The sequence below is a fragment of the Ornithorhynchus anatinus genome, chromosome X5 (genome assembly GCF_004115215.2).
Source record: "Ornithorhynchus anatinus isolate Pmale09 chromosome X5, mOrnAna1.pri.v4, whole genome shotgun sequence".
Taxonomy (NCBI): domain Eukaryota; kingdom Metazoa; phylum Chordata; class Mammalia; order Monotremata; family Ornithorhynchidae; genus Ornithorhynchus; species Ornithorhynchus anatinus.
In genome coordinates, this window is record NC_041753.1 from 15,186,668 (window position 1) to 15,426,509 (window position 239,842).

At 44.4% G+C, this 239,842-nt stretch overlaps 6 protein-coding genes, 1 long non-coding RNA gene and 2 other non-coding genes across 24 annotated transcripts; 5 read left to right on the plus strand and 4 right to left on the minus strand.

Annotated features, from left to right (window-relative positions):
- Positions 1–16,370: 16,370 nt before the first annotated feature.
- On the plus strand, positions 16,371–47,525 carry TRIM14 (tripartite motif containing 14; the record flags this gene model as incomplete). Its single annotated transcript, XM_039910809.1, has 5 exons — positions 16,371–16,643; positions 23,820–23,915; positions 31,139–31,372; positions 39,149–39,311; positions 46,724–47,525. Coding segments are annotated over 5 exons (1,302 nt in total), but the record flags the coding sequence as incomplete, so codon positions are not given.
- A 3,708-nt stretch (positions 47,526–51,233) lies between these two features.
- On the minus strand, positions 51,234–62,062 carry NANS (N-acetylneuraminate synthase). Its single transcript, XM_001506715.6, has 6 exons — positions 61,888–62,062; positions 56,629–56,844; positions 55,717–55,816; positions 55,093–55,247; positions 53,285–53,551; positions 51,234–52,144 (listed from the first exon to the last, which is right to left on the minus strand). Exons 1-6 carry the CDS (start codon positions 62,017–62,019, stop codon positions 51,935–51,937), a joined length of 1,080 nt encoding a protein of 359 aa, XP_001506765.1. The 5' UTR covers positions 62,020–62,062; the 3' UTR covers positions 51,234–51,934.
- CCIN (calicin) lies at positions 55,791–83,357 on the plus strand. 6 transcript variants are annotated; one of them, XR_005659664.1, is made up of 5 exons: positions 62,261–62,541; positions 70,766–70,948; positions 73,940–75,778; positions 82,560–82,606; positions 83,230–83,357. XR_005659664.1 is itself a non-coding variant. In XM_039910808.1 (4 exons), the coding sequence occupies exons 1-3, from the start codon at positions 62,537–62,539 to the stop codon at positions 75,738–75,740; spliced, it is 1,989 nt and encodes a 662-aa protein (XP_039766742.1). In that variant the 5' UTR covers positions 62,261–62,536; the 3' UTR covers positions 75,741–75,778; positions 78,334–78,501. The 6 variants fall into 6 exon arrangements, 5 of the variants coding, with proteins under 5 accessions (XP_028911728.1, XP_007666438.1, XP_039766742.1 ...); XM_039910808.1 differs by lacking the exons at positions 82,560–82,606; positions 83,230–83,357 and adding an exon at positions 78,334–78,501; XM_029055895.2 differs by lacking the exons at positions 62,261–62,541; positions 82,560–82,606; positions 83,230–83,357 and adding an exon at positions 55,791–55,990 and having other exon boundaries at positions 73,940–75,873.
- Positions 78,384–200,868, minus strand: GNE (glucosamine (UDP-N-acetyl)-2-epimerase/N-acetylmannosamine kinase). Of its 5 annotated transcripts, none has more exons than XM_039910807.1 (15): positions 200,792–200,868; positions 194,559–194,691; positions 169,518–169,589; positions 160,400–160,588; positions 139,271–139,473; positions 133,253–133,704; positions 129,503–129,655; positions 128,956–129,168; positions 125,941–126,028; positions 124,187–124,397; positions 122,132–122,261; positions 119,388–119,609; positions 116,454–116,636; positions 113,368–113,484; positions 78,384–78,459 (listed from the first exon to the last, which is right to left on the minus strand). In XM_039910807.1, exons 4-15 carry the CDS (start codon positions 160,448–160,450, stop codon positions 78,443–78,445), a joined length of 2,040 nt encoding a protein of 679 aa, XP_039766741.1. In that variant the 5' UTR covers positions 160,451–160,588; positions 169,518–169,589; positions 194,559–194,691; positions 200,792–200,868; the 3' UTR covers positions 78,384–78,442. The 5 variants fall into 5 exon arrangements, with proteins under 5 accessions (XP_039766741.1, XP_039766740.1, XP_028911723.1 ...); XM_039910806.1 differs by lacking the exon at positions 78,384–78,459 and adding an exon at positions 107,141–108,180; XM_029055890.2 differs by lacking the exon at positions 78,384–78,459 and adding an exon at positions 108,208–112,804.
- CLTA (clathrin light chain A) lies at positions 83,657–107,111 on the plus strand. 4 transcript variants are annotated; one of them, XM_007668244.3, is made up of 7 exons: positions 83,657–84,071; positions 94,152–94,189; positions 95,636–95,741; positions 101,963–102,074; positions 104,871–104,924; positions 105,709–105,744; positions 106,677–107,111. In XM_007668244.3, exons 1-7 carry the CDS (start codon positions 83,882–83,884, stop codon positions 106,846–106,848), a joined length of 708 nt encoding a protein of 235 aa, XP_007666434.1. In that variant the 5' UTR covers positions 83,657–83,881; the 3' UTR covers positions 106,849–107,111. The 4 variants fall into 4 exon arrangements, with proteins under 4 accessions (XP_007666434.1, XP_028911731.1, XP_001506919.2 ...); XM_029055898.2 differs by lacking the exon at positions 105,709–105,744 and having other exon boundaries at positions 83,751–84,071; XM_001506869.5 differs by lacking the exons at positions 104,871–104,924; positions 105,709–105,744 and having other exon boundaries at positions 83,757–84,071.
- On the minus strand, positions 175,157–175,293 carry LOC114808411. The gene has a single exon (XR_003756259.1). It is a non-coding gene; the product is annotated as a small nucleolar RNA SNORA7 (small nucleolar RNA).
- Positions 200,869–221,886: 21,018 nt separating the features above from the next.
- On the minus strand, positions 221,887–227,527 carry LOC120638158. 2 transcript variants are annotated; one of them, XR_005659668.1, is made up of 3 exons: positions 227,448–227,527; positions 222,461–222,675; positions 221,887–221,924 (listed from the first exon to the last, which is right to left on the minus strand). It is a non-coding gene; the product is annotated as an uncharacterized LOC120638158 (long non-coding RNA). The 2 variants fall into 2 exon arrangements; XR_005659667.1 differs by having other exon boundaries at positions 227,397–227,527.
- A 135-nt stretch (positions 227,528–227,662) lies between these two features.
- SRP19 (signal recognition particle 19) lies at positions 227,663–238,633 on the plus strand. 3 transcript variants are annotated; one of them, XM_001506968.5, is made up of 5 exons: positions 227,663–227,872; positions 233,783–233,858; positions 236,079–236,150; positions 236,244–236,355; positions 238,014–238,633. In XM_001506968.5, exons 1-5 carry the CDS (start codon positions 227,742–227,744, stop codon positions 238,145–238,147), a joined length of 525 nt encoding a protein of 174 aa, XP_001507018.2. In that variant the 5' UTR covers positions 227,663–227,741; the 3' UTR covers positions 238,148–238,633. The 3 variants fall into 3 exon arrangements, with proteins under 3 accessions (XP_001507018.2, XP_028911734.1, XP_003430842.1); XM_029055901.2 differs by having other exon boundaries at positions 238,019–238,633; XM_003430794.4 differs by lacking the exon at positions 236,079–236,150.
- Positions 233,382–233,454, plus strand: TRNAV-AAC. Its single transcript has one exon. It is a non-coding gene; the product is annotated as a tRNA-Val (tRNA).
- Positions 238,634–239,842: the final 1,209 nt, after the last annotated feature.

The following is a 239,842-nucleotide window of genomic DNA, read 5'->3' on the forward strand; positions in this document are numbered from 1 at the left end:
TCATCACTTAGTTCTGCTAAGGGATTATAAGCATAGTAACGCTTAGTTCATTCAGACTACAATGGACTCATTCCTGTTAAAAATTCAGGGTCTTCATGACCCAAATTTGATAGTTTTAAGACAAGGTGTAAATATTGCTCTGCTTCTGAATATTGTTCCATGCTAAAAGAAAATTATTATTTGATAAAGAGCTCTGGTGGCTTGATTGGGTGTCGGAATACTAGCAGCTTTCCTCCCCTTTCCCTCTCCCAGTTCCCCCCACCCCCATTTTACTCGAATTAGTGTTAAGTGCTTACTCTGTGTAAAGCACTTTACTGTGTGCTGGGAGAAAATGCAAAGTTGGGAATTAATCACTGTCTCTGTCCCTAAGTGAGAGATGATTTGATCCCTTAATTACCAAATGCTGCTCACCAGGTGCTAAGCCACATAGGGTTTTTGGTTGGGGAAAAGGGGGTTTGTGGCCCAAGTGATCTCAAATGAGCTCATCCGGGCATCCTTTTATACCAGTTATAGCTTAAGCAGAGATGAAACCCTTCACCACCTGTGGAACTCGATTTCTGGTGCAGTCCCAACCAGAAGCATATCAGAAATAGCCAAGACGGGTGAAAAGCAATGCAGAAAAGTGAGAGTCTTTTAGAATTGTTTCTGAGGAAAATTGCACCTCAACTGGAAGAGTTTGGAGCTCTTCCACTATTGGCAGAGAGGCCCATCTCCCCAGAATTCCCCAACGGCCTTTGGGAGATGTAGCCAAGACGAGCCCTTTTGGAAACTGCTTCTCTCCCCCTGGCCACCCCGAGTGGTTCCCCCAGGCAGGCTGATCGGTGGGCAAATCTCCCTGTTAAGTGATCACCACGCCCCCTTCTTCTGATCAGTCTATCGTGCTCATAATGCCCCTCCTCCTGTGATCGGTTGCATCAGGCTGATCGGAAGGGTGGGCAGATCTGTCTGTTGCGTGCCAGCCAGATCTGCGTGGTCAGTGATGATGATGATGATTATGGTATTGTTAAGCGCTTACTATGTGCCAAGTCTGCAATCCCTTTATCAGCAAGGAGTGTTTGGGCAAGAGTGATGGGTGGGCTGATGTGAACAATCCCACAATACCTTCATCCTGGATGAATTTAAGAAAAAATGTGAAGTGTCCTTCTCTGGAGGTGGTGTCGGTGGCAGGAGCTGCACTCAGTGCCAAGTGGCATCAGCAGATGGGCAGTAGGGGCCTTAGATCGCTGCGAGGAAATACATGAGGGACAGACAGGGCACTGTCATCCAAGCCCAGATTGGCTCCAGGAGTCTGGAGCCACACTTGACGTATCCGGTGAAGGGAGAGGGGTTTCAGGAGGGAGATCTGGGGAAAAGCTTTGGGTCTGAAATGGGATGCTTTCTGGGAAGTGGATGGTAACCTGGAGCCCTGAGCATTTGCTCCGCTTTTCCCTTTCTTTCTCCTAAAGAACCAACTTGCTCTCTTTCCATCGCAACCTCCCCAACCCCACTTTATTTCCTAGGTGGATTTCTTTTTTCAATCCTGTAGCGGGGCCAAGGAGAGAGTCGAGAATATTCGACTGAGAGTGGGGGGGTCAGGACTCCTGAGTTCTGTTTGAGGCTTTGGATGATTTTCTGGGTGTCCTTGAGGAAAGTTAACAGTAGAGCTGGGATTAAAGCCCAGGTTTCCTGATTCCCAGTCCTTACACAATCCCCATTTTACTGATGAAGGAATTGAGCCACATGCAGAGCACTGGACTAAACACTTGGAAAAGTATAACAGAGTTGGTGGACACTACCCCTGCCCTCAAGGAGCTGGGAAGACAGACACTAAAATTATAGGTAATAACGATAATTGTGCTAATTGCTGAGCTCTCACTATGTGCCACGAACTGTACTAAGCCCTAGGGGTAGATAGAAGATAATCAGGTTGGACACAATCCCTGACTCACATGGGATTCTCAGTCTAAGTAGGAGGGAGAACAGGTATTTTGTCCCTCTTTTACAGATGAGGAAACTGAGGCCAGAGAAGTTAAGTAACTTACCCATGGTCACAGAGAAGGCAAGTGGTACTCTCCCAAGTGCTTAGTACAGTGTGCCATGCACAGTAAGCGCTCAATAAATACGACAGCGAATGAGTGAAAAGTGGTAGAGCCGGGATTAGAACCAAGGGCTCCTGAATCCTAGGCTTTTGTTCTTTCCACCAGGCCACACTGGGAAGCAACAGTGTAAATATCTGAACATAAGTGATCGGCCACCCCTGGAAGTCTCCAGCTAGGGCAGACCCCCGCAACTCCACTCCATAGCTCTGTGCCTCTGTTAAGGTAAGGAAGAAAACCCAGCAAGAGTAACATAAAGACAAAGGCAAAAATAAACACCATAGGAGTTATCAATCAGTGGGGTTTATTGAGTGCTTACTGTGCACTATGCGCTTGGGAGAGTACAATACAATAGAGTTTCATGCTCCTTGTCACCCAGTCAGGGCTGTTCAGAGTCCACAGTTCTGATAATTAAAATTGTAATTATGATATATAAGCACTTACTCTGTGTCGAGTGCTGTTCTAAATGCTGTGTCAGGTCAGAGCCAGTCCCTCTCCCACATGGTACCAGCACAACTGCAAACCCCAGAGTTCTGCAACTTTCAGTCGGTCTTGGGCTGCCGTTTCATCCTTGCCGTGCGCTATGGCGAGAGCAGAGGGGGAGGGGGTTCGCCCCTTGAGATTGGAGAGGGGAGCAGAGCATGGATGTCTTCCTTGTTGGGGGCAGAGCGGTCAGCGGAGAGCAGTCTGAGCTCAGGCTTTCAGCTCCAGGAAAATTGGGAAGCAGCATGGCCGAGTGGATGGAGCACGGGCCTGGGAGTCAGAAGGACCTGGATTGTGTGATCTCGGGCAAGCCACTTAATTTCTCTATGCCTCAGTTACCTCATCTGTAAAATGGGAATTAAGACTGTGAGCCCCATGTGGGACAACCTGATTACCTTGTATCTACCTCAGTGCTTAGAACAGTGCTTGGCACATAGTAAGCGCTTAATACCGTTATTATTATTACTATTATCAGGTCTGCATTTTGGTCTAAAACCACACTGTGACAGAGCATGGTGAAATAATTTTCACTGTCATCTTTTTTCTTCCTTGAAGAAAGGTAGACCTTAAAAGAATGTGAGCCAAGAATTGAATGCCGAATTGAATGAGGAAGGTTTAGCTGTTGATGTTAAACCTAAACTTTGTTTTTTGTTAGAAATTTTAAAATGTAAATTAGAAAGTACAAACTCATTTTATAAAAATGTTCCACAGATACCGTTCATAAAAAAGTCTTAACTGAAATCTTAAGAACCATTCCATGTATATAAATATGAATTGTTCCAAAGTCTTCTAACCTCAAGAAGATAAAAAAAAGCCAAAAAAAACCTCTCACATACCATCATTCCAATATACCTAAATAGCTTTATTTTTTTTTATTCCTCAGCTGCAAATTTTGAACTGGGGGTAATAAATGTCAATCTACCAAAACAGTATAAATAACCTAATAGCTATATGTTAAAAGTAATTACTTCAAAGCATGTTGTGTTTTTTTTAAAAAAAAATGAAACTTGAACATTGAAAATAAGCTCTTCCAACATTATGAGAACACTGGTTTTCTAATTCTTTGAAAATTAAATTACTTAAAATAGCATACCCACACTCAGATTCCCAACAGGTTAGCTTGACAGAAAAAAACTGCAAGCAATTAAAAATGATTCCTCAGAATAGCTAACCATGAAAAATAATTTAATTCATAATAAATTGAGAGTTGTTCTTGAGTAAGTTTGACAGAAATCATAGGGGACCTGAAGATGTAACTGTAATGATAAATATTATTTAAATGATTTGGGAGTGTGAACAAAACAGACTTGCTAACTTTTAAGGGGTGTGATACATTGTAAATGTTGCAGTTTGTGCTTCCTTGGTTTCAAGGAGCCTTTTTAAAATTTTATGAACATTGTGGGGCAACATGACCTTCCAGTTCCCATGGATTTGTTTACTTTGCTGACCTTTCTCTGGAGAGCAGGACACAAAGGGGGTTGGATTGAAAGCAGATAAAATAACTCCTTCACAGTTACATAGGGGAAGCAGCGTGGCTCAGTGGAAAGAGTCTGGGCTTTGGAATCCGGGGTCATGGGTTCAACTCCCAGCTCTGCCACTTGTCAGCTGTGTGACTGTGGGCAAGTCACTTAACTTCTCTGTGCCTCAGTTACCTCATCTGTCAAATGGAGATTAACTGTGAGCCTCACATGGGACAACCTGATGACCCTATATCTCCCCCAGCGCTTAGAACAGTGCTCTGCACATAGTAAGCGCTTAACAAATACCAACATTATTATAACAGTCCCTAAAAATAAGCGAAAATCTCAATACCATCCAAAACAGTGTGCTAGTCAATTTACAGATCACTCTCGTGATGTCAGACTCAACGTGTTGATGTCTTTTTCAGTTTTGTTGATCTAACTTGACCATTCTAACATGTTCTAGACTGTAGGCTCCTTGTAGGTAGGGAATATGTCTAGGAACTCTGTTGTACTCTCCCAAGTGCTTAGTACAGTGCTCAGCACACAGTAAGTGCTCAGTAAATACCATTTATTGACTACCCTTGTTGCTTTACCTGCTAATGTATCATAAATTCTCTAGACTGTAAGCTCCTCGCTCAATTGTAAACTCGTTATGGGCAGGGAATGTGTCTGCTAATTCTGTTGCATTGTACTCTCCCAAGTGCTTAGTACAGTGTTCTGCACATGGTAAGCGCTCAATCAATACCATTGATTGATAAATTTAAGTAAATGGACACCTGTGTTTTATAGGTCCAGTTCAAATGGCGACTGAATAGTGGAGAATACCAATCGCTGTCATGATTTACACCATCAGAGTGAGTATTAACTGGGTTGGAATGAGATTATCTTTAAGTAGCCATCAAAACTGGGGGAAACGAGACTGGTGACCTAGTGGAAAAAATGGGACTAGGAGTCAGGAGACCTAGGTTCTAGTTCAAGCTCTGCCACATGCTTGCTTGCTCATCCTCCACCTATGCATCCGACTCCATTTTTTTTTATGGTATTTCTTAAGCATTTACTATGTGCCAGGCACTGTTCTAAGCCCTGGGGTAGATACAAGGTAATCAGGTTGGACACAGTCTCTGTACCACAGAGGACTCATGGTCTTAATCCCCATTTTGCAGATGAGGTAACTGAGACCCAGCAGAGAAGTAGCGGAGCTGGAACTGGAACTCAGGGCCTTCTGGCTCCCAGGCTCGTGCTCTGTGCCCTACGCCATGCTCCATCCCTTTGCACCTTATCAAAGCACTTCCCATCTTCCCTCCCTCTCCACCATCTTCAACTCTTTACTCTCCAGTAACTTCATCCCCACTGCTTTCAAACATGCTCATGTCTCCCTGTCCTAAAAAAATCCCTCCCTTGACCCCCAGCTCCCTCCAGTTATCACCCCATCTCCCTCCTACCATTCCTCTCCAAATCCTTGAGTGAGTTGCCTACACCCGCTGTCTCAAGTTCTTCTCTAATTTCTCTCCTTGACCTCCTCCAATTTGGCTTCTGTCCCCTTCACTCCACAGAAACCACCTTGCTACTCTCCTGCTACAACCCAGCCTGCACACTTCACTCCTCTAATGCCATCCTACTCACTGTACCTCGATCTCGTCTATCTCAACGCCGACCCCTCGCCCAGTGCCTGCCTCTGGCCCTGAACACCCTCTTCATATTTGACAGACAATTGCTCTCCTCACCTTCAAATCCTTATTGAAGGCACATTTCCTCTAAGAGGCCTTCCCTTAAACCATTTCCTTTTCTCCCACTCCTTTCTGTGTTACCCTGATTTATTCCCTTTATTTATGCTCCACCCCCCACCCCTGCCCATTCAGCCCCATAACATTTATGTACATATCTGTAATTTGTTTATTTAGGTTAATGTTATCTCCCCCTTTAATAATGTTGGTATTTGTTAAGCGCTTACTATGTGCCGAGCACTGTTCTAAGCGCTGGGGTAGACATAGGGGAATCAGGTTGTCCCACATGGGGCTCACAGTCTTAATCCCCATTTTACAGATGAGGGAACTGAGGCCCAGAGAAGTTAAGTGACTTGCCCACAGTCACACAGCGTACAAGTGGCAGAGCTGGGATTCGAACTCATGAGCCCTGACTCCAAAGCCCGTGCTCTTTCCACTGCGCCATGCTGCTTCTCCTCCTTGTGGGCAGGGAATGTCTGTGATATTTTACTGTCCCAGTGGCTTAGCATAGTGCTTTGTGAATAGTAAGTGCTCAGTAAGTATGATGATTGTAGTGTGACCTTGGGCAAGTCACCTTGCTTCTCTGTGCCTCAGCCTCCTCTGCCAAATGGGGATAAAAGGCCTGTTCTCCCCCCGCTTAAGACTATGAGCCTTGTGTGGGACAAGGACTTTGATGTGATTTTCTTGTACCTACTCCATTGCTTAGCAATGACACAGAGTAACTGCTTAGTAAACCCCAACATTACTATTTCAACCAGTCATATACTGAGTGAATGACCAGTAGAGGAGAAAGGAAGAACCTTACCTAGTGGCCCAGTGGAAAGATCATGGATCTGGGAGTCAGAAGGACCTGGGTTCTAATCCTGGTTCTGCCACTTGTCTCCTGTGACTTTGGGCAAGTCACTTAACTTCTCTGTGCCCCATTTACCTCATCTGTAAAATGGGGATTAAGACTGAGCCTCATTTGGGACAAGGACTGTGTCCAACCTATCTTGTATCTACCATAGCACTTAATGTGTCTGGAACATAATAAGTGTTTAAATATCACAAAAAAGCAAGCAAGAAAAGAACCTGGGAACAACAAAGATTTGTGAATTTATAGTTGCCTCTCTCTCAGCTAATAGAAAGCTTGGATAAAGAGTGAGTGGGCCAGAGTTAAAGCGTTACATCTTTACCTCAGGCTGGACTTGCTCCCTTAATTCATCCCTGCTCCCAGACCCACGGCACTTAGGTATATATAACTTATTTATTTATGTATATTAATGTCTGTTTCCCCCTCTAGACTCTGTGCTCAATGATGGCAGGGAATGTGTCAATTGTATTGTGCTCTCCCAAGAGCTTAGTACGGTGCTCTGCACACAGTGCTCAATAAATACAACTGCCTGACTGAATTAATAATAATGTTGGTATTTAAGCACTTACTATGTGCAGAGCACTGTTCTAAGCGCTGGGGTAGACACAGGGGAATCAGGTTGTCCCACATGGGGCTCACAGTCTTAATCCCCATTTTACAGATGAGTTAACTGAGGCACAGAGAAGTTAAGTGACTTGCCCACAGTCACACAGCTGACAAGTGGCAGAGCTGGGATTCGAACCCATGACCTCTGACTCCAAAGCCCGTGCTCTTTCCACTGAGCCACGCTGCTTCAATGACAATTAATGAATGACATTCAATTAATGAATGACAGCACTGACTCTAGAGCAATCCCATGGAGGAGTCATTCAATCGTATTTGAGTACTTACTGTGTGCAGAGCACTGTACTAAGCGCTTGGAAAGTACAATTGGGCAGTAGAGACAGTTCCTACCCAACAACGGGCTCATAGTCGAGAAGTGGGGAGACAGACAACAAAACAAAACAAGTAGACAGGCATCAATAGAATCAAAATTAATAAATAAAATTATAGATATAAATAAAATTACAGATATAAGAATAGGGCATTATTTGCCTTCCTGCATTCACTGTCTGGTTAGACTACCCAGAGGACAACGAGGTATTTTAGGCCATTAGAGTGAGTATGAGACGTGGCCTTAGTACAGGCATCTCGAGGGATATCTGAGTAGTTCATCAATCAACCCCACCCCTGAGTAGAATAGGGATTTTTAGGGCTTTACGTAATTAAACCCAATACCTCGCCTCCCCTCAAAATCCCCTAAGTCTCCAGCACTTCATTAAAAAAAAAAATAGGCCTTTACTAGTATTTTCATTGCTAAAATGGACTTAAGTTGATATATGGATTCATCCTAATTCTCCCACATTCATTGTAAGATGATTTAGCACATTGTGTGATGAATAGCTAATATCTCTGCTGCCATCACCAGAATTAATGTATATTTTGGAATATGATCTCTGGAAAGTTTGGGTTTGTTTAAAATATATCATTTTCAAATTCCTTTCCCCCCACCCTATTCAGAGCAGCGTTTTCTAGGGTAAGCGGCAGCCGGAGTAGGTTTTTGTCTATCTCTTGTGGAAATGATATTCTCTAAACAGTCCTCTCAAAACCAAAAGTAGCATATTTTTTGAGTTTTGCATTAGTCCTGGATTTCGATACCCAAAGTGAAACAAGGACGTCTTAATTTCATGTATGTGAACACGTAACTCTGAGTGTCTGTTTACCCATTTATGTCTCGTGAAAACACCAGGAGCGATATTTTTGGAGAAACATTTGCCATGCAGATACTATTCACACAAACGTAAGTGAAAATGAAAAATTATGGAACTTAACTCCGTTTTTACCTGGGTACTAATTTGAGAGAATTTGGGCCATTTTGAAGGATGGGAAGGAGCCTGCCCCTCATCAACTGAGGCTCCTCTCTCCTTTGTCTGGCTAGTGGGGGCTGGCCAGGAGAATTTTATGGACTTTTTGGTGTCCAAGGGAAGACAGCAGCCACTATACAGCCATCCACCTGCAGTCTCATTCCAAGTTCTCTGCTCAAAATGCTCAAAATGAAAAGTAGGCCCATAGGGATTTTTACTCAAAATAATCTATTTCCCTTCCCTCTCTCCAATCACATAATTGTTAATGCTTCAAAATTTAGAGAACATCTTCTCTGGGCAGGGATTGTCTCTCTTTATTGCTGTATTGTACTTGCCCAAGCGCTCAGTACAGTGCTCTGCACACAGTAAGCACTCAATAAATACGATGGAATGAATGAATCAACTGACTTTGGAAAAGATTATGAGCTCGGGTTTTCCATTACTGGCAAGATCCTAGCCATAAGTCTTTTGGACCTACTTGGAATTGGAAGGTCTCTTTTGATCCTTTTCCCCAAGTGGAAAGAACCGGGGCCTGGGAGTCAGAGGACCCCTTCTGCACATCATCCCCCTGGCCTTGGAACCCCCTCCATTTTACGCCAGACCACCACTCTCTCCACCTTCAAAGCATTAAGGTCACGTCTCCTCCAAGAGGCCTTCCCCAATTAAGCCCTCTTGACCCCAACTTGCTCTCCCTACTACATCGTCTCTATGATTGGATTGGTGAATTTAGGGTATTTGATATTCACCCCACTCCCTACCCCACTGCACTTTTGTACATATCTTTAAATTATAGATAAATTATTCATTTATACTGATTTCTGTCTCCCCCTCTAGACCGTGGATTCACTGCGGGAAGGGAGCATGTCTGCTGATTCTGTTGAGTTGTGCTCTCCCAAGTGCATGGTGCCATTCTCTGCACATAGTAAAGACCCAGTAAATGCCACTGATTTGATTGACCTGGGTTATAATCCCAGCTCTGCCACTTGTCTGCTGTGTGACCATGGGCAAGTCACTTAGCGTCTCTGGGCCTCAGTTTCCTCAACTGTAAAATGAGGGTTAGATACCTGTCCCCCCTCCTACTTAGACTGTGAGCCCCGTGTGAGATAGGGACTATGTCCAACCTGATTAACTTGTATCTACCCCAGCACTTAGAACAGTGCTTGACACATAGTAAGCGCTTACCAAATACCAAAATAATAATTATAATAATAGTGATAATAGCTAGGTTGGAACCAGATTATCTTTAAGTGGCCATCAAAACTGGAAGAAAAGAGACAGGTGGCCTAATGGAAAGAATAGGATCAGGAGTCAGGGTCTGTAGATATTTATAAAATACCTGATCTGCAGGTATTTATAAAATATGGGCCTCCCCAGATTTTCACCTGTAAGTCACAATTTCAGTCTTGTTGATACCTACAATCATGGGTCTCTCTACAAAAAACGCTGCTGCTGAAGAAGAAAAGAAAGCCAACCAGAGCTGAATGATCTCCATTGTGTGGGGCTGATTTTACATTTGACTGCACCACACACTTCCCATCTGTTCAGTTGGATTTCATAGGAACTTGTTTTCACTCCAGCCTGTTGACTTGGCTCATGAAGGCAGGCAACCTCTTTAGCTTGTTGAGACTCTCCTGCATGCTGCCTGATTGGTTGGCTTCTGGCTAAGGGGTAGTATTCCAGGAACCAGAGACCAATCAGCATATTTAGCTCACTTGGGTGGGAGGTATGTGGAAGTCAATGCCAATGAGAGCAGTGTGGCCAAAAAAAAAACCAAAAATTCTCTGGGTGGGAGGTGCCAATGCCAGTCCTAGAGAACATGGGAAAAGAGGAAGCCAATTCCACTTTTGGAAGGGAATGGAGGGGTGTGAAACAGTTCCAACAGGCCCGGTGCATGCTGTCCAGGCACTCAAGAATACTGGACTCATTTGCTGACATTCCCTACACCAATCATTGGTATTTATTGAGCTCTTACTGTACGCAGAGCAGTGTGCTAAGTGCTTGGGAAAGTGCAACAGAGTTGGTGGACGTATTCCTTGCCCACCAGGTGCGTAGAGGAAGAGACAGAACGGTAAATTATGGATATGTTCATAAGTGGGACTGAGGGTGGGGTGATATCAAGTTATTAAAGGGTACAGGCCTAAGGTCATAGATGGTGCAGAAGGGAGAGGGAGTAGGGGAAATGAGGGCTTAGTCGGGGAAGGCCTCTTGGAGGAGATGGGATTTTAATAAGGCTTTGAAGGAGGGGAGAGTGATCATCTTTTGGATGTAGACGGGGAGGGAGTTCCAGGCCAAAGGCAAGATGTGGGCGAGATAGATGAGATGGAAGTACAGTGAGTAGGTTGGCATTACAGGAGTGAAGTGTGCAGGCTGGACTGTGGTAGGGAATCAGCAACGTAAGGTAAGAAGGGGAAAGTTGCTTGAGGGCTTATTATATAATTATTATAATAATAGTTATATTCAAGCGCTTACTATGTGCCAGGCACTGTACTAAGCTCTGGGGTGAATACAAGCAAATCGGGTTGGACCCAGTCCCTATCCCACGTGGGGCTCACAGTCTCAATCCCCATTTTACAGATGAGGTGACTGAGGCACAGAGAAGTGAAGTGACTTGCCCAAGGCCCCACAACAAAGTGGCGGAGCTGGGATTAGAACCAATTAAAGCCAATGGTAAGAGGTTTCTGTTTGATGCGGAGGTGGATGGACAGCCACTGGAGGTTCTTGGGGAGTGGGGAACCATGGACTGAACGATTTTTTAGAAAAATCTCGGCAGCAAAGAGGCTGATGCAATAGTCAAGGCGGGATAGGATAAGTGCTTGGATCTGCATAATAGAAGCTGAGATGGAGAGGAAAGGGCAGATTTCAGTGATGTTGTGAAGGTAGAACCGACAGAATTTGGTGACATCGAATAGGTGGGCTGAATGATAGAGATGAGTCGAGGCTAATGCCAACATTACAGCCTTGTGAGACAGGGAGGATGGTGGTAGTGTCTACAATAATGGGAACGTCAGGAGGAGGATAAGGTTTGGGTAGGCAGATGAAGAGTTCTGTTTTACTAAATGTTTGGTTTGAGGTGTTGGTGGGACATCCAAGTAGAGTTGTCCTGAAGGCAGGAGGAAATACGAGACAGCAGACAAGGAGAGAGGCCGGAGCTGGAGAGGTCAATTTGGGAATCATCCATGTAGAGATGGTAGTTGAAGCCATGGGAGTGAAAGAGTTTTCCAAGAGAGTGGGTGTAATGGAGAATAGAAGGGGCCCTAGAACTGAACCTTGAGGGACTCCTCATGGTTAGGGGGTGGGAGGCAGAGGAGGAGCCTGCCAAAAAGCCTGGGAATGAGTGGCCAGAGAGATAGGAGGAAAACCAGGAGAGGACAGTGTCAGTGAAGCCAAGGTTAGATAATGTTTCCAGAAGAAGGGGTGGTCCACTGTGTCCAGGGCAGCTTGGCGGTCGAGGAGGATTGGGATGGAGTAGAGGCCGTAAGATTTAGCAAGATCACTGGTGACATCGAGTAGTCGGTTTCCCTGGAGTGAAGTGGATAGAAATCAGATTGGAGGGGGTCAAGGAGAGAATTGGAGGAAAGGAAGTGGAGGCAGTGGGTGTAGGCAACTTGCTCAAGGAGTTTGAAGAGAAATGGTATGAGGGAGGCGGGGTGATAACTGGAGGGAGCCATAGGGTCAAGGGAAGTTTTTTTAGGATGGGGGAAAAATCAGCATGTCTGAACGCAGAGGGGAAAAAGCCACTGGAGAGTAAATAGTTGAAGATGGTAGTTGGGGGGGGGGGGGGGGTACCTAGTGTTTTGATGAGATGCGAACGGATGGGTTTGGTGGTGCAGGTGGAGAGGGTAGATTTTGAGAGGAGATGGGAGATCCCCTCTTGAGATACTGCTGGGAAAGATGGGAGAGTGGAAAGAGGCAGGAGGAGGGAGGGAGCATTTATTGAGTGTGTTGAGCACCTTACTAAGTGCTTGGGAGAGTGCAGTACGGTCAGTTGATGGGATGACATTCAGGAAGCAGGGGTGGCCACAGACCGTACTCAAGAAGAGAGGATGCCCTTTTGCTGACCAGACTCATTTAAATGGTTTTTCTCTATTCATAATCTCTATTACTTTAACTTACATATATGTCCACAACCAACAGCAATATAAAGTAACTATTAACAGATCCAGAATTAAAACTAGGGTGTATTGACCCTGTGGGAATGACTAATTGTACTTTCTGTCCAATCTTAGTAAACTCATCTGGCTGCCATTGATATCTTGGGGGGCAGAGGAAGGCCTGGGGTGCTAGCTCACTCCCCTCTGGAAGAGGAGGATCAGACATCAGGACCCTGGTCCCAGCAGGAGCTGGAACTCAGGTACTCCGAGGCCGAGTACCTCGGGGAATGACGGCTGAACTGATTTGGTTTGGGGTTTCTAGGGTACTGCCTGTCCCCCTCTCATGGCTGCCTCTGGTGGGAAAGTGAGGCTGGGGAAGAGAGCTCCTCCACCTCCAGCCTGGTGGTAACTGGGGAAGGGAGAAGGGGAGTCTAGGGAGCCTGTTCAATGGAGCACAAAGAGCTGGGTGGATCTCCCTGACCTCTCCACTGGATCTCCTCACAGGAGGTGAGGAGGAGGGTACCTAGGCCCCCATGGGCACAACCGCTGCCAGAGACATTCCCTGGTCTCAGGGCTGGGGAAACTCTCCTCGCTTCCCTTTCCAGCTCTTGACAGAGCAGTGGCAACCTGCCTCTTCCTCTCCTCACTAGAAATTGCCTTTGATGTTTCAGAGGAAGGGAGCAGTTCAGCCACACACACTGCTCCCCTGTGCCTCCCTCTAAGGCAGAGACGTAGGTATTAACTTCAATCTAATTTATTGAGCACTTACTATGTGCAGAGCCCTTTACTAAGCGTCTCCCAGGCTTACAATACAACAATAAACAGACATGTTCCCTGCCCACAATGACAATGCACCATGTTCAATAAGGTTTCCAAAACACGGTTTTGGCCCGTCTTCCCACTCCTAAGAAATCTCCAGTGGTGGTCCATCCCTCTCTACATCAAGCAGAAACTCCTCACCATCAGCTCTCTCCCCCCATTTATCTTTGCTCCTCTCACTACCCACCAGCTCACACGCTTTCCTTGTCTCAAGCCAACCTACTTACCGTACCTCTTTCTCATCTCACGTTGCTGCTAACCTCTTGCTCACATCCTCCCTCCTGCCAGGAACTCCCTTTCCCTTCAGTCAGTCAATCATATGCATTAGGCACTTACTGTGGGTAGAGCACTGTACTGAGCACTTGGGAGAGTACAATATAACAGACACATTCCCTGCCCACAACAATATCCTGCAGACCACGACTCTCCCCATCTTTGTAATCCTTCTAAAATCACATCTCCTCCAGGAAGCCTTCCTTGATTCATCTCTCAGATCCCCACCCGATTCCCCCCACTACTGTTACTTCAGCACTTCCCAGACACCTAAGCACTAGGGTATTCATCTCCCTTCCACCACCATCCAGATTACCCTTATGCACACATCATTTAACTCTGTTGCTTCCCCATACCTGTAATGTATTTTAGCGTCTATCTCCCCCACCAGATGATAAACTTTTTGAGGGAAGGATCGTGTCTATTAATTCTACCATGCTTTCCCAGTGATGAAGTGCTCAATAAGTACTATTGATTTATTGAATGCTTCGTAGGGGTTTTTAGAGGCTGTGCATTCAGAAACAAAAATACCAGACATAAAGGCATCCAGTGCCATATCTGTAGTGGGCCGGTGGAGGGGAAACAGCTAAAAACCAGATGACTCTTGGGGAAGGTACATTTTAAGAAGACTTTGAAGGTGAGTTGGAATGGGTTGGACAGATTTGAAGAAAGGAAGAGATTCCCAAGCAGGGGGAATGGCTTGAGCAGTGGGTCAAAGATGGGTGGATCATAAGTGGCGGAGAGTTAGAAGTCCCAACCCAGATCTAAAAGGTCTGGAGTCCATGGGAAAACAAACAGCCTGTTCAGTTCCCTGCACTCAGCTCCCGTTAAGGACAATGAGAAGGAACGTTTTTCTAAAAAAGTATTCTGAGCACATCTCCCCACGCCTCAGGTACCTCCAGTGGTTGCCCGTCCAACTGGGCATCAAGCAAAAACTCCTCACCATCAGATTCAAGGCACTCAGTCAGCTCTCTCCCCCTTATCCTCGCTCCTCTCCCGCTACAACCCAGCCCACGCACTTGGCTCCTCTAACACCAGCCTACTCACACTGCCTCTAGCTTTCGCCTCATCTGCCATTGACCTCTTTGCTAGCCCCCTCCCTCCTGCCTGGATCTCCCTCTACATATGACAGACCACTACACTCCCCATCTTCAAGGCCCTTCTCAAATTACATCTCCCTAGGAAGCCTTCCCTGACTAAGCTCTCACCCCCATCACCCTATTTTCCCTCCCGACAATCTCACCCATGCACTTAGTTCCACCTGGGGGTTCTAATCCTGGCTCCTTCACTTGTCTGCTGTGTGATCTTGGGCAAGTCACTTTACTTCTCTGTGCCTCGGTCATCTCATTTATAAAATGGGGATTGAGATTAGGAGCCCCACATGGGACAGGAACTGTGTCCAACGTGATTTGCTTGTATCCACCCCAGCGCTTAGTAGAGTGCCTGGCACAGAGTAAGCACTTAACTAATGCCATTATTATTATTAATAAGCAATTAGGCCCTCACCCCTTCCCCACAGCACTTACCTCCATATCTGTATGCTCGGTTGCTTCCCTTACCTGTAATGCATTTTACTGTTGGCCTCCCCAAGGTAGATTATAAACTCCTTGAGGACAGGGATCAATGTGTCCTAGCGGATAGGGCATGGGTCTGGGAGTGAGTCAGAAGGACCTGACATCTTAAACCCAGCTCCACCACTTAGCCGTGTGACCTTGGGTAAGTCACATAACTTCCCCGTGCCTCAGTTACCTCATCTGTAAACTGGAGATTAATCATCATTCAGTGGTGCTTATTGAGCGCTTAATATGTGCAGAGCACTATGCTAAGCGCTTGGGAGAGTACAACGGAGTTAGCAGACAGGTTCCCCGCCCCTAACGAGTTTACTGTCTAGAGGGAGAGGCAGACGTTAATGTGAATAAAAAGGCTGTGAGCCCCATGTGGAACTTGGACTGTATCCAACCCGATTAGCTGGGGTCTACCCCAGCGCTTAGTACAGTCCTGGCACATAGTAAGCGTTTAACAAATAGAAAAAAAGAACCAACTCCATCGTACTGCACTGAGTCCCAGTGTTCTCTGCCCAGAGGAAACTCCATAACTGCTATTGCTTGAGAGAGGGAAAGTGGGCTGAAATGAAAGCTGGTTGTGGGCAGGGAATGTGTTTATTGTTCTATTGTATTATTATAGTGGTATTCATTAAGCGCTTACTGTGTGCCAAGCACTCTTCTAAGCAACGTGGAGGGAGAGGGGGAAGATACATGGTAATCAAATTGTCCCACGTGGGCCTCACAGTCTTAATCCCCCTTTTACAGAGGAGGAAACTGAGGCACAGTGACTTGTCCAAAGTCACACAGCTGACAGGTGGCAAAACCGGGATTAGAACCCGCGAACTCTAGCTCCCAAGCCCGGTCTCTTTCCACTGAGCCACGCTGCTGCTTGTACTCCCCTAAGCGCTTAGTACAGTGCTCTGCGCACAGTAAGCGCTCAATACGTGCGGTCGAATGAAGGGAAATCGCTCCTGGCCTGCGATTAACCTGGATTTCTCCCCTCCCCGAGAGGGGTGGCTTTTTTTTTTTTTTTTTCTCTAACCACTGCGCTCGAGCACGTTGGTTTCGTTTCCGGCCTCGCGCCGCCCTCGCGCCGCCCCCCTGCCCCGTGTCCCCCACCCCCGTGCCGCCCCGAGCCTGAGGTACAGGGCCGAGCGGCCGGCCTCCATGGCTGAGACCGCGGCCCACGAGCGGGGCGGCGGCGGAGGAGGAGGCGTACAGACGAAGCCCCTGCGAGGAGGAGGAAGAGGAGGCGGCGGCGGCGGGGAAGTGGCGGTGCCCTGAGCATAGCAGCCGGGAGGCCGAGCTCTTCTGCGGGCACTGTCGACGCTGCGTGTGCGCCCTGTGCCCGGTGCTGGGCGCCCACCGCGGTCACCCGGTCCGCCTGATCCGGGAGGAGGCGGTGCTCAAGCAGGTCAGGTCGCGTCGGGACGGCGATGCCCCACTTAGCCTCTCCAGCTCGGTGTTTTCCTTCAGGGAGCAAGACTTCCCCGTCTCCCTCCTTCCCTTCTCTCCTCACCGCACTCCATCCTTGCCTTTTCTGCTTTGCCACCTCTCTCCCCACCCCAAAGCCCAGGAATCAGTTGCTCAGAAGCAGCGTGGCTAAAGAGCCCGGGCTGGGGAGTCAGAGGTCATGGATTCGAATCCCGACTCTGCCACTTGTCAGCTGTGTGACTGGGCAAGTCACTTCACTTCTCTGGGCCTCAGTCACCTCATTTGTAAAATGGGGATTAAAGACTGTGAGTCTCACGTGGGACAACCTGATTACCTTCTATCCACCCCAGCGCTTAGAACAGTGCTCTGCAGATAGTAAGCGCTTAACAAATACCAACATTTTTTTTCCTCGAGGCACCTGCATTCCTGTCAGTACAGGCCCCACGTCCCTCCCCCCTTTAAAAAAAAAATGGTATATGATAATGATAGTATTCATTAAGCGATCACTGTGGGCTAGGCACCCGTTCTAAGCACTTGGGATAGATACAGATCAATCACGTCAGGCACAGTCCCTGCACCACATGGGGCTCACGGTCTAAGTAGGAGGGCAATCAGAAATCGAATCCCCATTTTACAGAGGTTTTGGTGGTGTTCCCTACACTTCTCTCCTATCTGTGATGCTGCAAAGATGCATTCTGTTTCACTTTGGAGCACTTTGCTGATTATATCCCGCTCCCCCAAGCCTTGCCCGAAAGGATTCCGACAGGGATCGGACCAGCAATGAAGAACGGTGAGGTCCCTCGATCAATCAGCTCACTCACCTTTCCCCTTAAAGACAGTAATGATGACAACATCGGCATTTCACAGCCCCAGTGGGGGATGGTGTAAGAAGCAGAACCACTTCCTGCTATCTACCTTTCTAGTCCTTCCGCTGGAAACTTATTTTAATCTATTTATTGGGTGTATATTGTGTGCAAGAGCACAGTACTGAGCCCTTAGGCGAGTATGATATGGTGGAATTGGTGGACGTGATCCCTGCCCATGGTGGGGTTAAAGTCTAGAAAGGGAAACAGACGTTAAGGTAAGTTACAGCTACAGAAAGTGGCAGCCTATAGGGCTATGAACATAAGTGCTGTGGGGCTGGGGTGGGGTGAGTATCAGATTTTCCACCCTGCTTGAAAAATCAGAGTAGGTCTGAGTGCCTTGCTGTTTTTCAAGATGCTGACTTTTCTCAGAGTTGGAGCGAAGACCACAGTGTCATTTAATAGATTCTCAGCTTTTAGAGGGTCTTTGATGATGGGACCGTACCTAACATTTAGCATTCTTTCCCTGCCTGTAAATCGAATTTGGCCCACTTTGTGCACTGGTTCATAAACATTTTCAACCTGTGGCATCCTCATTTCACCGCCTCCCGCGCCCCCCAAACACACACCTGCTCCCTATGCTTCATATCATCCACCACCCCATCTAAAAGAGCACCCATATTTTATCTATCTCTTGACAGTGGAACATATTAGAAAGAAGGGAATGCAGGGTTCTCCTTACCCACCATTCCCCAGATCACTCAATCAGTCAGTGGTATTTGTTGTTTACTCTCTGCTGGCAGAGTTCAGTGTAACAGAGCTTGTAGACACGATACCCGCCCATAATGAGCTTACAGTCTACAGGGGGAGAAAGACATTAAAATAAGTTACAGAAAGGGGAAATAGTAAAGTATAAGACTATGTACGTAACTGGGGGTTAGTACCTGAGGGCTTGAAGGATACAGACTCAAGTACATATTCACCCAGAAGGTGAATAGGGTAAAGAAGTGAGGGGTTAGGGAAGGTCTGCCTGGAGTGGCCTGGAGTAAACAATAATTGTGGTATTTGTTAAGCGCTTACCATGTGCCAGGTACTGTACTAAGCACTAGGGTAAATAGAATATAATAGGTTGGACACAGTCCCTGCTCCACATAGGGCTCAGAGTCTTAATCCCCATTTTACAGATGAGAAAACTGAGGCACAGAGAAGTTATGGAAGCACCTCACCCAAAGTCACACGGCAGACAAGTGGAGGAGTCAGGATTAGAATCCTAGTTCTCCGTGCTCTTTCCACTAGGCTTTGCCGCATCTTACTAGGCCGTGTTCAGCTCTTAGCCAGGAAAGCTTAGTACTGGAGGCTTAGTACAGTGCACTGCACCTAGTAGGTACCAAATAAACACTATTACTGCTACCACCACCATACCTTGCTCTCATCTCCTCACCCGCCTCCATCCCCGCCCTCACACTGTTTTGCTGACCTGGAACTCTCTTCCTCCCTGCCTGATCCACGAGACTTCTGTCTCCCAACCTTCAAAGCCCTCCTAAAATTCCACCTCTTCCAACAAGCCTCCCCCAACACCTCGAGTCAAATCAACCCCACAGCTGCCTTTAGCACTAATGTATTTAGTACTGACGTATGCGCGTATGAGCATTTGCTTGAGCGTGGTTCCACCAATTCCACTGCTTCTAATATTTTTACGGCCATCTCCCCTCTTAGAGTAGAGGAGGTATACTCTGGAGGTATAAGCTCCTTGTGGGTAGGGGACCCTTCTGTTGTACCTCCAGAGTGCTCAGTAAGGTGTATCTTAGTAGGTGCTCGATCAATACCGTCCCTACTGCTAAAGAGAGAGGACCCAGGAGGTGAAGGAGGTCTGCTTTCTCTCTGTTCATCAACTGAGGATGCCTCTGTGAAACCGCTGATACTCTCAGCTGTCTTTCAGCCCTAAGGAAGAAACTCGAACCAGGACAGTGCAGCTATGACCCCATGTGGCTCTCTTCAGCTCACTTTTAAATCCTTGAACGCTCCCTTGCAAGCTCCCAAAGGCAGGCAATTAGTTTCAGAACTAAGGAGCCTGAACAGAAGTTGTATTTTCAGTCAACTGAGGCTCAGTCTAAGGCCCAAAGGGCAATCTGGACAATTGTGAACCTGATTAATTTTGAATTACTCCCGCTTTTATCAGTGGGAAAGGCCCTACCTGAATCAGGTTGGACCCAGTCCCTGTCCCACATAGAGCTCACAGCCTTTCTCCCCATTTTACAGATGAGGGAACTGAGGCACAATGAAGTTAAGTGAACTTTTGTGGGCTTGAGTTTCCTCATCCCTCCCCGTAGACTGGAATCCCCGTGTGGGACAGAGACCGAGTCCGATTCAATTATCTTGTATCTATCCCAGCCCTTAGTACAATCCTTGGGAGAGAGGAAGCACTTAATAAATACCACAGTTATCATTACTCTTAAGAATTTCATCATATGGAAGTGACCTGAAAATAGTCTTCGTTAAAGCTCAGAGATGTTGGCAGTAATGCAAAAGTTGGTTTCCTGTCTGCTGCAGGAGCAGCAAAAATTCCCTTCCCCTTTCCCTCCCCACCCATCACCATCATTTTCTTTCCTCTTGTCTCTTGCAGAATTGGTTGCGAGCCTCCAGCAGCCTCTTGGATTTTTTTTTTCCTGGGGAGAGCTAACTCTTAACCTTTCTACCTTCTCTTCTTTCCCTGTCTGGGCAATAGCTAGCTTCTGGCTAGCTCCCTGCAGTTCCCACAGCCACACTCCCAAGCCCCTGAAAACGTTTCTGCCCCTGTGTGCCATCTGCGTGCCCTTTTTCCTTTGGAGAGGGCCCATAGAGGACCAATGACCCACCCAGGCCACATCTGCCTGCACCTGCTGCTCCAAGAGGAAGCTTTGGAAATGTATTAATAGGTTTGATTCTTCTGCATCTAAGAAGTTGTTAGCAGCATGCCTTCCGGGCTTGAGAATACCATACAGAGAGCCACCTTCCACCTCCTTTCCAGATTCTCTAAGGCAGACTGGTTTTCACATCCACCCCAATGAATGCCCCAACCTCCACAAGCAGCCTAGGTCAGGACTGCATGGAGGCTAAAAAAAGTCCCTTTCAGTCTGCACAGGGATGGCAAGCAGAGACTTGCTCCACTCCCATATTTGCAGGATAGAGAAAAGAAGTGGAGGGAATAATGGTTCTCCTTGCTCTTCCCCAAAGGGAGTTACGCAAACCAGCTCCCCCAGGGAACAGATCAAGACCTATATTTCACTATAGCTCAAGTCTGTGCAGTGGGTGCATGATTTTATAAGGTCCCTTTTTTCCCCTTTGCTACAAAGTGTGTATTTCCCCTAAACTTCTCCCCTAGAACAGTATTGTTTCTGTCCTTTCATTAGATTGGCAGCCTAAAGGCACTGCCACTCAAAAAGGCTTTCAAGCTGCTTTCTGGCTGTTGTTCATGACTCCAGCCTTATAGGTTAGAGAATGATTTTGAATCCTGTCATCTGTTTTATAGGTAGTAACTGCAGATGTGTCAAAATTGAAGGTAGAGTTGAATTTTTTGTCATTATAGTTCAGCTTGGCTGAGAAGTTTTCCGTAAGAACTGTTAATCTGTTCAGTAAGATGGCAAGCAGAGAGTGTCAGCGGTCTAGTGAGAGGAGAATAACATCAAGAAAGCTCTTGTAATTTAACCAGAGAAATGCCTAGAGAAGGTGTTTCCAGTGAGAACTTCCCGAATTGACCTATCCAGACGGGATGGAGAAATCAGGCGATCTGTCAGTGCTATTTATTTTGCGCTTACTGTGTGCAGAGCACTGTGCTAAGCGCTGGGGTGGATACAAGCAAACCCTGTCCCATGTGGGGCTCCCACTCTCAATCCCTATTTTACAGATGAGGAAACCGAGGCATAGAGAAGTGAAGTGACCTGCCCAAGGTCACACAGCAGACAAGTGGGGGAGCCAGGATTAGAACCCATGACCTTTGACTCACAGGCCCCTTCTTTATCCACTAATACAACAGAGTTAGTAGAGATGTTCCCTACCCACAGTGAGCTTACATAGTCTAGCTGGGGAGACAGACATCATTATAAATACATAAACTGTGGCTATGTTCATAAATGCTGTACAGCTGAGGGTGAGGTGAATACCAAGTGCCCAAAGGATACAGATCCAACTACAGAGATGATCTAGAAGGGAGAGGGAGCCTGGGGAGAAGGGTCTCAATTGGGAAAAGCTCCTTGGAGGAGATGTGACCTTAGTAAGGTTTTGAAAGTGAGGAGAGTGGTAGTTCTGGTTTATATGGACGGGGAGGGAGTTGCAGGCCAAGGGGAGGACATGGGAAGGAGGTCAGTGGTGAGATAGATGAGAGTGGTGAGATAGATGAGATCGAGGGACAGTGAGCAAACTGGTGCTAGAGGAGCAAAGTGTGTGGGCTGGGCTGTAGTAGGAGATAAGTGAGGTGAGGTAGGAGGGAGCGAGCTGATTGAGGGCTTTAAAGCCAAGTGCTTTAAATCAAGTCAAATATTTCAGAAGATTGTTAGAGTTCATGGTGAGTGATTATAAAATGGTTGAGATTTTCAATTCAAACATTTACTTGTACTGTTTGGAGGTGTTGGCCATGTTTCAGTCCAGAGGAACAATAAGGACGAATTCAGTATTTTAGAAACTATGAAACTAATCTCATTAGGCACTTATGAGAAGGAGCGTGGCCTAGTGGAAAGAGAAGGGGCCTGGGAGTCAGAAGACCAGAGTTCTAATGCTGACTCTGCCACTTGCCTGCTGAGTGCCTTAGGGCAAGTCACTTGACTTTTCTGTACCTCAGTTTCTTAATCAGTAAAATGGGAGTTCAATACCTGTTCCCCCTCCTACTTAGATGGTGAGTCCCTTGTGGGACGGGGACTGTGCCCAACATGATTATCTTGTCTCTACCCCAGCAGTTAGTACAGTGCTTGGCACATAGTAAGTGCTTAACAAATACCATTATTATTAGTCTCTCAATCAATCACATTTATCAAGTGATTACTGCGTGCAGAGCACTGTACTAGTCCTTGGGAGAGTGCAGTATAACAGAGTTGATAGACATGTTCCCTGTCCACAAAGGTCTTACGGTCTAGAGGGGGAGACAGACATTAAAATAAATTGCAGATTTGTACATAAGTACTGTGGGGGTGAGGGTGGGTTAAACAAAGGGCACAAATCCAGGTGCAAGGACAGTGCAAGACAGGAAAGGAGTAGGGAAAAATAAGGGCTAAGTTGGGGAAGGCCTCTTGGAGGAGATATGATTTTAATAAGACTTTGAAGTGGGGAAAGTGATGGTCTGTTAGATATAAATGGGGAGAGCGTCCCAGGCCAGAGGCAGGATATGAGTTGAAGGGTCGGTAATGAGATAGATGAGATTGAGGTACAGTGAGTAGGTTGGCGTTAGAGGAGCGAAGTGAACATGCTGGGTTGTAGTAGGAAATCAGTGAGGTAAGATAGGAGAGGGCAAGGTGATTGAGTGCTTTAAAGCCAATGGAAGGAGTTTTTATGGAAGTGGATGGGCAACCATTGGAGGTTATTGAGTGGGGAAACGTGGACTGAACAGTTTTGTTAGAAAATAATAATGTTGGTATTTGTTAAGCGCTTACTATGTGCAGAGCACTGTTCTAAGCGCTGGGGTAAACACAGGGGAATCAGGTTGTCCCACGTGGGGCTCACAGTCTTAATCCCCATTTTACAGATGAGGGAACTGAGGCACAGAGAAGTTAAGTGACTTGCCCACAGTCACACAGCTGACAAGTGGCAGAGCTGGGATTTGAACTCATGAGCTCTGACTCCAAAGCCCGTGCTCTTTCCACTGCGCCACGCTGCTTCTCTGATCTGGGCAGCAGAGCGAAGTATGGACTGGAGTGGGGAGAGACATAGAAGTCAGCAAAGAGGCTGATAACAGTAGTCAAGGTGGGGTAGGATAAGTGCTTGATGCTATTGTACTCTCCCAAGCACTTAATACAGTGCTGTGTTAAGCACTTAAATGGATTTGCTTTTGGAAAGCATTCTGATTGTTTAATCTGGCTATTCACCTCTCACAAAGTTAATCTGGTCAGGCTATTCACCTCTCCTGCAACTCTGACACCACTTAATTGAGCCAAACCTCTGCAATCTCAATCAACCCCTAACAAAATTCATTCATTTTGGTATGGGTAATGGATAGGCAGGAGATGTTATATAGGGGGAAAATAGAAGGATTTGGTGGAGACCTAGATGTACGTATATATTTGGTGGTGGGCTTGGAAATTGAAGGTAACTCAGAGGTTTTTTGCTTGGTAGTGTGGGTGAAATGGAAGTTACAACTGTTGAATATGTATTTTTAATCTTACGTTTAGAAACTCACCAATGAATGCCTGAAGAAATTAGCATTTAAAAAGAAGCAAGAGGTTGACAACATAAAGCAGATCAGTAAAGCTGCTGATGACCTTAAGGTAAGGTGAACTTTGCTTATAATATGATAATAATTATGGTGGTATTTCAGTGCCTACTGTGTGTCCACGACTGCACTTACCACTGGGGTAAAGGTAAGATAATCAAGTCCCACATGGACTCGCAGTCTTACGTAGGAGGAAGAACAGGTATTGAATCCCTGTTTTGCAGATGAGAGAGCTGAGGCACAGGGAAGGGAAGTGACTTGCCCAAGGTCACACAGCAGACAAGTGGCAGAGGCGGAATTAAAACTCAGAGCACTTTGACTCCTCTTACCAGTGACCACGCTCCTTTTGCAGAGAGTTATTTCCGGGAGTTGACTCTCTCCCATTAGGCTATCTTTTTACAGTGGTGATTTATGCATAAATTAGTCCTACATTCAAGTGGCCATTACAGAATGAAGCCCTTGGTGGAGGCTACTGGAAAAGAAAAGTAAGGGGCTTCTAGACTGGGTTTCAGGGATCCAGTTTCCCAGAGCAGCTATCTGCTTCCAATAGCTTTAGCTGTTGCCCCACCTTAGCATTCACCAAAAAGGAGAAGGCTGTAGAGGAAGCTTCACTGTTCATACCTGGATTTGCATTGCATTCAATGCTCTTGTTTGTTGGGGCCCAGCTAACTTAAAGTCCAGTTGGGGCTCGGGAGCATAAGTTAATAATAGAAATGCATTTAATACAATAGTTTACCTGGTATAAGCGCTAAATCGAGAGACGCCACTAAAGGTCAGAATATAACCCAAAATGTTCTCATCGAATATATACAGCAGGCCTGAAAGCTCCTGGCTAACTTTGTACACATTAACATATTCATTCATTCATTGAATTCATTCATTCAGTAGTATTTATTGAGCACTTACTATGTGCAGAGCACTGTACTAAGCACTTGGAATGTACAAATCGGCAACAGATAGAGACAGTCCCTGCCCTTTGATGGGCTTACAATCTAATCGGGGGAGACAGGCAGACAAGAACAATGGCAATAAATAGAGTCAAGGGGAAGAACATCTCATAAAAACAATGGCAAATAAATAGAATCAGGGTGATGTACATCTCATTCAACAAAATAAATAGGGTGATGAAGAGATATACAGTTGAGTGGACGAGTACAGTGCTGAGGGGGTGGGACGGGAGAGGGGGAGGAGGAGAGGGAAAGGGAGGAGAAGAGGGTTTTGCTGCAGAGAGGTGAAGGGGGGGTAGAGGGAGCAGAGGGAAAAAGGGGGGAGCTCAGTCTGGGAAGGCCTCTTGGAGGAGGTGAGCTTTAAGTAGGGATTTGAAGAGGGGAAGAGAATTAGTTTGTCAGAGGTGAGGAGGGAGGGCGTTCCAGGACCGCGGGAGGACGTGGCCCAGGGGTCGACGGCGGGATAGGCGAGACCAAAGGACGGTGAGGAGGTGGGTGGCAGAGGAGCGGAGCGTGCAGGGTGGGCAGTAGAAAGAGAGAAGGGAGGAGAGGTAGGTAGGGGCAAGGTGATGGAGAGCCTTGAAGCCTAGAGTGAGGAGTTTTTGTTTGGAGCGGAGGTTGATAGGCAACCACTGGAGGTGTTTAAGAAGGGGAGTGACATGCCCAGAACGTTTCTGCAGGAAGATGAGCCGGGCAGCGGAGTGAAGAATAAACCGGAGCGGGGCGAGAGAGGAGGAAGGGAGATCAGAGAGAAGGCCGACACAGTAGTCTAGCCGGGATATAACGAGAGCCCGTAGCAGTAAGGTAGCCTTTTGGGTGGAGAGGAAAGGGCGAATCTTGGCGATATTGTAAAGGTGAGACCAGCAGGTCTTGGTAATGGATCGGATGTGTGGGTTGAACGAGAGAGACGAATCAAAGATGACACCGAGGTTGCGGGCCCGAGAGACAGGAAGGATGGTCGTACCGTCCACGGTTATAGGGAAGTCTGGGAGAGGACCGGGCTTGGGAGGGAAGATGAGGAGCTCAGTTTTGCTCATATTGAGTTTAGGCGGAGACCTCCTGGAGGCAGGAGGAGATGCGAGCCTGAAGGGAGGGGGAGAGGACCGGGGCAGAGATGTAGATCTGCGTGTCATCTGCCTAGAGATGGTAGTCGAAGCTGTGAGAGCGAATGAGTTCACCAAGGGAGTGAGTGTAAATGGAAAACAGAAGAGGGCCAAGAACTGACCCCTGAGGAACTCCAACAGTTAAAGGATGGGAGAGGGAGGAGGTGCCTGCGAAGGAGATCGAGAATGACCGGCCAGAGAGATAAGAAGAGAACCAGGAGAGGATGGAGTCCGTGAAGCCAAGGTGAGATAAGGTGTGGAGGAGGAGGGGATGGTCGACAGTGTCAAAGGCAGCTGAGAGGTCAAGGAGGATTAGAATGGAGTAGGAGCCATTGGATTTGGCAAGAAGTAGGTCGTGGGTGGCCTTAGAGAGAGCAGTCTTGGTAGAGTGGAGGGGACGGAAGCCAGATTGGAGGGGGTCCAGGAGAGAATGGGAGTTAAGGAATTCTAAGCAGCAAGTGTAGATGACTCGTTCTAGGATTTTGGAAAGGAAGGGTAGTAGGGAGATAGGGTGATAACTGGAAAGGGAAGTGGGATCGAGAGAGGGTTTTTTAGGATGGGGGAGACATGGGCATGCTTACACAAAGGTCAGTATTTATAGATCCTGCTTTATCGTGGAGACTGGTTTGCGGTCAAACTAAAGTCAATATTCTTCATGCACAGTCCAAAGTTTCCAATCCCAAATGGAATTAATGAGCACGGTGACCCTACGTTTAATCATCAAAAAACTAAACTATAAAAGAAAAATTGCCTTCAAAAAACCTTCAGTGGAACCTATTTGGTTTGGTTCTTTAGAATTTTCCTTTGTCGATATGAGAGTTTAGTTGTCATTATTAGCAAACCTACTTAAGCAGTGCAGATGAAACTAGATTCCATGAAGTAATTGTGGTATTCGTTAGTGCTTACTGTGTGCCAAGCACTTTACGAAGCACTAGGGTAGGTGCAAGTTCATCAGGTTGGTTGGTCCCCATCCCACATGGGACTCACGGTCTAAGCAGGAGGGGGAACAGGTATTGAATCCCCAGTTTACAGATGAGGAAACTGAGGCACAGAGAAGTGAAGTGATTTGCCCAAAGTCTACAGCAGGCAAGTGGCAGAGCCAGGATTAGAACTCGGGTCCTCTGATTCCCAGGTCCATGCTTTTGCTGCTAGGCCTCACTGCCTCCCCAAGGAAAGCTGTACCTGCTGCCTAGTTAAAGTACAGATGTTTCCCCTATAATGCGGGGTTAAGAACCTAATAAACCCTGTGTTAAGAGAAACTCGTGTTGGAGTACTCACCTGTGTCCGATGCCACACGTGTGTAAAACTGTTGCTTCCGACATCGCACTGCATGCTATTCAGATAGACATGGGTTGTCGGAAGAACATTCCATAATTTCCTAACAGCACTCTTAATGCATAATAAAACCATACATGAGGAGGGAACTCAACTCCCTTGCACCTCATCCCTCTGTCGATCTCACACCACCAACCCCAAGCCCCAGATGGCCTTGACACGGAGCGCTGTTAGTGGAAATCTAGGCACCAGGCCGACTTCATCTATCGGAAATATATCCTCGCCTGCTGTAACTCTGCTCAGAAACATTACTCCCCTCCCCTTATTGATTCCCATGCACGCTATTCCTGCAACAACTATTCCTCACTTTTAACTACCTCCTTCAATCCCTGGTGCTCCATCTTCTACCTCTCTCTCCCTGATGACCTTGCCAGCTACTTTATTGACAGAATCAAAACCATCAGGCAAGAATGCCCTCAAATCTCCCCTTTATCCCCCTGGCTCCCTCTTGTTCCAGTCCCATTCACTTTCTCATCCTTCCCAGCTGTCTTTGAACAGGAGATACCTTCCTGCTTTTGAAAGTTACCCCATCACCTGCACCTCTGACCCCATTCCTTCACATTATAAAAAAGCCCTTGCACCCATTCTCCCCTTCCTGAACAACATCTTCAACTGCTCACTCTCTGAGGATTCTTTTCTCACTGCTTTCAAACATGCCCAGGAGAATCCTATCCTAAAATAACCCAAAGCACCCTCCACCCATTGCCCCATCTCTCTCCTATCTGTCCTTTCCTTGAGCAGGTCGTTTACACCTGCTGCCTCCACTTCCTCCCCTAAGGTCACTCATGACCTCCTTCTTGCCAAATCGAGCTGACTCTTCTCCATCCTTATCCTCCTTGACTTCTTAGTAGCCTTCAACAGTATGGACCACTCCCTTTTCCTGGAAACACTAACAAACCTTGGTTTCTCTGGTATTGTCCTTTCCTGGTTCTACTCCTACCTGTCTGGCTACTACTCCTCAGTCTCTTTCACAGATTCTTCTTCTGCCAACCACCACCCCCAGCTCTGGGAGTCCCTCAAGTGGTTCATTCTGAGTTCCCTTCTATTCTCAGTCTATACTTACTCCCTTTGGGGACTCATCCTCTCGTACAGCTTCAACTACCACCTCTATGAAAGATGCCTTTCAAATCTACTTCACTGGCTCTGACCTCTCTCCTTCTTTGCAGTCTCACATCTCCTCTTGCCTCCAAGTCATCTCTTACACAGATGTCCCACCAACACTTCAATCTTCACCTGTCCAGAACTGAACTCATCATCCCTCCCAAATCCTTTCCTCCTCCTAACTTTCCCATCACTCTTGACACCACCACCACCCTCCCTCTCTCTCAAGCCCACAGCCTTGACATTATCCTCTACTCCTCTCTCTCTTTCAATTCCCTCATTCAATCAGTCACCAAATCCTGTTGTTCCCTCACAACATCGCCAGAATCTGCCCCTTCCTCCCTATCCCAACTGCCACCATGTTGGTCCAGGTACTTGTCATATCCTGACTCGACTACCCTATCAGCCTTCTCGTAGACCTCCCTGACACCAGACCACAGCTCTTTTCACCTCGAAAGACTGTCTGAAACCACATCGCCTCCAGAAGGACTTCCCCAATTCATTTCTTTCCAGGTTATAGCCCCCAACTGCCACTTTGGCACCAACTCTTCAACTGTAGGACTTCTGTACTTATTACGTCTACCTACTCTATAATATTGTACTCCCCCAAGTGCTTAGTACAGTGCTCTGCACACAGTAAGCGCTCAATAAATACCATTGATTGACTGATTGACTTATATACCCTATTGTATAAGCACTCACTCTTTCATATGCCCATTTCTCCTTCTTTCTCGTACTTGTACGTTATTTTTGCGTCTATCTCTTCTGCCAGAATGTAAGCGCCGGGAGTGCAGGGATTATGTTTAGTACCTCTCTTGTGCTCCCCCAAGCACTTAATACAGTGTTCCATTAGTGCTTTACACGGTGTTTTAAAAAGAACATGGAATTCCTTACCCTAGCAAATTGTGGGGGCAAAAAAAATGTTCATCGTTTCCAGAAGAGTTTAAATAAATGCATGGGTGCGTTATTAATCAATCAGTTGTATTTATGGAGCACTTACTCTGTGCGGAGCACTGTACTTAATGCTTGGGAGAGTACAATATGACTGAGTTGGGAGACACGTTCCCTGCCCACGAGTTTACAGTATAGAGATAGGAATGTGAAAGGGAAAAAAGTTAAGGATGTTAGGTCCAGGCTGAAGTTAGTGGGAGCGGAGATTTAGGACCGTTAGGTACATTCCTAATCATAAGGATGGATGACTAAGAAAACAACCATCATGCTTCCTCCAAGCAGCATGGAGAGGCAGCGTGGGCTAATGGGGAGACCACGGGCCTGGGAGTCAGAAGGACCTGGGATTCCATCCCAGCTCTGCCACTGCTTGCTTTGTGACCTTGGGCAAGTCACTTAACTTCTCTGGGCCTCAGTTTCCTCAGTCGCAAAATGGGGATACCTGATCTCCCTGCTACTTAGACTATGAGCCCCATGTAGGACAGGGTCTGTGTCCAACCTAATTAATTTGTACCTACTCCAGCGCTTTGACACACAGTAAGCACTTGACAAATACCATTAAAAAAAAAGCATTCTCTGATGCCACTCTTGGAGTTGAATGAACCATTGGTCTAACTCAGTGTGACATTTTTAGAGGGAGATAGCATGGTCTAGTGGATAGAGCACAGGTCTGGAAGTCAGAAGAACCTGGGTTCTAATCGCAGCTGTGCCACTTGCCTGCTGTGCGACCTTGGGCAAATCACTTAACTTCTTTGTGCCTCAGTCACCTCATCTGTAAAATGGGGATTAAGACTGTGAGCCCCATGTGGGACATGGCCTGTGTCCAAATTGATTAGTTTGTATCTATCCCAGCACTTAGAATAGTGCCTGGCACATAGTAAGCACTTAACAGATACCACAATTATTATTATTATTATTAAGCACTTACTATGTGTCAAACACTTACAAATACCATAAAAAATAGGCCACGTAGTCAGCTTGAAAAGATAGGTTTATATGCTACCCTGTAGATTAATTGTACATAACTCCTTCCCCTCCCCTCCCTCCAGACTGTAAGCCCGTTGTGGAAAGGACTTGTCTCTCTTTATTACTCTATTGTACTTTCCAAGTGCTTGGTACAGTGCTCTGCACACAGTAAGTGCTCAGTATACAATGGAATGAATGAACTCACAAATCCTTTCAGCGTCAAGAGGAAGAGAGTTGGGGGGAAGATTATTCCTTTAATACAGATTCAACCAAAGTGTTTTGAAACTGGGATGCCCGGGCATGGAGGGGCATGAGTTCAGGGTGTGGAGAGGGCAGAATTTCAGAAGACTAGGAAGGATTTACACTATATAATACCTGTAGTGCTTGGGTGTCATGCTGTAGTTGGTTCTGGAACAGATCCTAATTTATAACAGGTAAATCTACAGGAAAAGTTACCCCTCAGTACAACCGCATTTTTAAGGAACAAGTTGGAGTCATTCTTCCAGATTAAAAGACTTGACTGTCAGTCAAGTCAGTGTTCTAGGCACTCACAACGACTACATCCCCATTTAGAAACTTTATGGGCAGGGCTGAAAAATTAAGATGAAGAAGTGGGTAATCAGTTCTGTGTGGAATTACCTAACACCAGTGGGAAGCAGAGAAAGCAGAAAGAGACAGTGAGGTAAGACCTCAAGCCCAAATTAAACTACCTGGAAAGAGGGGCTGGTGGAGGTAGAGAGTATCTGAAGAGTTTTGATTTGATGGGTAAACTAAACTAAAATGTGTTGAGCCTTCTCTATGAAATATTACTCCTGGTAAGGAAATATTTGCTTATGTGTTTCTTTGCATTTTTTAAAGAATTTTATTTTTACCTTTAGAATCATGCCTTGGCTAGTAAAACATGGCTAACAGAAAAATTCACCCAACTCCGGTTACTACTTGATGAAGAGGAAGCGTTGGCAAAGAAATTCATTGACAAGAACACTGAGCATGCACTTAGAACTTATGATGAGCAAGTAGACTTGTGTCAAGACCAAATTAACGACATAAGCAGCTTCTCAGACCAAGTCAGAAGGATACAAAAGCAGCTTGACCCTGTTCAGTTATTGCAGGTAGGAGTGTTCGTGATTTTTGTGTTATCGTAATTGAGATGTGAAGTCAAAAAGTATTACAAGAACTTCACTAAGAGCTACATTTTGATTTACTTGTCCTTTTTTCTCTTGAATAAGTATGTTGGGCCTCAAATTTTAAGATTCTGTTCCACAATCAGAATATGTGAGTTTGGGAGAGAGCATAAGTTCTTGTTCAATATTGGTGACAGATTTTTTGCCAGGGTGTCTTTGGTTGATCCAAATCTGAGAGGCAGGCTGAATATCATCATCATTATTATTATCTTTCTACAGAAACGTTCAGGGCTTGTCATCCCCCTCCTCAAAAATCTCCAGTGGTTCCCTATCCACCTCCGTATCAAACAAAAACTCCTCACCATTGGCTTTCAAGCTCTCCATCACCTTGCCCCCTCCTACCTCACTTCCCTTCTCTCCTTCTACAACCCAGCCCGTACACTTGGCTCCTCTGGTGCTAGCCTTCTCACTGGGCCTCGATCTTGCCTGCCCCGCCATCGACCCCTAGTCCACATCCTATCTCTGGCCTGGAACACCCTCCCTCCTCAAATCTGCCAGACAATTACTCTCCCCGCCTTCAAAGCTTTACTGAAGGTATATCTCCTACAAGAGACCTTCCCAGACTAAGCCTCTCTTGTCCTCATCTTCCACTCTCACGTCACCCCGACTCGCTCCTCTCTTTGTTCTCCCCCCCCTCCTCCCCCCGCCCCTCGGCACTTATGTATATATCTGTAGTTTTATTTATTCATGTTTGGGTCTGCTTACTTGTACTGATGTCTGTCTCCCCTTCTGGACCGTGAGCTCATTGTGGGAAGGGATTGTCTCTTTATTGCTGTATTGTATTTTCCCCAGCACTTAGTACAGTGCTCTGCACACAGTAAGCACTCAATAAATACGATTGGGTGAATGAATGAATGATTATTATTAGTTATGCCTATTATTATTGTCATTATGCACTTATTAGGCTAAGCACTGGGATATATACAACATAATCAGGTCAGACGCAGTCCCTGTCCCATCTGGGGCTTATAGTCTGAGCGTGAGGGAGAACAGGTATTGAATCCCCATTTTTCAGATGAGGGAACCGAGTCTCTGAGAGTTAAGTGATTTGCCCAAGGTCACCCAGCAGGCCAGTAATGAAGCTGGGGTTAGAAGCCAGATGTCCTGACTCCATGTTCTTTCCACTAGGCCTTGTGGCTTCTCAACTATTGAGCATATTTAGAAAATGGGACAGGAAAGGTTTTGCAGGCAAGAAGTAGCAAGGACTACGTAAACCAACTGCACAGATTAGCATGAGCCTTGCGTCCCTGAAGCTTAAAAGCTACTAGCCATCATGCCAGAGAAACAGTGTGGCCTAGTGAGAAGCAGCATGACCCAGTGGAAAGAGCATGGGCGTCAGAGGACCTGGGTTCTAATCCTGGCTCAATAACTTCTGCGTGACTTTGGGTCAGTTATTTACTTTTCCATGCTTCAGTTTCCTCTTCGGAAAATGGGAATTTAATACTCATTCTCCCTCCTGCTTAGACTGGAAACCTCCTACTCCATTCTGATCCTCCTTGACCTCTCTGCTGCCTTTGACACCGTCGACCATCCCCTCCTCCTCCATACCTTATCTCACCTTGGCTTCACGGACTCTGTCCTCTCCTGGTTCTCCTCTTACCTCTCTGGCCGGTCATTCTCGGTCTCCTTCGCTGGAGCCTCCTCCCCCTCCCATCCTTTAACTGTTGGAGTTCCTCAAGGGTCAGTTCTTGGCCCTCTTCTGTTCTCCATTTACACTCACTCCCTCGGTGAACTCATCCGCTCTCACGGCTTTGACTACCATCTCTACGCAGATGACACGCAGATCTACATCTCCGCCCCTGTCCTCTCCCCCTCCCTTCAGGCTCGCATCTCCTCCTGCCTCCGGGACGTCTCCACCTGGATGTCGGCCCGCCACCTAAAACTCAACATGAGCAAGACTGAGCTCCTCATCTTCCCTCCCAAGCCCGGTCCGCTCCCAGACTTCTCCATCACCGTGGATGGCACGACCATCCTTCCCGTCCCGCAGGCCCGCAATCTCGGTGTCATCCTTGACTCGTCCCTCTCGTTCACCCCACACATCCTATCCGTTACCGAGACCTGCCGGTTTCACCTCTACGATATCGCCAAGATCCGCCCTTTCCTCTCCACCCAAACGGCTACCTTACTATTACGGGCTCTCGTTATATCCCGGCTAGACTACTGTGTCAGCCTTCTCTCTGACCTCCCTTCCTCCTCTCTCGCCCCGCTCCGGTCTATTCTTCACTCCGCTGCCCGGCTCATCTTCCTGCAGAAACGATCTGGGCATGTCACTCCCCTTCTTAAACAACTCCAGTGGTTGCCTATCGACCTCCGCTCCAAACAAAAACTCCTCACTCTAGGCTTCAAGGCTCTCCATCACCTTGCCCCTTCCTACCTCTCCTCCCTTCTCTCTTTCTACCGCCCACCCCGCACGCTCCGCTCCTCCGCCGCCCACCTCCTCGCCGTCCCCCGGTCTCGCCTATCCCGCCGTCGACCCCTGGGTCACGTCCTCCCGCGGTCCTGGAACGCCCTCCCTCCTCACCTCCGCCAAACTGATTCTCTTTCCCTCTTCAAAACCTTACTTAAAAATCACCTCCTCCAAGAGGCGTTCCCAGACTGAGCTCCTCTTCCCCCTCTACTCCCTCTGCCATCCCCCCTTTACCTCTCCGCAGCTAAAGCCTCATTTTCCCCTTTTCCCTCTGCTCCTCCACCTCTCCCTTCCCATCCCCACAGCACTGTACCCGTCCGCTCAACTGTATATATTTTCGTTACCCTATTTATTTTGTTAATGAATTGTACATCGCCTTGATTCTATTTAGTTGCCATTGTTTTTATGAGATGTTCTTCCCCTTGACGCTGTTTAGTGCCATTGTTCTTGTCCGTCCGTCTCCCCCGATTAGACTGTAAGCCCGTCAAACGGCAGGGACTGTCTCTATCTGTTGCCGACTTGTTCATCCCAAGCGCTTAGTACAGTGCTCTGCACATAGTAAGCGCTCAATAAATACTATTGAATGAATGAATGAATGAACATGTGGGACAGGGACTCCTCCCAACCTGATTAGTACAGTACTTGGCACCAAGAGAGTCCTTATCAAATATGCAAATCTACATCTCCAGCCCCAATCTCTCTCCCTTTCATTTATCATTTCATTCAGTTGTATTTATTGAGCACTTACTGTGTGCAGAGTACTGTACTGAGCGCTTGGGAGAGCACAGTATAACAGTTAACAGACGCATTCCCTGCCCACACAAGCTTATAGTCTCTGCATTCTCACATTTCCCCCTGCCTTCAAGGTATGTCCCTTGTCGGAGGGACTTGGATGTCCCTCCGACAGCTTCAAACTTAACATGTCCAAAACAGAACTACTTTTCTTCCCACTCAAACCCTGTCCTTCCCTGATCTTCCCATCACTGTAGACAGCACCACCATCCTTCCTGTCCCACAAGCCCATATCTTTGGCATTATCATTACCTCCATCTATCTCATTCAACCTGTCACCAAATCCCATCAGTTCTACTCTCACAACATTGTTAAAATCCATCCTTCCCTCTCCATCCAAACTGCTACCACATTAATCCAAACACTTATCCTATCCCGCCGGGCTGTGTCAGCCTCCTTGCTGCCTTCCCTGCCTCCTGTCTCTCCCCACTCCAGTCCATTCTTCGCTCTATTGCCCGGATCATTTTTCTCCAAAACCATTCAGTCCACATCTCCCCACTCCTCAAGAACCTCCAGTGGTTGCCCATCCATCTATGCACCAGACAGAAACTCCGTACCATCGGCTTTAAAGCACTTATCATCTTCCCTCTCCTACCTTACCTCACTGCTCTCCTGCTACAACCCAGCCTACACACTTTGCTCCTCTAATGCCAACCTACTCACACTGTACCTCCATCTCGTCTATCTTGCCGCCAACCTCTTGCCCACACCCAGCCTCTGTCATGGAACGCCCTCCCTCTTCATATCCTACAGGCAATTACTCTCCCCACCTTCAAAGCCTTATTGAAGGCACATCTCCAAGAAGCCTTCCCTAACTTAGTCCTCATTTCTTCTCCCATTCCCTTCTGCATCACCCTAGCACTCAGGTCTGCTCCCTTTATTCACCCCTCCCTCAACCCCATAGCACTTATGTGCACATCTGTAATTTATTTATATTAATGTCTGTCTTCCCCTCTAGACTGTAAGTTCTTGGGGCAGGGAACGTGGCAGCGTGGCGCAGTGGAACGAGCACGGGCTTTGGAGTCAGGGCTCATGAGTTCGAATCCCAGCTCTGCCACTTGTCAGCTGTGTGACTGTGGGCAAGTCACTTAACTTCTCTGTGCCTCAGTTCCCTCATCTGTAAAATGGGGATTAAGACTGTGAGCCCCATGTGGGACAACCTGATTCCCCTGTGTCTACCCCAGCGCTTAGAATAGTGCTCTGCACATAGTAAGCGCTTAACAAATGTCAACATTATTATTAACTCTGATATATTGTTATATTGTACTCTCCCAAGTGCTTAGTACAGTGCTCTGCACATAGTAAGCGCTCAATAAATATGACTGATTATCAAATGCCACAATTATTATTTAGAATAATAATAAAAAATCAGTTAGGAGACCAGGGAAAATGTTAATAGGTGAGATGTGAATCTTCTCTTTCTGCCCCATCTGTCTTTGTCAATGGCAGGGCCCGCCCAAGAGACAATTATTATTTAATCTTGCCCTCCATTTTCACTTTAACCAAAAGTGAAATTGCAAAATGGTGTGTTTTCATAATAATTCACTATTAGCGTATGATTGGGCTTGGTCCATTTGGTTTCCTCAATGCAGATGTAGGTTTCTGACCAAGTGATTGTGTTCTCCTGTGGGCATCCTGATTGGCCTGGGGGAGACAACTAGATTGAGGCTTCACATCTGTTTCTTCTAGTCCGGCCAGGAAAGGAAACGTAGTCTGGTCTGGAATATTATTTTTTTTTTTTTGGTTCGGAGCAGGTCCAAGCTACAGGCAACCAAGGGACTGCCCAAGGCACCATTTTCTTAGGATCGTATCGCTCATTGAGTACAACTGAGGATAAAATCAGAGTCGTGCTCGTATTGAAATTTAGAAAAGTAGCGTGGACAAGGGTCATGACTGCCTACTCTATTGTACTCCACCATGCGCTTAATACAGTGCTCTGCATACAATAAGTGCTCAATCAATGCCATTAATTGGGTGACTTGGTGGAAAGAATACAGAACTGGGAGTCAGGAGGCATGAACTCTTAATCTGGCTGTGCCACTTTCTATGTAACCTTGGGCAAATCCCTTTGACTACTCTGTGCCTTAGTTTCCTCATCTGTGAAATGAGGATTGAAATACCTGTTGTCTCTCCCCTTTAGACTGGTAGCCCCATGTAGAACAGGGATCGAGTCTGGTCTGATTGTATTGCATCTCTCCAAAGCACTTACCAAATATCACAATTATTACTATACTGTTATTGGAGGAGAACTTTACAAAATCATACAGAATATGTACTGTAAATCTAGGTGGAGTGTGTGCACACAACAAAGACAGATTTGTCATTTATTAGGAGTAATTTTAAATAATTTGCCTGGGATGCTAAAATACTTTGGGTCAGGCCTGTTTTTGTTCTTTATGTATTCAGGGTACAACTATTTTGCTGCACTCAGTATCTGTAGAACAGAGGGTCTCAAACTGGGATTTAGCACAGGAATACAGGTGTCTGAACTTTTCATCTCCCTCCTAATTGTCTGTTAACTTTAAATTTTGCTCATAGAACCGTTTAAGTTAGTGACAGTTTTGTGTGAGGGCCATATAACAAAGTGTTGGAAACCAAATGCTTCAAGATCTAAAACAGTCACCTGAAGTGCAGTCCCATTCTTCGAAAACAGCAATGCCTATTCCTAACCTTAAATTTTAGTCCTGATCCTAACCGAAGTCCTAATCTTTCCCCATCCCAGGTTTTAACCCTCAGCCTAGCTAGATCTAACACGCATCCTAAATTCTAACCTTGACCCTAATCCTAACTTAACCATAGATTTTTTCTTTTTTGATGATTAAGTAATCAGCCAGTTGATTTTTAACTTGTGGAGACCATTGAAGATTGGCTGATTGGAAATTGTCATTGAGTTTGGTTTCACAACCCATCCTGATCCCTCTGCCAACACCCCTTTCCCTCACTCAGGGCCCCAGTAATGAAAGAGGAAGAATGAAAAGAATCAAAAACAAAAAGCCCCAAACAAACCAGTAGCACTGGACACAAAGAAGAGATTCAGAGAATCTCTGGGTGGAAAAAGAAAAAAAAAAACAGATCTAAGTCTAATGCATGCAGTCTGTCAATCATGCAGGTGTGCTGACGTTATTAGGTGGGTTCAGGGCAGGGCTAGCAGTTTTTGGTTTTAGAAATGTGAACTGTGCTCCCTGCCTACGTAAGAGTTTCTGCATGAGTATGGATCGGTGCCAAGTGTGAGATTTCCTCTGTGCAGATACAGATCTTGGGGGAATTTTACCCTAGAAAAATTGCCTTTTTAAAGTACCTATCCCCATGCAGACATCGCCATTGCTTCTCAAACTGGAGAGTCGGGCCTCCTGGGGCCAATGGGAGAGGTGTTCAGAGGTGGAGGGTGTCACAGACAGTGAGGCCCAAACATCCATTTATTATTATCATCATCATCAATCAGTCATTTTTTGAGAGCTTATTCTGTGCAGAGCACTGTACTAAGCATTTGGGAGAATATAATCCAATAGAATTAGCAGACATGTTCCTTGCCCATAATGAGTTTACAATCTAGAGGGGGAGACAGACATTAATAGAAATAAATAATGTGTAATATATCATTTAAAGATACGTCCATAAGTGCGGTGGGGCTGGGGGTGGAGTGAATATCAAACGTCAAATTATAATTCTTACTAGTGGTAGTAAAAAGGAGAATTAACTGTGGTATTTAAGAGATAGCAGCACAGCTTTTCCTCACACACAGAACCACAACTGCCCCTCCTTCTTTTCCATCCTAATCATTAGCTTCTTCACCCATTCTCCTTCCTTAATATCTCTTTCCTTGCCCATTCTTCTCTCCCTGACCAAGGCAACTAAAGGATATTACTATTGCTCTCTCCTCCTCAAGAGCCTGGAGATTGTCAGCCATTTTGGGGCAGTGGTGGGAGCATGGGAGGATGCCCTAAGAGGGGAGCGTAGCATGAAAATGTTTGAAAATAACTGGTTTATCTCCTTCCTTTGGCAGTGAAGCATACATACCTCTTTGGGATAGATTTTTATATTTTTCTCTCTTCCTCTTCCCCCTTCCCCCTTTTCCTTCTTTCTGTTGGACTTCTTAGAGACATTTGTACACATGGAGTTCTCAGAGTATTTTGTTGGAGGCATCAGAGGTGTCAATTTTTCATTTTGAGTGTGGGGACCAGAAGGAAATGGGAATTTTTCTGGGTGGAGGCAAGCCACAGAGAGGACCGATAGGGCCGGAAGCCACATTTCGGGTGTTTTCAGTCCTGATTAGAAACTCAGGTCCTGGCAGACTGCCGGGATGAGCAAGGTCTCCATTGCCCTCATGGAGACGGCACATGAGGCAGGCAAGCAGGCAGGTCTGCTCTTGTATTCATTTAATTCTAACGCTATGATGTGAGGTGTGGTGAAGTAAGAGGGGCCTTGATAAATGCTACGCGGCTAGGGAAATATTTTACAGGCCCATAGATTGAACCCAATGTACGAGTCTACTTTTCTGCCATCAGGATTACACAGCAACAGAAAAGGAAATACAGCAGCAGATGATTCCTGCAGAGCAATGGCACCCAGTGCCTGTCACGTTTGAGCACGTCAAGAACTATTTTAAGTGCTTTGCTGGAGCTGTTCAGAACAATGTACAGACACCATTAGAAGTTCGCCTTAAAGAAGGTAAGTGTGCGTGTTTTGTTTTAAACAACACAGCTTTATTAGCCTTTCTTTTCTGATTATCACTTTGAGTGATGCTGGAAAAAGGAACACAGGCTTCCTGACTCCCAGCCTAGGGCTTTATCTGCTAGTTGAGGAGTCAACAACCTGCTTAGCTCCAAGGATATCAGTGACTGTACATCCTTCTAGAAGACCTATAGACTGGGGAGAAGAGAAAGGAAAAGGGGCAAAGGAGGAGGAGAGAGAAGCAAAGAAGAGGAGAAAAGAAAGGCAGAGGTCCGATGGATTGGTGCAGGTAGTAGAGAGCCACTAGAAATGGTTTTGGGTGCCATTGAGAGCTGCACCTCCCCTCGCCATCCTATCCATGGACTAAGCGCTTAGTACAGTGCTCTGCACACAGTAAGCGCCCAATAAATACAATTGAATAACCACACACTTGGCCAAGCTACAATCTTCAGTATATGGTGGTATTAAATATAGGGCAGATTCCCAGAAATTAAAAAAAAAACCTCTCTGAAAACAGCACTGCAATTTTAAATGTTTCTCACAGTTGCCATATGCCTGGGACCACTCGAAATAAGTCTCTGATAGTGAGGAAAAGTCTAAGTGGTGCCTCCCTCCAGGCCCCTTTCTGTCTTCTTGCAAGGGTTCTTCAGGTTCAGTCTCTTTGGGCCTGCTGCTCTGAATTGAACTCTCTTCTCTCAGTGTGAAATCCAACTATCTTCAAGTATACCCTTTCCCACCCTCCCCTAAGCAACTTAGAGTACTAGTGAAGGCTGGCAGGAAGAGGGTTCCAACTTTTATAACTGTCTTAAGACAGCTCTGCCATTTTCAGGCAATTCCTGTTCCAAATGGGGATGTTTATTCCATGGGGCACTTTTAGGCACTTTTAATGCGTCATTACTGTTAACAGACAGAAACTGGATCTCATATGTTGGGACCAATTCTAACAAGTCTTTCTTTTTCAACCCAGCTGCCTCTCCTATGAGACCGCTTTTTCCACTCCAGGCTTTTCCACATTTGGCCTCCATAGTGATTGATCAGGGTGGGGGATAAAACCAGTTATCTTTGTATCCCAATGTCAATAGGATTAGATTGGAAGCTCCCAGAGGGCAGGGATTGGGTCTTTTACCTCTGTCAAGCACTTAGTACAGTGCTCTGCACACAGTAAGCGCTCAGTAAATGTCATTGAGTGGTCGATTGATGTCGACTCCCCCAAGTGTGGAGTACAATGCACTGCTCATGGAGATGCTCATTAAAGATTACTGATTGATTGATTTCTTGGTTGATCGATGGGGGTTAACCTCCTCCATCCCTGGGGACATTTGACTGTATGTCATTTCTTTGAGCAATTTAGAAATATTTCTCTGGGACCATTGCGATAACCCTTGACTTTGGCCATAGATGTTTTTACTAGGCTCAATGCATCTACAAAGCAGAAACCGGGTACGATGTTGAAAACTACAGCAGCACCTGAGCACTCACAGTTCTTAAAACGTGAGTCGATCTTGGTCTGTTAAATAGTTCTAGTATGTGTATGCTTTGGCTGTAAGAATATACTTTGTACCAGCTTCTCCCTTTTGCCCCACAGAGTTAGTATTTGAGTGCAGCTGCAAACACCCTATCTGCTGCTTCCCAATGTTTTTAATTCAGTAAACGTTTGAATTCGGTAAAAAGCCCAGAGGAGTCATAATGGAAAGGCTGACAATGCTCAGAAGATGCATGTTGCTTCATCCCCCAACTCCACCAGCTGGCTCGGTTCTAGCCAAGTTCCGGGTTTGTGGGTTTGGCCCAAGGTGGGCTTGGATTTTGGCTCCAGGTGGCAGCAGTCTCACTCAGGATGCCAACACAGCCCCGGCTCGCCTTGGTCTGTTGGCTCCCGAGGAGGCTGGAATGGTTCTGGGGGCTCTGATGCAGGGAATCTGGAGTACACCCCAGACCTCTGGTCTACTCCAGAACTGATCTGGCCTCCTGAGGATCCATCGGGCTGACTGCGGGCTAGACTTCCTCTGCCTAGAACTCGGGGGTTGGCCAGAAACAAGTCACCCTGCAGAGAAACAGCAAGGCCTAGTGGAGAGAGTATGGGCCTGGGAGTCGGCAAGACCTGAGTTTTAGTCCAGGCTCTGCCACTTTGTCTGCTATATGACTTTGGGCAAGTCACTTCACTTCTCTGGGCCTCAGTTACCTCATCTGTAAAAAGGGGATTAAGACTGTGAGCCCCATGTGGGACAGGGACTGTGTCCAACCTGATTACCTTGTATCTACCCCAGTGCTTAGAACAGAGCTTGGCACATAGTAAGCTCTTAACAAATGTTATCATTATTATTATTATTATCTTTTTCCACATGTACACTCTCTCAATCACCTGTGCACATATTCACACACATACACAACCTAGCATACCCATATACCCATATACCCTCTTCGAAATTTGACAAACTTTGCCATGCCTTAGTTTCTTCATCTGTAAAATGGAGATTAAATACCTCATCTCCCTCCCCATTAGACTGTGAGCCCCATGTGGGACGGGGACTGTCTGCTGCGGTTGTAATGTATCTACCCTAGCACCTGGTACAGTGGTAAGTGGTTAACAAATATTGCTATTATTTTCCAGTCCCCATCTGGGCTTGCGGTTTCATTCACCTGCCAGCATTTCTAACCTATCCAACCATGTGCAGGCAGCTCCCCCAACTGCCTGCCTCTCACTGGGCCACTTGAAAATCCTCAAGAAACTTGAGCATTGAGCTTAAAGCAACTACTTTCCCTGAACCAGCCACAGCCACGTTTGAGACTCATAGGTACGATGGTTTGTAAGTGGCATTAAAAGTGATGAAAGGGTTAAACGGGTCATCATTTTTCATTATAAAGAAATGATAAAAGCATCCCAAGATCCAGTAGTGGATTAACTCAGAATGTCTGGAAGCACGTACTACATATTCCTCTTTTGGCCTCTTTGGTATTGTAAGCTGCCTTTGATGGAGAATGGGCAAGGGCTTGAGTGTGTGTATGTAGGGAGAAGATAGTTTGCCCCTTGTCTGAGTAGGTGAGAAAATGGACTTTTGATGAGTTCCACCCTGACCAGTTAAAACTCTCAAACTAAACATGAACCCCCAGCATTTAACCCATGAAAAACCCATGTTAACAATTAGGAAAGCTTCCTGTCTTTTCTTGTCTTACACTGTCGAGTCGTCTCCGACCCATAGTGACGCCAAAGGTCATCCTTGGGAACCAGTCCACAGGAGAAGCCCCAGGACCCTCTACCACAGGCCAAGATCCATAGTTTCTAGATGTTACTGGTGGGGGCTTGTTTGGCAAAGGTCAGGCTGTGCTGATAAGCCAATGTTTGTGTGTCTGCGTTTGGGCCTTTTGCTAGAAAGGGGACTGCCCAAATGGAGTACTTGGGTGTCTTTTCTCAAGCTTCTGGCTGCTTCCTGTAGCAGGAGGCCTACTTGGTGGCAAACGAACCTTCTTGAACTCCATTTTTACCGACCAAAAGCCAAATCAACTATTAGGGATCACCGCTGGTCAAGACCTTTGGTGGTGTTCCGATATTTTTGAGATCACAACTTCCATTTCTTTAAATTGTTGAAATACCTGACCTGAATTTGATTTTCATTATCACATCGCTGCCGCTGCAACCTTCAGATTATGAACTTTGTACAATGTCTATCTTTACCTCTTCGCCTCCAGTGAAATGTAGTACCTTTAAATAGCTACATTACTGCTTTTGTGCCCTAGGAAAGACGGTGAAGAATACTGATTTCTTGTATTCATTGTAGAATGTCAGAGTAGAATATAAGAGCTAGCAATATATTGTAGTTTGCCCCTCCCGAATGGTTGGAACATTTGAACCTTATTATTTTTAATCTATCATTAGAGTTTATTATTAATGCTATAATATCGAATACAATAATAACAATAAGGTTCAAATGTTCCAACCAATTTTTTGGCAAACTAGAAGATAATTGCTAGTTCTTATATTATTATTAATAATAATGGTGGTGTTAAGTGCTTACTTAAAGCAGCATGGCTCAGTAGAAAGAGCATGGGCTTGGGTGTCAGAGATCATGGGTTCTAATCCCGGCTTTGCCGCTTGTCAGCTCTGTGATTTTGGGCCAGTCACTTAACTTCTCTGTGCCTCAGTTCCCTCATCTGTAAAATGGGGTTTAAGACTGTGAGCCCCACGTGGGACAACCTGATCACCTTGTATCTCCCCAGCGCTTAGAACAGTGCTTAGCAAATAGTAAGCGCTTAACAAATACCATCATTATCATTATTACTGTGTGTCAAGCACTGTACTAAGCTCTGGGGTAGAGACAAGATAATCAGGTTGGACACAGCCCCTGCCCTACCTGGACCTCACAGTCTAAAGGGGAGGGAGAACAGGTATTTAATCCCCATCTTAAAGACAAAGAAACTGAGCCACAGAGAAATGAAGGGTCTTGCCCAAGCTCACGTGGCAGGCAGGTGGCAGACCCGGGAAGCTTCTGCTCCTTTCCTTGAAGTCATATGGAGACCTAGGGGATTGGAGTCCAACAGGCAGTCCTTCCCAGTTGGTCCCGTCGATACTATTGTGATTTTTGCTGGTAAATTCTCAGGGGTAGGAGTGAGGAAATTCAATTAATTCCCGCACTGAGAAGCAGCATGGCCTAGTGGATAGAACGTGGTTCTGGGAGTCAGAAGGACTTGCCTGCTGTGTGACCCTGGACAAGTCACTTAACTTCTCTGTCCCTCAGTTACCTCCTCTTTAAAATGGGGATCAAGACTATGTGTGAACCCCTTGTGGGACACGGACCGTGTCCAACCTGATTTGTTTGGATCTCGCCCAGCACTTAGTACAGTGCCTGGCACATAGTAAACACTTAACAGATACCTTTTTTTTTTTCAAAAAAGCCCAAAACTAATCGACAGGGAATTTTTGCTGGCTGCTGAGGGTTGATCAGGCAGATACCAATTAGGAAGCATTTCTTTCCCACTGGCTCTTGAAGCCTGGAAGGGAATAAGCAGCAAGGTTTTCCGGAAAAAATGTTTTCCCAGCCTTGGGGAATCCAAGACACAACAGGACAGCTCCAAGGAGCTGCGTTGGCAGCAAAGCCACTCATAGGCGTTGTCCTTTCATGAGCACTAGATGGCAGTAGCGACTTGCCATTTAATGGTCCACTGTGCTCGATTTACCGAAGGCACTCCAACATTGCCTTTTTCCTTTAATTTCTTCAATATAATTGAGTCCTACAGTAGCCAGTACATCAGTCAAATAGGCTAGAGCAATAGGACCCCGGGACTTCGGCTGCAGGTGGCACATGAGCACTCTGTCATCAAACTGCCCAGCCCCAAGAGGAGCAAAACCGAACACAAACCGATCCGTGGCCACCGAAGCCCCGCGTGACTCAAAGGTCTGGGGCGGAACTCATCCCAACCCAGCATAGGCTTGGGTTGGCAAGTCAAAGGAGGGCGGGGCCCTTTAGCCAACCGAATTTGACTTCAAATTTCAGGGGGTTAAGGGATGGTCACCGATGGACCTCAGGGATCCCAGACCGGGAGACCCGTGAGACTACATGCGTTACACTGGACACGCCGCATGACGTGATCGTGGCGTAGGCGCCATTTTGTGGTAGTGAGCCCGATTTTGGCCGATCCTAGAATGTTTTTCTGAGGGGGATCCCTGACCCTCCCCTTTTGCTCCAGAGCTGTTGCACGGCCCTCCCGTGTCTCTGTGAACTCTGGTGCCTCATCAGAACTACAGAACTTGGCAGCATGAACTGCGGCAGAGGCAGGCTGGACGCTTAAAAGTTTTAAACCAGACCTAAGTGTCGAGGGGGCAGGCCAGCTGAAAACCGGACTGCCCCATCCACTAAATTGCTAGCACCTTGAGGGCAGAGAGGATGTATATTAATTTGTTATTACCATTAATAATATTAATAATTGTGGTATCTGTTGAGTGCTTACTAGGTTCCAAACACTGTTCTAAGCACTGGGGTAGATAAAAGGTAATCAGGTTGGACAGGGTCCCTGTTCCCCAGGGGGCTCTCAGGTCTCACCCAAGTATTCATTCAATAGTATTTATTCAATAGTATTTATTGAGTGCTTACTATGTGCAGAGCACTGTACTAAGCGCTTGGAATGTACAAGTCGGCAACAGATACAGTCCCTGCCCTTTGACGGGCTTACAGTCCTTAGTACAGGGCTTTGCATACAGGAACTCAATAAATGCCATTGATTGATTGAAAAGCAGACAGATGCCCTTCCTATACCCAATCCATTATCAATTTGTGGTCATGCTGATACTTCAGCAAGGGGCTGTAAACCCCCTGGCTCACAGTGGCCCCAAATTGGGAAGGAGGGTGACCTGGTACAAGGGATGAGGTTCACAAGCTAGGCCCATCAATCGATCAGTCATATTTGATAATAGTAATAGTGATATCTGTTAAGCACTCACTTTGTGCCAGGCACTGTACTAATTGCTGGGGTGGATACAAGCAAATCAGATTGGACAGGGTCCCTGTTCCCCAGGGGCCTGACAGTCTTAATCCCCATTTTACAGATGAGATAACCAAGGCCCAGAGAAGTTAAGTGACTTGCCCGGGGTCACAGGGCAGGCAAGTGGGAGAGCCAGGATTAGAACCCAGGTCCTTCTGACTCTCAGGCCCTTGCTCTGTCCACTAGGCCATGTTGTTGAGTGCTTACTGTGTTCAGAGCATTGTAAGCATGTGGGAAAGTACAACACAACAAAGCTGTTAGCTCCCTCCCCAACTTTTCCCTCCCCCACTCCCTGCTCCTTGCTCACTGATAACCATTTCCCATTTCAGAGGCAGGGAAAGGGCAGCAGAGAGTTTAAGCTTCATTTCGTCACACCCCAGGGGTGGCTGGCAACCTTGGTTGCAATCTCCTTAAAACAATATTCATAGTTTAAATTCCACCCAGTTCTAGTTTAGGAACACCCTTCCATCTGAAGGCCACTAAATGCAACTTTCCATGGAATCCTTTTGAAAAAAAGAGTTGCTTCTGTAAGGAAGGCATTCAGACCCTGTTAGTAATAGTTGTGGTATTTGGTAAGCGCTTACTGTGTGCTCAAGCACAGGCAAGATAATCAGGTTGGACCCAGTCCCTGCCCCACATTGGGTTCATGGTCTCAATGGGAGGAAGTATAGGTATTGAATCCCCACTTTGCAGATGAGGAAACTGAGGCCCAGAGAAGTGAAGTGACTGGCCCAAAGTCACTCAGCAAGAACCCAGGTGCTCTTACTCCCAGGGCCGTGATTCTCCCCCACACTGCTTCCCCTGCTTCCGGGAGAGAGTGAAATTCCAGACCTCTTGAAAGGAAGGTTTTCTAGTTTATGCTCTTGTATGAAGACTGCATTCATCGTCCCCTGGGTTTGCTCCAGTGATAAGAATGAAGATCTGAAATTTTCTTGCAGATGCCAGAATGCCAACCTTAGATCCCGAGTCTATGCATTCTCGGCTACGATTAACTGATGACCGCCTGACAGTGACCTGTGCTTGGATGGGAAAATTCCAGTCTTATAACCCCCAGAGGTTTGATAAGATGTGGCAGGTGCTGAGCAGGGACTCTTTCTTTTCTGGGAGCCATTATTGGGAGGTGGATTTGCTCAAATCTGGCTTGGGATGGTGGATTGGAGTGGCCTATTCTTCTCTCAAACGCAAAGGGAACTCAGAAATGAGTCGGTTGGGATTCAACAGGGAGTCCTGGTGCCTCAAAAGGTTTGATTTTGAATATTGGGCATTTCACAATGGAGATAGGACCCAGGTGCTACCAGAGGATGATCCTGAAAGGATTGGAATTTCCCTAGATTATGAAGCAGGAATCCTTTCTTTTTATGATGTGACAAGTGGCATGTACCACCTACACACCTTTTGCTCCAAGTTCAAAGAACCGCTCTACCCAGCCTTGAGGCTATGGGAAGGATCAATATCTATATGCAAATTGCCTTAGGACCAATGTTGACCCTTGTTTTAGAATGGGGCCCAGAGCCAATGAAAAGTGGGGTTCTCTGGGCCTGCTAAACCAGTGGTATGGCTCCCCCTAAACAGATTAGCACAATTAGCACAACCCTTTACTCCACTCAACCCAGCCAGAAGTGGAGGTGGTACACGGTTTCACTTCAGCTAGCTGCAGTCGGGGCCAGAGCTCAGAAGCCTCCATGACACTGTTACCAAGGGGAAGCAGCGTGGCGCAGTGGAAAGAGCATGGGCTTTGGAGTCAGAGCTCATGAGTTCGAATCCCAGCTCTGCCGCTTGTCAGCTGTGTGACTGTGGGCAAGTCACTTAACTTCTCTGTGCCTCAGTTCCCTCATCTGTAAAATGGGGATTAAGACTGTGAGCCCCACGTGGGACAACCTGATTCCCCTGTGTTTACCCCAGCGCTTAGAACAGTGCTCTGCACATAGTAAGCGCTTAACAAATACCAACATTATTATTACTTAAGAACAACGTAGATGCCTCAGGGAGTGGAATCTGTTTTCTGAACCTGAGATTAAATTCCTTTTTCTGGCCACAGTGTCATCCCTATTAACATATACCAAACTCCTCTTGACTTGCTGTAATTGTGCTTAGCAGTGGCAATCACGTACTCGGGGAACCCTGATTATTATTGAAGTGACTACGAGTTTCCAGAATTATTCCCATTTACACTGGGAAATTGAGTACTGTGTGGTCAATTCTCCTGGAATGTGGAGGTTATGTTCTTGAAGAACCTTGCATTAGGGAAAACTAACCAGTGTACGCCTGCCTTGATATCGACTCCTGCACACACCCAACTTTTTTTTCTGACATTCCACTCTGTTCTATCTGGTTGTACTTGGAAGAATATTCCTTCAGCCCTCAGCAGTGTTTTCTTCAAAACAGTAAAAATGCACGTGAAAAGAAAACTAGGTGGAAATTTGATAGCCTAGTGAACCTATTGTTGGTACAGGTCCTGCCTTCTGCTCTGCTTCCCAAGGCATTTGTTTGTAGCCCTGGTCTGACAGTGGAAACCATAGTTTCTTCAAGATCCAACTGTTACCTAAAAGACTCAAGGGGCCATAATCCTGTCATACTTGGACTTAATAATAATAATAATAATGTTGGTATTTATTAAGCACTTACTATGTGCAGAGCACTGTTCTAAGCGCTGGGATATACAGGGTAATCAGGTTGTCCCACATGAGGCTCACAGTCTTAATCCCCATTTTACAGATGAGGTAACTGAGGCACAGAGAAGTTGTGACTTGCCCACAGTCACACAGCTGACAAGTGGCAGAGCTGGGATTCGAACCCATGACCCCTGACTCCCAAGCCCTTGCTCTTTCCACTGAGCCACGCTGCTTCTCGATTGTATGTTACTTGATTATATGTTATTCTTCTGAATACTCTCTGAATACTGAATACTTCTGAATACTCTCTGGCCCCATAGCCAGATTTAGACTTCTGTAATGTGAACAATTCTTGTAGGACATTTTGGCAAATCAATTGGTTCATTAGCTGGAAAAATGGCCATTTAAGTTGCCCAGTTGTTATTTTATAAACTAGCTTGTACTTTTCATCCTGGGACAAGGTTTTAATGGTTTATAAAAATAGGTATTGGGTGTCCCCTCTCTTCCACACGGTTAACGGTGGATTGTCAGTCCTCTTTTCCTCCAAACAGATTCTCTGAGACCCAAAAAGCCTATCATTTTAGGCCGTGTGTGAAGAGATGAATTAGTATAGTAATATGTGCCATGGCCCAGAACCTCCTCAGGCAGCCAGTCAGCAGGTTTATGTTTTAACTTACGGACTGATTGCCGGCTCAATACTGCTAGGCTCTTACTTATTACAGTGCATAGCCCCCAGTGGGCACTCAATAAATAGCAATATTGAGCCCTCAACGCCCTCGCCATGGGATCTAAGGATGTGTACATGTGGGTGGAACACCACTCTAAAAAATGTAATGTCCTAGCAACAGTAGAAAGCTGCAAAGTCGAATGCTTTAAAAAACCCCAAAAAAACCCACAGAACATAAAAAAAAACCCCTAAAATACCCCTCTACCAAGACCAAAATCCAACAAATGCACCCCCAAAGTGAATAAATGTAATTTTTCTGTTAAAAGGACTTCCCGCTACAGTATATGGGAAATAGTGTAAATATATCATGAACCAGGCCCTCATCTTAGCTTCTGGCCCATGAGAGTGTTAAAGATGCCCAATAAAGTACAGTCATTTCTGCTGTAATGTGGTAGTTGTGTTCTCAAAGAACCTCGGCTTACAGCGTGGCTCAGTGGAAAGAGCACCGGCTTGGGAGTCAGAGGCCTTGGGTTCTAATCCTGGCTCTGCCACTTGTCAGCTGTGTGACTTTGGGCAAGTCACTTCACTTCTCTGTGCCTCAGTTACCTCATCTGGAAAACGGGGATTAAGACTGTGAACCCCACGTGGGGCAACCTGATTACCTTATATCTATCCAGTGCTTAGAACAGTGCTAGGCACATAGTAAGCGCTTAAATACCAAAAAAAAATTTCCCCCATTTAGACTGTGAGCCCGTTATTGGGCAGGGATTGTCTCTATCTGTTGCCAAATTGTACATTCCAAGCACTTAGTACAGTGCTCTGCACATAGTAAGTGCTCAATAAATACTAGTGAATGAATGAACAAACACCTCATGCATGCACACAACTATTTCTTCTTTCACTGACTCTACTTGTACCAACTTATATCCAGATGTGGTGGGAAAAGCCCTCTCATTCTTCCAGTAGTGTTCTATCCAAATAGTATAATGAAAACCCACATTACAGTAGCATACTTCTCTGACATGTGGATCAGAGTTGATAACTTGGACATATTTTCCCATATGTTAAAGTGCTTTCCGGGCTACTCTTTTTCTTCACATACTGAGCTGAACCTGCTTATCCACACCATGGATAAGCAGCCCCATAAAATTAGTGTCAGTTTGCCCCCTCAACTTGTCACTTTGAGTTATAAGAGGCATTCTTCATCATCCAGCTGTATCCCAAGATGGTCTCATTCTTTCTCCCTTCACGTCTCTTCCTCATTCCCTCTAGACCGTAGCTGCATTCATGTTTGCTTCTCTTCTCTGTGCAGCTTCTCTGTTCTCCCACCACACACCAGAGAGGTTGGGACAAGGCATGCATGGCTAGAGATGGTATTTGGGTGGGGAGAGTGGAAGAGGGGTTGGGAGGCACTCATTCACATGACTATTCACTTCCATCGGTGACGTTAACTGGGCCTGTACTATCTGGTAGTACTTTCCAGGGCAACTCAAGGACTGGCAGACATTCTACCCCCTCATTCCCCCCACCCTCCCTTCTGCATCACCTGGAACTGTACCCCTTAGGCACTTGGATATCCACCTCAACCCCAGAGCACTTGGTGTTCCTATCTGTAAATCTTCAACTTTCCTTATTGGTAACTTATTTTAATGTTAATCTCCCCCTATAGATTGATCGATTCTGCAATGGAGACCACTGGGCTGGGTGTTCTAATATTAACTCCTTGAAATGGAGTTCAAGATTTGATGTGGAGAAAGGCCTTCTCTCAACAATCATTTAGCTAGGGCCAGGGTATAGGGGTTAGATGGACTAATTGCAGATGTATTTAATTGTTTTTCCAATGTTATTGAAAAACCTATTTCTCATGCCTGGTTCACTTTGATAAGTTTTATTAAAAGAATCATTTCTTTTAAAAATCATGTTACTTTGGCATTTGTCTTTTGGGAGGTTAAGGGCAGGGTTATGTATTGAATATACATCCTGGCGTAAGTAAAATAGTGCACACACATTTCAGATATGTAAAGTAGCATCCTTGATGCCACATGCCCTTTATTCTCACTTTCAAAAATATAGTTCTATAGGGAGGTACCTCAGTAAGCATTGGAAAGAGAACGTCGCAAGAACACACAGATGTCTTCAGCACACCCAATAACGAGTGAACGACATAGCTAGTTCTAGGAAAAGAGTTTATTATCTTAGATCTCATTGTTTAAACGCTCCCTTTTCCACCCCCATAAAGTGACTTCCAACAGACCATCTAGTGAAAAAGAAAGGTGTCATTTAGGGAGACTTGGTGACGCAACCGGGAGGGCCCTCCAAATAAGGGTGGAGGAGAAACTGAGGCACACACAACAACCCACCCAAGATCTTCTCAAGGTACTGTAAATTCAAATTCCCAGCAGTCATCAATAATCCAGTTGATTTTTTTTACCACACCACACTGACTTAATTCATGAGCAGCATCCAGTGTTTCTCACAGTAGGTCACACCAGCCCGGTTTTCTTAGAAAAGCTAGATAGAACTGATTTTTATATGAAAGCTCACAAAGAAAACAAACCCTCTGAAAAAGTTTACCCAGGGGTTATTCTATCATCCCCCTTCTGCTGAAGAGCAGGTCTACTCTTCCAAAGAGTAATCTGTAGATTTGGGAAGGATCTCTCCAGAGACAAGAGACAAGCCTAGACTATCTTGACTTAATGCTTGGATTACTTTTTTCTGTCTCCTGCAAGGAAGTATTCTTTTCCTAATTGTAGAAGAAAAAAATGCTTTCTATGCTTTCCCTCCTCCATTTGGTAACCCCCCCCAAATTTGCTAGGCAGTCTACAATTAGAGGTTCAGAGCAATATATCAAAGTACATGCCATTACACTTTTAGCATTTTATTTTTTTGACGTAATTTTCTATTGCCTCCTCAGTGATGGTCTCATCCTCCTCGATATTGCCTTTGACCTTCTTGCCTACTAGATCAAAGATGTCTTCAGGGGGGTATCCTTTAGGCTCACCCACTTTCACTGTGAGCATGTCCAGTGTCAGCACGGTGCCTTCAGGAATCATCACTTTTGCCACCACAGACTTGCCCAGCTGTAGAAAAGAAAATAAATAAAAATTAAAGGGACTCTGCAGCCCTTCCATCTGGCTATAGCCAATAGCCACTATGCAAATGCTTTAGGTAAGTTATCGGTGTTGGGGCGGCCCTACCCAGGACAAGGATCTCCTAGCCAGGTCCTCAGCAGGTGGTAGTCATTTCTAAAGCACGGAGACTGGTTCTCCGGTCCCTCCAGGCTCCCAGAAACCCAAGGAACAGGTGACCAGCAGAGGCAGCCGGAGGGGAAGCTGGACAGCTGAAAGTTCTGTCTAGCTTGCCTATCCCTTGTGGCTTAGTGGGTAGAGCATGGGCCTGGGAACCAGAAGGACCTGAGTTCTAATCCTGGCTCCACCACATCTGCTGTGTGACCTTGGGCAAGTCACTTCACTTCTCTGGGCATCAGTTACCTCATCTATACAATAGGGATTAGGAGTGTAAGCCCATGTGGAACAGGGTTTGTGTCTAACTTCATTAGCTTGTGTCTACCCCAGCGCCTGGCACATAGTATGCACTTAACACACACCGCAATTATTATTATTATTTAAGCCCTTACACTGTTGGTCCCTACAAGCAAGCTTGGCCTGATGTTTTAACTTCCCAGCAATTGGTCTATTGCCTAACTTCCAAGGAAAGATTTGAAAAAAAAAAAACCCGTTTCCTTCCATGGAAAAAGGTTACATCATCTCCCCTCTCTGCCTTTCTTCAGAATAAGATTGAAGAATAATGTAAGCATTTATTAATGTATAAATGTATTTAATGTAATGTATTTAATGTATGTATTAATTAATGTATTAATGTATGTATTAATGTATGTAATGTAATGTATTTAATGTATTTAATGTAAGCATATAAAAAACTGCCCATTTGAAAAAAGTTGCAAATGCTGCTAAAAAAAAAAAAAGCCAATTAAGGCTGAGGCCGAGAGTCCTACCCCACAATGCTACCATAACAACCTGCAGCCGGTGACAGCTGCAGCCGACAACCTCCCAGGGAGGAAACCTGAGAAAAGTACAGATGAAAAACGTTTGGTAGCCAGAGACTAGAATTGGGAAATCGTCGTACGATAGCCGTAGATTCATTTTAGCTAAGTGTGGCCGGGCTTTCGGCGGAGAGCAGAAATTCATCAGAGAACTTACCTTCTCATTACAGGCCATCTCACATGGCAGAAGCTGTTTGATTGGGGACCCCATGGCCTTCTCCACTAGGCGGATGGCTCTCACCAGCTCTGCTAGCTCGCTCGGCTCCAATGAAGCCTGATGATCGCTCCCTTTCCAGGTTTTATCCAAGGTCACGTGACGTTCCAAAACTTTAGCCCCCAGGGCAACTGCTGCCACTGAAATTGCTATGCCCGTTTCATGTCCAGAATATCCAATGGGAATGTCAGGAAATGCTTTCTGATATTCCTTTATGGTGAGATGGGGAATGGGGAGTGTGGGAGAGGAAAAGAGGGGTAGGGTGTAAGGATATCACAGAATAGCATCAGAAATTAAATCAAAAAAGGGGTTCATTGTGTTCAATCAGCTCAAATATTTGAGGAAATATAATTATTAATAAAATGATTATAAACCCCCACATTGACTAGCCTAACATTAGCATTTCCAACATAATTAACTGTAGTTTAGACAACTCTCTCCTCGTATCCCCACCTGGAGGCATGTAACCCACTCTCTCTGGACACCACTCCCAGGGTGGGTACAGTGCTATTTAGGAATAAACTGAGGTGACAGCTCAATTCTGGCAATAATACCACTATTAGTACAGCCAACAACTGCCCGAATGTTCTCTGGACACTACTAGCAACGTCAGGCTCGTGATTCTGGAAACATCTTGCTTCTCTGCACTCCCAACTGCTTAGGGATTCTGCATTTGATATACCGTACTCTTCCAAGCGGTTAGTACAGTGTTCTGCACACAGTAAGTGCTCGATAAATACTACTGATTTAAGTCCATGCCAGGTGGGCCCTGCTTCCATCACACAATTGGGGAGGGGGCATAGCAAGAAAATACATCCCTGTGTGGCCTCAGTGAGCGTGAAGCTGGGCCCACTGAAGCCTTGATCCAGACAATCCAGCTTAAAATACTTGGTATGAGAATAACCGGAAAATAAGGTTTCCCCCCCAAAACGCAATCCTTTGGATCCCTCTAGGGAGTAGGTTCATTCATTAAAACGTACTTATTGAGCGCTTACTGTGTGGCATTGATGGTTTCAGGCTACTAGGAAACCAAACTCCCACTGCCAGCCACCTACTAAGTGGCATTTTGGTGGCCGAAAATCCGATTAAGAAGTGAAACGATAAAGCTGATAAGTAGGATGTTGGTCCTAGCTCTAATGAGGAGATCTTGTCTTGCTGTTAAAAAGAATTTGCCTTAAATTTATGAGCTGCCTTCGGTGCTGAAATAAACCATACCCAATGATAAGAACAATGCTCGCTTAAAAAAAAAAATCAATCTTATAGCATCAAAAACATTCAGGGAAATTTCTGCTTGCCCTCACACGGGACACCGTAAAATTGGCCAGAGGCAAATGAGCAAATAGCTGAAAGCTCCAGAGCTAGAGTAAGTAGCCTTACCCAAAGAGAAAATTTCCAAGACAGAACAGGGCAAAACAGCGCTCTCTCTGATGGTGCCGTGGCCCCCGTGGGGCTGAGGTTGAGTCTTGGCCAGTACAGCTAAACTCAGCACAGGAGTGGAGTTATCTTTCCTATTCCAGCCCTAGCAAGACGCCACCAACCAGGGGTACCTCAAAGCTCTTCTAAATCCAGACAGCAGGAGGCATGAAAATGTGGGCAAAGCATTGGGGAAAAACTCATCGCGCATGCCTGGTCAAGCCAACCACCCTGCCAGTCCCCAAGAGGACGTCAAGAGAAAAGTCATTCTCCCTACTAGTTCAGGCCATCGGATGGACTTTCTACTCGGGGTGCCACCTGACACCGCAGTCACTGACCGTGATAATTCGAAGATTGACATCCTCGGGCGGAAGTGGGTATGCACTGGTGCACTGGAGAATGCAGAAGTTGGGATTAATAGGCTTCACAATTTGATAGACCTGGCGCATGGTGTTCATCGACTGCATACCACTGGAAATAACCATAGGACGACCTGAACGACAACAAAAAAATACCAATACTATCATTCTTCTACATTCTCCCTTCCTACTTCCGCTCTTGTAAACACTCGCCCCAAGTATCTAATCAGAGAAAGATGGCCTTAGCGATACTGTTGTTATTGACTAAAGTTAGTTAAGCCAAGGTAAAGTTAAAGTGATGAAGAAGAATTTCACAATCCTAACAGGAACATCAGGATCAGCTCTTCTTAGGAGCTCGCAGAGGAACCTTGAGAAGGAGCAGTAGGCAGTACAAAGTGGCAGACTTTGCTTCTGCCTCCCAAATACAAATACACAAGGTCAACAAATACATGAAGTCAAAGTGGTTCGTTCCTGAAAAAGAGGTTTGTTGTGTTTTTTTTTTTTAAAGTCTCCTCTTAAGGGACGAAAAATGCAAGACGGTGGTGGTGGGGAGGGGTGCTGTTTGGCAGATGCTGGTACTCCTAAACTGAAATACACACTCACCTTTTTTTGCAGTTTTCTCCAGGTATGGAAAATTGTTAGTGTCCCCAGATCCTACTTTGAAAAAGGGAACATTCAGCTCATGCAGAAACTCAACTGCCATCTACAAAACAGAACAGGGAGTTCTCTTTATTCGCTGAAATCCAGCCACCCGCACAACCTTTACAAGAGCCTCCCAACTGGAGGAGGAGTCAGAGAACAGTAAATGGGACTCAGAAAAAGGGATATGCAAGAAAAGGAAGTACGAGTTTGGTGAATGCCGCAAGCCTTTTAAAAGGTAAGCCAGAGTCTATAAACCGATTTAGGTGTGTCCCTGGGGTTTGGGACTATCCCGAGGAGGCAACCTGACCCCGAGTTGATCAAAATCAATCACTCAATCCTACTTCTTGAGCACTTACTATGTGCACAGCACTGTACTAAGTGCTTGGGAGAGTACTGTAAAATGAGGATGCAATTCCTTTTTTCCCTTCTGTAATAGTAGTAGTAGTAATAATAGTATTTGTTAAGCGCTTATCATGTGCCAGGTAGTGTACTATGCGCTGGGGTAGATACAAGCTAATCAGGTTGGACACAGTCCCTGTCCCACATGGAGCTCACAGTCTTAATCCCTGTTTTAAGATGAGGTAACTGAGGCCCAGAGAAGTGAAGTGACTTGCCCAAGGTCCCACAGCAGACAGGTGGTGGAGCTGGGATTAGAACCCAGGTCCTTGTGACTCTCAGGCCCGTGCTCTAGCCACTAGGCTACACTGCTTCTCTATAATGTGAGCCCCTTGTCGGGACAGGGACTGGGTCAGACCCAGTTACCTTGTATCTACTTCAGCACTTCGTACGGTGCTTGGCACATAGTAAGGGTTTTAACAAATACCGCAAGTACTATCGTTCAATTTCTTTATCATGTAACAACACAGAACTCACCTCATCCATGCCAGAGGCTGTGAAGAAAATCCCTATCTCCTCGGCATATTTCTGCAGCTCCCTGTACTGGTCGTGGCTGAACTCGAGATGGCGTTTGTGCTCTCCGTAGGTTTTCCCCCAAGAGTGCTGAGAGGTGTATGGTCTCTCCAAGGCTTTCTTATTAAACTTATGCTCCAGCTCACTCTTCTGGAACTTAGCACAGTCTGCCCCACAATCCTGAAAGACACAACAGAGAGCCATTCAGTGAATAATATTAATAATATTCGTTGAACACCCACCGGATACAGTGCATCGTGCTAAGCACTTGGGGAGACTAAAATGGAACAGTTGACAAGCACTTGGGGAGACTAAAATGGAACAGTTGACAAGTTCCCTGCCCACAAGGGCCTTACACTCTTGGGGGGGGGGGGGCAGAAAAAATATTTACAAATTCACTCAAGCAACTGAATTTATAATTAACGTATGAAATGGTGTTCAGGATGAGTATAAGTACATAACAGGGTTGGTACAAGTTGGGGTGTTGGAAACTGAGAAAGGCTTGTAGGAGGAAGTAGGATTTTATAAGGGCTCTGAATGTGGGGAGCCCTAAGGTCTGTCAGATTTGGGGACGTAGGAAGTTCCAGGTCAGGAGAATAGTGTGGGTAAAGGGGAGCCAAGGCAGAAGATGTGACAGTGAGGTACATCTAGAAGGTGAGCCCGAGAGGAGTAAAGACAGCAAGCTGGGGAGCAACTGATAATAATATAAATTGTTGTATTTGTTACACGCTTACCATTTGCCAAGCACTGTACTAAGCACTGAGGTAGATAAAAGATAATCAGGTCCCACGTGGGGCTCGCAGTCTATGTAGGAGGGAGAACAGGTTTTGCAGATGAGAGAACTGAGATACAGAGAAGTGGAGTAACTTGCCCAAGGTCTCTCAGAAGACAAGTGGTGGAGCAGGAGTAGAACCCAGATCCTCTGACTCCCAGGCTCGTGCTCTTTCCACTGGGCCACTCCGCTTCTTGTGAGAAGCAGTTGCATCAATTGGGGCAAACTGGTGGATGGTCTTGAAGCAGAGTGTGAGGCGTTTTTGCCTGATATGGAGAGAAGTAGCAAGAGATTGAAAAATCGAGAGATGTGCCTGCACACTGCTCCAAGATTATCCATGCAGCAGTGTGTAGTATAGATTGGAGAGGGGAGAGTCGGGAAGCAGTGAGACCAGCAAGGAGCCTGATGGAATAGTCTAACCATAATAGGATAAGAGTTTGGACCAGGGTGGTCATTGTTTCAATCGAGAGGGAGAGACGGATTTGGGAGATGTTGTGGAGGAAGAACCGGAAGATTTTGGCAGTAAATTAAATGTGAGAATTGAAAGCCGTGAGGACTCCAGGATGACGCTGAGGTGGTGGGCTTCTGGGACAGGGAGGATGGTGGTGGTATCAACCAATATGGGAAAATTAAGGAGGATCATGTGGAAAATGAGGGTTTTGTTTTTTTTTAAATGGCATTTGTGTCAGGCACTGTACTAAGTACTGGGGCTGACATAAAATGATCGGGTTGGACACAGTCCCTGTCCCATGTGGGGCTCACAGTCTTAATCCCTATAAGATTGATGAGGTAACTGAGGCACAGAGAAGTGACTTCCCCAAGGTCACAGAACAGACAAGTGGCAAAGCCAGGATTAGAACCCAGGTCCTTTTGAATCCCAGGCCTGTGCTCTTTCCAGTAGGCCATGCTGCTTTTCAGCATGGTTCCATTTCAGACATGCTGAGTTTGAGCTGCTGGTGGGAAATCCAGGTGGAGATGTCCTAAAGGCAAGGGAAGATGAGGGAATCCTAAGTTAGATGAGAGCTCAGGGCTAGAGAGATAGATCTGGGAATCTTTCATATCAAGATAATAGCCGAAGCTATGTGAGCAGATGAGCTCTTTGTTAATCAATGGTATTTACGGAGCACTTACTCTGTGCTTCAGCACTGTAGTAAGCACATGGGAGAGTACAGTACAACAGAGTTGGTAGGCACGTTCCCTGCCCACAAGAAGCTTGCCTTGTGGAACACCCTCTGTATGAGAATCAACCAATCAGTGGTATTTATTGAGGGCTTACTACATGCAGAGTGCTGTGCTAAGCGCTCGGGAAAGTACAATACAACCAAATTAAGAGATACGTTCCCTGCCCGTAATGAACTTACCGCCAAGAATAATTTACAATATATATTGAACGATATGTATATAAGTGCTGTGGGGTTGGGGTTAGGCCAAATACACATCCAAAGGGCAGAGATGACATCAAAGGGAGAGCGAGCCGGGGAAAAGAGGGCTTAATTAGGGAAGGCCCCTTGGAGGAGATGTGACCTTAATGATGCTTTGAAGGTGAAGAGAGTGGTGGTCTGGCTTATATGGAGGGGAGGGAGTTCCAGGCTGGGGGAGGATGTGGGATAGGGGTGGGCAGCAAGACAGCCGAGATGGGGACACAGTGATTAAGGTGGCGCTAGAGGAGCAGAGTGTGCTGGCTGCTGGGCTGTAGTAAGAGATCGGTGAGATAGGATGAGGTGAGCCGACTGAGTGCTTTAAAGCCAATGGTAAGGAGTTTCTGTTTGACACGGCAGTGGATGAGCAGCCACTGGAGGTTCTTGAGGAGTGGAGAGACACGGACTGAATGTTTTTGTTGAAAAAAAGAAAAATGAGAATGAATGAGAACAGAAGAGAAGCCAGGAAGTGAAGCTGAGGAGGAGCATTCAGGAAGGTAGAAAGAGAACCACGTTAATACCTGTCCACAGAACTGAGGCCTGAAAGGAGGGCAGGCAGGAGACCTCCTTTTGAGCAATGCTGGGCAAGGGAGAAGGAAGCAGCAACAGTGAGGGAGTGATGGAGGGACTTGGGGGAGTTCTCACCAGTGGTCATTTTCCCAACACAAGATTTGGTGAGATTATCGAGGATTAGGGGAGAAGGCTTGGACTTCAGGAGGGACTTGAAAGTTTGGGAAAGTTGAAGGGGGCTGTGGGTTTGAAAGTCAACAAGGGAGGAATAGTACAGTCGTTGAAAAGGAGAGAGAGCCTGAGTTGTAGCACGACACAGTGAATGTGTATTGATTGGCTCCCGGCCGCAGGAGGGGTGGAAGTGGATTGCGGCAGTGGCCTACATCACGGGAGCATTGGTTCAACCGCAATTGCTTCAAGAACATATGCAATACCATTACTGAGTCACACCCGCTATTCTACGACTAGCAGCAACAGGACGCTTGCCCTGCTTGACATTGATCCTAATAATTAGGGACACACCATCTAACAGCCCAGATGTCATCTTCTCCATCACTAACTTTCCATTATGGGCTGCTCACTCTTGAATGGATCCAAACCCCTCTAGAATCTGCTAGCATAACTTTCTGTGATAATGAATTCCTCCGTTAAGTATTTCCCTGTATTTGTTTTGAAACTATCTTCAACACCTCGTCCTGGTGTCGTGAGAAACTGTGAGCCCCATATGGGTCGGGGACTGTGTCGGATTTGACTATCTTGCACCTAGCCCAGCACTTAGTGCAGCGCTTGGCACAAAGTAAGCACTTAAGCACCTCATTCATTCATTCGATCGCATTTATTGAGCACTCACTGTATGCAAAGCACTGTACTAAGCGCTTGGGAGAGTACAACAACAAACGGATACATTCCCTGCTCATAACGAGCTCACAGTCTAGGGGGGAGACAAACATTAATATACATGAATAAATAAATTACAGATATATACATGTGTGCTGCGGGGACGGGACAGAGGATGAATGAAGGGAGCAAGTCAAGGCGACACAGAAGGGAGTGGGAGAACACCACGGTTATCAGGCGAATGACCATTAAAGATCTGCCGTGTCCATTATTTTGCCCACTTTAGTCACATCCCATATCCCCCTATTTGAGTGCTGGCTCCTTGTGGGTAAGGAATATGTCGCTTTTTTGTTTTGTACTTCCCAAGCACCTACTGCTATAACTACTCTGCTGCCTTCCCTACTCAGGGACAAGACTACAGTTTAGCAGATGAAACTACGGGACCTTTTACCACTTTGCTCATACAGAGCTTTCACCATGAAAGACAAATATACATAGAGATAATACTATACATGAATTACCGTGGGGATGGGAAAGGCGGAGCCTGCAGGGGCAGGGTTTATATAGTCTGCATTACCTGCACTCTATGGGCCGGGCAGTGAAGTGGACACACCCAATCCACTTCGTTAAATATTTACTGAGCATTTACCGTGAACCCTTCAGTCCACTTATCGGAGCCTTAGGCAATCAATCAGTGGTATCTGTTGAGTATTTAACCGTGTGCAGAGCTCTGTACTAAGCGCTTAGGAAAGCACAATAGAGTCGGTAGACACGATCCCTGCTCACGAGGAGCTTACAGTCCAGAGGGGGTGGGAAACTTTAAGAGTGATATTAAAATAAGTTATGGCTGGGAGAAAGGGTAGAGTGTAAGTACTACGTGGCTGGGGTAGCAAAGCCAAGTGGTTGAAGAGAGGAGAGTGAGGAAGGGAAATGAGGGCTCCAAGGCCTCTTGGAGGAGATGCGCATTTAAGAGGATGTTGGGATAGTCTTTCCGAGGTGAAGAAAGAATGTCTGCCTGCCCACAGCATCTCCCAAAGGCCTCCACCCCGGCGAGCGACCGCTTCTCGGAGTGGATGGAGGAGGAAAGGGTGAAAAGCAGCGTTGCCTAGTGGTTAGAGCCCGGGCCTGGGAGTCAGAAGGACCCGGGTTCCGGTTCCACCCCTTGTCTGCTGGGTGACCTTGGCCAAGTCAATCGCCTCATCTGTAAAATGGGGATTAAGACCGTGAGCCCCATGTGGGGCAAGGGCTGTATCCAACCTGATTAGCTTCTACCTACCCCAGCGTTTAGAACAGTACCTGGCACCTCCTAAACGCTTTTAACAAAAACCAATTTTCAAAAAACTGCGGCTAAGAGAGCCGGCCGCCCGGCGCAGCGCCGGCCCGCTCTTCCGGTCGGACCCGTTTCACTCCGTCCGATCCCTAGATGCCGGGGTCCTCGGGCGGGGAAAAACTCTCTAACAGCCAGAGACCGATCCCCCGCCCAGGCCACCCACATCCTGCCCCAGGGCGGCCCTGATCCCTAGCGGCCCGTGGCGGGCCGGTTCGGCCCCGCAATCCTCTCGGGCCTGGCCCGGGCGACCCTCTGCTTTAAAACCCCCCGGAGGAGATGGGCCTGCGCTCTTCCCCATTCATTGCCCAGACCCCGCCCCGCAGGTGACCCCGTGACCGGCCCCTCCAATCCGGTACCTTGACCATGCGGATCATGCGTTTGGCGATGTCCAGGTCGCCCTGGTGGTTCTGGCCGATCTCTGCGATGATGAAGCAGGGGTGGGCGCCCCCGACCCGGCGGCCGGGACAGAGCTCCAGCTCCAGCGGCATCCTGCCAGGCGGCCCGCCTGCCGGCCCACTGCGCTCCCCTCCGACCCACGCCACCGCCACGTCCACGCCGCGCCCGCTCTGTAGCCAATCAGCGGCCGGATGCCGGTCGTCAGCCAATCGGAAGCCGGGGAGGGGGGGGAAACGGGACGGCCGGGGGCGGGCCCGGTTCGCGGCGCGGCTCGTGGCCCGAGTGATGTGGTGAGCATGAGGACGCTGGCCCTTTAGCGGCAGTCAGGTGCCATTTCGCTTTCTCGGACGCACAATGGGGCCGTGGAGCCTTTTCCTTTACACTCCCTTATTTTCATTTGGGTTTTTTGGTACTTTTTGACCGGGGCGAGGCGGGAAGTTTGGAGGTCGGGACACCCAGTGGACCCTGGAAACTCAACCCCCGTTTCCAGTTCCCTCCAGGGAGCTGAGGCAAGTCGATATATTTCATAGTGGAGAGAAAAAAAAAACCCGTCTCTTCGTTGCTCTCCTTTGATGATCTGAACGGGATGATATCTTTAAATGATGTACGATGAGGTAATTACAGATTCATATTAATGTCTGTCTCCCCCTCTAGACTGCAAGCTAGTTTTGGGCAGGGAACCCGTTTGCCAATTCTGCTGTAGTGTAGTCTCCCAAACGCTCAGTACAGTGCTCTACGCATAGTAAGCGCTCAAAAAATACCATTCGTTGTTTGGGAGGAAACCCAAATGGGCGGCGGGGGCGGGGAATGTTACTCACTAGTCATCGCCTTTTAATGCCCCCCCGCCCCCGTTTTTAATAGGCAAATCTGAGAAAGCCTAAATGGACGAGACCTAGCTCCTTCCCCCTTTCTGGGTATTTTTTCCCAGTAAATACTCAAAACGAATCGTCTTCTAAATTAGCCCTCTTCGTTACCTAGGAAAAAAACCGGTTAATGACCGTTGGAGTCTCTGTGTTACAATTTTCGAATGTAATGTATTTTAAAGTCGATTAGAAGGAAAGAAGTCTTCAGTAACGGAACGATCCCCAAAGAACAAGTTACCCCGGTCATTTCGTAGAAAATAAAATGAATCATTACATTTAAAACCATCTTACATAGGGTTGGGATTTGGAGTTATCCTAATCACGATAAAGAACACTAAGTGGGTTTTTTTTTTCCATTTTATGATGTATTCGTTAGAAACAGAATACTGAATTAGCTTGACTTGTTTCTTTTTTCCTTTTCCTGAATCTTATTTTCTGTTCCTCAATCTCACGTTACCATTACCCATTTGACAATTCTTAGGAATTGTGAGTTTGACTTTGTTTTACTTGGTACTCATTAATCTTGAGTTTCCCACATTTTGCTGGACCTGCAACATTTTCGTCAGATACGTTATTCCCCGTAAATAACTGAAATGATCAGGGCCTCAGTGTTTGGCCCATGAGAAGAAAAAGAAGTACTAGAAAATAAAGCTGTCACCTTAAGGCCTATTCAGATTTCCATCGAGTCTTTAGCTTTGCCCTTAGGGCAAAAGGTGACAAGTTGTTTCAGGCCCGTGCCACTTATCATTTGCATGGATCACTTTTGGGCGTTGTAATTAGTAAAGTGGTAATTATTTTTATAAAGACAAAGGAGCGTCAGAGTCAAAATAAGCCAGCGGTTAGTGCCAGCTATGCTAATTAAAGTAATGAGCAATGTATGTATGTAACAGCTCTGCCCTACAGGTGTGGCAGAGTTTCACTGGCCAAGTTTATTATTAATATCGTTATTATTGTGCACCATTGAGTCGTTTTGGATTCACAGCGACTCCATGGATACATCTTCTCCAGAACGGCCTGTTCTCTGCCGAAATCCGCGACCTTTCTAACGGTTCTTCCGTTATTGTCTCTATCCATCCTAGCTGCCGGTCTGCCTCTCCCACGATTGCCCTAGCATTAGTGTCTTCTCCAGAGAATTAGGCCTCCTGATTATGTGTCCAAAATAAGCTAATCTTAAATCGAGTCATTTGGCCTTCCAAAGACTATTTGGGCTTAATTTGCTACAAAATCCATTGGTTTGTTTTTCGGGCAGTCCGTGGTGTTCGCAGAAGCCTTCTCCAACACCACATTTCAAAAGAAACATTGTTCTTTCTGTCCTGTATTTTCACTGTCCAGCTTTTGTATCTGTACATTGTCACTGGAAACACCGTGGAATTGATAATTTGTATTTTTGTGGCAATTGTTATGTTAGCACATTTCATGACTTTTTCCCAGGCCCATCACAGTGAGTCTTCCTAACTTTTATCCTCAGCATATTTCTTGACTACTAGTTCTTTATCCATCCCAGGAGAGAAAAATTGTCAACTATTTCAATCTTCTCTCCATCCACTATAAATGTGTTTAAACTTCCAGTTGTCATGGTCTTTGTTTAGAAAGTACATATTCATTTCAAAGAAATAGTTTGTCGGTGATCATTTAATAGGTAAATTAATTCCTTCCTTTACATGTCACTAAAAAAAGTGCACTTGTGTTCCTGAAATCCCAAAACTGACCCAAACAATACAAAAAATATTTCTAGTGATAAAATGCACAATGTAGTTAAACCTTATTAGCATACGTGATCAAATAGAAATGTTTGTATGTACCCATAATTAAAGGTTACAGATTTAAACAAACATTAACATAGGTACACCTAATCCCCCCCGCTGTATTATCATTCCTGCACCAGTAGCATTTATGCATGTATCTTCATAGTCTATTACTTCTACCTACCTATAATTTAGTGTCTTTCATCCTTGCTAAATTGTAAACACCTTGAGCACAGGAATTATGTCTGCTGATTCTATTGTACGCTTCCAAGTGCTTAGTACAGTGTCCTGCACACAGTAAATGCTCAAATAACTCTTGATTAAAAATAATTATTCTCATCGAAGGCTTTGCATAAATCGATTTGCTGCTTCCCTCTATCCAGGCACTTGAGCCCATTTCATTTAACTGCACGATTTGTATACCTGTTGCTTCCCAGCCGAGTGCTCCTAGGTTGCGTTTTTTTGAGATCTACTTTGAGGCGTGATATTTGGTAATGTGTCCATTTGAGGGGTACTAACTTTAATGTAAGACACAGGAACTGTATGTTGGTATTATAGAGTGGGCCCACGTTTCATTCAACAGAAATAATGTCCTTATGCCGTGTATAGGGCGTGAATGGCAAAACCGGAACCTTGTCGGGAAGTACAAGAGCCCTGTAAAGAATACTAGCGTTAAAATTCAATAGTGCTATGGCAAGAAAATGCTAAAAGAGGAATATTATACCAACAGAGGATTGCAGTGTAGGCACCGATTCAGCATGACCTAGTGGAAAGAGCACAGGCCAGGGAATCGGGTTCTAATCCCGGCTCTGGCAGCTGCCTGCTGTGTGACCCTGGGCAAGTCACTTAACTTCTCTGTGCCTCAGTTTCCTCATCTTTAAAATGGGGATTAAATATTTGTTCTTCCTCCCCATTAGATTGTGAGCCCCATGTGGGACAGGGACTGTATATGACTTGTTTATCTTGTGTCTACCTCGATGTTTAGTACAGTGCTTGGCACATAGTAAGAGCTTAACAGATACTTCAGTAATTATTATTACTATCATCATCATTTATAAACACTTGCTCCCACTCTCCTCCCCTCCTTTCCTGCTACCTTCTACCTCTCTTTGATGACTCCTCCCCTGCTACCTTCAAGCATACTCAAGTTTCTTCTATGCAAAAAAAAAAAAAAGTCTTCACTGGATCCCACAGCCCGGTCATTCAGTCATATTTATTGAGTGCTTACTGTGTGCAGAGCACTGTACTAAATGCTTGGGAGAGTACAGTACAACAGTAAACAGATAGATTCCCTGCCCACAATGAGCTTACAGTCTAGAGGGGGAGGACAGAGACATTAATGTAAAAAAGAAAAAAATTACAGATATGTTTATAAGTGCTTTGTTTCTGGGTGGGGGGGAGAACAGAAGGAGCAGGTCAGGGTGACGCAGAAGGGAGTGGGAGAAGAGGAATGGTGTTTCATATATCGTGCCATTTTCCTTCACCTTTTCCTGCCCCAATTTCTCGAAAGCGTTGTCTATGCCTTTGCTTCCTCTCCTCCACTTCTCTTCTTGACCTACTACAGAATGGTTTTCAGCCCTTCGCTCCATAAAGACCTCACTCCACAGAGTCCCCAGTGATCTCTTCGTAGCCAAACCCAGTAGACTGACCACCCCCTTCTCTTTGGAACATTCACTATCAGATCTTGGTTTTGCTAATACAGTATTCTCCTGGTTCTCTGTAAATATTCCTGTCGCTGGCCCCTCTTCCACCAGCCCCTCTTCCAACTTTCATCCCCTAACTCTGGTTGTCTTTCAAAGCCCTGCTCTGGGACCTCTCCTCCTTTGGCTCAACAACTCACTCCGGGAGCTTTATCCACTCGCATGGCTTCACCTACCACCTCTCTAGCTCCAACTTCTCCCCGAATCTCCGATACTATTTCTTCTCTGGCCTCCGGGGCACCTCCACTTGGATGGCCTGCTGGCAATTCCAAACCAACGTGTCCAAGAGCGAGCTGCTCGTTTTCCTTTGTCCACCCTGCCCCGCCTCCCAACTTGCCCATTCCCATTGATCACACCACCATCTAAAGAGTTGGTAGATGCGATCCCTGTCCACAAGGAGTTTACAGTCTATTTATACACCTGTAATTTCAGGGGTTTTGGGGGTTTTTTTAGTCTACATTCTTTCAAGTTCTCCCTAACATAAGGTGGAAATAGAATCAAATCGTTTTTGGTTTTAGTGTACACTTGACCAGGATTTACTATTAAGGCACTTCTCTCTCTTGGAAGTCTTTTCCAAGCAGCATGAAGCAACGTAACTTAGTGGAAAAAGCATGGGCCTGTGAGTCAGAGGACCGGGGTTCTAATCCCAGCTCTGCCACTTGCTTGTTGTGTGGCCTTGGGCAAGTCACTTGTCACATTTCCCGTTGCAGGAATTTGGATCCTTTGGCACTGATAGTTATATAGAATCAAGGTACATTTATTCATTCAACTGTATTTATTGAGTATTTACTGTGTGCATAGCACTTGGGAGAGAACAGTACAACAGTAAACAGACACATTCCCTGCCCACGAGCTTACAGTTTAGAGGGTGGCGGGGGAGAGGGACATTAATATTAAAAAAAAAAATTAGAGCTCTGCACATAAGTGCTGTGGGGTTGGGAGGGGGGAAGAACAGAGGGAGCAAGTCAGAGCGACACAGGAGGGAGTGGGAGAAGAGGAAAAGGAGGGGGGCTTCAGGTCCCCTCCCCCTGACGGGCAGGAGTGGCTGCCTTGGGTCCAATGGGATGTGAGAGAGGTGAGTTGGGAGAGGGCAACCCTAGGACCTAATGGTGGGGAAGGAAGCCTCCTGGGGGCGTGGAAGGGAGGAGGGGAAAGGCGGCCCACAGAGCACACAGACTTTGCAAATAGGTTATAAAAAATCAACTCACCACTGGTCCCACACTTAGGAGTGCCACCTTCACTCTCCCTCAAGAATGTTCACGGGTTCTAATCTCGGCTCTGCCACTTGTCTGCTGTGTGACCTTGGGCAAGTCACTTCACTGGGCCTCAGTTACCTCATCTGTAAAATGGGGATTGAGACCATGGGCCCCACGGGACAGGGACTGTGTCCACCCCGATTTGCTTGTATCCACCCCAGCGCTTATTACAGTGCCTGGCATTTATTAAGCACTTAACAAATATTATTAATATATAGCACTGGACTAAGAGCCAAATATGATCCAGAAGCCAAATATTCAAGTTCACTACATTTAATTTCCCTCCAAACCAAATCCAAAGATGCTAGGAGAGATTGAGTTTATGCTATTTTTTTTTAAGTTGTGGACATTGCGAATCAATAAGTAGCATTTACTGAGTGTCTCTGAGTGCAGAGCTCTGTACTAGGCACTTCGGAGAGTAGAGTAAAAGCAAAAGACATGGTCCCTGCCCTCAAGGACCTTACAGTTTAATGGAGGATATGGGCAGACACAAATTCTTTACAAATAGTGGGAGCTGAGAAAGAATAAAACTACAGCTGGTAGTGACAGGAGTACAGAGAGATGAATAGATGAATGTAAAAGAGGCTGAGTAGTGTGTGTACATCAGCAGATATATTTGTGCTTGGTATCGTCTAAGGGTGGCCGTCCGTTGGGTTGACACGACCCAAGGAGTGGAGCTTAAGCCTAAACAGGGAAAGCCTCCTGGAGGTGATGGGATTTTCAGGAGGGCTGTGAAGATGGATGAGAGCTGTGGCCTAGTGGATTTGAAGTGGAAAGGAAAAGATGATGGTTTTGTAATTAACCAAGGGACATTGAAGCATTTACGTCAAAGCTGTAATTTTGGAATGCTATCAGATTTCTTCACTGGGGTCAACTACTGTTTGGAATAAGAAATAAGATCAGCTGAGGAAAACTGCTGGAAATGGATGACCTGGATTTTAAACAAAAGCATTAAAATGCCAACCAGCTGAATCTAACCGTTACATGTCCAATCGATTGGAAATGACTGCTATATAATCTTGACTGTTAAACTATTAACTAGAAAGGGTGGCGTCACCAGTACCTCATGGACTGACTGAGGGTGGAGTTGAAATCCCCACATTGGGTGAGGCACTACCCCTAATGAAAGATTGTTCATTGAGATGGCTGATAAAAGCAATAACAAAGATAACAGTGGGATTTGTTAAGCTCCTACTACATGCCAAGAACTCTATTAAGTGCTGGGGTAAATACAAGAGAATCAGGTCAAACACCAGTCCCTGTCCTTCCCTGGGATTCATAGTCAAGGGTGAAGAAGAAGAGGTATTAAATACCCATTTTACAGATGAGGAAACCAAAGCCAAGAGAAGTGAACTTGCCCAAGACCACGCAGCAGGCAAGAGGCAGAGCGCTGGGTAAGGCTCTACCCCTAATGAAAGATCATTAATTGAGATGGCTGATAAAAGTGATAGTAAAGATAATAATAATTATGGTATTTGTTAAGCACTTAACTATGTGCCAGGCACTGTACTAAGTGCTGGGATGGATACAAGATGGGTGGATTGGACAAAGTCCCTGTCCCAAATAGGGCTCGCAGTCTCAATCCCCATTTTACAGATAGGTAACTGAGGCCCAGGGAAGTGAAGTGACTTCCCGAGGTCACACAGCAAGCAGTGGTGGAGCCAGGATTAGAACCCAAGTTTTCTGACTTCCAGGCCCAAGCTCTTTCCACCAGGCCATGCTATGTTACCTGTGTAGGCCCTAATCTGACTCTCCTGTGATTTTCTGACCTTGTCTTCCTAGTTGGGTGAAGGACAACAGTACATTGTACTGTTGTTTTTGTCTTGCTGGCCATTTCTTGACTATGCCTTTCCCTTGGTTTTCATAAGAAAGTGAAAATGACCCCACAAACTATAGTAAGCCACTCTAAGCATCCTATTCAGAGATGACTGATGATATGGGTAAGGACTGGGTGAAAATGTTGAAGACAGATATAAATAGGTAGTTGAAAGCACAGAGAAGTTACGCACCAGATATCAAATTGAAATTGAGAAATATTATATTCTAGGAATGCATGGGCAAAAGAAGAATTTAATAAGTGAGTAATGCAAGAAATAATGAAATAGTAGAAGGATACTTCGCCTTTGTTCCGGAAGAAGACACTTCTGGAAATGAAGGTGATGCAGAGGTGCATCCTAACCACACCATCCACACACCAAAACTGTCCTGTGGTGTGCTGTTGGGTTTGTTGCTTGCAGGGCCTGGTGCTGTTTCACTCTGCTTCCTTGTTTCAATGATCTGCTCAAATCTACTCAAAGAAAACCGCCCATTCCTTGATGGTAGTATGCCGTGCTGGTCTGTGCTGAAGCAGCGTGGCCTAGTGGAAAGAGTATGGGTTCTAATCCCAGCTCTGCCGCACATCTGCTGCGTGACCTTGGGCAAGTCCCTTCACTTATCTGGGCCTCAGTTACCTCATCTGTAAAATGGGGATCAAGACTTTGAGCCCCATGTGGGACAGGGACCGTGTTACAACCTGATCCCCTTGTCTCTATGCCAGTGCTTAGAACAGTGCCTGGCACCTAGTAAGCTCTTTAACAAATACCACAATCATTATTATTCATTATTAAAATTGTCTGAGGGAGGCATTGCTTCACTGCACCCCTAAAATGTTTCCTCTGCCCCCCGCCTCGCCCCCGCCACCAACTACCTATATTCTACATCAAGTGGTAAGACAGGATCACAGACAAGGAAGTTCTGGACCGAAGTCGGTCTCCTAATAATAATAATAATAATAATGATGGTATTTGTTAAGCACTTACTTTGTGCCAGGCACTGTACTGTACAGGCGCTGGGGCAGACACAAGCAAATTGGGTTGGATACAGCCCCTGTCTCAAATAGGGCTCACAGTCTCAATCCCCATTTTACAGGTGAGGTAATTGAGGCACCGAGAAGTGAAGTGACTTGCCCAAGGTCACACAGCAGACGAGTGGCAGAGCCGGGATTAGAACCCATGACCGTCTGACTCCCTGGCCCCTGCTCTATCCACTGTGCTGTGCTGCTTCTCACAGCATTGAAGCTATGCTCACCTCAACACAGCTTCACCGGATAAGACAGGTGACCAGGATGGATGACAGTAGGATAGCCAATTGTCCGGGGCCGAAAATTACAGCTACTTTCCAGTCCTTGTCGTAGGAAAGATTTACCTCATTCCGATGAGTTATGCTATCTTCAAGGTTTTCGACAAATTCGGCCACTTTCTTTAAATTTCAATTTGTTACATATGTCATTCCCCAGGAGCCCCTACCCTCCGGAGCCAACTTGGTGGGATTCAAGTTTCTCTCTCATTTGGATGCCAGCACCACAAAGGATGGGTGTCCACCTGGATCAGGAATTCCACCTGGAGCATGTCGCACTGATGATATTGGCCATTTGCATTGGGGCTGCGAGGACCCAGATAATGCACAAATACCTCACAAGGTATCACTCGATCAATTGTATTTATTGAGCGCTTACTCTGTGCAGAGCACTGAATTAAATGCACGGGAGAGTACAATAGAAGGGATGTGGTAGACATGTTCCCTGCTCACAAGGAGCTTTCAGTTTAGAAGGATTAGCAGTGACCTCCATTACTCTTCTAAATTGAAGAGTAACAAAGTAACAAATCATCTTAAACATCTACAAGGGAATCTTTGACAATTTACAATTGTCAACATTTCTACAAATCAAATTCAGTACTTCTACCACTTCAAATGCCCCCCAACCCAAGCGCTCAGCACAGTGCTTTGCACACAGTAAGCACTCACCAAGTACAACTGAATGAACCATTGAAGGGGAGGAAACTGTTCCAGTTGCTTATGCTCATTCATTCATTTGTATTTATTGAGCACTTACTGTTGTGCAAAGCTCTGTACTAAGCGCTTGGGGCAGTACAATATAACAACAAACAGACACATTCCTGCCCACAACGAGCTCACACTCTAGAGGGGGAGACAGGCATTAATATAAATAAATAAATACATTACAGATACTAATAATGATGGTATTTGTTAAGTGCTTACTATGTGCTAAGCACTGTTCTAAGCACTGGGGTAGATACAGGGTAATCAGGTTGTCCCACATGGGGCTCACACTTTTAATCCCCATTTTACAGTTGAGGTAACTGAGGCACAGAGAAGTTAAGTGACTTGCCCAAGGCCACACAGCAGACAAGTGGTGGAGGCGGGATTAGAACCCACGTCCTCTGACTCCCAAGTGCGTGCTCTTTCCTCCAATATATGTACATATGTGCTATGGGGATGGGAGGGAGGATGAATGATGGAGCAAGTCAGAGCAGCAGAGAAGGGAGTGGTAGAAAAGGAGAGGAGGGCTTAGTCAGGGAAGCCTTCTGGGAGGAGATGTACCTTCAATAAGATTTTGAAGTGGGGGAGAGCAATTTTCCGTCCTGTATAATATAACATATTGTAATTGATATAACATCTGTCTATATCTGCAATCTGTATACATCTCTATGTATGCATAGATCTGTACATTATATCTGCCTGATATAACAATGGTTCACCAGCTGGAGCCGAGGAGGCAGCTTGGGTCATGGCTCTTAATTCCAAGCCATAGGTGTCAACTTCTCATTTTGAGGGTGGCAGTGAACCCAGGGTAGGACAAAGAGCAGAGCAAAGAGACACACCCAGAAATGGCAAACCAGAAAGACTTGAACCTAGAGATAGAGACAGAGGAGGCAGAGCTGAAGAGAAGAGATCCAGAAAGACAGATCCAGAGAGGAGAGATGGACCCCCGGGGACAGAGAGAGACCGACGACAGACCGGGGGAGGGGGAAGAGGAGAGAGAAAGAGAGATTGATGGATTCATTGATTAAGATCATGGGAACCCTAAACTAGCAGGTTGCAGTGAGTGCTTCCTCCCAATGCCTTACCCAAAGTTCTCCTTTTCTTGTCCTCAGTCAAACAATAGTACTTTGTCATCAGCATCATCAACAATCGTATTGATTTCATTCATTCAGTCGTATTTACTGAGCACTTCCTATGCGTAAAGCACTGTACTAAGCACTTGGGAGAGTAAAATACCACGGAATTGGTAGACTCTGCCTACAATGAGCTTAAAGTCTAGAGGGGGAGACAGACATCGATATAAATAAATTACAGATAAAGTGCATCCCCTCACTGACCCTATCTATAATTGACCCTATCTAATCATCATAATAATTGTGCTATTAAGCACTTACCATGTGCCAGGCACTGTACCAGACGCTGGGGGAGATACAACACGATTCGGTTGGACACAGTCCCTGCCCCACATGGAGCTCACAGTCTTAATCCCCATTATACAGACGAAGTAACTGAGCCCCAGAGAAGTGCAGTGACTTGCCCCAAGGTCCCACAGCAGACAAGTGGTGGAACGGGGATTAGAACCCAGGTCCCTCTGACTCCCAGGCCTGTGCTCTAGCCACTAGGCCCCGCTGCTTCCCTAAATCTAAATCTAGTTCCATTAGTAACGGTATTCATTAAGCACCTACTGTAGGCAAAGTAGTCAATACAAAAATTTCCCAGGTGAGAGTCATACATGGTTCCCGGCCCTCAAGTGGAAGCGCCCCTTCCCCCATCCCCAAATAGTTTTCTGAGCTGGACTTCCAGATTTGCTTATTCCAGGTCTCTTATGAGACCTGAGAGTTTCCATTCGGAGCTCAGAAGACCCAAAATGATGGCATTATGACCTAATAGATCTTTGAAGTCCACCCTGTCCCAGTCTCCATTCCGCCCCTGTGCCCCCCCCCCACACACACACAAGCACCTCTCAAAATGAGAAGGTGGCACCTCTGCCCTCAAGAGGCTCATAATCTAGGGACCCATTCCCAATCAACATCCGAAGTCACATAAATGCGGAGAAAATAGAAGAAGCGGTGGACCAAGGAAGAGTACGTAAGAATGAATTAATATTGCTGGCAAAAGAACATTGAAGGATCCTAACTAATTCACTAATTTTAAGGAAAGGAGTGTTTGATTTTGGTCTCTGAACAATACCCTGCTCAAGGTGGTAAATCAGACAGGTCACCTGTTCTTATTTATGCAGGGAGGTTACCTGTTGAAGCCAAAAAGGAACCTTCTTTTCATTTCGAACCTCTAAAACTCCCTTGCGTGACAGTGGTATTGTTAGGTGGAGATTTCTAGACCATGAGCCCGTCGTCGGATAGGGATCGTCCCAATCTGTTGCCGAATTGCACTTTCCAGGCGCTTAGTACAGTGCTCTGCACACAGTAAGCGCTCAATAAACATGAATGAATGAATCGATAGGAAGCACGGCAGGGAATGCTCCAGGATAAGAACAAGAGCATGGGGCATGTCACAGTTGGATTATGTTGACGCTCCTTTGTTCCATCACCTTCCGGGTTTAGGAGTGGGTATTCCGAACAGCAGCAACTCATGAAGTCACAGGCTCTCCGTTTCAATTGTATTACAGTGCGAAAAGAAAAAATATGAAACTGGAATTTGTGGAGAAGAACTATAATAGTTTCGTCCTGCAGAGTCTCAACAAGCAGAGAAGAAAGAGGGAATTCTGGGACATGGCACTAAACGTAGGCCATCACGTTTTCTTTGCCCACCGCAGTGTGCTAGCTGCCGTTTCGCCACTTGTGTTGAGTCTGGTCTTATGCAATGAAATGAAAGCTAGAGATGAGCTCCTCATCACTATCGATGCTGGCTACCTAAGCCCTTCTACTGTGGAACAGATACTAGATTATTTCTACAGTGGAAAAGTGGTCATTTCCGAAGAAAGTGTCGAGGAGATGCTGAGGGGTGCCCAGTACTTCAACATGCTGCGCCTGAAAGTCCACTGTTCTGATTTCCTCGTAAGGAGCCTGACAAAAACCAACTGCCTGCATTACCTAATCTTGGCCGAGGCTTTTCATCTGAACGAGGTCATCGACAGCGCCTTCGCGAACATCCGGGACAACTTCTACTACTGGGCCGGCTCGGAAGTGTCGGGGAATTTCATGCACTGCCCCGCCTTTGTGTTTGGGAGGCTACTCAAAGATGAAAATCTGCATGTACAGAATGAGGATCAGGCCCTTATCTCACTGCTTCACTGGCTGCAGTTCCGAAAAGATCGGGAGAAATATTTCTTGGAGTTTTTCTCCTATATCAACTTAAAAGGAGTCTCAAATAAGACTCTGCTCTTTGCCAGCAACAAAATGCTGCTGGTAGAAAACCACATGGAACTCCGGATGCAAATAGAGAACATTTTGCTCGATAGGAAGCAGGAAAAGCCTCAGAGCTTGCTTCATTTCCAAAGGAAAGGTGCCTTGTTGGACGCAGTGATCATTTTAGGGGGTCAGAAAGCCCAGGGAAAATTTAATGATGGCGTCTACGCCTATATCATTGAGGAAGATCTATGGCTAAAACTCACAGAAATGCCATACAAAGCAGCAGCTCTGGGGGCGACTTCTATCGGAAAGCATATTTACATCTCCGGCGGAACCACGGAGCGGATTTCGGGCTTGAAGACTGCTTGGAGGTATGACATGGATGACAACTCTTGGACTAAACTGCCTGATCTGCCCATAGGGCTGGTATTTCACACAATGGTGACTTGTGGGGATTCTGTGTATTCTGTAGGAGGAAGCATCGCTCCGAGGAAATACGTCTCCAACATTTTCCGGTACGATGTGAAGAAAGAAAACTGGTGCCTGGCCGGGAAAATGAGCATCCCCATGGATGGGACAGCGGTGATAACCAGGGGTGACAAAACCATGTATGTTGTGACGGGCAGATGTGTGGTGAAGGGGTTCATTTCTCGCGTAGGTGTTGTGGATTGTTTCGACATCAAAACTGGGGAAGTTGTGCAGTGTATCACCTTTCCCATCGAATTCAACCACAGACCCCTCCTGTCTTTTCAGCAGGACAACATTCTGAGTGTGTGCAGTCACAACCAGAGTGTGGACATAAACCTGCAAAAAATTAAAGCCAGCAGGTCGTTGAGCACGGTCCCTTTGCTGCCAAACAACTGTGCTCTGGATGTCTCCCATGCGATGTGTTCGGTTGGTGACAACCTGGTGTTCGTCTGTGGGGGTGTCATTTCTGTGAGAGATAGTGAAAGTAAGGATTACGTTATCAATCCAAATGCCTACCTGTTAGACCAGAAGACAAAAGAATGGAAGATTCTGGCTCCACCTCCTGAAGCTCTGGATTGTCCCGCATGTTGCTCAGCCAAGCTGCCCTGCAAACTTCTTCATAAGACCGAGGATACCCCAGAGGAAAACTGAAGACACTTCTGTTCCTGGTTTTTCACAAAGATTAAGAGGTGCTTTGATAAGTCCTTCACTGTGGTCCCAATGTCACTAGCAAATAGATAGATGCCTTTCCTAGGAGAGTGAATTAAAAATCCATGCAGGATAACTCCTCTTTTTGGCCTGTTTCTGATTGCTGAGGGGCAGAGCACCAGTGATCCGAAGGGGGAAAGCGAGGTGATTTCTGTCCCTGGCTTCCTGGAAAACAAACAGAGGCCTCAGCAGAGGACAGCCAGGAGCAGGGAGAGAGGCTGCAGCTATAGGGTAATGGGGAGAGGGAAACTGGATCCCTCCAGGAGTCACCCCAAATGCAACAGAAGTACAAAAGCATTCCTGTCAGATATAAAAGCAGGTAGATATATGCGAATACACATACATACATTCAGATGAATATGTAGATGGGAAACAGTGTAGCCGAGTGGCTAGAGTTCAGGCCTGCAAGTCAAAAGGACCTGGGTTCTAATCCCGGCTCCGCCACTTCCTGCTGTGCGACCTTGGGCGAGACGCTTAGCTTCTCTGGGCCTGCTACCTCATCTGCAAAATGGGGGATGAAGACTGTGAGCCCTATGTGGGACAGGGACTGTGTCCAACCTGATTAGCTTGTCTCTACCCCAGTGCTTAGTACAGTGCCTGGCACCTAGTAAGCACTTAGCAAATACCATTTTTTTAAAAATGGTCTTGGGCAGACAACTGAGGCCCCACAAAGGTGAAACAGTGAGGTTGAGTGACTATATTGGGATCAGTCAATTAATCAAGTAAACCATGGAAAGACTGTGAGCCCCAAGTGGGACAAACCTGTATCTACCCCAGCGCTTAGAATGGTGCCTGGCATAGAGTAAGCGCTTAACAAATACCCTCATCATTATTATTGTTACATAAGTGCCATGGAGGAGGAGGGAGGAGGGGGTGAGTACCCAGATGCTTAGGTGACTTGAAAGTGCTAATGTGGCAGTTGGGGGAGATCTAGGGTAGGGAACAAAGAGATTTATCAGGGAAGAGCTCTTGAGGAGATGTGATTTCAGAGGCAGCTTGGTCTAGTGGTTAGCACATGGGCCTGGGAGTTAGAGGACCTGGGTTCTAATCCTGACTTCGCCACTTGTCTGCTGTGTGACCTTGAGCAAGTCACTTTTGCATCTGTAAAATGGGCATTAACATCGAGAGCCCAATATAGGACATGGACTGTGTCCGACCTGATTAGCTCTTATGCCCTCCAGCGCTTAGTACAGTGCCTAGCACATAATAAGCACTTAACAGAAACCATTTTTTAAAAAAGAGCTTTGAATATAGGGAGAGTGGTGATCTGCCGGATGTGAGAGAACTGTTGGAAAAAACGAAGTTAGTGTTTCCAAGAGAAGGGGTTAATCCACATCGTCAAAGGTATCTGAGAGAGGGAGGAGGATTAGGATGGAGTAGGGTCTGTTAGATTTGGCATGAAGGAAATCAGTAGCAACCTTGGAGAGAGTGGTCTCGGGAAGGAAGGGGTTGGAAGCTTGATTTCTGAGGGTTAAAGAGGGAGTGGTAAGGAAGGAAGTGGAGGCCAGGGGGTATATGAGGAGTTGGGGCAGGAATGGGAGGAGAGATATGGGGTGACAGCTGGATGGTGCAGTTGGGTCCAGAGAATAGAGGAGAGGTGAGCCTTGTTAAAGGCATCAAAGAGTGAGTGGTTGAAGAGGGCGGTCAGGGAGGGAAGAAGAGTGGGCCCAGCAAGTGTTTTAATGAGGCATGAAGGGATCGAGTCAGAGGCACAGGTGAAGGGGTTAGATTTCCGAAGCAGGCAGGAGATCTCCCCTTGAGAGGTGGCCAAGAAGGGTGAGAGAATGGATGTAGGGGCAGAGCAGGGAACTGAGAAAGTGAGGGGAACATTTTGGGGAGGTCATGCTGTTCCCCAAAGTCGTTCTAATACCGAAGTATTTCTTGACACTGGTCACAGAATGCTGAGCAACAAAACTTACTGCTTTAGGAAGTTCCACGAGCCTGAATTTCCTGTTGGAATATCCCTGACTGCACAGTTCTAGCCGAAAAACAAGAAGTTTTACATGAGTAAAAACATCCAAAGAATTATTTTTTGTGTGATAAGATAACTTGAACAATGAGGCTATTTTGAAAACAGAGTCATACCCACTCTGAGTTTCTCATGCAGGAGAGGAACATGATTCAAACAAAAAACATAATTCCAACTTGCCAACTTCAGGCTCAGTGGAAGCTATCAAAATGAAACAAAAAAACTAAACGAAACTGCCAGTTCATTTAGAGAAGAGGAAATAACTACAGAGAAAACATAAAAACATAAAGAAAAAGAAATCTGGCATATTTCAATATGTCTATTAAAGTGCTCTAAGGCCATTTATGCGATTTCAACGACACGGAAGGAGTGATTTACTAATACTTAATATCAGACCAGATTGCCCTTTCAAAATATGGTCATCTTTATCTTTCCATAATTTTTTCATAACAATTTGAAGACTTGTGAAGTTGACTAATAATATATAAGCCTCGCCTTTAGTAACTGGCTTACTTACCCAATACGGTAGGTCACTGTGCCCACAGCCACTTTATTTTTCTTCCACAGGGGCTGAGTTTTCATTTTGACCTTGGAGCCGAACAGCACACTTGGGAAGAGGAGTTGTTTGGGAGGGGTTTTTCTGATAGTGATCATATCAAAATTCAAAGATGTACTTTCAGGATAAGTGAATAACTGTAAAAGAAAAACAAACGATAAACTAGAGAATGGAATTAGGTAATAATCGTATGGATGATTCTTAAGAATTCTCTAGAATTCACTGTGTCCCATTATCTGCAACGTAGCAAGCTCTAATACCACCATGGCCTAGTGGGAAAAGCGCGGGCCTGGGGGTCAGAGGACCTGGGTCTAGTCCCAGCTGTGCCACTTGCCTGCTGTGTGATCTTGAGCAGGTCGTTTCACTTCTCAGTGCCTCGGTCGACTCTTCTGTATAATGGAGATTCAAGGCCTAGCCTCCCTTAGACAGCAAGTCCCACGTGGGACAGGGACTCTGTCCGACCCATTTACCTTGCACCTACCCAAGCGCCTAGGTATTGTGCTTGGCATGTAGGAAGCACGTAGCAAATGCCATCACTATTATTAGGCCATGAAAGGTCTTTATGACCTTGCATTTACCCCTCCTATTCAAATATGATGCTATCTTCGGGGCGGGGGGGTGGAGGGCGGTGGTGGGGTAGGGGGCAGATACAGTGGTGCACTAGACATCTGCCAGTCAGGGCGTAAGTACTCCGATGCGATTTCCCCTTAGCGTGAAATTCTTCAAGAACACAACTTCTGCTTTAAGGCCTGAATAAGTGTTTGCTAGTTGGGTTGAAAATATTTGTCATTAAGTTGGAAGTGGCCAGAGCATTAGTCTATGATGGCAGTACAGAAATACCAAATTAAGAAGGATAATATTCTGATACTATCTTATGTAACTTGAGGTTTATCTTATGTAACAGGCTCTTTAGATTACTCTAGGTGGATCCTTTGATCCTAGTAATGTTAAACCCCCACAGGGAGGGAGCTTGATTACATTAGCCCACCACTCAATAATACAGGTTGGAGAGAGATCATTCTACTCTAAATTTAGATTTTTTTTTTAACCTTATGGCAAAAAAAGCTAATCCGCCTTTTAACGGCCTTGGAAATGGCACTTGCCCTGGATGAGTGACAAGTTATATTACGAAAGTAGGACATAATGGAGACATACTTTACAATGTGTGCACTTACTCAAGGGAGTGGGAGGTTAGTGCAACTTTTGTGTCTATTTGCAAGCTTGTTAAACAGATTTTTAAAATATTTCTTTTCCTTTGTTTTTAGAGAACCCTGTGTGCCCCCATTGGTTTGCCCTTGTAACCATCATAATTGTATCCACGGTAACTAAAGATTAAGTTTTGCTGTCATTCTCCATTTCAACAGGATGTGAAGTAGATAGAGAATCTCAGAAAAGGCTCTCGTAGCAGATACCTTCTATCTAGTCATAGAGCAGTACGGATAGCTTTTTAAACAGTCTAAATCATTCAATAGTATTTTATTGAGCGCTTACTATGTGCAGAGCACTGAACTAAGAGCTTGGAATGTACAATTAGGCAACAGAATTGTTCGGCAACAGAAATCAGACATTGGCCACCATTTTCCCTATCTGTGCCAACTATGATGGGGGAGGAGAAGAGACCGGGATTTGGGCTGGACAGATAGATCAGTGGGGTTCAAGAATTCCCACCCTGATTCAGCTGCTTAATGGAAATTGGGGGCGGGGGGTGGTGTGGGAAAGAGCATCCAGAAGCCTAAGTCGGCAACCATGGATGAGGTAAAACCATAGCAGCTCTGAATAATAATAATTGTGGTATTTGTTAAGTGCTTATTATGTGCCAGACACTGTACTAAGCGCTGGGGTGATGCAAGCAAATTGGGTTGGACACAGTCCCTGTCCCACGTGGGGCTCACAGTCTCTGAAGCAATGTGCAAGCCAAAATGATTGAGGCTGCAGGCTAGAGTCTGGTGGCCGGGGTGGCCCAGAATGTACATAGGAGGTTGCCAAAGCCTGATCTAATTAAGAGATCCTACCTTCACCAGAAAAATGGTGAATAAAGTCATTTTAGGAGACTAGAAGAGAGTGAAAGCTAATGACAAACCTAAAAGCAATATAAATTGCATCCCAGATTTTTAAAAATAAAGATTGGATCTTTTATCTCAGAATTTTTGTTGGTCAGAATCCCATTTCCTTCCACAAACCAATGTTGTCCTTTTAGTAAATTCAATGGCTCTGTATTTTTGTACCAAAGCTGTCAGATCACCCTAGCGCTTCTACACAAGCCATTGAAAAAGTTTCTACACTGGGAAAACAGAGCTCAAGCAAACCTAATATCTCTTTAGGGGGAAGGCCTGATAAGTACTGCATTGCCCTGAATGAACTTGGCACTGGAGAGATTAGACCTGATCCCATCAAAAAGAAAGGAGTAACATCAATCATAGAGATGCTCATCCTTGTATTTGGCTATTGTCCAAGAATTCCACCAGATCTAACAAAAATCGGATAAACACAAGCAAATCCGTATGTCTTCCTTTGTCCCTCATTATCATTCTCTGCCCACAACCTTCTAATCTGCCTTCTCTCCCACAACTCCCCGCCTTTCAACACCGTTCTTCCTTCCGCAGAGACCTCTGCTATCTGGCCCCCCTCCATTTATCCCTGAGGGCAGTGTTGATTCCAGGCAGGAAGAAGGACTGGACAAGTGCTTGGCAGAGGGAGAGACATGAATGAGGCATCGTGTGTCAGCTATTTTGAGAGGAATAGAGAGTGCGAGTTTGGGCATAGTGGGAAAAGAAGGTGGATAAGTAGGAGGGAGGGAGCTGAGTGAGTGTTTTAAAACGAATGGACAGGAATTTCTGCTTGATTTGGAGCGGAATGGGCAACCGTCAGAGGGTTTTGAGGAGTGAGGAGACGTGCGCAGTTCTCCTTCCATGACACAATCCATCCCTTCCTCTCCATCCAAATAACCACCGTGCTGGTCCAGGCACTTGTCATATGCCATGGGGCTTGATGACTGTCAGCCACTTGGCTGATATCCCCGCCTCCAGACTCTCCCCCTCCAGCCCACGTACTTCACTTTGCTGTCCGGATCATTTTTCTGAAACGAGTCTTCTTACTCCTTCCAAATCTCCAATGGTATCCTATTCCTCTCTGCATCAAGCAGAAGCTCCTGAAAATTGGTTTTAAGGTCATCAATCAGCTCTCTCCCTCCTACTTATCCACCCTTCTCCCACTCCACCCCAGCTCACTCTCTTTGTTCCTCTCAAGCCAACTTACTATACCTCATTCTCATCTGTCCCACCTCCGAGCTCTTACTCCCACCTTCCCCCTTGCCTGGAATATTCAACAGACCGTAGCTCTCCCTGTCTTTAAAGCCCTTCAGAAAGCACACCTCCTCCAGGAAGCCTTCCCCGATCAATTTCTAATCTCTGCATTCTATATCTCCAACTCGCTCAGCACTTGTCGGCACTTGTGTTCTACCTAAGCACTTGACTACACACCCCCTCCACCCCCCCCCCATACTTAGGTATATATCTAATAATGTTGGTATTTGTTAAGCGCTTACTATGTGCTGAGCACTGGGGTAGATACAGGGTCATCAGGTTGTCCCACGTGAGGCTCACAGTTAACCCCCATTTTACAGATGAGGTAACTGAGGCACAAAGAAGTTAAGTGACTTGCCCATAATCACACAGCTGACAAGTGGCATCTGATATACTCTACTACTTCTCTCCTCCTGTTCTCTAGGCTATGAGGTCATTGTGGGCTGGAAATGTGACTACCAACTCTGTCGTATTGTACTCTCCCGAGCGTGTAGTATGGGGCTATGAACATGGTAATCAATACCATTTATTGACCCTTAATATACTTTAGTGTCCATTCCCCTGCCCCCAACCTATAAGTTCCTTGAGGGCAGGGGTCATGTTTACTATCTCTCCCAAGTGCTTAGTACTGGCCTTGTGCACAATAGCTACTCAATAAATACCACTGATTGAGAGCAAGGACCATCATCAATCAGTGTTTATAACAGGATTGCCCTAAGCACTTTGGAGATTACAATAAAGGTATGCGTCACGATCCCCACACATAACTGTGGAATGAATTGCGTTTTTGCCTTAAATATCCAGATATTTGTAACTAAAATTTATCTCTTGTTTCCTCCCGGTCACGATGCATTGTTGTTGCTGTTTTTCTGTTACTGTAGTGATGTAGCTTTTGTGAACTGAATTTGCCTTTCTCTGCTTTTTGTCCACCCCAGGTTTTGGCCAGTGATCCTCCTTTGAGCCCGAGGCTGTTTCTGAATCGGTATTCTTGTGTCTCGTCCCAGCGCTTCATTTGGTGTTTGTCGCAATGTGCTTAGCAAATGTAGTAGATGTAATGATTAGGGAGGCAAGGGTTGAGAATGACTGTGGGCCAGTGGGTAGAACACAGGTCTTGGAGTCAGAAGGACCTGCGGGGTGTCAGAAGGACCTGCGGTCTAATCCCGGCTTTGCCACTCGTCTGGTGTGTGACCTTGGACAAGTCACTTGACTTCTCTGTATTCTTAATTATTTATGTTAATGTCCATCTCCCCCTCTAGACCGCAAGCTCATTAGGGCCAGGGAATATGTCCACTGATTCTGTTGTATCGTGCTCTCCCGAGTGAGAAGCAGCAGGGCGTAGCGGATAGAGCACGGGCCTGGGAATCGGAAGGTCATGGGTTCTAATCCTGACTGCCACTTGTCTGCTGTGTGGCCTTGGGCAAGTCACTTAACTTCTCTGGGTGTCAGTTACCTCATCTGGAAAATGGGGATGGGGACCGCGTCCGGCCGGATTTGCTTTTACCCTCACCAGCGCTTAGTACAGTGCCCGGCAGGTAATAAGTGCTTAAGAAATGCCATTACTATTATTATTCTATCGTACTGATTGAGCGCTTACCGTGTACCAAGCACTGTACCAACCCCTGCCCACGCTGAGCTCGCAGTCCAATAGTGCAGTGATCCGCACATGGTAAGTACCTAATACACACCACTGATTTCCACATTTAATTCATCTGTAAAATGTGCTTTAAGATCGTGAGCCCCTTGTGGGACGCGGACTGCGTCCAACCGGATTATCTCGTACCTACCCCAGCGCTCAAAACAGTGCCTGGCACGTAATAAGCGCTTAACGAATACCATCGTTATTCTCACTGAACAAATACCATTCAGAAAACAAAACAGCGGCGGCAGCCGGCCGCCACTCCCCAGTTGCCGCATTCCCCTTTACTGTTGCCTCCACTCCCGGCTCGTCCTGTACGCACTCGCCGAGGCTCCCCGGCGCTCCCCGGCATCACGAGTTTGGGTCGGGGCCCCGCCCTCCCTCCGTTGCTGATTGGGTGACCGCCCGGGCCTCGAGGCCGTTCATTGGTCGAGCTCCCCCTTCGGTGGCTTCGTCGGCCCCGCCCTCTTTTCCTCCCCGGCCTTTCTTTTCCCTGCCCCCGCCCCGCTCGTCGGTTTTCCCCTAAGGGTCGAGTTTTCCGCTTCCGCTTTTGCCCCCGGGGGCAGTTTGGACCTCTTGTTTAGAACCCGGCCGCCGCACGCGCTCGTTCGCTTGCTCGTCATGACCGAATTCGAATCCACCGTTTTAGCGGCCAACGGCGTGACCAACGGCGGAGAAGAGGATCCCGCCGCCGCGTTCCTGGCCCAGCAGGAGAGCGAGATCGCGGGCATCGAGAACGACGAGGGCTTCAACATCTTGGAGAGTGGCGAGATGCCCGCCTCCATGAAGGGAGAGCCGCCCGGGGGCTCCGGTGAGAGGCCGGGACGGGCCGGGGGCGGGAGGGGCGCGCCCGGGGGACTCGACCGGCCGACCCGCTCCCCCGCGCCCCCTTCTTCCCTCCACTCCCGGCTCGGGAGAACCCCTATCCCCTTGCGGCTCTGGGGCTCCGGGCGGACGGCTCCCCGCCCCCAAAAGAGAGGCCCTGCGGAGCCGAAGGGCAAGTGGGGGAGGGAGTGGTCGGCTGCCACTTGGTAAAAACGAGTTGAGAGCTTCGTCTCAAGCCACCCGCTCCTGGCACGTAGTAAGCGCCTGCCAGATATAATGATTATTTAGGAATCTCTTGTGCGGCGTTAAGCGAGCCCGGACGCCTCGATGGGGCCGTTACTCGAGGGTGGGTTCTGACCACCTCACCGTTTCGTGGTGAATTAGATGTCTTTCACGATGATTGGGGGGAGGGGGACGTTGTCGTTTATATTCGATCTTAGTTTGGGATTGGATGGAAAGTCCAGACTCTGCTTTCAATCCGGGACCATCTTTGTCCCTTAGCTACGATTGCTACTGCTTTATTTTGTGAGAACAGTGACTTATTCCCTCGAGTTTTTGTGTTACCAGCCCAAATCGCTTAACCGTCATTTTGCCGGATTGGAAAGATAGGTCTAACCAGCCTCGCTCAATTCTGGAGCACCTACTCTGTGCAGAGAGCACTGTGCCTACTTGCTTGAGAGAGTACAATAAAGTAGTTGCAGACCCTACCATTACGGTGCTTACAACCCAGCTGGCGAGACGGACATTTAAGTAAATTACAGGTACGGGAAGTTTGAGCATTATCCCTCTGACCTGCATTTTACAGACTAGGTAGTATCCCAGTGCCCTCCAAGGTCGTGATAAAGATGTGTATGTGCGCTGGTGACTTTAGTTCACAAAGCCGCAGCTTTACCCAGCTAAGCTACTTAATTCCCCAGATGTAATCTGCAGCCTCTCTGTTGCTAACAAAACCACAGCTAGGTTTTTCAGAAAGGAATTTGAAATACGTGAGCGTGTTACCTATTAAGCCAGACTGCTCGACTGGGATACTGCCATCACTCCCCTGGCAAGATAATTTGGCTTACTTCATCCACATTAGAAAGAGCTGCCTTAATGTGCAGAAGCTGGAACAGCACCATAACTTCTAGACAGACTCTACTGCAACAGGGAAGGGCCCTGAAAACTGCTCACTATTAGTTATGTTATCGCAGCTCTTATTTTCGGGGTTGGTACTGTTCATTTATTTTTGTTTCTCCTCCGCGCACCTTCTCCCTGCGCCTTAGGTTGTGACTCTCCTGTGGGCCAGTGACCGTCTGACTTGATTGGCCGCCTACCTTTTCTTCAGGGTTTAAAAAAGTGCATTTGTTAAGTGCTTACTTTGCACATTATTAATTGCTTGTTTCGATACCACACTAGTGCCCCCTGAATCTCTCACATGTTCCCTGGAAGTTTGTTGTGGTGCCGCTTTATATTTTTCCTGCAAAGATATGAGAACATCTGTACTTGTTCAAAGCCAACACATGCTACAGATGGGCAGATACTGCCCTAAAGATAAGGTGCTGAAAGATACTTTGCTTCCAGCAAAGGCATGATATTTGGGGAGGGGGGCCTATAGTGGTGAGATACTTGGGTGTGGGAGGAAAGAATGTAGTAAACATTAACTATGGGAGTTAAATATCCCTTGATAACCTTTGTACTTTTAATATATTCTAATTTTAAAATCAAAGGAAGTGGGGAAAATAGCAGCATATTGCATTTAGAATGAAAAGTTAGGTAAGTTGAAATGGTCAGGAGCACAGCCTTCATTGTAGCCCAGAAGTCGGTTTAAGCAGTTTGAATTCCTTGATCAGTTTCTTTCAACTACTGGATTGTAAAGTCAGAGCTCTAGGTTGGGGTAAATTCACCAACAGTGTAAAATGTCAACAATGTATTTGTAATTGTACACTTCAAAACTTGCAATTTTGGCAGTCTAGGTTATTTTGAGGATCACTTAAAATGTCACCGAATTTTACACTGAAAATATAAATTGGGGTATTTTTTAATATGAACTTTATGATTGGGGGATGTTTTGGGAACTTCTTGAATATTTTGTGCTGCTAAAATCCCGGGAGTGTATGAGGTGGCTTGTTGCTCTCTTAATGGACTTATCCATCCTTTCCCCAAAGGGTACTCTTAAGACTATCCTGCCCTCTCCCCAAGTACTCAATCAGGAAGAAGCTCTCCCCTTCCCATGCCAGAGTAAACCTTCCCAGTGCATTTTGAGAAGGTGGTGCAAAGTTAATCCAGTTTGAGTAAGAAGGTAAGTTCCCGGTCAAAAGTTCAATGTAGTTATCTTAAGCAGGACCCTTAAAAGTATGCAAGTTAACTGGAAAAAATTGACCACCAACAGCTGAATCTAAAGCCCTCAAAGTTATCTCCCTTTTTCTTCCTCTCCAGGAAGTATTGGGAAGGCAGTGGTTACAAAACACTGTTGGGCTTTAGTTTAAAAAAAAATATCAAGTTCCCTAAGACTTTTAGAGAGCTTTCTGAAAGGTCCTAGACTTAAGAAACTCTTCTCTGCTCCTTCCCATATCAAGCCCATGAAACTGCATGTGTGTGTGTGTATTCTAATTACTTTTACATTGGATACTGGAGTTTGGTTCCATAATTCTGGCCAGGGAAAAACCTCAGTAGTAAGAGATAGCTAAAAAGCCCCAACATGTGTGTGCACAGGGCAGGTTTTTTTTTTAAAAGCTAATTCTTCAATAGCAAAGGTTGAACTGACCAAAGCAAGCCCAATACATACAAAGGAGCGATCTTACTGCAAAAAAAGAATACTTTTGGCACTTCAAACAACCTTGGTTCCATATCCAAAACCCTAGTAGAGCCCTGAATGACCTAGCAGATGTTTTAGTTAGGTGGAATCTGTTCCAGTAAAGATGCAAAAAGGAAAACACGAACTCACTGCAGCAATACCCTGTCTTCAAAATAAATGCTGTGGATTATGACAGAACAACCTATTAGCTACTTTAGAACATGCAATAGAAGCAAAAGGCTAAATATCTGCCCTTGAGGGACTTTCAATCTTAGGGTTGGAGCTGGCCCTTAGCAGAAAAAAAAAAGATAATTAGTTAACAATTCTAAGCCCAGCTATGCTGAATTAAATGGATTTGCTGCTAGTACTTTGTCCCATGATTATCTGGCTAATGAGTCAACTACCAGTAGACTTCATGAAATTTTTCAACCTGCCCTTAGGTTTTTACCTTGAACACTTCTGGCCTTTGAGCTGTGAACAGCTGAAGGAAGGCTATTCCTCTTTGGAACTGTGAAACTGAAAATCTGATCAATTAGAGATGTTTTATCGGAATAGTATTTTTCTGTACATATAACAACTTCAGAAATTTGACTCCCATCCCATTCCCTGTTCACTCCCAACTCTCTTACTGGATGTTGTATAGCTTAAATTGGTTCCAGAAGCAAGAGCATTTCATACCCGGTGTGTTTTTAAACAAGTCTTTGAGGGATTTTGAGATTTACTTTTTCAAACTTTGACCTTTTGAACTACCTTATCCAATTTGTGATTTTTAAACCCTGTCTTCAACATTGAGGCTGATAACTCTGAAATGTAAATCCATCTTAGGTTTTTGACTGAAGAAAATACTCAGTATTTGAAATATTTATATTTAATAGTTTAGACCCATTAGATTGGAAAGACACTGTAACTTGGTCGTATCCGGGATCCATAGAATATCTTTCTGAGGAGGATTTTCACATCTCACTTTATCCTCTTATCACGGTCAAGCGGAAAGAACATGGGCCCGGAAGTTAGGAGACATGGGTTCTAATCCCAGCTCCATCAGTAATCTGCTGTGTGACTTTGGATAAATGAGCCCCATGTGGGACAGGGACTGTGTCCGACCTGATTATCTTATATCTGCCCCAGCAGTTCAGTGCCTGGCGCAGAGTAAATGCCTAACAAATATTTATAATTTTAAAAAGATTAAGGTCGGCACCAGTGGATGGTCAGAATAATGAACAGCTGAAAAAAACACTGCTTTAATTCGTCCTGATTAAGTGGGATGTTACAGGGCATCTGTTTTGCAAGGTAGGGAGCTAATTGAAGGACCAAGATTGACACCCCACAGCAGAGGGTTGGGTGTCAACCTGGGGCCTAAGGTTACTGAGAGCAGCCAGCATCCCTGGGCTCTTGGTGCCCTTTTAGGGCTTGAGATGGTTCTGGGCTGACTTTACTGTTCCTTCCCAGTCCTTTCAGGACTGCTTTATTCTTTTTTTAAAAAAATGTTATTTCAAGTTAAGCGCTTACTATGTCAGGCACTGTACTAAATGCTGGGGTAGACAGATGCTACTGAGGTTGGACACAGTCCATATCCCAAATGGGGCTCTCAGTCTTAATCCCCATTTTACAGTTGTGGTAACTGAGGCCCTGAGAAGTTAAGTGACTTGCCCAAGGTGTCACAGCAGGCAGGTGGCAGAGTCATGAGTAGAACCCACAGCCTCTGCCTGCCTTCCCCGAGGACATGCTGCTTCCCTTGGTTATTGGCAGAGCTAATGTTAGGCTTTCAGTCAGTGAGTCACTGGAAATCTACTGCCCTTTCCAGTAAGCAGCTACATAGGTTTGTTTCTGGAGGCCCTGTGCATCTCTCTCTCCAAGGTTTGTGCCTGGGAAACCTTGCAGGTTCAAGCATGTGCCAACAGGGATGGCCATTGACAGCACCTGTGAGTATGACACCTCTTTGAGAACCTGGAAGTAACCCGTTCATTGTGTTACGTGCGTTATGTGGGCTACGCAACATTATGCAATGTTATCATACATGACCCTCTGTGAATCTGCAGAATCTAGAACATTTTCTCTAGAAGGAGGGGAAAACCCCTGTCTTAGTTCACCTCCCACTCCAGAGTCTTTGCCTTCCCCTTCTAGGTCTCTGCTGCCTAGCCATAGTAATACTAGTGGCATTTATCTGTTTACTGTGTGCCAAACACTGTACAAAGCACTGGGGTAAATACAAGATAATCGGGTCAGACAGAGTCCCTGTCCCATGTGGGGTTCAGAGTCTTAAGTAGGAGGGAGAACAAGTAATCCCCATTTGACAGATGAGGAAACTCAGGCACGGTGAAGCGACTTGCCTGAGGTCACGCAGCAGCTAAGTGGCAGAACTGGGATTAGAACCCAAGTCCTCTGGCTACAGGGCCTATGCTCTTTCCACTAGGCCATGCTGCTTTCAGTTTGGTGGTAGGAATGGAAGTGTAAGGAGGCTAAGTGCTTAAAAGAAAAATATCAGGTAGGAAGGTGTCCACTACCGTACAGGGACCACTGGACAGATGGCCATTCTAGTGCCAGCGCATATAATGTGGTTAATTAGGTGACAGTGAATAAAAACTGTGGCACACCCGTGGGGAAGAACCGCACTAGACCAGATGTCATCTTGCCGTCCAAGCATCATGTGGTAGAACGATCAGCCAAATGTCCCGTTAGCTGACCAAAACACAGGCATGAACCCCAGTTCTCTCTCTGCTTCTCTTCAACCACGGGCCTCTGTCTTACCGAGAGGCAGGAGACACCTCCTTCTGGACTGCCCAGCGAGGCAGAGAGTTGTATGAATTTGAATGGAGAGGAGGGAGACAGCCTTCCTGCTTCTGTTTACTTGGTAGATTCACCCTGCATGCTGCATTATTCAGCACGCAGGGAGGGCATGCTGAATAATGCAGGCCCTCTCACTCACCTAGGAGGAGACAGGTTTACCTGAGAATTGAGTTGGGAGGAAGGAGGTGTGTGAGGAGATAGTACTCCTTAATCCCCTCCTCTAGCTTGCTCTACCTAGCTGGAGAATCTAGAAGTTCCTTTTCAGGGACTTGATGAGGTGATGAGATTCTTCACCTGCTTGCGCCACTGTTAAGGTCCTTCCAAGAATCTAAAGTTTAAACATACGTCCTGAACTGGATAACTGATGCTCTGCTGTAATAAGCCCAGAGGATCTGGGTTCTAATTCTGGCCATGCCAATTGCCTGCTCTGTGACTGGGCAAGTCACTTAACTTCTCTGTGCCTTGGTTACCTCATGGTAAAATGGGGATTAAATCCTACTCCTTCTGACTTAGACTGTGATCCCCATGTGGGACAGGGACTGTGTCCAACCTGTTTATCTAGTATCTACCCCAGTAGTAAGCGCTTAACCAGTACTATTTTTTAGAGCCTAGACCAAAATAGTTTAAACAAGTCTTTGATTTTTTTAAAACAGACCCTGTTTCCAGGGTGGAAGGGAAATTTTAAAATGATCACTAGATAAGGTACTATGGCCAATTCCTACATAGGGATATTAGAACAGACTTGGTTCAGACTCTCCATTGTAACCAAACTGGGTATAAAATATGCAAAATATTTTACCTCACCCTGGGAAAGTAGAGTTGGCTACTCTTGGTACAAAGCTAAGGGATCTGTGAGTTGCCTCATGTATGCTTGGACTAGTTTGGTATGTGGTATTTAAGTGCTTACCGTGTGCCCTGTTAGCCTGCAGATTTCTTCCTTGCCCAGATTCTCCTATCCTCATCTCCACTTTGCCCCTCTTGAGACTCTATTTTTGGGTTTTAACTGATTTTTTTTTAAATATTCATCTGGAATTTGTCATTTGGGTCCTGTAAAAGTTACTTCACAAGGGGGCCAAAAAGCTATCAGTTTTATTGATGCTAAAAATCAGTGGAGCTATTATGGATTTGCCCCTCAGTTCCCTCTTTTTTTTTTCCCTTCTGTACCCTGTCTCCTTAAGTATTCCTTTGCTTGTCTCCCCTCTATGCACTTTAACAGCAGTGTTCCGAGAGGGTTAAATTTGGCAGTCACAGAAAGAACTTTTTTCAGCAGGATAAACCAGACACAGCACCGTTTTCTTCTCATGATGTGTTGGATACAATGTGAGAGAGGAACAGAAAACAAAGCACACCATAGAGAACAAAACAGCAGCAGCTGGCTTGGAAAAATCAAAAGTCGGCATTTGCCTTTGCAGGTGGGGAACAATGGTGTTCTGTGGAAATCCAACAGAAAACCAGCATAGTTGGGGAAAAGTCCATCCTCTAATTGGCAATCTTCTCTTGCTGCTGCTCTTCCCCTCCTTCTACACCCAAAAAGAAAAAGGCACAGGTGGAGGAGGGTAAATTTTTGAAAGCAGATGGGAGATATTTTGAGAAGGTCGAGGAGCGTGGCTATGTGGGTCAGAGCTCCAGAACCACTGTGGTATCTGTGTAATCCCTGTGGTGCAAAGCTGCAAATCTGCCAGGCCCCTCTTATCCCCAAAATGCCATCCTCTGCTATTTTTTTTTAAAGTATTTGTTCAACACTTATTATGTGCCAGGCACTGTAATTTTGGTATTTAAGTGGCTACTTTGTGCCAAGCACTGTACTATGGGCTGGGATAGATAGAAGATAATCAGGTCCCACATGCCTAGGAGATCTAGGAAGGAAAACAGGTTTTGAACTCCCATTTTGCAGGTGGGGGAACCAAAGCACAGATGAGTGAAGCAACTTGCTCAAGGTCACATAGGCAAGTGGCTGAGCTGGGATTGGAACCCTGGTCCTCTGACTCCCAGGCCCTGGGGGTGGGTAGAAGCTAACCAAGTTGAACACTGTCCGTATCCCATGTGGGACTCTCACTCTTAATCCCCATTTTACAGATGAGGTAATTGAGGCACAGAGAAGTTAAGTGGCTTGACCAAGACACAGCAGACAAATGGCGGAGCTGATATTAGAACCCAGGTCCTCTGACTCCCAGGCCTGTGCTCTTTCCACTAGACCATGCTGCTTCCCAGGGTGCTATTGCCCAAGTAACAGCAGTTCTGGCTCAGCTAGCCCCCATGGGGCCAGTAACGTGGCTGTGGTTACTTGTATGCTGATGGCAGTCATAGCATCAGTGGCAGGTAAGTACTCTCCCTCCCCTGGCTAACTGCTCACTTAATCACGCTTGCCTAGTCGGTAGCACCTGTTTAGTCCCCTTAATGATCTAGTACCAGACTCTTGAAATAAAGCAGTAGTGTCTGCTAATTCTGTTGTGCTCTCCCAAGCGTTTAAGTACTGTGCTCTGCACGTTGCGCTCAATAAGCAGGATTGATTGATAGCGGTGGATAATTGTGGCCATTAAACCCTAAGTAGCTATTTCCCTTGAAGGACGGAAAATCTAATTTGAAAAACTTGGCCTGTGTATTCAGCCTCCTAAATAATGCCATGCCAGAATGGGGGAAGAAGCTTGGCGTGTATCGCATTGTTGCTTTTGGGGTGGTTTTTTTGTTTGTTTTTGTTTTCTTTTTAAACTTGTGGATGAAACAGCTAAATCCAGCTGCAATAGTGGCAGTGTGACCCCACTCTGGGAGTCTAGTTCATTCATTCTTGCTCCTCCCTCCCTAGTCTTCTCTTCCATTTTTGACTGTCCATCTAGCCTATACTTAAAGAAATTATGTTGGTGCTTACTTAAGAAGAATAAATTTTCCCCTGCAAGCTGGAACAGCTTAAACCCACATATTATCCAGTAGTTCTATCTCAGGAGGGCTCATGAATAGCTAACAACTGTTCCTAAACTCCCTTTGACTTGTATAAGCGGCAGAGAATCCTACAAGTGAATTATTGACATACTCTTAGCCCCCCTCCCCCATCTCTACTGCACCCACCCCCAGATAATCTGAATTAGTTCAACTCTACCAGATTGTAGTATTGAGATGCCTTTATGGCCAGTAGGATCAACCAGATGATTTAAGCTCCATTAAGGGGCGTTTATGTCATTAAGCATATTGTTCGCGCCCAAATGTAATGTGGGACTCACATAGCCCCAACACTAAGTATGGGGCTACCTTTTTGTTTTCTTTAACTCATTTGTTCACAAGGATCTAGAACAGTGCATTCCACACAATAGGTGCTCAGTAAATACTCTTACTGATGTGGTGCTGGTATAACTAACATATTCAGTCCTCTAGACAGTAAGCTTGTTATGTGTCTGCTAGTTCTGTTGTATTCTCCCAAGTGCTCTGCACATAGTAACTGCTCAATGAATACCACTGATTGATGACACAGCCTACCACTATTGCTTTCTGTCTTGAATACCCATTCTCTTACTACTTGAAAAGGAGAGTGGTTGGAGAAGGGCTTCTGCCTAGGCCATGATGTTCCCTGTCATCTACAGCCCATAAGACAGAGCCACAAAATAAAAGTAGGAGTCGAGGCCCAAGGGTCAATAAAGTCACCAGGGTTTAACTGCCCGGAGGCAGTGTAGGTTAGGGATAGAGCACTGGGAGAGAAGCTGAAGACTTCTAGGGGCTATTCCAGGTAAAATCCCTTGAGTTCCTATTGGTGAAATGGCACTCTTGTTTACTTCAGTGCGAGGCCAGGACAAAGACCACTGGGGGCTTTGAACTACTTCAAAAACAATGCAGTTACAATGCAGTTAAGACTTCTGCTGACCAGGTCAGCTGCTCCAGTAGTTTTGAATAAGTAGACAGTCGGTAGAGTGAAATATATTCACTAAACCATAGTTCTTTTAGCTAGCTGACGTGTCAAGAGCGGACTTCCGAGGGCACCCAGAATTATAGGGTGATTTCATATATAGAGCCATCAAATCTTAAATAATAAATGTCTTCGTGAGATTGAGTTGAATTGTTAAGCAGCCATTCTTGGGTTGATCCTCTTTCAACGGGGGGCACATCTTACACCACATCTTAATGCTTCTTGACTTCCTGCCTCTGCAGCTGAATTGGCTGGAGGATAGGGTGGTAATTTAGGTGGGATTTTTTTTTTTAAACCCCTCCTCATTACATGTTTGTGCAGTACATTCCTGCATGTTGAGTTGCCTTGAGTAAGAGTATCCATATATAATATATATAATTCATATAATCCACTCCCGCTACAGTGTTTGTGCAGTAGACTTGTGCATTTTGCATTCCTTGAATAAGAATTTCCATGTGTAACTGTTTGATATAATTCCCCTCGCACATACATGCTACTACAACAGTTGGCTCCAAAAAGCCAGCTTGTCCATCTGTTAGCAATTTACTCAAATGAAACACTGTCATAGCATTTCTGACCAGCTTTGATATTGACACTGATCCTCTGTCTTGCAGATGCTAATGAAGAAGTGATGAATGGAGAATACTACCAGGTAACAAAATAAAACTATCCTAGTTATATTAGCAATGTTAATGTTTCTAATTTATAAAAGGACAGGGCTCCCTTGCTACATCTGGACTTGAGATGATATATTGAATGTTGGGACGTAGTAATGAACCAAAAGGTACGTTACAGACCGAAAGGGATTCTAGAGCTGTAATGTGATCTGCAGCAAAGGGAACCATCTTGTAGATAGTAGCTTGGCAATAAAGTACCCAACTTCAGAGCAAGGGCCCCCAGTACTAAAAGTCCGTCATAATTTTCCCATCTGTCTGTTTTAGGACTTCATTTTATCAATATAAGAAAGAACTTTTATGAACTCTTTAGAAAACCTGCCTTGCTTTAAGGAATTCTGCTTAAAAGGAAAATATTTTAGTTTCCAGTAACTGAGTGGTAGCACACTTGCATTATTTGTAACAACAGTCGGTATGTATTTACTGTAAACTAGGACCAGAAATTAAGATTCACTGCTAGGAAATAAGCTACTTGCTGGAAAAATCAGCAGGGCTGGCGTTCAAACAGGAAGAGCCAAACAGTGGGTGGCCCTTAGAATTCTTTTTCATCTGAACTAGGAAATAGTTCTGCCCCAGCATGTATTTTCACTACATGTTTTTGGCTGGAGTGCTGTAAGGGAATATTTGGGCAACAACGTGAACCTGTTTGGATACAAGGCGCCACAGTATTGAAGGAACGGGGTGTGTGCAATGTCATACCCAGCGAGGACTTAAACCGCTAGTTTTCCTTATTGTGAGCTTTGGCAAGAATGTGAATGCGCACTGTAGTAAAACTGCAAAGAAGGTAGTGGAAGGGGGCAAGGGCCAGAGAAAAGGGTAACTGAGTAGAGATGGCATTTAGCAAATCCCCTGAACTGGGGCTAAAATGCAGTCGAGAAGGATATTTGGGAGATGAGTGCCACCTATTCGTAGAACCTAAGGTGTTCCCATTCATGCTCTTTTCTCCTACATCTCCCATATTCGTAAGGGGTGAAAAAGAGAGAATTCCCCCAATTCCTAAGGGCAGATCATATAGTGGTGGGGGGGAAGATCACTTAAAGGTTGAAGCACTTGATAAATATACTTACAGTAAGTTGATGGGTCAAATTGAATTCTAAGCATTTAACTCTGAGTTATTCCATTACAAAGCAATGAGGTGCAGGTATGAAGTGTGATTTTGGACATTGATGTTCACACAAGAACATTCTTGTCACTTAAAGCCCTTATTTTTCCTTTTGAAGATAGAAGAACATGTTAGTTGGGGCACTTTAATAGAACACCCAATGACTTCTGATGGCCTGCCATTAATTGGCTGGTCTTTAATTACCTGCCACTATAAAATATTGAGTCTAGTTAAACCCAGATAATTTACTTTGTTGAAAAGAATTACCTGTTCTCAAAAGGTAGATTATAGAACTAAACATACGTATGTTTTGTGTTGAAAGGAAAGTAATGGTCCATCTGCTCTTTCACAACTACATCGAGTGAGATCAGAACCAGAGAGCATCCGTAAATGGAGAGAAGAACAAATGGAACGTCTGGAGATCCTTGGTAAGGAATCCCATTTTGCAAAGAAACTGAATATGCATGTTTTTCTGTAATTTTTAAAGAAAAATGGAACTGACCCGCTCGTGATTGTCCTACCGTCTTTTATCTTCTTCCCCAGATCAAGGCCTCACCAAAGCCATAATTGAATTTGGTCATTCTCTTGAGCCTTATGATTACAGTGAATTTTTTTTTATATCCATGTAAATCTCTTCAGTTTAATCAGTTTTGTTTGAAGCTAAATTATTTCTCCATTGATGTACCAGAAATCTACATTGTGTCTATAATGGAAAATGAAACACTCAAAAACCTGAGTAAAATATTCTGTAACCTGAGACTACAAGCATGGTACACCTATACATTGAATACAGTGAGATTTAATTATACAAGACTGGTTTCTATTCAGCAGCTATTCAGAGTTTAAGTACTCTTGAACCCTTTCACATGAATCCCAACTTTTTGCCTCAAGTATTTCTCTGGAAAAATAAAGGAGGAAAGAAAAAAATCCCTTAAGACTCTTGGTGTACTAAAAGTAACTTATTCAGTAAACCCTGATGCAAACTTCTCTCGTTTTAGGGGTGAAATTTTGAAACCGCCTCTCTGAGGATGAAAAGCTTACTGCAAACTGTTCTTCATGAACTATTCATTCACAAGCAATTCTTTATCAGAAGAAATAAAGAAAACCGTTTCACTGTGTACCTGGATGCAGAAATGCCCTGTCATTCTGCCACAATATCATGGTCTAGCCAAGCCTGTGAGCATGCTACAGCTACCCAGGATGCGTCTGTCCTATTTTATACAGAGTACAAGTTTTATCTGGCCTTCTGGGATAAGAAGAGGTTCCTGTTGGTCAAAAGTTCTAGTCAATTATGGATCAGAGCTGGGTAGCTTTTATTTTGGGGGTGTGGGGGGGTGGTTGTTGGGTGGTTTTTTTGTTTTTGTTTTGTATTTGTTAAAGCATTTATTATGTGCCTGGCAATGTGGTAAGTGCTGGGGTAGATACAGGATAATCAGGTTGGACCCTATCCATCTCCCAGATGGGGCTCACAATCTTAATTCTCATTTAACAGATGAGGTAATTGAGGCACAGAGAAGTTGACTTGCCCGAGGTCACACAGCAGACAAGTGGTCTGATTCCCGGACCTGTGCCCTTTCCACTAGGCCATGCTGCTGCTCTTAATGTCTGTCACCCCCTGTAAGCTTCTTGTGGGTTGGGATTGTGTCTAACAACTCTACTATACTTTCCCAAATGTTTGACAGTGCTCTGCACACAGTAAGTGCTTGATAAATACCATTTATCTGCTGAAGGCAGGAATCGTGTCTATCAACTGTATTGTACTCTCCCAAGAGCTTAAGATTGATTGATCGATCCCAGGAAGATTGGTCATCCAGAGGGCCAGTGAAGTCCTTAGAGAAACCTGTTGGCTGAGTCTTATCCAGTCCTTGGAAACTTTTCCCTGCTGAAGTTTCATTAGAGGGAACAGTTTGCTGCCCTGCCTCTCTTAACATAATGCGGCTAAAACTCCCTGGAAGAGCTTATGTGATGAAGGGCCTGGATATGTATTCTGTTGTAAACAGGATTCCAGTGCTGACTACTGCAGCATTCTGATTGATAAATGTCAGATATGACCAAATTATGTATTTTCTGGAGTCTCAGCAGATGGGTGCACTATAAATTGGGGATGCTTACTGAGTTAGAATTTGCTCAGTCCCAACGAATGAAATAAAATCTGAACCCAAGCAACACGGAAGCCAACAAGTGACTACTTCATTCCTACAACTCACCTCTTCTGTTCTCTTTCCCCTAGGCATCAATTCCAACACTGGCCTCCTCCTCAGTGCTCAGGCAGTCACCAAGTCCCTCTAATCTCTAAGCTTTCTACCCTCATTTTTCCTCTGGGGAAATCAACTCCCCTAGCTCCTAATTAGAATGAGGTAGCTAAAGCCCAAAGAACTCTTTGCAACAGTGGGGATTTATCATTCTACCATCCACGGGCACTAAACTAATTGCAACCTCTTAATTTGTTAATAAGACATTTTGGTATAAACTTATTATGAAAACGTAATTATGAACTTTGAAACTTCTGCAGTGCCACATCTTCCTTTCAGGAGAGGAATTGATGATATCTTAGATGGATTACTAATTCCATCACAATATAATCTCGATTGCATTTTTTCTTGTTATACTGAGCTACACTCGACCCCTCTTCTCCCTCCACCCCCGCCCCCCGGCCCATCACTTAAGAGAAACTCAACAAAAAATATTCATCTTATATATGTGATCACGTTGCTCCTGAGTTCACTTCTGGGCTGCCGTGATCATTCATGGAATCTTGCCACCTGCTTGTCTCTGATTTTCAATTATTTAGAAATTAATAGGAAGCCACCCTGCTTTTGACTCTTTCATCTCTCTCCTGGAGCCTCCTTTCTCATTCAGGGGGCAAGATAGAAGCTGAGGCTTTGGGGCCCAGGATCCTGAAATAAGAGGTCAGGTCAGTGAGGTGTGGAGGAAGGAAGGGGGAGAATTTCCAAATGTTTATATTATGCTCTTCTTTCCTTTTTAATTATTTAAGAATTTATTAATAGGAAGCTGCCCTGCTTTTGACTTTCATGTCTCTCTGAAGCATGAGTCACTTAATCATCTCTTTGTGCCAAATACTGTCCTGGGTGCTGAAGAAGATGGCTGCAAATTATAACATCCCACTTAATCAGTATGAATTAAAGTAGTCCATTTTTTTCATTATTCTCATCAGCCACTCTGCCTGACCTTTTTTTTTTTAAAATGAAATTTAAGTGTTTACTATATGCCAGACACTGTACCAAGCACTAGAGTAGATACAAGATGTCCGGTTGGACACAGTCCATGTCCCATATGGGGCTATGTCTTAATCTACACTTTACAGATGAGGTAACTGAGGCACAGAGAAGTTGTGACATGCCCAAGGTCACACAGCAGACCAGTAGTAGAGCCGGGATTAGAACCCAGATCATTTGACTCCCGGGCTCTTTCCATTAGGCCATGCTGCTTTATAAATATTTGTTCCTACAGTGTGATAAAATGGGAGGAACCCCCCCCACCGCACCCCCCAAAAAGAGAAGAAAAACAAAAAAACCACTTTCATTTCAACAGAAAATTATATCTTTGATAAACCCTTCTTTAATCTGCTCACTAAGTATTCCCACACAAACACACATCAGCATAGCACCCTTTGATCGATGGTATTTGAGTGCTTACTATGTGCAGAGCACTGTACTAAATGCTTGGGAGAGTACATTACAATAGAATTAGCAGATATATTCCTTGCCCATAATGAGTTTACAATCTAGAAACGAGTTTACAGTCTAGAGACAGTAAGTACTTGATACTCACCCCACAGCAGTTATATATGTATCTGTAATTTATATTAATGTCTGTCTCCCCCTCTAGACTGTGTCTACCAACTCTGTATTCTTCCAAGAGCTTAGTATAGTGCCCTGCACACATTAAATGCTCAGTAGATATCATTGATTGGTAACTATGATATTGTCATTTCCACAGTTGTGAAATTAATGTCCTGGATAGCCAGACTAAGTAGATGTTGTCCTATAGCTTGAAGTGGCTTTGCAAGCCCATAACATGGGTGGAAAGTAGACTTTGCAAAAATGATTTGATAACCCTCATGAGATGGCTCAGTGGAAAGAGTCCGGGCTTGGGAGTCAGAGGTCGTGGGTTCGACTCCCGGCTCTGCCCCTTGTCAGCTGTGTGACTGTGGGCAAGTCACTTAACTTCTCTGTGCCTCAGTTACCTCATCTGTAAAATGGGGATTAACTGTGAGCCTCACGTGGGACAACCTGATTACCCTGTATCTCCCCCAGCGCTTAGAACAGTGCTCTGCACATAGCGCTTAATAAATACCAACATTATTATTATATTTTTCCTCTTGTAAATTTTTAGTTTTGTATAATTCTGGTTCCTACATTTGTGATTGATGCTTCTTGAGAATATCCATTATTCTTGTTATGGTTACACATCCCACCCTTGTTTGCCATCTGTCTAAAATGACTTTCTGATGGATGGTAAAGTCTTGATTTAAAATTATTCAGCCAGAAGTTTATAGCTGGAAGTGTCCCTGGGATTCCATCTCATCTTGCCCCTGCCTTCAAGCAGTGAAGTGCATAAACTATCCAGGTCAATGTGGTGACTTTTTCTTTCCTTTTTTTAAGCTTTTAAGCCTCCCTTGACTGCCTATTTTAGTGTCTACTCTCTTTATAGTACATAATTCTTTTTTTTAAGTCCGCTTGAATTAACTTCTGCTGCACTATAAGTCCGTATCGTCCTGTCCCATCTCCTGAAATGGAGAAGGAATCTCCGTATATGCTAGTCAGATAGTCACAACTCTTTAGCATGGGCACTTCTCTTCATCAGGCTAATTTCTTTATTCCCGGTTATGCTGTCCATTTTTCAGGATTTATTTTCCATCTCTGCTGTTCTTGGTTACTTCCCGTTTGGTCCGATCAGTATCAGAAATCAAATTTTTCCAGTTGCAGTGAATGACACTTTCAATATTTAATAATAATGTTGGTATTTCGTAAGCGCTTACTATGTGCAGAGCACTGTTCTAAGCGCTGGGGTAGACACAGGGGAATCAGGTTGTCCCACGTGGTGCTCACAGTCTTAATGCCCATTTTACAGATGAGGTAACTGAGACACAGAGAAGTTAAGTGACTTGCCCACAGTCACACAGCTGACAAGTGGCAGAGCCGGGATTCAAACCCATAACCTCTGACTCCAAAGCTCAGGCTCTTTCCACTGAGCCACGCTGCTTCTCTGGGCTTCTTCCGGGCAGCAGCAGCACAGGAGAGAGTGGAGGGTGGAGACTCCGGTATTATATATATTCATATATATATTTCTATATGTGCGTCCTGTTTCCGTGTAACACCTCAGTTTCACTTGAGCACCACCGATCTCCTTCAAGACATGAGCTCCAGGGATATGGGTGTAGGGGTGTGGAAGAGGGAGTAGGGAAACAATTTCAAAAGTTGCATGTGGGTGGTGGGGTGGGGGATTGGGACAGAAAATTTAGAGGGTAGGGATGGTGGGTGTTGGAGAAGCCATAGAGAGCAGGAGGGCATGATGTCTGACAGCCAGTTCCTTCTTTCTGAGACCCTAGCTGTTTCCTGCACTACTTTGTCCTTTCTGAGTTATGGCTTTTGAGTGTTAGGCCTTTCCCCCAGTGCTCCCATCTCCTGAGCAGAGGCAGGGATTTGAACTATGATTTATATGTAAAATAGATTACAATATATACACCTATGTATAAATATATTTATATCATAAAAATAACATCATTTATTTATATTAATGTCAGCCTCTCCTTTTGGACCTGTAAGCTCACTGTGGGCCATGAACGTGTCTACTGACTCGGTTATGTTGCACTCTTCTAAGTGCTTACTACGGTGCTCTGCACATAGTAAGCGCTCAATAAGTACCAACGATTAAAACCCTACTGCAGCAGGAAAGGCGGCATTCCTGGACACCAGCTTCGGTCAGTACCAGGGCTGAAGAGCCAGCTGCCATCTATACCTGATCTAGACCAAAGCATCTTAGCCTGTCGACGTTACATCCGGTAGAATCAAAAAGCTGTACTCAAGTCTAGATAAGCCACAGCCAATCGGTGGTATTTACTGAGCACCTACTGTAGGCAGAGCACTATACTAAACATGTAGGAGACTACAGTAGAACTGGTAAACACAATCCCTGCACTCAAGACCTTACAGTCTAGTGGGGAGTCAAATGTTAAAATAAATTACAGGTAGGAAAAGCAGCAGAGGTTAAGGATATGTATATTAGTGCTCTGGGGATGGGGTGAGTATTCAAGCCCTTAGGGGGTAGAGACCCAGATGCATAGACAAACCAGCTGTGGGCCACTGTGGAGAGGATAAATGCTTTTCTCATCTAAATAGTGTGGTGATACCCTAAGACAAATTAAATTGCCCTGTAAAATCTGTTCTTCTCAAAGCCTAGTTGGTTGCAAACACCTAGGAGAGCAGAAGTTCCTGAGAAGCAAATTGATATGTTGATTTATTAGTCCTTAAGATGGTTTTGTTTATTTCATGGATAGCAGGATCAAGAACCATGTGCTATGTCTAACATAGGGAAGCACAGATAATGATCTCTGCATACAAGTTGTTTGGGGGAATACACCAGAATTAGTTCTGATTTACAAAGTGTCTTTCTTGTGTTTCATTAGATGCCAATTCCCGGAAGCAGGAAATGGAATGGAAAGAAAAAGCAATAAAGGAATTGGAAGAATGGTATGCAAGGCAGAATGAACAGCTACAAAAAACAAAAGTGAACAACAGGTAAGGTCAAGGTAGACAGTATACTTGTGGGGTTTAAAATGTTCATGTCAGTTGGTCAGCCTTGGGATTCGGAGACATCAGTTGAAGAATCACTTGCCATCAAAATGATGTGAATGGGCCTTTGGATATTTGGCTGCAACTTAGCTGTGTCTTAAGGACATATAACTGTAGAAATCTATTTGAAGTATCAGTGACAAATCTGATTTAGACTGACCTATCCTTAGGTATATAACAATCGTTTCACATGTAGAAAAGGTAACTTTGACTTTCTTCCATGACTCTTGCTTATTCTAAATTATCTTTGAAAGGAGAACTCTTATCTGAGAGAGTTTTAAATAACTCTGTGGTGGGCAGTGCCACCTTTCAGCAGTATATCCCTGGTGCAGTTTCACTCATTCAGTCGTATTTATTGAGCACTTACTGTGTGTGGATATATGTAAATACCTGGAATTAAGGTTCTGTGCACTGCCTAACCCCTTGGGCCCTCAATATTCATTGTAAGCTCCTTGTGAGCAGGGAGTGTATATGATAATTGTGCTCTGTATGGTGCTCCTCTCACAATAGGTGCTAAACAAGTGCTACTGATTAACAACCTGGTTTTCTAGATTCATGAACCAGTCTCAAAATTGGTTTTGAAGACCAGAGTAAGGACATTAGATCTCTGAAATGTCTGAAGTTAAAAACAACTCTTTAATCCACTGAAAATGCTTAACTCTAAGGAATTGCTTCCAAAGAGGCAGTGTTGCCTAGTGGAAAGACTACAAGCTTGGGAGCTAGAGGACCTGGGTTTTAATCCCAGCTCTGCCACTTGTCGCCTGGGTGATCTTGGGCATATGATTTAACTTCTCTGTGCCTCAGTTCCCTCATCTGCACAATGGGAGTTCAATTCCTGTTCTCCCTCATTCATTCATTCAATAGTCCCTCCTACTTTGAAGGACTGAGCTTCATGTGGAACCTGGTTATCTTGGCATCTAGTAAGTGCTTAGCAAAAAACATTATTTTTATTATTATTTAGCTCGGGTGCTGAAATTAAATTTATCTTGATGAAGGGGAAGTAGAACTTCAATCCATAGACAATTTTGGATAATACTGTTAAATAACTTGGAAATAAGGATTTAATTTGAAGGTGTGGTCTGGGTCACAAAATCCCAGAAATGCAAAGGGACAACACACATGCGTACTCGCCACCTCTTCCCAAAGTGAAGATGGGTCCTCTTCACCCCTTCAGCTGAACTGCTAGACTAGTTGGTTTAGGCTGAATCACATTGTCCTATCACTTCTTCATGGAAAGAAGTCCTGTCTGTTCAAGCATGGCTCTAAATTTTTGCAGGGGGGAAGGGTGCGTACCAACCAAAATTCAGGGTTGACCCCCAGCATGACTTTGGACCATATAAAATTATAGTGGTGGAGTTTCTCTCGTCAGATGAACCTCGGTCCTGAGACTTCAGGACTGAAAATCTTCATAAAAGAATTGATTTGATGGTGGTTTATGCAGTTCCATTCACACTCTCGCTCCTGCCAGTCATATTCCCATTGGGGCATGGAGTCCATCAAGTGAGTAGATAGTGTGTGCCTCTTGGCCTGACTGGGAAGAATGATAGGAGCCCTTCTGGCTTTCATTCGTGATGATCCTGCCCAATGCGAAAAAGTGAAATGGAAATGGCATTTGAGAGAGAGTAAAAAGATCATGAAGTGGGAGGGTTAGACATCCTATTGAGACGAAAATGTCTTGTAGAACAATTGTCAGTCAACAAACCAAACAAGTTGCCTTCCAAAGGTCACTTGAGTGGAATACAGAATTCACCCTAGACTTGAAGACCTTTCTACTTGTCGCTTGATTCCTGCAGAAAAATTCAGTTAGTCCTTTCCTTTATTCATGTGCTTTAAACTTCCAAAAAGCAACTTGCCTCTTCTGAAATTGGAGGTAAGTTGGCCATAGCAACTGAATTGGATCTTAGTGAATTACTTCCAATGCCAGAGCATTGCTGTAAATTAATGGTGTTCTATGTTGGCGAGATGGGCCCAGATGTTAGTGCAACATTATAGACTAAAACCCATTTGCCAATGATTTTTTATAGTGACTACACTTTAATCTGACACTTCTTTTCGTTGCACTATTCTACTTTAGCTGAAACTGATGAGTGGCAAGCTGTCACTTGGATTTGCGGATTCCCTGCTTCAGAGGGCCGTGTGGTTTTGGTGCTACTGTATGTGTAGGGATTGCCCTGTAAACTCCTGAGCCAACCTTGCTTGTGTGAATGCATCATGCAAATGAAGCTCCTCCCGGCCTGATGTGAGGTCAGGAACTCGGGGGTGTCATTTTGGGTAGTGTTGGATCTAACCCTTGTGGTTGCGAAGCTGCTTGAGGAAAACTGGGCTCAGGCCAAGTTGTACCTCTCTTGGCCTATGTAGGAGGGTTCTGGCTTATGACTTGGTAGTGTGCGGTGCTTAATTCTTGAAGACTGGGGCTTTTTTTTTTTTTTTTTGGCCTGTATGTATAGGTTCCCAAAATGACCCTCTCAAACAGATTCCAGTGACATTTTAGTTTTTCAACCATTCTCTCATGCTAGTTAATGGAAACTGGCCTTTGGGACCTTCTCCATGAAAGTTGATTAGTAGCTTAGAAAAAGACCCAACTGTGAATTGAGTCAATCACTCTGAAATTACTCTTAATAGGAGACTTTGATATGTTATCACTGTCACTTGCCTGATGAAGATATTTGGCCTTCTCGACTTTTCAATACCTTCTCTTTTTTCCTGCCTGCTTGCCTGCCTTTTGGACCTCTTGCTGCCTAGGGTGGCAGACGAAGCTTTCTACAAGCAACCCTTCGCTGACGTGATTGGTTATGTGTATGTTGCAAAACTAATTCTCTTCCTATTCTGATCATCTAACTCTTGTATGGGTACAGTTAATGTTGATTTAAAGGCAGTTGTTTTATCCAAAATGATGAATTTAAAGGTGACGGAATGAGCCCTTAGCAGGGTTGGCAAGCTGGGATTGAAAGATTTTGATTGGATAGGGTCTTGGAGAGCATTCAGTTTGTGTTTTGAACTCATTCTGCATAATGTGCTTATTTTTAGCACCCTAAAAGTAATAATTTTAAGAGGGCATTTGTGACTGCTCACATTTCCTGCTATAATACTAGAATTGGTGAAGTTATGAATTTTGATGACCTTAAAAATCATCACGATCACATTCTCCAATAATTGCCATCATCATACTTGAAGAACCAAGAACTTCAGCTATAAAACAGTTTTTGAGGGGCATTAGTGAAAATGGGTGTAGAGAAGGCCAAACTTTGGAATCCTTTTGTCAATCGGTTGCATAGTAAAGTTGGATTTAATGGACTGTCTATTGACACATCAAACAAGCCTTTGGAATGCTGGATTTACAGGTGGTATTTGACTTTGCTTTTGAAACATTTGAAATTGACATCAAAAGTGGAGAGACTGAATTGTTTCATTTTGATTGTGATGTAAAATGAGTGTAATTGAGGCAGAGTACAACTGGCAGCATGTTTCCTGAATGCAGATAGTGTATGTCTAGTTTATGTACCATCACATTAAGCTCATTTTCATTCTCTATATCTGACTTAAATTTTCTCTCCTTTTTCTTTTCCTCTCCACCTTTAAGCACAAACATAAGTCATCCTTGCTACAGCCTAGAACAGTTAAGTAAAATCTTCTCACTGCCCCTCAGTTGTCTTGTCACAAAGTAGCAGTGTTGTAGTGACCCCTGTCTTCAGTTGGCATTTGTACTGGACTCACCCTGGGGAAGCGTGCTGGACCTGTTCATGGGAGATTCATTGTCATTTTTTTTTTTGGTTTTGGTTTTTTATTTTTTATTATTTTTTTTTTTTGGTATTGCTTGTTGGAGTAGGTGGGTGTATTTCCCCCTTGCCCCCCTAAATCACTCTGTAAGCTATACATTCTCGTTACAATTGCCTGGTTGAAGTGAGGGACTGTGCTTGGTTTGAAATAATGCTTGCAGCAGTACCATGCCAAAAAAGAACATTAATATTTGTGTGTGGGTTTGTGCACAGGTTATTGAGCTAGCCCCGGGGGAAATGTTATCTCCTTCATGAACCCCAACCTCCTATGCCTCAAATCTCATAGCTTTTATACAAGCAAAGGAGCTCTGACTGCTCTTTTACAGCCTTGGAAATCAGCAGTTTGGCTATGGAATTCTTTGAAATTGAGATGGAAAGGGAGGCTAAGTCTTCAAGAACTTAGCGATGTCTGCCTGGGGCGTACCCAACTTGCCTGTTTGTTCTCATAGGAGAAGTCTCTTTACAGTATGGTCTAATCCAGAGTTGCAAAGATGCGGACAGTGTCCTAAATCTTTGAGGCAAGGGAATAAGGTCAAAAGATCAACTTAAACCAAACACCTGTATTCCAACATTTTACACAGCAATTCTTGCTCTGCTTATGCACAGCAGGTGAGGTTTGTGTTTCACATCAGTGCTGGCAGTGGGGTTACGTTTGGAGACACAAAACACGAAGCAACAAGCTTGATTCATCACTTGTTGGCCGGGGGCGACGCAAATGAGTGATTCTGGTTGTGACTGATAATGCATTAAAATAAACATTCTATGTTTCTAGGGCAGCTGAAGAAGCCTTTGTAAACGATATGGAAGAAACTTCGCCGGGCACGGAGTGGGAACGTCTCGCTCGGCTGTGTGACTTTAACCCGAAGTCTAGCAAGCAGGCGAAAGATGTTTCTCGTATGCGCTCTGTTCTGATCTCCCTCAAGCAGACCCCGCTCGCTCGCTAAGGAAAAGTAGAATGGAAACACAATTGGCAGTATCTTCTTTTTCCTCAAAAGTTGGTCAGTGAATTAGTTCTGTTGCTGGGTTTTGTTTTCTTGGTTGGCCGGACCTTCACATCTTTTAAAGTTGATAGTCGTGAGTGCATGTTTTCTTCTTCCGCTTTCTCCGAGGCAGGCGAAAGGGGGGAGAGCAAGAGCCTCAAACTGGGCCCTCACTTGTGCTTTAATTTCATTTAACTGGACTGTGATTAAAAATCTGTTGAACAAAAGTGCGACCACCTTTTGTGAACTTAAGACTCTTGGGTAATTCCACAAAGACAGGTCAGTTTCTTTCCCAAGAAGGTACTGTGTGTGGGAAAGAGCATGCCCAGCACTAAATGATGGTGTAAATGATGGTGAACAAGTAGCCTGTTAATCCAGCACCAGACACTATGATGGACTTCAGTGTGTACTTTTTCAGCCTGAAAAAGTAGGCTCTTGGGCCACTCCTGTTTAAGGCTGTGAACTGGTTGCAGCTGCTTCGCTGCTAATTGGGGAAAGGCTGAGACTAACTGTCAGGCTGGTAATGATGATGATGGTATTTGTTAAGCACTTACTATGTGCCAAGCACTGGTCTAAGCACTGAGCACTGTTCTAAGGCTGATGAAGGTGGCATATCCACCTGGGACCAACAGGTGAGGCTTAGGTTCTGAGAACCTCCATGAGGAAGTAATTATAGTGAATGGCTTAGAACTTGCCTCTTGTCCTCTCGTGCCCCTGCTGCTTGTGTTCAGAGCTAGGGCACGAAGTGCAATGAGTAGGTGGACAGGAGAGCAAGGCCCAGTTACGGCTGAGGTAGCCACAGTGGAGGGCCAATGCCGTGCTGAAGTACCGTGACCCAAATGGGTCGCCCAGGTAGCTGTTGCTGTGCTCAGAGACCAGATTTCAAGATGCCTCCTGGGCCTGCTACCGGCCTCACCCTGACTGGCACCCACAGCTCCTGATTCTCAGAGTAGGGATGATAGATGCCACTGCATGGGAAGTGCCTAGGGACAAAAATTCTAAGTGACTGGCCTACCGCCTTTAGAGATCTTGGCCGAGGTAAGTCTAGTAGTAGATTTGATGATTACTTGCACATGTAGACAAAGGTGAGAACTTCTGTTCCACCGAGTGGGCTCTGACTTGTGCTTTTCCCAAAAAAGCCTGGTGCTAGAAGGTGGAGTCAGTCACAAATCCAAATAAGTTTCTTCAAATTTGGCCTCGATGAAGTTACAAACATTGTGAAAGGAACCCAGCCAGGGATCTGCAACTGGCACGGGGAGAAGAGTGAAGTGTATGCCACTTTGTCACTGATGGGGGCTGCAATATAAAATTGACTGAGTTCAGTTAAAGTATTCAAAAAGTATGTTTAATGGTTTTAAATATCAGAGAATTTATAACAAGTATCGACCATACAATCCATGGGTAAAGAAATCAGACCTAATTCACACAACATTACAAAGGATACTGGTCAAGATGGATTTTATCGTAAAGGAAACTTAACATCCAGGGATGCTGTGGTGTTGTGTAGGCTTGGAAGTGGTTGGGGGAGAAGAGTCTAAGTGTAGGGTATAGTAATTAGGTAAAAGATGCAGAGTGATCTCATCATTAGTTAAAGCAACTAAGTTTAATCAATATCAAGCTGCATAACTAACTCTAAATCTGCTGAGTACCATGTGAAGCCCAATGAGTGACTACAATCTGTACTTTTGCAGCCACCTGTTGGACATCCTGACATGCTTTTATTTGACTTGGCTCTTGAACACTCAAGCCTGTTTAAGAATACAGCCCAGCAAATTACTACAATAGGGAATGGCTTTATAGATTGTGTTTTAGCTTTAATCAATGGTATGTGAGGACTGAAGTGCATTGAAGAGTATGATACAATACAGTTGGTAGACATCTGTGCTCTCTAGGAGCTTACAATCTTGTACCTTACTCCTGGAGTGAGAGATTTTGACTGGACTTGCCCTCAGTTGTTTGATTATTCAGCTACAGTTTCATCATCAAATGGCATTTGAGTACTGTGTGCAGGGCACTGAACTAAGGCTTGACCAACTCTAGTAAAAAGCGGCTATTACATAATTCATCTCACTATTAAATAACATACCAGGTTGGTTTCAGAATACAACTCCATGCCCCTTGGTCATGGTTGATGTTTTGCCAGCCAGACTGCTGGAAACGGCTCTCAGACTTCTAACGATTTTCTAGCACAACGGAGTAATACTAGAAGTGCTAGATTAAAACAACATTCTGAAGTAGAAGGCAAGAGAGCCGATGTAATGTCTGGCTATCCTACTCCAGCACAAAAAGTGCTGTATACCATAAGCCAGAGCCACAAGTGAAGAGCTTGGAGTTGCTCTAGTTTACATTCTGTAGAGTTGGTGGGAGATTCACAAATGAAAAGGCCTTGAAGACATTGGAAAGAAAACATTCTTAAATGTAGCCATTTAAGAAGGAAGACAAAAGTCAATTCTAGCCTTATAAATTCATGAAGACCATTCAGAATTCTTAGGCTGAATATTGCATCTTTAGTAAACACACTTGGCATACTAACTCTAAATCAATCATTTGAGCACTCAGTGTGCACAACACTGTACTAAGTGCTTAGGAGAGTACACTAACAGTGAGTAGACATTGTCCCTGCCCACTTAATTGGCATATGCAGGCATTGAGGCTTTTCATAACAGTGAAATACCACATTTGCTTAGATGAGTACCTCCACCCCAGTTTTTGAAAAGATTTTTCATATGTAATTGTGAGCAGTCATAGTGCACAGGGATAGGAAGACAAGAAGGCTCAGAATATAATGCAGCACAGCGAGCTCACAGTGGGGAAGGGGAGTTTGAGTAGTGCCTGCAAACTCCAGGTAGGAAGAGAAGTGTGTGTGCGTGAGAGAGTGTGTGTGCATGAATATGTGATGCAGCACGTGGAAGAGTGCAATAGCTGCTCTCCATATTGCTATACTTAACTCTTCTTTGACCCCACCCCCCACCCCCCAGCTATTAGCCCCAGCTCTGTTGGTGATGCAGAGTTTTTGGAAGAAAAAAAAAAGTGGGGCAGCTTTTGTAAGTAAATATGGTAACGGTGGATGGTCTCACTTTTGCTGCCTTGCCTAAAAGCACCTGTTTGATGGTCTTCCATCCCAGGATAATGCTGTAGGATGTGATGACCAAAACATTTCAGTAAAAGGGTTGCCCTTTGGACAACATACATACCTTCTGGACTTCATTAAAATTAAGCAGCCCAGTTCAAATGTGACACACTATTCCTTTGTTAGGATATAAGCTGATAGTGGAGTTGACTAACACTGATTTGATTGTTATAATTGTGGCCATCTCGATTTTGCCTAAGTTAACCTACATACAATAGAACACATCTAGTACGGCATCTGTCTAAAGCTGAAAGTTGGCTTGATAAAGAGGACTGAATAAAGGTGATTTGGTACAAAAACAAGATTGATACAACACACAGTGCAAGTGCTGGTTCAAAAGAGAATCCAAGCAGTCCTCAACTTAAGACATTACAAGTTACAAAGAGCCTCTACTTCATATAGAATGTTTCTAAATAAATACACTCTAAGCTTTACAACGCACAGCAGTTTTGACTTAACACTAGTCTCCAGCATGGCACTAGCCCTGGGGCTGCCCAGGAGCCATAAGGAAGAGAGAAAGTTTTATAAGCTGATATATAATTTTATAAGCTGAGAGCATCACCAGGGAAGGCCAACATGTCCATTTTACTTTCAATGAAGTAAAAGTCAGCTATCCTAGAGTGAAACCTAATTCAACTAAATAATGTAGCCGTATTACTCATCTCTGGTTGAATATGTAACTCGGCAATTTGGATTTAAAAACAAAAAACTGGGTATCTGACCTTGGTTCGGCAACCAATCCTCCAATTATGAGATTGTTCTTGTGAGAAAAGCAGTTCCAACTTCAGGCTAAGTTTTCAAGAACCAATTGTGTTGTAAGTCTGAGGACTGCTTGTACCCATTAAACTAGTCTAGTTTTTCCAATGAAAAGTTTACCCGCCACCATGTCTTAAGACCAACACTCTATAAACACAAGATACTCCTTACATCAACTACTACTTATTAACACTTAATCAGAAGTTGGCCAAGAGTGGGAAGAGTAGGAGAAATGGCAAGCCCTAAAATTATTGCACTCAAGAAACAGGGTACAGGGGTTACTTTTTGGCCAGTGGCAAGATCCTAAAAGGGCAGGCAACTCATTTTCAGAAACTACTGGTCCCAACAGCTAGTCATGGGCTTCTGGGAAGAAGCTGAGGGCAAGGTCATGTGACTGCCTCACTATGACTCTCTGCCAGATTCGTCTGAAACAAGTAGGTAAATAGACCTGAGATCCAACAGGCTAACATTTTCAGGAAGCTTGAATCATTGATTTAGAGAGAATTTATCACATACATACATGCATGCATGCATACATACACGCACACACACACACACATACACACACACTGCTCTTTGCAGATGACCTACAGTTTCTTGCAATACAAGTAAAGATTTCCTTATAGTCCAAGTGCTACAGAAGTTGTGCTTCAAGACACTAATTCTGTGTCTTAGTCATACAATACAGTCTAGCTCCTTAAGCAGTCATCTCTATAATTTGTGTTTCATCCACATGGGATATGCCATCAGCATAACACTTTTTCATCACATCTAGCTGCAGAGCAGGACTTCTCAAAGGAAAAAACACAAAACGCTGAATGGTGCAACAGATAATGCACAAGGATCCAAATCTACACAAGAAGATAAGTGCTACGGTAGTGCTGAAAAGGGTAGACACTGCCACTGAACCAGATTTGGTTCTTTTGTCCTATCTTACTTGAGATAAGTTAGGTTTCACTTTGCATCGTTGACTCCACATTCAACTGTAATTTGGCATTATCTTACACAGGTAGTCCTTTGCCAGCAGGGGGAAAAGAGGGGAAAGGGACAATCCTGGATCTAACTCCCCACGCTTCACATAAGCTCCCCTTTCTGCTTGACAATTTCCACATCATCAAAATTGCTCTTCAGCCTGGAGGACCAAGCCTGCTTCCCTTCAAAGTGTCCTCAGACACTGCTCCTCCTCCAGCCAATCACATGCCCCAGAAGTATAAACTGACATTTGCCAGTTTGTCTTCTGAACAGTAACTTGGAAAACTTCTTTCAAAAATAAAATACGATAAGAAAAGAGAATTTCACAACATTATGCCAGGAATTTGACGGTTCAAGAGTTGACTTCAAGGATGAAGTCTTATCTTGCACACAGCCCAGGTGATGTGCAGAAGTTAATGGGGGGGGGGGTGAGGGGGGGTGCATGTATACATACGCTTACACATGGAAGTGTACCCTCCTCAAAGGTGGGCATGTATCTAGCTAGCAGTGAGTTTCTTCAGGAGGTCCAGGATAACCCAATCCATCACCTAAATGTCTCAGGCATAGAGAAATGTGGTCACTAAGAACTTTGGAGGTGCGTAACTACTAAGAAAAAAAAGCCATGTCGATGAATACTTATTCCAGCATCAGCTGCAAATTTGAGGCTTCTAAAAAGGGGACAAAAAGGTACCTCTGGCTAACCAAGCTAGCTAAAGGAGATATATCATTTGCTTTTGTAAAACAGAAGATAGATTATCAAAAGATGAATCAAAAAACCATGCATTAAAACCAACCAACCTATTTAGTAATTACGCAAATGAAATCCCTAGTATATTCTGCGTGTAGTATAATCTAAAACCATGCTAGCAGCTCCAAGTAAGGCAGGGTCCACCAAGTCCGAGACCACCACATCCACTGTCTGAACAGAGAACAGTGCCTGTTGGCGAATCACATCTTTGACAGTGTTAACATAATGGCTTGCTAAGACTCCAGAAAGGATGACGAGGGAGGGGTTCATGGTGTGCAGGATATTCACAATACCAAGGCCCAGAGCTGTCCCTGCTGTAGAAAAACAACAACAAAATAAGGATTGGGAAGAGGCAACATTTCCAAATTATTTGAACCTGGGGAGCTCTTGCTCAGTAAAATAAAAAGGATGGAGTCTCTCGGCGGGAACAACAGAGAAGCTTCAACCCTGAGACTTCAAGAACCTCTGTGGAGGAATCCATTCTAGAGCCGGTGGTTTGCGCGGGGCCGCTTGGACTCTCCTGTCCCTGCCAGTCGTATCCCCGCTGGGGCATGGAGGGCAACCAGCAAGTGGGCGGCCAGGGGTGCAGCACGCTGTGAAGTGCACGTGCGGGCTTCACCCGAGGTAGCCGGTTGCAGGCAGAGCTAGAACTAGAATCCAGGTCTCCTGCTTCCCAGAGCAGTGCTCTTTCCACTGAGCCAAAAGCAAGGCTTGATAAATAAAATACATTTATTCGTCCAAGATGGCAACCTTTTTCTATGTGGAAAGCTACTTTCGAAACACAGCACTACGCTTCGGTGAGGCACGGTACTCTCTGGAAGACCCGACACATGCAGAATTATTTGTAAGAACTGTGAACCAGACGAGGTAGTCTCACCTGTTCTGAGGATACTTTCGGCTTTTGCGTTGCCCAGTTTAGCTGCCTGGATGAGATGAAGAGCACTGACAGCTTCTTCCTTTTTCACTGACATTCCTTCCACTAATAGCAGGTCTTCTATTTCGGGAAAGGAGACAATAGAGAAGAAATTCACTCCATAAGTTGTTGTTAAACTCTGCAGTTACTAGTAAATAAATAACTGCTATGCAATTTAGTACAGCAACAATTACCCAAACAACAAATAGATCACTTTAAACCACAAATTGTTAATGCCTCACCACATGTCTCTGCAGTGTTCTCTCTGTTCAGAATGAATTATTTGCAATTTTGAAATGTATTAATTTAAATAACTCCACTTCTTTACATTTTTCTTTAAAACAAACTTTCATTAGTCCTTCTGACAAGTTCTCCTTTCAAGCTAGTTGTGCAGTTGCTAGAAGTGGGCATAGGAAAAGCCCAGAAAGTACTCCTGGATGCTAGGGCAGAGTGATGATCCAGCTTCTTTTCCTCCTTTGCCCCTGCCCCATCCCCCATCCCCAAAAGCCTTGGATTCACACTAAAAAAGTTATTTCCTTCTCCAAGCCCTAGAAATGGCATGGCTCAGGGTACCCTGGTGGGGTTCAGGTTGGCCCAGAGTAGTAGTAATACTAATAATAATCAATTATGGGTTTTGTTAAATGCTTACGAGCCAAGCACTGTACCTGTATGCATTGGAGTAAATACAGGCTAATCAGACCAGACACAGTCCACAGTCCCTATCCCATAGCTTACAATCTAAGTAGGAGGGAGAACAGGTATTTAATCTCCAGTTTTCAGATGAGGAAACCAAAGTATAGAGAAGTGAAATGGCCTGCCCAAGCTCATACAGCAGGTATGTGGTGGAGCCAGGATTAGAACCCACATCTCCTGATTCTCAGCCCCATTCTCTTTCTGGCCTTGATGAAGACAGGGCCTAGAATGGCTTAAAAGTGGGAAGGAAAAGATTTTTTCTCAAAACATTTTGCGGATCTTCCCCTTCCTTTCCCTCATATCACGATGGGACCACTGAATCAACTTCCTCACTAGTCTCCTTGCCTCCAGCTTCTCCCCACTTCAGTCCACAGTACACATTGCTACCTGGGTCGTTTTCCCGAAACACTGCTCAGCTCCCATCTCCCCGCTCCTCAAAAACCCTTCAGTGGCTGCCCATCTCTGTCTGCATCAGGTAAAGACTCTACCATTTGCTTCAAGGCTCTCCACCAGCATGCTTCACCTTATTTATCAGCTCTCCTCAATCCCCGATTCCCTACCTCGCACATTTCTCTCTTTGCCAAGCCCGGTTCCTGGTTGTACCCTGCTTTTTTTTTTTTTAATGGTATTTGTTAAAGGCTTACTATGTGTCCAACACTGTTCTAAGCACTGGGGTAGGTACAAAGTAGTCAAGTTGGACACAGTCCCTGTCCGGCACGAGGTTCACAGTCTATAAGCACTGCCTTGCCCGCCACCAACTCTTGCTCAAGTTATAATAATAACTGTGGTGTTTGCTAAGTGCTTACGACGTGCCAGGCACCATCCTCGGGGTTTGGAACTACCTTCCCTCCCACACCTGCCAGACCTCAACACTCAGCCCTCCCAACCATCAAAATTCTCCTAAATTGGAGACCTCCACCTCCAACAAGTCTTCCCCACCTAATTATCAGCCCCCCCATGATTCTTATCATCCCAGTCAGCCCCCTCTTGCACCTTATTTCCACCCTCAGCACTTGGAAATGGATGTATACTCAAACATTTCTGTGTTTGTCTCCCCACTTAGAATGTCAAGTCCTTACAGGAAGGGAATGCCTCTTGTACTTCTGATGCATTTCATCCAGTAGGGGCTCAATAAATATAATCTCTACTGCATTTTATATGTCAACTCCCTTCTGACACAGTTTGGTCTTGTAGGTAGCTGCAATATTGTTAGGTGAAGGATATCAAAGCTGGGAATATGAGTGGTGGGGATTCATTCACTCAACTGTATTTATGATAACATGCATTTCAAATCATTGAAAAGCTTTATTTGATTATATTCTAGTTTCCCTAAGATTCAATTTAACTAAAGTAAATTACCACACTCCTTCTCTTGCTATTGTTCTAAGAATTAACATGAAAAAGTGACCCTGCAGTGGAGGGGAGAAAATACTAAACTGGAAATTAGTGCCTTGCTCCTTTGGTTCATCAACACAAACTCACTGTAAATACACTTCAGATAAGTCACTAAAACATATCTTAATGGTTCTGTTTTGCCATAATAACAACAATGTCTGTTAAGTAAGTGCTTTACTATGTGCCAAGCACTGTACTAAGCACTGGGGTAGATGCAAGATAATAAGGTCCCATAAAGGGCTCAGAGTCTAAGTAGGAGGGAGAACAGGTATCAAATCCCCATTTTACAGATGAGGGAACTGAGGCACAGAGAAGTGAAGCGACTTAGCCAAGGTCACACAGCAAGTAATCAATCGCATTTATTGAGAGCTTACTGTGTGCAAAGCACTTGTTCTAAGCTCTTGGGAGAGTGCAATATAGTGTGCACTATAACAGAGAGGGCACTGTAACAGTCCCTGTCCACATTGAGCTTAGGTCTAGGTAAGTGGTGGAGCTGGGATTACAGCCCAGGTCCTCTGACCTTCCAGGCCTGTGCTCTCACCACTAGGTCATGTTGCTTCCCATCAACCTTGCCCCAGAGGGACTGGGGAAATACCTGGAAACCCGAGATCGCATCTTCCTGAGTATGTCTGCTCGGGTACAAGCTAAGCCCCTTGGAGGGGAGGACAGTGATCCAGGCCATTAGGGTACCATGGATCAAACAGACATTGAGCTCCAAGGTGTGTCCCAATAAAATATAGAACATTACTCGTCATTAAGTGTTTGAACTCTATTAAAATAGTTTTTCAAGTGTCAGAATACTAACCTATACCGAATGGGACCTTTTCAAATAGATTCTTTGGGAAGATGGTGACAATATTATAAGCAGCGCTCCATTTTACTATTTGGTTCAGAAGGTTTAGACCACATGTCCTTGCCCAAGAAAACAACAGACTGCCTCTCAACAACGCAGGTTAACTTACCGTCATGTAGTTTTTTAGCTTCCCGTTGCAAGGCCATTCCAGAGGCATATGCTTCGATACACCCATGATTCCCACATGAGCAATCTGGTCCATCCAATGACACCACCAAGTGCCCGAGTTCAGCAGCACAAAATGAACTGCCGTGGATCAACTCATGCTGATGAATGATTCCACCACCAATTCCTACAAAAACAGGTGAATTAGCTGCATCCCAAACAGACAGCTTGTCAAGGAATGATTGAGTTGCTAATTTCCAACTGATTAGCAAAAATTAGCAAATTTCATATTGACGTTTAAACCAGGTTTATAAAAATTACAAGCTTGCTTCTAATTTAGACCAGACTTTTGCAAATGATTTATGGAACAGCAAGTCAAATATCGAGGAAATACCAGCAGGCACTTCATTAGAAATTCAGATCCGGAAAGGGGATATAAGCCCTAAATCAAACGGCATAGGTTTTTGTTTTGTTTTTAAATGATTTTGATAAGCGCTTACTATGTGTCAAGCACTGTTCTAGATACAAGGAAATCAGGTTGGTCACAGTCCCGGTCCCATATAGGGCTCATAGTCTAAGTTGGAGGGAGGAGGATTTAATCTCCATTTTCCAGATGAGGTAACTGAGGCACTGAGAAGTGAAGTGACTTGCCTATGGTCACAGAGCAGACAGGTGGTGGAGCCAGGATTAGAACCTAGGTCCTCTGCCTCCCAGGCCTGTGCTCTTTCCACTAGGCCATGCTGATTTAAATAAATATAGGTGAATCTCCTCTAGATTACTCATTTCAAACAAACGGAGGTGCATCATCCTGCAGGTCTCAGTGCTCCTGGTTGAAGGGAGCTAATTTTAGGCCATCCCCCCGTGGATGCAGATTCTGCAGCTTCGAGAGTGAAGTTATCATTGCATTTTACTCAGTGGAAAGAACATGGGCTTTGGAGTCAGGGCTCATGGGTTCGAATCCCAGCTCTGCCACTTGTCGGCTGTGTGACTGTGGGCAAGTCACTTAACTTCTCTGGGCCTCAGTTCCCTCATCTGTAAAATGGGGATTAAGACTGTGAGCCCCACGTGGGACAACCTGATTCCCCTATGTCTACCCCAGCGCTTAGAACAGTGCTTGGCACATAGTAAGCGCTTAACAAATACCAACATTATTATTATTATTATTATTTTAAGCTCCCGACCTAGGGGATGGTGGCAATCACCACGCATGGATCCTCTCTCCTAGGTCTGCTAGGCTGAGGTGACAACTGGGAAAGGGGGCTTTCTTTAAGATCACATTGCTTGGCAAAACAAACAAAACCCCCCAAAAACCCACAAAAGAAACATTCTCAGAGGTGGCCATTTAAAGCAGGTTTGTTATTGTTTTTGAGGATGGAGGTTGCAAATGGAGTACATGACGAGAAGAAATCTTAGGCCAATTTTTTTCTGGAAAAAAACCAAAAAGCACTTCCAGGAAATACAGCACTTTCCTGTAATAAAAACAATTTTAATTTCTACATGAGACGCTGGCCAAAAACAAACAAAAAAAAGCCCAAACTTCCCCCTGTTGGTATTTAAATTATGATAAATGGCTTCAAAATAGTTCACACATTTCCTTCAGATTTTCCCCACAGGGCCAAGTGAGCAGCTCCCATTCTCAAAGTATGTGAAACACTAAATTAGTTACCATGAATACAAACCCATAAATGCACTGGGGCGATGCTGAATGCACAGAATCAGTTCATTGGCTCAGAATAAATCCTTTAAACCAACTTTTCTAATAGCATTTGAAGCAAGATGCTTTCAGAAAGTGTGGGGGATTGACAACTTTCCATTTGTATTTTAAAAAATTGCTTACACTTTAATTTCTGGTGCTGTAAAGGTTCGGCTCATACATAATGTTTATTTATTTATTTATATTAATGTCTGTCTCCGCCTCTAGACTGTGAGCTTATTGTGGGCAGGGAATCTGTCTGTTATACGGTACTCCACCAAGCGCTTAGTACAGTGCTTTGCACACAGTAAGCACTCAAATACGATTAATACAGTTTTTAAATATTTTCTATGATATATTATTTCAACACTGTCTTCTATCTTTGACCTTATCAAAATCTACAACACATACGCTGTAGAGAAGCAGCGTGGCTCAGTGGCAAGAGCCCGGGCTTGGGAGTCAGAGGTCATGGGTTCGAATCCCGCCTCTGCCACTTGTCAGCTGTGTGACTGTGGGCAAGTCACCTCACTTCTCTGTGCCTCAGTCCCCTCATCTGTAAAATGGAGATGAAGCCTGTGAGCCTCACGTGGGGCAACCTGATTACCCTGTATCTCCCCCAGCGCTTAGAACAGTGGTCCGCACAAAGTAAGCGCTTAACAAATACCAACATTATGGAGAAGCAGCGTGGCTCAGTGGAAAGAGCCCGGGCTTGGGAGTCAGAGGTCATGGGTTCGACTCCTGGCTCTGCCACTTGTCAGCTGTGTGACCGTGGGCAAGTCACTTAACTTCTCTGTGCCTCAGTCCCCTCATCTGTAAAATGGAGATGAAGCCTGTGAGCCTCACATGGGACAACCTGATTACCATCTATCTACCCCAGCGCTTAGAACAGTGCTCTGCACATAGTAAGCGCTTAACAAATACTAACATTATTATACGCCTAAGTAGTCAATTCAGAGGGGGCAAAATGAGTATCCTGTAATGCTTCCCCACAATGCCCATGACTCAGGAACAATTGAGAATACCTAGTTGAGATAACATGTTCATCTTGGTCACTGTCAAACTTGGCTCCTTGGCAGAGAATTACAAGGGTGTGCAAAAGTGATTCAGTGAAGTCAGTTAATGAAGGCGCTCTTTTCTGCAGTCTTAAGAGCATAAAATCACAAAGTAGGAGTCATCGATTTAACACAACTGTGCCATTACCGATTCAGAATTTCACCGCTTTCTTCATCTCACTTGTTACAGTACCTGTGCCAGTAATCAGGGTCACAAAGTTTTCCAGTCCTTTTCCTTGACCAAATTTCCTCTCCGCCAAGGCGGCACAGTTACCATCATTGTCCACCCAGACGGGGAGATGCAAAGTATCTGAAATTGGGGTTCTCAGATCCACAGAGCTCCACTCCTGAATAAGCTTCGTAGAATGAAGCACAATTCCTTCACGAGGATTTACACGTCCACCTGTGGAAATACCTGGCCACACATACATGGAAGACAGAACTTCAATATCCAAGGTAAGGAAACCTACTTTCTGGGAAATGGGAAAATACAAATGTATCCACTGGCAATTTACTGGCATGTACAACTACATATTGACAAAGCAATAGCTCAACAAGCAAAGATGTGGATTTGGCACCATAAACTGCACATCCAGCGATGGCCAGGGGAAGATGGAGAGAGAGAGAGAAAGCAGAGACGGGCTTCAGGAAGAGGAGGGGGAACCCCGAGTGTCTCACCAACCTCTCACTTCCCGACCTGTTCTCTCACCGGCACCCCCGTCTCTCTACCCGCAAGCTCCCACATATGGGCTTTCTCTGGCTAGCACCTACGCCACAACAGTTTCCTCTCATTCATTCAATCATATTTATTAAGCACTTATTGTGTACAGACCACTGTACTAAGCACTTGGAAAGCACAATTTGGCAACAAATAGAGACAATCCCTATCCCGCTCACAGTCTAGAAGGGGGAGACAGACAACAAAACAAAACGAGTAGACAGGCATCACTATCATCAAAATAAATAAAAACATAGATAAATGTACATTAATAAAACAAATAGAGCAATAAATATGTACAAATATATACAAGTGCTGTGGGGAGGGGAAGGGGGTAGAGCAGAGGGAGGGAGTAGGGGCGATGGGGAGGGGAGGAGCAGAAGAAATGGGAGGGCTCAGCCTGGGAAGGCCTCCTGGAGGAGGTGAGCTCACAGTAGGGCTTTGAAGAGGGGAAGAGAGTTAGTTTGGTGGATGTGAAGAAGGAAGGCATTCAGGTCAGAGATAGGACTTGGGCCAGGGGTCGACAGCGGGACAGGGAAAAACAAAGCCCAGTGAGGAGGTAAGCGGCTGTAGAGGAGCAGAGTGTGTGGGCTGGGCTGTAGGAGGAGAGAAGGTGAGGTAGGAGGGGGCAAGGTGATGGACAGCTTTGAAGCCAATAATAAGGAGTTTTTGCTTCATATGAAGGTTGATAGGCAACCACTAGAGATTTTGGGGGAGGGGTGTGACATGCCAGGAGCGCTTCTGCAGAAAGATAATCTGGGCAGCAGAGTGAAGTATAGACTGAAGCAGGGAGAGAGGAGGATAGGAGATCAAAAAGGAGGCTGATGCAGTAATCCAGTCGAAATATTATGAGACCTTGTACCAGCAAGGTAGTAGTTTAGGTGGAGAGGAAAGGGCGGATCTTGGCAATGTTGTGAAGGTGAGACAGGCAGGTTTTGGTGACGGATTGGATGTGTGGGGTGAATGAGACAGCAGAGGCAAGTTATTATTACTGGTATCTAGATCTTCACAAAGATTTTATTCACAGAGAGCAACCACTCTCCACTCCGTTGCTGCTATCCCTGGTCACTCAAAGGATCCCTGTGGCTAGTACGATAGAAGATGCTACCAAAATTGAACGAGGAGTTAGTAGGTTGCAGTTTTGATGTTAGTGTAAAAACCCAAGCCCCAATGCACACTTAACTAAAAACATCGCCAGGGGATGAAGTGAGTCACCACTTGCAAAATAAATCATTTGAAAATGATTTTCATCAGCTTGACAGCATAATTTTATGAAAAACGGAATGAGGCAGATAAGCAAGTTCTAAATTCAGCTCATTACACTTAGTTCTTCCAACACGCATTGCATTTTGAAGAGAACGCTGTTAAGGAATTGGGAATTGGACACCACCAGCCCACCTGGATAGAACCCAATGCAGTATCTGAGGAAGCGGCTGTGGGCATACACCCAGCATCCATCAAACCACACCAACTGTCAATTCATTCTCCCTAGGGCTGAGTTTGCTGAGCGAAACCTCCGCATTCTGGAAAACATTAAGTGTGCAGCACACAAAGACTTTGCTTAACATTTTTCATATACGCTGCTTTATTTTGTGGTCATTTTAAAAAGGCTCCAAGGAAACAAAGTTGATTCCCCAAACTTCAAAGTCAAAATTTGAAGTATTAATTGAATTTGAATGGGTAGTCAAAATTGGACTAGAGGACAAGACATTTCTAGCACATTTACTTTTATCAACCTCTCCCTGCCTACCATCACAAACAAATTGAAGTCACTGGTCCCTGGACTGAAAGCTCCTTGTGGGCAGGGAACGGATCAACAACTCCATTGCATTGTACTCTCCCAAGCGCTCAGTACAGTGCTCTGCACACCGGAAGCCTCGATAAGTACCACTGACTGGTCTTATTGTGGACACTGCTGGAGTTCAGGAGCTAGTGAGGAGTGGCTAGTGAAAAGGAACAAGAGAGAAAATTTCTAATAGCTAATAATTTCTATTAGCTACTCTATGACACCGCAAGAGCCAGTAATATAAATTTCTCTTTCTTATGAGAATCCAAACTGATTTTTACTACTTAGGAAAAAAAAATACTCCAAATGATATTTGAGTAAAATGTCCTTGGAAAACTCATTTGAAGAGCACGAAAATATTTTTGAATTTCAGCATACCATTTTAACACTCTCCCTGTAATGAAATACTTTAAAAGAAAAGTCACACACTTACCTACTCCCAAAATTCTGCAGTTTAGCTTTACACCTTCTCCTGCAGCCTCCACACACATCTGAAGGATTAATTTTATTCTATCTTCAAATGTTTTAGGATTGAACTGAGTATACTTCTTAACTATTTCACCCTAAAAAGAGTAACACAGCCAGGTCTGTTGCTTGGTGCATACTTGGAAATATGAAAGTACCTTTAAGGAATACCAAAAGCTAAATACTGAACTGTGGCTTATTGCCAGAATTGATAATACTACTACTCTATTAATAATAATAATAATAGTGATATTTGTTAAGTACTTACTATGTGCCAAGAACTGTACTAAGCACTGGGATAGAAACAAGACAACCAGGTGCCATATGGGGCTCACAGTCTAAGTAGGAGGGAGAAGAGGTATTGAATTGCCATTCTGCAGATGAGGGAACTGAGGCCCAGAGAACTTAAGTGACTTGCCCAAGGTCACACAGCAGACAAGTGGTGGAGCTCTGATTAGAACCCGGATCCTCTGACTCCCAGGCCTGTGCTCTTTCCACCTGGCCCTGCAGCTTCCATTGAGAATACTAAATCAGTTCACACTGAAAAATTCTGCATGCATCTAATATAAAATGCCCTTAAACCAAATTGGCTTATTCAAAATAGTGGATTACCCAAAACAATCAGTTTCCCCCAGTCAACAAAATGTCCTACCAACATAAAGAAGAGCCTTCTTTGCCACTGCTCTGGCCATGCAAGGGTGGTGAGGGCAAGGGAGAGAGACTGTGTCTCCCTATTGATCCCAGATGGAATGTGGGCAAAGGGAACCCCCATCCTGTTCCACCCAGTTTAGCAAATTAGCCACCTAGCTGGGCTCTCCTCTTTCTAACATGTGAAGGCAAGAGGGCATTGTAGCAAGCCTCTGAGCTGGAGGCCAGCTTTCCCCACAGCATTCCCAGCTGGAAAATCCCACTGTGGTTCCCAGGCCCACCACCACATTGTAAAATGGCTTGGTGGGTGGGTGCTGAGTGAATGGAAGGCCGCATCATCTGCTGCCAACCCATGAGCTGTGCCTCGCTCATGTCCTTCCTTCTGCCTGGAACTCCTATCCCCCTTCAAATCCACCAGATCACAACTCTCCCCGTCTCCAAAACCCTTCTGAAATGCCTCCTCCTCCCACCTCCCTCATAACAGACAAAAACACCACTCTCCTCATCTTCAAAGCCGTACTAACATCACACTTCCTTCAAGAGACCTTCCCTAAGCCCTCATTTTCCCTACTTGCCCTTCCTTCTATCGCCTACGCACTTGAGTCTGTACCCCCGAAGACTTGATATTCACCCCACCATCAGCCCCACAGTACTTACACTCTGCCATTTCCCCTTACTAAAATTTTCATGTCTGTCTCCCACTCAAGACCGTATGCTCCTTGAGTGCAGGGACCATGTCTATCAACTCAGAGAAGCAGCGTGGGTTACTGGAAAGAACCAGGGCTTGGGAGTCAGAGTACATCGGATCTAACCCCGGCTCTGCCACTTCTCTGCTATGTGACCTTGGGCAAGCCATTTCACTTCTCTGTGCCTCAGTTTACCTCATCTATAAAATGAGGATTAAGACTGTAAGCCCCATGTGGGACAATCTGATTACCTTGTATCTACCCCAGTGCTTAAAACAGTGCTTGGCACACAGTAAGTGCTTAACAAATACCATTATTATTATCTCTATGTAAGCTCCTGAGTGCTCTGCACAGAGTAGGTGCTCAAGTACTACTGACTGATCAATACTAAGTGGTCAGTGGGTTGATTTTGATGTTTGGAAATGGTCAACGACTAGACCAAGTTTGATTTTAGGAGATTTATCACTCAAAAGAAAATATATATATACCATATATATATTTGGCATTACTAAAAGTGGCACACAAACCTGGTAGAACTCTAAAGTCATCATTCTGCTCTTTTTTTTAGTAGCAAAAATGAAAATAGTAGGTTCAAATTCAATTTAAGAATTCTTCCAGGGCCCGGAGGTAGGATTAGAAGAAAAGATTGGGCCACTTCCTTAAACGTACTTAGGAATATGTTCCATTACCTTTGAACTGACTATGGCAACGCGGAGGTTTGTTCCACCTAGATCAACAGCCAAGGCACTTTGGGTTTCCAAAATGTGGTCAATGTCTTGAGAGATGCTCTCCTTAACAGGGGGAAAGCAGAACTTCTTTTGCAGAGGCTCTTGGAGATCGATAGATTTAAGGAACTTCAGAATCCTTGGAACAGAATTCCCATCTCCATATATCTTTGAACTGTACCATTCAGAAGACAAAGGCAAAAAATCAAATGCAATAAAAATTGATTACTATATTTTTAAGTGTCATCATAATGCATTGCATGCCCTGAAAGTCATCCTAAAGATAAAAGGATAAACTCCTACAGCAATCCTGCCACTAAATACCTGCGGATACTCCGTGAGAATACAATATTAATGTCTGTTTCCCCCTCTAGACTGTAAGCTCATTATGGACAGGGAATGTCTCTGCTAATTTCTCTTGTATTGTAGTCAGTCATATTTATTAAACACTTATTGTGTGCAGAGAACTGTACTAAGCACTTGGGAGAGTACAATATAGCAGACGCATTCCCTGCCCATATCGAGCTTATGGTCTAGAGGGGGTGACAGACATTAATATAAATAAAAATGACATATATGTACATTAGTGCTGGGAGGGGGGATGAATAAAGGGAACATGTCAGGGTGATGCAGAAGGGAGCTGAAGTAAAAGAGGACTTAGGGAAGGCCTCTTGGAGGAGATGTGCCTTCAATAAGGCTTTGAAGGGGCGGAGAGTAATTGTCTGTCTGATATGAGGAGGAAGAGCGTTCCAGGCCAGAGGCATGATGTGTGAGTGAGAGGTCGGCAGTGAGATAGATGAGATTGAGGTACAGTGAGAAGGTTGGCACTGTGTAGGTTGGGTTGAAGAAGGAGAGTAGCGAGGTGAAGTAAGAGTAGGCAAGGTGACAGTGTTTTAAAGCCAATGTTGACGAGTTTCTGTTTGGTGCAGAGGTAGTAACCACTGGAGGTTCTTGAAGAGTGGGGAGAAACGGCCTGAACATTTCTGTAGAAAAATGATTCAGGCAGCAGAGTGAAGTATGGACTGGAGTGGGGAGAGACTAGGCTGGGAGGTCAGCGAGGAGGCTGGTACAGTAATCAAAGTGGGATAGGATAAGTGATTGGGATAACGTGATAACAGTTTGGTTGGAGAGGAAAGGGTGGATTTTAGCGATGTTGTGAAGGCCGAACTGACATGAATTAATGATGGATTGAGGAGTCAAGGATAATGCCAAGGTTATGGGCTTGTGAAACAGGAAGGATGGTGGTGCCGTCTACAGTGATGGGAAAGTCATGGGGAGGTTTGGGTTTGGTATTTGGTATTGTACTCTCCCAAGTGCTTAGAACATTGTTCTGAACGTAAGAAGCACTCAAATAAATACCATTGATCGATAACTTCTTACCACATCTCTGTGTGGAATATGGCCCTTTAGTACAACAGTATCTTCAGAAATAGTGAGTCCTATTCTTCCAGCCCCCCACCTCCCCAAGGGCCTAGAGGAAGAGAATATTGTATCTTCTGTACCCAAGAGCCAAGTACCATGAGAGAAGTGGTAGACTGTGAGCCCGTCATTGGGCAGGGACTCTCTATATGTTGCTGAATTGTCCATTCCAAGCACTCAGTGCAGTGTTCTGCACATAGTAAGCGCTCAATAAATACTATTGAATGAATGAATAATGGCAGCAAATGCAAGACCCTTCAAAGAGACGCATTTGCCTCTATGGATCACCCCAAACTCACCATGGATACTGTTTGCCAAATTGAAGGTGAAGAGCTTGCAGTATTTTGTCTTGGGTATCAGCATCCCGAACATGAAGAACATTTTCACCTAGTTAAACAAAATGACTACATTATCATTGTATTAAAGAATATCAAATTAAAGAGGCTTTTAAAAAAGCACAGAGGGCAAAATAATTATAATAATGTTGGTATTTGTTAAGCGCTTACTATGTGCAGAGCACTGTTCTAAGCGCTGGGGTAGACACAGGGGAATCAGGTTGTCCCACGTGGGGCTCACAGTCTTAATCCCCATTTTACAGATGAGGGAACTGAGGCACCGAGAAGTTAAGTGACTTGCCCACAGTCACACAGCGTACAAGTGGCAGAGCTGGGATTCGAACTCATGAGCCCTGACTCCAAAGCCCGTGCTCTTTCCACTGCGCCATGCTGCTTCTTATTATTTGTTAACCATTCAATTTGTTAACCATTCAATTATGGTTGCACTGGACTCTTGAGAGCCAATACTAAGATCAAAACTTGATACTTCACTTTCTTCTTCATTAAGAATTTACAAAAACACAGCGTCATATCTTCTGCTCCACATTTTTTAAGGCATTCAGCAGGATGTCTCTAAATTTCCCTACACCTCACATATATGAACACAGGGAGATCAATAGGCTATTGTTCTCCATGTCCACTGAGGACTGAACAAATAGTGACAACTGCTGTATTGGTTAAGCACTTTCTATGTGCCAAACACTGTACTAAGTGCTGGGGTAGATACAAAATAATAAGGTTGGACACAGCGCTGTCCCCCATGGGGCTCACAGTCTAAGGGGGAAGGAGAACAGGTATCTTCTCCCCCATTTTTACAGATGAACAACTTGAGACACAAAGAAGTTAAGTGACTCATCCAAGGTCATACAGCAGGCAAGTGGCAGAGCTGGAATTAGAACCCAGGGCCCCTGACTCCCAGGCCTGGGCTCTTTCAATTAGGCATTCTGCTTCTGAACAGGGCCATGAACAAGAGGAACTAGGCAGAGACTGTGGAGTGTTTATTCCTGAAGAGTTTCAAGATTAGAACGTCACCTGCCCTGAAGAAGTCAGTCAGTCCATCTTAAGTCTCAAGATGGGATTTCCAGAAACAGGAGAAAAAAAAGTCAACACACTGATAGTTTGTTTCAGTTTGTTTTAAAAAAAAATGAACTCCTCTTCCCTCCCAAATCCTCTCTCCCTACTTTTCTCATTACAGTTCACCACCACCACCACCCTCCCTGTCTCCCATATTCACAGCCTTGACATTATCCTTACTCGCTTTCAAATTCCACACTGAGGCAGCCACAAAAAAAAATATATTTTCTTTCTTCGTCACATCTCCAGAAACTGCCCCTTCTTATCCATCCAAACTGCCACCGTGCTGGTCCAAGCACTTGTCACAGTTTGACTCTGCTACCTCATCAGCCTTGCCCTTCCCCAGTCTATATTTCTCCATGCTGCCCAGATCATTTCTAAAACACTGTTTTGCGCACGTCTGTAAGTTCCTTGAGAGCAGAGATCGTGTCTACCGACTCTGTTGTATTGTCCTCTCCTAAGAACTAAGTACAGTGCTCTGCACATAGTGAATGCTCAATAATTACCACTGATTCATTGATCTCTTCACTCCTCAAATTTCTCTAATGATTGCCTATTCCTGTCCATATCAAGCAGAAACTCCAGACCACTGGCTTCAAAGCACTCAATTAGCTTTCTCCCCCTATTTATTTTCCCTTGTTTACCTCTACACCCCAGCTCGCACACATCACTCTTCTCAAGGCATTCTCATCCTTCTCATTGTCAACTTCTTGGCTCACACCCTCCCTTTCTGCTTGGAACTCCCTGTCTCTTCACATCTGGCAGACTGCTGCTCTCCCCACCTCCAGAGCCCTTCTAAAGTCACATCTCTTCCAGGAGACCTTCCCTGATTAATCTCATCTCCTCACTCTCTTCTCTTTCCCCCACCCCCCATCCCCTGCCACTTCAGCACTTTCAAGTCTCCTGACCCTTTGGATACTCACTTCCTCCCCCACATCTCCCATAGCACAGATACGTATCTTTAAAAACTGTTGCTTCCCCCTACCTCAAATGAATCTTAATGTCTGGTTCCCTAACTAGATCGTTAGCTCCTTGATGGCAGGGATGGGTTTATTTGGGATGGGTTTAGGGGCAGCCACTGTAAAGGGGTGATTATTTCAGTGTTGTGAGGTTATGCTTTCCAAGTAGGAGTAAATGGTACTGGTAGTGACCTCATGGAAAAAGCACGGGTCTGGGAGACAGAGAACCTGGGCTCTAATTCCAACTCTGCCACTTCTCTGCTTTGTGACCTTGGGCATGTTACCTCACTTCTCGGGGGCTCAGTTTCCTCATCTGCAAAATGGGAATGCAATACCTGTTCTGTGAGGCTGTGAGCGCCACGTAGGACAGAGACTGTGTCCAGCCTGGTGATCTTGTATCTACCCCAGCACTTAGTACGGTGCTTGGCTCATAGTAAGCACTTAAATACCATCATCGTCCCCTCCCAGAAACTTGATACAGAGTAAGTGCTCAATAAATTGACTATGTCTTCAATTTCCAACTCTGTCTTGAAGATAAAGCATGTGCCAGGATGGCACGATTTTGCACAATGGCCAGAAGAGCAGGTGGAGGGGGTGGACAAGTTCTTTCCCCCACCAACTCTGATGGAGCCTCTCGTAATCACTTGATTAGAAGTTTCTCTGAGCCAAACGTCTAACCTTGAACTACACATAGTCCTTCTCAAGTCCTTTGAAGGAAAGGAATCGTAATTTTAAACCTTATTAATTTGCTTAACCAAGATAAATAAGTCCAATTTTCACTGTTCCAAAAGTCCCTAAATCCCAAGTTCTTACAGAGATATTGCCTGCTAGGGGCTGTAACACTGCATGTGTGACCCAAGTGTGTGTATTTGCATATAAACATCCAAAATGATACCTATCATTTATATAACCATAAAAAATAATTTAGTAAAAGGGTAAAGATTACCTGTTTCTCTTCCTATCTGACGTGTTCCCAGGTTGATTACGGGGGTACCAAAAGCTCCCACCTCCCGCACACCACAGCTGCTATTACCAATCATACATCCAGCATGAGCCACTAGTTGTATGAACTGGTCAAATGGAACATGTTTAACTGCTCGAAAATTGGGATGATGTTCAATGCCTTTCTTCCGCATCACTCGAACCATCTCCTTGCTCCCTGTGAAATCCAAACACCATATTAATAGAGACTTGAGGCCTGAATCCACTTTCTTTTATTTATAGCAGTTTTTATACAAAACCTACAGAGAGGGAGAAAATGTTAAAAGAGCACCACAAAAACAAAAATAAAACTTTTCCAAACTACAGTATGCACCACAAACCCTGACAGAACAAGGGGTTTGAGTTTCAGAACAAAGAAGAAAATAAATAAGTGTTATCGCCAAAGATGACCGAGGAGAACAGAGACAAAAAACTTTAATCAGGAAAGCAGGAAACAAAGCACAGAGTTTGGAAAACTGGGCAGGGAGGTTTTCTATTTTAAATTTAATTACCTGCATCAATATTTGGGAACAGAACCAGTGTCCTCTTGTTAAATGAGATAAGGGCATCCAATGTCAATTCAAACATTTTTATGGAATGTTTAATGTCAGTAGTCACGGGATGCTGTAGTGCAACTATATAATCTTTTGCTTTTACATCGTCACCTGTTTCAAGACAATTCAAATCATGTGGTTTCATTAGTTATGAGGACAGAACAAAACTTGAGGGAAAAAAAATCCCTAAATTGTTGCTTTAAAAATGCTTCTTCAAAAATGGGTTTCTGGCACCTGGGTTTGCCGTGATGCTAAGGGAACTCCTAAAACAGGTGCAAAAATGACAAAAGAATTGACGACAATAAACACAACCCACCCTAAACTTTCACATGTTTATTTGGTATTGCACTCACTAGACACAGGAACAGATTGCTGGCAAAGGATTTCCTGTCAAGACAATTGGGAAGCAGCATAGCCTAGTGTCTTAAAACACAGGACTGGGAGTCAGAGGACCTGGGTTCTAATCCCAGCTCCATCACTTGCCTGCTCTATGACCTTAGCCAAGTCACTTTTTTTTTTTAATGTTAGTTGTTAAGCACTGTGTGTCAAATTGTCCTAAGCACTATGGTAGATATAAGTTAATTAGGTTGGACACAGCCCTCGTTCCACACAGCGTTTACAGTCCAAGTAGGAGAGAAAACAGGAGAACTGAGGCACAGAGAAGTTAAGGGACTTGTCCAAAGTCACACAGCAAGCATTTGGCAGAGCCGGAATTAGAACCCAAGTCCTCCGACTCCCAGGCCCGTGCTCTTTCTACTAGGCCACGCTGCTTCTGTGCCTGTTTCCCCAACTGCAAAAATGGGACCTCAATACGTCTCCCTCCTACTTAAACTGTGAGCCCTACGTGGAACAGGGCCCGTATCCGATGGACAGCCACGTAAACATGATAAGCTTCCACTTGTAGGGCAATACCCCCTCCCTGCATTGTAGCGCCCTCTTAATGTCAAAAAATATCAACCAACTCAGGGAGCTACCTGGGCACCTCACAGCCCTGATCCCTGCCTACAACCCCCCGACTTCCCCACACCCCAACTGTGTGGCAGGGTTAGAGGAAGAACTGCTGGGAAGCGTGTTATAGACAGAAGGGCTCTCCCCCAGGTTTTAAACTCTACCACCAACCCAGAATGAGACTGGAAAAGGAAAAACAGAGTAGCTTCAGGGAGTTGCAGCCCAGATCCAACGACCCTCTGGTCCTCTTCCCCATCACTGCCACCTCTGCATGCCTGAGGGCACGGCTAGAGGCGACAAGAGAAGCGGGTGCAGCCCCTGACGGTCTTGGAGGCCATTTCCAATTTACTTCCATGTTGATGGAGCCCTGGGGAGTCCAGATCAGTAGTTCAGAGAGCAGCAGGTAAGCCTGCTATTCTCCCGCTGCTCCTGATTGCGTCCTGGCCACCCACAGCGGTGCCACAAACAAGCGGGTGCCGGAAGGTGCCTGGGCCTCGGAAGCACTAAGCTCTGAAGGTCAGGGTCTTCCAACATCTAGGGAACAGACTCTTGCCCAAGTTTCTCTATGATGAGCAGCATTCCAATTGAAATTTACTGAATTAACTAGTGAGTGGACTGAGGTTTGTTCAATCATATTTATGGAGTGCTTATTGTGTGCAGAGCACTGTACTAGGCGCTTGGGAAAGTGCGATACAGCAATAGAGACAATCCCTGCCCACAATGAGGTCAGTCTAAAGGGACGAGCTCACAGCCTAGAGGGGCTCACAGTCTAATCCTGGCTCTGCCGCTTGTCTGTTGTGTGACCTTGGGCAAATCACAACTTCTCTGTATCTCAGTTATCTCATCTGTAAAATGGAGATTAAATCCTCCTCCTTCCAATTCAGACTGTGAGCCCCATGTAGGACAGGGACTGTATCCAGCCTGATTATCTTGTATCTACCCCAGAGCTTAGAACAGGGCTTGACACATATTAAGTGCTTAACAAATACCATAAAAAGGTAAATTTACTTTTAAAATATTCTTAAAATTTTTGATTAAACTACCTTATCGGAAAAACTCCGTTGGGAAAGGTAATGCAAGTGGTGACAACAATAGTCACAGGGGAGTAATACCAATAATAACGATAACTACTGTGGTATTTGTAAAGTGCTTACTATATGCTAAGCACTGGGTAGATACAAGATAATCCGGTCAGACACAGTCCCCTGTCCCACAAGGGGCACACAGTCTAAGAGGGCAAGGGACGGGTCTTTAATCCCCGTTTTACAGATGAGGAAACTGAGGCAAAGAAAAGTTAAATGACTTGCCCAAGGTCACACAGCAGGTAAGTGGGAGAGCTGGGATTAGAAGCCAGGTCCCGATTCTCAGGCCTGCGCTTTTTCCAGTAGGCCACACTGCCTCTTTATGACACTTAGATTCACTAATGATTTAAGATATTTACTTTTCCAATGGAAAAAGCAACTGTGTCAACAATACTGGACAATTCCTATACAAATTTCCATCAATTTCTGTTACTCATTAACAGCAATATCATCTCACAGGGCCCTCTATAGAGTTCTATCCCTTCTCAGGATCACACCTGGAGAGTTCCCAGTACTCTACCAGTCTCACCTACAGGAGGGAGAGTCAAGCAGAGGCCTACCCATTCCATTCCTAGCCTGGGCAGCGGCTAGTTAGGGGAAGGCCGTCTGCTACAGTCAAAGCTCACCTGCACTGGGCGGCAGCAGCAGCAGCACGGGAGAGAATTAAGGGAGGAGACTCAAGTTTACTGTGCAGAAGAAGGCAATGGAAAACCCCTACCATATTTTTACCAAGAATACTCTTCGGATACACTACCAGAGCGATTGCAAATGGAGAGTGGGGCGTTTGGGGAGAGATGTGTTCATGGAGTTGCTATGGGTTGGAGACGACTGGACAGCATACAACAGAGCTCCATAAATGTGGTATCTATTTATTTTTGGCTGGACTCTTCTCCAAACAAAGGGAGAGGCTGGGCAGGGAATGTATCTGTTTACTGTCATATTGTACTCTCCCAAGCACTTAGTACAGTGCTCTGCACACAGTAAGCCACAATAAATATGACTGAATGAATGAACTTTGGTCCTAGACTTCCCGATTATACCCAGGTCAGTCTCTTGATACTTCCTTCTCCGAAACCCGCTTTTTTTTTTTTTTTATTGCCCAAGGCAATGTTCAGGCTTTTACTTAGAATAAAGGACAGAGAATAGAGATTAGATCTATTCGGATCAGGCCCCAAAAACACAACGTACCCACTAATTTTTATGCCAAAATACAAAAAGCTTCTCAAACCACTCTTCTGTCAGATTTGATATCAAAGCCATGAGACCTGATATCATTAAGATTTGTTTCAAAATGTGAAATATGCTAGGGAGAGTAACCAACATGAAATTCTACAAAAATTTTGAAATTCAACTCGATTGTTTTTGACAAATTAGATTTTCTTCTGCTGGACATTTTAACCTTTACTCAATTAGAAAGATATTTCATCACTAATGAAAATAGGGTTTCTCTTACTCTACAGTAAGAAGACAGCTGGCTCTTCAGTAGCATTTAACTGATAATAGCATAGTGGCTTTGGCATTCTATCTCCACACGTATATTTGCTTCTCATTGGGAATAAAGGAAGAAGTGGTTTCTGGAAGAATCTGTCTTCGTGTCTCCCATAACCGATTCCTTTCACTTTCACCCGTTAATTCTCTTACAGAAACGTATCCCATGCAGATGTAAAATGATACATACCCAACCACATATGAATAATGCCCATGTAGTCCTTATTTTTAGCTGAGAGAAGTTTATCATAGGAGGGACAGCCTGCTAGCAGGATGCGATCATGGTCCTCACACATAGAGATCAGGTGCTGCTCTGCACTTCGAGTGCAACACACGTGATAATGCGCCAGCTTGGTTATAGCATGTCTGATAGAGTCATCTATGGTCCCGCTTACTTCTCCACCTTCAATATGAAGAATTCGAATATTCATCAAGGCAGCAGATGTGGCCAGGGCCAGTGCATCAAACCTATCTCCATGTACAATCATTATGTCGGGTTTTAGACGATTGAGGACATCTGGCAGCTTTACTAATGCGAGGCCTACCGACTCCACCATGGCAGCCTCATCTTCACCCCTAACTATGGTGTGCAGTCTTGTATTTATGTCAAAGTCATCTTGTTCAATCATGCGGTAGGTGTTTCTGAAGTCAGAGAGAAATAAGGGGCTATTAGAATATAAAGCAGGGAAACCCACATTTACAATAACCACACTTGCGTTTTCTACAATTTTAGCTTTTATCTCTTTAGACACGTCAATTTCCTTTACAGTCAGTTCTCCGCTAATGCGGAGGCTGTGATCCGAAAGAAAACCTCATTAAGGAAGACTTGTGTTGCAGTGCTTACCCTGGATCCGACACCGCGCACTAACGTACAACCGTTTCTTTCTACTCCGTGTCACACTGTATCCGGTCCCGCCTGTGTTGTTAGACGAATGTTGCCAAATTTCTCAATAACATTCTATCCAAAATGAACACACGCATTCTAGCAGAACTAATGTCAATACAAGCATACCCCAGATTACAGCCACCCCATAATACATACAGCTGGAAGATACAGCCATTATAGTTTGATACTTTACCCCAGGTTACAGCCACCCTGTGATAGACACGACCCGGAGATACAGGCATTTCTGGTTTGACACCTTGACAATCTAATGCATCTTTATAAGATGCCAGAACAGATAAAAAGGGTCTCTTCATTACCACCTAAAATTTGGGGATTAAGAAGCTTTGCACCCATTTTTAAGAAAGCAAACAGTCTCTTGAAAATGACTGAAGATGACCCTAATGGAGTTCTAAGGTGTGCAAAGACATTCAGAAGGCATTAGTCTGCTACATAAGACTCTATGAAGAAAAGCAGACAGTTATGGGGCACCCTAATTTGGACACATTCTTCTCTAAGGTTGAAAAACCACTATCACACTCAGCAGGTCAAATTTCTACTTTTGCAGCCTCCTCCAAAGAATTGTAATCTCCTCAGTCAATGTTGGCTTATGCTTTGAATTCCTTTCCCAAAGATATACATTAATAATAATATAAAAGATATACTAAAAAGATAAACAATAGTAAAGATTAAAATAATCATTTATAGCACATTAAGGAATTTCAAGCTATTTTTCCAGAGGTTTTGAGGGCAGACCCAAAATTACAACAGACAAGTCTTCAAGAAAATGTACCCCAGGATATAGCCATTCACAATATATCAAAGAACACATTATGGCTAGCACTGAAATTTAAGACAACTGGGTGAAAAAAGAAAACTCTTCCATTTCCCTCACTTATCTATATGCTTTCGCACTATGTTTATTTGCCGCCTTCCCTTATCAAGAAACCTTATTATAGATTCCGGTCCTAAGGTCTTGCAAAAAAGGTTATCTGGTGGTCAAAGGCAGGGCTTTTTGCAGGCAGTTGGCTATCCTGACACAGGGCCAAAATAGCTGCCTCCTACGTTCCATATGACCCCATCATCTCTCACTGTCCCACAGCGCAATGGTTCCCATGGATTCTTACCGTTAGGGCAATGCTATCAGTTCAATTTTTCAGGCTGGAAGGGAAACAACAGGCCTGCTTCGTCTTCAAATGTGTAAGCTCTTTGAGGGCAGGGATCATTTTTACTTTAGTGTATGCTCCCTAGTACTCGGTACAGTGCTCTGCACAGAGTAAGCACTCAATAAATAGTACCAATTGGCTGAATTTTGCAAAGAATCAGATTACAGGCCAAGATGGTGGCTCCACCTCTTGCTCCCTGCCAACTGGGGCTCAGGTCTCCAGCTGGGAATGAGTCAGGGATGGAGGTCTGGGGCTGTGGCTGTCACGGTGATGTAATTTATGTGGTCCCTGAAGGGGATGTGACTGGGTGGGAAGGTGAGGCAAGAGGGTGGTGGCGGAGGGCTGCTCACATCCAGCCCCAGTGTAGACCAGAGGTGAGGCGGTGGAGAAGAAGGTGCTCTCCTCTTTTCTTTTCCTTTTGCCTTTTCTTCCCTCTCTCTCTCCTTCCCTCCTATCCACTCCACTTCTCCCTCCCCGTCTCCTCAAACTCCACCCCCACAAAAAAGCTGGTACCCCTAATCTCACTGTGTCCTGTTGCAAAGAGAGACAGAACCACCATTGGAGAAGGGCCAGGAAGCTGCCATCTTTGCGGAGGGGTCTGCTGTGCTTCCCCACCACAAGGCAACCTGAGGAGAAGGTTTACTTTGCTTACCCTCTGAAGCTGGCTTTGGCCAAAAGGGATCCAGGACAAACTTACAGCTCTAAGCATTTTCACCTATGTATGAAAATTAGTACATGAAAAGCCCTACATTTGATTTTGCCTCAGGACTTGGAAGAAGCCTTCCTCCTGCAACTTCAAACGGATTGCTGCTTCACTGTTTTTGTTTTACCTGCAGCCTTCCTGTATCAGCTGTCCTTGCTCTTTATTAAAGCACTGACAATCCCTTTCCTAAATCAAGATTCTGATTCCCCACTAGCTCTGAGATCAAATTTAACCTGGATGCCCTGGTCTTCAAGGTTAAATAGCACTCTACAAAAGAAACCCAGGAAACAGAAAATAGTCAGTTGGTAGGGGTGAAATGAAGAAGGGGGGCATAGTGGGAATTAGAGATCTCCAAGCTGGAGGAGCAGGTGGAGGGGACCTTCTTTCCTCCAATCAGTGGTACATCCTCCCTCCTGCCTGTAGCTTCCTTCCTCTTTATGTTCAGAAGACCATACTCACCCCATCTTCAAAGCAGCTCCTCCAAAAGGCCTTCCCTGATTCATTCTCATTTCCCCAATATCTTTACACTCTGTTGCTTACCCTTACCAGCGATTTAGTTTAGGGTTTGTCTACCCCACTGGTCTGTAAGCTTCCTTGAGGGCAGCGATAAGGTCTACTAACTCTTTTGTACTCTACCAAGTGCTTACTACAGAACCTGGTACAAAGGACATGCTCAGTAAATCACCAAATCAGTAAATTACCAAAGCAGTTTGTGGTTAGGGTCTGGTGGAGGAAGACATGAATAGCCACGTACGTACAAGAAAAAACAATTAAATGGACCAAAGGTTTGTCAAATACAGGATAACTTTTCCAGGTCAGAAAGTAGGGGAATCTACTCTAGGGTAATTGTCTTCCCTGACTTGACTCTTACTATCAATCAGTGGTATTAATTAAGCACTTATTGTGTGCAGAGTACTGTACTAAGGGCTTGGGAAAATACAACAGAGTTGGTAGACATAATCCCTGACCACAAGGAACTTACAGTCTAGAGGGGGAGGCAGACTCTAATATAAATTACAGATAAGGAAAAGGGCAGAATGTAAGGATAGGTACATAAGTGCTGTGGGGCTGAGGGTGGGGTGAATATCAAGTGCTTCATAGGTAAAGATTCGAGAGAAGGTGGGCAGGGGAATGAGGGCCTAGTCAAGGAAGATCCCTGTGAGGAGATGTGACCCTAGAAGGGTTTTGAAAGTGAGGAGAGTGGTGGTCAGTCAGATAAGGAGAGGGTGTGACCTCCAGGTTAGAGGGAGGATGTGGGCAAGGGGTTGGCAGTGAGATAGAGGAGACTGAGGTACAGAAAGTAGGTTTGTGTTAGAGCAGTGAAATGTGCAGGTTGGATTGGAGGAGATCAGGATTGAGGATCAAAAAGGTGGACGGCAACCATGGCAGAAGTGATTATCAGAGGATTACAGTCAAAATTCTAAAGGAAGAGAGGACTGAAGTTAGTCAAATAAAGAAAATGAAATTTTAACAGGTTTAGAGGCACTGGCAAGAAGGACCTGGATTGGGGGGTGGGGAAAGGGGGGAAGCTAACAGGCAAAGAAGTCCTCGGAAGTTGGCTGTTCTTCAGAAAAGTGATTCTAAAGGCACAGAAACAAACCATACCAGTACATAAAGACAAGAAAAAAAGATGCCAATTTGGCAGAAGCTTAGAAAAATCTGAAGGACACATGATAAAGTTAAAATAAAAAAGTAATATGGTTAGAACACTAAAGAGAAGTAAAGAGAAACTGCACAGTTATTTAGGGACAAGGCTAGAAAGGTTAAATCTAGAAAAGAGGAGCTAACATGACACATTTTTTAAAATTAAAGTACATTAAAGAAAGAGGGAGAACCAGAGAAATGTTGCCTTCTCCTGGAAAGGAAGGGAAAGCTGATCATATGACTCATTTTTATTTTATTTTTCTTCATAAAGGAGGGGGAAAAAAGCCTCATCCATTTCAAATGTGAACAGTTTACCAGAACAAGTCTCACTCCCGAAGGAAAATTAAAAAAAAAAAAGAGAGAATAGAGGAAGACAAATAAGATCTGATAAGAGCATTCTAAGAAGCTGGGGGCAGATGTTATTGCAAAGCCACTACCATTTTTTTTTTTTAAAGAATTCAAGGAGGAACTCCTGAGAATTAGAAAAAAGGCCAATGTTGGAAAAAGGAAAGGGAATTCGCAAATGGCCAGGAGAGATGAATATATTGGGAAGCAACCAATATGGTTTTGTAAAGAGCATGCCTGCCCAATTTCTCTCTCTAATAGTGACCAATCACGTAAATGGAAAAAAAGTCATTTAACGCACTCTAAACTTCACAAGACTATGGATTCCATCTTGCATACTATTTTCCTCAGAAGCAGGAAAAATATGGTCTTTGACCATATTACTACTGGATGGGGGAACATCAGGCTTGGTGTCAGCCTAACGGAATGTACTTGGTGATGTCTCACAAGGATTGGTCCTGATCATTCAACTGCTTGGAACATCATTTAAAAGAGCCAACACAATACTATGCCATGCATTGGTTGGGGAGTAAACCTCTTACATTTTGCGTGAGTCAAACAATTATATTAATATTTACAAATTTGGTTACTGTACTTTAAAAAGTATATTTAAGAAATGAGGAATGGAAAATAGGTTCAATGAGAAAAGTTTATAGGTGTTAAGTGTTGTTTAGACTTGATAAGAGAAAAGGGGGAGGGAAGGAGTCACAAAAACTGTCAATTCTATGAAGGATTTTCATAGGGGAAGAAACTGATTACCCCTCTAGACTATAAGCTTGTTGTGGGCAGGGAACATGTCTACCAACTCTGCTATATTGTACTCCCTTCAAGCACTCAGAACAGGGCTGTGCAAACAGTAAGCGCTCTATAAATACTATTGATTGATTGTTCTCTCCAGAAGACCCAACCAGAGCAAATAGGCTTAAATTTAAGCAGGAGAGATTTCAGTTACACACAGGGAAGAATTTCTTGTTAGGGTGAAAAAATACTGAGGCAGGCTACCAAAGGTGATTGTGGAGTTTCCATCCCAGGAGATCTTAAAATGATTAGACAGCCATCTGTTTTGGATGGTGTAATCAGTCTGGAGCAGGCAGCTGGGCCACGTGACCTCCTCTAAGAGTCCTTTCAGCTTTATTCCTGGCCTTTACACCATATTAGTGTCCTAATTCCTTAAAAGTTTTCCCAGACTATGATCTACACTGCCTGATGAATTGTGAGTGTGCGCAGGGCCAATTTCAAGTCTTCTGTATAATACTCAAAATAATTTTGGTAACACTACAAAACTTGGTTTCATCCTTTTAATAAAGCTTGTAAAATATTTTATGACTAAAAGTCCTGGACACTTTGTAATAACACCATGTGAAAAATCTGTTCCATGATTAAATTAACCTTCTTAGCATTACCATGAAAGTGATTTTGTCTCATTTCAAAGAAACAATACTTAAAAATCTCAAGTGTCCAACTTACCCATAGTCATCAATTAGGTGAGAGCCAAGTACCACGACATCAAGTTCAAAGAATTGTGGTTCTGCTTTAATGCCAAACATGATAGGTGCAAGTTTTGAGTAATCAGCTCGGTTACAAGTAGCAACACAAACACGAAGCTTTCGGTTGTTTCCATTCTTCTCCATCACTTTTTTTTGTTTTGACAGCGTCTTGAAATAGAGTTCCTGAAATCAGAGAGCCCATATATTAAGATTCATACTTTGAACCACAAATTTCAGAAGCACAAGGATTTTATTGCCAATTTTATCCTCTGCATTAGTCAATTACAAACGAAGTGCTTATTGACAAGCCTTGAAAATTCAGGGAAAACATTTAATACATAGGATTGTTTTGTGGTTTCACAGGTCATCTTTCGTGATTTTATGACTTAAATTAACAGAATGCATCACATAATGGAGCTGACTACAGAATAACCAGGGCGGAAAGCTTAAAAAGGAAAAAGGAAAAAAGAAAGGAAAAATATGGGGGGGGGGCGGTGTTAAGGGGAGAAGAGACACCATTGTGGTGGTTTGTAAGCATGCAGAATGGAGAGGAGTACCGATGGCCATGACAAGAAACCCTTTCAGCAACCCCTGCATTTGAGTGACCACCTGTGGCTCCCTGGCAGCTAGCAGCAATTGCTAGGGAGTAGTGACACTTAATAGACACTGTGGAAGTACACATGCCCATTTGGACCCAAAAAGGGACCTCAACCTACCTGACACTAGCATTTCTTCTACCTTGTAAGCCCATTGTTGGGTAGGGATTGTCTCTATATGTTGCCGAATTGTACTTTCCAAGTGCTTAGTACAATGCTCTGCACACAGTAAGCACTCAGTGAAATACGACTGAATGAATTTCATCCCTCATCCTCCAACTTCCTGGTCTTCCCTGTCATTTGGTCCTAACCTCCCTTCAGTTCTCCTCCACCTCCTTTCTCTATTGCTTCCTCTCCTTCTCCCACCATATTCCATGACTCAGCTCCAAAAAGCTAAATTGATATTTATTCTTATACATTTCAGATATCAAATAAGTCACATGCATTAACCTTGAAAAAAGGTAAAAATTCCACCTCCTTTTTAAGCCAATTTAGCAGCTTTCCACTTTACCAAGCCTAGTCTGGTATTTTAAGTTTCTAATTTTAAAAAAGGAAGATGTAGGAAATGAAAATAAATCTCAGATTAGAGGAGGGAGAATATGCTCCAAGTTGACATAACAATGACAGTTTAAAATATATATATTAAAAAAATGGGAATTCTTCTGATATATTTGTCAGAGGCTTAGTTAAGGAGGTGTGTAGCTAGGGAACTTGGGGCCTGGGTCACCCAATATGAAGCCCAGTCAGCCTGGGGTGAGGGAGGGGAGGTGTTGCTGGAAGTCCTCCCCACCACCCACACTCCCCTCCACTCCCCAGACCCAGGACTGAATCTGGAATGCCTTGAGCTAAACCCTAGAGAGCCTCACCGTTCCAGATGGGTGGGATTCCTGACAGTGGCAGAAGGGAGCAGTCAAATGCCTGAGTCATCAGCACCCCTTGCTCCTGCATGGCCTGGACAACCAGAGAAGCAGTGTGGCCTTGTGGATAGCGCACAGACCTGGGAGTCAGAAGGACCTGGGTTCTAATCCGGGCTCCGCCACTTGTCTGCTGTGTAACCTTGGGAAAGTTACTTCACTTTTCTGTGCTTCAGTTGCCCCAGGTGTAAAATGGGGATTAATACTGTGAGCCCCATGTGGGACATGGACTGTGGCCAACCTGATTAGCTCACATCTACCCCAGAGTTTAGTAGTACAGTGCCTGGCACTGCCTGGTACTTGGAGGCGCTCAATAAATACCATTATGTGCCAAGCACTGTTCTAAGCTCAGGGTAGATATAAATTAATCAGGTCAGACACCAACTCTGTCCCTCAGGTGATTCACAGTCTAGGCAGGACTTGCCTTCCCTCTACGTGGAGAGCACAGTGTCTCTTGGAGTCCCATTCACCTGGTGGTCTGGGGTCTGGGACAACTGCCTCAAGAGACTCCACCTTTAGAATGGCTCTGATCCAAGCATTTATCCTATCCCACCTTGACTACTGCAACCACCTACTGGCTGACCTCTCTGCCTCCTGTCTCTCCCCTTTGCAGTCTATATGTACATACCTATTATATATTATTTATATTAATGTCTCTCTCCCCCTCTGGGCAGGGAACACATCTACCAACTCTGTTTTGTACTCTCCCAAGCATTTAGTACAGTGCTCTGCACATTGTAAGCACTCAAATACCACTGATGACTGCTGCACAGATCATTTTTCTGAAGTACCATTCAGTCCATATCTCCCCACTCCTCAAAATCCTCCAATGACTGCCCATCCAGCTCCACATCAAACAAAAACTCCTTACCCATCGGCTCTAATGCACTCAATCAGCTCTTCCACTACCTCACCTCTCCGATCTCCTATGACAACCCAGCCCGCACACTTCACTCCTCTGACAACAATTTCATCTCTCTTGTTGACGACCCCTTGCCCCTCGGGCCTGGAACCCCCTTCTCCCTTCATATCCGACAGACGGCCACTCCCCCCATCTTCAAAGCCCTCCTAAAATCACGTCTCCTCCCTTCCCAAACTAAGCCCTCACTTCCTCTATTTACCCTCCCTTCTGCCTCACCTATGCATTTGGGTCCATACCCCTTAAGCGCTTTGATGTTCACCCCAGCCCCAGAGTACTTATGTACATATCCTTAGACTCTGTCATTTCCCTTAATCTATTTTAATATCTGCCTCCCTACTCTAGACTCTCTCAAGCGCTTAGTACAGTGCTCTGAGCACAGTAAAATCACTAAATATTGATGATCGATTATTGTATTCAGAAGGCATAACTACTCAAGTTATTAAATGGCATGTTTAAATTTCCTGAACTGAATGCAGACTATTAACTGTTAGTACGTATTGCTTTTCCACTGGTCAAAATAGTTTGGCTACGTGGATTGTTGTCTTCAAGGTATGACACAGAACAAATATTGCATGGTTAGTCATATTTACCAAGCACCTTAGTAACTGTTGAATTTGGCAGTTCTAAAATGTTTTGTTTGCCAGGAAATTACCCAACGACCTATTTCTGATGAAATGTCCTGTTTCATTAGAATGACGACCTCTCTGCCTTCCCCCCCACCTCTCCTCTTCCAAACAGTCCTGTGCCAGCTCCTTCTAGCTACCCCTCCCATCATGCCTTTCCTCCTTCACTACTACTGGAAGAGTAGTCAGGGAAGGTGGGGAGGCTATGAAGCTAGTCTTTAAAATCAAGATGGATTAATATTCCCTGGAGGTTCCTCCGGGTACAGCCCAGAAGGAGCTGAGAATGACCCTTGTGCCAAGGAATAGCAGGCCAGTCTCAGGCCAGGGAGGCTTCATGCCTCCCAAGTCCCCTCATTCCCTTTCTGAGTCTCGGAGGACTGCTGTGTCTCCAGCAAGAGCAGGGATTTTGATACTGCCACAAAGGAGCAGGAGTCCTAGCAGGCCACAGGAACAACTGGGTATGAGCAATGCAGGGCATCCATGCCCATTCCTTCTCAGCAGGGAAGTCATGTCTGGTTAGGACATATGCTTGTTGATGGGACAGAACTGATCTTGGATTTCCAGCCCACACTGTTCTATTTCCCAGCTCTGCTCCTAATCCTTATTCCTGCAGAGTTATTTTTAGAAAAATTCTACTTTTCCCCTTTCAGAAGAAAATCAGCCCAAATCAGCACTTTATGGATTAGTTAAGGATGCTCATTTAGTCCATTTAACTTCCTGAGACAACTGCAGCTGACTAGAAATTGTGGCAAAATGAAAAAAAAAAAAGCAACAGTGGTGCTGCTCAAGTGAAATGGCAACTCAGGAAGGTGAGATTCTGAAATCTGGGATTCTCTATGCAACATCTGTGGCCAGAAATGTTGTACAGAAATTGGATTTAGAGAGCATGTAGACAGCCAGAAGAGCTGATCCCTGATCCTGTCTAAACATTTTCAGTGTTTTGCTTTAAAAATTTTAAGCAACAAATGCAGGAAAAATTAAAAATTTCATCTGAGTCGCAGATGTTGAGGAACAAGAAAATCTTGCCATTTGAAAATACTAGAGAAAAATTTAAGCAAAAAAAAAATCCACTTTTGGAAAAAAAAGTGGGGCAAAAAATAGGAATCCATCACACCACTGTTTTCTGAGAGTATTTCCTTTAATGTTTTCAGTTGGCTTAGGTGTGCAACTTCTAGATAAGTAGCTCTTCTCTCCATGTCCCCCACGTTTTACACCCAAGGACACTTATGAAACATCTTCTAGAGTAAAATGATCTCACCTCCTCAGTTCTTTTAGTCATTTTTTACTTTTAGGGAACTACCCCTTTATACTTCCGTTACTTTGGACAGGTCTTGGATGAAAAATGGAAAATTGTTGATGAAATGGCAAGATGATCCTAGCCGCATATTTTTGGGTCATGTATAGGTCACCACCCATCTGTCGTTCCTTACCCAATTCGCCAGGGAGTTCTGAAACTTTAATCAACGTTTGAATAGCATTTGGAAACTTCGGAGTCAAGGTTACTACTGACACCTCCCTTCTCTCGGCTAAAAACGATCAGAATGCTTTTTTTAATAAAAATTATCTTTGTAAAACGGTGGCAACGCCTAGGGGTGGCTCTGCCACTTGTCTGCGGTGTGACTTTGGGCAAGTCACTTCGCTTCTCCGTGCCCTCACCAGTAAAATGGGGAATTTCGTGAGCCCCGTGTGGGCTCTGGACTGTGTTCAACCTGGCGAGCTGCTGACGAGCCCGGAGCTTAGTACTGTGCCTGGCCCACAGTAGTCTTAAATACCATTTTTTTTAAAAGTGGGCGCTCTTTCATTCTGAATATTGAATCCTCGAGTCCTCCACCCGAGCGGGCCCCGCAGAGCTATAACGGCGCGGGCACGGCCTCATCAGGGCCATGGACTGTGACACGTCCACGGGGGCTCCGTCCGCTTTCAAGACAGCGACCCACCCATCCCGCCCACGGGAACTTAAACCGACCAGGAATAGCCACGTTGCCGTCGGCTCCTTCCTTTTCCTGTGGACCCTCCCTGCCGGCCCAGGGCTGGCTGAGGAGAAACGGGGACCGTCGGAGGACGGGCTGACAGAGATGCAGGCAAGGGGAGGGGAAGAAGGGAGGGGATGCCTTTCCTCTCCTTGGCCCTTTCGCGCTTTGTTCTCACCCGATCGCAGCCCCCCGCGCTGTTTCTTCTCCTCCTTCTGCCGCCGCCCCCTTTTCCCCCCCGCCCCCACGCTCGGCGGTCTACAGGGACTGGAAAGTAGCCGCCTCGGAAAGCTCCGCGGTCGCCCCGCCGATCGGCCTCCCTCGCGCGGTTGGATGATTCGGCACTCCACTAGAGGGTACTGGGCGCAGTGCCGAGCGCCGAATCATCAAGCGCAGACGTCAGGGCTCGAGGCGGACTCGCGCCAAACGGCCAAAGCGCCGCGAGCGCCTCGTGCCACTCTAAGCCGCCCATTGGGCGAATCGAAATAATAATAATAATGGTATTTAAGCGCTTACTATTATGTCAAGAACTGTTCTAAGCGCTGGGTAGAAGCGCTTGTATCACCTGATACAAGGTGATCAGGTTGGCTCAGGCCCTGTCCCACATGGGGCTCACGGTCTTTATCCCCATTTTCCAGATGATGTAACTGAGCCCCAAAGAAGTGAAGTGGTTTACCCAAAGTCACACAGCAGACAAGTGGCGGGGTCGGGATCGGAACCCACATCGTCTCACTCCCAAGCTACTAGGCCATGCTGCTTCTAAAGGCAGCTTCTCCCTGAACTCCTCGTGTCCCAGGTTCTCCTCTGCCTGCCTTTACCCTCCCGGTCTGTAAACCCAATGTGGGCCAAGAGGGAGGCATGGCCCGGGGTGAACATCGTTTGCCCTCGAAATTGGTCACATTCCTGCTCATTTGGACCCTGGGGGGCAGGGTTGCTGGAATAAAGCTGCTTGTTGGATCATCTCTCTGCTTCTTTCCTAATAATAATAGCAACAACAATGGTGTTTGACAAGTGCTTACTAGGTGCCAAGCATTATACTAAATGCTAAGGTAGATTCAATATAAGCAGATGGGACATGGTCGCTAACCTCTGCAGGGCTCATAGTAGAAGGGGGAAGGAGAATGTTTTACAGATAAGGAAACTGAGGCCCAAAGAAATTAAATGACCTGCCCAAAGTCACACAGCTGGCAAATGGCAGAGTAACATTAGAACCCAGATCTCCTAATGCCCAGACCCATACTCTGCTGCCACTTCTCTATTATCTGGTAGCTCTCCCCCCTTAGCTCATCTCAGTGATCTCCTACTACAACCCCACCCATGCACTTGGCTCCTCTCATGCCAACCTACTCACCATACCTCAATCCCATCTATCCCAATGCTGACCCCTTGCCCATGCCCTCCCTCTGGCCTGGAACTCCCTCCCCCTTCATATCCAACAGACCACTCTCCCCACCTTCAAAGCCTTATTAAAAGTCACATCTCCTCCAAGAGGCCTTCCCCAGCTAAGCAACTCCGATGCACTGGATTCCGGGCCCATTAAGTACTTACTACTCAAATCGATGGTATTTATTGGGCACTTACTATGTGCAGGGCATGGACACTGCCCACTGGACACTTACAGTCTATCTACTTCACTCTCATGCCCACAGTACTTAGGTCTACACCCCTAGACTCTGCAACTCCCCCCGTCTCTCCCTCTGCTCCTTGGGGGCACGCATCATTTCTACTAAACTCTATTTTATTAGAGTTCCCCCAAAGGCTTAGTACAGCGCTCAATAAACATGATTGATTTCTTACTGGACTGCATTATATCACATGTGATGCTGGGAATGCAGTGTAACATGCTGGTGTCACTGGGTGCCTCCTCCTGATTGTCCCCTAACTGCCCAGAGCCCAGTTTCTGGTTGCACTTGCTGGTGACCAAGGAATGATGGGGGCTGGGCATCTCAGCCCTAGGGGCTCTGCTCTCCCACAAGCCAGAAGGGTCTCTGGGGGGTCAACTTTCATAACCACTATGGCAGGTCAGGGACTTTTCCTTATACCAGAGCCTAGTTCCAACCCTAGCTGCCTTACTTTCAGCCCAGATTGCGGCAAAGGGGCCATGAACTAGAATGGAGTGATGATTTATGTATTTGATATTTCAGAGTTTAGTTTACATATGTTTGTTAAGCACTTACTATGTGACAGGCACTGTTCTAAGTGCTGGGGTAGATACAAGTTAATCATTTGAGCACAGAACACTATATTAAGTACTTGGGAGAGTGCAATATAACAGAGTTGGTAGGCATGTTCCCTGTTTCACATAGGGCTCATAGTCTAAGTAGGAAGGTGTATATGGAGAATGGAGGTCAGTATTGAGTAAGCACTGAGCTAGATGCCTAAATATAGTGGCTTTCACAGGTTCAGAGGGCATTTTTTAAGGTTTATGTTCTATTTAAAATTTCCATACTGATTTTCTCCTTATGCAGCCCTTACCCAGTTCTGTAACAAAGTTCTGAGCACCAATCCTCATCTTTACCCGAAGTTGAGGGCTCACTTCCTTCAACTCATCAGATAGGAATCAGAGGAAGCTTCCTAACAAGCTGTGCTTCCATTTTTACCACTATCATAATGAAGAATGAGCTACCCTATTCCAAAACACAGGTCTCCATTTGTGTCCTGGATCCCATTCCTAATCAACTGCTGAAAGCCTCTCACTTCCACCTTCACTGCTTCCCTCCTCAACTGGATCACTCTTCTTGGAGTCTTTCCCCATAATATTCAAGGTCACAGGAGAGCCCCATGGTGAAGAAACCATATACTTGACCCATCTGCATTTTCCTCCCTTTCAGGTTTTGAAATTAGTCCAGGGGAACCAAGAGACTTGGGTTCTAGTCCCAGGTCTGCCTGGAACTGGCTAACATGGGTAAAGACCACACATGCAATTGACAGTGTACTGCACTCCATGCCCCAGTGATGAGCGTGCACAACCAGCACTGCATAAGGCACTTGCACTATCATCTCTTCTGCTCCATAGGTTCTTGACATCTCAGGACCAAGGTCCATCTGTCGCTCCTGTGGGTTCCTCCATCTTCATCTTTCTCTCCTAAGGGGAGAGGAGGGGCCCGGAGAGATTGGGAATTTCCAAAGCCTCCAGTGCTTCCTGTAGACCACATTCCCTGCTGCTAGAGCTCTAGAACTACACCATCTGTTTTGACAACACTTGACGGTTTAGCAACTCCCCCAAAGTCTGCCATCTGAATAAGCCCAGGAGATTTTCATGGAGTTTGAATTTTGTGGCAATGGCAAATAAAGTGCTTCTGGGCACCTCTATTGATGCGGTGGCCTGGAGTCAAGGTTTTTTGGCACAGTACAAACATTAAAACTTAAGATTAGAAATAATAATAATAATAATCATGTATCTGTTAACCGCTTACTGTGTGCCAGGCACTGTACTAAGCACTGGGGTGGATACAAGCAAATCGGATTGGACACGGCCCCTGTCCCACATGGGGCTCACAGTCTCAAACCCCATTTTACAGATGAGGTGACTGAGGCCCAGAGAACTGAAGTGACTTGCCCAAGGTCACAGAGCAGACAAGTGGTGGAGCCAGGATTAGAACTCACAACCTTCTGACTGTGCCCCATCCACTACGCCATGCTTCTTCTTAAATGCCATTACTGGGTCAGAACAATGGTCCAACTAACCCGGTGCTTTATCTATTCTATCACAGTGGCCACAAAGCCTTGAGAGGAACTATATGATGGTTGCTCCTCATCTTAATGTTCAGTGATATGCATTCTACCTAACTTTTCCACTGGGAACTTCTTAGCCTTGAAATTAGGCAAACTGCCCTTGTACCTACTGATATTTTTGGCCAGCAGTAATGTTACTTCCAAGGTACATTACACTATGTACATTGTGTCCGCTTCTCAAGCTACCATTAAAACATAAAATTCTGAAACGGGAAATGCTGATTCAGAGTAGATACAGCTGGAATGAATTATCGGCCACCTTCGTGCTGGCATCATTGTTACCTTAAAGCATTTATGGTGCCAGCAGAGAAAGAAAGGTGGCACAAACCTTGTCCTGGAGAAGTTCGATATCTAAGGGGAAGACCTAGGACAGACAAACATGTTGTTAGCCTATGAACAGATTTACAAGATGATATATTCATTGAATGAAAATGATGTGGAGTGGCTTACTTTAAGTATCATTTTCCCTAATTGCATTTCAGTTCCTTCTACATAACCCCAAAGCACAGTACACTTACTCCCCCCCCCCCATTTTCTTCATCTTTGTCTCCTGAATCAAAGTGAATAGGTACTCGTCCATTAGCTCTTCCATGATGCTAGACCAATTAAATCCTGGCTTGGGAGAGCAGTTTTCTTTCATTTTGTCCAACTTGATTCATCAGAGGTCAACCTCACATATTTATTTAGTGGTGTTCATCTACAGAGTTCAAGGTACTTTAATTTTACCCTCAAATAGACACTGGTTATAGATGCAATACCCCTCTAGTATGCTGTCTAGCATATCTCAGTTAACGTTTTTGGACTTTGACCATTACCTTTCCCCAATCTATAATTTGTTTAACTGGAATCAAGAGGACAAGAGCTTCAACTACCTTGAGACTGTATTATTTTTTCTTAACGTACAGAAAGATAGAAACTGACTTTCCTTCAGGTGTAGAACTGAACCAGGCCCATCTCCAGCACCTGCCATCGTCTTAAGCCTTGTTTAAGGAGACTGTTGCCTACAGCCAGAAAAGAGCAGCCAAAGTGCCTGCATAGGGAGAGGGTGAGACATACCTTTTCCTGGTTCCTGGCCAGTGTCAAGTAGAGCAAGTCGTGTGGTAAATTGCCAGCTCTACACTGATGGTAGCCTTACTTTTCAATGCCCCTATCGGAGGCACAGCCCTGCAGAAGTCAGACAGGACTAGCTTTGGATCGACGTCTCTAATTCCATTTTGGGTGTTACCCAGTAAGGAACTTGTGAAAGTCAGGGTTTAAATATGATTGAATGAATGAATAGGTGGAAATGCTTGGCTGTTCTTCAGATTTACAAGTGGACCATTCTGCTAAGACTTAGCTTCTCCACCTAGTAAAAGTAGCAGCATTTGAGCATCTACTTGGTCGGTAATAACAACAGTGGTATTTGCTAAGCACTTTGGAGAAGCAGCGTGGCTCAATGGAAAGAGCCTCGGCTTCGGAGTCAGAGGTCGTGGGTTCGATTCCCGGCTTTGCCACTTGTCAGCTGTGTGACTGTGGGCAAGTCACTTAACTTCTCTGTGCCTCATTTACCTCATCTGTAAAATGGGGATTAACTGTGAGCCTCACGTGGGACAACCTGATGACCTTGTATCTCCCCCAGCGCTTAGAACAGTGCTCTGCACATAGTAAGCGCTTAACAAATACCAACACTTACTATGTGCCAAGCACTGTACTAAGCATCGGGGTGTGATCAAGATACACAGCTCCTGTCCCAAGTGCAGACTGATTGGAAGAAAAAGGTATTGAACCTCCAGATGAGGAAACTGGGACCCAGAGTAGTTAAGTGACTTGCCCAAGGACACAAAGCAGCAAGTGGTGGAGCCAAGATTAGAACTAAGGTCCCTGAGCCCCAGATCTATGCTCGGCATTTGGGAAGGCATAACAAAGTGACTTGTTTCATGATCACAAGGAGCTTACGCTCTAACATGGAAGACAACCAAAAATATTTACAAGTACAGTGGTTGAAGAAATTACAGTGGACATATATACATGAGTGCTAAAGAAAATGTGAATAACTTCATGAAGTAAGGTTGGACCTGGTTGAAGCTTTGGTCCAGTCCAAGTACAGTCCATACCCCTGGTGCTGGACCTACTTTGTTTTCATATCTGCTGAGTGATTACAATTTCCCCAGACTCCCCAGAAAGGACAAGTGAGGTAATTTCAAAAATCCACCCTTAGTTGCATCACTTTCAGTAGACTCTGAAACTACCAACACATCCCTACCCCCGCCACCTCTTCCGGATTTGACTGTGGCTTGGAAAGTTTCTGGGGCTAGGAAGCACTTCTGCTTTTCTCATTTTGGTATCGCTTGCCATTCCTGGACTAACATCTGGGATGCCACCTCAAGCAGCTGCTTGCAGAGCATACAGTGACGCATCAGTCCTGCAACCCCTTCTGCACAGAGAAGGGGTGATTAGCCTAATTGCATCAAGGACGTATGACAACTACGAAGCATGAAAAAAAAATCTGAGATGCGAGTCAGAATGATAGACAATGAGTACTAAAAATCAAAATTCCATTTAAGTGACGTTGGCTTTAAAAAGAGAATGCCTGATGGGTAAAAAGAGCATTCCTGTCTGTTGGGGGAAAGTCAGATAAACCAGAAAGGCCTGTAATTATGTCAGGGGACTAGTGTAATTGGTATGGTTATTCTAGAAGAACTGGAAAAGTGCTAGACTTGTTTTTCTCTAACCTGTGGCCAATACACGAAACAGCTGAGGTCAACAAAATCTTGTTTTAAAAATACTGTCAGTTGAAAGAATTTCTAAGTGGGAAATTGGTCTTTTGGGCCTGGGAACTGGATTGGCTGAGCTCAACATTGCTTGCACTCCATTGGGGAAGCAGCATGGCATAGTGGATAGAGCACGGGCCTGAGAGTCAGAATATTATGGATTCTAATCCCGCTCCTCCACTTGTCTGCTGTGTGACTTTGGGCAAATAATAATAACGATGGTATTTGTTAGGCACTTGCTATGTGCCAAGGACTGTTCTGAGCACTGAGGGAGATACAAGGTAATCAGGTTGTCCCGCATGGGGCTCACAGTCTTAAATCCCATTTTACAGATGAGGTAACTTAGGTACAGAGAAGTTAAGTGACTCACCCAAAGTCACACAGCTGACAAGTGGCAGAGCTGGGATTAGAACCCACAACCTCTTTTCTGAGCCTCAGTTACCTCATCTGGAAAATGGGAATTGACACTGTGAGCCCTACGTGGGAGAGGGACCGTGTCCAACTTGATTTGCTTGTATCCACCCCAGTGCTTAGTACAGTGCCTGGTACATAGTGCTTAACAAATTCCATCATTATTATTATCATCATCATCATCAAGTCTTTGGGGTTTGCTCAGGCATTATAGGAAATCATACTATAAGCTTGTTGTGGGCAGGGAATGTGTCTACTTATTGTTGTATTGTACACTCTCAAGTGCTTAGTACAATGCTCTGCACACAGTAAGCACTCAAATACGATTAATGAATGAATACAAGGTTGAATTTTTCTGCATAATTATGACAGTGGAAATTTCAGTAAACTCTGCCTTTCCTCCACCTCCCTCAATTTTCTCTTCCCTCACCCAAATTATCCTTTGAAGCAGCATACCTTGCTGTGCTATTATTAGAGAAGCAGCCTGGCTTAGTGGATAGAGCACAGGCCTGGGAGTCAGAAGGTTCAAATTCTGGTTCTGCCACTTGTCTGCTGTGTGACCTTGGGTGGGTAAGTCACTTAACTTCTCTGTGCCTCCATTACCTCATCTGTAAAATGAGGATTGAGACTGTAAGCCCCACATGGGACAAGGGACTGTGTCCAACCTGATTTGTTTGTATCCACCCCAGTGCTTAGCACAGTGCCTGGCACATAGTAAGTGCTTAAATACCATAATTATTATTATTATTAGCTTCAAGATCTTCTCTTTCACCTTTTTCTACAGTTCCTCTCTATTATATTTTCATGGGCATATTGGTACTTGTGGGTGATCTGAAGGGAGACGGTGCTTATTTGGCAGTGGCAGATTATCCTTTAGCCCTCCTCCTAATCTAGGATGACTATGCATTTGGGGGGGGGGGTTGAGAAACAGGGTCAGTGGCAATTTTTCCACAGGGGAGAACCCCCTCAAGGTAGTTATATTCCCCCCCAAAAAAACTGCATCCTACAAAAATATATGAACATGCTACAAAATAAAGAGCGTTAGTTTTCCAGAAATGAGCTCACCTTGGGAGTAGTGTGATTTCATGCCACAAGAGAGAATGTAGTTTTGTTTTTATTAATTTCAATAAATGGTAGGAGAAAGGTTGAATGAAACAATATAAAAAACTAGGTAAAAAAAGTTGCAAAGGAATTTTTGTCAGTCTCCTAAGAGGGCAACGTGGACTCTTTTGCTGAAAGGCAAGACATTATGTTCTGAAATTTCCACATTCCTAATAATAAGCCTAAAATAGAAAGATGTTTAAATGATGTTTTATATTAAAAGTTTTACGATGAATAAACCAAGAAGGCAGATACATAAATAGTGCCTATGGATGGCAAACTTTAATGGAACAGCCTGACATGCCACTCAGGTTAACACAAGAAGATACCATGTTATGAGAGCAAAGGAATAGCCTGATGATTCAGATGCACACAAAACCAATGGAATCTTCCCGTAAGAAGACAGCAAAGACTTGTCTCTATCTGTTGCCGAACTGTACATTCCAAGCACTTAGTGAAGTGCTCTGCATACAGTAAGTGCTCAATAAATACAATTGAATGAATTTCATTTTTTTAAATGGTATTTGTTAAGTGTTTACTATGTGCAGCACTAGACTAAGCACTTGGGTAGATATAAAAATCAGGTGGGACACAGTCCCTGTTCCACATGAGGTGCTCAGTCTTAATCCCCATATTACAGATGAGGTAACTGAGGCACAGAGAAGTGAAGTGAGTTGCCCAAGGTTATGCAGCAGGTAAGTGGTGGAGTTGGGATTAGAACGCAGGCTTTTTGACTCCCAGGCCTGGGCTCTTTCCACTAGACCACACTGCTTCTCTAATTCCCCCTCCCACCCAACACCAAGATTTTGGAAACATGATACCAGGTCTTAACTGGTTCTAGGTTTAAATATAGTTTGGGGACAATTTAATATTTTAAATGTTTTATTCCTTTCATGGAAAATTCAATATCACACAGAACTAATTTCCACATATGCTAAAGATGATTATGAAAATTGGTTGCATAAAAGAACTGTAATTAAGAGACATGATCACAACTACTCTAATAGTACACTTTGCTTTTGACCCGAGTATTTGTATTCTCTCTAAATTCAATGAGCCCCCATGAGGAAAGAAAAAGAGTCTTCACCACCTATGAAGTTAAATGACTTGTATGTTTTGAGAGGGAAAAAGAGTCACAAGAAAGAGTAGTCCATTTAAATCGGGGAGTTACTTAAGTGAAAGACTCATTGCCTAACCGTTAGCCATCAGATTTTCTCAAGCTATACTCTTGAATAGGGAAGGGAGGATAATTTGCAATAATAGATATTAAATCAGATCTTTTTTAAAAGTGGGCTAACAGAAGGAACAGAACACTCTGAAAAGTAACAGGGCATTATATAGCTGAACTGCTATAGGTAGTTGCAGGATATAACCAGAGCTCTAATCCCTAATTTAAGACAAGGGGAAACAAATACTCAGTTGGCAAAAAGGAGAAGCAATAGAAGTGTTTATTGAGCACCTACTAAGTACAATATACTGTATGAAGAGCAAGGAACATGTTCCCTGCCCACAAGGAGCTTATACTTTAACTGGGAGAGGAGAACGTAAAAATATTTATAAGTGGGGTGGCCAGAAAAGTTGACTATACAACCAATTATGCATTTTTTATAAGTGCTGAGGGAGAGTATAAATAGATAAGTTCTAAAATTGGCTGCTGGGTTTGTGACTTGGGGTATTGGAAATTAACTGGCAAGACCTGTTGGAAGAGATGAATTTTAGGAGGGCTTTGAAGGTAGGGAGAGCTGTGGTTTGTCAGATTAGTGGGTGGGAGGTGGGGTTCTAGGTTGATAGAACAGCATGAGAGGACAGAGGTGATTTTTCTTATTTAAAATAATTCTGTACACAACTCCCCACTTTTCAAAAGCCTCCAGTGGCTGCCCACCCATCTCCACACACAAACAGAAATATCTTACCATTGGCTTTAAACCCTTGATCAGCTCACCCTCCTACCTTAACTCACTGATCTCCTACTACAACCCAGACCTCACATCTCACTCCTCTGATGCCAATCTACTCACTGTACCTCAATCTCATCTATATCACCACCGACCCCTTGCCCACGTCTTCCCTCGGACCTGGAACTCCCTTCCTTTCATATCTGACAGACTATCACGCTTCCTACCTTCGAAGCCTTATTTAAAAAAATAATAATAATCACATCTCCAAGCAGCCTTCCCTCATTTCCTCACCCTATGCCAGGGTCTGTATCTCTTAAGCACTTTGATACTCACCCCATTCCAATACCACAGCACTTAGGTACATATCCTTATACTCTACTGCTTCCCCTACCTGGAATTTTAAATGTCTGTCTACCCTGTCTACCCTACTAGATTGCAAGCTCCTTGTGGGTAGGGATCATGTCCACTAACTCTATTGTATTGTGTCCTCCCACGTGCTTAGTACAGTGCTCTGCACACAGTAAACACTCAAATACCACTAACGGATTATCCCAGAACTTAGCACCACATTCAGCCTATAGTGAGTGGTCAAAATACTATAATTATTTTACTAGGCTGTGCCAACCCTAGAGACATTTAAAGATGGTAACTGCAAAGACTCTCTCTGGAGGACTTTTGGCAGCATTGACCAAGAAATGCCAGACAACAGAGAACTAGGAGAAAAGGCCCAGCTTTTAACCATTGGTCCTCTCCTCCCCTCACTTCATAGTCTTTGGTGGATATAAGGAAGGAGGAGGAAGATAGTGATGCAAGCAAACCTCCCTGCAAATCTGCATTTCTACTCCTTCCCCCCTGCAGGCCTGGAGAGGAAAAAGATCCCACTGACAAGAGAGAGAATAGAACCTGTCATTCCCAGATAGAGAAGGGAGAGGGAAGAAGAATCAGACTTAAATACTCAGAAATACCTAGTATGGAACTAATAAGCATAATCTTTCTGTGGGTGGCAGTGTCTCCAGATACAAGATTTAGTAGGAAGACAAGGGGTTTCTTTTAAAAACTGAAACAGGAATGAATGACAACTACATACAAGTCAGCATGGAAAACATCTTAAGGTATTGTAGGTGCTTGAATCTCTCAAGTCTTATTCAAGCCAAGTTCTAAATGAAATTATCAGCTAAATAAAATGAGGGCAAGAATATGTCAAAAGGAACCATCTATTAGGACATGCCCAACATAGCTTTCAGGCAGTTTTTTTTTTAATCTAGTTATCTAAGAGAAGTAGCTTCAACATTTAAAAAATACAGGATTTTTAAAAGCATCACTTTAGATGGTGAATGGAATTTTAAAATATGAATTTCCTTCTCGCTCTTTTGTATTTTAAGCTGGGAAGTTGTGTGGCCTAGGGGAAAGATCAGGGGCCTGGAAATCAGAAGACCTAGGTTCTAATCCCTATTCTGCCACATGACCTTGAGCAAGTCACTTTACTTCTCTGGGCCTCGGTTTCCTCATCTGTAAAATGGGGATTAAATCCTACTCCTTCCTAGACTGTGAGCCCCATGTTGACCAGGGACTGTGTTCAACCTAATTATTCATTCATTCAATAGTATTTGAGTGCTTACTAAGTGCTGAGCACTGTACTAAGTGCTTGGAATGTACAATTCGGCAACAGATAGAGACAATCCCTGCCCATTGACGGGCTTACAGTCTAGTCGGGGGAGACAGACAAAAACAAGAGAAATAGATAAAATTAAGGGGATGTACATCTCATTAACAAAATAAATAGGGTAATAAAAATATATACAAATGAGCACAGTGCTGAATCGTATATCTACCCCAACTCGTGGCATAGTAAGCACATAAGTACCAGAATTATTACTACTTAATGAACAGACATCATGGCTGCTCTGTTTACAATCACTTTCATTTTTCCTGGGAGAGGGATGAGTTCAGATAAGTTTTATATATAATGATGGTATTTATTAAGAGCTTACTATGTGCCAAGCAATGTGGTAGATATAAGAATTAGATCAAACACAGTCCTGGTCCTACATCTAAGACTGACCATCTAAGAGGGAGGGAGAACAGGTTTTCATCCCCATTAAACAAATTAAAAAGCTGAGGGACAGAGAGGTTGAGTGACTTGTTCAAGGTCCCACATAGGCAAATGGTAGAGCCAGGATTAGAACCCAGATCTCAACACCCATTCATTCATTCAATAGTATTTATTGAGCGCTTACTATGTGCAGAGCACTGTACTAAGCACTTGGAATGAACAAATCGATAACAGATAGAGACAGTCCCTGCCCTTTGACGGGTTTACAGTCTAATCGACACCCAGTGCTTTGCTCTTAGCACTAAGTGAACATTTTTCAAAACAAAAAGCCTAGAAGACAAATTAGTAGTTGTACCCATCTATGGGTGCAGGTATAGGCACTGGTTTTCATTTTTGGCATGTGGATGTGCACTTGTGTTCCATTTCTCCCCTCTCCTGTCCTTTTTGCATATTAATGGTTACAAAAAAAAAAATCAGAGAAGGGAGAATAGTAGGGTGATAAGCCTAAAATACAATCAAAAGGATTTAGGCTTACTATTTGCCTGAGGGGACAATATAACATAACCTCACAAGGACTGGGCAAATAGGTGGTTTCCTGGTAGACCTGGGCAGTATTTCCACAGGGTATTGAAACAAATTCTATTAACAGGTTAAACAGAATGGAAGTTGAGCCAGACTCAGAACAACTTTCATCAGTAGTTCTCCAAAACTTGATTTTAGTGGCTAATAGCACATATGTAGCAAGTGCAAGAGAAACTAAATCTCAGAATGTGCTCACAATTCCAAGAAAGAGCAATACTTGGTCCTTAAGAAGCTTTTACTTGAGGGCACAAACATGTCAAAAAGCAAAGTCCTACCTAGGAAGAACTGGAACTTGGTCAGAAGGTCTTTATCGGAAGACCTTAAGGGGTGGGGACTTTAGCTGTCTTTTTCTATCACCTCCTTACACATGCTGATGTATGGTTGGGTCAGAGGTCATCAACTATTAAGACAGCTATGCCATTTTCAGTGCCAAGTGTTGTCTTTGGAGTTCACCCATTCAGGCACTGACCATGTCTGAGCTTGCCCAGTTTGTAAGATTTGACTCTATTGAAGATAATTTTGGAAAATAGCAACAGTACTATCTCAAAGACAGGCTAGACTTATTCACCGCCCATGTTCTACCCTCTCCTCTAAACCTCAGATTTACACAGAAGAGGTATTATAGTCAGTGGGTAAGCTCCTAGTCAAATAGAAAAGTGGTCGAGGAAATACAGCATACTGCTAGATGCCCTGAAAAAAAAAAGTCTCAGAGGGAAGAAAACAGTACAGTGCCTGGCACATAGTAAGCGCTTAACAAGTACCATAATTATTATAACAGCAGGGATGCTAGCTATGGATTGATAACAGCTGCTGGGATCTATGACTCTGGTTACTGGAGGTCACCACTGCTGAGATGCTAAGGCAGCAGACCACTTTTGCTTCTCCCTACCCCGCAGGCTAAAATTAGATAGCTGATGTGAAAGCACTATTCAAATTCAAAGTAGTATTATGAAGAGGAGAGAGATTGGAGATAGGAACCTCAGGAATTTCACCTGGTGGTTCCAGAAACCTTACTAGAAACTCAAATTTAGTTAAATGGAAGCACAGTTACCCAGCTACCACACTCTTAGGTCATATGTTAGAAAAAAAGTATTTACTAAAGGCAGATAAATGGGAGGTTCTTACAAGTCTCTGCATTTTGTAATCCCACCAAGTAGTTGGGAATAAATTCTGTAAAGAATTCATACAGAAGTCATGGTCTACCTTTCTTAAAAAGATGGGATTTGCTATGTGCTTACTATGTGCCAGGCACTGTGCTAAGTGCTGGGGTAGATACAAGCTAATCAGTCTCTGTACCACATGGGGTTCGCAGTCTTACTCTCCATTTTTACAGATGAGGTAACTGAGGGCCAGAGAAGTAAAGTGAATCGCCCAAGGTCTCACAACAGACAAGTGACAGAGCTGGGACTGGAATTTAGGTCCTTCTGACTCCCAGGCCAGTGCTCTTTCCACTAGACCATACTGCTTCTAATCCATTTTTGCAAATGATACACTTATCTGGAAAACTACTAGTATATTATAAAATGAGTGCTCAAAAGAGCCTGTGGGGAGAAAAATAAACATAGCTTCTATAAAGGGAAATTATGCCTCACCAATTGGATGAAATTCTCAGGAGTCAATAAACCAGTGGACATAATTTATATTTGCAAAAGCCTTTTGACAAGGTTCTAAAAAAATTAAAGTGTTTAATGGTTTATCCAGAAACCTGAATGAAGGCTAGGGGAAAAAAAGAATTAGGAATAAACAGGAGAAGAAATGTAAATAGAGGAGTCCCCTGGGATTGTTACTAGGAGAAGTTTTATTTAGTGGCCTAGGGAGGGAGTGCACAGTGTGCAAGTTTGCAGCTGACACTAAGCTCTTCCGGCAGCAAAATGGTCTTTACTTGCTCACTGTCTGCAACAAGCAAGTTAGGCCTGGTAATGATTTTGGAACTGATCTGTCCTTGTGAAATGTCAGACTGATGGGTATAAACTGCAGGACAATTTGACAGTAAGTGGGTAGAAAGTAGCAGACGAGCTTCAGCTGAAGCAAGTAAGAGGGGAAAAATAATCCAAACCTAGCTTTCAGGATAAGTGGCTCTGAGCTACGGTTTACAATTTGTGAAAGTGATCTTGCAGTTATTGGGACTTCCCTATTAAATATTTATCCAGTTTGTAGAGACAGCCAGTAGGTCCACAAAATACTGGGCATTATCAGAAAAGGGACAGAAAAAGACCATGGAGGTTCCCTCTTAGAATACTATTTACAGTTCCACATCTATTTTAGGAAGGACATTTCATGGCTAGAAGTGGAGCCTACGTGGCAACTAAGAGGAGAGGGGAATAGACCAAATAGTCTGGAAAGGTGAAGGCTGAGAAGGGATACAATTTAAGTTTATAAAATAGTAGGGGCTAGTCGGGTGAATAAAAGACTGATGCTCCAATCCTCATAACCCTAGAACTAGGGGTTCTCCATTAAAGCTTGATGGAGATAGATTTAAGATTGGGGGTGGAGGGGAGAGAACCACTGGGTACTTATCATGTGTAAATTTGTTACCATACAACTTGTGCAGATAGGGAACATCAATACATTCAAGAAAGGCTCAGATAAATTAGTGAGTTAAAAGTCATTTAAAAAGGTACACCCTTAACTAGGAGGATGAGAGTCAAGGAGGGCAACTATGGCACTTTTTCAGAGATAAAAATACTGCTTTGGATGGATCATTGGGTTAACCTAGTGGGGCATTTTTTAAAGTGTGCTCATGTTTAATACAAATATTTTGAAAAATGCATGCTTTTGCCATCCATAATTTTATATGGAATAAGACAAAGTAGCTTTCTAAAGGGATTAAAAATAAAATTTAAAAAGGTCACCCATGACTTTCTGCCTATAAGTATCCAATACACTGTGATACATATTTCAACTGACAAGATTTCCTAGACTCCATTCTACAAATCAATTGACTTTAAGTCTAGGGCCCCATTTAAATGAGTTAAGAGACCATCGACTGCAAAAAAAAATTAAATTAAAACCCAAAACACAAGCATTCCTTCTTCCCCTCGGTAGATAGGTTTTAAAAAAAAAGTCACCAGGCAATACACAAAAAGGGCAATCCAGGAAGACTGTTAACCAGAACCCACTACTAGTTTCAAAAGAGAAGCATAAAAAGAAATACCCCAGAACTCCAGCACACACTCCTTTGTTTGGGAATTAACCTTCCTCCGCTTTATATCAACAGAAGACAAAGGCAGGAGAAAGGAACAAAAAAAAAGTCCAAGGCAAGACACTTTCAACATATAACTGACAGGAAACAGGAAAAAGCTCTTTCTTTCTTAGCCTCCATTCTAAAAATGCAAATTTGCAGCTTCATTTCAGCCCGATAGCTCGGTGATACAGAGCAAAAATAAGCTGCACAGCCCCACTGCTCCAGTCACAGAACCTCTTCCAAAACAGCTGCCAGATTCAACTAAATGCTTGATTCTCTAGTGCCTCTCCATTCCCCCAGCTTTTCCCCCTCTTCCTTTCTGTCTGCACTTTGAAAAACAAAGGTTCCGTGGCATCAAGATCTCACTTACATGAGGTCCTCGAAAGCATTGCTCCTTCTGAGGATGCACATTAGTTCCCATCCTGAAGCTCTGGCTTTGTGCCCCAACGTGTGCCTTGAGTCGATGAGCAGAGCAGCTGTTTGCTTTCTTGATTTAGCGGCCACAGTGTAGTCATTGATAGACACCTGAATTCCCTTCTAGATCCATAAGCCCCACCCTCTGCAAATAAAAGGAAAAAAAGAAGTAGGAGCTATTCACATATCTCTTCGTGAACAGTAGTTCAGAGAAGGGGGCGGGGGGGGGGGGGAATGCTGAGTGCAATTTCCTTTTCTGACTGTATCTCCCTACCAGACCCAGATTATTAGATTTTTTTCCCCCTCCCAGAAAAGGTTATTCTTCTTCCATGTTACACAAAGAGATAGGAAAGGGTCTAAAATTGAAATTTCAGCTGTCTTCCCTGGGGGATTCTGCATATTAATTGAAGGCAGGGTGTTATTATTCAATCGTATTTATTGAGTGCTTACTGTATGCAAAGCACTGCTTCCTTTCAGTTTTTTATTTTCATATGCTGTGCCATTAACCACCCTGATGCTGACTGATGCCCTTCAAACTTTTCATTTTGAGAAAACTGTAACAGCTGACACTTTGAGTACTGAGCCATACCTAATGTACCAAGGATTGTGTTCTTCATTTATAGTAATAGGCTATTTTGCCCCTACATGGAGCCTTTCTTCCAAGGAGTGTAAAGTTCATTCATTCAATCGTATTTATTGAGCATTTACTGTGTGCAGAGCACTGTACTTGCTTGTGCCCTATTCAAAGTAGGCAAGGGCAGATGTTCCCATTTTATGGATGCAGAGACCAAGCTACAGAAGTGATAGTAGTAATGTGAAACATTTGGGGGTTCAGGGAAACAGCATGGCTTAGGGGAGAGAGCATGGGCCTGCAAGTCAGGAGGTCATGGGTTCTAGTCCCAGCTTCAGCACTTGTCTGCCATATGGCCTTGGGCAAGTCGCTTCACTTCTCTGTGCCTCAGTTACCTCATCTGTAAAATGGGGATTAAGACTGTGAGCCCCATGTGGGAGAGGGACTGTGTCCAACCTGATTAGGTTGTATCTACCCCAGCACTTAGCACAGTGCCTGGCACATAGTAAGCACTTAACAAATACCACAATTATTAGAGGAGCAGCATGGTGTAGTGGATAGAACACATATCTGGGAGTCAGAGGGTCATGGGTTCTAATTCCAGCTCCACCACTTGTCTGCTGTGTGGCCTTGGACAAGTCACTTCACTTCTCTGTGCCTCAGTTACCTTATCTGTAAAATAGGGATGAAGACTGTGTCCAACCCAATTTGCTTGTATCTACTCCAGTGTTTAGTACAGTGCCTGACACATAGAAAACACTTAACAAATATCATAATTATTGTTATTCATTTCTTGTCCTTCCTTCTCCCTGTGTCTCCCCCCATTCGTCTTTATCCCTTCCCAGCTCCTCATATGTACCCCCTACACAAACATACTATTACCTAGTTTTCTTCTCTCTCTCCTGTCCCTCCCTGCCATGCCTCATTCTCTCCCATTATTCCCCTCTTCCCTGACCCTAATCTCCTTCCTTCCCTATCTTCCTACCTATCTTCTTTTTCCCCACACCCATTCCAGCCTCACCATTCCTCTCCACCCCTCAGCGATCTTCCCCGGCTCTCTCCACTACTTCCACCTTCTTCCTAATAATGAAAATGTGGTATTTGTTAAGCACTTACTATATGCCAAGCACTGGGGTAGATTCAAGGTAACCAGGTCCCACATGGGTTTCACTGTATAGGTAGGAAGGAGAACAGGTATTCAATCCCCAATTTGCAGATGCGGGAACTGAGGCACATAAAAGTTAAGTGACTTGCACAAGGTCACACAGCAAAGTGGCAGAGGTAGGATTAGAACCTAGGTCTCCTGCCTCTCAGACCTGTGCACTTTCCATTTGGCCACACTGCTTTTCCTCTCCTTTGCCTCTGTCTCTCCTTTATTACTTCCTCTTCCCTTTCCCTCTCCTCCCTTTCATTCCCTTGCCCCTTCCATACCCTTCTCTTCTGCCTTCTTCAACCCCTCTCACCTCACCTTTCACCCTTTTCCTCTCCTCTCCCTTGTCTCCCCTCAACTCCCTGCAACAGCTGTCATCACAAGAGCTTTGGTGAATTGTTCCCTTCACTCATCTCTGCAAAAATTAATTATTTTGCTACCATGATACCATCATTTCTCAAAGTGGATCATTTGTCCATTTCTGACATGGCAAACGTTTCCACTGCCCAGATCATTTTAATGGTAGAGAATGGCGGAGGGAAACTTCCTCATCTGTTCTCTTTACCTAAAATGATCTGTTGACTGCTGAAGCAGCGTGTCTCAGTGCAAAGAGCACAGGCTTGGGAGTCAGAGGTCATGGGTTCTAATCCCGGTTCTGCCAATTGTCAACTGTGTGACTTTGGGCAGGTTACTTAACTTCTCTGGGCCTCAGTTGCCTCATCTGCAAAATGGGGATTAAGACTGTGAGCCCCAAGTGGGACAACCCACGCTTAGAACAGTGCTTTGCACAAAGTAAGCGCTTAACAAAATACCATCATTATTATTATTACTACCGCTTTTTTTGTCGAGCAGCCTCATCTAACTATTTTAGAGTGACAGGGGAGCAAAATCAACTCCTCCAGCCCCTTAGGTTGCTATACCAGGGAAAATGAAGGCAGGCATTAATGGAAGGTGGCTTTTCCGCCATTTCGCTTCTCTCTGCCTGCCACCACTGTGACCTCTGCTTTCTTGCCTTTAACATGGTGGACATCTTTGTTCACGCTGCAAAAAATTGAGAACTGGAGGATCAATCTTATAAACCTTCCAAATCTTTAGTAGATATACGTGAAAGGGAAGTTGGGCCTTAGGCTTTTAGAAAATCAATATAGCTTATGTTCAGATACAATTGTTCACTGTTAGCCTAATGACTTGGGCACTGTTTGCTTTGTGATATCATTTCTCTGTATAGCTATTATATTATTCCTTTCACAGTATTAAACCATCTTTCCTAAAACGAGTGTCTTTCGTTGTAGATTCTAAGTAACGAATTTGAAGTACTGTAATCTTTTGATACTTAGGAAACTGTTTCTAGATGTTTTAAAATCAGGTATTTTTTTCTGGTGAGACAGAAGGGTCCATGACTTTTCAAGGTAGAAAGATTGGCACTAAAAATTCATCACAAATATGTGCTGAAGGAAAACTGCTTGACAGTGATATAGGGCAGCAACAGTGCAGTTGAAACTATGATTGAAGGCTATGTCTTGGCTGTAGTGATTTATTCCAATAGGCAAAAACAATACCATTGCTAAAATGAGCAGGGAACGTGTCTGCTAATTCTGTTGTATTGTACTCTCCGTTGCGCTTACTACAGTGCTCTGCACATTGTAAGCTCTCAATAAAGAGAAGCAGCATGTACTAGAAGATAGAGCACAGGCCTGGGAGTCAGAAGGACCTGGTTCTAATCCCAGCTCTGTCCCTTGTCTGCCATGTGTCCTTGGGCAAATTACTTCACTTCTCTGTGCCTCAGTTACCTCATCTGTAAAATGGGGAATTTAGACTGTGAGTCCCAGGGACTATGTCCAACCCGATTTGCTTATCCACCCCAACACTTAGTACAGTGCCTGGCACATAGTAAGCACTTAACAAATACAATTAAAAATAATAAATAAATAAATGCCACTGATTGATTGACTGCACATCAATAGTTAGCTCTAAATTAATTGACAAATGGCTTTTCTCCATTTCCTACTACTCAAATCTCTCCAGTACTTTTCCAAAACCCTCCAGATCAAATACACTCACTTCTCCTCTAATATAGGTTTTGCTCTCATCCAGAACCCCTCATTAAGGAAAACTCGCATTCTGGTATTTACTCCCCATCTGACGTCGGTCACTTGCTCACAAACCATTTCTTCTGACACCACATCAGTCTCTACCCAAACAGACATGCATTTTTGGAAGAAGGTTTCCTAATTCTGAGGGTGCACTCTAGCCAAAATGCATATTGAAAACACACATTCTGACAGAATTGAGTACGAAAGTTTCTGCCTATAGTGTCCAAAGCTTGCCATCAGCTGACCCTACCTTACCTACCTAATTTCATCTTCCACTATACCCAGCCCTCACTCTGCTCCAGACAAGTTTTATCTTTCCATACTCCATAAGATATCCTTCCCTTCCTTAAAATACAGCTCAAGGCACACCCCCTCCAAGAAGTCTTCATTTAATAATAATAATAATAATTATGGAACTTGTTAAGTGCTTACTATATACTAAGCACTGTTCTAAATCCTGGGGTAGATACAAGTTAGATTGGACACATTCTTGTAGGGTTTACACTCTTAAGTTCCATTTTACAAATGAGGTAACTGAGTCCCAGTGAAGTGACTTGCTCAAGGTCACACAGCAGACCACGTGGCAGAACTGGGATTAGAACCCATGACCTTCTGACCCCCAGGCCCGTGCTTTATCCACTAAGCTTAATCTCAGCTGTTCTCAAATGAGCCAGCATTCTAGTAATTAATGCTTACGTGTTCATACTTATTCTGATCGAATGTTTGTCATAATGATATCTCAAATTTGTTAAACTCTTTGAGTTTTTCCACAGTTCTTTGACATCAGTGACATTTTTATTCTTACAACATCCCTGTGAAATAAGGAGGGGCAGGTATTATAATCCCCATTTCATGTTTGTGGCAATTGAGGCGCAGACAGCTTAAGTGACTTGCTTAGTTACACAGCAGGAAAGGGGCAGAGCTAGCACTAATAGTAATAATGGTATTTGTTAAGCACTTACCATGTGCCAAGCACTGTTTTAAGCCCTGGGATACATACAAGATGATCAAGTTGTCCCACATGGGGCTCACAGTCATAATTCCCATTTTACAAATGAGGTAAGTGAGGCACAGAGAAGTTAAGTGACTTGCTCAAAGCCCCACAGCTGACAAGTGCTGGAGCCGGGATTAGAACCCATGACCTCTGAGTCCCAAACCCATGCTCTTTCCACTAAGCCACGCTGCTTCAGCTCTTCAGAGAAGTATGCCTCCCTCTGCTCTGACAACATTGCAGGAGTTCAGATTCTGTCCCCCTATAGGAGCCAGGAGCCAGCAGCCTCTCTCCTCCCACCCATTCCTGAAGGGAATAAGGTCCAACAGAAGCCACCCTTTAGAAGTGTTAGACCACTGGGAGCCTGTAGCAATTTGGAACCAAGGACTGTGGCCTGGAGGGGAAAAGACCATCCCTGCTGCCTTCTCTGAGAGCTGTTTATCTACCTACCTATTTTTGCACCCCACGTTTGCATATGTGGGTTGAATGAGAGAGTTCAAGGCTAATACCAAGGTTACGGGACTTGTGATATAGGAAGGTGGTAGTGCTGTCTAGAGTGATGGAAAAAAAGTCAGGGGGAGGACAGGGTTTGGATGGGAAGATAAGGAGGCCTTTTTTTAAAAAAGTTTGAGGTAATGATAGGACATCTTAGTAGAGAAGTCTTGAAGGCAGGAGGAAATGCAAGACTGCAGAGAGGGAGAGAGATCAGGGATGGAGATGTAAATTTGGGAATAGAGGTGGTAGTTGAAGCCATGGGAGCGAATGAGTTCTTCAAGAGAGTGGGAGTAGATGGAGAATAGAAGGGGACCTAAAACTGAACCTTAAAAGACACGGACAGTTAGGCGCTGGGAGGCAGAGGAAGAAGTGAAAGAAAGTGAGAAAGAGCAGCCAGAGAGATAGGAGGAGAACCAGAAGAGGACAGTGTCAGTGAAGCCAAGGTTGGATAATGCTTCTAGGAGAAAGTGGTGGTTGACAGTGTGGAAGGCAGCTGAAAGGTCGAGGAGGATTAGGATGGAGTAGAAATGAAACATCAATCATCGTCATCATCATCACCATCGGTATTTATTTTGCAAAACATTTTAAATACTTGGGAGAGTAAAATAAAATTAATAAAAGACACCAGCCTTGCCCTTGAGGAGTTTACAATCTAATGGGGAAGGCAGGCTGACACAGATTGTTCACATATGCAAACAAGATTATGGGCCCTTTGGGTGCCAGGGACTGTGTCTAATTCTTCCGTATTTTGCTCAGCACTTAGCACAGTGTTTTACATAAAAGAGGCACTTAATAAATACCACTGCTGCTAAAACATAGATACAACTGGTATTCCTGCCCTCTGGTAGAGGGAGATTTAGGATTACCAAAGTATCTAGGAAAATACTGATTTGACTGCTAAAGCACCTGTTTCTCTCTCTGTCTCTGTTCCTGGAGCAGAGCGTGGCATAAACAGATCACATTGCTCAGTTAAGGTGCCTCAGCCCTAGTCAGAGGGTCCTACCTATGTCCTTAGCTCAATCAGACTTTGGCCTTTGAAGGACAAACTAACTGAAATGTTAGCCTTCCCCTGGTTTGCTTTTGCATTTGCTCACTTGCCAGAGGTCAAAGTAGGAGGTAAAGGAAGGATGCCATATCAGACTTGTGAGATCAAATGTATACTACCAGGTCTCTGGATCCAGTGGGGTCCCCTGGATTCCACTGCAGGGATAAAAATGAGGCTCAGGTGTCCCCTTTTGCAGAAGTCCCAGATTGTAGGGCAGAAGTGGACTATTATGTTCCACACTGGGAATGAAAAATTTCTACTTCAAACCTTGCTCATATGTTCAAGCTATACATTTTCTCATACAAATTATAGTAAGTACATTTTTTTTTGTAAGCAATGTCCAATTACTGTGTGAAACCCTGGGGATTTTTTGAAGTGCAAATGTTTACGGCTGCCATTATTTTGGGTGCTGACAAGTGGCTTTCAGTGAAAGCCTGACCACAGCAGATAAGGGCTCACACCACTCACAGCCGGCCTCTATCCTGTTTATTTAGAAGACCTGTCTTCCTACCACAGAGCAGGCCAGAACACAAGGTGGGTTTCAGTTGGACCAAATCCCAACAATGAAAGAATAGAAGGTTTCCTATTAGATACCTGGATAGCTGGGGAAGCATTAGTAACAGGATGGCCTTATATCAATCAGTTGTATTTACTGAGTGCTTATTCTGCAAGCACTGTACTAAGCTCTTGAGAAAATGCAATACAAATACAATACATACCTTGCCCACAACAATCTGTTTGGTAATTTTAAGAGACCACATTTTTGGTTTTGGTTGGGTTTTTTTGTTGCTGTTTGTTTTGTTTTTTAAAAAAATGGGTCTGAGAAAAACGTTATGATGGGGCTTTTAACTTTGAAATTAAGGAATCAAATTTATTGTTGAAAATCTATTATTCTAAACCATTCTTTTAATTCCCACCCAGATAAGCCTTGTTTTTTATTCGTTTTATTTACTGGCACCCTGCTGCAAGGATTTAAGGAAGACTTGAACAATGATTCAGTTGAAAGTTTGAAAGAAGGAAAGGACACTGGGGGAGGGTTTTTCCCAAACCCTGAGAGAGTACAGCAGCAAGGACTTGGATCCTGGATCCTGAGTCAGAAGACCCTATACACAAAGAAGACCCTGACTGTGAGTGGGCCTGTTTTAAATAGCATAGCCTCAGAGAAAGAGCTGGAAATGGCAGGCTTGCTATAGGAAATGTGACTTCCCAAGCTTCTCATGAAGTTGGGTCTAGATTGTCTCTGTAGTGTGGAGATGTCCATCTGGGCCTTGCAGAATCCTTCACCCCACTAATCTGGCCAAGTATATTCTGTCACCTTCCTAAATGCTCATTTTAGTTGTGTGGGAAGAGTAGGTGTCTGTTTAATTTCACAACTGTTAACATGTGTACAGTTCTATTAATGGAAGGCTGACGGAAATACAGTTGTGTAAAAAAACCCAGAATCTAGAAGTTTGTCATCTGTTTGGATATCATATCACGGCTTCTCTCTCAAGGTTAACTCAATTTTTGATTTTGTTAGAGTGTATGAAATGATTTTCTCCCTTAAAATCCACTTCCCTTCTGATGAAAGGCTTTTAAGAGTTTATACCTTCCCTAGAATTGAGTTTGAGCAAAACAATAAGGTTCATGGGATCCTATCGTATTGGTGACTCAGAAAAGACTCATTTCAACTATTCCTCTGGTCAGGAACAAGTCCTGGCCACATCCTTTGACACTGCAAATCTGCAAGTAGAGAGGATCCGGCCCTATAGGCTAAGTGACAGGAAGAGACCTGAGATTTACTCATTTCAATGCAAGTCAAGTTAAAGGATGCTGAAAAGGATATGCTGAGATGTGGGTCATCTCCTGCTAGAGAATTCACATCAAACAAAGGAGAGTGAAAGGCGAGACTGGAAGAAATGCAAGCTTTCATAAAGCTGATCTTGCCTGGGAAGGAAAAGGGGCACAAGACTTAAATTGCAAGAATAAATGCTATAGAAGATGCATTGAGAGCATCATATACTTGAAGAGGGGATAAAAGAGCTTTAGCATTGGTGCTCAGGAGAGGGAGACTTCAGAGTCTCAAGCTGAGATAGCCACAAAACAATAAAAATACAGGGCTTTTAGAGAGTTGAGGCAATTACAGAAGTTACATAATTTAGTCAAAAAACTCAAGTTCACACCAGTTACCTAGAACTTTCCAATGAAAGTCAGTTTTATGGCTGAATTATCCTTAGCATTTCACTTCTCTTTGGCTGGGGAAGCTTCGTGTTATTTTTCCTACTCAATCAAAGGAATATTCTTTTCCCAATGGACTGCTAGAATGCTAAGGAAAGAGTGGTAAAATAATCTAAAGAAGGAATCTTTATCCCTTTTTTATGACTCAAAGCATAATTGAATTTCAAGGCTTCTTTATATTTTCCATTTGAATGCTTTCCCTTTCTGAAGTTGTTTATTAGGAGGTGGGTCTTGTGACAGTAAGTGAGGGTAATCACATGGGGAGATGGTGTTTTCAGATTCAGATCTAGTGATGCAGAAGCTGAATTTAAATTTTAAATTTAAATCACCTTTCCCTAAAGGAGAATAGGAGGGGCTGAGGGTGGTGGGTGGTAAAGGTGTGTGGGAAAGCCTAGCTTTGTTTTCCTTGGGTTTGGGTTTCTTCTGAAAAATGCGACCTTTTAATTATCCAAGGAAGCTAGATTATAGCCCTGCCTTTTTTTCTTTGCACTTACTACTTTTTTTTATAATACCTTTGTCTAAAAAATCTCTGGAGTGCTGGAGTCCGGAGGCACCGCTGAATTTTCCACTTCAATGACTACCTCCTGCAGAAGGGAGAGAAGAGGGATGGGAGAGAAGAGGTTACCTGAGGTGGAAGAGGGAGATTTTCCCCTCCCGCCCCCAACCCAGTCATGTTCCATACTTAGTAGCAGTTCGATGCTTGATGGAGTCTTCCATCCAGAATGACAGTGAGCCACTGCCTTCAGGATGGAAACCTGGGCAAAGGAATTGATTATAGTGGTTTGTGGGGCATGACTTGCACTGGCTTATCCCTTGCCAATCATGTTCCTGCTGGGACACGGAGTGCAACAGGCAAGTAGGTGGGCAAGGGTGGAGTACATTGTGAAGTGCTCTGCACATAGTAAGCGCTCAGTAGATATGATTGAACGAAGTGCGTGCCAAGGTTCTTCATGAGCAGGACTTATTCATGGCCATGGTGACTGCAGCATAATGCCAATAATGTGCCCTAGCACCATAACCCAGAAGGCAGTCTTCGTGCCCCATATTAGACTGTGAGCCCATTGTTGGGCTCACAGTCTCTATCTATCTGTTGTCAAATTGTACATTCCAAGTGCTTAGTACAGTGCTGTGCACACAGTAAGCGCTCAATAAATGTGAATGAATGAATGAATGAATGAATGAATGAATGAATGAATATTAGCCTGCTATTTTTCAAGATTCCTGCTGAGCCTGTCCACCTCATGGATCACTCTTTAGGGGATCCTTTGATCAGAAACTTTTGATATGCACAGTTTACCCGGCTCAGTGACAGCAAAAGGGATTGGGGGAGGGAAGAGAAGAGATCCTGAACACCTCCCTGCTTAGCTGTGCCCCCTGAAGCCCTAATACAGCAAATCAGAACAGTGCTTGGCACATAGTAAGCGCTTAATAGATACCATCATCATCATCATCACTCTATCAACAGCATTCAAAATTCTTTATAGCCATTATTTCATATGCCATATAACCTCCTCAAGGGACAAGTCCGCTCGTGTAATTTCCATTTTAAATATCGACAGTGGAGCTATGTGTCCAGAAGTGAGAAGCCGCGTGGCCTTGTGGATAGAGCACGGGCCTGGGAGTCGGAAGGATCTGGGTTCTAATGCTAGTTCTGCCACTTGCCTGCTGTGTGACCTTGGGCAAGTCGCTTAACTTCTCTGTGCCTCAATTACTTTTTTTTTCTCTTAAATGGCATTTGTTAAGCACTTACTATGTGCCAGGCACTGTTCTAAGAGCTGAGGTAGTTACAAGGTAATTGGGTTGGAAACAGTCCCTGTCCCTCATGGGGCTCACAGTCTTTACCCCCATTTTACAGATGAGGTAACTGAGGCACAGAGAAGTTAAATGACGTGCCCAAGGTCACACAGCAGACAAGGTGTAGAGCTGTGATTTGAACCCAGGTCCTTCTGACTCCCAGACCCGTGCTCTAGCCACCAGGCCAAGCTGCTTCACCTGGACTTTACTTCATGCTTTACTTCATCTGTAACACAGGGATTAAGACTATGAGCACCATGTGGGACATGGATTAGGTCCAACCTGATTAGCTTGTACCTACCCCAGCGCTTAAAACAGTGCCTGGCAACAAATACCATTAAAAAAGTGGCTCAGCGGTGTGCCCAGTTTAGGCACTCTGGCATAAATGATTCAGGAGAAAGCAATGGAAATAGTTATAGGATTAGGTATAAAGAAATAGGATTACTAAAGCCTAGAGAAGCAAAGACTGAGGGATGACCTAATAACCTTCAATTACATGAGAAGATATTATCTGGAGGGTGGAGATCAGTTATTCACTTCTAGGAAAGATGAGCTATGAAGAACAGGCTTAAATTTCTGCATGAGAGATTTAGGTGACATATTATTATATAAAGTAGGAGGATATAAAGACCCCACCCACCATTAGATTTGTCAAAAGAAAATTCCAAGCACGGGAGCCCCTTTTCCTCCCTACTACCCATCCCTCACTCACCTTTCAAACTTTCCAAATAATGTTCATGTTAGGTAAACTAAGTACATGTCAGTCTCTATGGCATTATGTACCCACTTAGATTGTTTAAATACTCAATTTCACTACTTTAGCAGGAAGTAAAGGCCCAACCCTATGTACAACAAACATGACTGTTACACTCAAGAATGGTTAGTGAAACGGGTGAGGGAACAGCAGTGTCAATCAATCTATAGTAGTTAATGAGCGCTGTGTGGTCTAGTAGGTAGAGCACAGGCCAGGGAGTCAGAAGGCCCTGGGTTCTAATCTCAGCTCTGCCACATGTCTGCTGTGTGACCTTGGACAAGTCGCTTCATTTCCCTGGGCCTCAGCTACCTCATCTGTAAAATGGGGATTAAGAGCGTGACCATGAACCGCATCCACTCCCCTAATCAATCAATCATACTTGCTGAGTCCTTACTATGTGAAGAGCACTGTACTGAATACTTAGGAGAGCACAGTAGAGTAGCTAGATATGATCCCCACCCTCAGGGATTTTATAATTTAGGGCGAGAGGCAGATATTAAAATAAATTACAGGTAGGGGATAACAACTAAATATAAGGATATGTACATAAGTGCTTGGGGGTTAGGGCTAAATGCATAGGTGATGCAGTAGGGAAGGAGAATAGTGTGGGGGGGAGATAAGAGGTTAATCAGATAAGGCTTCTGGGAGGAGATGCGATCTATTGGATGATCGCTTTTCCTTCTGCATAGTAGACTTCTACTATGCACTTCTTTGTTTACCCCTTTGATATTCACCCCAGCCCTACAACACTTATGCAGATATCCTTATACTCTACTATTTTCCCATCTGTTATTTATTTTATTATCTGTCTCCCGCTGTAGACTTTAAGCTCCGACTTTAAGCTCTGTGTGGGCAGGGATGGCATCTACCAGCTCTATTGTATTGTACTTTCCCAAAAACTTAGTACAGTACCTGGTACGTAGTAAGCTTTCAATAAATACCATCGATTGATTGACCAATCGATTGACTGCATGGCGTACCAGGCAAGAGAGAATCCATGAGCAAGGGGTTGAAGGTGAGAGTGAGGTGCAGGGGAATGGATTGCCTTGCAAAGTGGATAGATGACTTGAGGAGAATAGCTAGTGAGAGGAAGCGCTTAACAAATACCATAAAAAAAAGAGAAAGGATTTCAGAGCATATCACAAAGTTGGACACTGAATTGTGGGATGGAAACTCCTTGCCACTTCTCTAGTTTGTTCCCCTCCATAGAGGCTATGGGATGGGGTCTACCTTGAGAAGCAGCAGAGCATTGTGGATAGAGCATAGGTTTAGGAGTCAGAAGGTCATGGGTTCTAATCCTGGTTTTGCCACTTGTCCGCTGTGTGGCCTTGGACAAGTCACTTTACTTCTTTGTGCCTCATTTACCTCATATATAAAATGGGGATTGAGACTGTGAGCCCCATGTGGGACAGGGACTATGTCCAACTCAATTTGCTTGGATCTACTCCAGCGCTTAGTACAGTTCCTGGCACAGAGTAAGCATTTAACAAAAACCATAATTATTATCATTATTATTACTACTACCACTTGGGTGGCAGAGATGCATATCCCTGACTCCCACCTTTCTTAAAAAACATGGGAGGGTGGAAAGGGGTTCTTGTTCAACAGGCATGGGGAAGACCCAAATGATTGTACAACCAAGAGAAGACGGTTTCTACTTGGTGAATGTCATCGAGGTGATGGTAAGGTCCAGTGGTATTTGTTTAGTACTTACTATGTGCCAAGCATCGTTCTAAGGGCTGTGGTAGATACATGCTAATCAGGTTGGACACATGGGACTCACAGTCTTAATCCCCATTTTACAGATGAGGTAACTGAGGCACAGAGAAGTTAAGTGATTTACCCAAGGTCACAGAGCAGACAAGTGGCAGAGCTGGGATCAGAACTCGGGTCTTCTGCCCCCCTTCCCCCCCCCCCCAACCCAGGCCCATGCTCTATCCATTAGGCCATGCTAACTTCACCTACGTGTGTCTCCTATCACTTGGAGCTGAAGTTGCTAATAACCCCAAGAGTAGGGATCAAGGTTAGGGAGTGATGATCACTCACTACAGACTCTGACACTTCACCATTTCCAATAAGGGTATTTTTTTGTTCTGGGTTTCTAAAGCTCTACTCTAAAGGGAGAAAACAAATGAAGTACACAGGAACAAGCACAGGCTGTTTTTTGGTAAGCACAATTTCCCTGCAGTCGGCATGGAGCAATTACAAGATCGTTATAAATCCTTTAAATCACAGAAAAATCTAATTGAAGGAAGCTGTAGTTATGATTAAAAGTCATCAGATGGGACTTTGAGCAAATGGTCCAAATGTCACGGTTTCAAGATTTTAGTTTCCTTTCAGATGAAGAAAGTGGAACAGAAAAGAAATTACTGACATCTTGCACTCCTAAAATGCCTTCCTCCCAGTGCCTCAGCACGAAAATGCAGCATCGCTCTCAAAGGCAGTTGAATTGGCAGGGGTAAGTGAGTTGCAAGTGGCCCCTTAGTGAGTCAGTGGTAAAGCTGATAATCATCTACAATTCTCCTTGTTCTCTAACTGCTAGGCACTAGAAAGTCACTGAATACAGCTTTCAAAGAATACGTTGCATCAATAATCCATTTTGAAATGTCAAGTCTAAAATTGTGGGGAAGCTGAAAATTGCATACAAGCAGAGCTTGTGCCACCACAGTGATAGATTTACTGAGAATGAGAAGCTTTAGGCATGACAGAGAGCAAAAGGTAAAGCCCTCTGCTTGTTCTTAACTTTCTGGCTCCCACTATCTCTGAGGGAGGCCATGCCATTTCGGAGGTGGAGAAAGAGATTTGTTTGCGCCCATGTCTTGCTGTCACTCACAAAAAGCTGTGGTGATGGTTTGATATCCCACAGCCGAGCTACTTTCTCTCCCAGTGAGTTGGAGGGAATGAAGGAAATGGGGTGGAAGGGAGAGAGGAATGGGGCAGAATGGGTACTAATGAGGAATGGGGGACAGAAAAACAGTAGGGGGAGTGGGAGAGAAGGTTTGGGGGAGAGCAAAGAGAAATCAGCTAGGGTCAGAGGGTAGGTAAAGTTATAAGGATGAGATGGGGAAGAAATAGCTGGTGGAGCTGGGGCAGTGGGAGAGAGAGGAAGGAGAGAAGGAAGGGAGGCATGAAGCAGGAGATGGGCTGAGCTGAGGGTGCGGCAATTGTAGTAGCTGCCACAGACTGCTTTGGCATCTTGTAACCACTCATCCACAAGGGTTAAGTGCAATCGAATTTAGGAGCCAGTCAGTCTGACAACCTCGCCGACTACCCCTCTTGGTCCTTTACCTCCTCCCAGATTCAGCAATCAGTCAATCAATCAATGATATCTACTGAGCACTTACTGTGTGCAAAGCACTGTACTAAGCACACAGAAGAGCCTTGTCTTGTCTTATGCTGTCAAGTTGTCTCCGCCCCATAGCAACTCTATGGACACATCTACTCCCAGAAAGGCCCGACTCCATCTGCAATCATTCTGATAGTATATCCATAGAGTTTTCTTGGTAAAAATACGGAAGTGGTTTACCACTGTCTTCTTCCACGCAGTAAACAATCTCTGCCCTCGACTCTCACACCGCTGATGCCCAGCACAGGTGAGTTTTGACTTGTAGCAGATTGCCTTCCACTCGCTAGCCACTGCCCAAGCTAGGAATGGAATGGGTAGGCCTCTGTGGACTCTCCCTCCCACAGTCAAGACTGGTAGAGTATTGGAAACTCTCCAGGTGCCATTCTGAGAGGGGGACATAGAAGAGTACAATACAATAAAGTTGGGAAACACAATCCCTGCCCACAAGGAGCTGATAGCCTAGAGAGGGAGACAGACATTTAAATAAATTACAGATAGGGGAAATGGCAGAATGTAAGGATGTGTACAAAAGTGCTATGGGGCAGAGGTGCTATCAAGTGCTTAAGGGTTATACCAAATGCGTAGGTGACACAGAAGGGACGGCAAAGAGGGGAAATGAGGGCTTAGGGAAGGTATGTTGATGGAGATATGATTTTAGTAGGGTTTTGAAGGTAGAGAAAGTGATGGTCCATCATATATGAAGGGGGCTCTACACCTTGTCTGCTGTGTGATCTTGGGCAAGTCACTTAACTTCTCTGTGCCTCGGTTATCTCATCTGTAAAATGGGGATAAAGACTGTGAGCCCCATGTGGGACAGGGACTGTTTCCAACCTGATTACCTTGTAACTACCTCAGCTCTTAGAACAGTGCTTGGCACATAGTAAGTGCTTAACAAATACCATCATTATTATTATTACAGTTATGGAAAGCAGACTGGTCTAGAGGAAGGAGCATGAGCCTTGGAGTCAGAGGACCTGGGTTCTAACCCTAGCTCCACCACTTAGCTGCTGTGTGACCTTGGACAAGTCATTTAACTTCTCTGGGCCTCAGTTCCCTGATCTGCAAAATGGGGATTCAAACCTGTTCTCCCTCCTACTTGGACTGTGAGCCCCATGTGGGACCCCTGACTATCCCGTATCTACTCCAGTGCTTAGTACAGTGCTTGGCCCAAGGTAAGTGCTTAACAAATACCACAATTAAAGCCTGGGGAAGGGCAGGAACTCACATTTTGGGCATATTAAGTTTGAGGTGTTGGAGGTACATCCAAGTAGAGATGTCCTGAAGGCAGGAGGAAATGTGAGACTGCAGAGAAGGAGAGAGGTTGGAGCTAGAGAGGTAAATTTGGGAATCATCGATGCAGAGATGGTAGCTGAAGCCATGGGAGTGAATGAGTTCTCCAGGGAAGTGGAGTGGGTGTAGATGGAGAATAAAAGGGGACTCAGAACTGAGCCTTGAGGGATTTCCACAGGTAGGGAGTCGAAGGCAGAGGAGGAGCCTGTGAAAGAGACCGAGAAGGAGGGGCTGATGAGATAGGCAGAGAACCAGGAGAAGCCAGTGTCAGTGAAGCCAAAGTTAGATAACCTTTCTAGGAGAAGGATTGGGGGGGGGCGGTCCACAGTGTCAAAGGTAACTGAGAGGTTGAGGAGGATCAGGATGGAGTAGAGGCTGTTGGATTTGGCAAGGAGGAGGTCACGGGTGACCTTAGAGAGGGCTGTTTCCATGGAATGGAGAGGGTGGTAACCAGATTGGAGGGAGTCAAGGAGGAAATTGGAGGAGAAGTAAAGCAGTGGGTATAGACAACTTGCTCAAGGAGTTTGCAGGGAGATGGGGTGATAACTGGAGGGTGCTGTGGGGTCAAATGCTTAGTAAATGCCACTGATTGTTTGAATGGTTGACTGGACAGAGAAACCACCTTTATGTCTCTCCTCTCCAAGAGAGGAGGATGAGGGGGAAAAGTTGAGTAGTCAAATCCAGGAGCATCTGGATCCAAATCCAAATTCAAATCCAGTTTTAAAAATAGGAACTGTGTGGTTTAGAAGTTTGTGAAACTTGCAATTATCTCAGCCCCTGTGGGAGAACCTAAATCAAGGAGATTTAAAATCAAATAGAGAGCCTTGGGGAACAAAATCCATACCAGTTTTAAATTAAGATATGCATCAACTCTGACTCAGATGTTTTTTTCTTGAAAGTAAGCTGAACATAGGAATGTTCTCTGTTGAAATTAATATAAAAAGTAAAATTTTTTTCCATGACTTTCCCCGGGGAACCATGAGTTCATTTTCAGTGTGTTTCTGGAACACCCAGCACAAGAGGACACTCACTGATATAGGATTTCTGGGTAAATAGGGACCTGGCCCAACCCTAAGATGGATGCTTGTCTAATTCCAAGAAAAAACAGGGAGGTTTTTTCCACTGGAGGGTGTTTATTTAGAGCTTTAGGTTAGGTGACAGAACAAGTGCTGAACAGATGTGGTGCCCAGATTCAAGGGAGAGAGACTGGATTAGTGAGCAAACTATTTCATCATGGTATCATGTCACCTAGGACTTTTATCACCTACCACATGAAATGGGTTTAAGTATAGTGTTTCAATCCTTCTCATTGTTTAGGTATCACTGAGTTTAGTATTTGAGTAGCGTTCCTGACCTGAGAACATACAGGATATGCAAGATGGAAATCCTGAAATCCACTGTAATTTTATTTGTCTTCTCGGTTAAGTAAGAGCAGGAACTGTAAAAGGAAGTTAATGTTTGATAATGGGAGAGTCTCCAGAACCACCAAATTTTCAAAGTATAATCTTAGCTAACTCTCCCATTTATCAAACATTAACTTCCTTTTACAGTTTACAGTTCAATCCTTTTGGAATGAAGAGAGCAAGTGTACAGAGTCAACACCAATTTGTCGAAAGATGCTATCGAACTTGAACACTTGCTATTATTATGCATTAATAAAACTAACTGAAAATGTCCACTGCAGTATGATCCACATAATCCTCCAGGACTCTGTGCCGTGTTTGACCATATACCTGTCCAAGCCTATCTTGCCTTAAACAGTGGTCTCTTTTACCTAAATGCTTTGAACCACCTGCCTCTGACTTTAGCTGTTTGAGGAACAGCATTAGGTAAGTAGTGGCATGTATTACAGAGTTGCAAAGTACACAGGAGAAAACAATAAAGAATCATAATCAAAGTAGAGGATATTAAGAACTCTACCATATGCAAATGGGTGAAAGAAAAACCTAAACTGAGAAATTAATATAAAATAAATTAATAATAATAATTATGGTACTTGTTAAGTGCTTACAATGTGCCAAGGACTGTTATACGCCCTGGGGTAGATTCAAGTTAATCAGGTTGGACACACTCCCTGTCCCACACGGGGCTCACACTCTTAATTCCCATTTTTACGGACAAGGTAACTGAGGCCCAGAGAATTTAAGTGACTTGCCGAAGGTCACACAGCAGACATGTGGCAGAGCCGGGATTAGAACCCAGGTCCTTCTGACTCCCAGGCCCGTGCTCTATCCACTAAGCCACGCTGCTTCTCAGTAAACAGTGTTTGTATGCTTGTAACTGCCCTTGGTGTTTGAAATTACTGAATTCTACCTGTGTGGGACTGAAAAGATGAATACAGATTCAACATTGCCTATCTCACTCTGTACTCATAAAGATTGTCCTTTGCTATTTACAGGACTCTACAGACCTTCAGTTAGGTTTGGGCTTATTGTCACACTATGGCCACACTATCAATTCCCCTAAGCCCTTGGTGGCTGTTTTGATTCGGGTTTCTAACTTTTTCTTTTTTTTCGCCTAACAGTGCCTGGTTGAACAATGTGCTAGCTTGAGGTAAGCAGCATGGCCTAGTGGCAAGAGCACGGGCTTGGGAGTCAGAGGTCGTGGATTCTAATCCCAGCTCTGCCACTTGTCTGCTGTGTGACCTTGGGCATGTCACATCACTTCTCTGGGCCTCAGTTACCACCTCTGAAAAATGGGGATTAAGAGGGTAAACCTCATGTGGGAAAAATGGTGCCGTTCTCCAAAGAGTAGGCTGGAAGTGCATTCCTCTTCTTGACAATGAGGCAATTGCTGGGGCACTTGATGAAAGAAAGCTCTGTAATACCACTAGAATTTCATGCAAATATGAATTGGTGAGATTTTTCTCAAGGTTTCATTCAAGTATATGAATTAGAAACCCTCATGCATACTTGAAAAGGATGGATGCCAGGAATGGCCAATTAACACATGCTTCCTCTAAACAACTTGTTGTCACTGTCAGAGACAGAACACGAGGTTGAATGGATCATAGTTCTGTTACAGAAATGGTATTGCTTATATTTGCTTATATAAAAGCAGCGTGGCTCAGTGGAAAGAGCACGGGCTTGGGAGTCAGAGGTCATGAGTTCGAAGCCCAGATCTGCCACTTGTCAGCTGTGTGACTGTGGGCAAGTCACTTAACTTCTCTGTGCCTCAGTTACCTCATCTGTAAAATGGGGATTAACTGTGAGCCTCATGTGGGACAACCTCATTACCCTGTATCTACCCCAGCGCTTAGAACAGTGCTCGGCACATAGTAAGCGCTTAAATACCAACGTTATTATTATTATATTTGTGCTCTGCACACAGTAAGCAATAAATACCACCAAATGAATAAATGAATGAAAACTGCCATATGCCTACATACATCCTCAGACTCTTCATTCCTCTCAAGCTAACCATCTCACTCTGCCTCATTTTCACCCCTCCCGCTTCTGACCTTTTGATTATACCCTCTCCCCCTCCTGGAACTCCCTCCTCTAAATCCAACAGACCATAGTTCTCCCCATATTTACAATCTTTTTAAAATCACATCTCCAGGAGGCCTTCCCCCAGTAATTTCTAATCTCCCTAGGTTATATAATAATAACAATGATGGTATGTGTTAAACACTTACTATGTGCCAAGCACTGTTCTAAGCACTGGGATAGATACAAGGTTATCACGTTGTCCCACATGGGGCTCACAGTCATAATCTCCATTTTACAGATGAGGTAACTGAGGCACAGAGAAGTTAAGTGACTTGCCCAAAATCACACACCTGACAAGTGACTGTAAAAGCAGCTGAACACAACAGAAAAAAACAACAACATTGCTTGGGCTGGAATGAAAAATTAAGATAAGGCATCATGAGAAATAATTCTCCTAATGCTACAACTTTCTTCAGCTCTCTTATACTGTGATGAAGGCCACCTTAAAGCGGTTTCAGCATACCTGAAACAGAATTCAATCATCGTGAAGTGAAACTTGACCATCCAATAGAACAATTGGTGGCTTACAGCCAAACCTTGTCAGTTTAACCCACTATACCAGGAAATTCGGTAACATGGCTGAGGTGGGTTATTGTTCTGGCATAAGGACAATGCATTATTGGTCAGAAGTGGAATGTAATTAGACACTCCTATCTTATGACTTTATAAACACACCTTCCATACTGTTCCACATCCTTGAATACTCCTTATTGTGTCTGCTCCACCCAGAGCCTCTAGGGGACTTAATCATCAAGATGAATTAAGGACTAACCAAAAGTGAGACCCATCCTCTTCCTTCTTCCTGTTCTATTCTTAAATGAAGCCAGTCAAAAATCTCAAATACCTATCTCCGAGTTAATGGCATAGAAAGAAATGATCTTCCATAAATCCAGTTTGTCAATAATAATCGTGGTATCTGGCTAGCGAGTGGAAGACAATCTGCTACAACTTATTCATGCTAGGCAGCAGCGGCATGGGAGAGAGTCGAGGGCAGAGGCTCATTTACTGCGCGGAAGGAGCCAATGGTAAACCACTTCCATATTTTTACCGAGAAAACTATGGATACGCTACCAGAACCATTGCAGATGGAAGTGGGGCACTGTGGGAGAGATGTGTCTATGGCGTCACTATGGGTCAGACATGACACGACAGCATAAGACAACAACAATATTTGTTATGCGCTTACTTTGTGCCAGGCACTGTTCTAAAACACTGGGGTGGATACAAGCAAATCAGTTTAGACACAAGTCCCTGTCCCACATGGGGCTCACAGTCTCATTCCCCATTTTACAGATGAGGTAACTGAGACACAGAGAAGTGAAGTGATTTGCCCAAGGTCACACAGCAGACAAGTGGCAGAGCTGGGATTAGGACCCACGACCATCTGACTCTCAGGCCCGTGCTCTATCCACTATGCCAAACTCTCCACAGTGACGTGGCTAACCTCTCTTCATGGAGGTCTATGGGACATCTGAAAATGGATAGACATAGCACTCAGATAGGTCCTTTTTAGATCTCACATTGTACTCCTTAAGTACTTTGATAGGCACCCCACTCCCACCCCCACAGAAATTACAATCAGAGCCTTATACTCTGCTGCTTACCCTAGACGTTAATGTCTTTTAACGTCTGTCTCCCCAACTGAATTGTCAGTTCCTTGAAGGCATGGTGCGTGCCTACCGACTCTATTGTATTGTAGTCTCCCCAGTGCTTAGTACAGAGCTCTGCACAGAGTAAGTGCTCAATAAATACCATTGATAGATTGAATCCTTTTCAACTGTACAGGAGAAATCATTCCGTACAAAAACTAACTGCTACAATCCAGACTTAGAATTTATCCAGCATCTTAGGAAGGGAAATCAGAAAGCATATATCCAAATAAACGGTGATACACAAAGTAACTGGCACTTCAAAGTTTGGCTTCATGCCTCCCATGTACACCTTTGGAGCTAATCAAACTCAGTCAGGATTAGAAAGTACATAAAGTGCTGCTACTAGCTCTGGGAGAGTGCTAATCTAGCAACTGAGAGAATTTTTTCTCAAACATAAAGCTGTTTGTTTAGCCCTACAACATATTTAACTTGCTTTAACCTTTCTAATATCTCACTGTTCTATAGATTTTGGATAAAATATCCGTGGGCATGGCAGAAGGCAGGATCTATGTCATCAGCAGGGCTCTGTCATCAGATTAAAGCTCTGGTGGGCCTAGGGCAGTGGAAACTGTGTATTTCTCAAACCAAAGTTCCCCTTACTCAGAGTACGTGTGCTCCTCCTTCTGCATGTACAAATTTGAGTTTCTCAGGGCCATTTTTAGCCCTAGAGTTGCTTTGGTGGAGGTTCGGGAGGAATATGTGCATTGAAAGGTTGGCCGTGGTGGGCCCCTTTGAGGGCAGAAATCTTGGGGCTGTTTCCCCCATTTTCCTGGTAATCATTTTCCTTAAAAATGATTTAATGGCTGAATGTCTGCTGTGGGAAGACATTAGTCTTGTCTGGCCTGAGCCAAACCTGAGCTAGTTTCCCTCAATAACCTGGCACATGGAAGTCCATCTGTAAAAAAGGGATCATCTGTAAAATGGGGATTGAGAATGTGACCCTGCATGGGACAGGGCCTGTGTCCAATCCTATTTGCTTGTATCCACCCCAGCACTTAGTAGAGTGCCTGGCACCCATAGTAAGTGCTTAACAAATATGATAATAATAATAATGTCTTTAATAGTGCAAATGTGTTCTACACTGTTTTAACTCAAATATAAGGAGATTGAAGAATGGTATGTTTACAACAATTGGGAATTCCCTCAGGCCTGAGCTGAAAAAGTTTTTGGTTTTTTGGGTTTTTTAAATGGTATTTGTTAAGCACTTACTATGGGCCAGGCATTGTACTAAGCACTGGAGTTTGTACAGTCTTAACCCCCATTTTCCAGATGAGATAACTGAAGCACAGAAAAGTTAAGTGACTCGCCCAAGGTCACACAGTGGGCAAGTGGCAGCGCCGGGATTACAACACAGGTCTTATGACTCCCAGGTCCATGTTCTTTCCACTAGGCTACGTTGAGTTAGTCACATGCAGACAGGGTCCTCTCTGTAGTTTCAGATTGGCCGTTGGTCATACATGACTGGCAGCTGCTGTTGACTAAATTGCTGCTTAAACCAGGCCCACTGGACTCAGGATGGGGAGAGTACAATACAACAGAGTTGCCACACACGTTCCCCGCCCTTAGTGAGCTTACAGTCTAGAGGCTAACTGATTTTCCCTACCAAGATCCACAATTTAAAGTCTAAGGCTGAGAAACTCAGAACCAGGAAGGGCCCTGTGGAGCAGACCTGCCTGGTGAAGCCTATTCTGTGGATCCCAACTGGATAGCAACCATGAAAGGACAGCTCTCTAATATGACTGAGCCATGAAGCTGCCTTGGTCTATGAGACTTCTCATTCTCCTCCTTTTCATGTCTGTTAGTATGCATTAAACTCCCTCTCTCATGCTGTTGTACACTGCAGAGCTGTCCTTCGTGCAGGCAGGTCTAAAAAGTATTGTTCATTCAGGGTGTTAATAATTCCCTTTTCTTTCCCCTGGTAAAGGCAAATTGGTAAAAACTAACAGTAGTAATTGAGGGCAATTTTTTTGCTTGTGTGAAAACCTGACAGAAACCATTCTGATTGAGCTTGCTGTGGGCAGGGATTATCACTCTTTACTGTTGTATTGTACATTCCCCAATAATAATAATAATAAGCATGGTATTTGTTAAGCATAACAATCTGTGTGCCAATAACTGTTCTAATTGAGGGGGTAGATACAAGGTAATCAGGTTGTTCCATGTGGGACTCACAGTCTTAATGCCCATTTTTACAGATGAGGTAACTGAGGCAATGAGAATTTGAGTGGCTTGCCCGAGGTCACACAGCAGACAAGCTGTGGAGTGGCATTAGAACCCGCGTCCTCTGACTCCCAAGCCCGTGCTCTTTCCACTAAGCCACGCTGCTTCTCTAGTATAGTGCTCTGCACACAGTAAGCACTTAATAAATACAGCTGACTGACGGACTGAATGAATGAATTCACTTAGCAAGCGAATCCAGTGAACTTGTTGAGTTTTCTACATAGAAATATCATTCCATCCTCTGCAATAGTCTTTTCTCCTCTGGAAACAATGGAACTGAAAAGTTCAACCAGAGACTATACAGTGGTCTTTGGCTCTTAGAAGCAGTGATCAAATACCATTAGGTAACTCTAACAGAACTCAGTTACAGCTCAAATTCACCACACAGAAGACGGAGATCTGGCAGACTGCTGAAGCTGCCAGTAGTCATAGTATTCCTATGCAAAATATGTTCTGAATGAGGTAACAGGTTAGCTATAGAGCTTAGAACATATCAGTCACTGAAATTCTAAAGCCACTGAATCAGTAGGTCAGGCTAAAAGGGCAGCATATCTTACCTTGAATTGCTACAGGATATGATGCAGGATCCAATGAGTAGAATGGCATGAAACAGCATCAGAGCTTTCATTCATTCGATCATTCATTCAATGGTATTTATTGAGTGCTTACTGTGTGCAGAGCACTGTACTGAGATCACGTAGAGAGTACAATGTAATGATAAACACACATTCCCTGCCCACAACGAGCAGGGTTAAAGTTAGGGTTAAACTTGAAAAGAAAAAAAGAAAGTGCAATTAAGTTCTGTTAAGTCCATTTCTGCAGTGAAAATGTGAAGAAACAAATTCATCCTAATTCTGCCAAGGTGGACTGAAGTCAATCCAAGATATTTGGGTGATGAGGCGAAGCAGCATGGCCTAGTGTATAGAGCACGAGCCTGGGAATCAGAAGGCCATGAGTTCTAATCCCGGATCTGCCACTTGTCTGCTGGGGGGCCTTGGGCAAGTCACTTCACTTCTCTGTGCCTCAGTTACCTCATCTGTAGAATGGGGATTAAGACTGTGAGCCCCATGCGGGACAGGGACTGTGTCCAACCCAGCGCTTAGAACGGAGCCTGGCACATAGTATGTGTTTAAAAATACCACAATTATAATAATAATTATTTTTATAAATTGTCAATATGAATTATCCTGAATTGTGATTATTTTGAAAGTGAGATATGGAGAGCTTAGCAATTTTTGAATGCATCATAAATAATTCTTCCACTGGGAGATTTCCCTTCTCCCCTCTCTGTAAAGCATCGGGAGTTTCCTTAGATAACTGGCACCCAAGATCATTCTTCTCTCTCCACTATGAAATACACCTTGAAACTAAGACTTGGGTTTGTTAAATATTGTATTGACATTCTTGTCCGATACCCTAAATTAAGCAAAGTTGCTTTAACATTACCATGTACGTCAATGGGTATCTCTGATGTCCAGTGTTCATTTAGTTATAGGCAAGAAACACTTATATAGATTCTGTATGTGAATCCTAAGAATAAAAGCTAAAAGCATATTTTTTATGGTATTTGTTATGTGTTTACTACATGCCAGGTACTGTAGTAACTGCTGGGGTAGACACCAACTAATCAGGTTGCACACAGTCCGTGTCCCACATGGGGGGGGGGGGGTCACAGTCTTAACGCCCATTTTACAGATGATGTAACTGAGGTACAAAGAAGTTAAGTGACTTGCCCAAGATCACACAGCAGGCAAGTGGCAGAGTCAGTATTAGAACCCAGGTCCTTCTAATTTCCAGCCCCTTTCTCTATCTACTAGGCCACTCTACTTCTCTAATTGATAATTAACCTAATTTTTACTCAAGTAACACCCCCATAGTAAATATTCTTAAATTACATAATCCCTAAAATAAAAATCCATATTCTAATGTATAATGAATGAAAGTTGGAGAAAGAGTAGCATCTTTAAACCTTAGTGAGTGCATATATTCATAATGCCTTGAAGATTATGGACCTTCAGAAATAACTGTCTTGATTACGAATATTCTTAGATTCTCTCAAGCATACTAATGATCAAACTATGGTATTTACTGAGCACTGATTGGGTGCAGAGCACTGTACTCTAGGGAGAGTACAATTCAACCGACTTGATAGATGTAATCCCTGCTCATAAGGACTGAGAAGGCAAATAGTTTATAAAGGTCAGGCATTGTTTTTCAAAATTCTCCTTGAGAGTAACTGACGTAGTGAATTGGAGTGGCCTATCCTACTGAAACTGTAATCCCTATTTTATTGTAACTGGAACAAGCACTGTTTCTCTATCCTAGGTCACATTACGTAAATGGAGCTTAAACACTCCCCCCTTCTCCCTTTTCCCACCCTACCCCACCTTTTCCCCACACATAATTCTGATGACTCACTTAGACAGTTAGAAATTAGCAAAGCAAAATGATTCCACACCGGCTTGAGATGATTTAAAGTTGCATTTGGTTTGATTCCCTCCACACACCCTTGTTTCAAATAACCATGTGAATGACCTAGAAAAATATCCACTTGGGGTGAAAATATTTTTTAAAGGAATTCATGGGTATTTCTGTTTGCTAGTTTTGTTACTCCATTGTCCTTGGAGCAAAATAAAAGGGAAATTCAGAACTGTGTAATGGTTTATTTTGACTATCCTTTTAAGTTAGCTCATTGTGGGTAGGGAATGTGTCTGTTGTTGTACTCTCCCAAGCGCTTCATACTGTGCTTCACACATAGTAAGTGCTCAATAAATACAATTGAATGAATTAATGAAGTTGTTAATAAGAGTGTGTTTGTCTTAAAAGGAAACAAATACATGTGATTCAGTGGGGAAAGCCTAGAATCCTAGAGCTTTAGAGTTGTAAGGGTACCCCCCAAGAAGGCCTACTAAATTTAAATTATCCAAGTCAGATGGTTGTCCATCCTCCTTGCAAAGTTCACTTGGGTCTGAGATTCTACAATCTTCCTTGGCAACTAATTTCAGTATTTGTAACTTTAGCAGTCAAGAAGTAAGTTTTGTCTGTCTAAATCTCTCACTTCAGTTTAAGCCTATTTCTTATTCTCTTTCTAAAGAATCTCACTTTTCTTATTTTCTCTAAACCACATACTTCAAACATATCTCTTCAGTCATTGCCAGTAAGTTAAATTCCCACAATATAGTTCCTATGAGGTCATTAGCTGTTCTCTATGAAAAAATCTGTTTCTGGCTCCAAGTTTTTATTTAACAACAATTGTCTTCACACCAAGTCAACATAACTTTCCTTTCTCCTTGTCTTTTTCTTTCAACTTTGTCCCCCAACCTCTCTCATGTCCACACATAGTTGTCTGCTGGCTATGAAGTTGGGGGAATTTGAGATAGAAGAGAGGAAATGAATAAGAGGTCAACAATAATAATAATAATTACAGAATTTTTTAAGCGCTCACTATGTGCCAAGCACTGTTCTAAGCACTGGAGTAGGTACAAGGTAATCAGGTTGTCCCACATGGGGCTCACAGTCTTAATCCCCATTTTACAGATGAGATAACTGAGGCACAGAAGAGTTAAGTGGCCTGTCCAAGGTCACACAGCAGACAAGTAGTGGAGCCAGGATTAGAACCCACGTCCTCTGACTCCCAAGCCCGTAGTCTTTCCACTAAACTACAATGCTTCTCATAGCAATAGCAATAGAGACAAGAACAAGAGTAGGTCTATAAGCTCCTTGACGGCAGGGATCAGTTCTACCATCGATAATGTATTCTTCCAAATGCCAAGTAACAGTGTTCTGCACACAATAAGGGCTCAATAAATACCACTGATTAATTGATTTACTGATTGTCTTGATAGGAGTGAAGCAGGCGAGCTGAGGGGTGGTGGGAGAGGAGTGAGGATAAGTAGGAGGAAGAAAGTTGATCGAGTCCCTTAAAGCCAACGGTCAGGGATTTCTGCTTGATATGGAGACAAATGGGCAACCATTGGAGGGTTTTGAGAAGTGGGGAAATGTGAGCAGGATTTTTTTTTTTAGAAAATGAACCAGGAAGCAGAGTGCAGTGTGGGCTGGAATGGGGAGGGGCTGGAGGCCGGTGAGGAGGCTGATGCAATAGTCGAGATGGGATATGACAAGAGCTTGGACTACAGTGGTAGGAGTTTGGAGAGGAAGGGGTGAATTATAGGGATGTTGTCCAAGTAAGGATTTGGTGACTGACTGAATATGTGGTTTGGAGGATAATTTTTTATCTAGCCAAGCTTCTTTATCTTGTTTTGCCATAGCTGTTTTCATAAATCTATGCTCCCCCTTTTCCATGGTCTCTACCTCTCCCACATTCCAACAGGGAGGAGTCATAGATATCACCAAGGTTGAGAGGCTTGAATGATGGTGATGTTTTCTACAGTGAGAGAAACATTAGAAGCAGGAGAGGATTTGGGAGGGAAAATGTGGGGTTCAGTTTTGGACATGTTGAGCTTGAGGTGTCAGCAGGACAACCAAGTGGAGATGTCCTGGAGGCAGGAGGACATAGAGGATTGCAGAGAAGTCCAGGGAGGTAAATTTGGGAGTTTTCTTGAAGCCATGAGAGTGGACCATTTGCCCATGAAACAAAGGATGGATTCTCTTAAAAATGTTTAAAATGTCTAGGCTCTGGATGTAATGTTTGGGTGACTTCTGAACCCACTCTCTAGACCTGTTTATATGTAAGCTGGCTAGGTGCAGATACTTTCAAAGTGGTGTCTAATTAGTAGCGCCTAATAGAGGACCCCAAAATTTTCAAAAACTGAGTGTTTTTCTGTGGTATTTGTTAAGTGCTTACTATGTGCCCGGTTCTGTACTAACTTCTGGGGTAGACACAGGCTAATCGGGTTGGACACAGTCCATGTCCCACATGGGGCTCACCGTCTTAATCCCCCTTTTTCAGATGAGGCAACTGAGGCCCAGAGAAGTTAAGTGACTTGCCCAAGCTCACACAGCAGACAAGTAGAAGAGCTGAAATTAGACCTCAGGTCCTCTGACTCCCAGGCCCATGCTCTTCCCACTAAGCCATGATGCTTTGTTCAGACGTATATTTGATTGAACATTCAATTTTAACCTGATGTCACTATTTGGGGAATTTCTTTCTGTCTTTCTCCCCCATTATTCATGCATTCTATCGTATTTATTGAGCACTTACTCTGTGCAGAGCACTGAACTAAGCGCTTGATTAGAACGTAAGCTCCTTGTGGGCAGAGGATGCGTCTTCTACTTCTGTTATTTTCCCAAGCGTTTAGTTCAGTGGACTGCATTCAGTAGGTGCTCAAGAAATACCATCATTGTTATTACTACTACTGTGGCTACAGCTGCTGGATACTACTTTTTCAGAATGGGGAACTTGTAGGAAGGAATTGAATACAATAAACAGAGACACAGTCTCGCTCTCACCTTCCTCTTCCTCCCCTCTCTTTTCCTCTCTTCCTTCCCCTTCTCCTCCTCTTCCTCTCCTTCTCCTCTCTCCCCCTTCCCTCTGATTGACTGTGGATTTGGAGCGGCCATGAGCCAGATTTGGAGCGGCCATGAGCCAGAGAGGAGGAAACCAGAGGCCCCGCCAGCTCTCTCTCTCTTTCCTTCTCTTTCTCTCTCTCCCCCAGCCCTGAAACAATGAGCCTTCTAACTTTACCTTGGTCCCAGATCTGGCTCAAATCTGATCTGCTGTCAGAGTGAAGCCTCACCAACCAATCTATCAATGGCATTTATTGAGTACTTACAATGGGCAAAGCATTGTACTAAGTGCTTGGGAGAGTTCAATACAATAGAATTAGCTGACCTGTTCCCTGTCCATAATTAGTTTACAGTCACCAGCTTAGCTTGCATGATAAGGCTGCACATCTCTGCTATAAATGTCTTTCCCACTGAATGTGTTGTGCCTATATTTTCTTACATAAGCACTGGACTGTTACAGTACTTTATTCTGTAGGACAAACATATTAGACTGTAAGCCCGTCATTGGGCAGGGATTGTCTCTATTTGTTGCCGAATTGTATATTCCAAGCACTTAGTACAGTGCTCTGCAATAGCAAGCGCTCAATAAATACTATTGAATTGAATGAATATACTAAAAGGATATGAGACATTTTCTGAAATATGCGAGCACAGCTTCCTTCTCAGATTGTCAATATATGAACTGTATAATCGCTAAAGCAATTTGGAGGAACATTTGGATATTAATAGCTGTGCATACTTTATAATTTTTTTAAATTCCAGATTCTTTGCCAAGGGCAACAAAATATTCTTGCTTTTTTTGTTCCCATTTTGTTGTTGTTGTTGTGATTATAATTTTAAACTACTGTGTAACAATGCCCCCTCTTGTTGCTTTCTTGTAGAAATCCTTTTCCTTCTCAGCTGAACTGTTCGTTTCTTAAGGGGAAAAAATCTTTATGAGTCATATTTTGTGTGCTTATAGAGTTAATCTCCTGCAGAAGAACATGAACATTCTAATGTATTTATTAAACATTCTAGGCCAAATTCACTCCAGAAAATATCATTATTGGCCCTGACTTTCCTCTTATATTCTCACACCAGGTACTTTAAAAGACAATGGTAGATTCCATATCATCCCCAAGTAAATAGGAATTTGGAGATTAGGAGTGAGATCACAAAGGTTCTTTGAGTTGGTCAGGTAGAACACATCTGTCACCAATTGGTTATGTTAGCCAGCTCTCTACACTGGCAAAGCTTCCTGTGAGCAGGGCACAGATCACAAATCTTTTTAAAGAGTTGTATTCCTGTGACTGGGTGGTCATTGGTTTATATGTTAAAGAAGGCAGCCGCTAGAATAGTGTTTTGGAGGAAGCCATTTCATTATTGTCTCCAACAGCTCTAATCCATACCCTTTTCTTCATTAAAAAAAACCCTAGTCTGAAGGTCAGATCAGCAGTATCCCATGTATTATTATTATTATTGATGATGATATTAATAAATACTTAATATGTGCCAGGCATTGTACTAACTGCTGGGGTAGTTCGAAGCTAATCAGGTTGGACACAGTCCATGTCCTATTTGGGGCTCACAGTCTTACTCCTCATTTTACAGATGTACATATCTGTAATTTATTTATTTGTACAAGCGCTCAAGAAATATGATTGAATGAAGTGACTTGCCCACGGTCACAGAGCAGACAAGTGGTGTAGGCGAGATTAGAACCCAGATCCTCTGACTTCCAGGCCTGTGCTCTTTCCACTAGGCAACACTGCGTCTCCATAGTCAACTATGCTTCTGCGCCCTCAATTAATAAGATTGAATGAATGAATGAATGTGACCTTCCTTTTGACGTCAAACCCATTCTTTCCCTTTGTGGAACCTGTCTTCCGGGAGCTTGGGGCTCAGGGCTATTTTGTTGACTCATTTAAAAATTCTAATTCAGCTTCCTGCAGAAACATACTAAGTACTCCATTTCATCTTCTCAGAGTAGTCTCTTGGAAACATAGGCTGTTGCTGATATGTAATGTCCTGTTCTTAATCATCTTAACATGTCTAAAATCTGCCCTTTCCTCTCCATCCAAACTGCTATCACGTTAATACAATTACTCATCCTAACCTGACTGAATTATTGCATCAGCTTCCTGACTGACCTCCTAGCCTCCTGTCTCTCCTCACTCCAGTCCAGTCCACTCTACTGCCCAGACCATTTGTCTACAGAAATGCTCAGGACACGTCACCCTGCTCCTCAAAAAACTTCAGTCATTGCCCATCCACCTCTAGATACTTTTATAGACACAATTCAATTTTATTTATAAAAATAAGTTTGCACCATTGAAAACGTTAGGACAGTCTACGGCAGTAAGGGTCTGTCTTTTTTGATCACTTAAAAATGGGTCTAGGGAACAGTGTAACAAATATAAAAACGTGCCCAGATCTGGATGTGCAATTAACCAAATTAACCAATAAAACTAACCAAATTTTATGCTTTCATCTTAACAGAACAAAAGGTAATTGGGTGTTTTTAGTTTATATGCTGAAGTGTAAAGAGTAAAGGAGTCAAGGTACCTGAATAATCCTAAGGAAACCATAATAAGGACCCTCCTATCTCACAATAAATGAAAGGTAGATTTTTTAACGCTTTATTTTTAATCGCAGGAATAATAATAATTGTGGTGTTTGTTAAGTGCTTACTGTATGCGAGATACTATCCTAAGCACTGGGGTAGATTCAAGATAATTGAGTTGGACATAGTCCTTATCCCACATAGGGCTCCCCGTCTCATTGAGAAGCAGCGTGGCTTAGTGGAAAGAGCCCAGGCTTGGGAGTCAGAGATCGTGGATTCAAATCGCGGCTCTGCCACTTATCTGTGTGACTTTGGGCAGCTCTGTGCCTCAGTTACCTCATCTGTAAAATGGGGGTTAAAACTGTGAGCCTCACGTGGGACAACCTGATTATTCTTTCATTCAATCATGATTATGATTTATGAAGGTATTTATGATTACCTTGTATCTACCCCAGCACTTAGAACAGAGCTTGGTACATAGTAAGTGCTCAACAAATACCATCATCATCATTACTATTATTATTATTATTGTTATCTCCATTTTCCAGATGAGGTAACTGAGGCCCAGAGAAGTGACTTGTCCAAGGTCACACAGCAGACAAGTGGTGGAGCTGGGATTAGAACCCAGGTCCTTCTGAATCCCAGGCCCGTACTCTAACCAGTAGGCCAGGCTGTCGGTTTGCCCTGCTGGATTGTAAACTCCTGGAGGACAGGGATTCCCTCCTCCAGTGGTTGCTCAGCCATCTCTGCATCAAGCAGAAACTCCTTGCCGTTGGATTCAAGGCACTCAGTCAGCATTCCCTGTCTCCCCACCTCACTTATCCTCACTCCTCTCCCACTACAACCGAGCCCATATCCTTCGCTCCTCTAATACTAATTTATTGTCCCTCCCTCTCGCCTCACCAGCGAGAGGTGACCTACTCATGCCCTCACTATTGCCTGGAACTTTCACTCCCTACATATCTGTTAGACAATCTCCCCATTTTAAAAGCTCTAATAATAATAATGTTGGTATTTGTTAAGCACTTACTATGTGCAGAGCACTGTTCTAAGCGCTGGGGTAGACACAGGGGAATCAGGTTGTCCCACATGGGGCTCACAGTCTTAATCCCCATTTTACAGATGAGGTAAGTGAGGCACAGAGAAGTTAAGTGACTTGCCCACAGTCACACAGCTGACAAGTGGCGGAGTTGGGATTCGAACTCATGACCTCTGACTCCAAAGCCCGTGCTTTTTCCACTGAGCCACGCTGCTTCTCTACTGAATTCATATCTTCTTCAGGAAGTCTTCCTTAATTATGCTTTCTTCCCCCACCTTACTTTCCTTCCATACCACCTCTTCTATGCACTTAAGTAGTCTCCACCTCATCCCCATCACCATAGCAGACTAGCCTAGTGGAAAGAGCAAGGGCCTTGGAGTCAGAGGACCTGGGTTCTAATCCCTGTTTTGCCACTTACTCGCTGTGTAACCTTGAGCAGGTCACTCTACTTCTCTGTGCCTCAGTTGCCTCATCTGCAAAATGGGGGTTCAATGTCTGCCCTCCCTCCTACTTAGACTGTGAGACCCACGTGGGACAGGGACTGTGTCCAACCTAATTGACTTGTAGCTACCCCACTGCACGGAACAGTGCTTGACACATAATAAGGGCTTAAAAGGGAAGCAGCATGGCCTAGTGGATAGAGCATGGGCCTGGGAGTCAGAAGGACCTGAGTTCTAACTCCAGCTCTGCCACTTGTCTGTTGTGTGACCTTGGGCAAGTCACTTCACTTCACTGGCCTCAGTTCCCTCATCTGTAAAATGGAGATTAAGACTGTGAGCCCCATGTGGGACAGGGACTGTATCCAACCTGATTAGCTTATGTCTACCCCAGCACTTAGAACCGTACTTGACACATAGTAAGCACTTAACAAATAGCATCATCATCATTATTATCATTTTACTACTAATAACAAATACCATCACTATCATCATCGAAGCACTTATGTGCTTTGTGAATCCTTGTGCTTATTACTTCCCTTACCTTTAATTTATTTAATGTCTTTTTCCCCTCCTCCACTGTAAGCTCCTTGAGGGCAGGAATTGTGTCTACGAATTGTACTGTACTGCCCCAAGTGCTTAGTACAATGCTCTGCCCAAAATAAGCGCTCAATAGATACCACTGGTTGATTGGATTAAGTACTTAGTTCAGTGCTCTGCACCCAGTAGGTGCTCAATAAATACTATGGATGAATCTACTGACAGATTTTTTTGCCTATCCTGGTCCTGATAGGATACACGGTGCAAAAAGTGAGTAGGGGGCAGTGAAAATCTCAGTGCTAGGCAGCTCATTGACCGATGTACTCCAAACTCACACTGACAATACTGATATTTATCAAAAAATGGCCTTCAAACCACCAAGTTGTTGCTCTCGCCCTCCAACCTTACCTCGCTGCTCTCCTGCTACAACCCAATTCACACGCTCAACTCCTCTAACACCAACCTACTCTTTGCACTTCCATCCTGTCTATCCCGCCTCCGAGCCCTTGCTCACATCCTTCCCTTGGACCTGGAACTCCCTCTCCACTTGTATCTAACAGTCCACCACTCTCCCCACCTTTGAAACCCTCCTACATCTGCTCAAAGAAGCCTTCCCTGACTAACCTCTCATTTCCTGACTCCCAGGCCCACGCTCTTTCCACTAAGCCATGCACATAAATGACTGTAATTTGCTTTGCTGAGCCAGCCACGCGCTGCAGAAAGACAATAAGTCTTAAAAAGTTACGCTCTTATACACCATTACTGGAGAAGAGATGTTATACACTACTGGAGAGCTTCATTGGTAACATGGAGCTAAAATGCTATCACAAATTCTATTACCTGGGCAGCACATTGATCGATGACACACCGATAGACAAGGAAATAGGAAATCAAGAAGCCAGCATATTGTTTTGGAAGAGTTAGAGTGTGGAGGCAGTGTAGTTTCAAGCTTCAAATCAATTTGAAGGACTGCAAAACTTACCCAAGGTCACACAGCAGACAAGTGGCGGTGCCAGGATTAGAACCCATGACCTTCTGACTCATGTTCTCATGTTCTCTTCAAGCAGTTAATCTCATCCCAGAGATTCTTGTATTCTTGTTTGTTTTTGAGTCTCCTGGAGACAAAGCACATGACATTTGCAGGTGATCCATATCCTAGGGAGGATGTCCCGTTTGGCTCTCAGAAGTCCTTTTGTGTTTGCATAAAGGACCATTAGTGCCAGCACTATAAAAGGTGCTAGGGTTGTAGGTTGCTTACTTTGAACGATAGTCATTAGGTTGTCTTGCCCGCATTTGATTTCCATAGCTGCATTTGATTTCCATAGCTGGTAGTAAGGCATGCAAGCAGAAATCCCAAGATGCTTTGTTTGTTTCCCACCTATTCGTATTCAAATTAGACGAAGACATTCTGGTGATTGGGGATGAGAGGTCGGAGGTGAGGGAGTCAAGAGCGAGGTCCAGATAGAAGGTTGGCTGGGGAGGAAAGAAGACAGTGAGTTGGAAAACAGTGGGAAAAGCAAGCCTCGAAGCCAAATAATAATAGTAATAATTGTGGTATTGCTTTATCGCTCAACTATGTGCCAAGCACTGCACTAAACACTTGGTTAGATACAAGCAAATCGGGTTGGACACAGTCCCTTTCCCCTGTGGGCCTCACAGTCTCAATCCCCATTTCACAGGATGAACGCGAGGCAGCGGCAGGCTCATGAACGGGAGGCAGCGGCAGGCTCCCACGGCCTCGGTCAGTCAATGGTATTTTTTGAACACTTGGTACTATGTGCAGAGCACTGAACTAAGTGCTTGGAATGTACAATTCAGCAACAGATAGAGACAATCCCTGTCCAATATGGCAAGACCTTGGACTAAGGTGATAGCACCTTGGCTGTAGAGGAAGGGGAGGATTCAGGAACTGTAGAGGAGGAAGAATCAGCAGGATTTAGCAGTAAATTGAATGTGAAAGCTGAAAGGCATTGAGGAGTTGAGGATGATCGATCATATTTACTGAGTGCTTGCCATGTGAGTCAACACGTTCCCTGCCCACAACGAGTTTACAGACTAGAGGGCGATAAAGATATTAATATAAACTACAAATATGTCCATAAGTGCTGTGGGGCTAAGGGAGGGGTGAATAAAGGGTGCAAATCCAAGCATAAGGGCAACATAGAACAGAGTGAGTGAAGAGGAAATGAGGGTTTAGTTGGGAAGGCCTCTTGGAGGAGATGTGGTTTTCATAAGTCTTTGAAGGTAATTAGGGTGTTTGACTGTCGGATATGCCAGACCAGAGGCATGACGTGGGGGAGAGGTTGGCGAAGAGATAGGTAAGATCAAGGTACAGTGAGTAGGTTGGCATTAGAGGAGCGAGGTGTGCAGGTTGCGTTGTAGTAGGAAATCAGGAAGGCAAAGTAGGAGGGGACAAGGTGATTGAGGGCTTTAAAGCCTACGGTGAGGACTTTCTGTTTGATGCGCAGGTGCGTGGGCAACCACTGGAGGTTCTTTAGGAGCAGGGAAATATGGACTGAGCAGTTTTGTAGAAAAATGATCCGGGCAGAGAGTGAAGTATGGACTTTAGTGGGGAGAGGCAGGAGGTAGGGAGGTCAACCTGGAGGCTGATGCAGCAGTCAAGGCGGAACAGGATAAGTGCTTGGGTCAACGCGGTAGCAGTTTGGATGAAGGTGAAAGGGGGCGGATTTTAGTAATGCTGTGAAGGGTGAACGGACAGGATTTGGTGACAGGTCGAATATGTGGGTTGAATGAGAGAAATGAGTCGAGGATAATACCAAGGTTACAGGCTTGTGAGACAGGGAGGATGGTGGTGCTGTAGACAAAGATGGGAAATTAGGAGGAGGAGGAGTGTGCTTAGAGGAAGATGAGGAGTTCAGTTTTAGACATGTTGAGTTCGAGGTGCCAGCAGGACAACCAAGTGGAGATGTCCTGGAGGCTAGGGGAGATGCAGGTGGGTAGAGTGATTCACAGTCCTGAGTGGGCCACGATTCTCTCATTTTAAGGAATTTAAATCCAAGTCCTGGGGAGAGTTTACTCAGATCACTAAATATCCTTAGCTACAGTCCGACTCCTCTGCTCTTGCTCCCAGATAACTCAATCCCGACTCCATTAGCCCAATCTCCTCTCCCAGTTTCCAACTCCCAAAGTGCTTAACTAGGGCTAAACCAATAAAGCATTGCTAGGACACATAACAGTTATAGACAGAGACAATCACTTTATTGCTTCCCCCAGCCCCTGAAATGAAAAGGGAGAATTACACCAGCTCATCAAGCCAGAGTCAACTGACTGGAAAGACTAAACCTGCAATTGTCGTTTTACTCATTCATTTGTTAAACAGAAATAATCTGAGAGACTAATGTCTGAAATAGGTTTATATTTGTGTTTTCTAGTAGCTTTCACTTGTTTCGACGCTTAGTACAATGCTCTGCACACAGTAAGTGCCCAATAAATATGACTGAATTCAGTGCTGCAGTGAATAATGGCTATAAACGGTTGCCAATTTAAGCTACTTCGTTAGACTGCTTATGGCCAAGGTTGTGCTAATTTTTAACTTTGGGTAAATTTCTCTGGTGATTTTTAATGAATAATCTGATATTCTACAGTTGAATTAGATTCTCTTTGTAGGCATATTGGCTGCAATGCTAATAGTATTAAGCATAAATTCTAATTTTCACATTTGCTTGCATGACAGTCAAGAGATTCTTCTTCATTACAGGCATTTAGTCCATTTAGGATAAAGCTTCTTAATCACTTACAGGTTTATTTCCTTCCATTTACCCAGAGCTAGAAATGCCACATTTATTCTAATCTAATAGCCTTGGCTTAGGAGAGAAGATTGCCTGAGACATTCATTTTGCTAAATTTCCTAGGGAAAAACATGTTCTAAGTGATGTGAAGTTTTTCTTTATTCTTGCTCTTTCAGAACTCATCAGATAAAGGAACTCTGTCTTTATAAATTGGGCCTTTTAATATCATCTAAGTGATAGGAAATACACTTGCATTGGCAAAAACCTTGGCTATCCCAGATAGAGGGATGGGTGTGGGATTGGCCTTGCTCACCACCCCTGTTCAGGGGCAGGGAGAAGGAGTCAGAGGGGAATGGGAAAAAAGTCTGGGACTTGACCAGATGGGAGGCTGGGCAAGGTGAAGAAACACTGGTTTCCCCGCAACTGGCTCCCTCCTCTGCTCTGGGAATCGGAGTAGTAACAATAATAATAATAATTGTGGTATTCGTTAAGCGTTTACTATGTGCCTGGCACTGTACTAAGGGCTGGGGTAGATACAAGATAATCAGGCTGGAGACAGAGAAGCAACGTGATGTAGTGGATAGAGCGTGGGCCTGGGAGACAGAAGGTCATGGGTTCTAATCCCAGCTCTGCCACTTGTCTGCTGTGTGACCTTGGGCAAGTCACTTTGCTTCTCTGGGCCTCAGTTACCTCATCTATAAACTGGGGGTTGAGACTGTGAGTCCCACTTGGGACAGGGACTGTGTCCAACAGGAGTTGCTTGTATCCATCACAATGCCTGCTACACAGTAAGCACTTAACACATGCCATTATTATTATTATTATTATTATTATGCAGTCCCTATCCCACATAGGGCTCGCAGTCTGAATCCCCATTTTACAGATGAGGACAGTGAGGCACAGAGAAGTTGAGTGACTTGCCCAGAGTCACAGAGCAGACAAGTGGCAGAGCCACTACCATACTCTCCAAGCACTTAGTACAGTGCTCTGCAAACAGTAGGTACTCAGGAAGCATTATGAATTGATTAATAAGCTCTCAGGTAGAAAGTATGCCAATTACCACGTGTGATATTAACAGCAGAATTTTGACAGGGTATCCAGTAAATCAATCTATTGAGCATTTACTGTGTGCTGAGCACTGTGCTGAGTCCTTGGGAGAGTACAATACAACAGAGTTTGCACACACAATCCCTGCCCACAAGGAGGTTACAGTGTAAATATGAAACAATCAGATCTGTACATACTAAGTGCTCAATAACAGCACCCCAGAGTTTAGTACAGTGCCTGGCACATGGTAAGTGCTTAACAAATACCATAATTATCAATTACTATTATCACTGATTAATTGAAGGAGCATCACCTGGAGCTGAAGTGACACCCAGTAGAATTCATTGACTCGTTGTTGAATGCTACTGGTTCTATGACAGTGTTGCTACACTTTTATCATACAACCAGATTATCACCTTTTGCTTGATCCCTGTCATCATTTCCATGTGATTTTCATAGATTTTCAGGGATGAAATGGGATGAATCCATCAAACGTGACTTTGGCAGTGGTCTTTTGCTTGGGTGCCCGATTGTTTAGAACTGGAGTGACACCTAGTGGAATTCACCATGTTCCTAAATGGTGCGAAGTTATCCTTCCGTTCAACTCAGACTGGAACCACTGGTGTGGAGATACAGTGCTTTGGCCCTCCTTTGATGCCCCCGCTACCATCTCTGGGAACAGGGGAGAAGGACAGAAGAAGGGAAGAGGAGGAGAAATTGGGAAGGAGGGAGAGCAGTTTTGCATGGTGCAGTGGATAGAACATGGGGCCTGGGAGTCAGAAGGTCATGGATTCTAATTCCGGCTCTGCCATGTGTCTGCTGTGTGACTTTGACTTGAGTGGGAAGGTGGGGATTAATCTTTAGGAGGAGTTTTTGGTGGGGGAGGGTTTCAAAGGTAGGGAAGGATGTGGTTTGACAAATCTGAGGTTAGAGAGGGCGTCACTTCACTTCTCTGGGCCTCAGTTACCTCATCTGTAAAATGGGGATTGAGATTGTGGGCCCTACATGGGACAGGGACTGTGTCCAACCCGATTTGCTTTTAGCCACCCCAGTGCTTAGTACAGTGCCTGGCACATAGTAAAGTGCTTAACAAATATCATAATTATCATTATTAATATTGTAGGGGACTCTAAAACAATAACTCTGAACCCAAAATGACCCTGGAAGATGGACAGTAGTGCCCAATCCATGGCCAGAAAGTAGTTGGCAACCCCCAGAATGTAGTCCATGTGGCTCATACACTATTCTGAAATATGCAGCACTATTTGGCTAACTCTGGATATTCACTCTCAAAAATGGCTCTCAAAGACCTCCCAGTTTTGTAGCAGCACTCAAAATCTTGGCGAAGCAGTTCAGCAGGTGACATTCCCACGTCCAATCCACCACTTACACTCTTACCCTTGCTTGGAACTCCCTCTCCAACCTCAGATTTGGAGTACCATACAACGATAGACACATTCCCTGCCCGCAACAAGCTTAGATGGTGATGATGATGATGATGATGATGACCACCCCACTTAATAGAAACTTCTTATTTTCACATATTTTCATTAGTTGTGATATTTGTTAAGGGTTTACTATGTGCCAAACACTGTACTAAGTACTGGGGTATGTGCAAGGTAGCTCATCATTACACCTGGGCTATGTCCCCTCTGAGGGGTGGGGATTAGAGTCATCTGGGGGCTAAATTCTCTCCCCTTTGACGAAGGTAGAAGTCTGGATAAGGGTGAATCAGAGAGGAAGGAATAATTTCAAAAGCGTTTATATTTAGAAAAGCACATCTCCAGAACGATCAGATCTCATAAGCTTTATTTCATTCCCCTTTAAAAAGTCTCCAGAAAACAAGTAGAGGCAGGTATTGCTATCCTCATTTCATAAACGAAGAAATGGAAGCTTAGAGAGAAAGTGACTCAAAGCAAGTTCAGGTCTTCTGGTTCTCAATCAAATCTGCAACACTAGCTTTCCCCCACTCCTGTTCAGAAGTGGTGCTGGAAAGATCTGGAATGTCCGCTATACTTGCAGAGCAAAACTAAAGAGACTTCTTTATTTTGCCTTCATTATTTAGGCTGACATTCATAGAGCCTTTCTTGATTCACAGCTGATCCTGTGGCATTTTTGCTTCGATCTGTGTCTTTTTCCCCCCAACAGATTATAAAATGCCTCAAGGGCAGGGTCCTTATCATCTACTTGAATTGTATGTTCCCAAGAGCCTAGTACAGGGCTCTGTACATAGAAGTTGCTCAATAAATGACGATGCACCCCTTTTTCTCAGAAGCTGGAGTGTCAGCCATTCTGGATTACTAAACGGTATGCTCCATGATGCTTCTATGGACACTTCAACCAAATGTCATGCCCCATCTTTACTGACTAAATGGTATTCCTGTAAATTTAGAAAACACTCATCCCGAGTCCTGCTTACCTTACTCTTTCCTTATGTGCATATCAGGCAGCTGAGATCAGCCGAAGGAGTTTTGAGTTGATATTGCATATGTTCTCCTGGAGATTATAAATAATAAAATAATAATGTTGGTATTTGTTAAGCGCTTACTAGGTGCCGAGCACTGTTCTAAGCGCTGGGGGAGATACAGGGTAATCAGGTTGTCCCACATGAGGCTCACACACTTTTAATCCCCATTTTACAGATGAGGGAACTGAGGCACAAAGAAGTTAAGTGACTTGCCCACAGTCACACAGCTGACAAGTGGCAGAGCCGGGAGTCGAACTCATGACCTCTGACTCCAAAGCCCAGGCTCTTTCCACTGAACCACGCTGCTTCTCCAATGATCATTATGGCAATGATCAATCAATCAATAGTTCTGACTAACGACTGTGTGCAGTGCACTAAGTATGTGAGAGAGTACAAATGAATGAAATCCAACCCCTCACACCCCTAGCACCTTTACATGCTGTTGCTTCTCAGTGTGGCCTCATAGAAAGAGAATGGGCCTAGGAGTTGGGGGATCTGGGTTCTAATCCCACACAGTTGCCTGCTGTTTGACTTTGGGAAGTCACTTAACTTCTTTGTGCCTCAGTTTCTACACTTGTAAGATGGAAATGATACACCTGTACTCCCTCCTCATTAGATTGTGAATCCCTTGTAGAAGAGGATTAGGTCTGATCTGATGAGTATTTTGTATCAACCCCAGGGTTTAGCATATAGTAAATTAACAAATATCGTAATCATTATTATTATTATTATGAATTATGGTATTTGTTAAGCACGTACTATGTGCCAGGCATTGTACTAAGCACTGGAGTAGATAAGCACTGGAGTAGATACGAGATTATCAGGTTGGACACAGCTCATGCCCCACATGGGGCTCACAGTTTTAATCCCTATTTTACAGATGAAATAACTGTAGCACAGATAAATTAAGTGGCTTTCCCCAGGTCACACAGCCGACAAGTGGCAAAGCCAGGATTAGAACCCAGGTGCTTCTGACTCCCAGGCCTGTGCTCTATCCACTAGGCCATGATACTTCATTATTATTATTATTATTTTATTATTATTATTTTATTATCATCATTAGATTGGCAGCAGAAAAGACAATAAGGAACCACAGTGAAGCAATGGAACAGTACTGCTTAGGTAATGAATAAATAGGCAAATGAAACTTGACATCAGACCTGTTTTTGACCTGAGGAATCGTTAAGCCAAAATGTGGCTTCAATTTACAAGACTCCATCATTGCCATATTGTGACCGCAAAAATGTGGGTGTAACTCCTTAATATGACTGCTTTGCCCAGGCAGATGAAAGCATCCCTAACCCTGCCCTTAGAGCACAACCCAAATTGCAAAACCAAACTGAAATTGTTAAACATAAATGAGGGTTTTCTTGCATCACTTTTGAATAATTGCAGCATGTCTGCTCCACTCCTTCATTATGTACAGTGGCTTTGTAATCACACATTTTTTCCATAAGGACTTTATACACTCCGGTTTTAATGGAAATGTTCACAACTGCCAACTAGCAGGATTCCTCAGAGCTGAACAGCCCCAGCCACTGGCAACTATGTCTCTGATTCCTCCAAAAAGCTTTCTATGCAGAGGTTTCATTAATAATAATAATACCTCATACCTTCTTTCTGGGTTTACCATTTAAAAGGCCATTCTAAATTAAAGAGCAAGATTAACAAACACCATTTTCCACAATCCACTTGGATTACTGAGTAAATGTATTTACCAGTGGGATTTACAGCAAGCATGGCTTCATTATTCATTGAATCCCAGTATATAAGCAATTTTTGATTTTTAGGAACTGGGGCCTTTTTCTACTTATTAGAACAGAACCAAATGTAACAGAACCAATTGATGACCAACTTAAAATTTCCATTTCATTATTAATGCTATGCACCTGCCATATGATATTTCTTTATATAAATACAAAATACTATGCTTAAATAATTTAAACAGACGACTTTCCATGAGCATGAGTCACTCTGGAAAGTTCTAGCAGATGAATTATTGAGCTACAGTATTTGCTTTACTCCAATACTTATTTTCTTGACAGTGAGGTGACCAATACCTAAAGCTTTGTTTATCTGGCATTCACCATCAAAAGCTATATACTCTGCAATGGGGATGTTTCACAGTGGAATCTTTCATGGTGCTCAATAAATCACCCAGTAAAACTTCTTCACCTTTTCTATGATGATTTGGGTTAGAGTTTGATCTGGTAATGCCCTAACATTTTTGTCTAGTAGCCCATTATGGACCTTTCATCCACAAATTTATTCAAACCCCTCTTGCACTGTGGGTAATGATGAGGTAGTGAAGGAAAAATATGCACAAAATCACTCACAAACACAACAGTACCGAAATCAAAGAGAAACAGAAAGATCACTCAGGCTGACAGAGAGAATCAAAGTCAGAGAAAAACAGAAAAACAGATACTAAGAGCAGTAGTAGTAATCTGCTGTGTGACCCTGGGCAAGTCCCTTCACTTCTCTGTGCTTCAGTTCCCTCATCTGTAAAATGGGGATTGAAACTGTGAGCCTGACTGTGTCCAACCCTATTTACTGGTATCCACCCCAGCGCTTAGTACAGCACCTAGCACATAGCAAGGGCTTAACAAATACTGTGATTAGTAGTACCTACTTGGTGTGGTGGACTGTACTACTATTATTATTGAAAAAGCCCCAAATGCTTTCTGTTAGGCAGGCAGATTAGCTCACATCTGGAATCCTGGGACAGGCTTTAGGACTTTAGGGCCATAAATACCACTGATGGATTCATTGATTGATAGCTGTAGTGGATCCTTGATGATCTCCCCGCCTTAAGGGTGGGTCTATGGAAGTGTTGGTTTGAGCCTGAGGATTAGATTTGTCTTGGGCAAATCTTGGAATCTTGGCCAGATTCCAACCGTAAGGGGAATTTTCCACTGATGATAATAACAATTAATATTACAGTATTTGTTAAGTGCTTACTATGTGCCAGGCACTATTCTAAGCACTGGGGTAGATACAAGATAATCGGGTTGGACACAGTCCCTGTCCTACATAGGGCTCACAGTCTAGAAAAATCCTCTCCAAAAGTCCACTTTTGCCCCAAGTAGATCCTGCAATTAGGCCACATTTTCTTTCTCCTCCTATTCTTAATCTAGATGCTAGACTCCATCAATCAATCAATTGTATTTATTGAACACATAATGTGTGCAGAGCACTGTACTATGCACTTGGGAGAGTACAGTATCACAATATAACAGACACATGACTACACTGCTCAGCAGTTTTAACTGCTTTCAGGAAAAATTATATATAATTTGGATATATATTTATACACACACACACACACACAAACTTCTATCCTGATTGTCCTCCTCGCTGAAATTAGATATTGCTGGCTGAACTAACTAAATCTAAGAAAACCTCGGTTATTTCAATTCGGTCTGCCTATTTAAAGATCCGGTGAGTCTTACTCCCCGATTAGCAGAGCTCCCTATTTCCCCTTCCCTAATGCAACTTTTCCAGTCACCTCAGAGACGTCTGTTCTGAGAATAGAGAGATGAAGCAAAGTGATCATGGGCAGAGCCCAGTTGGAGCTCAATGGGAACCTAGTTGGATTGGAGCTGTTGTAAGCGAATCTGGGCCTAGAGACCGTGGGCTGAATTGTGCCAAGTCTGAAAACTCATATTTTGTTTGGTCATGCCACTGGGAATGTCAGTTGGAACGAAGCCTCTGAAATGAAAAGCATGGGCGGGGATGCTAAAAACACAACTTCACGCTCTGTTGGAGTGACAGAAACCATCGGAGAAAAGCCCTTTCCAGGAGAAAGGGATGGTCTGTGGACGCCAGCGCCACATGGCCATGAGGGGAGACATGGGGGAAGCTGAGAGCCATGGGGTCGCTTTATCATCATCCAAAACCCTCTTGGGAACATCAGCGGAGGGGCGCCGACATAAGACATGAGTAGCATTATAGCCTAGTGGAAAGAGCACAGGCCTAGGAGTCAAAGGACCTGGGTTCTAATCTGTCTGCTGTATGACTTTAGGCAAATCACTATCAGTAATGCAGGCTCCCTTGAAGTGGCTCCAGGGGGGTATTTTGGTGAGGAAGCAGGGCTGAGAGTCTCCAAACGTCAGAGGAACCGGGGAAGAAGGGAGTTAATCAGGGGATTCCTCCTGGAGGCGGTGGGCTTTCAGGAAGCTTTGAATGAAGTTCAAATATCCAAAATAGTCTCAATTAATCAATGGTATTTATTGAGTGCTTAATGTGTGCAGAGCACTGTACTAAGCACTTGGGAGAGCACAATACAACAGAGTTGGTAGACGCATTCCCTGCCCATAATGAGTTTACAGTTTAGAGGGGAACGCAACATTAAATAAATTAATTATGAAAGGGTGAAGGCCACACAGCAGGACTGCAGGCAAGTGGGTGAGGGAGGTGGTGATCCTCTGAGCAGGAGGATCATAGCCTCCTAAACTTCTCTTCACTTATCCCGCCACCAGGATGTACCCGCGGTCTCAGACGCAGGGGAGGAGCGCCCATCAAAGCCTAATTGAAGGCACATCTCCTTCAAGAAGCCTTCCCAAACTAAGCCCTTCCTTTCCTCTTCTTCTACTCCCTTCTGCATCGCCCTGACTTGCTCGCTTTGTTCTTCCCTCCTCGCAGCCCCACAGCACTTATGTACATATCTCTAATTTATTTATTTGTATTGATGTCTGTCTTTCCCCCCAAGCCCCCACCCCCTAGACTGTAAGCTCATTGAGGGCAGGGAATGTGTCTGCTTATTGTTGCATTGTACTCTCCCAAGCACTTAGTACAGTGCTCTGCACACAGTAAGCACTCAATATAAATAACAATGAATGAATAAAAACCTGCTGGTCTCTGCACTATTAGCTCTCAATTTATCCTCTTGTCTTTTCCATTTATTAAATTGCCTCATCCCCAGGCCCTGCCTTTCACGGACCAATAATTGTGGGGGGGGGGGGGGGGGGGGGGGGAGTCAGAAATGGCCAACATCAGTGTATTTCAAGGCTCTGGATTCTTCTGTTAGCACACAACAGCTCTTCTGCTTTACCCCTGCTGGGCCAAAACTACTCCAGCATTAGAGAAGCAGTGTGGCTCAGTGGAAAAAGCACAGGCTTTGGAGTCAGAGGTCATGGGTTCGAATCCCGGCTCTGCCACTTGTCAGCTCTGTGACTGTGGGCAAGTCACTTAACTTCTCTGTGCCTCAGTTACCTCATCTGTAAAATGGGGATTAACTGTGAGCCTCACGTGGGACAACCTGATGACCCTGTATCTACCCCAGCGCTTAGAACAGTGCTCTGCACATAGTAAGCACTTAACAAATACCAACATTATTATTATTATTATCTTCAGGACTGCTCCCTACACTAAGGCTTGGGACAAAGTAACAAAGCATCTGTGCTCCTGTTAGTTAATCAATCTATCAGTGGTATTTACTGAGTGCTTACTGTGTGTAGAGTGGTGTACTAGGACTTGGGAAAGTATAAGACAATTGAGCAGGTAGTCACAGCCTCTGCCCACTCCCTGTGCTCTGCTGTGGCTACCGCTAGCCCAGGGCTGTGCTATTTGTTGTACAAACCCCTCTCAGGGCAGAGGTCAGTTTTCCAGCCTGGAAAACTGGAATAGGCACATTTCTCTCTCTGTTTTCACTGAAGAATCAGAGGGGAAAGCATTGCATTTCTCACTCTGTTTTCATTGGGGAATCAGAGGTGAAAGGCATTGCTCGGCATTTATTGTGCCAACTACAAGTTTTGTGGAGGTCTAAACTGCATTAAGTAAAACATAAAGCATACAATGTCTTTTTGAATTAAAAAAATAAGCATTTATCCTCATATCAGTTGTTTAAATGTTATCAAAGCTTTCCGATACAGCTGGACTAGAATCCCAAGGAATCCAAAATCTTGCCCTCCTGTTTGGAATACTCTTAATCAATCAGTCATATTTATTGAGTGCTCCTTCTTACATGCTTCTCAGGCCCAGAGGCCCAGGGACTTCATGCCTATGCCCAGCACATGTAAGATGAGAAAATAAAGAGAGATCTTCCAGGGATTGTTAGGGGAATTAGCAGGAAGCTTTTATTCTCCATTGCTCCACCATCTCACCAAGCCATGAAAGCTCAGGAGATGATTAAGTGGAAAGTATTACATGAAGCAAATCCCTCCTTTTCTTCCTCAAATAGTCAATGCTCCCTCAGGGAGTTAGGCCTTAAAAACCTAGGAGAAATGTAAGTGGGAGGTATTGTATAAAACAAATTAAATCTCTTCTTTTCCTTCTCAAATGTTTTCAAATTGCTCGAGAAGTTGGACTTTAAGACCCAAGAGAGAATAAAGCAGGAGATAGTTCTAGAAACAAGTATCTCCTTTTCCACCTAAAATATTCTTTCTACTCAAATCAGGAGTTTTGACTTGAAAAAATCAGAAGAGAATCAAGCGAGACATTGTATGAAGAAAATATCTTCATGTCACTGCAAACATTCACTTTCTTTCCTTGAGGAGTTAGGTCTTGAAGATCCAGGAGACAATTAGGTGGATGATATTGCATTGAGCAAATCCCTCCTATTCCCCCTGGTATATTCTCTCTGTTCACTCAAGGAGTTAGGATTTAAAGACCCAAGGGGAGAATTAAGCAGGATATATTCAATGAAGCAAATCAAATCGATTCTTTAACTCCCAAAATAGTCCTGCGGTAAAAAATGTAGTTATGTTCAAGGACATTTCACCATAAATGTTTTCCTACCGCTTGTGGATTTTTTCAGTGGCTGCACTAGATTTTTAGGATTTTCTTTTTCCATTGCTTCTGATCTGCCTCAGATTTTCATTCTCTCTCTCTCCCCACCCCACTCCCCCACATGGCCATAAACACCCAGGCTGGAGCCTTTATGAACATGGCGGAATCTGTTTGACTAGAAGAGTTTCCAACATCTAAGGCCACAACGGGGAGACTGTGAGCCCGTTATTGGGCAGGGATTGTCTCTATCTGTTGCCGAATTGTACATTCCAAGCACTTAGTACAGTGCTCTGCACATAGGAAGCGCTCAATAAATACCATTGAATGAATTAGACAGAGAGGGATGGCCTCCCAGATCAAGGTCTGAGCCCTCACGCTTCGCTCCTCTAATTCATTCATTCGATTGCATTTATTGAGCGCTTACTATATACAGATCACTATACTAAGCGCTTGGGAAAGTACAACACAATAAGCAGGGACAGTCCCTGCCTACAATGAGCTGACAGTCTAGAGGGACTGGCGAGAGATAGAAGTAACTTCTCAGAAAAAAATCTAAGGCCACGAAGGGGCTATGGAGAGGAACAGCTTCTCAGATCAAGGTCTAAAGCCACCAGAGGGTGACAAAGTCCAAAGGCCACTAGGGGCCTATAGAGAGGCACCACCTCCCAGACAAAGGCATTATCCTTGACTCCTCTCTCTCATTCAACCCACATATTCAACCATCACTAAATTCTGTCGGTTCCACCTTCACAACACCGCTAAAATCCACCCTTTCCTCTCCATCCACACTGATACCCCATTAATCCAATCACTTATCCTATTCCCGCCTTGATTACTGTATCAGCCTCCTTGCTGACCTCCCTGCCTCCTGTCTCTCCCCACTCCAGACCATACTTCACTCTGCTCCCTGGATCATTTTTTAACAAAAACGTTAAGGACAGGTTTCCCCACTCCTCAGTAAACTCCAGTGATTGCCCATCCAGCTCTGCATCAAACAAAATCTCCTCACCATTGGCTTTGAAACACTCATTCATCTCGCCCCCTCCTACCTCACCTCGCTACTCTCCAACTACAACCACCCCACACACTTCTCTCCTCTAAAGCTAACCTTCTCACTGTGCCTCTGACTCATCGATCTCGCCACCGACCCCTCACCCACGTCCTGCCTGTGGTCTGGAACGCTCTCCCTCCTCAGATCTGACAGACAATTACTCTCCCTGCCCTTCAAAGCCTTACTGAAGGCACATCTCCTCCAAGGGGCCTTCCCTGATTAAGCCCTCTTTCCCCTTCTCCTACTCCTTTCTGCATCACCCTGACTTGCTCCCTTTATTCATCCACCTCCCAGCCCTACAACACTTATGTCCATATTTATAATTTATTTATATTAATATCTGCTTCTCCCTCTGAAGTGTAGCTCACTGTGGGCGGGGAATGTGTCTATTTATTCTTATATTGTAATCTCCCAAGTGCTTAGTACAGTGCTCTACACACAGTAAGCGTTTAATAAATACAACTGAATGAATGAATGAATGAATGATGGAGTTGGTAAAAGCAGCCACTGCAGCCATATTGCAGGATCATATGGTACCAAATTGAAAGAGGAGAAAAACATAAATGACCAAGGAATAAAGGCATTTATCTACTCAATGGGACAGTCTAGATTCCATAACTTTAGTTCATGATAAGAGCTATAATAATTGTCAGCATGTTTGGAGGACCAAAGAATGGAAAAAGGTGTAAATAAGTGCTTAGTGGCAAGAGCACGGGCTTGGGAGTCAGAGGATGTGGGTTCTAATCCCAGCTCTGCCACTTGTCTGCTGTGTGACCTTGGGCAAGCCACTTAACCTCTCTGTGCCTCAGTTACCTCATCTGGAAAATGGGGATTAAGACTGTGAGCCCCACGAGGGACAACCTGATTACCTTCTATGTACCCTCACAGTTAGAACAGTGCTTGGCACTTAACAAATGCCATAATTATTATTATTATTACAGAAATTATGTGGGTGGTTGTAAGTGCCAAAGTGCTGAGAGTTTGCAAGTCTGAGGCCTGGAGAGAAGAGAATGAGAGACTCAGTGCATTTAAGTGGTCTAAATTTAGAAGAAAATTAAACTTCAAGCAGTTGATTCTATTTTTAGCAGAGACTAGATTTACAATTTTTTCTGAGAGTTTGAAATCTTGACCCACAAATAGACGTTTTCAATCAGGGAAGCAGGGTGATCTCGTGGATAGAGCATGGGCCTGAAAGTCAGAAGGACCTGGCTTCTAATCATGGCTCTGTCACTTCTCTATGTGACCTTGGATATGTCACTTAACTTCTCTGTGCCTCAGTTATCTCATCTGTAAAATGGGGATTAAGACTCTGAGTGCAATGTGGAACATGGATTGACCCCTGTGTCTACCCCAGTGGTTAGTACAGTGTCTGGCACATAATAAGTGCTTAACAAATACCATTAAAAAAAAATCAGGGGTAAAAGTGCTGAATCTGGGGAAGTTTTAGAGGACAATGGGGATGCAGTAGAATCGCAGCGGCTTCCTCCTGAGCTCCCTGGTGAGTGGTTCAGCAAGAAGCAGATCACAAGACAATGGCTGCTGCTCTTGCCCTCCATACCCTGGTTCCCCCATGAGGTTCACACCTCAGCTGAAAGCAGCAGCTCCAGAAACACAAACTCCAGAGAATTGGTTAGGCTGGAAGCAACGGGAAGATTTTGGCACCTGCTATAGCTTGCTGCTACTCTTCCCCAGTGCAGAGAAAAAAAAATGAGAGAAAGAGAGGCTGCAAGATAAACTTGACAAGATTTTTAAAGCTTTGAATTTAAGGCTGGGGGTGAGGGAGTATTTGTTCCAAGCCAGACAATTACTCTCCCCACCTTTAAAGCCTTATTGAAAGCACATCTCCTCCAAGAGGCCTTCCCTGACTAAGCCCTCCTTTCTTTTTCCTCTTCTTCCTTCTGCATCATCTTGACTTGCTCCCTTTATTCATCCCCCCTTCCAACCCCACAGAATTTAGGTACATATCTGAAATTGTAGCATGGCTTGGTGGAAAGAGCACGGGGTTGGGAGTCACAGGATGTGAGTTCTAATCCCGGATCTGCCACTTGTCTGCTGTGTGACCTTGGGCAAGTCACTTCACTTCTCTGTGCCTCAGTTACCTCATCTGTAAAATGAGGATTAAAAGTGTGAGCCCCACCTGGTACAACCTGATCATCCTGTATCTAACCCAGTGCTTAGTACAGTGCTTGGCACATAGTAAGCGCTTAACAAATACCACAATTATTATTATTGTCTGTCTCCCCCTCTAGACTGGTATGCTCATTGTGGGCAGGGAATGTGTCTGTTTACTGTTATATTGTACTCTCCCAAGCACTTAGCACTGTGCTGCACACAGTAAGTGATCAATAAACATGATTGATTGACTTACCAAGCATTTGAAGGAAGTGCTTGACATGAGGAAACAGCAATCACTGTGTCAGAATGAGTAACTGGGAGATACAAAATAAAGCAAATTTCTCCACAATCCCCTTAAATATGGGCCTATATTTGAATGTAAAGAAAATAAAGATCATGACAACTGGAAGTTTTAACACATTTGTAGTGGATGGAGAGAAGACTGAAACAGTTGACAATTTTTCTCTCCTAGGATCGATAATCAATAATAAAGGAACTAGTAGCCAAGACATATGCCAAAGATTAATGTTAGGAAGACTTGCTATGAAGATCCTGGAAAAAGTCATGAAATGTGCTTAAGTAACAACTGCCACAAAAATACAAATTGTCAACTCTATGGTGTTGCCAGTGACAATATATGGATCCCAAAGCTGGACAGTGAAAAAACAGGATAGAAAGAAAATCGATTCTTTTGAAATGTGGTGTTGGAGAAGGCTTTTGCAAATATCATGGAGTGCCTGAAAAACAAACAAATGGATTTTGGGGCAAATTATACCAACGTGGTCTTTGGAAGGCCAAATGACTTGACTTAGATTAGCATATTTTGGATACACAATTAGGAGGACTAATTCTCTGGAGAGGACACTAATGCTAGGAAAAGTCCAGGGAAAACGTGGAAGAGGCAGACCGGCAGGTAGATGGATAGAGACCATAACAATGATAACGGAAGAACCATTAGAAAGGTTGCAGATTATGGCAGAGAACAGGATGTACAGGAGAAAGTATATCCATGGAGTCTCTATGAATCGGAAATGACTCAACAGCATACAATAATAATAATAATCCCTCGTGGTGTGAAGACTTCAACATTCAGGGTAGAATGAAGCATGAGAGAGTGCACAAAACTAACCTCTCCTGTTTCTGCCTCCAAAATTATCTATGCCCTTTCAAGTTGGTAGGTTTTAAAGACCTGGGAGAGTAGTAAGTGGGAAAACATTGAATGAAGCAAATCAAATCTCTCCATTACCTTCTCAAATATTCTCCTTGCTCTGTAGGGGAGTTAGGCCTTGAGGACCTAGTAGAAAATTACACAGAGATATTGCAGGAAGGTAATCTTTCTCCTTTTCCACCTGAAAAATTATTTTTGCTCTCTTGAGGAATCAGGTCTTAAAAACCCAGGTGAGAAGCACCAGGGAGGCATTCAAATAAAGTAAATCAAATCTCCCCTCCTCTATCTCAAACAATGTCTACCAATTGAGTAGCCACATCTTGATGATCGCTGGAGATAATTAAGAAAGACATACTGCACGAAGTAAATTCCTCCTTTTCCACCTCAAATATCCCCACTGCTACAGGGAGGAGTCAGGCTTTGAAAACCTAGGGGTAAACAGGCGATTGTGCATGAAGCAAGTATCTCCTTGACTACCTCCAACATTCTCCGCTCACTAGGGTGCCTAGGTTAAGGACTGAGGAGATAATTAAATGGGAGATACTCCATAAAGCAAATCAAATCTCTCCCTTTCCTTACCAAACATTCTCTCTAGTTACTCAAGGAATTAGGCCTTGAAGACCCAGGAGAGAATTAAGCAGGAAATATCGCATGAAGCAAATATTTCCATTTCCTCCTCAAATACTCTCTCAGCTCCCTCGAGGATTTACTCTTTAAAGACACTGGGGAGAACCAAGTGGGGGATATTGCATGAAGCAAATCACATTTCTCCATTTCCTTCTCAAATATTTTCTCCGTTCCCTTGGGGACTTAGGCCTTGAAGACTGAGGAGAGAATTATATAAGAGATAATGTGGGAAACAAATCTCTTTTACAACAAAAATATTATCTGTCCACTTGAAGAGTTAGGCCTTAAAGACCCAGGACAGAGTTGAGTGGAAGATATTGCAAGACACATATCTCTCCTTTTCCTCCTCAAATATTCTCTCTGCTCCCTAGAACACTGAGGCCTGGCAACTCTGAGGAGGATTAAGGAGGTATTTTGAATGAAGGAAATCTATTCCTTTTCCCCTCAAATATTCTTTGTTCCCATTTGGGCCATGAAGATCCAGCAGAATATAAAGCAGAAGATATTGCATGAAGCAAATCTCTCCTTTGCTCCCTTAACTATTTTCTTTGCTCATTTGAGGAGTAAGACCATGAAGACCCAAAATAAAATAAGTGGAAGATATGGCAAGAAGCAAATTTCTCCATTTCCACCTCAATTGTATTATCTTCTACTTCAGGGAATTAAGCCTTAAACTCCCACAGCAAGAATTAAATGGGACACATTTCCTGAAGGAAATCTCTCAATTCTCCCTTGAATATACTCTGTTTCACTCAAGTCCTGGGCCTTCAAGACTGAGGAGAGATTTAAGTTGGAGATAGTGCATGAATTAAATTCAGTCTCTCTTTCCCTTCGCAAAAATTATCTCCAGTCCTTCAAGGAATTAGGGCTTGAAGACCTAGAAAAGATTTATGCAGGAAATATCGAAAGAAGCAAATATCTCTTTTTCTGCCTCAAATATCCTCTCTACTCCCTCAAGGACTTGGGCCTTCAGGCCAGAGTAGATATTCAGGGAGATATTTCAAGAAGCAAATTAAATCTATCCTTTTCCATTGCAAATCTTCTGTGCTCATTTGAGGGGCGGCGTGGAGGAGACATTAATATAAATGAATGATATAAATGAATAAACTACAGATATAGACATATATTAATATAAATGAATAAACTACAGATATATGAATAAATTACAGTCAGATCTGGGACCACACAGGAGGTAAGAAGGGGAGGAGCTGGACTTATAGGAGGGAGTTGGATATGGTAGGGAGACAGTTTAGACCTGAGCGGAATGGATAGCGGGGGAAATTGAGGAAACGGACACTCCCCTCCCCCACCCCTATCCCGGCAGTTCAGGGAATCCAAGCAAATACTGGATTTACCCTTGGCCTCTGGCCAGCTACAGCTGACTCAGGCGGGGAGGGTGATCATGCATTGGCAGTGGGGTAAACTGTTCCAGCAGAGGTTCCCTTTGGAGCAGTTTTCGCTTCAGGGTCATTCCCGGGGGACTTGCCCCTCACCTTCTCCCCAGAAGGAAAGAGCACTCTCTGGGGCATGAACATGGTGGTGACTCACCCTGTATCCAACATTTCTGCCATGGGCTCTTCCAAACTCTGCCTTATACAGGAAGGGGAAAGGAGTGAGTCCCACTGGGAACAAAACGGGAGGTGCTTTATTGGATCCCTCTTGACCAGCAAAGGGAGAGAATCTTTCAGCATGGGAGGAGGGGCCGGCCCTTAGGAGAATAATAATAATAATAATAATAATAAAAAATAGTGGTATTTGTTAAGCGCTTTCTATGTAGCAGCCACTGTACTAAGCACTAGGGTGGATATAAGCAAATTGGGTTAGAGACAGTCTCCGGCCCACAGAATGGTGAGAAGCAGCATGATGTAGTGGATAGAGCATGGGCCTTGGAGTCAGGTCATGGGTTCTAATCCCAGCTCTGACACCTGTCTGCTCTGTGACCTTGGGCAAGTCACTTCACTTCTCTGGGCCTCAGTAATGGGGATTGAGACCCCATATCATAATTATTATTATCATTATGGGGTTCACAGTCTCGATCTCCATTATATAGATGAGGTAACTGAGGCCCAGAGAAGTGAAGTGACTTGCCCAAGACCACCCAGCAGACCAGTGGCAGAGCCAGGATTAGAACCCATGACCTTCTGGCTCCCACGCTCTCTCCACTATGCCATGCTGCTTGATAAACAGGGCTGGCTGCAGGCTGTGCTATTAGCCACATACAAGGTCTTCCAGGGCATGTTCTCTGTTCCAGGGTAGCTAACCCTTTTCCAGTTTCAGTTGGAGGAACTAAACGCCCTGCCCTTCTGCCTCCCTCTGCCCCAAAGAGCCCAGATGCAGAGCTGGGCCAATTGCTTCAGGCAGGGGACAGCTGATTTCCCCCAAAGCTTTAGTATCTCTCCCCCATCCACCCTTCCAGTCTGCAATCCCCATGTATACTCCTAGGGAGAAGAAAAATACAGAACCTTTGGGGGGAGTCTCTCCCTTCCTTCCCTGCCCCTTCTACCAATTAGTGAATGATATCTAATGGAACGTTTGCCTCTCTCATACAGTAATCAATCAATCGTATTTATTGAGCGCTTACAGTGTGCAGAGCACTGTATTAAGCACTTGGGAGAGTATGATATAACAATATAACAGGCACGTTCTCTTCCCACAGTGACTGCAAACCCGGCCCTCAGGTTTGACCATAGGTCTTTTATACAATGACAATCCTCAAGAGATTCGGGATGAGTGAAAATGGGTCTGCTTATACCTGAAGACCAATTAAGAGATCAACCAATGGTATTTGAGTGCTTACTGTGTGCAGAGCACTGTACTAAGCATGTACAAATGCAGGAGAGATAAAGAGGTCATTCAATGTTCAGTAGAGTCCCAGCAGGAAAAGACTCTCTGTTACAAATCCGTCTAACCACAATCAACCAGGAACTTCACAATAACATGGGTGGGCATCCCAGACCAGCGTAGTAATATTTTATCACCTACTTCCTTTACCTTTCCATGCATGGCTGTTGGTAATCAAGAACTGCCAAAAATGAAAAAATGAGCCATGCCTTTTTGTTTCTTTTGAAATGGTATTTGTTAAGTGCTAACAATGTGCCAGGCTATTTTCGAAGTGCTGTGGTAGATACAAGTTAATGAGGTTGGATCACTCCCTGTCCCACATGGGGCTCATGGTCTTTATCCCCATTTTACAGAGGAGGTAACTGAGGCCCAGAGAAGTTTAGTGATTTGCCCCAGGTCACACAGCAGACAAATGGCGGAGCTGGGATTAGAACCCAGGTCCTCTGATTGCCAGGCCTGTGCTCTTTCCCCTCGGCCACCCTCCTTATCACACAGTTAGGAAAATGAAGTATTCACTGAATATTGATTAATTGATTCTTTCCTTGGTCCGTAAGTCACAGTGACTCAAATGAGAGAAAATACTGGTGGTAGAAAGGGTGAGAATTATTTCATGCAATATCTCCTTCTTAATTGTGCCCTCAGATGGTCAGGGTTTTGCTTCTGAAGTGAGCAGAAAATATTTGAGAAGGAACAGGAACTCCCTCTCTCCAGTCTTGCATCTCCTCCTGCTTTCAAGGCATCTCTACTTGGATGTCCTCCCATCACCTCAAACAAGCCTATAACCTGTATCTGTAATTTTATTTATTTGCATTCATGTCTGTCTCCCCCATTCTAAACTGTAAGCTCGTTGTGGGCATGGAATGTGTAAGTTTACTGTTGCATTGTACTCTCCCAAGCACTTAATACAGTGCTCTGCACACAGTAAGCCTTCAATAAATATGAATGAATGAATGAACAAGAGAGATTTGATTTGTTTCATTCATTGTCTCCCACTTATTTGTCTCTCGGGCCTTTAAGACATAACTTCTCAAAAGAGCAAAGATAATTTTGGAGGCAGAAAAAGGAGAGATTTGCATCATGCAATCTCTCGTGCTTTTTTCTGTCCTGGGTGTTGAGGTCATGACTCCTCGAGGGAACAGAGGGAACACTTAAGAGGCTAATGGAGAAATTTTCTTCATTCTGAAACTCCCAGGCACTTCTCTCCCAGAGCTTTAAGGCCTACTGACTCACAGGAACCAAGAATATTTGACATGTAAAAAGTGATTTTGCTTCAAGCAGTATCTCTCCATTCATTCTCTCCTGCACCTTTGGGGACCAAGTCCAAAAAGGGGCAGAAAAAAATTTGTAGGTAAAAAAGGGGGGCTGTCCTTCATGCCATCCCTTGCTTAATTCTCTCTTGGGCTGTTAAGACCTAGCCACTTGAATGAGCAGAGATTTGCAATGGAAAAGGAAAGATTTGATTTACTTCATGCAATATTTCCCCCTTATTTTTCTCCTCCGTCCTGAAGGTCCAAGTCCACGACGGAACAGAGAGGATATTTGAGGCCGAAAAGGAGATGTTTGCTTCTTGCAATATTTCCTGCTTAAGTCTCTTTTAGGTCTTCAAGCCCCAATTCCTTGAGGGAGCAGAGAGAATATTTGCAAAGGCAGAGATTGGATTTGATTCATGCACTATCTCCCACTTAATTCTCTCCTCGGTCTTTAAGGTCCAGGACTTGAGTGAAACAGAGTATATTCAAGAGAGAAAAGAAAGATTTCCTTCAAGCAATATGCCCCACTTAATTCTTGCCAGGGATTACAAGGCATAATTCCCCAAAGTAGAAGAGAATAAAATTGAGATGGGAATGGAGAAATTTACTTCTTGCAATATCTTCCACGTAATTTTCTTCTGGGTCTTTAAGGCCTACCTACTCGAGTGGTCAAGGAATATTAGAAGTGGAAAAGGAGAAATTTGCTTCATTCAGAATCTTTCACTTAATCTTTCTCTTGGGTCTTCATAGCCTAACTCCTTGAGTGAGCAAAGAAAATGACTGAGGTAGCAAAGGAGAGATTTGCTTCATGCAATATTTTCTGCTTTATATTCTGCTGGGTCTTCATGACCTAACTCCTTGAGGGAACACAGAATATTTGAGGGGAAAAGGAAGAATTTTCTTTCATTCAAAATATTCATTCAATCGTATTTATTGAGCACTTACTATGTGCAGAGCACTGTACTAAGCGCTTGGAATGTACAATTCGGCAACAGATAGAGAGACAATCCCTGCCCAACAACATCTTCTTAATCTTCTTAATCCTCCTCAGGGTTACCAGGCCTCAGTCTTCTAGGGAGCAGAGAAAATATTTGAGGAGGAAAAGGAGAGATTTGCTTCTTGCAATATCTTCCACTCAACTCCAAGAGCTAGGTCTTTAGGCCCACCTCTTCAAGTGAGCGGAACATATTTTTGTGGGAAAAGAGATTTGTTTCCTATGTTATCTCTTACCTAATTCGCTTCTCAGTCTTTCAAGGCCTAACTCCCCAAGAGAGTAGAGAAAATATTTGAGCAGGAAATGGAGAGATGTGATTTGCTTCATGCAACATCTCCCTTTTGGTTCCCCCAGTGTCTTTAAGGTGCAAATCCTGGAGGGAGCAGAGAGAGTATTTGAAGAAGAAATGAAAATAATTGCTTCATGCAATATGTCCTGCTTATTTCTCTCCTGGGACGTCAAGGCCTAATTCCTTGAGTAACTAGAGAGACTGTTTGGGAAGGAAAAGGGGAGATTTGATTTGATTCATGCAGTATCTCTCACCTAATTCTCTTTTGGGTCCTTAGAGTGAGTAGAGAATGTTGGAGGTAGTCAAGGAGATACGTGCCTCAAACAAAATTGCCTGTTAAATTCTCTCCCGGGTCTTCAAAGCCTGATTCCTTGAAATAGCATTGGGAATATTTGAGGTGGAAAAGGAGGAATTTACTTCATGCAATATGTTCTTCTTAGTTGTCCCCTCCGATCACCCAAGTTTAGTTACTCAATTGAGTAGATAGTGTAGGCGGTGACAACTGAGTAAAAGAGAATAAAATTGAGGTGGAAACAGAGCGATGTCTTCTTGCAATGTCTTCTGCTTAATTTTCTTCCGGGTTTTTAAGGCCTAGCTACTTGAGTGGGCAAAGAATATTTTAAGAGACTGTAAGCTTGTTATGGGTAGGGAACGTTTTTTCTAATTCTGTTATATTGTATTCTCCCAAGATCTTAGTATAGTAGTCTGCACATAGTAAGCACTCAATAAATGCGATTGATTGATTAGAAAAGGAGAGATCTTCTTCATGCAAAATCTTCCGCTTAATTCCCTCTTGGATCTTCAAGGCCTAAGTCCTCAAGCGAGTGGAGAAAATATTTGAGGTAGCAAAGGAGAGATTTGCTTCATGCAATATCTTCCACTCAGTTCTCTCCTGGGTCTTTCTGGCTTAATTCCCCCAACAGACCAGTAAGAGTATTTGAAAAGGGAAAGGAAGGTTTGATTTACTTCATGCAAAAAATTTCTCTTACTTGGTTCTTCCCAGTGTCTTTAAGGCCTATGTCCTTGAGGGAGCAGAGAGGGTAATTGAGGTGAAAATTGAGAAATTTACTCTTGCATCATCTTCTGCTTAATTTTCTCCCAGGTCTTTAAAGCTTAACTTTTCGAGGGAACATAGGGAACATTTAATGTGGAAAAGGAGAGACTTGCTTCTTGCAACATCCCCTGCTCAAGTCTCTCCCGGGTCTTCAAGACAACTCCTCGAGTGAGCTGAGTGCATACCTGAGGTAGCCAACGAGAGTTTTGCTTAATATGGGTCATCAGCTTTATCCTCTGCTGGGGCTTTAAGGCCTAACTCCTCAAGGGAGCAGAGAGAATATGTGAGGTAGAAAAGGAAGGACTTGCTTTACGTAATACTTTCTACCCAGTCTTCTCCTGGGTCTCCATGGCCTTGTTACTTTAGTGAGTTTGAGGGGCAATGGCCAAAAAAAAAAAGCTTCCTGCCTCTTCCCCTAAAATCCCTGGAAGCGTTTTTCACCTTTATCATCTCACCTCACCTATGCTGGACAAAGGCACCAAACCCCTGGGCCAGCAAAACAGGTAAGGAGGGGAGGTAACAGGGAGAGGGAGAGGCAGATAAATTACTGATAGGGGAGATGGCAGAGCATAAGGATGTGTAGATCAGTGCTGCGGGGCTGGGGGTGGAGGTGACTACTAAAGTGCTTTGAGAGCTCAGCTCCTCCAAGAGACCTTCCCAGACTGAGCTTTCCCTTTTCCCTCTGCTCCCTCTGCTTCCTCTCTGCTCCCCCTTCACCTCCCCTCAGCTAAGTCCCCTTTTCCCCCTTTCCCTCTGCACCTCCCCCTCTCCTTTCCCCTCCCCTCAGCACTGTGCTCATTTGTATATATTTTAATTACCCTATGTATTTTGTTAATGAGGTGTACAGCCCATTGACTCTATTTATCGTGATTAAGTTGTCTTGTATTTGTCCGTCTGTCTCTCCCGATTAGACTGTAAGCCCGTCAGTGGGCAGGGATTGTCTCTATCTGTTGCCGAATTGTACATTCCAAGCGCTTAGTACAGTTCTCTGCACAGAGTAAGCACTCAATAAATACTATTGAATTGAATGTTTAAGGGGTACAGACCCAGGTGACCAGGCCAGGCAGGGAGCTGGGGTCCTCGGCCTCTGTATCTGTTGGAAGAGACCGGGAACTGGGAACCAGGAACCCGGTGGCAGCGCACTGTCAGGATGCAGTGACAATGGGGGTTGGCCAGCAGAGGGCGCCACAGCGAGGGCAGAGCCTCCCGCACTGGGGCCAGAAGGGAGGCCCCGATCCAGTGCCTGCTTCGAGCTGAGCCCAGCTGGATCGTAATAATAACAATTCTGGGGCTCGTTAAGCGCTCACTGTGTGCCAGGCAGCACCGTACTAAGCACTGGGGTGGATACAAGCGTAGTCGGTTGGACACAGTCCCTGTCCCACATGGGGCTCAGAATCTCAATCCCCATTTTACAGATGAGGAAACTGAGGCCCAGAGAAGCGAAGTGACTTGCCCAAGGTCACACAGCAGACAAATTGCAGAGCCGGAATTAGAACCCACAACTGGTCGTACTGCCCCACCTCGCCCCCTGGTGGCTTTAGACCTAGGTCTGGGAGATTCATTCAATCATATTTATTGAGCACTTACTGTGAGCACAGCACTGTACTAAGCCCTTGGGAGGGTACAACAATAAATGGACACATTCCTTGCCCACAATGACCTTACAGTCTAGACATTAACATAAATAATAATATAAATGAATAAACTACATGTATAGACAGACATTAATATAAATGAATGAATTACAGATATACAAATAAATTAGATTCATTCAATCAATCGTATTTATTAAGCACTTACTGTGTGCAGAGCACTGTATTAAGTGTTTGGGAAAGTACAACACACCAATAAAGAGTGACAATCCCTGCCCACAACGGGCTCACAAGTCTAGAGGGGGGGAGACAGACATCAATATAAACAGACATCAATATAAATAAATGAAATTACAGCTATAGATTTATGAATAAAGTACCTCTCTATCGGCCCCTAGTGGCCTTAGGACTTTGTCTTGGGGACTACCCCTTTCTATCGCCCCCTTGTGGCTTTCTACCTCGATCTGAGACGTTGTTGCCTCTCTACCGCCCCCTAGTGGCCTTAGAACTTTGTCTGGGAGGCTGCACCTTGCTATCGCCTCCTTGTGGTTTTAGACTTTGGTCTGAGAAGCTGCTCCTCTCTGTTGCCCCTTGGTGGTCTCAGATCCTGGCCTCGGAGGCTGCCCCCCTCTATCACCTCTATTCATTCATGCATTCATTCAATCGTATTTGTTGAGCACTCACTATGTGCAAAGCACTTGCGCTTCCCCACTTTGGAGCCTTACTGAAGGCACATCTCCTCCAAGAAGCCTTCCTTAAGTCCTCCTCTCCTCTTCTCCCACTCCCTTCTGTCTCACTCTGACTTGCTCCACTCATTTATTTATGTATACTAATGTATGTCACCCCCTCTAGACTATGAGCTCGTTGAGGGCAGGGAATGTGTCAGTTGTACTCTCCCGAGCGCTAGTACAGTGCTTTGCTCAATAAATACGATCGAATGAATGACTGAATCAATGAATCAATCAATGAATATCATCTCTCATGGCCTTAGACCTTGATCTGAGAATTCCTCCTCTCTACAGTCCCCTGGTAGCCTTGGTCCTCGGCCTGAAAAGCTTTCCCCTCTATCACCATTAATGGGTTTAGGCCTGAGTCTGTGAGGTGGTGCTTCTCTATCGCCCCTTGGTGACCTTAGGACTTTGTCTGGGAGGTTCTCTATCGCCCCCTGGTGGCTTTTAGATCTTGGCCTGAGAAGCTGCTCCTCCTCCATTCATTCATTCATTCATTCATTCATTCAATCGTATTTATTGACATATTCATTCATTCAATCGTATGTATTGGGCACTTACTGTGTGCAGAGCACTGTACTAAGCGCTTGGAATGTACAATTCGCCAACAGATAGAGACAATCCCTGTCCAACAACGGGCTCACGGTCTAAAAGGGGGAGACAGACAGCAAAACAAAACATGTAGTCAGGCAGCAATACCATCAAAATAAATAGAATCATAGATATATACACATCATTAATAAAATAGAGTAATAAATAATATATACAGATATACACAAGTGCTGTGGGGAGGGGAAGGGGGTAGAGAAGAGGGAGGGAGTAGGGGGAATAGGGAGGGGAGGAGGAGCAGAGGGAAAGGGATGATGTACTTGAATTGATCAGAATATTATATTTATAGCTTTGTATCTGTCCCAGAGTAAAGCAAGACCTTATTAGTACCTGTCTACTTGGGATTTTTTGAGTGCTTGATTTATCCTTCCTTGTTTATAAATTCCATTTTCCCATAATTAGAAAAGAAGGTATATTTCAGTTCAGTTGGGATTGGATGGGGCAACGATATTTAAATAAATGCAAATGACCATTTCAGGCAGTCATCAGGTCTACATAAATGCTTCCTGAAAATTTTGTTTCAAGTCAAAATATTGTAAATCAGAATTCATAAATTGGAGACTGGCTTACATACCTGGTAGATGAGGGGAGCCCCCAGGGAGGGCAGGCACATCCATTTTACCTCTGATGAAGCGCTGTGTTGCTCTGGGCAGTAAGCAGAACTAGGACCATACAGGAGACTAACGTTGTAAAGTCGGGCCCCATGTCATTAAGCCAAGCAGCAGTTTCATTTTGACATGTCAGAAATGCCATTCATCAGAATTGGAAAAGTTGAAAGCCAAGGACTTCCTGTAACAGGGAAAAGATCAGTTCTATTTGTCTGCATTTAGAGTGATCTGAGTAATAAAAATTGATTTCAACCAAACCCACTCCTGATATGATAAAGAAAAATAACTTCTGGTGAAAAATACGCCAGAGCAGGACAAATTACTTCGCATTTATAACTTACCCCTGTATATGGCATCATATTTATATCTTACCCATTTATAGTATCGCTCTGGGTCATTCTTGGGCTGGTTCCTGGGAATTACCCAAAAGATGCAAATTAAGGGGGGGGGGGGGTTGTCCCTCTTTTGTACAAGATTTGACCATGATTTTCCTGGCCTTTCAAGAGTTGTTAGAGCCGTGTTCTACTGTATTTCACTGTTCTTGGCATTTGTTTAAAATGCCTGGAACCCCCTCCCTCTTCATATCCAAAAGACCACCCCTCTCCCCATCTCCAAAACCCTACTAAAATTATATCTCCTCCAGAAAGCCTTCCATGACTAACCTCTCATCTCTCACCCTATTCGTGACCCCCTCCTGTATCACCTCTGACTAATCTCTCATCTCCCCAACCGACTGTCCCTCCCTTCTGTGTCAACTAGGCTTAAATCCATATCCCCTAAGCATTTCGATACTCATCCCACTCCTACAGTATTTAGGTGCATTTCCTTATAATCTGCTGGTTCTCCTACCTGTGATTAATTTTAAGGTCTCCCCTACTTGATGGTAAACTCCTTGAGGGCAGGGATCGTATCTACCAACTTGTCCTCTCCCCAGGACTTAACGCAGCGCTTTGCACACATTAAAGCTGTCAATAAATACCACGGCTTGATGAAGACATTGGCGGTCAATCAATCACTGATATTTACTGAGAACTTACTGTGTGCAGAGCATTGTATTAAGCACTTAACACAATACAACAGAGTCGGTAGAGGAATTCCCTGTTCTCAAGAAGCTTAGTCTAGACTACTGGTACTCTTGAAGCAGAACCCGAGGGGAATCTCCTTTCACCACAGAGAAGCTGCGATCCGACAGCACCTGTGAACCCAACCTTTTTGCTTGATTTCAAATCGTTGGTTTCAGGAAGCCAACGAGGGACTGTGCTGAAGATATTCCTGGATCTGGAGAGGAGTTTTTGGAATCGATAAACTCCCAGGGCAGCTGGGCTGGCTGGGCCCTCTCTCAGACAAAAAGCAAAACAGTTTAAGGTTTCACAGGAGCCTGAAGCTCAAATGCTCAAACATTGTCTTTGAGCTCAGAGCCTGGACCTGCCAAATCCCACTAGGCGGGGAGGGGAGCCGGAGGTGGGGGGGGGGGGAGGGGGAATGTACTCTCCCTCATGCTAGCTGGGGTGATAAACCAGATCACACCGGCAGCCATCACACCAGTCCAAAGGCAAACCTGTTTTTCACCGAGCAACCCACTCGAGCTCGAGCCCTGCCTGTGAGCAGTAGGTTGTCAGTCATCTGATCAACTTGAAGTTCCCATTAAAGCACACTTCAACTCACGTCTTGGGATCTGACATTTTCAACAGGTCAAACAGCAGTTCTTCCTGCCAGGGTGAATAACTGGGATTCCCCAGGCCGGAGTGAAGTGCTTAGGGGCACCGAGACCAACTGCAAGAAGGACTGATTGGCAGAGCAGATGGCATGAGGGCCGAACTTCCTGGTCTCTGTTTGCAGATTACATTTCACCGTGAACCTCTCGTTTGCAAAAATAACCAAGTCCCTCCTACCCGGCTGCCACCTCCACCCAGCAAGAAATTCCTGTTCAATTACATAGTGCAATAAAAGCAAAATTCACCTCGTTTTCAATTTAGTCAGGACAGTTCCCAAGACCTGTCCCGATCCAGCACCTCAGTGGTCAAACAGATCAAAACCTCCATCAAAATCTAAATGACAGTTTCAGGAAGTCCGAAACTCAATTTCCCTGTAGCCCCCAAAATGTTTCCTCCTCAGTCCTGGGCTATATACACCCCTCCCCCTAACAGATGGGGCCCTGGGAAAGAGCTGTTTGTATTTTGCAATTTTACTACCAGGGCAAGGGGCCAGTTAGAGAGGAATAAGGAGAAACTTTCTGCTCTTGCCGCCAAGACGCTCTAATAATTTGGTTAAGAATGTTGGGCAACCAATCCTTTTCAAAGCATCTGCTACCACAGGGGTCTAATTACCCATCAGATTTGGCCACGTCCCCCCCAAAAAAGGTCGGTCCAATATCTGTCCTCTGGAGAAATGGAGAAATCCATTAGAAGGAAATGTCAGAAGTCATTTGCTTCTCTCAAATGTTGAATCCCGTGTGGCATCCACTGAACATCCTGACTACTGCCGCACTTGAGAATGTTTTATAAACTTTTTTTGTTTTCTATGTCTCACTGACCCCAATTATTTTAATGTCCGTAATTTATTTTAATGTCTGACTCCGCCTTTAGACTGTAAGCTCGTTGTGGGCAGGGAACGTATCTGTTTATTGTTATATTGTACTCTCCCAAGCACTTAGTAGGGTGTTTTGCACACAGTAAGCACTCAATAAATATGATTGATTGAATAAATGAACTCTGTTGCACTTTCCCAAGAGCTTAGTACTGTGCTCTATACAGAGTAAGTGGATAGTAAATACCACTGACTATTATTTATTAAATAGGGGAGATAGTGAGAAGGTGTGTGTCAGAAGCAAAGGTGAAGAGTTCAGTGACACATGCACTAATTTCATCCAGCCTGAAAAGTAAGGTCATTTGTTGCAACATTTTAAAATGATATTGCTTAAATTTCCACTCATTAATCCCAAGGAACATTATTAGCTAAACCTGGAAGCCATGCTCCCCTAAAATCACCAGAAAAACTGGCCTCCTTACCCCTATCCTGCAAAAACACTGAAGAAAAGGCTCAGACCAGAAAAGTGATCTCCTCATCCACAATTACAGGGCCGTGTTTGAAATAAGACTCCCTGCTGCCAGCCCAATCCATCTGTATGGGTATTGTCAGCATTGGCTAAGGACTTTCTGTAGGCAGAACATTATACTAGATGCTTGGAAATGCACAATAGATGGAAAAAGATAAGATCCCTGCCCTCAAGAAGCAGCAGGGCCTAATGGAAAGAGGGCAGGCCTGGGAGTCAGGGGACCTGGGTTCTAATCCTGGCTCCGCCACTTGCCTGCTGTGTAATTTCTTGGTCAAGTCACATAATACTATTACTACTGCTAATAAGAGCTAAACACTTACTCTGTGTCAAGCACTGTACTAACCACTGGGGTAGATACAAGATAATCAGGTGACACATGGGGCTCAGTCTAAGTAGGAGGGAGAACGGGTATTGAATCCCCATTTTGCAGATGAGGGAACTGAGGCACAGAGAGGTTATGTGCCTTGCCCAGAATCACACATCAGACAAGTGGCAGAGTTGGGTTTAGAACTCAGGTCCTCTGATGCCCAGGCCCATGCTCTTTTCACTAGGCCACACTGCTTCCCTGTGCCTCAATTTTCCCATCTGTAAAATGGGAATACCTGTTTTACCTCCCTCTTATCTGATCTGCTTACATTGTATCTACACCAGGGTTTAGGACAGTGTTTATTATTGCTAAGAAGTTTACTCTTGGGACTGGCAAATGGACAGCTCACTAAACATACAAGTAGAACAGTGATAGAAATAGAAAAACATTCCTAGCAGGAACCTCTGGGCTCGTGAGAAACCTGGGTTCCAATCCCAGTTCTATTTTTGGCTGCCATGTGACCATGAACAAGTCATGAAATCTGTCGGGGGGGTTTCAGTTTCCATTACAGTGGAACTGGGATCAAATATTTCCTCTAGAGAAACAGTTTGGCCTAGTGGAAAGAACACAGGCCTGGAACCCTGGCTCTGCCACTTGTCTGGTGAGTGACCTTGGATAAGTCATTTTACTTCCTCTGTGCCTCAATTACCCCAGCTGTAAAATGGAGATTAAGCCTGTGAGCCCCACTTGGGTCAGGAATGGTATCCAACCTGTAAGCTCGTCGTGGGCAGGTAATGCATCTGTTTATTATTTTGCACTCTCCCAAGCGCTCAGTACAGTTCTCTGTACATGGTAAGCGCTCAATAAATATGACTGAATGAACGAACCTAATAAGTTGTATCCACCCCAACACTCAATACAGTGTCTGGCAACTCTGGCTCTGCCATGGCTCTCCCAAGGTGACCTGACCTTGGGCATGTCACTTCACTCCTCTGTGCCTCAGTCACCTCATCTGTAAAATGGAGATTGAGACTGTGAGTCCCACGTGGGACAGGGACTGTGTCCAACCCGATCTGCTTGTACCCACTCCAGCGCTTGGCATATAGTAAGCACTGAACAATGTCTGTAATTATAATTATTAAATACCACGAAACCAAAACCCTATCCCTGTTCTTACAGAAGTAGCATGGCTTAGTGGAAAGAGCCCAGGCTGGGGAGTCAGAGGATGTGGGTTCTGTTGCCTAACTGTACACTTCAAGTGCTTAATACAGCGCTCTGCACAGAGTAAGCGCTCAATAAATACTTTTGAATGAATGAATGAATCCCGACTCGGCCAGCTGTCTGATGTGTGGCTTTGGGCAAGTCACTTCGCTTCTCTGTATCTCAGTTCCCTCATCTGTAAAATGGGGATTAAAACTGTGAACCCCACGGGGACCAACCTGATTAACCTGTATCTACCCCAGTGCTTGGCACATAGTAAGCGCTTAACCAATACCATCATCATGATTATTGTTGGTGTTACTGCAACTAACCGGCTTACCAAACGTAAACGGTTCACTACTCGGGGCGGGCGGCTCCTTCGGGCACCTACCGGATCATCCGTCCCGTCAGGTAACGACCCCCTTCCCTCAAATTCCTATAACGAGGAATTATAGGGCGACGGCCGCAGCACGAGGCGGGACGGGAGAAGTACGCATGCGCGCCAGCTACGCGCCCGTCCCCCTTCTTTCTTCCTCTCCCTCGCCCGTCCCGTTCCCAAATCCGGAGCCGCAGCGCGAGCTCGTCGCCTCTTCTCGCGAGAGCTCCTCCCAGCGCCACGTCAGTGAGCATAACCCCCTCCCTCCCGGCCTCGTACGGCAATCTTCGGAGCGAATGGGCTGTGAGAATGCGGAGGATGAGGCGGCGCTTCGGGAGGCGGGTTTTCTGCACTCTTGCTACCTCCGCTTCTCCAACCAGGCGGAAGGACTCGGGAGGGACCATGGCGTACGACGAAATGTCTCCGGCCGACAAAGACAGGTAGTCGAGATAATCGCGGAAATTGGGCCCCGTCGCCCCCCGTAGGACGGGGTGGGGGAGAGGGAGGGGAACTGTTGCGTGGGGGGGGGGAAGGGGGCGGGCGGGTGTTCGGGGGGGGTGGGTCTGGCGCCGGCCGGAGCCGCTGAGTCCAGAACAGCTTCCCGGAGCAGAGGTCACAGTCGTCCGTGTGGGAACCGCGTGCGGGGAGGTCGTGGGAGGAAGTCTCGCTTCTCGGGCGCTTCTCCTGAATTTCCTTCCCACCCCTCGAGGCGGGAGGGGAGGAAATCGCTCCAGACACCATCGGTATTTATTGAGCGCGCGACCCCGCTCGCCCAGCCCGGGTGGGTCTTTGTTCTCTTCCTGTCCCCCGTCCCTGACCCCCCCCCCCGAAGATCGGCCAAGCATCCACGCGAAGCCGATGAGCCGATGATAGAGCCTCTTGAGGCCTTCAGTATTCATTCATTCAGTCGTATTTGTCGAGCGCCTACCGTGTGCAGAGCACTATACTGAGCGCTTTCTTCTCTTCGTTGAGTGGCTAATTAGAGAGTAGACATGATCCTTGACCTCAAGGAGCCCACACAGCCCCGTAGGAGCGACCGAACCACTTGATGCAATTAGGGTATCGCAGTCGTTTTCTTCGTAGGTAGGTGCAGGGAGGGTCACAGGTTTGGAGCCTCTCCTTTGGGAGTTCAGCCCCTGCCGCTGCCTAGGCTGTCAGTACCAGGGAGGGGAGTCTAAAGACCTGGGTTCGAATGCTGACTCTGCCACCTGCCTGTCGTATGGCCTTGAGCAAGCCACCTAACTTCTCTGGACCTCAGTTTCCTCATCTGGAAAACGGTTCGCCCTCCCATTTAGGCTGTAATCCCTATGTGGGACAGGAACCGGCTCCGACCTATCTTATACCTATTCCCCGCTGTTTAGTACAGTGCTTGATACATAGTAAGTGCTCTACAAATACCACTGTTGTTAGTACCATGGGGTCGGATTTGACAGGCGATCTTAGATTTCTGTGGTCCCCTTTAAGATCAGGAGAGGATCCACGCCGCATGGGTGAATAATAATGATGGTATTCGTTAAGCGCTTACTATGTGCTGAGCGCTGGGGGAGATACAAGGTAATCAGGTTGCCCGACGTGGGACTCACAGTCGTAGTCCCCGTTTTACAGATGAGACAGCTGAGGCACAGAAAAGTTAAGTGGCTTGCCCAAGGTCACCCAGCAGACAAGTGGCAGAGCCGGGATTAGACTCCCAAGCCCGGCCTCTTTCCACTGAGCCACGCTGCTTTTCACTGTAGTGCACTATAAGTTTCCGACACTGACTCAGTAATAATAATAGTGGTATTTGTTAAGCACTTATTACGTGCCAAGCACTGGGTTAAACTCAAGAGAATCCGAAACCAAACCCCTTCTAGCTCTGATCAGTCAGTGGTATGTCTTGAGTGCCTCCCAACCACTGTACTGAGTGCTTGAGAGGGTGCAACAACTGGTGCCCACGGAGAGGTGGGCCAAAGGATTTCAAACTATTCCGATGCCACTGTCAAGGTAGGCTAATGTAACCTTATGCTTAGAGGTTTAGGTAACAGGAAGTTATTCACTCTTGAGAACCCCTCTCAGCAAAAGGTATCAATCATTTACCTTATGGCTCCATATGGAACGATCACAGTAAAGGATTGAGGAAAGGGGGTGCAGTCAAGGGGAAGAACCCATGTGGCATAAGAAAAGAATGCTCTCCATTTTGGGCCCAGAGGGCTAGGATCCGGGAACAAACAGCTCCATTTGCAAAGTTGGCTGGGGGTTTCCCTGAGAAGGGCTGGTTTCAGTGTGGGTTTGTGTGGGGGTGGGGAGGACATCTGGATTAGAAAAGGCTACAGGGCCATTAAGTAAGAGAGAGGGGGAAATTGCCACTTGAGAAAATTTTCCACTTGGGGAGAGGTGTTTGAACTTGTTTTAAGTACTGTTGCTCAAATATACTGCTGTCTTAGGCAGCTTCTGTGCTCAATGCCGAGGGCTATTTGGGTCCTATATATAGATATTCTGCAGAAACTAAACCGACCCACTTGTTAAATCTTTAGTTAAGAATTGGTTGTCAGTCAGTCATATTTATTATTGAGTACTTATAGTATTCTCCTTGTACTAAGTGCTTGGGAGAATACAATATAACATATGTTATGGTTTAGAGGGGGAGACAGACATTGATATAAATAAATAAAATTACCCATATGTACATGAGTTCTGTGGACCTGGGAGGGGGGATAAGTACAGGGAGCAAGTCAAGGCAACACAGAAGGGAGTGGGAGAAGAGGAAAGAAAACTTCTTGGAGGAGATGTGCCTTCAATAAGGCCTTGAAGGTGGGGAGAGTAATTGTCCGGCGGATATGAAGAGGAAGGGGGTTCCAGGCCAGAGGCAGGACATGGGAGAGGGGTCGGTGGAGAGAACAAAGTACAGTGAGAAAGTTGGCATTAGAGGAGCTAAGGGTGTGGGCCGGGTAGGAGCGTAGCAAGGGCAAGATTATTGAGTCTTTAAAGCTGATGGTAAGGAGTTTCTGTTTGATACAGAGGTGGTTATGGTTATGATTGGTTATGATTAATAACCTCTGTCTTTGAAACTTCAGGACTGTGAATCCGTATGGAGAAATTAATGATAGTGATTTGTGTGGCATACTGTGGCCTAGTGGAAAGAGCCCAGGCCTGGGAGTCAGAGGACTTGGGTTCTAATCCCAGCTCTGCCACTTCCCTGCTGTGTGGCCCTGGGCAAGTCACTTCTCCGGGCCTCGATTTCCTCATTGGTAAAATGGGGATTAAATGTATTTTCTCCACCCCTTAAACAGTGGGCCTCATGTGGAACGGGGACTGTGTCCAACCTGATTATCGTGTATGTATGGTAGCGCTTCAAGCGCTTACCGTACCATAATTACTGTTGTAGCCGGGCTGGGGAGCAGCACATTGTGCAGTCTTGGCATATGTTTCTTCTGTGCTGTGGCATCAGAGCCCCTCAGGTTGTTGCCTTGGTAGAAACTCCGGTGTTGGCCATTCATATTTCATTCAATTATATTTATTAAGTGTATACTGTGTGCAGAGCACTGTACTAAGAACTTGGGAAAGTACAATACAGCAATAAAGGGTGACAATCCCTGCCCATAAGGAGCTCACAGTCTAGAAGGGGGGAGACAAACATCAATACAAAAAACAGACATCAATATAAAGTGCTGAAGTGATAGAGGGGGAAGATAGATTCTTCTGAGAAAGTGTCCTGGAGGAGATTTGATGAGGGCTTTGATGATGGGGAGGACGGTGATTTGCCAGGCGTGAAAGGTGCGGGACTTCCGGGCAGGAGGGAAGGCATGAGCAAGAAGTCAATGGTGAGAGAGATGGAAGAGGCACAGTGACATGTGAAGTATCAAGTGTGTGAGCTGGGGTGTGGTGAGGGAGGAGCAACTTTCCAATGGCTTCTTCCCCACTGCTTTCAAACGTGCTCATGTATCCCCTATCCTATAAAGCCCTCCCTTGCCCCACACAGCCCCATCTCCATCCTTCCGTTCCTCTCCAAACTCCTCGATTAAATTGTCTACACCCACTGCTTCCACTTCCTTTCCTCCAATTCTCTCCTTAACCTAGCTCCATCCCCTTCACTCCATGGAAACTGTCCTCTCTAAGGTCACCAGTGATCTCCTTGCCAAATTCAACAGCCTCTACTCCATCCTAATCCTTGTCGACCTCTCGGCTGCCCTCAACGGTGCTTTCCGCACCTTGGCTTCACTGACACTCTCCTCTCCTGGTTCTCCTATCTCTGGCCGCTCTTTCTCAGGCTCCTCCTCCGCCTCCAACCCCCTTACTGTGGGAATCCCTCAAGGCTCCACTCGCGGTTCCCTTCTATTCTCCATCAACACCCACTCCCTTGGAGAATTCATTTGCTCCCAACACTTCAACCACGATCTCTATACAGGTGATTCCCAAATTTACATCTCCAGCTCTGTCCACTCTCCTTCTCTGCAATCTCACATTTTCCTTCTTCCTTCAGAACATCTCTGTTTGGATGTCCCGCCAACAGCTCAAGCTCAACCATGTCCAAAACAGAACACCTCATCTTCCCATCCAAACCCTGCTCTCCCTGTGACTTCCCCAGAACTGTAGACAACATCACTATCCTCCCTGTCTCCCAAGCCTGTAACTGTGCCATTATCCTAGACTCTTCTCTCTTATTCAACCCGCATATTAAATTGGCTATCAAATCCCAGTAGTTCTACCTTTACAACATCACTGAAATCCACACTTCTCTCTTCATCCAAACGGCTACTATGCTGATCCAGGCACTTATCACAGGCCACCTCGACTACTGTGTCAGCTTCCTTGCTGACCTTCCTGCCTCCTGTCTATCCCCTCTCCAGTCCCTACTCCATTCTACTGCCCAGATCATTTTTCTAAAAAAGCATTCGGTCCACATCTCCCCACTCCTCGAGAGCCTCTGGGGGTTGCCCATCCACCTCCGCATCTAACAGAAACTCCTTTTCGTCAGCTTTAAAGCACTCAATCAGCTTGGCCCCTCCCCCCCTTACTTTACCTCGTTGATTTCCTACTAGAATCCAGCCCACAAGCTTCACTCTTCCAGTCTGCTCACTGTATCTCGATCCTATCTCCCCGCCGACCCCTTGCTCACGTCCTCCCTCTGGCCTGCAACTCCATCCCCCTTCATGTCCCACAGACCGCCACTCTCCCCACCTTCAAAACCTCTTTAAAATCACATCTCCACCAAGAGGATTTCCCTAGTAAGCCGTCATTTCCCCTATTCCCTCTCGCTCCTGGATCTGTACCCTTTAAGCACTTGATATTCACCCCAACCTCAGCCCTTATGCACATATCGCACATATCCCTAATTTATTTATGTTAATGTCTGTCTCCCACTCTAGACTGTGAGCTCCTGGTTGGTAGGGAATGTTTGTCGATTCTGTTGTACTCTCCCAAGTACTGTGCTCTGCACATACCAAGTGCTCAATAAATACCATCGATTGATGGACCGATTAAGGTAGAAAGCTAATTTAGCTTAGGCAGTAATCGGGAGCTTCCACTCAACGTGGAGAGAAATGGGTAACTGGAAGATTTTTTTTTCCTTAAAGATTGGGGTGACGTGTGCAGAACAGCTTTTTTAAAAAGTGATCTGGGAAGTAGAGTGAAGTATGTACTGGAAAGGGGAGAGCCTTTTGACAAGGTGGCTTGCCAGAAGGTGGATGCAGTAGTTGAGTCACAGTATACGTGCTCAAATCAGTGTGTCAACACTTCGAATGAAGAAGGGTTGGGTTCTGGAGATTTTGCGAAGGAAGAACAGGCTGAACGTGGGGGATGGAAGAGAGAGAAGAGCCGTGGACGATGCCAAGGCTGTGGGTTTGGGAGATGGGGAGGATGGTGGTAGTGTCAGCTATGGTGGGAAAATTAGGTGGAGGTTCTTTTCACAGTGTGAACCGAGTGTGTAGGACTCACACCTGTCCAGAAAATATTACAGCAGGGCCGGGAGGAACAGTTTCCGTAGTGTAGTGGTTATCATGTTCGCCTAACACGCGAAAGGTCCCCGGTTCGAAACCGGGCAGAAACATTTTCAGTGCTTAGAACAGTGCTTGGACCACATTAAGTGCTTAACAAATACCATAATTATTATTATTATTATCATCTAGTCCCCTGAAGTAGAACTGACTACTGAATTCTGGAAATGATTTGGATGGTGGCAGTAATTTACATTCCTGTCACTTTTTACTGGTTGAAAACTCGTTGCGGGCAGGGAACGTGTTTGATGTTAGATTACACTCTCCCAAGTGCTTAGTACAGTGCTTTGCCCACAGTAAGCACTCCGTAATTACGACTGAATGAATGAGTTACTCATCTCTGCTCACCCATTTACAGATAGTGTTTTGTTTTGTTTTTAGGTTTATTTGTATTTATCCTGCTTATTTAAATAACAAGAAGACCATCGCAGAAGGAAGACGGATACCTGTTGAAAAAGTAAGGCGTGGGAGGGGAAGGTGTCACTACCACATAACTTGGGATCATGCTCTCTGCAGATAAAACGTATATTGAGGAGAGAGCAGTATATCTATTGATGGTATTTTTTGAGCCCTTACTGTGTGTAGAACACTGTTCTGAGCGCTCGGGAGAGAACAATACAAGAGCTGGCAAACATGCTCCAATCAATGGTATTTATTGAGCACTTAGTGTGTGCAGAGCACCGTACTAAGCTCCTGGGAGAGTACAACATAACAGAGTTGGTAGACACGTTCCCTGCCCACAGTGATCCCATCTCTAGTAATGCTCCAATTTAAATAAAAGGTGGCATCTGGAGGATATGTGTCACTCCTCTAGGACAGGAAGAGGGGTATGTGGTCCTGGTTCAATTTTTAAGTTATCCAGAAAGTTTTGGGAACCAGGAGCAGGGCCTAATCATGGGGTTTGTGGGGCAACTTTACTCAACTAATCACGTATTTTTGAAGGGGAGGTAAATAGTCAGATCTCTCGTCCATGCGGTGGAAGTAGTTGAACATTCTCTAGCTTCTCAAACCACGTTTCGTTTCATAAATGGTCTTTGGAAGATGCATTTTATTGTTTCTAGCTGAGGTTATTAATGGTGTCGATATTTATGCTTTGCTAAACCTAAAGAATGAGGGTCCTTTAACTTTGTTTAATTTAAGTGCCTCAGATGTTGGAGTTCTCAAGTAATGAGTTCACTTTATTTAGCTCTGTTATCACCAGTAGCCCTAAATGAATTTGTTCTAGTAAATAAAACAACTTGTCGCCATAAGGAAAGAGATTCAGTCTTGAATATTTCTCAGGGAAATGAAAAGTGATGCAATTTCCTTATCTTAAATGGCTGGAGAATCAGCATGGCCTAATGAAAAAAGCCTAGGCCTGGGAGTCAGGAGATTTGGATTCTAATCCTGGATTTGCCCCTTGCCTGCTGTGTGATCCTGGGCGAGTCCCTGAATTTCTCTGGGCCACAGTTTCCTCATCTGTAAAATGTGGATTAAATACCTGTTCTCCTTTCTACTTAAACTGTGAGCCCCCTTGGGGGACAGGGACTGTTTGAGCTGATTGGATTGTCTGCCCCAGCGTTTATTAAAGTGCATGGCGCATCGTAAGTGCTTAGTTGTTTTGTGGGTGAATATTCTCCAAAAGAGTTTCCCATTCCTGGCAGTGGTCAATTTTTATCCCCCTACCTTAATTAGTAGCTTGAGCCTCATTTAAAGATAAATAAAAAACAATTGTGAATTGTGCAATGAAAATGGCAAAATTAAGAAATTAAAGTTGATTGCTCTTTGGACTTGGTACTTGGTGCCTCACTTTCTGAAAATATTGTTTGTATTGTCTTTGGAATTCTTCATTGGACACAGTTAAATTACTGCTGTTTAACTGGTGTTTTCTACTCTGTTTTGTTTGGACCATTTCAACAGGAAAAAGATGCCATATATCAATCACTCTTACTTGCCATTGCAAAACTGCTTCAGCTCTTCTTCACTTCTTTTTTTTTCCTCCACCTGCTTTTCCTTTTCTTCCTGATTGGCATAGGGTAGTGAAATAGACTGGACTACTTGTTCACTTTTAAGTGCCGATGATGTAAATACTGTCATTAGGTTGACTATAATTAATGCATTAGAAAAAAGCGTGAGCATGCAAACCATGAGAAGCAGTATGGACTAGTGGAAAGAGCACGGGCCTGGAAGTCAGAGAACCTGGGTTCTAATCTCGGTTCTGCCACGGGTCTGCTGTGCGATCTTGAGCGAGTCACATAACTTCTGTGCCTCAGTTACATCATCTGGAAAATGGGGATTAAGACTGTGAGCCCTATTTGGGACATGGGCTGTTTGTTCAACCTGATTATCCTGTATCTATTTACTCCAGTATTTACTCCAGTGCTTAGTACAGTGCCTGGCACATAAATGCTTAACAAATACTGTTTGTTTTTGTTTTTTAAAAAAAAAAAACAAAACAAGCAACTGGCATTGTTCAAGAATCAGCTAAAAAAGATGGTTTACCGGAAAATCTTTCCTAATTACCCCACAAAAGCGATTACTGTTAACTGTTTCATTTGTATCTTGAAAGTTTCCGTCCTTGAGGGTTGCAGCTCATTCTTTGGTAGTTGGTGCATCCTATGAGAGTTCACAACAGAAGGTTAATATATGCAATGGCTAAGCTTCTTTTTTTTTTTTTCCCGAAAAAAACACCTTTCAGGCGGTTGAAAATCCCACCTCTACAGAGATCCAAGATGTATGTGCAGCAGTTGGACTTAATGTGCTGGTAGAGGTACAGGCTGTTCTTAAGTACTTGTCTTAATACTGTCTGGCTGCGTCCTTTGCCCTCTCCTGAAGTAATTATGCCATTTGTTTTTAATACTAGAAAAATAAGATGTACTCCAGAGAATGGAATCGCGATATGCAATATAGGGGCAGAGTACGGATTCAGCTCAAGAGAGATGATGGCAGCCTATGCTTTCCCCAGTTTCCATCACGTAAGTGAGGTTTAGTAGGGTGTGTGACATGAAGAAGGATGCCCGGTTCTTTCCTGATAAGACATCCGAGGTATTACCTACGCCGTCCTGGGAGTCGGGTGTGTTTACGTCTCTGAGCAATCCCGGTCGGGCAAGGTCACAGTGCCTCACCGGGATCCCTGCCAGTCCTAGGATGATGAGTCTTGGGTATCTTATGCAGTTGATATGTTTTTAAATATTAAGCCGGATTTCCTTTTTGAAATCTCAAGCAAGTTCTACTTTGTGTGACACCTTCTGTGCCGCCCTGCCACCCTTGCAAAGTCAGTTCGGTATTTGAAATCAAGCAGATTGACTGCCCTCAAGAGATTGGGAGGCAGTAGAGCATTTCGTAGATCCGGAATCTGAGACCCAAGCCCAGACCACCTAATGGAAAGGTGGGGGGGGCCTGTTTCAGGACAAAATCAAGAGGCTTCGACCTCCCTTCGGGTGGTGGGGGGATGGACACAGTATTCACAGTTGCTCCGCTGGGTGCTTATTTGTGTTATGCAGGCTTGGCTCAGCCTGCCCCAAGGGTTTGTCAATACCCATGCAGAGTGGTGGGTGGGAAAGTTCAGCGAATGAATTTTTTTTTGAGTGCTTAGAAGGGCCTTTTGTCTGGCGTTTATTCAGTCAGTGGCGTTGAATGCTTCCTCGGGCCTAGGCAGGGCACGGACCGAGGCAGGGCACGGTACTAAGCTCTCAGAAGACTACAGAAGAGTTAGTAGACACGGTGTCTTCTGCTCACACGGACTAGTCAGTGGTGTTTATTGAGCACTTCCTGTGTTCACTGTGTGCAGAGCACTGCACTGAGCCCTTGGGAAAAGTAGTCTTCAGACGTGTTGGTTGACATGATCCCTGCCCTCGAGGAGCTTCCCATCTAGAGGGGGTTGGCAGGGAGCAGCGCCCAATATGGGTTCCTCTTTACCCTTTCAGGCTCCAGGAGTGGGCCAGAGGCTTCTCTTCAGCCCTGGATGGCAACCTTCAATAGCCAGTGCCTTTAGGCTGCTGCAGTTATTGGTTATTGCCAATTCCCATCTGCCTACACTATAAAGTAGTTTCATTGGATTCAGCTTTTCTCAGTCAATTCTTTAGCCGAAATTTATATTTGATCCTGTCTAATGTGGGAAAAGGTAATCAGGTTTTTCCAAATTTAATTTTCTTTAAACTTAATTGCTAAAGACTCCTACTGACTCGTTCTAACATTTGAGAAATGAAATATGTTCAGGAATGGTCAGCGATAGCTTTTGCTATCTTTAGATGGCCCGAGTGCGTAGAAACACTACATCTCTCCTTTAATACGTGTGCATTCCTCTTAGCAGGTCTTTAGTATTTCCTATCCTTCATTCCCCTCCAGACTCTTGTTCTTACAGCCATTGAGCAGAGCTTATGTAGCAAGAGGTTTTTTGTTTTTGTTTTTTATCTTTGGCATTCTGTTGTATTCTCAGTAACACTCTGTCCAGCAAAGATTCCAGTTAAGGAAGCATTTTTCAAATTTGAAGGGGAAAGCACTAACTAGGTGAATGAAGCGGATATGTTGAATCTTTACGTTTACGATGGCCTTGTCTTTAATTTTTCAAGTGTCTGGACATCAGTGCGTGCTTGGCAAATGGGAGCTAAACTGGCTTTTGGTTTCTGTCTAGGTAAGTCGGTAATGTTATATGCAGCAGAGATGATACCCAAGCTGAAAACAAGGACACAGAAATCAGGAAGTGGTGACCATAATTATCAGCTAGGTGACGGAGGTAAAAAGGGCAAAGGGAAAAAGAAGAAGTGATCCTGTGACGCAAATGGTAGTTAAATTCATCTGGATTGTGTGAAATACGAATGGATGCTGCCAATTTGCCCCAGAAGCAAAGGTATACGAAATATGAAATTGATGAAGCTCTGTCAAGCTGAATTGGAATGTGTATGTGCCTCCCAACTTCAATACAAGAATTTACCAACGTGTATTCACAAAGCAACTGGCGTCAGTTATGCATCTAGATTTATACAGCATATATAAGAAAACAATTGCAAATAACCGTGAACATTGGCATTAAAGAATATGTAGCTGCACAAGTAAAATGTGTAAAACTGTCTGTCCAGGCTAAGAACTAATTTTTTTTTCTTTTTTTATCCATATGGTCTTAAACTAGGACGTGGCATTGTTTCGGAATATTTTCTATTTCATTTAAATTATACGGTCTGCAACCTGCACATTCTACCCATCTCTTTTAATGTTTAAATTATGGCAATAAAATATTTGAAATTGGTTTTTGAAGCTTTGTCTTGCAAAGTAGCTATTTTGAAATGGAAATACAGATTTCGGTCAGGCCTAAAATATACCTGCGGGTTATTGGCAAGCAATAGGACCAAGGTGGAACCGACAGTTTTCAAATTAGGTCGGCAGGCTCAAGATCCCAGGGCCCTTAAAAGACAGCTTTTTGGACCTAGAACAGAAATGAAAAAAGTGATCAAGCTGTGGAGAAATTTCAAACTTCAGTAATTTTGTGCATGTAATGGGTTGGAATGGAATGGAATGGAGACCTTTTGAGATGGAAAAAGGGAGACAGCCGACACCCTCTCCGGATCATCGTAAAGGATGAGGTTTTGAGGTTGTCTCCAGACAAGGCATCCAGCATAGTACTGATAATATTGAAGGCGGGAAAAACAAAAACTGGAGGGGAACATGATGGATAACAAAGTGAAAAATAAATTCCTGCCAGCCTTGAAAAGAAAGTTGTAATAATTGTGGTATTCAACATTGGCTATGTGCTTGGCAGTGGGGTAGATACAGTAGGATATGTAGATTGGACACTCCGTCTCCCACTTGATAGTTTTAATGGGGGCATTTGTAGGGGCTAAAGGAAGATGGGAGGGGAAGGATTTCCCCATACGGGGCTCACAGTCTAAGTGGGGAAGGAGAACAGGGTTCAAATCCCCATTTTACAGATGAGAAAGCTGAGGCCCAGAGAAGCAAAGTGACTTGCCCCAGGTCACACAGCAGACGGGAGAAGCTGGGATTAGAACCCAGGTCCTCTGACTCCCAGGGACCTGATTATCTTGTATCTACCCCCGCACTTAGGACAGTGTTTGACGCATAGTAAGCGTTTAACAAATACCACAAGTATTACTACAGTCCAGTGGGGAAAATGGGCACTAAACGAAATTACAAATAGGGGGAAGCAACAGAGTCTAATAGTTTGAACCTAAGTGCGGGGACAGAGAGGGTGTTGAGTACTCAAATGCCTAGGTGGCGGGTGGGGGGAGGGAAATGGGAGTGAGATGAGAGATTGTAAGAAGGTAAGGCTTCCTGGAGGGGGTGTGATCTGAAAAGGGTTTTGAAGAAGGGGAGAAGAATGGTTTACCAGTTGTGAAAGGGGAGGGAATTCCAGTTGGGAAGGAGGGCATGAGCAAAAAAGAACGAGGCACGTGAATAGGCTAACATTAAAACAGTGAAGTGTGCTAGCTGGGTTGTAGTGGGAGAGAA

Excerpts from the sequence above, each read along its gene's own strand:
- NANS (XM_001506715.6), bottom strand. The coding sequence starts at position 62,019 with ATGCCGCTGGAGCTGGAGCTCTGTCCCGGCCGCCGGGTCGGGGGCGCC. Across the intron at positions 56,845-61,887 it reads GCATGATCCGCATGGTCAAG|GATTGTGGGGCAGACTGTGC; the intron begins GTACCGGATTGG and ends TGTGTCTTTCAG. Across the intron at positions 55,248-55,716 it reads GGAGAAAACTGCAAAAAAAG|GTCGTCCTATGGTTATTTCC; the intron begins GTGAGTGTGTAT and ends GTTGTCGTTCAG.
- CCIN (XM_039910808.1), top strand. Across the intron at positions 70,949-73,939 it reads ATGCACAAATACCTCACAAG|TGCGAAAAGAAAAAATATGA; the intron begins GTATCACTCGAT and ends ATTGTATTACAG.
- CLTA (XM_007668244.3), top strand. The coding sequence starts at position 83,882 with ATGACCGAATTCGAATCCACCGTTTTAGCGGCCAACGGCGTGACCAAC. Across the intron at positions 84,072-94,151 it reads AGAGCCGCCCGGGGGCTCCG|ATGCTAATGAAGAAGTGATG; the intron begins GTGAGAGGCCGG and ends TCTGTCTTGCAG. Across the intron at positions 102,075-104,870 it reads AAAACAAAAGTGAACAACAG|GGTGGCAGACGAAGCTTTCT; the intron begins GTAAGGTCAAGG and ends CTTGCTGCCTAG.
- GNE (XM_029055890.2), bottom strand. The coding sequence starts at position 160,450 with ATGGGAACTAATGTGCATCCTCAGAAGGAGCAATGCTTTCGAGGACCT. Across the intron at positions 126,029-128,955 it reads TCAGATAGGAAGAGAAACAG|GTGAAAATGTTCTTCATGTT; the intron begins GTAATCTTTACC and ends TTGTTTAACTAG. Across the intron at positions 124,398-125,940 it reads TTTGGCAAACAGTATCCATG|TTCAAAGATATATGGAGATG; the intron begins GTGAGTTTGGGG and ends TGAATGGTACAG.
- SRP19 (XM_001506968.5), top strand. The coding sequence starts at position 227,742 with ATGCGGAGGATGAGGCGGCGCTTCGGGAGGCGGGTTTTCTGCACTCTT. Across the intron at positions 233,859-236,078 it reads GACGGATACCTGTTGAAAAA|GCGGTTGAAAATCCCACCTC; the intron begins GTAAGGCGTGGG and ends AACACCTTTCAG. Across the intron at positions 236,151-236,243 it reads GACTTAATGTGCTGGTAGAG|AAAAATAAGATGTACTCCAG; the intron begins GTACAGGCTGTT and ends TTTTAATACTAG.